The sequence below is a fragment of the Saccoglossus kowalevskii genome, chromosome 2 (assembly GCF_978046115.1).
Source record: "Saccoglossus kowalevskii chromosome 2, keSacKowa6.1, whole genome shotgun sequence".
NCBI lineage: Eukaryota > Metazoa > Hemichordata > Enteropneusta > Harrimaniidae > Saccoglossus > Saccoglossus kowalevskii.
The window spans coordinates 39,148,747-39,408,178 of NC_140642.1; the positions used below are offsets into that span (position 1 = coordinate 39,148,747).

Here is a 259,432-nt window from a genome sequence, read left to right on the forward strand (position 1 = left end):
TCTTCTAAGCTTATTTCAATTAATGGTCGTCTTGTAGATGATTCTGTCAGCACTATTATCGAGCATTTTAATTTAGAGAAGAATAATCCAGAAAAAAAACTTTGACTTGGTGGACCATGCATTTTTTTGCCATCTGTGAATAGATCCTTATCTTTTACAAAAAACATATATTCTACTATTATGTTTCACTGATATACATCTAAATTCTTTGAAATAGAATGCGGGGTCAGACAATGTGATCCATTTTCGTATTGACTTTGGAATTCCTCTGAATTGCAGTTAGAATTGCCCCTCCCCTCTCCCTTCATCAAACGTATCTCGGTTAATAACAACACAATTAATGTCAGTTTGCCCACAGGCGGCTTGTTACCTTCTTTCTCTCATACACCCCCCCCCCCGTAACAATTTGAAAGATTAACAAAACTGAGTCAATGCAATTGGATAGATATCCTATAGATATCGAAGCACTGGAAACTACAAAGTTCGCTGGAACCAAAACAAATATGTACTCATTTATTTGGAAAATAAATTGATAGAATCCAAAAGATGGCAATAAATCAACAAGTACAATTGCTTTTATTTGGTTGAATCGTTTCATGTCTGACAAAGTAGAAAGCTATTTTGTATACAGTTTACCTGATGCATTTTGAAAGAACATTGCTGTTTTACTCCAAATACAACACCAAGATTGTTGGATCCTACATCACGGCCTTTTATACGAAAATGATAAAACTCTGCATTAGGCTCAGTACAAAGGTCCGAGTCGCCCGACGAAATAACAAATTTATTAACAATGCAATAATTTCTTGGATTTCAACAAGCCCTTGTCTATGTCAGTTGCCCCTTGTTTCTTGTAAGCTGTAAATTATTTCAAAACAACTGGATTCAATGTTGGAGATTAAATTAAAGTACGTACCGTTGCGAACACTGGAGGAGAGTTATGTGAAATTATTAGAGGCAAACACATCTATGTAATAAATTTTATTTTATAACAGATTTATGTTATTGCTAAAAAATCCTCTCCCCTAATGGCAAGGAAGCATCTTTGTACAATATTTGTTAAGTTGTTCATAATTGTACAAGATGTCTTGTAATGGCCTATAGTAACACCAGATTACATGATTTTCAGTCTAGAGTGCCAAACATTATTTTAATCACAAATAATTCACGTGATAAATATAATTTTGTTGAGAATCCATTTTGGTTTATATGCCGCTAATTTGAGGAAGACGCTTTACAGTTCATTGTTATAGGAAGAAGGTGGCAATTAATAAGGAGGGATATTATTTGGTTGCTTGGGAGACTGGTTAAATATTAACCTTACATATCACCTCATCATTATGTACAGAAGTCATATACACTTTTCAAGGTGCTCCATAAGAGTACCATCATTCATGACTTGAAGAGATAATTCCAACGGGTTTAGAAACCATATTATCTCACATTTACTAGGTATTTTGATAATTTGTATAATGAGCCGATTGCCTTGGAATGTGGACATATCTATCGATTCGGGTGTGATCACGTGTCTTTAGAACATCCGGTGCACATTCTCATTAAGCTGGGACAGGCTTTCAGCAACGCAGGGAAAATAATATAAAAAGACTGCCATGCAAAGCACTGCATTAACAAGTATATATTTGATTGTAAGAGTGACTCGACCAGCTTTGATTTCTTTGTAATAGAAGATGTAACTGACAATGAAATAAATAGAACAATGAAACCATAATTACTGTAAAGGGGTAATTATTCACTGGGTTTTAATTTAGCTTATTTCGCTGACTGGAAAAATGCGCTAAATTAAAACACAGTGAATATGTAAAATTTAGCATAGAACACATTATCTAAATGACGAAACCGTGAATTTAAAACCCACTGAATATGCCTGAAATGGTAAATCAGTGAAATTTAAACCCAGTGAAAATTAGTCATTTTACAGTATTTCCAGTCGCAGACAAAAGGGGCAGTATTTCGCGTTTACGAATATTGAAGACTATATATGTGATCAAGTCATTGATGCATGTATCAACTGTGTCATGTCACAAAATAGGGTACAGCTGTTAAAATCTGAGAGTTGTGAAACCAGGCAATTTGCATTGTTTTTAACTGTGATGTAAAGCTGTCAGAACTGAACTAAGTATATGATGGCGAGGCTCCCCAACCACAAGGTGAACAAGTATGGTCCAGGTAAGCTTCTTATTGAAACTGAAATTTGTTGAAGTGACCTGGTGTACAATGTTGCGTGAGGTACCAGAGCTTTTACAGATCAAGACTGTCATTCATCTTATTTTGTGCATGGTGGTAAATGACAATGTAATAATTCTAGATGCACAATTCCTGGTTTTCTTGCAGATTTTGTTTGTAAGGTGGAAGTAAATCTCCCAACATGTCAGACTTACTGACTATAGGAGTGTGTAACGAAGGCGTTTTGACATGATCGCCTTTAATGAGTGATTTGGGAAAGCCATCCCCTGTGCCCCTCGGGTGGAGTTGAACTACCAGCCCTTGAACATCTTTGTGAACAGCAAAGGAGGCATGCAGAGACTGAGCAGGACTACTCAGGTACACCAGTCAATCTACTGCAAACCTCAACAAAGGTTGGCTGTCCTATATGCAGTCTTCAGATTCAGAACCACTATATACATGTTGTTGTTTGGGCAGACTCAAATAGTGTCTGGTAAACATATTAAATAATCACTGGTTTTTAATTTCACTATTTTCACCAGTTGGTAAAATCTGCTAAAACAACTTGAACATCAAAAATAACAATAGAATATTTAAATAGAAATTGTTCAAAATAGTGAAATTAATGTGCATATTAACATTCCATGCACAAATCTCCATATGTAGGCAAATTATTATATGAGTGGCCTGTATATGTTTAAGACTACTAGTATGTTAGGATCTATAAACTAATGAAAAACAATTTAATCAGAATCTAAGCTTTTTTGTAAGGGTTCATTATAATCTCTACATGGGTCTCAATTGCAGTACGAGACCTATCCACGATTTCAGATAATGAATTAAAGATACAATTTTAACTTTTGAACATTGCGAAATAGTAGAGCTGATAATTGCCTATGTCTTTCTACCCTGTGGAGTTTGTAATCACGACACCAACTAATGGTAGTTGCAGTCTATGCTATGAATTATTCTGCCATAATACAACTGTCTGCTAACTCATAAACCAGTACCGCACATACAAAATTTAAAAACTCACTCATTGTAATTTTGACCACCAATACATGTGTCATTTACATAAGCACATGCGCTACTGATGGAACAAATCCTGTAAACTAATTATGGGCAGATATTCTGCTTCTAAGTGTCCTTGCTGATACAAGTAATAGTTACCCAGTAAGTGGATATGTACAAGTGTACAATGTACTTTGCATACAGATTGAGACAATTGAATACAAATATGCATTTATACAACTATAATTTTTAATTTAAAAAAAATCACAAATATAAAACCATTTCAGTGATTCTAAATAAATTCAGCTGTTCATCTGAGAAAGACTCAAGTAAAGTGTTATTCACTATAAAAAAAACAGAAGGAATGAATATCGAAGAAATAAAATGCATTCAAAAAAATGATAATTTAAAAATTCACTGCATGCAATATAATAATATACAGACTAAATTCAATAGACTAATCACAGAAAAAAGTGATTGATCTCGAAATTGTTATTTATTGTTCATAGCTAGAAATGAATTCTAAATTGCTACTATCACATAAAAGTTAAAACAGGATCCCACTTTGTATGCTCTGCAGAAAACTGTTTCCCCAACCTTGTGTGCATCGTTGTATTTTGTCACAGAATAGATCAGACTTCTATCGAATTATGTAAACCAAGTCTATACTTAACATACTTACTTAATCCTTATATCAAATTTTGAAAAAAAAACTCCTAAAATAAAGAGGTTTTGAGTGATATAGTGATTAGACCTTCATTGCAGGCTCCAAAATTTTCTGGATGTGTTGTTACACCTCTTGATTTCATCTTTTTTTTTACGGCCATTACAATAATCAGTGACAGGTGTTCTGCATATCGTACAAAGTGGGATACAACATTATTTACTTTCCATTGCTTGTCTGTTTTAGATATTGCATACTTGATGCAAAGCGACTGAAGGATACAAGTACAATATTTTCTCTAATACAAGTGCAGTTTTGTCTATATTGTGTCAACAAACAGAAATACAATATTCATATTTTCAACCATGAAAATATTGTAGAAAATGGTGTTTCAATGAAAGGTGGAGGTGAACAGTGTCATGTTTAGGAACATATCAAATGTTGATATTCTACAGATTGTACCAAATAGGTATCCCTTTGAACACGAGCCCAAAACAAACTGGTTAAAATATTGAACTGGAAAGGTTGTAGTTAAAACTCAACCTCTAATTGTTTTAAAAGATACTATCAAGAGTTCACATGAATACCATCTCACACAGAATAAAAATGTTTACATGGAAAATAAAATAATGTTAATACAAAATAAGATAGAGATAAAGTAGAATCTTAATATTCTGTCAGTGCCTAACACAACCTATCTTAATGGCTCATTTAGCTTTATAAATGGTCCAATCCTAGGCCCACACATCTTCTACCATCTATTTTAAACTGAATTAATGATATACTACAAATAGTGAAAATCATAGTTATATTGTAACACTATAAATATTATAAAAAGTACTGCCATGTTAGGAATATTGACTTGCTGTCAACAACATTTATGATATGACAAATCAATATACCTTTGGCATGCTAAAATAAAAACCCTGAATAAAGTATCAAAATCAGATTTGATATGTATTCAAAGTGCGCCCTCATATTATGCTGCTATAGAGGGCAGGCTCCTACAATGAGAATTATAACAGAACAAGTTGCCAACCATGTCTAAATAAAACAAATAGGCCAATTTAAACTAACATTGAACAGTCAAGTGCATCCCAGGTAAAATTGACAATCACAGATGTGATAGAACTCATGATAATTTATCTCACACAGATAATGCACCTGATTTTTAGCCATTTATGAATAAAACCATATTTTTCAAAAACAGAATCTTTTTGGTAAGCCTGACTTTACAACAATGATGGCGGCTTTCCCTGAATGAACACTTGACAACGAGTTAACATTGCAATAACTTTAGAAATTGAGAAATGACAATAAATTATAACGAGGGAAACATTTCAGCTTTAGAATGTTAACAGTAATAAACATTAATTGTTAAAAAAAAAAACAATTGTATATAAAATTGCTAATCAATAGATTGGCAGTATTAAATATGTACATAGCTACAGGAATCTAAAAACAAAACCCTGAGTTAAAAAGAGAGGAATTATACAGGTGTCAATATCTATTATATGATGTGTGATTGTACAATTTACTAAAAATACTATGTTTATTTCTAAGAAATAGTGAACATTACTTGCATAATCTCTATTGAGATTGAAAAATCTTTGGAGTTTGTTCTCACTGAATTCCATAGTAACGACTAATCTATGTCTGTTGTAGTGTATGGTTGACGACAGTAAAACAGATCAAAACAAATACTTGATCTGCGGCACTGAAAATTCAATCATATTACCGGTACATTCAGTTTTATTGAATATAAAGTTTTCAGTAAATATAAGGTACAAGGCGATACTTTACTTTCTCACAATACTCATTCCAAGAACTTCCATACTTCTTTCGACATTTTTCAGAGTCTCTAATTTCTCGCACAACTTGCTCCACAATGCAAGTTACGGGAAGAATCCATGGTAAAAAATGAGCACATCCTAACAAAGGCAAACAAACAATATGAATATATAAGTTTCATACCAGAAAAACTAAGAGTTCTAACAAAGATACAACTACTCATCAAATACCATGGCAAATTAAGCTGAAGGTTATCATTAAGTCAGAAAAAGGCATTTTTCACAGCCTATCAAATGATCCTGAACGAGACAAAACATATTCATTTTCGGAATACATTCGAAATAGAATAAATGAACCTGAATCATACAAAGAATTGCAGATGTTTAGTCTACTTACCGCATGGCAGAACAAAGCCAATAGTGAGTAAAATATCACCAAGGTAATTTGGATGGCGTACACATCCCCACCAACCAGATACAAGTAAACGAGTTCCAGCATTGGTACGAATACTTTCAAGATCTGTGAAATGTACAATGAAATTGTGTCATTGAAGAGTGATAATAAAGACTTATAAGCTTATACACATTATGTATGTATATGTGCTTGATTTACTGATGTCTATAGACCTGATCACAACAGTTTTAGTCAAAATATGTATGGATTTTGTACCTAATCTGCATAATGCTTGCGGTTGGTTATCAGTTTGCACTGGGTTCAGCTCAAAGTAGTTTTACTGTACTTTAAATAGCAGTTGTTCTTCGCATTATTGCTAAACACTAAGCATCACTTTGCTAAAGATAACATAGTGTCAAGGACGTTTTAAATTGGAAATGATATTTTATATGTGCACCAGAGAGAAACAATTTCAATGGTGAGCCTGGAGGTAGAAATAAGTTAATTTTATTTGAATGTTGGCAGACAGATTCTTTACTCAAGGACAAAGTAAGGCTGCTATTCTGACAGAGAACAGTCTTCACAGGATATCCCAGTACAGTAGAGTATTATTGCAAACAGAAAATAAAGAACTTACGTGCTAGTTTAGGATTATATGGATTGCGTCGGAATTCCCATTTTTGGGAATTGGATCCACGATAAACAACCATTCCAACCACTAGAAGAAAACAGCAGTGGAAACAAATTATTGAAATTACTCATGAAATGTATTATAATTCAAGTAAATCTACAGGAGATTTAAACATAGCCATACTGAAAATTAACTTGCAAGGTACAAGATGGCATATACTTACATTGGAACACCACAATGCCGGCAACAGCCAGTTTACTAAGTTCAGGTGAGTACTGAATTAGATACCACGTTGGGAAGGACATGAAGAAAGGCATAACTGTGAGACATCCAAATATCAGACGAAAGCCAAAACCGTCACCAGAAAATTCTAAACAATGCACAATGCGATCCTGGAAAAAAACAAACAGAAATTTATACTGTATTAAGTTGGTTAAAAGAAATACATAAGGGCAGCCTATTGTAACTGGCGCGCAGGAAACATACGTCATTTGTGGTGCTGACTCCCTTCCTCCCTCAAAAAGAAATTTCCGTAATGCAAAATTTTGAAATGTGACAAGGATGTTTCTGTGATTTACTGCGTATATATATCATATTTGTTTTGCTATTCTATGATCATAGACACCCTACCCACAAAAGAATGGACCGACCGATGTACTGTTTGATTAGTGACAATGTTTCTCATTTGAACATTACAAATGTACAAATGGAAAAAAAAGGGGGGTTTTCAAACCCTATTGCGAATTTGACGCTTGCAATATGGAATTAACTTTCACCTCTCCACACCAAATCAGACAATTCACATTTCCAGTGCAGGTGTTTAATGATCTACAGCCCGTATCACACTGTATCAGGTTGTAAAGGCTATAAATTTAAGCCTCAACTCCTGATTGTTACAATAGACATCCCTAAAGCTCTAATTGCATTACAAAGCCATTGTGAGTTTTTAAGTTTAAAAAAATAGATGAAAGTTCGAACATGAACATTTAAAAAAATGTCAGCCATATTGAATCTGATCTGAAAAACAATATAAAGTACATCAAGGTCCCATATATGTTTAATGTACCAAGTTTGAACGTAATCTATCCATGCACAACCAAGATCCAATTTGGATTTTTTTAAAACACAAAAAATAACCACCAGTAGGCCATTTGATTAAGATTTTGACACAAATGCATAATGTATGTATGACTTGATGTATGTATGTGTGAAGTTTGAAATCTTAAAATGTGCAGACTCACACATAATATAATAATACCTCATATAGGCACCCCTTTGATACATTTTCATTTCTTTCTGGTGCTAATTTGAGGTGACATTTTGGCAACTTTGTTGCAAATGGCGCTTAATTGAGGTCAGTCATTTTTTCCCAGAACTACGGTAACGTTACCTTACAATCAGAGGAATCCTGTCTATACAATGTACCGGATTCAGCCGTAAATTCGCCCTTGGCCATTAAACGGCAGTTTGGAGACCAAGAAATCAAGCTTTTTTTAAAAATATTTTGGCTGCATTTTTCGAACATTAAAATTATTCTGGACGCCTATTCAAGAGTATGATTTTTATTGTGACTAACGTGAATGGGTAAGCTTTGTTTTGACAATGAGCTGTTATTACTGTAAACAATGTTAAATTATTTTTTAAATGCTCAGTTCATCTTTCCTAAAATAATTTCTTAATTTAAAAAAAAATCATGCTGTTTTCCCATGGATATCAAAGCCAAAAAATCGCACTACATTATCAGTAAATCTCTTCTGTGTTGCGTTCACCATGAGGTCGTTGAACTGTCATTAACATATTAAATGAGCTATAGTAATTCAGACACGTGGGCATCATCCAGCATTTTGATTGGTTAATTGGCGACTCGACCTATCCGGTCAATAAACAAGTCACGTGTGCATTTAAAAACATGGCGGATATCTTATCGTATTGAATAAAATGTGAATGAAATCATTCGCTTACGGTGAAACTAAGTTGAATGAACCATTTTCCATTCACTGCGAGAATCACCCGTTATGCATGAAATCGAACGTAAAAAAAGGACAAACAAAGGTCATAGCGTCGTAGTGGCGTCAAACATCGCTTGGGATTCGACAAACACGAAAGTATTTTGGGGGACGTTTCCATGCTTAATAATGTGCTGTCCACATTTAATGATAGGCAATTTTGATTAAGTGAGGGTATTCGGAAGCAATATTCCTTTGTCGAAGATCGGACTGTCGATGTGAGCTACGAAATAAAGAAATTCTTGTTCAAAATCAAATCGTTTGATTTTTGCGGCAGACGTTCGACGCACGTCTTTCATGCATCTCACGAGATCCCACAATTGTACGGAAAATCACCTATTTTACTTGCATTTCATAACATTTCAACGGAATATACCGAGTATTTTTTTTTATCATGTGGACATTTTTTTTTCGATTGCCTATTTTAGAACCAAAGTAAGGCCTTTCACTCTTCCCCGACGCCCATTCAAGAGATTGTATGGTGTATTGTTTGTTTTGTGCATTGTTGTGGGCAAAAAATGACCACACCCATTTAGTGATTGCAATACTGTAAAACATGTCTTTTTCGCGAGTATGTCTTTCGTGAATTTAGCGAGAGATCTGATTCGCTAATTCAAGATGCCACTAATGACTTTATTATCAATTCAAAATGGCCACTAAACAAAGAAATCAACAATGACAAAAGAGATTCGGTAAATCAACATTTCGCTACTACGTCATTTTACCACAATTCGCTAAAATTGCATGCCGCTATTTCAACATGTTTTACAGTATGTATGTAATAGAAACCGCACCCCGAACTTGAGCTTTTGATCCTAATTTTTAAATTGATATATTGTAATATAAACCAGTTTCAATTAGGACTATAACGGGGCGAGGAATCACGCAGTTGCACATCCTAGAGTAAACACTGTTAAAGATTAGCTCAAGTGTTAGGCGGAAGTCAGCCACATGGGGAATTCACTGGCTCCGATTTCACGGTTTTATCCAAACATTCAACCTTGACTGGCGCCTAATTGGTGTGAAAATTATCACCTTTTCTATTGTACTGACGCCTAATACTGGTTGGCGCTTATATGAGGTATTATACGGTACTCAAAGGCAAGTCTGTTTACATGGGAATTAATAATACTGTCAACCACCTACATTTCCAATTTGATGATTTTCACACATTCATGACTAAAATTGTTTTGTGAAATTAAAGAGATTTACAGTATTTAATTGTGATGAACAATGGTCCTTGTCTCATCACATACTTGTGATGAATGTTAGGACAGTTGCATTTAAGCTTTTAGAGTAAATCAATGCACTCTGTAATGAACTGTACCAGGATATAATCAACTAATAAAAGTTGGTCTTACCTCAAACCAAAATGAGTCCAGCACATACCATCCCATAAAAGCTGCAGCAAAAAGAATAGCTATAGTTGGTTTACCCTCCGACTGACACATCCTTCCAATGTTAACTAAATTCAGCAAAGTCTACAAAGAAAAAAAAAGACAAACATCACCAAGACTGTAAAATATTTGATCAGATATGCAACAAGTCTCAGTGTGATGTTAATTAACAACAGGAGAACTTTATGAGGTAAATTAAATAATTTAGTTTCAAATCTTGAAAACCAAAAAGATCTCAAGACTTACCAGTTGTATCAAACCAACACGATACACAAACATTTTCAAGTCAAATGTTTTGCAAATGCGAGGGTGTAGTTCATGGCCGACAAAAAAGTCATACACTACTTTGCCTATAACAGAAAAACAAGATAAACTATATTAATCATAGAATTGACACATTGACAACTAACATAATATCTATGAAATAATGCAGGCACTGGATACATAAATGCTGATTCTGAGCAAAAATCCTGTATTAAGTGAAGGGAAAAAGCATTACTTACCAGAGTTACCTCGTGGTGACAATGAGTTCGGAGGAGCCCATTTAGACTTGATAAATGCTAACACACTGAATAGAAACGATATCACAGTACTGATAGTTATCAGCTGTAGACGTTTCTCGTATGCAACTGCAATCCGCAGTTTATCAAAATGATGAGCGATGCCAACCAGGGCCAATGTGAGGATTAACATCAGAAAACCTATAACAGAAAACAAGTTAATAATCAGACAATGTGAAAGCATTCTGCAAATTGCTACTACAGTACTACATTGTGATAACAGCTAATTGTAATTTATCTATCACTGAGCACATGCAAATCATGTATCAAAATATGACCATACCCGTATCTTTTATTACTCAACTGGAAATAATTTCAATTTATGTTTTGTTTCCAACTAGATATTTTTTCAGTAGAATTGTAAATGTTTATGATATGCTCTTGTTGTAAATACAGTTTCACATTATTCTGGTTTCGCCGACATTGCATGCACAACATTTCATTCATATATTTGCTCTATTACAAGTAGAAGTGCATGTAATCCAACATTAGAACTTAGACACACCTTTGTCATTTAGGCAAAGCAAATGAAAAAAAAAAATTTGTGATCTTATAAATAGAGGATCTCCAATTCGTGACCGTGTAATATCGGATTTATTAAACGAGTGTAGTAATTTTCATATGTTCCGAGCCTTTGGCGACACACGAGTTTCCAATTCGTGACCGTGTAATATCGGATTTATTAAACGAGTGTAGTAATTTTCATATGTTCCGAGCCTTTGGCGAGGAACATATGAAAATTACTACACGAGTTTAATAAATCCGATATTACACGGTCACGAATTGGAGATCCTATTTATCACATGTATTCTTTTTTGTTGTAATTCAAAGCCAAATGTTTCCACTGTCGTCGGCAGCCGAAATTGACAACGCAAAAACTGGGCGCATTGATTCAGTCGAACAAGTAAAAGTGAAGAGTCATTGAAGAGACAAATACGATCAAAAAGAACTTTAATAAAAGTCCAAACACCAAACTAGTTAGAATACAAATAAACAAATTACATTATTTTTAACTTAAACACTTAAAGCGAAAAACGAAAGCAGTAAAAACTATTAAATACATCAAAAAGCTGTAGGAAACTATTTATCGGGGGTTTCCCCGTCACTCCTTGACGTCATTGACATGGTCCACGAGATCAAACATGGAAGTCAACACTGCGTCGATTGAAAGTTATTATTTAGTTCTCATCTGATGACTGAGAGAAATCAAACGCATATATCCGACGTCTTTTCGGTGGAATTGTTGAGCTATCATTGTTGGCAATGTTGTAATGTACGTGTACATTAAATACTCCGCCGGAAATGGGGCCTCCAAATATGAGGGGAGGCAAGGGGTGTAGCTGGTACGGTTTTACGGGAAATAAAAAGGGCTTTTCACTATTTACGAAGAAAAAAAGACGTTTTTACAGTTTACAGTGTTAACAAATGGAACATTGAATGGTCCGAGGAGCTCTCTGACTCAAATTCTCCACCATTGCTGCGCCGTGTGAAGAGACGCATGCGCATATTACCCTCGTAATGCTCTTCATTCGGTTAGAGGGCCTTTTACGTCTTGACATTCAATTTTATAGTGAATTGTGTCATCTAGTCGTTTTACAGTTTCTAAAATGTAATTTCCCTGGATTATTCTTTACGATTTTTTTATTTGCATTTGAATTTTTGTACGTACGAGAAAAATTACAAATTTTTACAGTGTACGAAAAAAATATTTGATTGATTACGTTGTACGTCTAGCCTGTGATTACAGAATTACGGAATTTATTTTTTCTATTTACGTTGTACGAACAAAAAAATATTGCAATTACGTTGAACAAAAATAACCCTTGCCCCCCTTCAAATATCGGTGTGGATTGTGAACTCAAGGTTGAGGCATGATGGCTGATATTGGTTGATGTCAACTGGGACGCGATGTTACGTTGTGGCTGAGGTTGCATAACAGAAGGTATTGATGTTTGGCACGGGTTTGATGTGCTATAGTTAGGGGTGGCTACTTGATTATTTAAAATGCCAGAAATTTCTCTGTGTTGGTTTTCTGATATAGTGCTGTATGCATTCACGGACTGAATGTTACGGACTGAATGTCTGGGCAGTCCGCGAGAATGCGTGGCGATGTAGTATGGGTCGTCACTATTTGTGTAACCAGCTGGTCGTAGACCGAGGTATTTTTTGAAAATAGCAACTGGACATCTTCTGGGATTCGCAGGGACGTCCCACATCTTTGGCTTCACTTTTCTGGTATCCCTTTGATCTTCTCCAGTCCGAGTTTTAGTTTGCCGTTCAGAGAACTCAAGATATTCACGACCGCTACTATCAGTACACATCTCCCCAACACATGTTATTGTGCTCGGTATTACCCCTCAGACCAAAATGTACTGTGTTATAAAACCACATAGTATTTATTATGGCTTCAGGACTGTGGGACCCAAACTGTCCCGATTCCCACAGAATTTCGATTTCCTCATCTGTAGCCGCCTCAGCTGTTCGCGGTAGGTTGCCCTTACCATCTTTCTTTAATTTCTTCTGTTTTGCTTTTATTGTTTCCCGCACCTCATTAAACTCAATACTACTGATCAGTGAATACATGTATTTGTGTCGTTTCAGGTGACGTTCAAGGCTAGAAAGCATAGATCGTAAGGAAGTAGGCTCGTAGTCATCACCGCTTGGTTTACGGACACTGATAAAAAATTTGCATAGAATTGTTTCCAGTTCATTTGGAGGGATTTCGTGGATTTCTCTAGCTTCGTTTATTTCTAGTGTCTTCAAAAATTTGCCCAGTAATCTCATATCATATAGAGTTTTCTTGGTTGTGTTTTTGTTTTGTTGAGTTTCGATTGTTCTTCTGACATCGTCATCGGTGACTGGCACAAATCTACATGGTCGTGAATGCCCGGCCTCGGCGCCGTCAGCTGAAGGTTTGTTTACTTTGAGATGCAAATTTGTACGATTGACAGCAGACGAAACATTATCATGCCCGAACTATTTTCGGGTTGGGAGAATTGAGACTGTGATTAATATCTTTAATATTTTGTTTATTCAACAGCGATAAAATCAGAGATTATATAGAATCTAAAAATCTAATAAGTATAATATGTAATAATTTCTACATAATTTGTCATTAAAATCTGCCTCATCATAAGTGTTGCATAATTCAGCGCTAACTTTACTGATTAGGTCAAAGGTGAAATTAGCTGTATTGGCCAATCACATCACAGACTTAAAGTGTGACGTCACTTTCAAAGTGTGTAATACCAAAAATATCACACGGGTGTTATTACATGTGATAAAATGCTTTACAAAATACAACTAGGTAGGATTTTTTTTTTATTTTTCTATTTAATATGGTCACAAAAAACATTTAGGGTTGTGCAGTAAAAATAGGGTAGGTGGGGTTACAGGAACCACACATTTTTCTCTCTCTTGGACTAGATGAATGAACTACAAATACAGCAGTTTGGGTATAATTTTTATGTGCAGTTGCACTGGACTAGCCATCAAATATTAGTAGATATGCACAAATTCTGGTTGGGAAGAGACACACACAGGCATATTATTACAAGCAGTTAGTACAAGCCATATCAACAAAATACATACCATTCTGCCTGTATTTCATTCTTTGCCCAGATCTAGTTCGTGGTCCCTCAAATGTCTGCAATAGAAGATAATAAAACAAAGTATTACTCTATGATTTATCATACAATGCTTCAATTCGGACACTGTGGATTCCATTTCCATAAAGACACCTATATTCATGAGATAGCATTACTTCATCAAAATTGACCATTATGCATAGCACAACATTAAGCATGGAAATGCCCTGAAAACAGTTTCATGTTTGTCAAATACCTGTGATGTTTTGACTCCACTACAAGGTTATGACCCTTGTTTGTCCTGTTTTTAACATTTCATTTAACGCATAACACAAGATCTTGCAATGAACAGAAAAGGGTTTATTACACAAACATGCTAAGATCCGTGGACATACACAGGTACTTACCAGACCAATCGGTAGAAGATTTAGTACAACCATAACTCCAAGAAAGCCAAGATACAAAATAGTTACTTCTTGGTCAAAATAACTAGCAAGATTATTGGGTAGTACAGGTCTTTTAAAAAATGCACAGGATTCTTGTGTGCATATGAGGTAAGGATAAAAAACAACAGCGACAAAGAACACAATCGAGATGATACAGCCTATAAGAGAAAACAAAAAAAACCTAGTCAACAAAAGCAGCACTGAGCATATCATAGGATATTGTGACCACTAGCAGTCATTTTACAAAACTGTTTTGAACTTTTTTTATTCAAGACTAGAGTTCATCACAGATATCAATGCAACATCAGTTGCCTCGACTGTCAGGTAGTATTGCTATTATTTTTTTTTCACCTAGCATTTACTCGTATATCTTTTATGAACTTTCAGTGATGTATTGTTTGAAATCATAATCTATAAAATGCTAAAATCTAAAATCATTATCAAGTAAAAAGTAATAGTAAATTGAACTGTTATCAACAACCTACCTACTGTACCCGAATAGGCTTCTTCTGTAGTTTTCGGCACCTTTCCAAGGTGCATGTCTAATGGAAGTTCCAATGTCTTCTCTCCTTTTTTTGTGGCTGATCGCGTGGCATAGGTCTTTATTATTTCAGTGTGTACAGTCTAGTGATTAATGAAGTAGCACAATAGTATAGTATTATAAATAACAATAAATATTCTTTACATTTTGTTCCCATTCTTACACCAACTGAATACGGGCAGTTTAATAAAACTGTAGTGGCATTCATACTTTTATAGACAAAAAATTAAACCATTTTGTGATATACACATTCATTGCAAACAGATAGACAAATGCCACCAAACTAGATAATAAACAGAAAATGTATAAAATAGTGATTGATTAAGTCTACTACATCCTTAATATAGTGAATATCAAAAAGCTTGCTGACAAATTAACTGGGCATCAAGGCAATTGTTGTCTATGACTCCCTGAAGTTCAAGCCTGGGCAAGTCCTGTAAAACCTATCAAAACCTTGTGCTAATATGTACTCTATGAGTTTGGAGTCATAAGGATGCATTCTGCTTTATAAATATCATAATTTGAGCTGTAACAGGATATTTGTGTTAGTTATTAGGTTTATAGTACCTTTGTAACTGTGGACTTTGGTGTTGATGTGACAGGTGCCTCTTTCTTACGGGAACGACCTCTTCTGGGACTAGTGCTTGGTCGCCTGTTTGGCGATGGTGAAGCCTTTCGCCTGTTTGGCGATGGTGAAGCCTTTCGCCGGTTTGGTGATGGTGAAGCCTTTCGCCTTGCTGAAGATCTAGATCGTGGACGTCCAGAAGATTTCCGAGATGGTGATTTACGAGAGGGAGACTTTGATCGTGACCTGGAACTTGAACGCTTGAATGTTACTTCATCCTGCAATAAATTCAAATCAAAAGACTAAATCAGTACAAAATGATACAAATAAACACATTCTCTGAAATTCAAAGATTAAATATAGTTTATCACACTAAAAATTTGGCTATGCTATTATTCGACCAAGTTTAGAAATTTGATTACTTTCAAAATCAGTTATAAATGTGTATTTTTTGGTACTTCTAAATTTTAACTGATGTTTAATTGCATGCATCATGGTTTAATACTTTGGGATACGCACTGTTGCAATGCAACCACATTTTGAAGTTTTGCTTTTTTGTTTATGTACTGGTACATTGTAAACATTGTTCTGAGAACAGTATGGTAGTAATTATTATACTGTAAATCAATTTTCACTACTGGAAATGCTTGCAATTTCAAGATTTAATGGTATTTGTGAAGACAAAACTTGTCATTGACACTGTGTCGTAAAACACAAGAGAAATTTTTTCTTTGCAAATTAAAGCAATTAACATTATACTCTTATATAGAATGAGGTTTTATTACTACCTTATACTAAAATATATTTGGATATTTAGAGTACTAACGAATTCCAACTTATGGTCCGGTTAGACTTAAAATACACCACGAATATTCATTTTTGAGATATCATTTTTGGTATGTGTTGGTTCAAGGATATCTAAGCTTCGTCGTCCTATACTTTGTTTAGTAATTTGAACTAGCTTATACTAAAACAAGCCGATGGGCGAGTTGGCGATCGGCTTCGCACAAAAAACAAGCAACATGTTTTCGGCTGTTGCCACGGTAGGCACCGGGCACCATATACGAAGTTCGCCAAAAAACACTCAGTCTTTAGAAGTCACTATATTTTATTGCTAGGACGTATTCTGCTGTTAAATTTATTATTTCCAACCGTTTTGCGATAGTATTTTCTAGACTGAAGGCAGTATTTACAGTTCACTCAAAGTTCAAAGTTGCGTTGGGATTACGTTGATACAGTGTTACAATGTCGGTGCCTGTGATCTCTTACCAGTGTGCAACGTAGCCAAAATAAAAACATGATCATTTGAACACGGCTATAATTACAAAACTGGTAGGAGGTAATAAATTTGGGGCGAAAGTATTCAAAAATCAGTTTTTGGCTGTTGCAATGACAGTGGTGGGCCAGGATTTTTTTCCAATTAGTGACGATACGACCTACCTATCAAGTATGAACAAAATCAGCCAAGCAAAAAAAACAAGGGGGGTTTAAAGTCATTGCTGATGAAAAGTTGCTTCCACTTTGAGGTAAATTTTCCCGGTAATGAAAGCAGGGTTCTCCCCAGAAAAAATGCATAGCGCCGGGGCTAATTTGCATAATAATTTGCATATCATTTACATATCTTTCCTTCATTGATTAACAGAACTTATTTACAATTATGAATATTAGTGAGCTCAGTCACAGGGCAAATATTTTTTTTAATGGAATCAACACATTATGTTTCACAATTTAGAAGAGTTTGAAACATTCTCGAAATACAAATGCTGCAGACTAAAAACAAACACAAATACATTATTGTTGCAATTTAATTGTTTTGTAAAACGTTGAAGGAAACGCATTCAAAACGTTAAGCCAGATTTATGTTCACGAATCTCATAATTTTATTCACTCCAAAAACATTCTCCTTCAAAAAATCGATCACGTAATTAATTGACGTATTGTTGTAATTTATTATTCGTACCATCAACTTCTAAAACGTTTACAATTACAGTAATGAGCGAACAAATAAAGCTTCAAAACGATCATCAAAGTTACGACGTGACATAACTTACTTGGCCATGTTATACACCAGTTATAGCAATAATTCCTCAACAAATTTTACTTCTTTTTTTTTTATATGAAATGTAAGTAAAATCAGACTTATTTTTATCGGGAGCGATTATTTTTGATCACTTGATCGCTTCGGTAAAAAAAAACAGGCCCGCCATGATGTTTGTGAAACATTAGCACGTGTCCTTTGACCAGATGGGTCAAGAATTCCATTAACCAATCAAAATGCCGCATGGTAATGCCGGTAGAACCCGAAGTTTTCCGAATGGTAGTGAGCATAAAAATGACATTGCGGAAGTAAAGCAATGTCGTAGCACGATGTGTTGGCATCGATTTCAATTGAAAACTGCATGACAGCTTTCGAAAGAGGTGATTTGCAATTTTTAAAAGGTAAATTAGGTCTTGAAAGAATAGTTTTTACATGATTCGCAATGATAACAGTTCAAATGTATTTTACCAAATCACGCAATAAACACGTTTTTTTCTTGAGTAGCGTGAACTGATCGTGAACTCCGATTTGACCATGTTATATCGAGGTGGAATTCATTTTGAAATAATTTTAGCTTTAAATCTAAAGACTGTGTCTATCGCAGAAAGTATTTACTTACAAACAAAGAGGTGCTAATTCCACAAATTTGACTAGCCGCTACGTATCGTGCGACTAGGGATATTGTTTATAAATTATAATCCACGACTGGCAGGATGCGTGTCGGTCGGTACTTAATTATACCAACAATCAGACAATAGTCCTCGTCGGAAGCATTTCCGTGGTGGTCACTAATTTTGAGTGACGGTCGGGGCCGACCGGTGTGGCGAACAAAGCTTTTTCACATCTGATATTGGCATGTCAAATATGAAATCAAGCGCCGAGGTGGGAACACATAGCGCCGAGGTCCCAAGTGAAGCGCCGAGATTCACAGGTATAGCGCCGCGGACCTTGGCGCTAAAAAGCCCTGGGGAGAACCCTGGAAAGTAGACATAAGAAAAACAAACGGTATATTGTTGCCTACGCCCAAGCTGAGTAGAAATGTAGGGTGAGATACATTTGGCGCAAATGTATAAAAAAAAATTCAGATTTTACAACCTAACTAAAGTGAAGGTGTGATTTGCTTGCCAAGTTTGAACCAAATCGGCTCAGCCAAAAAAATCACAGAAGAGTTAAATAGCCATTCCTGGTGAACAGTTACCACAACTTAGGGCTCAAATTTCATGGTAATGAAAAAAAAATTCAAATAGTAACTTTGTACCCACATTCAAGCTGAGTAGAATGAGTTATGTCAGGAGTGTTTTATCCCAAATTTGTAGGAGATGCATTTGACGCAAAGCTATGCAATGGCAACGGTGGGGCAAATTTTTTTCCACATTTTTCCTAATAACTAGGGTGAAGGTGTGTGACCTACCTGCCAATTTTGAGCGAAATTGGCCAAGCCAAAAAAATCACAGAAGAAATAATACGTGAAAACACTAGTAATCACACACACAGACACACACATACAAACTTACAAAAGTGATTATAAGGGCAATCCTAGCAGAGCGGATCGCCAATATGTTATTTAGAGTACTAGCAAATTCCCACTTCTGGTCTGATTAGAATTAAAATATACCGCGAATATTCACTTTTGAGATGTGTTGGTTCTTGGATATTTCAGCTTCGTCGTCCTGTACTTCATTTAGTAATTTGAACTTCCCAGATTGTATCAAATCGGAGAGTTTCTTGATTTCGATATCGAAACCGCCTTGGCTTAATTATTTGCTGGGGGGTGCTTAGGTACGTGCTCTGCAACTTGCAGCGCATGAACCTAAACACGTTAGGTAATCAAATTCATGAGAAGTTGACAATCCCTAATACTGCTAAATCGCCAGTTGTGAACTTTATCAGGATTCCCGTATGAAGTTACACATCATTCTAGCAAGGAAAATATTGATTACTTTTGTGCAGGTTATATAATAAAATATGAAATGATCAATATTTCATTTTTGTTAGTACATCTGTATTAATTAAAATATGTACACATTATATCTGATTGGGGTGGGTATTACGAAGCAAGTTTATAAAATTATAAACAAATATTTCCGTAGATAATACTGACCCTAAAATACGCCATTGAGAAGTATTACTATCAGTACAGTAGCAATAAAAGTATACCGGTAATAAATAAGTATAAATAATGTAAATATATACCGGTACATTGCTTTATTTCATTGTTGAGACTGAGTTATACAGTTCATTACGTACTACAATTTATCTATATTGGAAAACTGTTATAGGGATTACAGGGCTTCCGCTACCCGATCGCCACATCGCCAATTGCGATAACAAATTCCAGTTGACTAATACTATTCCGATGTGACGAAAAAATTGGCGAGTACTTAAAACTGAACATACAATCATGTAATTAGAAGTCAATATTTATTGTGGTGAACGTGGTGATAACTGGAATGACGGAAAAATAACTCACACGAAGCACTAACAGTCTATTGCACCGAGAAACAGACGCTAACCTCGATTTGCATAACCACTGCGTCTATTAAACAGTTGTGTTACATGCGCACGCACTCACAGTTAATTTTTCTGGAATCACCGAAGCATGTTCGTGTTTTATCGGAACAACTTCAAGAGTACCCGAAATTTAATTTTGTTATGCCAAGTTGTAAGTTTTCGTTGTTATTTTTAAACGCTGGCAATAGCACTTCCGGGATCAAAAAGGTCGATAAGTTTGCAGCACATTTCCATAACAATGGCATCTAAACGAACACTGACCGACTTTTGGGGGGGAAATGATTTGGAGAAAAAATCTCAGGAGCAATGTTCTGCGTCAGAAACGAGAAAAGATTGAAAACTTGCTACTCCTCGACACAAAATAAAATCAGAATGGTTTTCACGCTACCCGTGGTTGAAGAACGATTCTGAAAAACAACTGTTCTTTTGCAAATCGTGTATTGCAGCAGGTAGAAGCAATATCTTCACCACAGGTGATCAGAAAATCCAAAACATGAAAAAAGTAATGATCATAAGTTCGCTGTGGCAGCAGCGGACTCTACTGTTAATGAAGAGATGCCCCGAGCAGCAACGAATGCGTACAGTGCCGTCAAAGAGACTATTGTGGCAGCCATGAGGAGTGTTTACTTTGTTGCAAAAGAAGATATTGCGAAAAGTAAAGTGAGATCTGTTCAGGATTTTTGCAGAATTCAGGTGAATGATTGTAGATATTTTATTGGTTTCTTTTTTTTTTTAATTACTTGTAAATTCAAAATGTATTTGTAATATTTTTATTTATGTGGAATATCATGTAATCAGTAGCACGAGGTTTAATTTACATTTCTAAATAAAATAGAGCAATATTTTTCTTTTCTTTTTTAATTATTTTCAGTGGTGTCCTTAGAAATTCTGCAGCATTCAGACAGAGTTTGTTATACGCATAGTACTAGTGTTGACGACTTTTTGGAGTGCATTGACGAAGTAGTTGAAAATGAACTTATTCGGGAAAATGAAGTCAGCAAAATTCTACTCTCTAGAATTATATGAATCTACAGACATTGGCATTTGCCAAAATCTCATGATCTACATACATGGTGTAGTAGATGGAAAGATTGAATCATTTTTTGAGTGTCAGCATGTTATCTAGTGCAACTGCGGAGGCACTTTACGAAGAGGTGAAACATGTTATTGATGACAAGGGCCTACTTCTATCAAATTTAATTTCACTGGGTACTGACGGTGCCAGTGTTATGACTGGACAGAGAAAGTGATTAACAACTTGTTTTAAGGAGGACAATCTGTTTATTCTGTCACAACATTGTGCTGCACATAAACTTGCCCTAGCCAGTGGCCAAGCTGCAGACTGCATTCCTTACCTTGTTAAATACCAAGCACTTGTTAATGATCTTTATAAATATTATCATTATTCACCCAAGAATCAGAATAAGTTAACTGCTAGTCAGAAAATAATGGGTGAAAGTCAGTTGAAATATCAACAGACATTTAGCACAAGGTGGTTATCATTCTACAATAGTGTTTCAGCAATTTGTAGAACAGTGAGCTCTCTTATCACAGCACTCAAAGACGATGTTGACAATAATAGAAACAATGCCTGTGTGTCTGGACTTCTGAAGAATATTGCCAGATTTGACTTTCTTGCTTTGTCATTTTTTTTTTGCTTGATGTGTTATCAGTTTTCAACACCACCTGTTTAGCTTTGCAGTCTGATGGTCTTACTTTTACTGAGGTTAAACATCACATTAATGCTTGTCAAAAAACTGTAGAAGATTTCAAAACTAAAAAGGGTAGAAATTATCAATCTTTTATTGATACTATAACACAGGATACTACTAATGATACTGATTTGCCAACAGAAGTAGAATTCTATGGACATGTTGTAGCCGCCGATAAAAAACAAAGAGACAATTTTGCTAAGACGAGTGAGAAATTTCTTAGTTGTCTCTCAGAAAATTTGGTCAATAGATTCCATGAAGATGATGACCAAATCAGTTCAGCCTTTGACATTCTGGTACCTTCAAAACTACCAGACAAAGAAGACCAGATTGCAGAATATGGTACAGCTGAAATAGAAAAGTTGATTTTTGACAAGTTTGACTGTAAAATATAAGAAAAAGGGAATATTTGCTGGATTTTATTTTAACTGAAACATTCTTTCAGCGAAAATAGCAAAAAAATGTTGCAAGCAAAAATAAAGTATTTTACAGTAATTAATTTATTCTGAGCATGAGCAGACGTTCTGTCAATGTTGCCGGGAGAGGTAATTTTTGATAAAAATCGTGAAAAAGACCCACTTGGGATTTTCAGATCTGGAAAAAGAATTACGTGCATACTCGGAAGAAACTTGTTCATCAACCTGCCAAGTTTCACTGATACCTGCTGTAGAATTTCTGAGAAAATGTTGGAGACGGAAAACGGACAAAACCTGAATTATAAAGTCCCCTTTTCAAGCTGCGCCTGAGCGGGGACTAATGAAAGTTTTTCTTTTTTCATACATTTGGAGGTAGCATACAAAAAACTTTGTTTTGGTGTGAAGAAACATATGATCTCTGAATAAATGAGTACATCTTTGTAAAAAGTGGTGTACAAACTTACATTAACATATTTAGGCTCGATTTCATACTCAGTCCCATCTTGAAATACCACTTCATAGTTTTTACCATAATAACCAGTAATTTTGGCAGGAAACCACAGACTACTACCTGGCCATTTTGCCATCACATTCTCCCCTATACTAGACCTTTTCGTCGGCATTTTCCTTTTATGACCCTGCAACAAAATATTGTCAATGAAAATTATACTAAAAGGTTTTATTATAAACTTGCAACGCTGATGTGGTTTACCTGTGTTGACTGTAGAATTCTCAAATGTGACAATCAAATAAGGAAATTGCTTGCAATTTCTAGTACAATTGCATAACCAATTGATAAGAATAAAAAGAACATAGGCACAGTGTGGTTTAATATTCCACAACCATCATCAGTTTACATGTATGATCGTAGAGCTCCATGGTACCAGGTTGGTATGGTTCACAGCCCAAGAATACCGGAACCATGCAACAGAAAGTTTAATTATTATAAATATGATGTGTATCTTCCAACTAATTTGACCAAGATACAACGTAATTAGTTTCTACCCGTTGTGCAAATTCAAATGTCGTTAGTTGATATGAATCGCTATAAGCAAAGGTCGTAGTCGTAAACAAAGGATCGAGATTGCGTTCATGAACAACAAAGATGGCGTCCTCGGAAGTTTGGGGTACGCATAAAAAGGGGCTACATTGCCTCTACTGCACTGCGGTGAAACCGGGAAATAAAGACGATAGTATATGTTAATTGAAATAGCAGATGTTTAATCAATCATTATTCAATAAAGGTTGCAATACAAAGATGTTATAAGCGTGTCGAAAAGTGTTGTCAGCGTACCGAAACACAAGTTCAGCGTTTTAAAACGAGAGATTCAATGTGAATGAATTATTAATACTTCCAGTTCAAAACAAACCAAAACAGAACAAGCCGCAATGTCGTACAACAAGTGGATACAATGATTCGATTGGTTGTGCCATACTTGGACAGTTACAAGTTTATGCGAGAAGCATTTTAATACAAATACCCAGTCTGCGAGATTCACGCAAACGATAAGTAAAACACAATCCACTCCGTAACCATGGAGCTCTCCCGTGGTGTGTGGTCTACTATAAGTGATAAACTAACAGAAATACTTCATCTTTAGATTGAATACCATAAACTATTAATTATCATATCATACTAACCTTGCTGTTTGTGCTGAAATCTACAAATTACTACAAGATAGTAAAGCTTATTGTCATAAAATACAAGAGGCAGTCTATTCGACGCTTTGAAACACTGGCGCCTAACCGCCTGACCTCGGCGGGAAGTATTTTCATTGGCTGAATTCAAATTTATTCAAATATATCGCGCTTGATTGGTCCATCTCATTCCGACTGCATCTAGGTCAAAGTTCATTCGAATACAAACAAGAGCTATGAATGAAGCTCAGTCAGACCTCTACCTCCATGGTCAGACGTGATACAAATCAGCTGCAGACACCAGGGTACACGGGCTTCCGCACATATTTACGTTTTACTAATGCAAACATATATTAATACATGTATATAGAAAATTGTCGTCCAGTGTAATTATTAACTACTGTGAAATATTTTAGCTGGAATTAATTTTCACTGATTTTTGACGAGTTGAATGTGAAAAATAGGAAAAAAGGTATTTTCACTGGATTTTATTTTCACCGATTCATTCCTTCAGCAAAAATAGTACTATAATTTTCTGTATACTATATGTATTGGTTCTAGCAGCTTTCACCCTGTAATAGTGCATGGTAAGGATACGGCAGATTGAGACATTTATACATGGCATTCTTTCTTAACCAACAAAAAATAAATAAAACAGGAAACAAAAGGTATGAAAATTATGGGGAAAAAAATAACACATTTAAATAATAGTAGGGGCAACAGTTGGGACCATCTACATCTTGTGATTACTCAATTTTTTTGCAAACACTGAACTATTTTATATTTTAGCCATATATATCGTTTATTTTTGACAAAAAGTATAAAACTTGTAAGCAAGTCTCTGGGTTATGCATTCTATGAAATTATTATATGCACAGTGAAGAATTTACTACATGTTAGAGTAATTTTTGGAGATTAAAGTGCAATCATCACTGATTGAATGTGCTTTTTATCATAAAAAGTGAAAAGCTTGGTATAATGAGGTGAGTTAATTTGTTAACATTTAGACAAATACGGTACATAACTCATATCTTCACGTAAAGGTAACACATAAGTAACACCTTTTCACTAATTCTCTGTAGCTCATATCAAAGCCATTGCAAATATATTCATTCCCCCGTACACTACACTAAAAACACACATTGTTTTTCAGGAAGAAATAAGATATACGCTAATTATTTTGATTTAGAAACCTTGATTGATGGAATCAGAGCTACATTATATATTTTATAATATATAACAAAAATATCAGCCTCAGGGATAGAATCGTCACCTAGAAGATGTAATTATATACATATCCAAGACTCTTCTTTTCAAAATATAGAATTTTGACCTCCATGGATAGCCATGACATCAGCAGGCCATGTGTAAAGCTCCTCTCCCTAAGTTAGTAAAATGTATAATTGAAAACCACTTCCAATTTCAGTAAAAATGTAGAACTTGAATTAAGCCCCTCCAAGTTATGAAGGTTATAAGCGAAAATAGTTTATTACCTACTAGCGAGGCAAATGTAGATTTTATAAGTGTTAATGCATAATCACCTAGTTTTTAATTCATCAATTTTAAAAATTATTTTAATTGTATTTTTCAGTTTCATTTTATTTTTTACTTCAGTTTAAAAAGACAATTGTATTACTATTTTCATCATGGATGTGATATCGCATATATGATTAATGACGTAATTGTTGATATGCCAACTCAAGTTGTAAATAATTTGTGTGTGGTGCACAAGATTGATCAACAAATATGTTTGTTATTGTGTTACAATCATGATGATCCATTCCAAGAATTTATTTTCACATCACATAAGGTGATGGTAAGATTTTAGGGGGTTGAATCTGAAGCTAGTTTCTCAAAACTTTTCGTTTTCAGTGAAGTTCATAAGGATTTATAAAGATCGAGAGAATACCTTTGTTGCCCTGAGAGTAAGAATGATTTCCTAACATAAATTTAAAAAGGGAAAGAATACAAACAACCACCTATAGAGGGCTCCTTTATTATGGAGCGAATGCTAAAGAGGGATCAAGAATGATGACAATGCAGAATACATAAATATGATTTATGCAACAAATGTTCATTTTTATAGATTTTGTAAAAATTATACATAAGGAAGAAAGCATGAATTGAAAATATTTAAAACCTTTTTTTGAATTTGTGATTTAAATATACTCATGCATGAAATAGCATCAACCTATTTAGCTAAAATTGCAACACAGACTTTTTGTAGAATTATGTGAAGGCAAGATTTACTATATTCATTATCCCGTGTTATTGTGATACAGAAACAGTGCCACAACTACAAGCACAAATAATGGAACCTACATTGTATATGGTTGATGGGTAGTTGAGACCCTGGTGCATTGTGACAGCCAACACATTGGTGTAAGTTGAGACCCTGGTGCATTGTGACAGCCAACACATTGGTGTAAGTTGTGACCCTGGTGCATTGTGACAGCCAACACATTGGTGTAAGTTGTGACCCTGGTGCATTGTGACAGCCAACACATTGGTGTAAGTTGTGACCCTGGTGCATTGTGACAGCCAACACATTGGTGTAAGTTGTGACCCTGGTGCATTGTGACAGCCAACACATTGGTGTAAGTTGAGACCCTGGTACATTGTGACAGCCAACACATTGGTGTAAGTTGAGACCCTGGTACATTGTGACAGCCAACACATTGGTGTAAGTTGTGACCCTGGTGCATTGTGACAGCCAACACATTGGTGTAAGTTGAGACCCTGGTGCATTGTGACAGCCAACACATTGGTGTAAGTTGAGACCCTGGTGCATTGTGACAGCCAACACATTGGTGTAAGTTGTGACCCTGGTGCATTGTGACAGCCAACACATTGGTGTAAGTTGTGACCCTGGTGCATTGTGACAGCCAACACATTGGTGTAAGTTGAGACCCTGGTACATTGTGACAGCCAACACATTGGTGTAAGTTGTGACCCTGGTGCATTGTGACAGCCAACACATTGGTGTAAGTTGAGACCCTGGTGCATTGTGACAGCCAACACATTGGTGTAAGTTGTGACCCTGGTGCATTGTGACAGCCAACACATTGGTGTAAGTTGTGACCCTGGTACATCTTACCTACAATCATTCATTGTTAGGACTAACTAGCACTGTTTTGAGAAGTCAGTGAGAAAACAGATTCATTTTTAATTAAAACTGCATGGTTTATTATGTGATAAGTAAGAGCATTTTGTAATTCTACAATTCAAAAAAAAAGTCTTTGTGAAAAAAATAACTGTTGAACACACTGTAAAAAGACACACCCTACTGCATGGCAACTCTTCTCAATTGCAATTAATCTTAATACTTAAGACATGATGAGTGACCACCATACACATATTTTGTATTTTGAAGATACTAACTGCTTAGTTTATTGAGTTTCTTTAAAGGTTTCATGGTAATAAAAAATATGAACACACTTTCTTGTATACCATTGCTAGTCCTACCCGAGGACAGAGTCCACCTTCCTCAGAATGAAGGGCACTATTTTCACTATCACCAAATACTCACGAGTCTGACCACTGTTTTCTAACAATTACCATAGTACAATCATTATACCAACTGCTTGTTTACATTATTGCCAAATTTTGATTGATATTTTTTTTAAATAAAACAATTCCACATTGACACAGGAAGATGGCACTGGTTGACTATTCAATTTTGGTTAAGTACATTTGTTAGCGCCCATGATTCATCTAATAGCAATTATAATATATTTAATAGTAAACATGACAATTCCATACTGAAAATAATTACAACAAAATAAACATAATCTTTGAATATGTCAGTTGCTTACAAGCATTGCATTGTTAATTAGGCACACTAATTAATTTATTTATTTATATTGTGAAACTCGTCTATATATATATGGAAGATGGATATACGTAAAAAAAAAAAATGTTCTGGCCTCTCCAAAATGTTCATTAACTGCCTAAATGTTGGCAATGAGACAGCTATACGCACCAGGTAATTAAGTAGAACATCACCCCTGTAATGAATTGGGTTTTAATCTCTTCAAAAATAGCATCAAATATTTGTCTCCACCAGTCTACATAATAAGTAGCTTAAGCTGACAAGTAACAGTTAATATGGACATTGTCAAAACCGTATTCTAACCCAGTGTCCCACATATGAAGGCCTCAGCCAGTGAATATCCAGGTAATGCACTATAATATGAAAATATGAGGAAAAAACAAATGGCCAAGAACTTGTGTAAAATAGGTACAAAAAAATTGTTTATTTTTTTTTATTTTTATCTCCTAAATATCCTTCAGAAAATGAAGTGGTGGAGATATTTCACCATCGTACATGTCCAGTTGGGATTTTCATTGGCTAATCCCACAAACCAAGAGTCGATGCAAAGCTAATTACAAAATTGTGTCTGATTGGCTACCCAAACCTAAAATCTAATAGTCAGACCAATCAGAGAGCAGCTTCTTTATTGACAGGTTTATTCGACCTATCAAATTCTGCCTTGTAGATATGCAAGTCTAACCTCACATTAATAAGTATCTACACACCACAAAAATAATGCTATTGGTCCTGTAATCTCATACTAAAACCTACTAAACACCAAACCTTGCAATAATTCATAAGACTCTGTCTATATATATATTAACCATTATTTTGCAAAATTTTTCTGGTTTAAATGGAATAGATAAAAAATAGGGTTTGATTAAACAACGCTAGCGCTCATCGATGTGCAAAATTATGCAATCGCAAATTTTATGGAATGGCAAACTATCATTCTTTTTGTAAATCAGAGTCGTATTTCTTTTATCACTATATCCTGGGTATATATGTATATGTATATATAGAGTAATTTTGCATGTAAAACCAGTACATTGATGCAGTAAGGCATGATGACTTCTATCTTGAACTTGACTCTCTTATTGCTGTAAATAATGAAAAAAAAACAGTGAGAACATTGACAAACTATGCATTCTAGCAATAATGATTACTGGTATGCTGGAGTACGGAAAGATACATGACCCTGATTATTTGCTCCATAGTAACGCATGGTGTTACATAAATGACAGGTGCAACTATTGTGCAACTCAATCACATTTTATTGCATGCATTTCTATTTGATATATGCATCTTATAGAGCAAATACTGTTCTTGTATCTAACTTAACGATGATGGATCAATCGATCAATCGATACATAACATTGACAACAAAGATAGATAGTTGATCTTATCATTAATAATCATTAAAGAATATACAACCAGACAAAAACAGCTTCAAAACATTTTTCTGAAAGCCTGGAAAAAAAATATGTTTACATTTGAAGCATGTTTACCTTCAATTATTTCTAATTTAGCTTGTTGTATTTCTTTTCTCATTTCGGTCAGGATATCTTGTTTAAGTCTCTCTAAATCAGAGTCCTGTAAACCGTTTTGTATTACTGACATTGATCCGCCTCGTGCCCTGTAATAAAGTTATTGTCATACGTATTAACAATGAACATCAATACTTTGGTGAAAGCACCAACAACAACAGTTTTAGGGTCTCTAGTTGTTAGTCTATAACGTAGGTGACAGTTACTACGTTCACGTTACGGGATCTCGGCACGTGCCGAAATTTTTAATCCGTTGTGTTTGCAGAGGGATTACAGCAGTTGCGTTCACGTTATTCAGGGCCCAATTAGGACTGAGTCGGCTCGTGCTGAAATCACGCCTTAATTCGTCGATCTGTTGGCCCAAACATGGAAAATGAAACGCATATGATAATAATAATAATTATTATAGTAAAATTATATCCATTTATTACTATGGTGTTTATTACGAGCCATCGTGTACATGAACGGCAAAGAAGATTCAAACACAATTATTTTTTTCATGTCAATTTAGCATTGCAAGAAAATAGCGGTTGCAGCAGCACATAAATAAGCGTTGCTGACGACGGTTTGCATTCATTTCATTCATTCCTACAGCATCCGATCATATACTAGTATATCTGAATTTCCTATCATCGTCATTTCATACTAGTATAAATCAGCTTATGTTTTCTTAGATTTACCACCGAGGGCGTGATTTCGGCTCGTGCCGAGCGTTCAGGCAGCAAATCACGGCACGTGCCGAGTTTCGGGTTCTTTTCAGTACGTGCCGACTCGGTCCCGACCGTTCACACACAAGTTTCGGCACGTGCCGACTCGGTCCAGAGTCTCGGCACGTGCCGAGATCTCTAACGTGAACACCACTACTATTAATTGTATACACAAAGCATGGTTGTGTATGTACATGCTATCAATGACTGCTATTCAAAGACTGTATCCTGAACGAGTTCAAACTCCACAATGTATTCCAAACATATGCCTATCATTGAATCAAAATAACCTATATAGCGAAAATTAAGTATTTTACTGTTTAGTGGTCAATAAAATCATTTTCTATCAATCAAATTTATAGTAACTGCTTTTATTGACCCATTGCTCCTTCTCGGCATTTCTAATTTATTTTCACTGAATCACGGAAATCAGTGGAAAATACATTCCAAGTGAAAGTAAAATATTTTACAGTACATACCTTCGTATCATTTTTGGTGATCCACTCGATGGAACATTTGTCGTACCATTAGTGGTTGGTTGGCTTGGTGATGATGCAGTAAACTTGTTGGCAGCTACTTTGTTTTCCTTCTCCCAAGGTTTACGAACATCTGAAGTAAAGCAAACAAATTGTACAAGTGTTAATATGACTAATTGGATTTGGGAAAACTGTTGAATTGAAAACTATGTTAAAGTAGGAAATTTGGACTAAAGAAGACAACATGTCGCAGTAATTGTACCTGAAGTTGCTGTAGATGAGGCTGAAGCAACTGACGCAGCTTTATTTAACACTGGTGATGATCTACCGCTTCCACTTGGACTTGCCTAGAAATAAAAAAATTGTATACACATGTATTTATCACTCACAGAGATGCAATATGGACACATTGTTGAAGAACAATTTGGACAGAGATTTATCATAAATTAAAATATTCCTACTGCACACACTGAGTGGTAGGGACCAAATTCCTAACCCCAATTTACAACTACAATAATTTGCAATAAGTGTATGTGCATATTAGAGAATTCATTGTTTCATATAAATATTTCTCTATGTTAAGTCCCTGGTAAATCATGATTTAATTTATTCATCGACATGAAGCAATACACACCAGTGCCAAACATTTTAGAGAGCTTTAGGAATTTTACAACCCAGGAAAAAGTTTTACAATTTTGTATCATTGAAATTGTTATTCAGTTTGTCTAATTATGAACATGTTCAAATTTCTTTTAAACCTATGAACACCAAAGTAAATTTTTATTAACTTTTATAAAATAAACTTGCATAAAAATGAATCAAGAATTGTAGCCAATTAGAAATTATGTTCATTTAATCCAAAATAACGAAGTAATTACAGAAAAATACATAACAATGTTGTACCCAAATTCTGGCATAAAAAAATAATGGTATTCAAATGCTTAATATGAATACTATTAAATTTATATTTCTGTGAGCATTTACTGCTAATACCCTTCTGATTCTATCATATGCATTACAATCCATATCATGTACTTACAGCTGAAGATGCATCGGCTTGTGCCCGCCTCCTTGCTAACATGGCTTGCATTTCACCCAACATACCCCCCATACCTCCCATACCAGCTAATGGGGGTGCTACGTTAGACACAGATCCCCTCCCTTCTCGCTCATTCTCTGTTTTTTCGGTGACAGCGGGGCTTGGCTCTGCAGGCTAAAAAAATAAAATATGTTTGTTAAGAATGACAACTTATGTACATAATTACTGTACATATGTACATAATTCTGTAGTCATCTACTCTATGCCATGTGCCATGTTCACCTCTTTAGACTCTTGTGTGTGAAGCATACAACTAGAGACTTTGCTGTTACCCTATCTATGAGTGTAAATGCATCTGTGTTATGGTACTCAATAACTATTTATCAAATTTTAATGAAACTTACATATATGGATAATGTCCAACTATAATTGCTAATAATTACCGGTATCCAATTTTTAGCATTTCCACAGATATACAATGCAATTTATTTCTTGTCTTACAAAGCATCTACAGATTTTTATCAATAATATTCCGTACTGTGGATCACATTGTGTGCATCTCAAAAAACAATTCTATATTAGTCAAAAGATTTCTTATTTGATTGACAAATTCTAAATTCTAAGTAATTTAATTTTAAACATTTATATACATTTCACGCATTCAGTCTCAGTCTAAATTATTCATTTTTTAAGCTCTGATTGCTACTCTGTTTCAACTGAATCTTGCATCTACCACATAAATATTTGTTTTAACTCTTGTTACAAAATTAATAATTCCCTCACCTTGGCCGTTTTCTTAAGACTCACTCCAGCTAATGCACCAGCGAAACCAGAAGCATTTCCGCCACTCGATGACGACCCCAAGTTTGGTGGTGGAGGTGGCGGGGGAGGAGGTGGTATTCCTCCTGTAGGGGCTGGTGGTGCAGGAGGGGCTGGTGGTGCTGCGACAACAGTCTGTGAGGGCATCGGTGGTGCTGGAGGGATGGCTGGAGACTGAGACACTACAGTAGAAGATGTGTGCACTGTCATTCCTCCTGTAATACCTGAAATTGTTGAAGATAAAGAAGAAAAATAAAATAACTATATTCTTACTTTGATTTACAGAACAAATCAAGAGAGTATTTTCAAAATATTTTGATATTTAAATGTGAACCACAAATGCATATTAAAGTGGAAGTCTACTCATCATTTTTGAGGAAGTTGGTCATAATTCGCATGACAATGTGAAGCTCGTGTCTCATGGCACCATGAAATTCCATTCTTTCGTGTGTTACAGTGACGCATATAGAGATGTTTTTTTCAAAAATCGCTATTTTTAACAAACAATTGCATTTTTTGACACTTTTTAAAACCCATATTTTTGAAATTATTTAGGAAAACAATAACCCTATCATTCACAATATATTATTTTTTCAGCCTATTACACCAGGCTACAATTTGAGATATGGCATAATATCTCTGCCATAGGAACCCATGGTAAAAGCACTATACTTCTGCCAAAATGGCCACTATCCACTAAAATACAACCACCATTTTCTTGAAAATTAAGCTGGTTACCCCAACTTTTTTTCAGTCAATAATCGTATATTTCCCAGAAGTACAATTTCTTTAAAAAATAGGTAAATTCTGGGTACTTGAATTCATGAGTAGGCTTCATGATTCCTATAGCAAAGTATATAGCAAATATGATTTCAAAAAAATTGCCCACTGTACAGAAAATATCAAATTATTACTGCTGAAATATTAGGTACAAGCGGGCACAGATGATACATGTACCGGTAAGAGCAAATGACTATGTATAATCACTGTTAGAGGGCGCTATCAGAAAATTTTAATAAAGAAGAAGAGGTCTGGGAAGAAGGTTGAATGCCATAGCTGAGACCCAACCCATATTTTTATTCTTTTTCAGGACTCTGACACATATACATGTACATAAATAATTTCCACAGTATATTTTGCTCATAAAGATTAGTACAATTTAAATCATAATCTCTATTTGATTTTTAAGATATTAAAATATTATTAACACATATACATCTTTTTATAGCTTTATAAATTAATGAGAGATAACTAGCCCCAAATAACACTGTGGTCGATGTGTTCGGTGACAGGAATCTATTTGCATACGCTATAGTACTTTTTAGTTCGAATGTTAGCAAAGGAAAGTGTTCAATAATTTTGAATGCGATATTGTTGTGACGTAGTTTACCCCAAAACAAAGGAAAGTGTGTAGTAGATACTTTTGGAACGAATACAGATATGGCGTATCACGAAATGATTAATAATGATTGTTTTTGGTGCTAGGTGTAAAGTAATATATGTTACAGAAGCTCAGAGAAATTGATATACATGTACAAGAAATCAATCAAGACAGCAGAGCCTTAGTGATGTTATTTTTGTGAAAGATATGTTCCATTGCACGGCTCAGAACATAAAGTCTGGATTCTTAACAACACTGCATAAGGTCACGGAGGTAACAAAAACAAACAGTTTGCTAAAATATTATCTTTTAATGTAGCTACACAGCTACAAAACTCAAGCACACAATTTGTACTTTCATGGACAAAAATTACCAATATATTTTAACACCCTGTGCACTTCAAGAAACAAATTACAAATATGAAAAGTGTTTTCCTTAATCTGTCTGCCAAATGTGATAAAATCCTTATTGACAGCAGTTTAATCCATCTTAAAAGCATTTAATACTCACAGTCCCAATATACTTTAATTTCAATTAATATATATATATATATATATATATATATATATATATATATATACTGTGGAATACTTTCTTTTCGCTGTAATTAATTTTTGCTGAAAAGGCTTTTTGGGCGTTTTGTATGGAATTTATTTTCACTGATTTTTGATGAGTTTAATGTGAAATATAGGAAAAAAAATATATTCACTGGATTTTATTTTCACAGAATCATCCCTTCAGCGAAAATAAATTCCAAGTGAAAATAAAGTATTCTACAGTAATTTTGAAACCGCAAAATTTTGTTAAATTGAAAAACTATATTACATAGAAAGTGCAGAAAAAGCTTACAATATTAGATAGATTAGGAAACTAGTTTTGAAAGGTCATAGGTTGAGCAGTAATGTTACAAGGTAGATGAATTGCTTACTTGAATCAGAAGGACGTCTTGGTTGTGGAACTGGGGTCTCGTATCTCGGTCTTGTTTCAGCTGGTTGCATTTCATGTCTAGGGAGAAAAAGAATAATATACAAAGATTGATAATGAGCTGCTGAAAACCAGTGTTTGCTGTCCACAAACCAAGGAACTATTACAGTAAATTCACTCTGATTTCAGAAGCAGAATAGACAAAAACCAGCACCACTCAGTGTGAATAAAACCCCGAATGATTTTAATGAGTAGCTAGAAAAGCAGGAAAGTTCACAGCGCTGCGGAGAGCTCCGGATACATTGTCACAAATACAGAGGAGATGGCACTATGCAGACAATTTTCTTTTAAACTTTTTTTATCTCAGATTTCATTTTAAATTTATCTCAAATTTTTAAGATCCAACTACATGTAAAATCCAGAATGATTTTTTCATGTAGTACCCGGTAGTCTTGGATTTAGTTTAGTACTGGAATCAGCATTGAAAGGGGGAACTACCAGTAACTTGGAACCTGTCACCAGTTTAGTTTAATTTGGCTAATTAGTTTAATTTATTTGTTCATCATGCATACATATGTGGAAAAAAAACCCATAAATTTTACAAAACAATACAGTACAGTTATGGTCATACCAAAAGCTAACAAAAGTCACATAGCAACTTATTCCCAGGGGGGTCCTCAAAAGTGACATACTTTACAACAGCCAGCCAGCAAACGTATATTATTGATATGCATATACTGTTAGTTACACATTGCAAATTACATAACCAATACAGAAAAACTAATTAAAAAAATCTGCATACATATTAAAATTGTAATTTATTTAATTTTACCTTGTTCAGCAAGTAATTTTTTCAAGCTTTTTTAAAATGAGTTTTTTAAATGTGTAATAATTCCATTCAGATATTCAAATTTTCGATCCACAAAAATTAGTAGCACTAGCTGCTGTGTGGCAGGCATGATTATTTCAAAATTCATTGAAATCCGTTTTGAAATATTCAGGGCTTTTTTCATTCTTAATATTGAATGCATGATTTAATCGTAATTGTGTGTAACTGTATTTTGACATGCAACATATTGAGTTTGTCATGCTCTACTAGGCCCATGTGAGATCTAGGAGAGAGATTCAAAGTGAATTGTACAATTTTATTTTGACTTGTCTGTAATTTATATCTTGTATGTTGTGGTATAAACTGAAACCATGCAGAGTATGTGTAAACAAAATGTGGTTCAATAAGAGCTGAACGTAATGTCTTGCACATTTTTGTATTAAGAAAAGAACCTTGCTGTACAGAAAATGTCGCTTATCGTTTATTTGTCCTAGGATTTTTTTTCAACCACCTCTTCCCCTGGAAACAATTGTACCGGTATGCCCAATTAGAAGGAATTTCACCATATATGTTAAACGAACATGTATACGTCTCACAAGATGTACAATTTTGAAAGATATCGGTCCAGGCTTGTTTAAGATATAGGTTGAATGCACCAACAGATATGAAATCAAACTGCAATTGAGTCGTAGAGGGTGGTCTGACATGATTGTGACAGTTGTGTCGTGACACATTGTGGAGGGTGGTGTGCGACAAGGTTATATTGGCAGCATTGATAATATATGGATTACGCAAAGTCTGTGCACTATTTAATCAAATACTGCTATTATTGGGTGTCAAAACAGCAATCTTATTATATTTAATTTTCATGATTTGATGTTTTAATTTCATTTTTGAGGAAAACATTTGTGCATAAGCTGTTGTGACTGCAATGCCCTAAGAACCCCAATGAAATTTACACTATGTACAAACTAGTGAAATTCAGTAACTAATGAGAAATCATGGTTTATTGTTCCTACCAAGATAAAATATGAAACAAGCTTCAAAATTTAATGAATATTACTGCTGTATGTTGGTCACCGAGATGCAAATTTTTGTCTACGATAAGTGGTTTATAATAGTGGTATCAAAAGTGAACACAATCAGCAACTTATGATCTGCAGAATTATTTTAAATAAAAACAAGCAGCCTGTCAGCTGAGATAGCTCCGCTGTTAGCAATGCACATTTCAATTAAAGAACAGAAGATATCATTAGAAAATGAACAATATGTATAGTATCAAAGCAATCAGACTTGTTTTCAACAAGAAGTCGAAAATATCACTTTTCACCAAACATTACAAAAATCTTCACCAAAATTAGAGAATTGAAGATATCATTACAAAATGAACAAATCTGAGAGAGGTCCACAGGTAGTACATATATGCATAATATCAAAGCATTCAGGCTTGTAGTTTTCAAGAAGTCGAAAGAGTAAAACATTGACATGGACGCTGATGGACAATCACTCATATGATGAGCTCCACTCGACAGTCAGAGCAAAGCTAAAAATAATTTCTTCTCATATTATTTTTTATCAGAAATATGTGTATTTAAACAAGATTACTTTTCAATTGATTCTCTCCCCATGACATTATTTACGAAGTGAAAGATGAGAAAACCACTTAGTTGGTGAGAAATCTATTAAAACCTAGCAATGAAAAATTAATGTTACCCAATCACTCAAACCAGTCTGAAGCAACTGTACAGCTTATATGTCTGTGGTATTATATAACTTAGAAATTTGTATGGTTTCGATCAAGTTTCTTATCCACATTATGTGTTTTGTATCTGCTCAGAACTGAAGTTTCATTTATGTTACAAAACAATTATAGTATCTGGCAAAGAGAGTGGAGTAACTGCCTGCTGTAGGATTAGTTAGACAACTTTAAACTTCAAATTATTAGAACCGTCTTTATATGTTAACCTTTCCACCAGACTTTCTCGTCTACATTTTTCTGCACTTTTTCTTATATTCTTCTATATTTCTGGAAATTTTCAGCTTTTACTAAAAAAAATTGGCTATTTTTGTCCCAATCCTGTGAAAGGAAGTGCAGACTATAAAGGACACTATTTTGTGGATTTGTGATGAAAAGAGAGAACTGGTGGTGAAAAGTTTAATCACACTAACGAATACATTTCATGGAATAGACAATTCACATGGTTCAACCAAATTCTACTGAAAACTTTTTTTTCCCTGTGAACTCATTATTTCTATAGAAAACAGGATTTTAATAAAACTAGTTTTTCTATACTTACCGCATAGCATCATCTTCAAGTACTGGTCCATTCTGATGTGATGACACGGATGAGATCACTGTATGACTGGTTGGCTGTATAGTTGGACTGGAAACTGTAGTGGCAGCAGGCTTGGAAGCTGAAGTACAATACAAAAAAAATGTTATAAAATAAAATATTAAAAACACCAAGTTTACTAATTTGGTCAAGAAATATTGTGAAATTACTGCATATTTTCCTTCTTCTAAAGTTTGACACGTTCAAGGGTTTTGGTCACCCTGATGTACAATTCTTATACAATTCTGTATCATGTAAAACACATTGTTTCATTACACAAAATATTATTAACTAGTAATTTATTTTTATTAACCAGTAATTTATTATTATTAACCAGTAATTTATTATTATTAACTTAATGTAAAATACTTTATTTTCACTTGAAAATAATTTTTGCTATTTTCGCTGAAGGAAAGATTCAGTGAAAATTCAAGACATGAATGTCAGTCCCCATCATTTAATTATAAAATACTCATGTTAAAATAACACATAGAACATCTGCAAACAATTGAATTAATATGTACTCCATATGGGTACAACTCATCATAAAGTGATTTCCCTTAATCTAGTATTGTACTGATAACTGAAAACTTACATTGACCCATGTCCAAGTGCAACCAAACTATGTCTCATACATGTATACATGCTCAAGAAACTGCATTCATAAATCTGAGTAAACCTTGATGTCCTTCCAATAACAACTTGACTTCTTTGTTAATTCAGGTCTTTGTATATTAGGAGGACCTGGGTTTGTTTCAGTAACACAACTATATTTCCCATCAAAATGTAGCCCTGACTCCCCTCTACAAAGATTTGTGATGGTACGACCCATTTATTCACTGCCTATACAACTGAAGCTGGCCAAGATTTATAAACAACAATTTGAATGAAAACTGACAGAGCACATACAAGATACCGCATAAAAAAACAAAACAAGATGCCTGCCAGTTGACCATCTTTGATCCAATTGCGAAATAAAACGTCATGGACATGTATCCTAACATGTATAATCTATGTACCAAGTTTGAATGACAACTGACAAAGCATGTCCAAAATACAACATTTTCAAAAACAAGATGGCTGCCAGTCGGCCATTTTGAATCAAATTGCTAAACCACTGCATGTGCATACACATGTATGTCCCACATAAGGTACTAGGCACATGCAAAGAATGAACGGAATCGGTCCACAGGATTCTGAAATATAACTCTGGACAGACTGACGCACGGACAGACAGATGGACGGACAAGACAGATGGACGGACAGACTCAGGAACTCACAGACGGTCGGGACATGTATCCTAACATGTATGATCTATGTACTAAATTTGAATGAAAACTGACAAAGCATGTTCAAAATACGACATTTTCAAAAAACAAGATGGCTGCCAGTCGGCCATCTTTGATCCAATTGTGAAATAAATCGTCATGGACATGTATCCTAACATGTATAATCTATGTACCAAGTTTGAATGAAAACTGACAAAGCATGTCCAAAAGACAACATTTTCAAAAAACAAGATGGCTGCCAGTCGACCATTTTGAATCGAATTGCTAAACCACTGCATGTGCATATGTCCCACATAAGGTACTAGGCACATGCAAAGAATGAACGGAATCAGTGCACAGGATTCTGAAATATAACTCTGGACAGACTGACGCACGCACGAACGGATGGACAGACAGATGGACGGACAGACTCAGGAACTCACAGATGGTCGGGGACATGTATCCTAACATGTATGATCTATGTACTAAATTTGAATGAAAACTGACAAAGCATGTTCAAAATACGACATTTTCAAAAAACAAGATGGCTGCCAGTCGGCCATCTTTGACCCAATTGTGAAATAAATCGTCATAAACATGTATCCTAACATGTATGATCTATGTACTAAATTTGAATGAAAACTGACAAAGCATGTTCAAAATACGACATTTTCAAAAAACAAGATGGCTGCCAGTCAGCCATCTTTGACCCAATTGTGAAATAAATCGTCATAAACATGTATCCTAACATATATAATCTATGTAACAAGTTTGAATGAAAACAGACAAAGCATGTTCAAAATACAACATTTTCAAAAAACAAGATGGCTGCCAGTCGGCCATCTTTGACCCAATTGTGAAATAAATCGTCATAAACATGTATCCTAACATATATAATCTATGTAACAAGTTTGAATGAAAACTGACAAAGCATGTTCAAAATACAACATTTTCAAAAAACAAGATGGCTGCCAGTCGGCCATCTTTGATCCAATTGTGAAATAAATCACCATGGACATGTATCCTAACATGTATAATCTATGTACCAAGTTTGAATGAAAACTGACAAAGCATGTCCAAAATACAACATTTTCAAAAAACAAGATGGCTGCCAGTTGGCCATTTTGAATCGAATCGCTAAACCACTGAATGTGCATTTTTCCCACATAAAGTACTAGGCACATGCAAAGAATGAATGAATCTGTCCAAGGGATTCTGAGATATGACTCCGGACGAACGCATGAACGCACGGGTGGACGCACGGGCGGACGAACGGAGACCGAATTATAAGTCCCCGTTTTCGGACTTCGTCCGAACGGGGACTAATAACTGTGAAGTGTTTTCACTGATCTTCAACTTTGTCGCCTGGTATTTCACTGATGGCTCTTTATAATGGAATGCAATTTTTACAGTTTGAAGATATACAACATTTCTGACCACTTTTTTCAAGATTTCAGCATTAATTTTTCATAAAACCCAACAAAAACCAGACTGTGGTCCATTTCTGTCACTGAATCAGATCAAGGTCATGAGATCACTGAAAACCCTAGCATTACCATCTAACCTAATTATTTATTCTGAGCATGCTCGGTTGTTCTTTCAGTGTTGTTGGGAGAGGTAGCTTTTGATGAAAATGAAACAAAAAAGACCCACTTAGGATATTCAGATCTGGAAAAAAAAATTATGTTCATATTCAACAGAGACTTGGTCATCAACCTGCAAAGTTTCATCGATATCTGCTGCAAAATTTCTGAGAAAATGTTAGAGACTTCATAGATGGAAACTGGAAATAAGAAACTATATTCCCCTTTTGAGGCTGTGCCTAAAAAAGGGACTAATAATCCAGTGAATATACGTTTTATCCTATATTCAACTTTTCAAAAATCAGTGAAAATAAATTCCATACAAAAGACACAAAAAGACTTTTCAGCGAAAATTAATTCCAGCTAAAATAAAGTATTTTACAGTATATTGAAACACATCAATAACACGCTATTTTAACCTCGAGAAAAATTAACATTGATGACAAAAGACATTTCATTGTTGTACTTATATTTCGTCAATTTTTATTCCAGGGAAAGCTATTCACACAGATACAGCTAATGCTTACAACAGTCCTAATATTTTAAATAAAAAAACTTTTCAGCAATGTCACTGTCAAGTTTTTTCTAATTAAATGATTGCTTTCATCACAGTGGATGGAGTATATACCAGCGAGTGTAAACAGAGAAAACAATCTAAATACCTCATACAAGTATTATTGCACATGCTGATATGAATATACATAGATGATATTGGATACAAGAAAATGAATGTGCAGGAATGTACAAATATGCTAGTTGTTGCCAAGCATGGGTTAACTGTGAAGTCAACCCAAGGCAGATCAATCAGTGTAACTTTAATGGGTTACCACAAATCTACATTGAGGAATGTTGTATTAATGATAAATTATTATTGTGATGAATACAGTCATTGCTATATCTCCTGCTAAATATATAACTTTCATTATACTCTCTATGAAACTATTTTTACCTTTTAACCTTTTCACCACCAATTCATACTTTTCATCACAAATTTAAAAAATAGTCCCGTTTATATTCTCCACTTTCCTTCACAAGATTGGGACAGAAATGTTGGGTAAAAACTGAAAATTGACTAGTGAATGTACTTTTAACAACTTTGGCTTAATTTAAAAGGATGTTTTAAATTTGTAATTCTGCAGTTAATTTATCCTTACTCATTCACAATTTTGATTTAATGGTGCATATAAACTGATCAGTGGATGGTACATCACAGATCAGCAAAGTAGGAATCCAACTTAAAAGTTATTTCCAAGGGAATGCAAACAAGGTTTATGAAGACAACATGACAGTTGATGTGTGAGTGTACACACTGCATTGTTTCTCACTATTTCACCACAGACAGTATGTTACTCCTCAGTGGTCAATACCGATACTATGACTGTGCTATCTCTGCGCATACTACAGATGCATATTCTTCGAAAAATGTGTACAAGTCTATGATTTCCGTCCCAACACTGTAACCGAAATTCAAATTTTGCACTACTGAGCATGTTACTGCACATATATGCAATGCATTATGGGAGATAACCTCTCATTTGAAATTATGGAAAAACTATTATCATCTGATGAACTTCCTACATTATATGTCAATTTTTTGAAATGTTTTCACAATATTAGGTTTCATGGCAATAATATTATAAGACTTATGCATCCCATGTCACTGAGCAACTTTTTAAAAAATAATCTCACCATGGAAACAGTGTAAAAACGACAGTGTTTACCATTTTCCAATCAAATTTTATATCAAGAAAAAAAGTCTGGTAACCCCAATTTTTTTTTTATTTCATTTTTGGTATCCTGATGGCATGAACCCATAATATTAAAGTATGATGAACAAGATAAATAATCCTCAATTCGACCTGAACCTCCTTAAAAACTGACTATAATGCAAGACTTGCCTGACAGCTGCATGTTCACAAATGATAATTTGAAAAGCATTTCCTCTTGCAACTACCTTTAGGGCATATATGGAGAAATGTGGTGAAAAAAAAACTGTATATTAAACTCATCTTTCTTATTTTTCAGCTAGATTACCCAGGATGTGCATGCTACTGTTTTCCTCAATCAAATTTTTGAAAGTTCTTTGTTATTATAAATATATTATTTAATTCTTTTCAATAAAATTCACTTCAGATCTATTCCTTCCTGATGTTATAATTTGCTTATCATCCTACTTACCGGTACCTCTTCTAAATGTTAATGTTTAACTGTTTAACCATATCAATGAATGCACAGTACAATACAGTTAAAGCGAACCTAAATGCGGCCTTAATTTATAGTTGTGTATATTCTAAAATGTATTCGAAATAATATTGCAGTGGTTTAATTTTGTTTTGATTATAACTGTAGCTTGGATAGGCATTTGAAGTGCTTGCCATGGAGGCCATTCATGGAGGGGAATAAATAACGAACGAACATGTTTAACATCCGGGTACTTTTCAAAGCTATGACGTTTTAGTATCTGATCGCATTCGTATACGCCATTGCACATAGCCGTTCATGCTGCCAAGCATTGTGTACTACTAGTATAAACTCAACTTTTATATGCACAATGTGCTTTTTATAACTTGGGTTAGAGTTTTATGCGTTTGAACCACAGTATTCTGAGAGTGAAAGCCCAATTACGTTAAAGTACCGTACTTCCCCGATCGTAAGCCCCTCCCGAGTATGAAGCTCATCCATATATTTTTACTTGGTATTTATCGTGCTGAGAGCATTCACGATTATAAGCCCAGAGTGTTTTTACCGGACGTCGACGATATTCTTTAAAATATGCGTGTAAAAGGTGTGTTTCATTTCATAATAATCGTGATTGGCATGGTAGTTTGGTTCATGCTTTTAGTTTTATGAGAAAACTCGCATTAAATTCAGAATGCATGGCGAACCGTGACGTACACAACGTGGTTCGCATCCTTTCTATTTTGTCATTTACTCAGGATGAACCCCGATGTTGCAATTCTGGAGTAATCCATATTTCTTTGAGTAGTAGCTTTCGAAAAGCCAAAAATGTGATCGTTAAGTCGTGTACCTGGTTATTGGGCATGGTTTACTTTGAGACTACCATGAAAGGCCTAGGGTTTGAACGATGAGACATGTTGGCGACCGAGAAAGGTGTTTAAATTCTCCCTCCACACTCAGTTTTACCCACGGTTACTATTAACCGTCGTTTATATTTCGGAAATTGCGAATCGCCAGTTTTTAGGGAAAAAATCATCGTTTTTCGTTGCAATCAGTGCTACAGATTGCATTTTAACATTGCGCTAATTCACTTCCGCATTGCGTTAAAAAATCATCGTCAATAATCGGAAAATTTCATCATTACGACACATCATTTTGATTGGTTAATGAAAGACATGACCTGTTATGTCAAAGGAAGTTGTTCCAGGTAAAATCGTGCTGAAATTTGCTTTGCGTCGTGAGTTTGCGTACGATCGAAAACATACCGAAACGAAGATAATGATAAATGCCTTTGTCCACTGTTTCCTCACAGATCCTACCCATTATTTCACCATAAATTCAGACGGTATGTAAATCGTATTGTAATAAAATGTGTGTGTTTTTTTATGAACATGTTTGTTTCTTCATTGTAAGTGTCGTTCCAAATCAATGGCGCATTTTTTTTTTTCAAAAATATGTATTATTTTCCCGAGCCTGGCGTGGTGAACGAATAATTTTTTTGGATAATATTTTGTTGTTTGCAAGATGGTTACAGTGTTTAACCCCAAAACAAAATAATTTTTTCTGAGTTGGTCCTCGAGTACAAGCTCATCCCTTACTTTCCCCTTACATGTTCATGCCTCCGGGCTTATGATCAGGGAAGTACGGTATACTGTGAAGATTCAGATCAGTCCAGTGTGAGTGATGAGAGTATATCATCGACGATGCCCCTTGTTCGGATGATAGTTTTATTTCAAATTACACGGAAGTCTGTGAACAATCTGCTTGGTGTTCCTGTGACACTTGTCCCATGATTTGCCAGTGCAGCCCCGTGAATACATGGACGAAAATGTTTCCACCACCACCCTACGAACTCAAGATTGCATACTCCAGCATCCATACTTTGAATAATTTGCACGCCGCACAGTGCAGTACTGGAAACAGCATTTATTAGACAGTTAGACAAAAAACAAAACAAAATGCCTATCTCGATCAATCGTACATCAATAATGTTTGTATGTTGATACGCTTGTAAATAACATTAATGTAAAAGTCAAAACAACCTAGACTAGAAGTCAATTCACCTGTCCAGCCAACTATGGCTCCCTAAGTTGCTTATATTTAATCAGATACTATTTCGTCATCATGCTTTGTTACCTTACATGTTTATACCTCATGAGGGCGTTTTTTTATGGCAAGATGGCGCAAACGGAAGTCCTTCGCAGGTTTATGGTTTCTCATATTTAAATCATAATAACTCTGAAGATAATCATTTTTTTTCATTTTTTTTTCATTTTTGTTTTCAAATTTATAATCAATATACATAACTTGATAAATACAAACACCAAAATAGGCTCTATTTAGTTCCCCTTTAACTAAAATATATTTGCTGACGGCAATGGCTGACCAGTAGTCGTCAGCATAAGTAGAGATAGTTTACAACCAGAACGAAAATGTGAAACATCAAGATTAAGTACTACCACAAAGTTCTGTTTATCTACTCAAACTAAATGGAGTGTTGATGAGTGGGACATAAATCATTGATAAAAATATGCGGAGTCTTTAACATAGCCATTGGAGCTTTCAACAACAACAAACACTACAGCTATAATCCCAGAAGACATTCCAACCAATCCTAAGGCTTAGCATGCAACTGGTATTTCAATTGATGATTCATAGGAGGATCATTTCTCCCAGTCTCCAAATGTCCTATTTTTAGACCAGAAGTAAAGAGCAACATTTTACTATTGCGGTCAGAAAAACAGTTGAGTGTTCTCGATACATGGGATTAGGAGACACTGCCATTTGTGAAATTTTTCCAATATTATAAAATGAATCATACATACAAAAGTACTGTAAATACATTAATTATTCACAGGGGTTTTTAAATCTTAATAGATATTTCATTGATCAGTGATATCCGATAAAAAGAAATACATGTGAACTTGTTTCACTGGAAAATTCATGATTATTGAAGCTCAGCGATTGTACTCACAATTGTAAAATTAAATTGATATTATTTTAATGATAATTACAAACAAATTATGCTAGTTTGGAGATAAAAAAATAATCTGTTTCTGCTGCAACATTTCTAATAAAATGATGGGCTGATGTATTTTTGTTTTTGTTTTGTTTTTATTTGTTTTCTCAACGCATAGTTCAAATCCTTCTTATATATTTTTTTCATTTTTTCCTTAGAAAAAAAACAGTTCATTTTAAACCAACAGACAAATGGACCAGAAACGAATATATTTTTTGGGGGATTAAGCCTGTTTTCCTTATACTATTGAAAAGTGCAGGTTTATCATAGTGATCCATTGGAATATAAAAACATGGCACAATTACCATGGTATTCCCAGTTATTAATCATATTTTCAGCTGTTTGCCATAAAAAGAACAAAAAGTACAAAGAATTAATTCTCTTTGTAAGGACTTTAATTGATCTGTCATCCTGATTATTGTGTGAGTGAAGTATATTGATGTCATCCCATCTGACATCAACAATGGCCAATGGTGATATTTAAAAGCATCATTTACAATGCATGTAGTGCACACATAACATATCAAGCGTATCCCAAGGTAGATTGCTCTCGTCACTTTCAAATCCCATTCACTGGTGGTATGAATGCTACGTATAAACGCAACTTGCATTAGGTATAGTAAGTCAGATGTAGTTAGTGTAAAATGCACACTGCACTTAACTGGAATGAAAATTGATAGGAGACACTACATTGAATATTAATCTGATTTGTTTTTATCCAGTAACATCATTGCAACAAGACAATCATACATGTACAGTGAGAATTAAACTTGAAAAGAAAACTGGTTTAATAGTTAAGCTATACTGAACACTGGTAGTATACTGTAAAATCATTTAATTTTACTGACATTAAATTTATTATTTTGAGACATTTCACTTTCATTTTAAGTTCACAAACTTTACAGGGAAACAATGAGTTCTATTGTTATTTTACATGTTCACATGAATTTAATCTAGTGGATTTTACTTATTGTTGAAAATGCAGCAAATAATTAATGCATTTACCAATGTATGAAATTTTGAAACCAAAACATGTTTGCTCTAAATAGGCCATTTATTGGGAGTAACCACCATTTAAGTAAGGGCCAGACAGATGGTACAGTGAAAATTATAGCCCAGGACTCAAACAACATTTCAAAACAAGGTCAGATCATTGAACTTTTGCAGCCAGCTAGTCTTACAAAGCTTCCAATTTACCTTGAGAATACACAAGTGAAATGAATGAATACTCTACCAATCAATGTTCTTCTACATGATTACACCCAGCCAATCAGAGCTACCGGTACATGACTAGTAACAATATGTTTTACTTGTGAATTCATGATATAAAGCACAGTGGCAATTCAGTTTCACATTAATAAATTATTTGATTTGACTGATTATTGGAAAATATATGGTTCAAATTATGGAGAGCATTGTGGCGCAATTAATTACTATTAGTGACACACAGACAATATCACCTGACCAACAGGTCAAAGGTTACATGCCACTCTATCATTTAATCTAAAAAAAATCAAGGTTTTAAAAGAAAGAGTAGGTTAGTCAGCAGGAGGCATTCAGTATGAGTCATTCAAGGTTCTTTTTTAAATCTGTTATTTAGGTGTTTACTGTAAATCACCAACAAATATTATGAATTCTTTCCAAATAAAACTGGTTTATTCTAGAACACCGAGTTGCTTCGATTCAGTCATGACAATTAGATGTTCTAATGACAACTTGGTGAAAATACTTTGCACATGATGTATATTGAACGCGAATCAGAAATGTAACACCTGCATCCAGTCACTGTAATACAGGAACAATCACAGACCAATCAGTGATAAGCTGCTCTCTGATGGTGGAAATACTAATTTTTTTAAGCCAGAAGATATTTGGGGGATATTTGTTACATAAATTAGAAATGCCTAGAAAGAGCAAAGAGTCAATGAAAGCAGTTACTATAAATTTGATTGATAGTAAATTATGTTATTGAACACTAAACAATAATTTACAATAATATATTTTTGCTTGGAATTTATTTTCACCATTTTCAACTGAAGAGATAATTCAGTGGAAATAAAATCCATACAAAACAAGCAAAAAGTAATTTCAATGAAAATTAATTCCAGCTAAAATAAAGTATTTCACAGTATTTACTTGGCAGGTGTATAGCATTTTCATTGTTTATAGAATAAAACATTCATCCTTTCTAGGGTGAAACACTGACATATCCTGTCATACTGACATATCCTGTCACACTGACATATCCTGTCACACTGACATATCCTGTCACACTGACATATCCTGTCACACTGACATATCCTGTCACACTGACATATCCTGTCACACTGACATATCCTGTCACACTGACATATCCTGTCACACTGACATATCCTGTCACACTGACATATCCTGTCATACTGACATATCCTGTCACACTGACATATCCTGTCACACTTACATATCCTGTCATACTGACATATCCTGTCACACTGACATATCCTGTCACACTGACATATCCTGTCACACTGACATATCCTGTCACACTGACATATCCTGTCACACTGACATATCCTGTCACACTGACATATCCTGTCACACTGACATATCCTGTCACACTGACATATCCTGTCACACTGACATATCCTGTCACACTGACATATCCTGTCACACTGACATATCCTGTCACACTGACATATCCTGTCATACTGACATATCCTGTCATACTGACATATCCTGTCATACTGACATATCCTGTCACACTGACATATCCTGTCACACTGACATATCCTGTCACACTGACATATCCTGTCACACTGACATATCCTGTCATACTGACATATCCTGTCATACTGACATATCCTGTCATACTGACATATCCTGTCACACTGACATATCCTGTCATACTGATATATCCTGTCATACTGACATATCCTGTCACACTGACATATCCTGTCATACTGACATATCCTGTCATACTGACATATCCTGTCATACTGACATATCCTGTCATACTGACATTTTCACTAAATCAGGCTAGTAGTCTTGCATCTATTAAGATGATTTTACATTAACAATTGAGAGGTCATAAAGTGGTTTCCACCAATGTATTAAAAGTTCAAAACACTGGCATAGTTTTTACCAGTACATAAATCACATATATATATATATATATATATATATGGTATATAATTAGAACAGGAAACTTTCACTCCTCCCAGCAATTAACAGGAAATTACATGTATCACTGATGTATTTATAATATGGCTGTGGTCAAACAAAGTTTTGGATTATCAGGCCACAATTGGGCTCAAGCAGTTTGGAATTCAACTTAACCGGTTTAATAGAGACAAACAAGGTCAGTTTTACTGGCTTAAGCCATTAGGCTCTGATAAAATGCTCAAGTGAATTACAATTAAAAGTCCCCATAAAAAAATGCTAAGTAAAGAACACTGACCATTTCATATTACGTTATGTGTAGGGATCCATGTATCTAGTGTAATAATAAACATAGCAATGAAGTAGGAATACAATGCAAACAATGGGGACATATGTGGTCCCAGGGACAACTGTCATGGCCTTTTAATTATCCATTGTTTACTGAATTACATAAAAACACAGATTAATTTACCTCACTCCTGTAAACATTGAATAGTTGGCATTCCTAGAATTCAATCGTACTTAATTAGCCATGATGGGGTGTTCTGTTTACTTATTACATCATTATCTCTGAAGAATACATTAATTTTAAAACATCAAAGCATGACCCAGAAAACTATCATGTTCCAGATAGTTAATTGGCAGTCTATAACTGCGCAATGAGTTTTATTTTTGAAAATAGAAATCTGTTTAGGGAATTACATATAACCTTTGACCTCTCGACCAAGGAGGAAATGGTATATTGACAAATTAACAACTATTTTTAGCAGCAAGATGCCTCTCTGCTTTATTACATCAACTCTGAATGAAATGCATCAGTATTCCAATTTTAATTTTTCATAAAACAAACTTTACGACTTTAACATCTGAAAATTGCATACTAGTAATGTGCGTTTGAGTTTGAGTCATGTGAACGAGGTATTCCGTGCCACTGATGCCTTATGTACATGAAACACTTTGACGCAATTTGCAGGAAATGCCTGGTATGATGATTAATGAGAGATTTTGTTAATTCTATCAACAATTTTACAGGGTTCTTGTATTCATTTGAATTAAAATGAAATAAAATAAACGTGATAATGTTGAAACTTTTATAGGATGATGGATAATCTTCAAAGGACACCCTTGAATTTACAAGAACCCCCCCCCCCTAATCGTTAAGGACTCCCTCGCTAAAGGTTGATTCCACTATCGTCAATAACTTTTGTTATTGGGCTAGCTCCTGTAAACTAAGATGTTGTTTTTTCTCACACATTCACTTTTATGCAGTGAATGTACAAATGGTATAATAATCCCTTGATATTAAGACATACCACAAAGGACCTATCCTTACAGTCACGGTCCACTACACAGTTATAACAAGAGTGTACTAAAAATATTATATTACTAGGTTTTCAAGTTTAAGTTTGATTATAGGAAATATCCCATATAGATAGGAAATAGAAATACTATACACGCCTGAAATTATTGTCAATTGAGACTGACATTCTTCGCTTTCATCTCCACTTATTCATACTGAATATACATGTACTTAATGATGTCTTTATGTTATTCATAAACACAGTCAGAGGGAATAACCTTGACAATCATAGTTCAGAGAATTTTGGAGGCGTTGATGTCTAAGTTGCATCCTTCCTCAGTTAATTCAGGCATAGATATGTGTTAATTACGTGTCCACCCACCACAAAATGTTAAGGATGTATAAATGGAGTTTTTTTGCCACATAATCCAAATGAACTTTACATGTATATACTTAGGAGAATCCATCTAATTATTCAATACCAATTTTAAAGCTGTATCATAAATGGAACATTGGAAATCTGCATTGTAGTAAAGACTAAATTTCCATATTTTTATGTATTTTAAATAATTAATTAATAAATTGAACAGTCAAGTGTGAAATAGTTTTAGAACATCTTTATACGCTTACTAATCATCTTAATTTTACTGACGTCAAAATATTGGTCACAGAAGGTTTTATGATCATTTAAATAATCAATTATTCTATCAATATGCAAATAAGTATACATCTTTGTTTCAATTCTGACATTGAAATGATCAATCAAACATGTAGATGTGGTATATATGAACAATACTTCCTCAGCATCTTTTCATCTAAAGTACAGTAACATATATTTAACTTTTGTGAATAATGAGCTTTCATAAAATATATAGTTTACATGGTTTGGAAGTTTTATTTTATGAAAATAATTTGTGTGAATTTGATTTCCTTAAAATGTCTACTCTATCCTTAAGTCAACGTGACAAAGTTAATCAGACGACGTCAATGTCGATGCAGGGATTGGAAGAATAAAATACAAATACATGCAGGGTTCCAAATACATGACAGTATGTGGGATAGTACGGAAATATGAAGGGCAAACAACAATGGTCATGCAAGTAAATACCTAACACACTAGGACATCCTTGGTTTCTTTGACATATAACAATTTATTTTTAATTTCTAGTCCGAGTATTTCGGTGTAACTACTAACTAATATTAGTAGTCGGCATTTCATAATATTTAGGGTCATTTGGGGTTTGACATGACTGGGAAACACTGCAATACTATTCGATATCCATATTAGAATGGCATGTACACGTGTGCTCAGCAATAGTAATAACGATAGAAAGAAACATTGTTATTTTTACAGGGAATTCAATATTACCATGACTTAACAGAAACAGTATTGAAATCACAGTTCAATGCTACAATGCCCTCAATATATACTCTTTTAGACAACAATGTATGTACTGTACATGGTTTTATTTTCACAGCTGACAATTTTTCTGATTTCAAGGTTTTATGGCATTCAGGAAAATAACATTTTGTGAAAGTCACTGACAATTCATGTCGTAGGACCCCGGAACAATTTTCACTGCTACAAAATATTGCAATATTCACTGGCAGAAATTTATCTTTTGTAAAATTAAAGTTTACACTAAATACATGTACCTCAAAATATTGAATTATTACTAACCTGCACTAATTATCTGAAGTAGTAGGAAAGAAGAGAAATATTTGCAAGAATCACACTTGTCTGCATAGTTAACCATTTATGCCCATAATGTTTATTTTTCCCTATCAACATTTTGATGAAACATTTGTTTTATTTTGTTATTATTTCCTATTCGCTACATGTCAAAATTTTTCAAATAAAATAGGGGGAAAAAAATATTTTTTAAAAAGAATGGAAAAAATTTATTTGCGAGGTAACAAAAAGATTCATGAATGAATGAGTATCACTATACCAATAGAGGTTAACTACTTTCAATAAATGTTGATAACACCCTCATTATCATAAGCTTTTGGCATAGGTTCAAAATAGAGATAAAATATCCATGATATGCCATATTTATTAAAATTACAGGTAAAGTCATAATGACCTCATTCCTTCAAAATACTTTATTTTTGTGATTTGAGCAATAAAAAGTCAAATAGTGCGATTTTATTTTCGTGCAAAATAGTGTCATATTTCTCATTCTCTTCTTCGCTCAAAATAACCTTACACAAAAATATGTACACTGTAATATACAAGATAAATACCCTCAATATACCACAATGGTAAGTACTATTTTTATGAATTATACTGCTAAAACACACTGGAATCTATTATGGATTTATATTACATATTAAAACTAGGGAAAGGTATATCTATAATACCATCTCTACTTTACAAATTGATACATGGATTTCTCATTTGCATATGATCATCCATGCAAACATAACATTCAAAGCGAATCAACTCTCGCTATACAACTTTCAATGAATTAGCATACAATAATAATAGTTCAATGATTTTAGATATCAAGTCAACTAAGTAGACGCAAACAGAGTGGACGGACAGATGCCAGACAGACTGTTGCTGAAATACTAATTTAAAATAATTTTTATTATATTATGTTATACATATATAACTTTTTTTTTACCAGTGAATGTGTCCATATATGTGCAAACAAAACCCAGAATGCAACAAGAATGTGAAAATTATTGAATATAAATAGAGCAATGAAAAGCCAATGTAGTGGATAATCTTACCTAAATTGATACAGAAGGAGGACTTCTTGGTGGCCATGTTTCTAGAATGGCAATACTGACATGAATCAATTAAAATCTATGACACGTATATAGACACACAAACAGGAAGTATAAAAAGCCAATCCAGTGTCTAGACTGCCACAATACAGTCCAGTCAGCTGCATAAAACTGTATCCCTTACAGTAGTGGAAACCAACAGCCAAGCCAGGAATTACATTAAACTTTGCATACTCAAGTATGATGTCACTCCATACTCATGTACAAATATGGAAAGCTGCTGGAATGTAGTGGAGTGAAATAACCTTCATTGCTCCACAGTACGCTAGGCAGCTAGCATCAAAGATAGTGATACATGAAATGAACACTATAGTAATTAGTAACGAGATCTACCATCAGATGAATATCAAATGCACACCAAATTATCATTGGATACGAGTATGATTTTAAACGCTTAAAATTTGTCTCGAAATAGATATCTATAGTTCCCTGTCAGTGTGCTATACAACACTAGGCAGTTTTTTTTTTCTTGTTTGATTTTAAAAACAGCAGTATAACTTTTCCTATAGGGTTTAATGAAACTTGATCAGTATTTTAGATTTTTTTTTATTTGGGGGGTACCTTTATCCGGGTTAAGTGGCTATTATTACATTATGCAAATATTCATGTGGTCATTCAATACAAAGGGTATCCATCAAAGTTGACATTTGATTTCCTAAGAATGCTCTGCACTTCTATGTCAACTGTGATCATTTTAATGTACAAAATAAACTTTTGTGTTTTCCCATAAACCAGCACTAGCAGGAGCACAAGTATGAGCAAGGGCAAATTCCATGAGATGGGGTTGGAATTAAAATAAAAATAAAATAAAATAAAATAGGAAAAGAATTTCACTTGAATTGCTTGAAGAGGGTAATTACAGTAAAAGGCACTAACTGTCAAAAGGCCAGACAGTTAGTGCAGCTGACAAGCAGAGAGTATTATTGTCTGCTGAAAGGTCTTCCACTCTCAGGCCCTCTATGAGTCAAGCTTCCACCAATAGGTCAATAAACTTTATAGTATGATACTGATTTTCAAACTTAACATGGTACATAGCTGGCATACTAAATCAAAATGGAAATCTCATTCAGTTTGACACTTTTACGATGACTTGAGTAGTTTAACTTCTAAACTGGGAAGATTATACAAATTTACATATTTAGCGATGAAATTGAATCCAATGTGAAATGAATAATTGAAAGGATAGGGGATCCTACTTGAGTCAGAGAATTTGAAAGGTCAGCTAGGGGGCCTTTGTTGCATAGATGTTGTGCTGCCTCCTCAGTCATAGCAGTGAGTCATTTAATAAAAGTGACAAAATAATGAATTCCAATGAAATAAATAGTCTTGATCATTTCCTTCAGGTGAATAGAATAGAATAGAATGGAATGGAATGGAATGGAATGGAATGGAATGGAATGGAATGGAATGGAATGGAATGGAATGGAATGGAATGGAATGGAATGGAATAGAATAGAATAGAATAGAATAGAATAGAATAGAATAGAATAGAATAGAATAGAATAGAATAGAATAGAATAGAAAATTGTGTGGTAACATTTATACTATAGTCAGATTTCAGATAGTCAGATTTCTATAAATTTGTTTTTTTTCATAGAAAAAATTTGGATTTATGATAGACTACAATCTCAAGAGAACAATCAATTTCATTGATTTTAACATTATGGTTTCAATTCATAAAAATGGTCACCGTTCTATTTTTTACACATAAATTAGGTAAAACATTCATAAAAATGGCCATTTATCCATTGGTGAAAAATTTAATCCCAATTCACAATATTATTAACATTTAACCAAAAAAAAATCATAATGTAATTATAAGATGGGTAAACTGTCATATGTAATAAATTATTAAATCAGATGAATACTTTTATTTCATATGAAATAATGACTCATGTGTCAACTATAATTCAAAAAAATCCATTTTGCATTTTTTCATAGTTTTTTCCCGGGTTAAAAAAAATCATGGCATGTCACAATCAATAATTATGTATACCTGTTGAAACCAAAAATTGTGATATTGTGATAAATATTAGTTGCGTTCACGCACAGCTCCTTAGCACGGGCTAAGAGGTCAAATTCTTTAGCCCGTGCTAAGAAAACGTGCGTGAACACTTAACACGGGCTAAGGAATGCTAAGTACGGGTTAAATCTGATCCGAATTTAAGACGCGGCCTAGATCTTAGCACGGGCTAACGAAGTATGCGCGAACGCTTAGCCCAGGGCTAAGCGCCCTCTGCAGCGACCTTTGGGTGTGAAAATTGTCCCATGTTCGTATAACGACAATATTCCACCAGTCATTACTCCGCGCTCGCTTCCACATTAATCGGGTCACTGTAGTAGAGCATACAGCAGCTCCAATCGTAGACAAAATAAATTTGGTTCGCTGTCTACAACATGTATTCTGTTATGACCGTTGTATACTGTTATGTGCATCCAAATAAATTGGGTCCGTCTTCTCTCACGTTCCTGTGCACGTCGCTTCAAAATTAGAACGAAACATGCCAGCAGCAGAAATAGAACCTTGCGCGTGTCATCCATTTTTCGTTCGTAAATAGCGGCTTACCAAAGGTCACCGACTAATGGCACCCCTTAGCCTGTGCTAACGACTGGCCCTCCCTGTGCGTGGACGCAATTGGGTCTAGCCGAAATGCAAATATGCTAGATAAGCCTAAATCAGCTTAAATCTTAGCCCGTACTTCGTGTAACGTGAACACAACTATTGTGCTTCTAATTAATAATGCTTATAGAATAATTGTCTAATTGCAGATTTAAGGATGGTGTAAAAAAAAAGATTTATTTGATTATTAGCTGCCAATGTCAACTGTCACAAATTAATGCATTGTTTATTTCTTTCCCATTCTCTCTCTCTGAGATAGATAACGAAAAATGTGTTCTACAAACTTTATAACAGGTGCGTTTTGAGATGAGTTAACCCAATAAACAAACAGTTGTCTCACACTAAACTCTATTCTAGGTTTGTCCACAGTAAAATTGTGTTGTAGATTGTAGATTGTTCAATTTGGAAATTGGATTAGATCCAAGCATAGTTCTTACTGAATGTTTTTTATTATTTAAAATACAAGGCATGTAAAAGACTAAAATGCTGTCTCACATTTTCATGGTGTTATTCACTGCAGAGTCGTAGTCGAAAAGCTTATGTTTACATTCTGTCTGTTTCTATCTACTACACATTCTAGCAACACCATGACACACTAGTAGGGTATAGGTGAAATAAACGCCTCTTATCACCGGATACCATTTAGTTGTATTTGCATAGGGGTTTTCCCTGGATATTAGCTTTGTTGACAGTTATCAAATAAATAGTACATAAGAGACATATAGTTCAGGCACCTCAGACTCTCGACCTCAGAGACCCAATTCAATTGCAAGACAGGTTTACAAAGACTATTATTGTGGATATACCAGTACATGTATGTAAATACAGAGAGAGAAGGCGAGGGCACAGAATATTAATGAATTAAACTGTTAAATGGTTAATACACAGACATATTGTTGCTGTAAACTCTGTTGGTATTCTAGATAATTTCAGAAAGAAACAACATGTTGTGTGTGTTTAATAGCATAGGATATTTTTTACTTGGAACCTACAAAATACAGGTTGCGCAAAGTCCAGCAATAAAAAAAAATTACAATTCAAACAACAACAAAATTCTAAAATGTTGAAAAACACTAACTGTGCTAAATAATAATATGTACTGATATGTTGCATGAATTTTACTGTTTAATTTGAATGATTTACTGATCTAGCAAAAACAGACAAAATAAACAACTTATCATTCAAATTTCATGAGACTTGTTTTTGAGAAAGGAAAAAACTTTCTGTATCATTAAACTTTTTACTTGGGTTCTTAAACAGAGTTACAGCGACTTTCCTTGCCTCCATAAGGGAGAGAATTTTGTGACTATCACTGAAGGGGTTTCTTAAAACAGGGAGTTGCTGTAACTGTTACTGGGGCACCTTAAAACAGGGGGTCACAGTGACTATCCCTGGGGTTCCCTGCAATAGGGAGATAAAACAACTTTCACTGAGGACAATTTGGAAGAACTGTTGGTTAAGGGTCTGCAGCTCCATGGCCTGCTCGATGCCTGGAAATGTGAATGACTTTATCATACAGAGATGGTCAAAGATGAGCAGCCCTATCACAATGGTAAATATAAAATACGGTTTATGTGTGCCGAGAGGAACTTTATCATGGTGGTATGAAGAGTTATTTTAAATACATAAAGCTGTAGGTGGTACAAAATATATACAAACAATTGTCTCCCCAGGGTACAAACAGCATGGCTGTAGCAGTGCTTTGTTTTCCCTGCCATACTTGTCTCACATCACCACAGTTGATATCCTGACTGCTAGTGGTTTATTAATTTCCATTATGCCATTTTCTGACTTTTTTATATTAAATTGATAAATTGCTGTACACTGAAACTTGTATGTACGTCATTGAATAACAATTGATGAAACAATTGTTTAATTTGGTACATTGTAAATTGAGTAATTAAATTTTTAATAGGTATGTTAATTATTACAATTTCTGTTTGGAATAATTATGCAAATAATATGTAAATTGATACAAATAAATACATTGTAAACATGAGAATTGATTGTAAATAAACTAAGTAATCTTAAAAGTACAACTTGAATGGAAATAACTTCTTAATCAGCAATTTGAAAGTATAATTTACACTCAGATGTGTTGGTGTTGTTCTAACCACCAGTGACCCCAACACAACATTAACATGACCAGGCTAGCACTCTCAGTGTAAGCCTTTATAACAATAATCACACAACTGTCAATTGTTAATGAATGGTGATCCCATCTCACATTACCACTTGTAAGAAAGGCAACTAAAGAACAGACCAGACCATAGAGTAAACACTTTGTCTGACTGACAAATTTTAGATCACAAAGCTTTTACTTTCATTCTCTTTTTAGAGTTAATTATTATTTCTTTCCTTTTTATTTCAAGAATCCTTCACATTTTAATTTAATTCTTGAGTGGACAACAAATAAAATGTAACTTATTAGCTGTCTGTGTATGAGGAAATTTAATATTTTTAACAAGACTGTTACTTGATATTGATGTTTTAAATTAATCTACAAGTATATCTTTAACTGGTCTGGCATCACAACCAGTATGATTTCAATAATGTTCTATTGGGACTACATCAATAACAGAAATGCACATACACTAAAAATTACATTTAATGTATACTGAATTATTGATTACAAGTAATGCATTATATCGTCCCTGTGAGTTCTCAAGTTAAAGAAATAAAGTTTGAACTTGAATGATCAGTGCACATCAGAGATATGCCTTCAAGAACTGCATTCACTTAAATAAAATGACCAGCAGTCGGCCATTTTGAATCTGATCTGACAAACTAATATACATATAGGCATGTTTAACATTCAATGGTCATACCGACAAAATCTGTCAACACACAAATAACATTCTAATTCAGAATTACAGAAATACTTGATTTTGAAATTTTTTTTAGATTAAAATGGTTGCAATTCAACCATCTTGAATCAGATCACTAATTGAGTAAATGTTCAATAATATTTCAGTAGCTTAGTTGTCACATATCAAATTACTCATTGTAGGCTTGTGTTTTGTGAATTATTTAAAAATATGGGTTTTAAAAAGTGACAACAAATACCATATTGCATAATAATATGTTCCATACACATATTTGAAAACTACAATTTAGCAGCCTATCAGCTGCTATAGCTTTGCTGTTAGAAATGCACAATGAGAAAAGAATATAAATCAATCAGTCTAGCCATTTTCATCATAACAAGAATATTCGCCTAAACCAGAAAATTCAAGTCATAAAAAATCTAAATGAATTAATCTGAGAGAAATGAATCAAAACAGTCTGAGGTCCAACAAAGGTTTCTGCACATAAATTATTGAAGCGATTGGTCTAGCAGTTTTCAAGAAGAAGTTGAAAGAAATTTGTAAGGTACATTTGTTATGATAACCATACAAATGACGATTTTAAAGAGGTCAAAAATGTAAAGCTCATGATGATGAACAATGAATAATATGAACAGCTAGCTCTGCTCTGTCAACTTTGTCGACAGCAAAACTAAAGAGCAATATTTGGCCAATTTGTTTTCAAAATAAGTTACTGTACACACAAAAATGTTGTTTCATGTTACCAAGGATTTATATTTCCATAATTATGCATAATAAACTAATAAAATTGTCATGTAATTCATGATTTTTTTAATAACTTTCTCAAAAATTATGAGTAGGACTGTACGAATATAATAAATTGCATAACAGCATAAAACTTGATAGAATATACTTATTTAGAGTTGGGCAACTTGCAAACACATTTAATCTACTGTAAACCACTGTCATGTTGTCAGGGACAATTGTTTGTAAATTTCATGAGTCAATGAAAAAGGTGCCACATGCCATTATAATTGGGAAATAGCAATATGCTAATGACACTTGTACCGATACATCTAGAACCAACCACAATTGTTCATTTTTGTTCAAGTCTGGATTGATGACAACTGCTGGATACATAGTACTTATAGCAATTATGATATCCTATATGACAATGCTGTAGAATATATCCTCTTTGTACGGTCTGTGACAACGTAACAGACGATGACATATGATCCAGCAATGTCAACAGTTCAAACTGAATGTATTATATCTGAACTGTGATGATATTCAATAAATTCTCAGACTTTAAAGTGAGCGTTAAAGCATTAGTCAAAACAATTTTGGAAACCTCTTCGTTTTCTAAAGTGTCTCCTCTCTATTCAAATTCAGCACATTATAAAGCTATGTAAAAATGCAATACGGATGAGAACATGTTTATATTTTTGATAATGTTGTTTCATACTTTATGTTGATAATTTGACTATGATTCATCATAATGTGAAAACGCTGTTCTTTCATTTGATAAAACAGTGAAATTATTTAATATACACCTGTACTGGCTGTTTTGGTTTGAAATACTATTCATTTTGATGTGTACATACCTAGGGAAGATGCTAAGGCGTCCAATGCCAATAGCATTGACTGAGCAAAGCTCTCAGCATCACCACCACTTTGGAAGTTCAGTCCATACACTTGTTTGTTGTCTCTCCATTGGTGGAATGTTGGTGTAGCCTGGTTATATTTCAGGCCTTTCAGGATTGCACAGTTTATCACCACCTTAGAAAGAAAAGAACCAGATTAGAACATTACGACTGTTTTACTTTAGTCAGCATCTAATAGATAATACATTCCAATAGTGTTTTTGCTATAAACAAAAATTACCCAAGACAAAAGTTGAGTAACCTTCCCAATAAAAATGACTAATGTTGAGTAACCTTCCCAATAAAAATGACTAATGTTGAGCAACCTTCCCAATAAAAATGACTAAAGTTGAGCAATCTCCCCAATGAAAATGACTAAAGTTGAGCAATCTCCCTAATAAAAATGACTAAAGTTGAGCAATCTCCCCAATAAAAATGACTAAAGTTGAACAATCTCCCCAATAAAAATGACTAAAGTTGAGCAATCTCCCTAATAAAAATTACTAAAGTTGAACAATCTCCCCAATAAAATGAGTAAAGTTGAGCAATCTCCCCAATAAAATGACTAAAGTTGAGCAATCTCCCCAATAAAAATGACTAATGTTGAGCAATCTCCCCAATAAAATGACTAAAGTTGAGCTATCTCCCTAATAAAAATTACTAAAGTTGAGCAATCTCCCCAATGAAAATGACTAAAGTTGAGCAATCTCCTCAATGAAAATGACTAAAGTTGAGCAATCTCCCCAATAAAATGACTAAAGTTGAGTAACCTTCCCAATAAAAATGACTAAAGTTGAGCAATCTCACCAATAAAAATGACTAATGTTGAGCAATCTCCCCAATAAAATGACTAAAGTTGAGCTATCTCCCTAATAAAAATTACTAAAGTTGAGCAATCTCCCCAATGAAAATGACTAAAGTTGAGCAATCTCCCCAATGAAAATGACTAAAGTTGAACAATCTCCTCAATGAAAATGACTAAAGTTGAGCAATCTCCCCAATAAAAATGACTAAAGTTGAGCAATCTCCCCAATAAAATGACTAAAGTTGAGCAATCTCCCCAATAAAATGACTAAAGTTGAGCAATCTCCCCAATAAAAATGACTAAAGTTGAACAATCTCCCCAATAAAAATGACTAAAGTTGAGCAATCTCCCTAATAAAAATTAATGTTGAGCAATCTTCCCAATAAAACTGACTACAATTGAGCAATCTTCCCAATAAAAATGACTAAAGTTGAGCAATCTCCCCAATAAAATGACTAAAGTTGAGCAATCTCCCTAATAAAAATTACTAAAGTTGAGCAATCTCCCCAATAAAATGACTAAAGTTGAGTAACCTTCCCAATAAAAATGACTAAAGTTGAGCAATCTCACCAATAAAAATGACTAAAGTTGAGCTATCTTCCTAATAAAAATTACTAAAGTTGAGCAATCTCCCCAATGAAAATGACTAAAGTTGAGCAATCTCCCCAATGAAAATGACTAAAGTTGAGCAATCTCCCCAATGAAAATGACTAAAGTTGAGCTATCTCCCTAATAAAAATTACTAAAGTTGAGCAATCTCCCCAATGAAAGTGACTAAAGTTGAGCAATCTCCCCAATGAAAATGACTAAAGTTGAACAATCTCCTCAATGAAAATGACTAAAGTTGAGCAATCTCCCCAATAAAAATGACTAAAGTTGAGCAATCTCCCCAATAAAATGACTAAAGTTGAGCAATCTTCCCAATAAAATGACTAAAGTTGAGCAATCTCCCCAATAAAAATGACTAAAGTTGAACAATCTCCCCAATAAAAATGACTAAAGTTGAGCAATCTCCCTAATAAAAATTAATGTTGAGCAATCTTCCCAATAAAACTGACTAAAATTGAGCAATCTCCCCAATAAAAATGACTAAAGTTGAGCAATCTCACTAATAAAATGACTAAAGTTGAGTAACCTTGCCAATAAAAATGACTAAAGTTGAGCAATCTCACCAATAAAATGACTAGAGTTGAGCAATCTCCCCAATAAAATGACTAAAGTTGAGCTATCTCCCTAATAAAAATTATTAAAGTTGAGCAATCTCCCCAATGAAAATGACTAAAGTTGAGCAATCTCCCCAATGAAAATGACTAAAGTTGAGCAATCTCCTCAATGAAAATGACTAAAGTTGAGCAATCTCCCCAATAAAATGACTAAAGTTGAGCAATCTCCCCAATGAAAATTACTAAAGTTGAGCAATCTCCCCAATAAAAATGACTAAAGTTGAGCAATCTCCCCAATAAAATGACTAAAGTTGAGCAATCTCCCCAATGAAAATGACTAAAGTTGAGCAATCTCCCCAATAAAAATGACTAAAGTTGAGCAATCTCACCAATAAAATGACTAAAGTTGAGCAATCTCCCAAATGAAAATGACTAAAGTTGAGCAATCTCCCCAATAAAAATGACTAAAGTTGAGCAATCTCACTAATAAAATGACTAAAGTTGAGCAATCTCCCCAATAAAATGACTAAAGTTGAGCAATCTCCCCAATAAAATGACTAAAGTTGAGCAATCTCCCTAATAAAAATGACTAAAGTTGAGCAATCTCCCCAATAAAATGACTAAAGTTGAGCAATCTCCCCGATAAAATGACTAAAGTTGAGCAATCTTCCCAATAAAAATGACTAAAGTTGAGCAATCTCCCTAATAAAAATGACTAAAGTTGAGCAATCTCACCAATAAAATGACTAAAGTTGAGCAATCTTCCCAATAAAATGACTAAAGTTGAGCAATCTCCCCAATAAAATGACTAAAGTTGAGTAACCTTCCCAATAAAAATGACTAAAGTTGAGCAATCTCCCCAATAAAATGACTAAAGTTGAGCAATCTCCCCAATAAAAATGACTAATGTTGAGCAATCTCCCTAATAAAAATGACTAAAGTTGAGCAATCTCCCCAATAAAATGACTAAAGTTGAGCAATCTCCCCAATGAAAATGACTAAAGTTGAGCAATCTCCCTAATAAAAATTACTAAAGTTGAGCAATCTCCCCAATGAAAATGACTAAAGTTGAGCAATCTCCCCAATGAAAATGACTAAAGTTGAACAATCTCCTCAATGAAAATGACTAAAGTTGAGCAATCTCCCCAATAAAAATGACTAAAGTTGAGCAATCTCCCCAATAAAATGACTAAAGTTGAGCAATCTCCCCAATAAAATGACTAAAGTTGAGCAATCTCCCCAATAAAAATGACTAAAGTTGAGCTATCTCCCTAATAAAAATTACTAAAGTTGAGCAATCTCCCCAATGAAAATGACTAAAGTTGAGCAATCTCCCCAATGAAAATGACTAAAGTTGAGCAATCTCCCCAATGAAAATGACTAAAGTTGAGCAATCTCCTCAATGAAAAGGACTAAAGTTGAGCAATCTCCCCAATAAAAATGACTAAAGTTGAGCAATCTCCCCAATAAAATGACTAAAGTTGAGCAATCTCACCAATAAAATGACTAAAGTTGAGCAATCTCCCCAATGAAAATGACTAAAGTTGAGCAATCTCCCCAATGAAAATTACTAACGTTGAGCAATCTCCCCAATGAAAATGACTAAAGTTGAGCAATCTCCCCAATGAAAATGACTAAAGTTGAGCAATCTCCTCAATGAAAATGACTAAAGTTGAGCAATCTCCCCAATAAAAATGACTAAAGTTGAGCAATCTCCCCAATAAAATGACTAAAGTTGAGCAATCTCACCAATAAAATGACTAAAGTTGAGCAATCTCCCTAATAAAAATTACTAAAGTTGAACAATCTCCCCAATAAAATGACTGAAGTTGAGCAATCTCCCCAATAAAATGACTAAAGTTGAGTAACCTTCCCAATAAAAATGACTAAAGTTGAGCAATCACACCAATAAAAATGACTAATGTTGAGCAATCTCCCCAATACAATGACTAAAGTTGAGCAATCTCCCCAATGAAAATGACTAAAGTTGAGCAATCTCCCCAATGAAAATTACTAACGTTGAGCAATCTCCCCAATGAAAATGACTAAAGTTGAGCAATCTCCCCAATGAAAATGACTAAAGTTGAGCAATCTCCTCAATGAAAATGACTAAAGTTGAGCAATCTCCCCAATAAAAATGACTAAAGTTGAGCAATCTCCCCAATAAAATGACTAAAGTTGAGCAATCTCCCCAATAAAATGACTAAAGTTGAGCAATCTCCCTAATAAAAATTACTAAAGTTGAACAATCTCCCCAATAAAATGACTGAAGTTGAGCAATCTCCCCAATAAAATGACTAAAGTTGAGTAACCTTCCCAATAAAAATGACTAAAGTTGAGCAATCACACCAATAAAAATGACTAATGTTGAGCAATCTCCCCAATACAATGACTAAAGTTGAGCTATCTCCCTAATAAAAATTACTAAAGTTGAGCAATCTCCCTAATAAAAATTACTAAAGTTGAGCAATCTCCCCAATGAAAATGACTAAAGTTGAGCAATCTCCCCAATGAAAATGACTAAAGTTGAGCAATCTCCCCAATGAAAATGACTAAAGTTGAGCAATCTCCTCAATGAAAAGGACTAAAGTTGAGCAATCTCCCCAATAAAAATGACTAAAGTTGAGCAATCTCCCCAATAAAATGACTAAAGTTGAGCAATCTCACCAATAAAATGACTAAAGTTGAGCAATCTCCCCAATGAAAATGACTAAAGTTGAGCAATCTCCCCAATGAAAATTACTAACGTTGAGCAATCTCCCCAATGAAAATGACTAAAGTTGAGCAATCTCCCCAATGAAAATGACTAAAGTTGAGCAATCTCCTCAATGAAAATGACTAAAGTTGAGCAATCTCCCCAATAAAATTACTAAAGTTGAGCAATCTCCCCAATAAAATGACTAAAGTTGAGCAATCCCCCTAATAAAAATGACTAAAGTTGAGCAATCTTCCCAATAAAAATGACTAATGTTGAGCAATCTCGTCAATAAAAATGACTAAAGTTGAGCAATCTCCCCAATAAAAATGACTAAAGTTGAGTAATCTCCCCAATAAAATGACTAAAGTTGAGCAATCTCCCTAATAAAAATGACTAAAGTTGAGCAATCTCCCCAATAAAAATGACTAATGTTGAGCAATCTCCCTAATAAAATGACTAAAGTTGAGCAATCTCCCTAATAAAAATGACTAAAGTTGAGCAATCTCCCCAATAAAATGACTAAAGTTGAGCAATCTTCCCAATAAAAATGACTAAAGTTGAGCAATCTCCCTAATAAAAATGACTAAAGTTGAGCAATCTCACCAATAAAATGACTAAAGTTGAGCAATCTTTCCAATAAAATGACTAAAGTTGAGCAATCTCCCCAATAAAATGACTAAAGTTGAGTAACCTTCCCAATAAAAATGACTAAAGTTGGGCAATCTCCCCAATAAAATGACTAAAGTTGAGCAATCTCCCCAATAAAAATGACTAATGTTGAGCAATCTCCTCAATAAAAATGACTAAAGTTGAGCAATCTCCCCAATAAAAATGACTAAAGTTGAGTAATCTCCCCAATAAAATAACTAAAGTTGAGCAATCTCCCTAATAAAAATGACTAAAGTTGAGCAATCTCCCCAATAAAAATGACTAATGTTGAGCAATCTCCCTAATAAAAATGACTAAAGTTGAGCAATCTCCCCAATAAAAATGACTAATGTTGAGCAATCTCCCCAATAAAAATGACTAAAGTTGAGCAATTTTCCCAATAAAAATGACTAAAGTTGAGCAATCTCCCCAATAAAATGACTAAAGTTGAGCAATCTCCCTAATAAAAATGACTAAAGTTGAGCAATCTCCCCAATAAAAATGACTAAAGTTGAGCAATCTCCCCAATAAAAATGACTAATGTTGAGCAATCTCCCCAATAAAAATGACTAATGTTGAGCAATCTCCCCAATAAAAATGACTAAAGTTGAGCAATCTCCCCAATAAAATGACTAAAGTTGAGCAATCTCCCCAATAAAAATGACTAAAGTTGAGCAACTTTTCAATGAAAATAACATTTGTTGAATCTAAACACAGATCAAATTTCATTGATGTGCTCAAACGCAATTGTCAGTGTATTGGAGATATATGGTAAGCAAAATTGTGAAAAAAATACACAAAAATTGCAGATTTCCGTCAAAAAAAATGGTTGCTAGTCAACCACCTTGGATCAGATTGTAACACAGATCACTTTTGCCTCTGTACCAAATTTACTGATTGCATAATGAAATTATAAATTACTATCACGAAAATGATAGAATTGATGTGCGTCAATAAGCCAACAGCTTTTACCAATATTCTAAGTTTGAACAGAATCAGTAAAAAAAGAGCATCTCTCTCAATTAAAAGTTGGTCACTACTCGGCTACATACTAGTAATCAATACTTACTGATTGGTCCGATTTCAATCGTCCCACCACTCTGAAAGTGTTGTTCTGAACATGGTGGTATATATGTACACGGGAGAGTCCCTGTACACCACCAGAGGGAGTCCATCGCTTATTGGCATCGTCATACAACATAACAGACGCCCATGTTTGACAAATAGACCTTTCACTGAAAGCAAAATAAGAAACAAGTTAAGAATTCAAATCTGCAATCATTTTTGATGTTGGAAACACCGCTTAGAATGTTTTTATTTGAATTTTGATGTCAAAGTTCATACAGTGACATCATAAATAAACTGAAAGGTCAGCTTTTACTATAGGATAATGTATGCAAGGTTTCATTCCATTTGAAACATTATTTTTTATAGCGTTTGGATTCTTTGCAATATGACATTAAAGTCATCATTGTCTCACATTTTTCATGAAATTCCTATAAATAAGCGAGTCACTGCCATGACACAGCCCCTGTAAGTTTTTAATGCAAAATTAAATGTAAAATGTTATATGTGAATGTAAACAATCAAGACACAAAAGAAAAACTATATTTCCTCCATTAGAAGTAATGATTGCATTAACATCATGGTGTAGCATGTCCTGATGAGAAAATGAACTAGAACTTGCAATATATTATTAATGTGACTTTTTTTTTGTACTTTAGTAGGGGTCTAAGGAAGCAGATATAGGGTTAAAACAAACTCTTATCATTATCAATGAAATGTTAGGAACAACTCCTGTGTGCTAAGGGTATTTGAGTACAAATAATATTTAAAAATAATTACAGATTTAATATTCACCTTTTAAAGGGGAACCGCTCAATCCCATGGATTGCACCAAAGAATCATGGGACACTATTGTTTATGTTGTTTACAATGTTAATCTATCTTTTGTTATCCATTGTTATTTTAATCCAGAAAGTAAATTTGTTGTGAGATTAGGCTTAAATGGAAGGTGCCCCTTTAAATCAGATCCATGTCAACTTATACAGCCCTATGCATGGATTTCAGCACTAAGGTTATAAAGGTCTATGGATTATCCAAAAGCACTTATTTACCAAATTTCATTCAAATTGATGAGTGGTACTGGAGATATCAGTGGAACATGTATAAATTGGTTAATTTATGCAAATTTGCACACTGGAGTCAAAATACAACTTATTTTGAATATAGAAACACTTATGTGACTATGGTAAGCAAATATGGTAAGGCAAATTATCTAGGTATTAGTAGAATTACATTCACTAATTCATCCATGCATCCACTCAAAATGGCTATGAGTCGGCCATATTGAGTCGGCCATATTGAATCAGTCATCTATTTGTACTAGAAATGTAATTCACTATGTACAACCAAGTGTAAACACAATCAGTCCTGATAAGTTTACAATCAGTTATAGAATAGCATTTTTAAAAATTTGTTTACCGGGTATTACCCAGTGGCCATTTTGACTTTTTTTATCTATATGACAGACATGAATTCAAATTAGAATTCATTAAACAAAATAGCCACGTGTCGGCCATTTTGAATTTGCTCTGGGGGAAAAAAAAAGTGACATACACAAATGACCTATTTATGAATGAACATGAATTTGAATAAAATTTGGGATCTAGTTTCGCAATGGGAGAGATAATTTAGGAAAAGTTTTAGAACCAAAATGGCCATTTTGACTTAGATCCCTAAATAATAACCTGGACACAAAGAAAGTCAGAGAGATATGTATATGTAGTCCCAGTTTTAGACACAGCTAGAAAAGCTGGGATTGATAAAGCCGTTTTAAAAACTTGGATAGAATAAGATCAACAAAGAGACAATGTTAGTTCTTATCTGAGAGATAGAACACACGGTACAGTACAGTCCAGGTTAATCCCAGCGTAAGTCAACATTTAGCTAATTCAAGGCTGGCTTAGCTTCTTCTCAAGCTGAGTAATTGAGTAATCTGCTTAAATATGTCTCATATTAGTAACAAAGGTGAACACTACAAAGAATAAGTTGAAGTTATTGGGACAGAATAACACCCATACTGTACTGTAATGTGGCCAAATCTACTAGTATAAAATTTGATGGCCAAAAACACCATCTAAGTTAAAGTGATTCACTTTACTTTCTCTTTTATATCTGTAAGCTGAAATGTTTATCCATACACCAAGTCACACAATGTCAATAAATAAACTTCCTTCCTTAACTTCCCTGTCTTTTATACAGAGTAGCTGAAGTGAATCTAACTCAAAAAACACTACAGTATTCTCCAATAGAAGCATAACACCTAATTTGCATATTAGTTGATTATCATTTGCATATGGAAGTGACGTTACCCTGTTTTTTTTAAAAGCGCATGAGGAAAGAAACTCAGAGTTTGAAAGGTTTGGTTTGGTCTGAAACTGTTAGCTTTTATTCATCCCAACACAGAATATTTACGGCCTTATTTACACACTATTTCATGAAGGTATGAACTTGTGATATAAAAGATTTAGAATTGACATAAAAGCCATTCATGCCTTCGTAAAATGGAGTGCACTTGTTACAAAATATATGATCACTAGACTGAAGAATGTAGACTTTGAAAAACACAAAAGAAAAAAAAATAGTAGCAATAAACTCGGAACATTACAGAGATGATATGCAATGTAGAAGTAAGAATCAACTTAATTTTAATAATTACAACTATCCTAAGTTTCTTATTAAAAACATATACACTGTGCATGTACAAGGCTAATCATTTTCTTACTGGGATGACAAACACTCCCAACAATACAGACACTTGTAAATTATAAGTATATATATTATATGAGGAAATGTCAAAAAAAAATGCTCAGTAAATTTTAAAGCAATTTGTCATCGAAGACAGTATTAAAGTCATCATCGCCATGGCAGAGAACTAAAATAGCCTTTCAAAAAATAACTGTTCTATGCATCATGCTGACATACTTGGAATACAACATGTTCATAATATCTATATGGTATGTGATCTAGTGAAGATCCTTAGGCAAGAATATAGAAAACCTGGCATAAATATATTAGAATATTTTCTAGATGGGACCACAAAATTATAACAGTCACACAGTGCCCAATATCACTTAAGATGTGGATCACAAATTTGAAAAATTATTTTATTTTAATATGCAAATTTATGCATTTATTCAGCATACATGTAATGTGTTTACTGAAGTACACATAGTCACTAAACTTTTAATTTTAATAGATTTACCGATTTATATTGTGGACCTATGATAGCAGCTCACAAGATCAGAATTAAAACGATATACTATAAAGTGCAACACTGCTATGTGAAGTACATTTTCCTGTAACGACATTTGTCTACCTCATTTGCGCAGGACCTTTTATAGGCAAACAATAAGTAAACAGCCACACCAAAACATTAATAAGGAAGTGTTGTTTTTTTGTAATATTAATATCATTTCTGCATTTACAGGGAGATTAATTAGACTAATTAATCCATCAATCTGACAACTTGTTTTTACATTGAATTGATTTAAGATATACTCAGATATATTCATCTAAACAGTATGGAAACATATTCTATAATTTCCGAAATAAAATTAATTGTATTTCCTATTGATTTCCACCATGAAACAAAACAGAGACTAGTAAGTTGATAAATTACTAGTTCAATTGGAGGTACTTGTAACGGTAAATGCTTTGTAAGCTTTGTTTACTCGTTAACTCTGTGATTGATAGAGTTATAATTCACAGGTTTCGACATTTCAAAAAAACAGATTTTTACAATCTCGTTGAACTAGTTCTGGATTATTGCAAATCAATAACGCGATAACAGCATACACGTTCAAGCAAAATGACAATGTAGATCTATGCACGGTGACGGACAGACATTTGCGATATACCACAGTGTTTGTTCCGGACGCTGCACCAGCCTATGTACTGTACACAAACATGTGTCAGTACCTTCCAAATTTTAACTCCGCTACTTGCCCAATGTTACTTTATTATGAGCATGGGCAACAAACTCCGATTCTAATCGCGAAAATGTGTCATTATACACCCCTCCCCTTTGTAAGAGCAGCATAACATCTCAGCATAGATTTGTATACATGCGGAAGTATGGTTCCGGGTTCATCTTGATGCTACTTCCGAAAGAATAAAAATACCCCAAGAAACGCAATTTATGCGGAGTTTGTGAGTGAATAAACCTGTTGGTGTCCTTACCTCATTGTCTGTGCTTCTACGGAGAACGGATATTTGATCAAAGTTATATCGGGGGTAATCTATCACGAGCGATACTTCGCTCAGCAGTGAACTCGCGTCACGGTCTATTTGTAAAATGATTACTATGTGATTGTGAATGTACAATCACTAGAGGTGGGGCGGACTAGGCGAGGGGAAATATAATTAGACGGAAACTGTTGTGTAACGCCCAGATCAAGAATAAGTCGCTCAATCTACAGCCCAGCATCAGCGAAGAGATCAAACAACAAATATAAAAATATACGAATCTTATAAATTAAACCCAGCTTCCGTGCAGGACGCCATTTTGAAATGAACACCTTAAATATATGTACAATGCATTGTGGGATTGGATAAAAGAATGCGCCCTCATATTTTGTTAAAAACCTATCTTTTGCATCTAAAATTATTTTAAAATTCGACTTATAGGATAACCAATAATGCGAAACAAAGCAGATTAATCAATATACTAGTACTTTAAAATTGCTTACATTGACACCTATCTATGTAACATATAAATGAGTAAAAACAAATAATATTAGAAGAGTACATGTGTGTCAAAATCGAAGTACGTCTCGCAGTAAACAAATTTATACTATATGTTTGTTATTACAGCAACGGTCGAACAGCAGATATCAGGTATCCACCGAAATCCTAGCTTTCATTTCAAGACCAATTCAAAGCTCTTGATGATACACGTAGCGTGTACGTCACGGTCGCTATGAGTCCCATACCAAACAGGACGCGATGCGACGACCACTTCCCTTTAAATGAAAAAAACAAAACACGGCACCATGCCGTTACCCGGCAATGCTAATATAGACATATTCCAATGACTTTCATTTTTATTCATTTTTCCACGCATATATATACAGGTGAAAATCATGATCACGTCTGAAACACCGTCATCGTATATCTCATTTATTGAGTTAGTACTAGTATGTATTAATGAAGGGACATATGTTTCTGAACCGTGACCACATATAAGTACACGAGATCAATTGTCAAATAAACAACGTCCGCTATGTACACGTAATATTAAGGTCAATGATACAAGTTGTAAAATCATAATTGTGTTTTTATTAAAATACGAATAATGTTGGTTACATTATAGTTTCCAATATATATATTTAGTATAATAATCCTCACATAATGATGTGTTTATAACCCTTTTGAGTTATTTGGTTTGACATTTTTAATGACTGAATTGAGTGAGCGATACTTGATATATGTGATAACAGGTCAAAAATTAAATATAAACATTTTGTAATAAATGTTACGTTTACAACATACACACAATGACAATATATGCAGATACAGTCAAAACGATGTTACCATGGAAACTAATACACATAATTATTAAAGGGCTGTTGTCGTCGCGTCGCGTCGTGTTCGATATGGGACCTACACAACACGTATAAAATACATTGTTTATTTACATGAAATTCGAACACGCGCTGCGCGAAGACCACCGCCCTTTAAAAACTGGAACTGTTTTAGAATCGCTGGTTACCCCAAATTTATTTTCAGTATTTTACTCTCCTGTCTCTCCATTCTATAAAACATTTCCCATGTTTCAGATCGCCCTCTCGCACAATATGGTTAGTTTTTTTCCAAAACCCTCCACCCCCCACTGAAACTTAATTGATAAATATTGGTCATGGCGCCAGACTACATTCACCATTAAATACAAATTGATAATCGGACAGTAGTATTGCATAGCAGTTGGTTGTCGGGTGGGTGTACCTCATTTGACGCACAGATTTACACTCGAACCAAACCATTTTTCTGTTGTTGTTTTTTTTTTTCTTTTTCGGTTATTTCTGTCCATGATTGGATAGAAAAAAAAACGAACTACAAATACTCCAAGATTTTTTTGACTTCATTAAAAAATAAAATCGTTTTTGTAGGATGGAAACTTTTTGAGGTCAAAACCCCCCACCCCCAAACTAAAGGAAATAAGTTTTTTATCCGACATCGATCTTTTGACGTCGTCCCTTATTCTGGTAATCGTTTACAAATTTTCAGGTAGACTCTAGACAATAAATGTGACGCCTTTGACAGTGAGAAGATCGTGCCCGCAAAAAGAGTTTTAAAATTTAGTAAACTAGGAGAGAATTTGACCGCATTGAAGAGTCGAACACTACCGTACGAGATTCACTATATGTGTTTGCAGGTTGGAAAACACAATTCGTTCGGTCATTCATTCATTATTCTATGTGAGCCTACTGCATATTTATGTTTAGGTATATGATTCATCTTTTCAGTGCCACGAAGATTATGCCGCGCCATTAGAATAATACTGACATCGTACCGAGGTGCTACGCGATATTATGATTTTAAAATAATTCTACTCTTCTACCAAACTGAGAACTAACAGACAGGACAATACGCATTTTATTTTGACTTGACAGCAATTACAGTCATTGTAATTCATTAACTTGCGGTTAGTGTACGTAGTGATCTGTTAATATATAGTAGGGCCAACCCACTTTCAACCTACCCCGATTGTTCAATTCAGGTCACACATCGATTCTCGTGTTGTACGACTGCGCTTTTGTGTATGACCTATTTATATATGCTAATATACAAAATAAGTCAATGATGAAAATATTTTAGTATATTCCCGTTTGTGTTTTATTTGTAACATTAAACATAATAATTATTTTTATTTGATGTACATTGTTGTCTGTTGAATAATTATTTATCAAAATAATGATTTAACAGTTTCAATACGAGATACAGAACACATTCCAGCCATGCAATGTCGACTATATTCGATCATGTTTTCGAAGGGAATTTGAAAATATTAAAACCATGATGTGTTACACTCCGTTTAAAAATTTAATTACATTTCAAATTTGTACGGATTGTTATAAGTATGAAATGTAGAACCAGTGTAAGTTAGTGACGTCACACTTTCGTACGGTTCCTATTTTGTCAGGCAAAGGTGCAATTTATCACGTGATCATTATCGCCATATTACATACATGACCACTTTTCGTATGTTTTATGAATAGAATGTACAGCAATGAACACAATGCTATGTGATGTAAAACGACAATGGTACTTGCTACTTTCAGTTGCAGGAAAGAAAATGAAGTATTGCATGATGTCAGATTCCCGGATTACATCAGCCATGTACAAAATAAACATTTACTCGTTCTACAGATAATTCAGGCTTCAAATTTTAAATTGTGGAATAAAAGTGAAGCCACGTGGTTAGAAAAATCTAGCCGTAACAAGAAATGAACCTTTAAAGCGCGGTGGTCGTCGCGCAGCGCGTGTTCGAATTTCATGTAAATAAACAATGTATTTTACACGCGTTGTATACGTCGCTATGAGTCCCATATCGAACAAGACGCGGTGCGACGACTGCCGCCCTTTAATATACAGGGAATACTTGTATATTGAAGACAATTTACCATTCCTGTGAGTGCGCCCTCTAGTGTCAAAATAACATGCATTTACGAAAACAATACCATACATGCACCTCTCGTTTTTTTCATCGAAAAACGATTGTCCATACCTGAATTTCTATATCATTGCACTGCATATTAATAAATTTGATTAGAATGTTTTAATTACAATTATCGCGTGTTTACAACTCGAAACTCATTTATCACATAATTCTCCCTCGCCACGTTATAATACCGGTAAATATATGTCATAATATACCACAAACGACAAACAAACGCAATAAATATAACTTAGATCTTACAACCTTGACAGCTACACGTTTGAGGGGTTACTGACCTCAAAAACAGTGGATTTATTGCCAAAATTTCTATCAGATCCGATAAAATAAGTATAGTATAAAGCCGGAATACAATTACTCTTCTGAGTTATAAAGTCCGACTCGAAATATCACCGAATATTCTGAGTGTGTGTGTGGATGGGCTTTATCTGATTTAAAACCCACTGCCCAATCCATCTTTAGATATATATTTTGCAAAAATTCTCGTACTTCTTTAGTGAATTCTGCCTTTTTTCCACAATTCTATTTTTTGTCAATTCTAATATCGAACTAGGGTCTGTCGAATCAAGATCCACCATATCATAACGTAATTATACATTTTCACCCTAGAAACAATAGTGCACCACAATTGACCGGTGTGCTTTTGAACAGAAATTTTCAAATTCCTTCGTTTTTGAAACTAAGGCGTTTCAACTCAGCCTTGCTACAAAAAGTAAATTCTATGAATGATCTAATCTAAGTTTTGTCTAATTTGAGAGAATATACATATACGTGAAAAAATAAACTTGTGAAACTGTAAGATTGTATAGTTTGTTTGCGCAATAGATATATATTTTTAGAGAGATTTAAGGCATTCATTTTGAGTACAATAACAGGATGAACTACAACAGCAAAATTTACAACTAATTTGAATACCCAACGATTACAGCATTTCAGCGCTCTTTTAAAACTTTACAAACAACTTTTTAAGTATAGAAACATTTTTTTTTTTAACTTTTTTTACTTTCAACCCAACTCTTCCGATTTTCTAACCAACCTATTCAAGTTTTCACAAACTATTAATTTTTCTCGGCTAACTTTTTTCTACTTTCCACGTGATTTTCCGTCTTGTTTTGTGACGTTTATATTTTGCTGACCAGATTAAACGACTTTTGAAACAACTTTTACAACTTTAAAATGATATTTCTACTTCCACCAACCGTTCACGTTTTTTGAAAGCTTTAATGACTTTCCAAAAAACTTTGTCGACAATTTCAATAACTTCCACCAGGTTTTTCGTCATCTATTTTTGTTTCGATTTGCTACCAAACCTTTATGCCTTAAACTTTTCAATCAACCTGTTTTTGTCCCGGCCAAATGTAATTACTTTCCAATAAAGATTTTCTCCTTCGCTTCCTGCTTATGTATCTTCCTGGCCATCTTTAGTGACTTTCTAAACATTTTCTTTTACTTTTTACTCAAGGATATGTTTTGAATTTTTTTTTTATTTTAAACCAAGTGGTTCGACTTTCCACCAGACTTTTATTTTGCTCTGGAAACTTCAGTGAATTTGCTACCACATCTAACTTGTTATGCCCGGCAAACATTAATGATGTTCCAAACCACAACCCTTTCGTCTTTTCAACCAACGTATTCAACTTTGATTTTACAACTTTGCACCAAACCTTTTGACTCTCCAAATATATTTTCTAACTTTCCTTCAACGTATGCGTCTTCTTTGCCAATTTTAGATATTGTTATTCAGGTTTTTTTCACCCAAGTTTCCACTTACTTTCCAGCCAATCTATTCGATTTTCAGCTTTTGCCTTTTTTCGTTCATCTTAAACCACCTTCTAACAACGTGTTCGACCTTCACTCAACTTTTATATCGTTTAATGTTTGTTTTTCTTAATGTTTACCTTTTCCTGACCATTTGTTACCACTTCCAACCAATTAATTCGACTTCTCACCAAATATTTGTGGTCTTTTCATTCATTATTTATGTGTTCTTAGAAACCTTTAACGACTTTCTACGCAACTTTTTCGACTTTGCAATCACATTTTGCGACTTTCAACACGACCGTCAACAACCGACTGTTTTGACATTTTTCATCCCAACTCAACACTTCAAACCAAACTCAGTCAGTTTTAATGACATTTAAACCAACTTTTACAAATTCATATTCAAATCAGTCGACTTTTCAACCATCTTTGCACAACTTTTTTTTACTCTCCACCCAAGTTTTACATTTTCGGGCGGACGAGTTTAACGACTTTTAGCCAACCTTCTAACAAACTTTTACAACTTTGCATCCATGGCAACTGTTTTGACTTTCAAACAAACGTCCACGACTTATCAGCACTTTTCTTCAGCATCGGTTATAGTTTATTTGTTTGTAAACTGACTACTTGTAAATTGGATATGCAGTACAACATGTGTTGTAATGAAATGATATCATATTCGTATAGGGTACCGCCGTTTGTCAGTGAAACAAGCTTGTGTGACGAGAGCTATTATGCCCAAGGAAATAGTGAAAAGACAATGAAAAATACAGGGAAAGGATTTGTTGAGATAAGGTTCATTTTCTCACTGTAGACACATGTTGCAGTCGTCTCTTTGTCAAGGAGTATTTGATAATTACACACATTCAGTTACAGGCATAGTTTTAATTTATTCATATTTACATAATTGATTTGTGATCGGATAGTTCCGTTGTTAGTTGATACATTATCCGGTTATTGATCTTTTTGATCACGATTTAGAAGTCTGGTCGCTCTCTGTTTTTGTGTGTAGTCCTGAATTCGACGTTTTAGTTTATTCTTCGTAGATTCCTTCTCATAATTGTCCAGTGATAGTTGTCTGGCGTGAATCTGTTGAATGACTGCGGGTAGCTTTGCTTCGGGAATTTCGTCAAGTTCTGAAAATGGCAGTGATGAGTACACAGACACCTGTGGATATGAAGTACAACAACACATTATTTGAGATCTACGATACCGCCAATTAGTTACTAGTAAGTACATAATAATCTACGTACTTGGGTTTGGTTGGTCCGTATTTCTGGCAACACCGGAGGCATCTTGTGTCTGGTTTTTGGTTTATATGATTTACCCAGAATTTTACTTGTACCACGATCAGCTTCAGTGTCTGAGTTGGCGTCTTCATTGGAATCGGTATCAGACATATATTCCCCCAGTGACGTGGCTTTAGCCATATGTAGTTTGTTGTCTTCTTTTCGTTTGAACAAGTTACGCGTACCTAAGAGCAGTAGTACATTCCGTGCCAATCTAATACAAATAATGGTGCAAATAGAGGTTAGTTCATCTATCCGTTTTAGTGGACGCATTTTGAGTGGAGTTCGTCAGTTATTATCAGGGACTATAGTATATTTATACATGATAAAAAAACTACAGTTGCATTCGTTCGATAATATAATTTAAAATGCACGGAGCATACGGAACGGACTGACCTATCCGTACAGGTAAATGGACTCCATGATATTTTTGTTGAAATCACAGTTTCAATTTTATGGTATATTATACGACACTCTATTATCAAGATGCATTTTCAAACAACATAATATAAACATAACTCAACAATACTCCAAGTATCTTAAGGCATGTTATACGTGCATTTAATATTATCGTAAGATACTCACTTCCATCGAGGTCGACTTCCCGCATTAAAAACCTTGAGTGTCATTGAAGACGCCACGCGCCTAACATCACCAGGCAACTTCCGTGGTAACTTCTCGGGAGAAAAGGGGCACGGCAATTTTTCCCACCCACCCTTTTGACCGAAAGTACCTACGAATACAAATGAGATAAGTGGATTAAATAAACAAATAAGTGACATTTTGAGTCAATAGAATATCGCATCGGAGTAAAAAGGCTCGGAAGACGAAGTGCAACAGACAAAACAATAGAGCGCCATCTGCGTTTAAATCACAGTAAACTTTCTTACCAATATAACGACCGCATAGTGTCCACAACCTGACAGAACAGTCTGTGCTTGTTGTGAGGATTAACTTTTTGTCCTCGGCGTACTCTATGTGGGTAATAGATTTCAAATGACCTCGATAAGCATTGACTTTCATGGGTGCGTGTAAAGTCCTCTCGGGGTCTGTTTGCGCCGCTGGTTTTGGCATACTCTTCTGGTGTTTTATTTCTGCGCGTAACTTAGCCCGAAAGCCTATTACGCCGTCTGGTTGTAGGTATGGAAACTGTTTCTGCATGTCGGTTTGACTAGTGCGAGTGTCTCCTTTGATACAATAATCAGTGATGTCCCATACCTAATAAAATATTACCGAACAGAAAACAAAATTATGAGTCGTCGATTATTTTTATAATATTTGGGTGAATAATTGCGTCTGTATTATCAACCATTAATCAAATGGAAAAACAGACGAAGACTGATATGTTGGTGTTATAAATGTTATTCCTTGGCGAAAATAACAAATACTACAATATCTTTCTCTTGAAAGTGAGTTGAACAAAATTGGCAAAGTTCATCTTCTAAAACTCCACAATATGCGTCTTTATAGATATGTGTAAAGGTGGTCTCGATGTTGATTCTTATGTATAAAAGATGTGTTTTCAATGAAAAGATTAAGGAATTATAGTTTTGACAAATTTACATGCATGCGAGTTTACATTTGTTTGGTTATTGAATAATACAAATGTGATGGTTCTTACCACGACGTAACCCATTGTATCTCCGGTTATCAGAAACTTGTTAGCCGCATCGGTTGTCATGGCAAGTACTGATTCGTTCTTGCCATGCGCTGCGTTGAATTGACCAAGGAGCCCACCTTGATGGTCAATAGACCACGCACGCACCCATCCACCGGCCCCAGTCGCGATCAGCGTCGCCGTGTCTTTGTCTTGTTCCCTTGCTTGTAGAAAAAGTATCTGCAAAATATAATAATCGTGTTGGGTTAAATCGTTCGGTTTAAATGTCTTAGATCAAGGTGCCGATACAGATTTTAAGAAAATCGCAATGAAAAATTCTAATCTAAATAGATATTGGGGTTGACCGCTCATTTGGGAGAGGAACGAAATAAAATCTGCACAGACAATGTAAAAATAAAAAGTACGATGTCCAGTGGAATTTAGGGTAAACAAATACAATTAGATCAAGCTCACCTTGTCGACAGATGCTTCGTGTTTTCGCTGAAAATCTTCATACGTCCCTGAATTGAGAAGGTAATACTGCTCGTTGGGTGAATGTAATAGCTTCGACTTGTTATTGTCAATGTCTGAATATGTGGCGTCGCCACTCGGTGCGGATACAGCGACATCGTTAGCTGCAACGGTCTCACCTATCCGCGGAAGAACAGGCAGCGATTTTGTCAGACTTTTTGTAGAACCGTCAATCGGTTTTGGTTCGATATCTAAGCGTGAGCATCGCTGTTCTATCGATTTGTCAATGGGTCCTAGGGCGTTGGATTTGTCTTCAGTGTGTGCTGGTTTGTCAGGGGCATTCGGTAGTTGCCTAGCATCTCTTTCAGACGATCGTATCGGAGTGCATGGCGTGGCTCGTGTAGCGATACGCCCTGTCTGCGTTTTGACACTTTCCGTTGCGTTCATGCGAGTCAGCATATGTCCAGTTTCCAAGGACCACGTTATGATATCACCATCATACGAAGAGGTCGCAATATGATTTGGTGCGTAATATGAAAGCGAGAGAACGTCGTCGTTGTGTCGAATTGGCCACTGCCGGCCAACGTTCTCGTCTTCTGAATCACTGTAAGAATACGAAAATAAAACATAGCTATATCAGCAATAATAAACGTACCCAGTAACCCACTGTTATGTCACGCCATCCTTCCTTTCAGCGCACTAATTATTGTATTCCTATAATATAATACGTGTAAATAGATGTAACTTACATATAGGTTGTGATTCGTCGGTTCCATCCAGTGGTAATGATACGATGCTTCGAGCATATGATACCAGTAAGCTGTAAACACAAAACAAATCTGATTAATCGATAGTAAACCCCAAAAAAGTTTGGTTACCGAGAAATGAATGAATGAATAAATGAATTAATGAATGAAGTATTACCATACCTCATATGGATCAGAGATCTGAAGCTCACGGAGACACGCACCATTGTTGAAATTCCAAATTTTCAAAGTGCCATTTCTTGCACCGGTTATGAGGCGCCGGCAGCTGGGGTCAAACGTCATCGTTGTGATTTCAACACTTTTTTCTACCCCCCTTTCTTGGCATCTATGGGCACTGAACTGGATAGTTTTAGTACCGTTATCAAGGTCCCATACACTGACTATGGAATCTACGCACGCACTCACTACCTGGTTGAATAGGCTATTATATAACGCAATCGTCACAGTGTTGTTGTGAGACGTTGGCTCAGCTCCGTCTTCGCCCTCTTCGGCCTTTCGCTCAAACACCGACAACTACAGAAATATAAACACACCATTAACTTGTTTTGATCACGTTCTAGTTCTTGATACAGCTAGGCGAAACGTTACACTTTGCTTTTCAGATATGAAAATTCTAAATTATGTTTACATGATTCAAATCTCAAATAGGATCATCACAACTCGCTACAATCAACAGATATAAGAGCTTTTGCACATGTTACGTTGTATTCAGTTATTTACACAATTGATAACACGACAATACGAACATATCATTTGCATAAAATCGAATTAGGATGTATTAGGATATCGCGAGACGTTATTCGTACCATCGCCATTAATAGCCTCAGCGTGAAAGCCCTTTACTTATCCCGGACCTCGTGTACGTTAATGACGTCACTCACCGTATTCGTTCCTATAATAAGAGTCCCTGTACGGGCATTATAACACACTGTGTTGATGTGATGTGGTCCAATGTGCACGTTTCTACCAGCAATCGTTTGTAGACAGGACTGATCTCGAATATCCCACACTTTAATTTGCTATAAACCCAGAGAGAAAAATGTTATATACGTTCGTTGAAATAAATAATATATTTTTCCCATGAGCTAACGAGGCAAGAGTTGGAATACCTTATCTTTGGCCACGCTGATGATATGCCCGTTGAAGCTGTTCATCTCGATATGCATCACTGCTGTGTTATGTCCCTTCAATACCGCTGTTGCTTTAGTATTCACATAAGGGTTCCATATTCTGACTGTCCGGTCCATCCCACCAGTTACTAGAGTGTAAATATACAAGAATACACATACAATTAACTACAAAGTAATATATTATAAATATAAGTTCATATGTTCCTATGGAAATTTGAACCAAGTAATGTTAACCGTGGTTTTTAATCGCTATGACCATTTCGTTTTTAATATTACTCAATGTTCGGGTTATAAATAGTAAACATATAACAATAATACCATGGTGTGCAGAAAGGAGTATCCGTTACATGCACGCTACGAGTCTGAAGACGCGTGTAGTTTACTTGCGTCGAGGTGCAGATGTTTGTGAGGAAGGGGTCCCGTGAACCGAACATGATTGACAAACCTGTTTTTATTGTATATTTGATGCGTTTAGTGTTACAAATTTCAGGAATTGAGTGGAATTTACGGTAATTTGTTCAATTTAAGGTACGAACTTTTATTTACGGGTATGTCAACACTTAGTGAGATATTGGATTTAAGATTTTTGACACATACACATACATACCGATTACATTGTGTTCGTTGGAATATTCAAAACACGGAAGTCCTTTACGAATTCGAAATATTCCGCCGCTAAAGAAAGAAAGAAAAAAAACATTATATTTCTATTTTGTAATGTTCTAAATTAAAGAATAACATGATGATAATAATGAGCATGAAATATGCAGCAATCGGCTGTATGTAAGCACACAGAACTGAACGCAAGTTACTTTACATAAATACAAAATATGTATTAAATATTTCGTCATTTGCTCATGAATAATTCAATACATAACACTTGACATTGACATGACCTTTCTAATACTCGTTTTCTTTTTCAATAATCGAAGAAGAACAGAAAGAAGTCTATCTCCTCGCCAACTCCAAACGTTTAACCTTGACTAAAACTGCCCTGTCTTAACCAAGATGCGAGGTCTGATTTACATTAACGGTTTACAAAATATGCCACAGTTACGTAGCTAAGACAATGCCGGTTTAAAAACTATCCAACAGTTATCTGTTGCAATTAAACTCTACATATGAATACAACTGTGGCCGGTTCACATTTAGCATTGAGACAAAAATACATGTTTGGGTTTACCACGGCCAAAACAATGGACCACGTGACCACATGTGGTAAAGTTAAATGAAATGTACACTAGTTGTAAGACTTACACTCTCTTTCTCTCGACATCGCCAATAAACAGTGAGGCATCCGTAGTTGTAGCGCATGACACAACGGAATGCAGGTTATGACAGTATCTGACCTTTCTCACCCAATCCTCATGTACTTTCTGAAAAATGAGATGAGGATATCATCGACGCAAAATTGAATGTGATTATAAGATACGGCGTTAACGATAAGATAATAACAAATGGGTTACGTAATTGATTGTAGAATAATGTTTTGTCGACTAACAATTCCTGCAACAATGGCAATGACCTGTAATGTCAATATGATCCGGGTGACGTAATACGTTTTATTATAATAACCGAAATGTTATTTATATTCAAGTAAGATGCAAGTACACTGTAGACTATTCTTAACCATTGTACTTACCCGATATCTGAGGGCCCTTATTCCCTTCACCTGTCCTTTCAATAACTGAGGGAATGGAACTCTCCGTGAACCAACTAAAACAAAATATAATTTTTCAATAATTACGGAATGTGTTTGTTTGTTTTCATTCTAACGTGTTTACGACTGGTAGTCGTTTAGTATAAAACACTGATTTCGTCCTGTTGACGTATCAACATTCACTACCTATTGGGTGATACAATTACTCGCGATAACAGTGAATAGTTATACGTCAATTTCACTTACCCCCTTTCGCATTCTGCGCACCAAACAGAGCTGAACCCAATGCCTCTTTAAACACGATAACTGAAACGTTACCACCAGAGTCACCGAATGCCAGCACAGCATGGTTCATGTTATGTGTGTCGTACCTAGTGATATGAATAAAAACATTTTAAAGAGTCATGATATATAATTTACTCAGTTTCCAGAGTGAAAGTTTTCTATTACACAGAATGAATTTTCCCTCCCATAATGCATTGCACTTATGTGCAGTAACATGCTCAGTAGTGTAACATTTAAATTCGGCCCAACTTCTTAACGACTGTAGGAGTATTAACGAAAGTCTGCCACTCTCTACTAAATTATATCTTTACTAAATTCAGACGCAAGGAAGATGCTTCGAGAGAGCGCTATACGACAAATGTTGAGGATGTGATGTCTGAAACTCAGCACTTACCAGTAATCCATTGACATCGCGCAATGAGATATACCAGTTACTTGGAAGACTTTATCAAATTTATTGGCGTTGACGTCATAAAAACCTACCAAAGAAAAATAGAATTGACAATGATGTGGGTAGGAGGAGAACTGTTCAACAAATTAGTTTGCACTAAGACATTGGAAATACTATCTTCTGGTTCATACTTACAAATATCCCGCTCTGTAGAGGATAGTGCTATCATGTTGATATTGGGCATACACACCATGTCCGTTATCCACATGGGACTGACTTTGTCACGTGGTTGTTCCAACTAAAAACAGAAATACACAATCCCATTATTGTAATGGATTGCAACCCGGACACAACGTTGTATTAAATAAAAGTGAGTTTTTCATTCTAAAAAAATCCGTCAAACACTGGATTAAAATTAAAACGTAGAAGGATGAAGCTCTATTCTCACTGTTGTATTGAGATTTGCATAATAACATCACGTATTGAGTATTATTGTGTTCATTTTTCTATCGTCGCGTTTACATCCCCGAATTCTAACTTCAATTCAGGTAATGTTATGTACCCAACAAAACAAACCTTTTGATTGGCCAAACAACATTTTGATCACATGTCTTACTAATACAGAAACATTTTCCCACAATAATTGATATGTATTATCAGTTTTATTTCTATATATGGACTTTATTTACAAGTTCGATGTCATCGGATAATTGAAACATAAATATTACGCGTATACAGGGCTTTATTGTCCGGTTAGGATCGGAGACCAAAATTACATGACTACGACATTGAACACATATATACACTTACCGACACAGACTTTAAATTGGCCAAATCGAGTGACCAGAAATTGACAGTGCCTTCTTTACTGACTGAGATGTACCTCCCTACTGAGTGCTCAGATTCATCAGCGACGCTGCCATGGCGATGAATTATCGTTGGCAGAAACGCGATACCTGTTAGCATTTCATGATGGTTGCTATAGAAACACAATAAAGGACAATCTTGTTTACAGTAGCGCAAATAAAACGTCAGGTAGCAGTGTGAATGAAAGAGTGCACGAAGACGAATTTGTAAAAGCGGTGGTTCCGATTGTACGAGATACTACTAGTATGTAAAATTCGCAATGCTGCGAGAATCGGGAGAGGCGTAAAATAGTTCGAGTGAACTTCAATATCAGTACTAATATAATAGCCTTATATTACGATGTCATATTAATATACAGCAATAGCCTCACTGTGTTTACCTTGGAATATCTTTAACCGGTTTGGAGAATGGTATCTATGGTAAAATAACAGAGGTTAACTATTACGTAATAAAACTACGGGTAAAAAATAAAATAAATGCACATATGTAAAGTTTTGAAAAGTTAACTGACATTTTTAAGGGTGGTGGTCGCTGCACATCGCATGTTCGAATTCACGTAAACAATGTGTTTCACACACGTTGTGTACGCCGAACAGGACGCGGCGCGAGGACTACCGCCCTTCAATATTCTGGGTATCACCCCCGGTATCACCACGACAGCCGACCTAGCAATACTTACATCTTTGCAAAGAGTATTCATCAGCGCACGTTCTTGGTATTCCAGCAGCATATACGACAAGTATTCGTCCTGAAAAAAATGAACACATCATCATATTACTTACATGTACCCACTGCTATACACAGTATCAGCTCGACGTGTACTCGCTGGAAAAGTTTTTGGACACGTGCGCGAATACAAGTGTGGTATGTGGTTTAATCGTGGCGTAGTACGTGTGGTATAACTGAAGGCGCTGCCACGGTCACTTACCCAATCTACGGTTCCGTCACAATTGGCGTCAACTTTCATAAACACAATTGCTAACTGACGATCGTCAACCTGCGTGGTATAATGAAATGCGTAAGTTACAGTCCACGAATGATGCAAGTATAAATATTGATAAAAAGCCTTTGCTCGAAACGTCTAGCTATTTTTAATAGTTACTTAGGACTACGATTACAAAATATTATCTACTATATATCATAAGTATAAATATATACGAATTATACGCGTAAGATGGTGATTTGTATACCTGACCAGCTCCCATGGTTCTTTTCATTGCCTGGCGGAACTCGTCGATGTCCAGACCACCACCGCCATCTTCATCAGCTTCCTGTTTTAAAGCATAAGAAAACATTTAAATTATTTAAATTTTGAAATTAATTTCAGTTTGACATTGAGAGGGCCGGCATGTATTTGACAACAGGCGCCGATGTGTTGGTATGGGCATCAAATGTTTTCAGGGGAAACAACCGACAATCGCACATTCTCACCGTGACTACGATCATGACGTATTTATTGTTCGTTTAATGCCCATTACAGACAATTTAAAGATACAATACCCATGCTGACGTGGACAATGTGCAACTGTATGTCAGGTATTGTAGTTCTACTGTCGTCGAAATATCCGTCCGAGTTGGTGCTGACCCTTTGCTGTTTACAACTTTTACCCTGCAATGTTTATAATTTGCCTTTTTTTGTATTTTCTCTAATTTTGAACAAGATAGACGAGTTTTGAATGTTAACTGCTATTATTACTATGGATATCACAGTATTATGAAAAATAAACAAAGTTATTTTCATAATAGTTGTATTCAATTAAAAAAAAAAATACAGTTATATATCTATAGCGACGGCGTCGATTATCTGTAAGTTTAGGAAATTCGCAATTTACTATACGCGTGATGTGATCATCTGTACAGCAATTCATATGTGACATACGTGTACTGAAGATGTGATGGTGTGAAGTGGTGAGTGTTTAGTCATGCAAATGTACTGGGTTTACAGACTTACGTCGTGAATTTCATATTCGTGTAGTTCGTCACTACGATGGGTAATACGGGAAAGTAATATGCTATGTATACACCGGTATATGTACGAGTAACTGTAAACAATTCATCATCCAGCGTACTGAGTTGAGACAGTGTGGTAATGATTAAGTTTCGAGAAAAATAAATAAGTAATCCCATTTTACTACAACTTTCCCATATAAAACAAGCATGTACAATGCATAATTCGTTTGAAAAAATTTCTTTTTTTCATATTAGTGTAACAAACACTTATCACCTATTACTGATGACGTCATACCTACCTCAAATATCATCTGGAGCTTCTGTAAATGATCGTTGTTCATTTCATCTTCCAATCTTGTTGCTTTCGTTCGATTCGATTTTGCACGCTCATCTTTTTTTGAATTCTGTCGATTAAGAGAGGCACTTTGTAAGCGTATACGTAACAAGTCTCTTTCCCTATTCTCCAACCACGAGATAGTGGTGCCCCTCCGCGCGGGAGGTAGCGTCGACGAAGTTCGCCTTCCTGACACCTCCATCATGCATAGCATACAAAGAAACGAACAAACTACAATCAGTCTGCCGGAATATCACGAGGTCGCAAACCAGGTAAGTGTTAATAAGCCGACAGTAAAAGCCATGTTTTGTTGTCCGTTGCCCACTTGTCTCAGGCGACTATGAATTGGTTACGATGGTGAACTATTGCAATGAGATGTACATTGTATCGTCCACTGCACAACATTGTTAATGGGAATATCTCAAATAACAGCGTATCCTAGCAAGAATGGCTTATAATGACTGGCACGAAACTCCGTGTAATAAGTTATTCAGTGTACTGATATAATGTTCTGTTCCCCATACAAGAAACGGTTGTTCGCATGTCGTACTTTCCAGACATGAAACACTCCCTGAGACCTATCTCAATCCGGACGGCTAAGGCGTGTTATTAAATTAGATTTAGCGTACACTATCGATGGGTAAAATAACATTGCCATCTCGTACAATGAACAATCAGGATTAGTAACTAAACTCACCAAATTTGAATTGAGCGTATTTTCATTGATGTCTTCTAATTATCAATGTGAAAGGCGCCTTGTATAAAAGGAACATGGTGTTATCCCAGGGGTGCCCATGGTGGTGGCGGACTTCTTGTAGAGTGCAAGTAAGTACTGGTGGAGAGCACCAGTGAACGGGGCCGGGGTACCGGTGGCTGCCGGGGTAGGTCGTTTAAGTGCTGATGGTTGTAGAGTAAGATTAATCGGGATCGTGGGTGTCAGTGAGTCGTTGCTGAGAATACCCGGAATGTATTCCTTATTAGTAATTCTCACTGAATATTTCTATATTAATAGCCGATAGGATTAAGTTGGAATTACAACCACGTACTACAGACCGTTGAATATTCATGTTATCGTAACGAGACAAGACGAAATGAGCCGTACAAGACAAGATTTTCAATAATGTCCACTTCACTGAGGGTGAACCTCGCCATTCAGACCCAACGTGAAATTAATAATAACCAGAATGAACGCACATAGTACAAGAAACATCAATCAATATTCCTTGTCCATAGGACTGTCATTAATTGAAAACCGTGTACACTAATAATATTTGTTGACAAAGTAGATTACGTCCACCAAAGCGTACATGTTGTCGCTACAACTGAACAGGTATCGCTCTCCGAGGCGAACAATGGTGTTCAAATGGCGAGGCAAACCGTGGTCAAATGCGACAACAATCAATTTAAGCATAACAGCATGGTGGATCGGAAATCAATGTTCGCCTACCCTACGATATAAACTTGGAGAGCTGCCTATGTTGCTTTCTTCACCAAACGCGCTCGAACTACGAGTTGCCATCGATGGGTATACGCTTTTATGGCGTGAATTGTCGTATATACTCTTTCGCCGTTCTCCGTACATGTTTTTCCGACGAGAACCATTGATTTGATTCGGTATCGCTTCGTTTTCTAAGGGAGATCTACATAGTTGACAGTAAATAAAACAGAAAAAAAGATAAACAACTTTTAAAAAAAATGAAATAGTAGCAACGATCAGTGCTTGAAGTGACGATATTTCGGGTATTGACATAATATGCTGTATGTTATCAAATAGTAGTAATATAAAATCAGGCGATGACTTTATAATTTAATACTCACCCAACATCATCATCATCATCTTCCTGTGGGATATCAAATTTGATGTTGGGTCCGTGAACAGGTACTTCAATTGATTCTGTAACAACTACTCGAGAACCAAGAAGAACGATCGAACGTTCTAAATTATTAGTAAACAAATAACACCGAATAAACGGCAAGGTAACGACTATGTCTAATTATAGTAAACACGTACTGCGTGCGTGACTCGAACCGGCGCTCGCGTACGGCACCTAATCGCCTAGCTTCATGCCACTAAACGTCTTCCCCTCGGCCACCGAGCATCCCCAAGAAAGGATGCTTAATAACCGAGCTTATTACGAGCAGAGAGCATTAAAGCCGTCCACGCGATCCGCGCCACACAGCGTGGCCAGAATGCGGCAAAGGCCTTCAGATCTGGCTGTAGTAGGATGGTGAAAGTAATGGTACAGCATTATAACAGTGAATTAGTACTGAGAAATAATCAGGCGATGACTTTATAATTTAATACTCACCCATCATCATCATCATCATCATCATCATCATCTTCCTGTGGGAACTATTAGTTCTAAATTATTGACGTTGGGATGGCGCCCTCTTGTGGCGATATCTCCGCATTCTGACTTTCAAAGCGAAAGTATACGTAGTTTTCGTTGTGCATATTCGATGCAAGTTTTCCGAAGTTATTTTAGTCTGACCCCGGAATATAGGTATGCATAAGTAAAAATTCATGTTTTTGCATCATTCGATACCAATTTGGGCTTAATTTTGATTTCAGTTGACTTCATATTTCCATTTATTCTGAGCCAGTTCATGCACTTTGAAGTAGCGGTCGCAACATTCTATATTAGAACACGAGATGTCGTTTATATTGTTGGACATCAAATACTTGTAATAATTCTGTTTTTTAAACTCCATGTAACACAATTTGTTAAGAAGTATGTGATATATATTTATCGTCGCATTTGCCTAATGCAGTGAGTTTTGAAACTTGAGTTTTTTACAAGCGAGATCTTACTTTTGACGTGTATGTATACCAAGGCGCCGTTATGTGATTATATAACGGAAACGTTTGTACTGCATGAAGTGGAATTTAAGTGGTTATATTTCGCAATATTTTATTGAATTTTTGGTGAGTTTATTTTGTGTTGTAATTCTGATTTAATACAGTTTTACTTGAATTAATGAATAAAACGATTATTGGCAATCTATCCCTGAACGATGTTGCTAATATATACAATTTGCCACAGATTCCATTTTGAGAAGACGTCTAGTATTGAGTTATTTTATACTGACACAATCCTGAAACACATCGTTTTCTGGCACACTGTCACGAACCGCGGCATCCTGCGTAACAAGGGTCACGCGCCATCCTCCGGTAACCCTTGCCACCACAAGCGGTGATTTTATCAAGAATCGTGATAAATAAATACGTTCTTGCATTAATTGAACTGGAAAATGTATCAAAATGATTCAAATACTTCATAAAGTAGTTGGTTTAAATAAATATAGTAAAAGTATTATGTTTTACCGTGCTTTGTGGACGTAAATGGCTATTTTGATAAAGGACTACATTTTTATGGATTGATTACAAGGCGTAAATAGTTTCCCGGGAGATTTTAAAATGGCAACCTCCGATCCGATTGTGAAATCATGCAATGATGCCTTGAATCCCAACATGTAGGTAAGTGTTAATTTGGAGAACTTTACCATTGTTTATTCACCACAGAGACTATTCAGGGAACAAGCCGTAAATTGTGTGTGTTTATCCTTAGATAACTAATACATTTATTTGTTGTCTGAGGTTTATCATCGGTTGCTAGTGTAGTAAAATATTAATCGTCACCGTTGTTTTTCTGCTCACTGTTCTGTGGTTATGGAATGCCCCCTTATATAATAAAATTTTTATACAAGGAAAACAAATTACTAGTGGTGGTCGGTGAATCACGGTTTTTAGTAACCGTGGGTGAATAAATAATTTGTTTCTCAGAAGTATTGGACAAGGTGCATTTTAGATTATGTCTTTTAAATAAGCTAATATAAACAATTAGATCTCATTTTTTTACAATTTATTTTAATAATATACTACATTGATATACATAGTGTATATGCTATGCTTTCAAAGTCCACATTTTGGCGATGGCCGCTACAAATTGACACTAATGACACAGGAAATGTTTTATTAAAAACAAAAATAAGAGAAAAAAAGATAGATAGTTACAGCTATTAACACTTTAATCAAAATAAAAGTTATACCTACCTACATTAATTTCAGTGTTTCCATAAACAATACTATTTTATTTGTCCTATACAAAATGTACCCACTGTCAATGCAGCATGTTCAAGTGTGCTGCTTGACAATATAAATTTGACATTGATCATGTAAATATTATAAGGATTAAAATTATAATAAGATACTAATTTAGATTTATTTTTATCTTGGCTTCTGCTATTGTTGAAATAGATTCAGTCACAATGCGCACTATAGCTGCTACGTGTAAGTCATTCTAATTTTAGTGGGCAAAATAACTCACAGTTTCTGGTTGTTGTTGTATTTCATTTTCAAGTATTTCTGTTACAAGTACCATTTTTCATATATTCTATTTTGACTAAACATGTTCATTTTTTTTTCGCAGAGTAAAAACATTTTGTAAAACCTACAAAGAGCTGAACACACAACTGTCTTTTTTATTATGACTCTTTTCATGGCATTGAGTGGCACTCTGACTGCTGTACAGCTGGACCAGTTACCACAGTTACAAAATATTGCTGAGAATGTTCCTGGCATGCAAGAGAATATAATAATGTATTGCACAACAATATATGTTGTCTGTGTTTGGATTCACAAAAGAGCAGTGCTCCCCAGGGATGTGCTGCACTAATTGTCTTTAAGTCAACTGCCATAATTTAAGTGCACCTCCAATATAATCATACCTGTGTTAAATTTGTAACACCTCTTTTACCTGGGTACTTTACCCCATGAAAAACTCCTGATAATTCAAATCCAATACCATATTTGCTCTATTAGAAGCACATATATATGTGTAAATTTTCAGTCTGTGAACAAATATTTTCTTAATTTTCAACAGATATTTGTCTGCATTGGTGTAAGGCTGAATTTCAATAGTGGTTTACATGTTATGTATTGTCATCTGTATTAACTACACTTTGCATATCAACACAAGTGCGGTTACAACCAGAACAAAGGTCACATGACCAATAATGGTACAAGTATTGATTTAAGGTAGAAGCCTACTCAGCATTTTTTGAGAAAGTTGGTCATAAATCGCATGACAGTGTTCATTGGTTTATTATGTAAAATCGTGGAGCTATTGCCCCATAAAATAGCATTCTTTTGTGTGAACAGTGCCGTATTTTGAGAAACTTGTCCTAATATTTTTCAAAAATCGCTATTTTTAGAACAATTCCATAGAGCGCAATGTTAAGCAAAAATTGCATTTTTCAACATTTTTAAAACCAAGGTTTTAAAAAAAATTCAGGAAAACAAAAAGTACCCCTCATTAACAATATATATTTTTTTCAGCCTATGTCACCAGCCTACAATTTGACATATGGCATAATATCTCTGCCATAGGAATCTATGGTAAAAGCACTATAATACTGCCAAAATAGCCACTATCCACTAAAATACAACCATGATTTTCTTGAAAATTAACCTGGTGACCCCCAACTTTTTTTAAGTCAATATATTGCCTAGAAGTACAATTTATTAAAAAATAAATAAATTCTGCGTATATGAGTAGACTTCTACCTTGAGCGTTGGGAGGGTCAAGGTTTACCCTTGAACAAGTGCCTACATTTGGACAACAGTAGTATTTCAAATCATTTGTTTGTTAGACTTTCATAATAAATTTATTTTTATAGTGTATACATGTAATAGAATCCCATTATAAAATTATATGTATACATGTATATCACAAGAATGTTTGCTATACATATATATATACGTCCATTATCCATTCAATAATAAATTAATAATACCACACATTTGCATCAATCAATGTGCCTTTACTTTATAATCAGATTAGCATTAACTTATGAACATGTTAGTATTCCAATTAATACAACAATTTCTTCTATACAGAAAATATATAAATAAGTGCATGTACACATGTCAATTTAAAGATGTTTTCTCAACATGGAAGAGATCTGTATATCCATGGCCCCTGGTAACCTTTATTAGTCCCCAAATATCAAAAAAATTATTTATAATCCCAAGGTTACAAGTTGTAATTGAACTGTATTTTTATCATAATGATGGTAATTAATAAAGATTGGAATCCTATGTGAAAATTTTCATTGTGTTATGATTTGTTTTTTACTTATACTAATATAATACAATGTTTGAGGCCACTTAAAGCTTATTCGTTGTAAAGTGCTCCAAATATTTACAACTTTATTACTGAAAAAGTAAGATTTCAGACATCCTCTAGTTATAGATGTTTTACCATAAATGCTTACTGACTGGACATGCATTAGTATTATAAAGCTACACAGGTGACTTTGTACAGTAACCATATCTCTAAAAAAACAATTTAGCACCCTAGCTTTAAATTTCATTATCATGCAGAGAAAGAAATAATTTGTATAAAAGTGACATTGCAAGTATTACCAACCTATGGTTTGAAAAAAAAATGGTAAAACGCGAGATATTGATCGTTATGAATATTGTACTTGTATCAGAATCACTATCACTTGAGAGTCCAGTTTTCAATCTTGACACGAGTAATGCCACTCTAGTTAGTAGGTCATATTTGTTGAATTTCTGAAATGGCGATGAATTAATTCCTTTCAATCCATTACATGATTGTCCAAGGGTTTTCATAAATATCCTTAACTTTTGTAGTACTTGTGTACCTCGAAGTAAAACTTCTTCCGGAACTACATACGTGTGTCTACTGGATTTACAGTGGATGAAGAGTGCTTCATTAAAATTGACACAGAACGACATACTGCATCTGCTGACCCTGTTTCACGACCTATGGCTTGTGTAACTTTATTTGGGCCTAGCCGGTGGCATCTTGAATTTTCAAGGTGAATGTTCCGGCGAAGCACTCCACTATCACCTTGAAGTATTTCATTAGGAATATGTGTATGTGACAATGCCCTCACAGTTTGGAATCAGTTTACCAACAGCCAATCATATTGCTCCTTTCATCAACGCGCTTGACCAAGCTATCAACATTGTCGGGGCGGAGCTAAGTCACAAGACGCTATTAAAGACGCGCACCACTCTACCATGTATTTCTATGGGCTCTGCGCGAGCTGCTGTGGAACGCCGGTCGAAAAGCCGTTGAAAATAGCTAAAATCGAAAAAACAGCACAAACTTAACTTTAAAGAAATCCTAAACAACCAAATTTAAATATGTTGCATATGCAGGGTAATCTTGTTACACGGTTCAGGGGGTGTCAACAACCATCCCAAAGTACCGTTTTCTGAGAGTTGTTGGCCTTTGTTTTCACCATGATGGTTGCCAGGCGGTGAAAATGCTCGCACAGTGGAAGCTGTTTTGGCTTGGATGTCGAGGCAATACAATATTCGGACAAAAGCCGTCCAGGGTACTTAGTTCCGAGTCTGATGTGTTCGTTTTTAGTCGCACTGGAAATGGTAAACCATTATGTTATTATGCTTTACCAACCTTGCGACCATCAAGCGTGGTAATAGTGTTGTCGCCACTATTGAGTATTATAGAAGAGTATACCTCAAAGCTCATTGTGTCACTGCAACATATATTGACAGAAATGAAGCCGAAGATGAAGACATCAGAAATGCAAAGCCCCAAGCGCTTTTTGGTAGTCATTGTAACAAAGCTTTCTATTGGTCGGTAAACTTTCTATCGCGCAACCACGTGACATACACGGTTATGAATAGAATTACCGCACGGTGTTGTGGAGGGAGGAATGTTCGAACGGAGCATCACCGTGCAGGCGGACGATGAGCCGGTGGATTAACGTCTTGATATTACACACTCCATACTTCTGTCTCAAATCATGTAAAAATACGAACAACAAAGAAATTTAGTGTTTGACAATGCAACAAAAATAATTATTAATTAACTTAAAAGTTTCACGGTTTTTACGAAAACCAACAAATTATCCGCAATCATGAGTTCAGATATAACATTTCCTAATATTGCTCCACCGATTGCATAACAAAATACTATTAAAAACAAAATAAGGAAATCTTATCTAAATACGATTCTAAGATGGTCGTTATATTATCAGCTTCGGCTTTACGGCTTCCGAGCTTGATATAAAATGATAATCCAGCAGTCGAAAAACTAAAACAGTGAATGACGATCGTGCCTCCGCTTGTTTGCATTTCTGTGTTTATGTAAATGTAGTTCAGGGTTCAGTGCGCGGAGGAAGATGCGCAGTGACTGTGCGCACAAGTTGTGGTTACAGAGGTCCGTGGGGCCGATGGTAGAGAATGGAACCGCGGTTTTAAGAGAAAATTAAAATTTAGGAACGAAAATTCCATGATTCGATGATATTAACCGCGTCAATAGGGCGCCATCTAGCGATCAATCGTAACTACCACTTTATCATTACTATTTACTACAATGTTTTAAGTTAGTATATAATGCAGCTCTTTTACGTAAAGCGCTGACGTATTCACTGAAATTCTGGAAAAGGTTTTTAACTAGAAGTTGTCATTTAAACGCCACAAAGCGCGCGCACTTGGCCGTGTCGTCAAAAGTGCTTTCGAATTTCGAACGAACGTACCGAGGACGCTATCATACGGCATATGGGAGCCTTTCATGACGGGGGCAAGGCGGGTAGCTGGTACAGTTTTACGGGAAATAAAACCATATATCGATGGGGGGTGGAATGACGAACATCTCACCGACTAAGGGCAGTATTGCATTAGCTAACTAAATACATAACAAATGTATTTTTCCGTGTTTTCAGGTGTGATCCCGGTAGAAGTAAACACGGAAACAATATTGAATGCGAAACTGAATACGAAGAAAGCCTATGTCGATACAGCACTCAAATTTATCCGTAATTGGATTATTCACTAGTGTGATGGTGCTGTTTCGTTCGGGTTCAATGTTGAACCCTTCATCAGTCGGAACAGTACTTGACCGAATCGTTCGATTTATTTCGCTTTCAGAATGTTCGACGTTATTACTTTCATTATACAGTTTAGTTAAAATGGAAAGTAATTTTTCGTCGTTTGGTGTGTCGTTTTTCACGAGTTTGTCAGTACGTAGAGTAGAACTTGTAAGTTTATCTTTCAAGTTGGTATTTCTACGAAATGCAATAAGGGGAGGATTTGGAAAAATGTTACAGAGTAACAGATCATTCCGAATTAAGTCCCATTTTTTTAATAGAGCTCTTTTGAGCCTGTACCACAGGGAGTTGGACAAACTTGTGTATTTTAATAAATTATTAAATAATAAAATGTTATATAACTTTTCTTTTACCCCTTCCTGGTATCGATTTCAAGTAATCACTGATCTTTATTTATACCACTCTTTCCTTTATCACAATCTTTGTTACGCGCTAATGTTATATGCAAATTTTAACGCGCGATGTAGACACGCCCTATCATAGTATAATAATAGAGTGTGTCTACATCGCGCGTTAAAATTTGCATATAACATTTGCATACCGAATATTTTGCCTTTAATAAAACCTTTAAATACTGATGTACGGTGACAAGAATTACGTTTCAAATGTTGAAACGTTTCCGTTGTCTTGGTGTGCGTAAATGTGAGACGGTATTTGTCACGAAGCATATTGGCATCTTGAACAAATTTGTGTAATTCAGAAATGGTACCTTTGAATACCATGAAGATGTCATCCCGAAAACGATACCAAGTTTTAATATAATGAGCACCAAGTAGTAAAATCTGATTTTCCAGCAGGTAAAAATATATTGTCTGCAATCTAACTCCACATGTTTGGGTATAATATCAGAGGTACTAGTACATTACTTGGGGTTTGCAACTCGCATAGTACTGTATGGTGACATCATGTCAAGATCCCATTCAAGTCTCTTCTCGTAGATAGCGATACTGAGGCTACGACCTTCTGACATGACGCATATCAATGTTCAAGGTTTGTAATGAAAAAAATAAACTTTTCTTGTCACCATCATAGTGAAAAATGTAATACATCGAAAATGTACAGAAAATATAGTTCTCGTAATCCGTCATATCGTGGGCAGCTATTTTGATCCACCTGGACATCCCAGTATCCTAGTTACCTCGGGCATGCGCATTCGCATTTTTTCTGAGTTGGAACGCTTATGCGAGAGCGAGATTGTGACGGGATCTTGGTATCATGTCACCGTAGTTACAAACCCCAAGTACTGTACCTCTGATAATATTCATTATTAAACTCGAATGTATTTCTTTTAAGAATGATTTCAAAGAATTCAATTATATATTCCAAAGGGAGTGGTTTCAAAAGACTATCATTGTGATTGTAATTTGATTGCATTGCATTAGCGGTTGCTCGGATTGCTGCTTCGTGAACAATATTAGTATCCTCGGGGGCGGACCTACGTCACAGACGTTCCACGTTGCTAAGACGCGCACCACTGTACATGTATTTCTAAGGGCTCTGTGTGCGCTGCTATGGAACGCCGGTCGAGCCGGTGAAAATTCGAGAAAACAACACAAACTCAACTTTGAAGTAATCCTGAACAACCAAATTTACATATGTTACACACATAGGGCTAATCTTGTTACACTGTTCAGGGGGGTCTCAACAACCATCCCAAAGTACCGTTTTCTGCGAGTTTTTGGCCTTTGTCTTCACCGCGAGGGTTGCCAAGCGGTGAAAAACGCCCGGATGTCCGCCCCCGAGGATACATTGATACGACATCCAAGGTTACTAGGACGTTATTATTTGTATATTTTCGATTTTTTTTTATAAAATGTGTAGTATCTTTGATATAGGTATGTTATCTTTAACGATTGGAATTAAAAAGTGGTCAATCAATTCTGATATTTTATCTGTGGGACCAGAGCAACCACTTATTATCGGTCTATCGACGAATATACTGCCCTCTGGTGGTGGTTTGTGTACTTTAGGCAGTAAATACCACCGGGGCGTTCTAACTTTGTAGTTAAATGGGTCTGTATATTTATATGTGTCGTAATCGATTAATTCATGATTGTACATTTCTGTAGCGAGCTCATGGACCAAACTAGCTGTAACTATAGTATCGTTACTACCAATTTACTATAGTATTGCTCGTTGTTTAGTTAACGAAGGCTTTCATATATATAGTCAGTTGTATTCATGATTGCAATGCCACGACCTTTTGTCGAATGGTTTTATTACAACTGTGTTATCATGATTTAGTCTATTTATTGTTGCTTTTTCGGCAGAATTCATGTTTTGTTTGGGTTTATTGGTAGTAATTTTGGATATCTCAACTTTCGTTGCCTCAATGTAATTTTCAAGGCTACTGTTATGTGAGTCTGGTGGGTTCCATGTTGATTTCATTTTGAAAGGGTGTTGTTGAGATTGTTTATTACGCATTAGATATTTGATACGCATTCTCCTAGATAGCAGACATATCTCTGAGCAAAGTGTGATAGGTTGGCTTAGGTGGGGTTGGTATAAATTTGAGTCCGTTGCCAAGGGCAATGTCCTTTGTTGGGGTCAGAATTCTGCTCGAAAAATTCCGAATAAAACCTGAGACCAACCGAGCTTGATCAGCCAACCATTTATATTTTTAGCCAGTTTAGCATTGTATTTCTTTATTCGTTTGCATCTTGCAATGTGTTTCTTACGTGAGAAGTGTCTATTACGTTTTGTGTTATTGATTGTATGGACAGAATCCATAGTGATAACGGTAGTTTACTTTTTGGAGGATGTAGTGGCCCTAAAAAGGGCCGTTTGGTTTGTGTGCCGAAGCACTGGTTTATTTGAGGCTAGAAGTACGTTTCCTGTACTCTTTTCCTCGATTGTTTAAGGAATTGCCTCAGTTTATTAACAGCCAGAGCCTGATGCTCGTCTCCAGCCAGGTGTTTGGTAGCTTAAAACGCTCCCTTCGTTCTCTTCCTTTACCAGAACGGCCTAAAATTGTTTCAGATGTGTCGGCAAATAAATATCCAGTAGTTTAGTGTACTGTTTCGATGCCTGGTTTGAGACAAGTTCCCACTTTTGTAGGAATGCCGTAGACGGCTTCAAACCAGGTATAACGGTTTTCTTTGAAACCACTAAACACTTGGGAATTTTTCCCGATAATGAAAATTTATGTATCGACTTAATCTGATTAACAATAGAAGACTCAGTCCGGTAAAGTTTGGATAAAGATTTAACCTTACTCTTAATTACAAAGAAGAGAGCGTCTGGCAAACGTCTCTGTGCTGGCGTTCGTGCAGATTCTACAGGTTGGTTGTCTGTAGTCAGGTCGAGCATATGCGTTTCAAATACCACGTCGAAATCTTCGATAGTGCTGATATCTGTTTCTGACGGTCTTATTTATAGGATCGACTGGCAGAACAAAATATTGCTACTATGTTATAGGATAGTCGTGATCCTATTGGTCAATAAATAAGCTACCATAGGAGGGATTACAACGACGGCCTGAGTCGGGCTTCGGCATTTGTCTAGAATATATCATGCCAAAAACGTTCCAAAAATAAAACAACGCTAATGATTGGCGCATACAAACGAAACGTAACAATGTAACACGAGACAGAACTTTGATGGGAATTTAGGCGGTAAGCAGACATATATGGTGTTTACACGTGGGGAGAAGGCTAGCCTAAACTAGGTCGGTCAATAATCCTTATCCGTGGTTTAAAACTCTGGAGCGTTTTACACGTATTGCTGCTTTAGTTTAGATCGGCATGACGTCATCATTTTTGCGCCCTCTTCAGTGAGGTATGTACGACCTAGAAATAGTGCCGTATGCGAGTACCAAGTTGCGAGTCGCAAGTAGCAAAATATGCCATATGCTAGTGGTAAAAACGGCATATGCGAGTGGTAAAATGTATCGTTTGCTAGTAGCAAAAAAGCCCTATGCGAGGGGTAATACAAAGGCTTGTAACGTTTGCTTATAATATAACAACGTAGAAAAGCGGAGAATACTATCCTCGGGGCCGGAGCAACGTCACAAGACGTTCCACGTTGCTAAAGACGCATTTCTATGGGCTCTGCGCGCGCTGCTGGAGGAACGCAGAACGCCGAGCGAAGAATCAGTGAAAATTCGAGAAAACGGCAGGAACTCAACTTTGAAGTAATTCTGAACAATCAAATCTATATGCGTTACACACACAAAGGTAATCTTGTTACACTGTTCAGGGGAGTCTCAACAACCATCTCAAAGTACCGTTTTCTGAGAGTTTTCGGCCTTTGTTTTCACTGTAATGGTTGCCATGCGTTGAAAATGTCCGGATGCCCCCCCCCCCCCCGAGAATAGACAAAATGTGAAAGTTAAGCGTCAGAACAAGGCCGGTCACGTGATGACGCTCTTCAGAGACGGCTTCAAGTCAAGTGTTTATTTAGATCGGGGTGCTGGCTCGAAACCACCACCTTTAGTGCGGCTTCAATTAAGCTGGCTCGACGCCGTCTTCGTCTGTTTACACGTATTTTTTTAACACCGGCTCCCCCTTGTAGCTGGCTTTTCCCCCCACGTGTAAACACCATAAAAGTATCCTGAGAACGCAATGGGAAACAATGTAGCGAACGTTTGGAGATAGCATCACAGTTGCTACAGAAACCGATCCAGTCTCTCAGGGTTCAACCACAGGGAGCCCAGGAACTGTAATAGTACGCAGTCTCTATGAGTGCGGGGGGGGGGGGGTATCGGCTGGTATCTAGTGTAAGAAATAGACAAGGGATGAAGGCTCCAGCCAGCTCACATTTTTTAAACTCGAAAAAACGGACGAAAAGAATGAAAAATAAAATCTAAAAAAATACCAGGTTGAAGAATATTAGTTGCTCCTTCAAATTTCGCCAAAGCATTACCTACATTTTACCGATATCTGCAGAATAAATCAAGAAAACTACACAAATTGACTCCATTTAGGAATTCCTAACGGTTTGCCCGAACGCACGGCACAGTTGGAGGCGTGGCCTATTCGGCATTTTGTCAACAATAAATCACAAGACTGGTTACGAACCAGTTGAGCAAGGCTAACCGAGTCGTGACCTCGATGTGGTTCGGTAAAAGTCTTGTGATTGGTTGTTGACAAAATGCTGAACAGGCCACGCCTCCGACTAAAATATAAAATATAAAAAAAAATGCAGTCAAAAGTCCAGAATACCAGCAAACAAAGGTGTGCGTTACTAATGACACACGCAAACAACTGTACCACGCTTGTCAAATCTGGGTCAATAACACAGTACGCTACTATTTTGCCGCATATCGTTTAGTAGTCGAGTGATCATTGACTTAGCCCGTGATCCCTACAGTCAAAACAATGTCAGCTTGGACATTCAGTTGTGAGACATGTCAAAACAAACGCTACCAGTGATACATTTCGAGAATAAAAGAACAAAATATGCAATCAAAGGCGCCGACCACGCGCGTTCGAAATAAATAGAACGCGTTGCGTCGAGGAGTTTCACCTGCATCTTTCACTCACCCAAACGCACACACACGTGCTATTTCCGCACTGGCATATTGAATACGTTGGCAACGGAAGGAACAAGTTTAAATCATCTTGAAAGCATCAGTCTCATAATGAATATATGTGTATCAATCATCAAACTAAACATTCAATGAAGCGGACTGCGGCGGCTATATGGCTAAGACGAAGGACACGCGACAGTACTACTACTATCTCGTCTACTACACGTTCAAGTATTCAACTTTCGATAAAAAACGTCATTATATCGGCTTAGTCTTTTCCACGAAACGAAATGAAACGAAACCCAAACCCTAACCCTAACTCGCATTTTTTTTCATTGGCCCAATAATATCTGAGAAAATTTCACACTGTGAAATACGGAATGAATAGCGCCATCGGTGTTCAACAATCTCAAAATGGCTGTCACGACATATCAGCACAAATGAATCGAGCTGCAAAGTAGGCGGAAAGGAGGTGGAAACTAAATATTCTCGAAAAAAATATTTCTGTGAGGACGTGACGATGTTTGAAGTCGTTCAAAATCTAAGGTTAGGATTTTGTTTCGTTTTATTTCGTTTCATTTCGTTTCGTGGAAAAGACTAAGCCCATTATATCAGCAATAATTTCTAGTTCTGCCTTGATAATTGCGTTAGTTGATAACGAAATTCCATTTGCACCCATAAATTATTTTCATATTTACTGATTACACACGAATATTATAGAGAAAATAAAGAAAATTTGCTACCGTAAAATTACTAATTTTCACTGGGTTTAAAATTTGCTGATTTACCACTCAAGACATGATATTCAGTGGATTTTAAATTCACGGATTTATCATTTAAATAATGTGTTCTATGCTAAATTTTACATATTCACTGGATTTTAATTTAGCGCATGTCCCAGTCAGCGAAATAAGCAAAATTAAAACCCAGTGAATAATTAACCCCTTTTACAGTACATTCTCTTTATGTGTGCCTTTTATTTGTTTTGAATTGTGACTGAAAGGAGCTGGATGAAATTACTAACAATTTAGTGTGTTCGACAACTCATGTATGAACAATAACTTTAATAAATATGATTTTACTTTACTTTACTTTACTTTACTTTAAAATATTGTATTTTTCTACATAAAAACAAAATAATTTTACAATGTCGGAAACGGAAGTCTTTATTATCGTAGTGTTATTGGTAATCCACCTGAATCGGCTCATATAAGATCGGAGGAGTCTCTGTTTTAAACAGATGTATACGTCTAACTGCGCCATCACTAAGGTCAGACTTTTATTATCATTTGTTTTGCAAACCCGCCGAATGAACAGGAGCCAAAAATGAAATAAAAATAAAATGTTATTTCAACGTAACTTCTCGCGCCCGCCAACTTGTGAGTGCAAAAAATTGCTAAAAAAAATTATTGTTATCTTCATTTTTTTCCGCCCGCCGCCTAACAAATCCAAGTTGCATTTTCATGGGAGTATCATGATCAAAGTACCGAAGTCTCACGCAGATCTATACTTTGTGCGCGTTGGTTGACAGTGAACCTCTCTGCGTGCTGCTTGAGACTACTAGGCGAACATGGCGGCGGCGTGGTTTCCGGTGACACGCCGTGAAACTCTGTCGTCAAAAACCAAGAAATCCCTCATTAATGCTGAAAATTGTATTTCATGTCTTCTCTCCGATCAATGATCTCACTTACAATTCTTTTAGAATTACACATATCTAATAGAAAAAAAGAATTAATTTTATTTTTTCCGCCCTCCTCAAAAAAATTAACTTATAAAAACTCGAGAACAAGGAATAAAAAAAGTTTGGCCTAAGTTACCTTGGTGGACCACGAGCTCTGTTTGTTGGTGTGACTGTCACAACACGTTCTATTTATTTCCAACGCGTGTGGTCGGCGCCTCTGATTGCCTTTATTTTGTATTTTTATTTTCGAAATGTATCACTGGCTGCGTTTGTTTTGTCATGTCTCACAACTGAATGCCCAAGCTGACTTTGTTTTGGCTGTAATGATTTATTCACATATTTGCTTGACTGGCAGTACTGTCCAACTTTTATTCAAAAAAGCAACTGGTCCCCTTATGCCGAACGTAATTATTTAGTTGGACAGCCCGATCAAGACTCCTTTGATTTAATCGGGCATATGAGCAGTCTAGGTTTGAAATTAGTAACCCTGTTTCGCTTTGTATTTTTTATTATAAACACATAGTTGCCGCTTGCGGTTTCGTTTCCAATAGAAAACAGTGTCTACCTGCGCTTATGCAATAAAAGTAATACATCACGTGTGCGCTCTATGATATACAGAAGCAAAATAAAACTGACTGTTCAAGTGAACTGCGTGCGCGCGTGAGATAAATTCTTGAATCTTAATTTGTTGATTGTTGATTCTTCATTTAGCCTTACCCAAAAAAAAAAAAACCCAACAAAACACAATTCTGTGCGAGTCGATTTCATGACATACATGGATCATGATCCGTAAACGTGGTACAAATGGGTCCGGGGGGGGGGGGCTACTTGGATAAAAGTGCAATACGGATATGTGCCGCCCGACTGGGGTGTCATTTCACGTTATTTTGTTTAGAAGTGGGTGGTCCTTTATCAATGTTTTGGTTTAGAAGTGTGTAGCATTTATTTACTTTTTCACAGGTCCTTATATTCGAAGCCAAATACTGGAAAAGGCTGAATAAAATGCATCGCCAGGATGCGCTCACTGGTTGCGAAAGTTGTGAGCTGGGTGTTTTTTTTTGTGCTGAAAACACCTGTGTTTAGAAGTGGGAATATAAATAGAAAAAAATGGTTTAGAAGTGAGTATGGTTTACGAGAGGTGGGCTACACACCCTTACCCACTTAATGTGGAAGTAGCCCTCCCGGGAAATGGGTACAGTAAAAATATATATAAATAACCTATGCTATAGATCAACTTGATATGGTCATGTAAATTAAATTAAAATACATCATTATGTGTGTTTCTCATCACAACAAAATCCCGATATCGGTTTTATAAAACGAACATTTATGCACGTAGAATATAGTATTTTTATTGTCATGATTGCAAATATATATTTCATAAATTTCACAACTTGTACGGTAGTTTCAATTTGTTGTGTTTCCGTTGTTCCTATACCCCCTTTCAGAAGTTTCCGGCAAGTTCACTCTGGTGATTACCCTAGTCGAGGATCTAAATAATATACGTAATCATTATCATCATTATTTTTCCCAGTTGGCTAAAAATTGAAAAAAAATTGAGGACTTGCATATTAACATTCGTTCATTGCCCAGGGGCCAGAAGTTTTCAGTCCGCCATCTTTAAAGGGTGTGGTCGTCGCGCCGCGCATGTGCGAGATATGGGTCTCATATACTAGCGATTTTGACTGTGGCGCAAAACCACAAGTACAAACTGAGAGGTTACCAACCTTCAATTAGAATTTTCTTTGGTGTCGCCGGCGGTAATTAGTTCAAATGGCGTCCAGGGCAAAACTCGTACTCGTGATTTCATTAGAAAGCGCATTGCATTATGGGAAAATCAATGTTTATCAACACAAATGTCGCACATGCGCGGCGCGACGACTACCGCCCTTGACAACAATCAGGTAACAAAGTTGGATTGTTATGACTGCCAATTAAAAACATGATAGGGCATTATAGAACAACGATGGCGATTGGTTAATCACAAGCATGACTAGACAAAACAACGGCCTGGAAATGAAAATCCGAGCAAATTAAGGTTCAAATGAAAAGCACACAGTGTACTACGGTCATTAGTTTGAAAACTGTGTTGAAGTGAAAATAAAATGAGATCGCAATATCTCAACATATTCCAATGTTATATAATTCACATTCTACTAGGAGGTTCGGCAAGGAATATTTTCTTAAGCTGTAATCAATTGTTTATATTTTCGTGATAATGTAATTAAAATAAATAAAAAGCGTAAATTCGTAGACATGGGTAAGGTCTAAAATGTAATCAGCTATTTTATTCGTCCGTAATTTGTACAAACATATTAATGTTTGTAAGCGTATAAAGCATTTTCCAAATTAAATGTGGTAATTTCCAATTTTGATTCTTAAACTCAAATTATCAAAAATATTATAAAAATGTAAAATGTTATTAGGAATTTGCTTTATCTGAAAAGTATAAAAACCTATTTTTACTTTAAATGGAACTTTCATTTTATTTCCTGTAAAAACGTAAAAGGCCGTGTTTATTTCCTGTAACCTATACCAGCTATCCTCTCCTACTAGAATGAACGGTCAATTTTATTCTCGACTACCTTTTCATTGTATTTTATTTTACAAAGTCTATTTTTGTTGTACGCGCAATTTTTCTACACAATTTGATTTAAAATTACGCTAACTTATCATAAATTTTGTCAGTACTGAAAATACACGAATATGTCCCGGCCGTTTTACAGCCCTTATGTATCACGAACTTACGACCTTTTAAAATAGCGCCCCCTGTAGACGAAAATAGCACGGGAAGTCACGTGCAAATGAGCAGTGAGTAAGTTGTTATTCCTCGTTACTTATCACAGCATGCATGGGCTTGTATGTCTCGAAGATTCATCAATTTTTTTAAATGCATGGGTTCATCGACTCACTTAAATCTTCAAGAAAGCTGAGACAGAGCCGATAATTATGAACTCGACTGGTGTTTTAACTGAGCGTGCCTCAAACAGTTTGTATGAAGCTGAAGTCGAAGTTATCGACGACAACCTCACCACAAAGTTACTACCAGACTCACAGAATACCGTTTCAGAATTGAAAGGAAATGGAATTATAGCACCCAGAGATAGGTACGTAGCCATTGGTATCATTCTGAATTCATCACACATCGCTGTTATTTCAGTTTCCGCTGTACACGCGCATTTAGCTCAACAGTTATACTCAATTTCAAGGACACTTGTAGTATTCAATGGCTAAAACACGAGACCCGAAACCGGAATTTTGGGTTGTGTTAGGGTTTATATAGAGCTGGGTTTTGTAACTCCACTATACTATATAAAACAAAAGAAATATACTATACTTATTTAACCCTAACCCAACCCTAAACTCAGGCTGCTAGAGCCTGTGGGTTTAAATATTGCATTTTTGTTGCCGCTATTTGTTCAGCAATTAAAATTGCCTTGAATGGCTGGATTCAGTTGTACTATTTACATATCATACATATGTAATAAAACAAACTAGCTTAGCATAAATATTTGTAAATACTGAGGGATTGACAACAGCCTGGTACTTATACTGCAGCACACGATATATTGAAATTATACAGGCTTTTTCCTCCAGCTGCAATAGGATGAAGAACTATTACATCATAATAGTAATTTGTAATTCAAATAATTATTATAATGTAAGACTAGAAATAACCCAGTATGTACAGCATGGCTGATACCCTGTAGTATGTGTAATGTATAATTTCTGTATGATCTAGGACTCTAGCTACAAAAACATCCATTGAAATTCATTGAAGGCAATTTTAGATGACCTACCTATTTGTCATGATAAAACAGAAGCATTAAAGATGTAATATGAACTAGAACATGTTATTTTCAATATTCTTGTTTGATACTATGTCAATAAATACATTAGACTATGATTCATCATGACAGGAAAACGCTGTTCTTGTTGCATGCATCTGATAAATGTTTACTGTCCTTCATGTATAGTAGTATTATGTATTGATTGCAAGAACCCATTAGAGAACACCCATATTATCAGATTTATTAAACATATTTGGTGAAAAACATATGAAAATTATGGCTTTTTATGGCCAGTTCTGTCTGTGGTCTACAAACGTATCAATAAATCAACAAGCAGTGGAGAAATGAATCCTGTCTGTTGCCATAGTTAGGCTAGGTTTTAATCAGCCATGTGACTAGTGTTTTTTTTTTTTTCAAATCAAAGTGTCAATCTAAACCAGTTTGTGAGTACGTCTTTTTAAGGCAGGCAATGATACCACGTAGAATAAACTGGGTTTATGTTTCTCTGCTTAGTAAACGATGTGATACCAATAACATTGTGATTCAAGCTACTTGGCTACCATTAAAACTTATTGCAAGATTTTCTTGGCTTATAATACAATACTACTTTTTATATGCATTGATCAACAAATTTAGAAAACCCGGGAGTCACCAAACTATTTTTGCACAAAAAATTTGTCAGACTCCCATGAAAATGGCTATTTTGAATTCATTTATTATTGGTTCCTATGGAAACGGTTTACATCATATCTCATAAGGGAATATTGACAATAAATTCAACATTTCAGGGTCCATCCCAACACAGGTATGGTTGTAGTGGCAATGGGTGTACAGAATGTCAGCAATGATTTGTATTAAAACTAAATTAGCATGTGTAGTGATAGACAGACATGAACATTTGTTTTGACTAGTACCAGTAGTTGTTTGGCATGTGTCATGTTTTTGAAAAAAATATTGTTTTGAATGGAACATTGCTGCTGGAAGTCCTTTGAAGCCGCTCAAATGATTTTTTTCTGCATATTCGCTAAATGAAAATTGACCAGTGGCTGTAAACAACCCCAACCCTATGTAGGATTTGAACTTGGAAGAGTGTTATATATAACACCAGAAAGATTATATGACATTATACAAATGTTTATCTCAAGTTATTGCCATAAATCTGGTAAACTCGAGAGGAGAGATTAATTGGATGATGCTTGTTCTGGCAAATAGGATATCCACTTATAAGGAAAACTGAGAGCGCCACACTCACAATGCTATTATTACTAATATAAACTACCAATCAATTGCTCGTAAATATCCTATCATTTTGAGGCTATGACGATTAGTTATTTGCATAATGATATTGTGAGTATTTAGACTCAGTTCCAGGCCTAGCAGTTGAGTAATAAACACCTTGGCTACAAGTGCTTCTCTCCAGTGCGTTATTCTCCTCCCAGATTTGGTGACCAATACTCACTTGGTTCACTCTACCTTGAGAAGTCTGTTTTCAGTTTACATATTCATTCTCAGTTTTATTTTCGTATTACAGCATTGTTTTTTTCAAAGGCATATCACATTTGGTGTTTTGATAATCGATTATTCAAGTTCTCAGGGAATTGTCTGGGGTTTTTGCAAAGCCTCTTTGTAGTTGCTTACAAGGTACAGGAGTTGGGTGTATGCAACTATTTTGTGTCTGCTTTAATGTAGCTGAATGTTTCATATTTTTACTTTTTCAGGTACCATGTAGTCTACTATATAATAGGATTTCTAGGAATTGGTACTCTGTTACCATGGAATATGTTCATTACAGCTAATGGGGTAGGTCATATGAATAGATTTTAACCTAAAAAAAAGAGTTAAAAGTGTTTCTTTTTAAATACATTGCCAAATAAGCGTGGTGATTGGTGGCCATTTTAGTGCTAAAAAGTCATCAAAATCACACATTTCTACCATTTCAGAACCGGATCTTGGCCATGCCCGGACATATTTCATTCAACCTTTGGTTTTGTCATTAAATATAGATTTGATTCAAAATGCCTGACTGATGGCCATTTTCTTTTTAACAAATGTTGTATTAAGAGCCATTTTCTAACATGGTTTGAATAATCATTTTCAAACTTTACATATACATCATGTAACACATTTGCACAAGCATCTGTTTCTGAATCTGATTCAAAATGGCTGATTGTCATTTTCGTGCTAGAAATATATGATGAATAAGTGCAGAGTAAAAGAATTGCACAAATTAATTGGCTTTACTTTACATATTCATCACGCAAGTGTAGATAGTCTGTTTTAAACATTAAATGTTGAACATGTATGTTGTTAAATAATACAAAAAAAAATTTAAACTGACATATTACATCATCTTAAAATTTTCCCTGGGATGAGACGCAAAACATTTACCATAGCTCAGCATGTAGTTGAGGATGGTTAACCTTGATATCTTTTTTTCTATTGCAGTATTTCAACTACAAATACAGAGATACGGAAAATCACAATGACACAACTGAAATGCAGGAAACATTTGAGAATTTCTTTTCCTTGGCAGCAATGTCATCTAGTATCGTGATGTTATTTCTGAATGCTGCTTTGAAACATTTGTAAGTATCAAATTATAGAATAAAAAAATGTGCTACTCCGGTATATTTCTCTCAACATCCAGTAATTAGTGAATTTAAACCAATGTGATGAGAAAAATGTCCATACTAATTTGCATCATTTGCATAATTATTCCAAACTGAAATTGTAATGATTAACATACTAAAAAAAATACTCTACCACCTCATCACAATAGTCACCCATTGAAAAAAAGGCAAGTTCTGTGCGATGTCAGACCAGTATGGTAATAAAACAAAGTACCACCACACTGTTTGTATTCTGGGAAGAACGTTCTTATACCATGCAAGTTGAAATGTGAAAATTGTCAATATTTCATTGTATGAAGAATATGAGCCCAATTCCTTCAGCTGACCACTGAAGTATATCAGTGTTTCTGTCACCCAGATTGTTGTTGCAATTTTAATGCTAATGTTGAATTTTGTACCCCCTCCCCCCCATAGGACTAGGGAGCACACTGCTACAAATTTCCATTTATTGACCAAAACTAATGGGGCACAGTGGCTACAATTTTCCAGCATTTCTTCAGATGTATTTTACTTTTGAATGATTCAATATTGCTGTGATTACAGACTGTTGTCACCAATGCATATTTCATGTTTATAAGACTATTGCAGCAAATTTGTTGGAGAATAATTTCAGTGACTTGTTAGAAGCTTGTTAATTAGACATGATATTGAATGTTTAAGCAACTATGGCTTTACTGTGTTTAGACCAGATTTACATGCTTCATTTCAGAATCTCACTAAACATGCGTGTCTATACTGGTTTGGTTTTCACTATGATTATGTTTGCGTTCACTGCCACCATGGTGCTGGTAAACACTGATGATTGTAAGTTTTAGAAATCCATATGCCATCTGTTTAACTGATGTCTGATTGTATCACTACAACTACTCTTTAGGGGCATGCTTTCTACTTGTGTTCTTGCTTCTAGGACAGTGTTTAAGCAAATGAAAAATAAATTTTTAAAGTGTAAAATTGCTCTAATAATTATGTTCAGTCTATCTGAGGATTGTGGGTAGAATTTTTGTATGATCACATGTTCACTGCAAGTGCTATTGTATATACACATAAGATTGATATCACATTCAAGTTACTGACACTGTCATAAATGTGTTCTTTATTTCTAGGGCAGTCTATGTTCTTTGGCATTACTTTGCTCAGTGTTATCATAATAAATTGTAAGTTAAAATGTTTATATCAATTTTATCTGATATCTATTCATGCATTATTGACATTGTTGTTGATGAAGCCATCATCTATTATTTTGCATTTTTTTTTATCAGAATATAACTATAAAATGATTGTTTTTGGATACTGCAAATTCATTGAAATTGTTTTGTAGTTGTCCCATTGGTCTATAAAATACACATGTGATAACCGGAGAGGGGGGATTTCAATGGAACATGTTATGCCCCACTGTAATGATGACATGTATGATTTGTTTTCAGTTTCTGCTGCTTTATTTCAAGGCAGTATTGTGGGTTTAGCTGGTATGTTACCACCTCAGTATATGCAGGCATTGATGAGTGGTATGGCTGTAGCTGGTATATTTGCATCATTAGCTAGTATCATTTCCATATCAGGTAATTTGGTCATATTGCATAGTAATTTAACAACATTAAGGGGTTGACCATTAGAAACTTTGGGGGATAGATTTTTTTATGTTTGGAAAAACGTATGTGCATGTTAGAACCTGAAAATTTTTCTGGAATACCTTAAATCTCGACATGCTACACTGTTTTCAATCCTCAACACAACTAACTCAGGGTTCTCCCCAGGGCTTTTTAGCGCCGAGGTCCGCGGCGCTATACCTGTGAATCTCGGCGCTTCACTTGGGACCTCAGCGCTATGTGTTCCCACCTCGGCGCTTGATTTCATATTTGACATGCCAATATCAGATGTGAAAAAGCTTTGTTCGCCACGCCGGTCGGCCCCGACCGTCACTCAAAATTAGTGACCACCACGGAAATGCTTCCGACGAGGACTATTGTCTGATTGTTGGTATAATTACGTACCGACCGACACGCATCCTGCCAGTCGTGGATTATAATTTATAAACAATAGACCTAGTCGCACGATACGTAGCGGCTAGTCAAATTTGTGGAATTAGCACCTCTTTGTTTGTAAGTAAATACTTTCTGCGATAGACACAGTATTTAGATTGAAAGCTAAAATTATTTCAAAATCAATTCCACCTCGATATAACATGGTCAAATTGGAGTTCACGATCAGTTCACGCTACTCAAGAAAAAACAACGTGTTTATTGCGTGATTTGGTAAAATACATTTGAACTGTTATCATTGCGAATCATGTAAAAACTCTTCTTTCAAGACCTAATTTACCTTTTAAAAATTGCAAATCACCTTTTTCGAAAGCTGTCATGCAGTTTTCAATTGAAATCGATGCCAAGACATCGTGCTACGACATCGCTTTACTTCCGCAATGTAATTTTTATGATCACTACCATTCGGAAAACTTCGGGTTCTACCGGCATTACCATGCGGCATTTTGATTGGTTAATGGAATTCTTGACCCATCGGGTCAAAGGACACATGCTAATGTTTCACAAACATCATGGCGGGTCTGTTTTTTTTTACCGAAGCGATCAAGTGATCTAAAATAATCGCTCCCGATAAAAATAAGTCGGATTTTACTTGCATTACATATCAAAAAAAAAAAAGAAGTAAAATTTGTTGAGGAATTATTGCTATAACTGGTGTATAACATGGCCAAGTAAGTTATGTCACGTCGTAACTTTGATGATCGTTTTGAAGCTTCATTTGTTCGCTCATTACTGTAATTGTAAACGTTTTAGAAGTTGATGGTACGAATAATAAATTACAACAATACGTCAATTAATTACGTGATCGATTTTTTGAAGGAGAATGTTTTTGGAGTGAATAAAATTATGAGATTCGTGAACATAAATCTGGCTTAACGTTTTGAATGCGTTTCCTTCAACGTTTTACAAAACAATTAAATTGCAACAATAATGTATTTGTGTTTGTTTTTAGTCTGTAGCATTTGTATTTCGAGAATGTTTCAAACTCTTCTAAATTGTGAAACATAATGTGTTGATTCCATTAAAAAAAAATATTTGCCCTGTTACTGAGCTTACTAATATTCATAATTGTAAATAAGTTCTGTTAATCAATGAAGGAAAGATATGTAAATGAAATGCAAATTATTATGCAAATTAGCCCCGGTGCTATGCATTTTTTCTGGGGAGAACCCTGCTAACTTAAGAAGTATGTAATGTTGCATGTATGCTTGGATGCAGTGTTAACAGACGTTATGAAATGTTGTATTAAATGTATAAATTTAGAAAGAAAGGAACAGACAACTTGAGAAGTGGTGTTCATCAAACAAATTCCTTGACTTGGTTCTTATCAAATTTTGAATGATTAGGTAGGACACATTACAGAGACACTAGTTTTGTGTGTGATTTTATGGACTAGTTGATGCTCTAAGTTGCTGAAAATGTGATCCCAGTCAAATTTTATATAAATGCTTGGCGATGTTCGGCTGTTTGCTTAACAATTTCTGACTCAGATATCTTGCCAATACTGTGATTGTTGCATTTGGTATACGGCACATACTACTTCATTGAAGTGCTATAAACAAAATATACAGCTTTAAAACCCACTAACACCCATCGATGAGGGAAACTGGGGGGGGGGGGCAGTTACAGTTTTACTATCATCTGCTATTATTATTTGTATTATTTGATGATTGATTGGATGGATGGTCTGTCTGGTATATTTATTTGAATGTCACCACTAGCATCAGTAAGGAGAATACTTAATTTCCTCAGCAATGTTTCTACCTAATACCAAGGTAAATATTGCTGTTAGTATTCATGCCTATCTGAATATTTCCTGTTTTCTTTTCTGCTTTCAGCAAGCTCCAGTCCTAAAGTCAGTGGTTTCAGTTATTTCTTGTCGGCTGTTGGTGTCATCTTGTTGTCTATCATCTTATTCACAGTTTTACTGAAAATGCCATTTTTAAAATATTACATGAACAAAAAAAATGGTAGGTGAAAACTGGTTTTACTATTTGTCAAGCGATGTCACCATGTTTTTGTATTGTGGTGAATACTTCAACAGTACACCTTTCTCTATAGTACTGCACTTTACTGTCACAATGTAGACTATACAGCTACATCAGCTAACTATAAATACAAACTAGCTAAGAAATTTGTCCAAAATGTCTATTTTGAATAAATACCAAGGAATATAAATACATTGTTTGCTAGAAGAATTATTTACTAGATGTTCATTCCACTTCTACATATAAATGTCACTGTAAACGGTTTAATTTTAACTCCAAGGTATTTTCACAATTTGAGGATTTTATGACATTCAAATTTTTGAAAGTCACTGATCCATGATATTCACCGTCCTGTGAAGTTTAACTATCGTGAAATTTGAGGCCGTTTACAGTAGATTTTACATTTATGTTGTATATTATATACAAGTTTACATGCTGACTTTGTCTTACTTTCAGATCTTGGTTGTTCTACTGAATTTAATGTGAACGCTAAAAGCAGAAACCAATCCAAACCACCATTTACATTTATTTTAAAAAAGGTAATAAATAATATAATACTATGGCAATTGATGCAAAAGTCACTTCAATCTTATTATTTTAGGCTTCAACATTGAATAACTTGTACATTTAGATTTAGTGTTTCTCTCATCAGAGGTCATCTCGTTCCCCTTTATTTTGAAGATAGGACATCAATGAAAATATTGATAACATCATTAAAAAGCCTAAACATACAAGTAAATTGCATCATTTTGTCATATATATATTTATATACATGTTTATTTGATGAAAAACCAGTGCCATATTAAGATGGTCAATAACGCATTTGAGTGTAACATTAGTAGTATATGAAACCGCAGTGTGTCTGACCTACCATCAGATTACATAATATTTTCTTTTTTGTTTCTGAAAGATTTGGTTAATGGCAGCGCTAGTGGTTTTAGTATTTACAGTCACATTGACTTGTTTCCCTTCTGTGACATCAAGGGTAGATTCTACACGAAGTGACATTTCATCGTGGACGAGTAAGTATGCATGCCAACTCAATTTACAGAATGCCTAGCACAGTATTATCCATAGATATAGTGTAAACTTTAAGTGTTGAGTGTATTTTGTACACTGTTTTGGGTGTATGAAATCCTAAAAACATGCTGCTGTGTGACAACTGACATCTTAACTAGTTTTGTAAACTAATCTGAGAGAGTTGTGCATTAACACAATTAACAGTCCCACTCTAAGCAATCTTCATTATCTTGACAAATGAATAAAGTGTCTTTTTTAATTACTGCTAGAATTTTTTGCCATTTCAGGATTTTATGGCATTTGTGATGAGAAAATTCTGTGAAAATCACTGACACTCTAGGACAACAGAAAACAAATTTCACTGCTACAATGTTTCTGCTTTTCTTTCACTTACAAAATTTGCCAGCTCTTGCAAGTTCTTAAAACTGTAAACGCTATGTCTGTAACTTCATCAATGGACTCGCTGTATCCTGAAACCAGAACACACACTTTTCCTTAATAATAGTGTTGGGTTTTTTATCATGTATAATAAAATATGCTGGACTTCAGCATAACGAGTGTCACTAATACTTTGTTGTGTCCAATACGAGGATGACATTCATGCTGTGAGTCACTCTCTTCTCCAATTACAAAATCCTAATCCTAATTTGAATTTTTTTTCTGATTACCTCCTAACATTTACTTCTATTTTACAGATTTGTATTTTACACCAGTGACATGTTTTTTACTTTTTAACACTTCGGATTACATTGGTAGAACTCTAACAAGTTGGATTCGATGGGTGAGTATGGTGGTACAAAGTGACATGCTGCCACTGTGCTGGATATGTTCATTTGATAATGTGTGGGCTAGATGTTTCTTTAAACAAGACTATTGGATTGGCTAGTGTAGAACCATCAGTCTCGTGTCTTTGTTATATAGTTGACATATACTATACACTCCATCACATACACTATAATGTAAGCATGATGTGCAAAGATGTTGTATAATTCCCGAATTGATGTACATGTAATTCTATTTGTGTATACATATCCTACCTAGCAACAGGTGTGAGTAGGACAAAAATATAAAAAATTCAAAAGAACACTGGCAGACATGCAACCCTGAAAGAAGTCAGTGGCATATTTGAAACAGTCAGTGAGTGAGTGAATGTGGGTGGGTACAAACAAGGGCAGCAAGAACTACCGGGGTATTTAACCTTTTCACCACCAGTTTCCTCTTTTCATCACAAATTCACAAAATAGTTCTGTTCTACACTTTCCTTCAGAAAATCGGGACAAAAAGTAGCCACATTTTTTGAGTGAAAATTAACTCTAATTAGTCCCCGTTCGGATGTAGTCCGAAAACGGGGACTTATGTTTTGCCCTGTGTGCGTGCGTGCGTGCGTCTGTGATCACCTGTATCTCGAACATGCATGGACCGATTAAGTTCAAACTTCACTCATACATCACACATTATATGGGACATATGCACATGCATTTTTTTCATGATCCGATTAACGATAGCCGAATAGCGGCCATTTTAAGGCCAAAATTGCATCAAAATCGCACATTTTCACCATTCCGGACCAGGATCTCAGTTATGCATGGATGGATTTTGTTCAAATTTGGTACATACATTAAACATAATAGGACCTTGATGCACGTCATTTTTTTGGGGGGATCGGGTTTGAAATGGCCGACTGGCGGCCATTTTTTTTAAAGAATTCAGTTCTGGATCCGTATCTGAGACATGTTGGATTGATCAAGTTCAAACTTCACACACACAAGGTACATCATGTCACAAATATGTATGTGCATTTGTTTCATGATCTCATTAACGACAGCCAAATGGCGGCCGCTTTAAGGCCGAAAATGCATTGAAATCGCACATTTTCACCATTCTGGACCCAGATCTCAGTTATGCATGGACGGATTTCGTTCAAATTTGGTCATTTTTTTTTCCCGGATCAAGTTCGAAATGGCCGACTGGCGGCCATTTTGTTAAAGAATTCAGTTCTGGATCCGTATCCAAGACATGTCTGGATTGATCAAGTTCAAACTTCACACACACATGGTACATCATGTCACAAATAGATGTGTGCATTTGTTTCATGATCCGCTTAACAATAGCTGAATGATGGCCATTTTAAGGCCGAAAATGCATCAAAATCATGTATTTTCACAATTCCGGAACCAGATCTCAGTCATGCATGGATGGATTTTGTTCAGATTTAGTACAATGTGTTGTACATATGCAGGTGCATTTCGGTCATGATCTGCTTTGAATGTATATGTCACTCAAATATGAACGAAGCGGGGACGTGTCATTGACAATGACTTGTTTTGTCTATTGACTCCAAAGTTAGGGTTTATTTCCAGAAATATTGAATATAAGAAAAAAGTGCAGACAAATTTGGGTGAGAAAGTCTTGTAATGAAAAAGGTTAAAACAGCTGAGAAGCATGGATTTCCAGTTGAAAAAGAAAATGGACTGAAATAGCGATCCAACTCACAAAAATATTACGCTATGGCCATAGATAATTTGCATGTTCTTTATTTATGCTTAGGCAGAATAGTGTGCAGATTATAAGCTGGTACAAGTTAATTTGAAAGATGGTGGCATTCTTATGCTGCAAGTTGAAAACATTTATGTTTGGTGTACTGCACATTTGGAACATTCAAAATCTGTTCTTCCTTCCGGTTTGTTGACCTCAGGTCATGAAATATGTGCAAGTGTACAAACGATAAACGTTCAAACGCTATTAATTCAGGAATTGGCTGAGATATCCAAGCACATGTTTTAAAATACGGCACCTTCCTTAGCCACCCATCCTGATACCAGAACATACAAGATTACCTACCAATATTCATAGTGTGTTTTTCAAATGAGATTAATTTATCCTTGACTTCAGCATAATAAACAGTATTAGTACTGTATTGTGCTCAATACATGGATGACACCTATTGTATACCATCTGATTGCTACACAACAGTTCCATGTTGTATGCTTTTACTAGTATGTTACTGCCCTACATGCCTACTGTCTGTACACAAAGCATACACATTTTCCACATCTACCTTCCTGGCTCTAGACGGCATTTATTATCACATACAGCTGACATAATGTTGTATTGTAAGATTTATTTTGAAGCCTTCAATATGTTAATTTGTGTACTGTAATAAACAAATAGCCTACTGTGGAATAGTTTATTTTTGCTGGAATTAATTTTCGCTGAAAAGGCATTTTGTATGGAATTTATTTTCACTAATTTTTGATGAGTTTAATGTGAAATATATGAAAAAAAGTATATTCGCTGGATTTTATTTTCACGGAATCCTCCCATCAGCGAAAATAAATTCCCAAGCGAAAGTAAAGTATTCTACAGTATAGTAATTTAATTTTCAGCATCTTAAGGGGTCGTCATGTTACTGACTCTATCAATAAACTGTGATATGCCAATATGGACCCAATAGCATAACTTTCAGATTTTGTTCATCAGACATCTACTGAATGAATATAACTGAAAGTTACCAAGCATTTCTCTAGATTTCTTAGTGATCACATGCAGCATTTATTATTGACTTGTGAAGACAATAACTCAAATCAATAAGCAGCAAATTTGTCAGGTTTTCACCAGGATAGCTTGTTAATGCTGCAACTTTGGCATTTGTTCGTGCCCAAAGTCAATTGAAATTTGAAGGTTCCTTTAACAAAATATTTATGACAAAAACAAACTTTAAAGGTGACATGATCAAAGTTTAATAATTAACTTATTTGTTGCAGCCTGATGAATCCGGAATTGGTCTAACAATATTGGTTGTACTTAGAATTGCATTTATACCACTGTTTGCATTTTGTAATGCAATGCCAAGACCTCATAGAACTCCAGTGCTATTTGACCATGATGCTTATTTCATAACCTTTATGATACTATTTGGTATATCCAATGGATATCTAGGAACTCTCTGTATGATATATGGACCAAGGTAAGTAACTCAAGAGTTTACAACTTGTATGCATACTTTCAATATTCTGGCGAGGAATTGGCCACATACAAATTTCAACGGAATCGCTCTGTTCCTGTCAGAGCAATTGTTTTGGACAAGTTTACAAACTGATTTCAGGTTTTTTAGACAAAATGGCAGTCAATTCAACACATTTGATGGAATCACAAAATGACAACCCACAGTATAACCCAAGAATGTAGTACTTGTATTAAAATTTCAACTGAATCAAGCAATATATTAGTGAGAAATTGGCAAGGGTACTTAATCAGATGGTAATGAAAATTGATGTGAACAAGGACTATTATACATGGTCTGTGAGGTTTTAATGCGTTTTAAATACTCTAACTCAAGCATTTTGTTACATTCCTGTTTTAATGGTCTCTAGTTTGACAGTGAAAACATTCAAGGGCTGCATATAAATGATGCACAGAATTCCTGATACCAGAACATACAAGATTACCTACCAATATTCAGTGTGTGTTTTTCAAATGAGATAGATTAATTTATCCATGACTTCAGCATAATAAACAGTGTTAGTACTTTATTGTTTTATTGGTATGACATGGTTTGTTTTTGCAGGAAAGTAGCAGATGAACATAAAGAAACGGCTGGCACAATGATGGCATTCTTTCTAGCAGTTGGCCTTGGTACTGGTGCAGCACTGTCATTTGCAGTTACAGAGTCAATCTAATTTCTTCGATCTTTCTTTAGTAACTGGAACCTTGTACATGTGGAGAACTTTGTTTGACTTGCAATCGTTGTGGTCAATGGTAACCTAACACAATTTACAAACATTGATTGCCATTTACAATTGTGATAGACATGGTCTGTTTATGTCTTTATTAGTCCAATTTTTTTAAAGAGGCTTAACTATAAAAGTGATTCCCAGCAAGTAGCTCAGGTCAATGCAGTTGCTTGTCCATCTGCAGTATATATTACTGCAAATGTTTTTGTAACCAAAAGATAATAAAATATCCAATGTATAAATCTTATAAATCATTAGTGTACTTGCTTTGATACAAACCCTAGATCATTTAAGGACAAGTCACTCATAGGTGGAACTATGAACACGCATTGGTGGGGAAGTTTGGATGCAGTTTCTATTGACACTAAAAACACTTTTGAACTGCACCAATAAATATTCTGCTCTCAATTTTCTATATACATATAAAAAAATCCATTTCACTTCCTTTTCTTGGGTCTTTCCAGTATGTTTAAAAATTTTCCCCTCGTCATCTCACGGGCTGAAATTAGAAAAAAAAGTTAATCATTGATATGGTGGATATTCAGGTATGCATACTGACAAGTTTATTCATTGCTGGGGGTGCCAAACTAGGGAAGCATATTGGTGTCATTCTTAATAAAATCAAAGAAAGCTTAGAACTCCTGTGTGCTGAGAGTTTTGGAGACTCATTAAAAATTAATTCAAAATTACTTACACTTGAGATATTGATGGAATAGCTGAAAACTAATTATGCAAATAAGGTAACTAATATGAACTGATTTAAGTGTAAAACTAATAAGGTCTGCACAATGTACCAAGTTTCATTGAAATGTGATTAGAACCAAAAAAATATTAGTTATTATGCTAATTACCGGTAGAGAATTAATATGAACAGATTATAACCCAAAATTAATCAGGCTGTCTATTGTCCTAGAGCATTTATGAACCAAGTTTTATTCAAATGTGATGATCAATACTTGAGATATCAGTATTATGTTAATTAGGTGATTAAGAAGCATAAATATTTACCAAAAACTAATATGGTGCATAGTCTTGGGTTCATTGAAATTTGATAGGTACTCTTTAAAAGTTTCATTGAAATCCAATGAGTGGTTTTTAGACATCAGTGCAACAGCCATAGAACAGCAAAAAATTAACTAATTATGCAAATTAGGTAATTAATAGGCACAATTATTTATCCCAAAATTAATCAGGTCTCTGCATAGTCCTAGAATATCTATGTTGCAAGTCTCATTGAAATGTGATGATTAGTACTTGAGATATCAGGTGAAAAGCTGAAAATTAACTAATTATGCTAATAAGATGATTAATATGCACAAATATTTACCCAAAAACTAATTAGGTCTCTGCACAGTCCTCAAGTAACTATGTACCAAGTTTCATTGAAACATGATCATTACTACTCGAAATATCAAAAGCTGAAAATTAATTAATTATGCAAATTAGGTAATTAATATGTACTGATATTACCCTAAAAACTATCAGGTCTGTGCAGTGTCATATGACACCTATGTACCAAGTTTTATTGAAATGTTATGATTAGTACTCGATATCAGTGGAAAAGCCGAAAATTGATTAATCATTATGCAAATTAGGTAATTAATAATATTAACAGATTTTTACCCAAAACTAATCAAATCTGCACATTAGTTCAGAGCATCCATGTGCCAAGTTTCATTGAAATCCAATGAGTGGTTCTTCAAAAATCAGTGGAACAGTCATAGAACAGCTTAAAATCAGTTAATTATCATGCAAATTAGGTAATTAATATTCATAGTTTTTACCCATAACTAATCAAATCTGCGCACTAGTTCAGAGCATCCATGTGCCACATTTCATCAAAATCCAATGAGTGGTTCTTTAGATATCAGTGGAACAGTCTTGGAACAGCTAAAAATCAGCTAAGTATCATGCAAATTAGGTAATTAATATTCATAGATTTTTACCAAAACCTAATCAACTCTGCGCATTATCCCAGAGCATCTATGTACCAAGTTTCACCAAAATTTGATTAGTGATTCTTGAGATAACGGTGGAACAAAAAAAGTGACATACAGACATACAGACAGGGTAACTGCAAAGACTCCCTTTTGTGCTTCGCACACAGGAGTCAAAAATCTTGTTAAAACATGAATGTACTTCCGGTTCATTGGCATCCTGTGGCATTCATAAAGTTATCTGGTCTCTTATATTCGATCCACTAGTGTACAACAATAGAAACATTTGCTCAATATACCCATTTTCAGTGCCCCTTGTCTAGCCTTTACAGCTTCTACTGGTACATAGTAGCTTGCAATGACTTTAGGGTTATTGTTTGTTATATATGCTTCAAGCCATATAATTGATCGGGAAAATCCATCAATGCACCCACTGATACATATTCCATATGGCTTGAGTTTATCGTACCCATCTAGATGCCACAACAAATCCGGACCTTTACTGTAATATCGTCTTCATCGCAGCCTACGACGGTTTCTAAGAAGAACACCGACAGGATCCAACAACTTCAGTAGGAGTATCACTGTTTCACTTTGTATACACTTGAATGTATCTATCGGTAGCCTGGCAATTGGTTAGATCCCTGAATAAAACTGACCACGTCGTCGATATTGGTGATTTTTTTTCTCCTAAAGAGTCCTAGCTTCCGCAACCATCTTTTGAGGGACCGGATACTTAAAATTACATTGTGCCTGTGAGTTAGGTTGACAAATATTTTGTTCGTAGTTGAGACCAAGGCGGAAGTAAAATGTAATGAATTCATCTCTATCCGCCATTGCTGCAGCATATGACACCAGCTGAGACTCGTTATAACAAGATATTTTTTTTTAATTGTTTGCCAAGAGTGTGGCACCAAACGCCTACACAAGTTAAACAAATATTTACCTTCCTCTAAACCTAACTGATATGCTAAGTTTTGTAATCCTTTCACTTTCTCCATTAGGTTGGCAGTAGTTAGACTTCCAAACTCTGAAGAGGATTTAAAAAGATGCACTGTTAGAATCAATGTGAACACGTTTTTGGTAGTTTTTTTTTGTATAACCACTACAAACTCTGCGGTGCTCCAAACCCAACACGTGCCTGACAGAACATTGCAGTTTTTACTTCCCCAGTCGATTTTTTTGTCGGTACCAATCAAATTGCTGGAACATCAGATAGTCAAAGTATAACCATTCACGGCAGAGTTTATCGTCATGTGTGATAAGTTGCTGGAAAATTGTCTCTCAATGTTTATTATCTTGTTGAAAACAGTCTGATTTTTGCCGACAATGCTAACATGGCTTTGACAGTGTTACCATGACCACCAAAATGAATATTCATTCAACTCATTGCAAGAAAGCGTGAACTTTGCAAATTCGCAGTATTGATCTTGCCAATGAGACATACACTATTCTGTCAGGCATTAGCGAGGTCTGATGTCAGGATACTGCAAACTTAGACCTTTGGGAAAATTGGTTTGGGCTGTGAACAATGGATATGAAGCTAACCTTGTAACATGTCTATATCATCGTCTTCCAATTTGGCAGACCACGGTGGTGACTGACTCCCTGCAACAGGCTACAAAATAGAGAATACTACCAGTAATTTACAATAATGCTATGATTCACATGTTCCTGTTTAGTTAGTTATTTTCGAAATTGGAGACTGAGACCAGCTTAATTTTTGAATATTTCTATCTATTAGCCATAGCGACCACCCAAGAATCTTTATATGAAGGCTGGGTTATTGTTTTTATGGAATACCAACTTGTATACTTAACATTGTCCAGAAAATAATAAAATGGTATTGTTACTACAAACACATTCTTTGAGTTGATTAAAATTAAATAAGTTTGACTTGACAAAATTAAAAGTTGTTTTATAACCAGAATGCTAATTATACTTTTCTCTGATCAAAAGCAAAAATTAAGTGTCCACCCTTTCAGCAATAAAAAAGATAGTCTATATAATGTATACTTTACGACCCACAGACTACAAGATCCTCCCAAGATTTAAACTTATGTAATCTACCGGGTAAGTGATAAAAGTATAGAAATGTTGAACACTCGTACAAAAGATTTATTGCAGGGATCAGGGAAAACTATTCATAAGAATGTACAATGCTATGATAGTTGAGAGCATAGAAGTGTTCATCAGACCGTTATTCATAAAGTTGACAAAGGAATGAATTGGGTTATGACCTTTAACACCAAACTGTTACTAAATTGTTGATATCATAGACAGCGCCCTCAACACCTCTCATCCAAAATAGCTATGTATAGTTCTCATGTCAACAATTAGCCTATCAGTGTTTGTAGCCCAAATCTTATGGTTATTGTTAGCATATGGGTTTTCTTCTATGAGGATGTACTCCAATTACGTCAGCTGTGAGACAAGTAGGTGTGTAACTGTGACCTGTAGATCTGGGCAACTCTCAATTAGACACTTCCAAACTGGCTGCGTTTCTGAGATTATTGAAGGTAGAAAGACCGGCAAATCTGTGTGTTTTGTTTACATCCTTTTTGTAGGAGTTTGAGCTGACCAACATGTGTTTTACTGGCCAGAACTCTATACATACATGAGGTTTCAACAAATCACAAAACAATATTTTGATCTTTGTAACTTTTTTTCGTGGAGAAATTTACCCAAACGCTAACATTGTTGTTCTAATTGGTGGTACGAGACCTGAACACTACAACAGAGTTTAATTGCACCTCTGACAAAGACTAATGATATTATGAATTGTTGTCTGATCGAATTGGTACTCAATCTATGCATCTTCTGGGATATGAATGGTGCTAACACAATGATCTATAAATGTTTTTTTTTCTGTGTACGTTGGCATGAACTACGAGTTGTTTGACAGATCATTTAAGGCGTTGGCATGAACTACGAGTTGTTTGACAGATCATTTAAGGCGTTGGCATGAACTACGAGTTGTTTGACAGATCATTTAAGGCGTTGGCATGAACTACGAGTTGTTTGACAGATCATTTAAGGCGTTGGCATGAACTACGAGTTGTTTGACAGATCATTTAAGGCGTTGGCATGAACTACGAGTTGTTTGACAGATCATTTTAGGCGTTGGCATGAACTACGAGTTGTTTGACAGATCATTTAAGGCGTTGGCATGAACTACGAGTTGTTTGACAGATCATTTAAGGCGTTGGCATGAACTACGAGTTGTTTGACAGATCATTTAAGGCGTTGGCATGAACTACGAGTTGTTTGACAGATCATTTAAGGCGTTGGCATGAACTACGAGTTGTTTGACAGATCATTTAAGGCGTTGGCATGAACTACGAGTTGTTTGACAGATCATTTAAGGCGTTGGCATGAACTACGAGTTGTTTGACAGATCATTTAAGGCGTTGGCATGAACTACGAGTTGTTTGACAGATCATTTAAGGCGTTGGCATGAACTACGAGTTGTTTGACAGATCATTTAAGGCGTTGGCATGAACTACGAGTTGTTTGACAGATCATTTAAGGCGTTGGCATGAACTACGAGTTGTTTGACAGATCATTTAAGGCGTTGACATGAACTACGAGTTGTTTGACAGATCATTTAAGGCGTTGGCATGAACTACGAGTTGTTTGACAGATCATTTAAGGCGTTGGCATGAACTACGAGTTGTTTGACAGATCATTTAAGGCGTTGGCATGAACTACGAGTTGTTTGACAGATCATTTAAGGCGTTGGCATGAACTACGAGTTGTTTGACAGATCATTTAAGGCGTTGGCATGAACTACGAGTTGTTTGACAGATCATTTAAGGCGTTGGCATGAACTACGAGTTGTTTGACAGATCATTTAAGGCGTTGGCATGAACTACGAGTTGTTTGACAGATCATTTAAGGCGTTGGCATGAACTACGAGTTGTTTGACAGATCATTTAAGGCGTTGGCATGAACTACGAGTTGTTTGACAGATCATTTAAGGCGTTGGCATGAACTACGAGTTGTTTGACAGATCATTTAAGGCGTTGGCATGAACTACGAGTTGTTTGACAGATCATTTAAGGCGTTGGCATGAACTACGAGTTGTTTGACAGATCATTTAAGGCGTTGGCATGAACTACGAGTTGTTTGACAGATCATTTAAGGCGTTGGCATGAACTACGAGTTGTTTGACAGATCATTTAAGGCGTTGGCATGAACTACGAGTTGTTTGACAGATCATTTAAGGCGTTGGCATGAACTACGAGTTGTTTGACAGATCATTTAAGGCGTTGGCCTGAACTACGAGTTGTTTGACAGATCATTTAAGGTTTTATGCAAAAGCAAAATTCATTTGTTCCCTAGTTTTTAAAGTATGTTTTACAAATGAGACTTACACTTTTGAAAGCTGCAAATTCTGACACTCCTGGAACTGAAAAATAAAACATTGTTACATTGAAAATATGCATATTAATTGACGGAATTAGTATTAATGAAATTAACATTTTTTTCAGCAAATTCCTAAACTTTTTTGCTAATTTATATAAACCCATATACCGTACTTATCTGGGTAAGAGCCCACGCCTGGACAAACGCCCACCCCCCACTTTTGTCAAAATAAAGAAGTTGAGTTCATATCCGGGCACACGCCCAGGGGGTCTTTTTCTACACAAAAAATAAAAAAAAACTATTTTCTATTCGTTGACTGTGGTTGTATTAACAGTTAACTTTCTTGAAGTCTGTCGTGATGCTTATAAAAATTCTTTAAATATTAAATTGCGTAAAACAAGGGGTGAATGCGAAATAGCTGTGACAGCTTTCTGCCTTCAGAGCAGCACGTTCACCGCTGATTTTTTTCAGAATCATAACAGACAGCAAGTCTATAAAAATATATATTAAAGTTCTTTTTTTGAAATATGTCGTGGCTCTGAATAGGGCCAGCCGTTTGGTTTGTCGTGCTTCCTTACAAACGATTAAAGCAAATCATATAAGGAGAGCCGCTAAGCAAGTGTCGCACTCGTTCGGCTTTAACGTCATCGACAATGAAACCAATGTTGCAATATTGTAGCAACCTGTACCTGAGAGAATGGTTGAAATCACGTTATTTGGGCTTCATAAAATATTTGCTAGCAGCTTGCGAATCCATAACTGGGGCCAGCAATTTTTACCATCTTTTATCACCGCTATTGCATTTCTGTCATGAAAACTATTCTTCTGTCGTTGGATAAAAAAAAAACTTCCTATTTCAAGTCCACCGCGATATCCATATAGTGAGACATTCCAACCGCCGGAAGTTTCTGAATGATAACTTTCACCGTGGCTGATAAGCGTCGAGTCTGATAAGAAAACAATGTCACGATTTGACCTTTATGATTTGACCTTTATCACTACTAGTAAGTAGTGATGTCATTCTTAGCCAATCAGTAAAGCAGATGCATAAAGGTCAAAGATGATTGCCAGACTGTAAACAAAAGCATCGTGTGCCATCGCAGCAGAGCGACCCCATTTTTTTGTCTCTTTATTGTGATTAGAGTGCCAAGCTGACAGACTGCGAAATCCGTGGATTAAAATTGCTAAGTACAAATTGTGTGGGACGATATCGACGAACTTCAGGAAGAAGTTGACGACGGCTACAGTGACGCCGACTTGGACTTTGAGGGTTTTGAGTTTGACGAAAATGGCAATGAACGTACAAATAAAGATCTGAGAAGTTTTCCAAACAGCTATGAATTTTTACTGTGTAAATTTGTATATTATTATTGATCTTGTATGACAGTTGATTCGTAATTTGTCGAGACCGGAAATCATGTTACGCAGTTTAACCCCTGACATTTTAATTCATTTTGAGTTCACGCGTATTGGGCGTGTTTGTCGGCGGGAAAATCCTAATTCAAATGATTCCTCACTGTTGATTTGTATTATTTCTGGTTTATTTGTCACATTATAAGCAATACATTATTTTTGTTTTACTTCTAGTGTTGCATATTGTTCATTTATTTCCATTGCATGTTTTCGTTTGCCATTCTACTCCCTGCCGCAGTTTGATCTGCGTGTTGTCAATTTTCGCGAATTTTCATTTTTTTTGCCGGGGATCTTCTGGCAAACGCCCGACCCTATTTTGGGGCAATTTTGCATGTTCAGGACTTTGGGCTTATACCTGGATAAATACGGTAGTGCATTATCTCGCACATACTGGGCTCTTCTGTTATACAGAGTAGAATAAATATTCCTAATTTGGCAGATAGTTGACAATAAAGTACACAACCTCATATTCTGTAGGGTTCAATTAATTCAAATCCAATGGTTTCATGATACAAAGAAATTCAGCCAACTCCAATGAACATATTATTGTACACTTACTTTGCTCCGGCCACAGTTCTGGAGATGATCTATCCAACTTTTCTAAACTTAATAATGTTTGCTCCAAATCAGCAGCTGCAATGGGAAAATAAATCATTTCTTAGTTGTACGAATTTGAAATCATCTTCAATTATCTGATGAATCAAATGATTTTTAAATAAAAATTGTTGCAATACCTAATGCTTGTTGGATTATATTAAACCCAAACGTGGTGATATACACAAAAAATATTGTTAACAAGTTTAAAATAAATCCTCAATCTTTGGTCATATTACTTGTGGGTGTCTGACTGAAATACTACAAAATGCAAACATGAGAGAAGTATAAAAAAACTAAAAGTCAGTTGCCAGTGTCAATAAAGAGCCAAGACACAAATTGATCTCATTACACCCAGGGATACTCCAAATGCACCTTAAATACAACTATTCAGTATTCCAGACAGCTATCAACTCATCAATTCTCTTGATTCTTAAAAAAACTTCTTTATGTACTGTGGCATAAAAATAGCTACAATTGTTGAAGATACACGTAACAGGACATCCACTTTTGGATTGACATAGTAGCATGCTTTATTTGAACACATCATAATCTGTATTCATCACAAATCAACGTTTCTTGACATCGCTTGATGGCCTGCTACCTTTAAAATTAAGTCTTATCCACCGTGTTAAAAAACAAGCTTCTTCGTTTTTGTTTTTTATAATTGAGGATTAATACGAAATAATAAATTTACTAGAGATACCAGGGGAAACCAAAATTTGGATGGTAAATCACCTAGGTGACAAAAAAATTGCGATAATATAGCCAAGGGATAAGACATGGAATTTCAAAAACATATTTTGTATACAGTGTTCATGCCTTCATGAAAAATAGCGAGTTCACATACGCTCGCCTTTATGCAAATGTCGGCCCTTTTCTTTTTAATTAATTTAAACATAACAATTTTTCATAAAATGCTCCAGACCACCCTAGCCACAGTATTATTCATAGATATTTCCGATCATATACTGCCACCTCAAGTTGTCAACAACAATAGCAGCCCACGGCACCATTGTTGTGTCTTTAATGGTAAAAACAACAACTAAAACATTGTAACGGCTAAATACATACAGACCATGGAAACGTTGCGAGCACATTGGCATGTATGTTGACCTTTTTGCGATTATCACCACCGGCCTCCAGTCGCCTGATGCCGATTAACCGATAGCGAAATAGACATATAATCGTGGAAATGCACACAACTGTGACTATGAAAATCGTATTACAAGTCATACTATAATCACGAAGAAAACAAAAGTTCGATAAGATAATTTGGATTAACAGTGTATCAATAAACAGTGGTACACTTGTATTAAAATAGTTTAAAACAAAGAAAAAAATAAATGATTATGAAAACAACAAATTTCGGATTACCCGCACTCGGCGACGCCATTTTCCCTGTCTAAAATGGTCACGTGGTTATGCTCTTGGGGGCTCGTTTAAGGCACATTATCTTATTCAAAACTAGCAATATGGGCTGAATTTGTTTCCCTCGAGAATAAACCAAAAAATAGGCAGTTACTCAACAACATTCTAAATTGTATGAACAGTAATTATGTAATTATATATAGTCACAATATAGTTGCCGTTTTCTAATTAATATAAGAATGTCTTTGTCAGATAGGTTTATATTTGAGGGCATGATCTTGTGAACACCGTGTTAGGGGGTATTTCTCTTTGCGAGAATCCTCTGGACAGTAGGCTTCGATAATCATGGCTGGGCTTGTGCGCACTGTTTATCTCAGACCCAAGGTAGAGAAACAAAAGCATATTTTTATTTTTCATATCATTCAAGCTTGTATGAAGGCGACCTTTTCCTTGCAAGCTATGTTCTACCAGTTTACTCTGCAGGCAGAAGTTCATTGAGTACGTGACCTGTAAACGGCATTACTTAGGACATCAATCATTGTCGCGATTGCCAAAAGCCAGTACCGTTCTTTAGCATCAAATTCATCTTATTCTGTGCATCAACTATCCCACCAGTATCGTAACACGTGTATAAATTCATATCATTTAAGTTAAAAACAATTTTATGCTTGGTTACCTCCGTGATGTTAGCGTGATGTTAGCGTGCGTAGTGGGCAGTACATAGTACAAATGTACATGATTTGGTGAAAGAGGGACTGCGTGAAAGTGATGATCATTTTCGAGCACCTGGAGTTCGTGAATCAGTTTTAAATTTTTTTCTTATTTTAGGCAAAAAAACAAAAAACATACCTAAAACATTTTTGTAAAGAAATAATGTCAACAAAGTTGGTTTGAGTACAGTGCATGAGTTTGTTATAAACTTGTTAGTAAATAATCAGTAAATATAAATATCCAGTAAACATAACTGCAAAAACTCGTCAAGATATGAAACAGGTGTGGCCAAAACTTCTCTGGCGGACCCTTCCAGGGTGACCAATAGTGACCAAAACTTCCATGGCAGGAACTTTCAGGATCCAGCTCAGTTTAAATAAAAATAAATCAGTCACAGTACCATTGATGTTCAGCAAATAGGGCAGAACCACATCTTGATAATATCAAAAAATTGTACGTAACCAATAAAAAATAACAATTGTTAGCATGTATGTAAGATTAATAAAAAATGCCACTATTTAGTCATAATTATGGATTTTTGTACATCCAGGGCATCAACGGAAGTAAATGAACATTTTTGTTGGATAATTCACCAAAAAAAATTGACTAAGAAGTCAGTAGTCTAAAATCGTATGCAATGAACATGTGACATTTAGCATTAGAAGTTAAAAATATTAAAAAATATAAATATGTAAAAAAAAAATGGTTTGTGTTGCAATGCACTGTTCATAAGGTTCCTCATTCAGAATATTATAATGGATGCTATAGGACTCAATAAATTAAATTCAGGATAGAAACAGGTACCATCATTCTTTAGAATTCCAGCCTCCTCTAGTGGGACATAATTTAATATAACTAAAATTGATTTTGTTTCACCACCTATCAGTGCCCCCGCCCCATAAAAGTATGCTGTTCTCCACCAATGCCTAAATATTTGTGGATATAATCCTGGAATTAGCACTTATCTGTTGATATGTTCATAATGCACAATTTTGTTTTTTTCGAAAGGTTTGTTATCATAATATATTATTATACATCTGTCACCGTAATGCCATTAGGAAATGCCAATTCCAAATATGGAAAAATTACGCGCATAAGCATCCTCTAATAATAAAAACAAACATGGCTGCCACCAGGGTTTGACCAGACTCCACACAAAGAAGTTTGCTGATACTGTTCTAAACATTTTGGATTTCGGCATCTCTGTGATGTACCGGTATCATTGGGAGGAAAAGATGTATAATAATAAGGTTATTACGAGGATACCACAAAGTATGCACTCGGACAGTACGCCGTCGCATCGACCTCAGCTGTGCGTCGGTTGATACTCGAGCTATAGTTAATTTAAGTAATTGTTGGAACGCCATCAAAGGTTTTGGCAAAATAAAAGAAATGTAGCAACTTTTTCTTCTCGTAATTGGGACGATCCACCTCCAAAATGAAGTGTTTTGTATTTAATAGCATGTTCATTAGAATGTCACAACTGCTTAAATAACTTGTGAATAATTAAACTGAAAAAGTGTAGGTTTACAAGACAAAGTTGCTACATTTTTATTTTGTTGCTCGATGAGAACCGACACTGTTGATTCCCTAAAATAGGTGCCATATCATCATCGTAAACCCTAAATGTGTAATCCCAAGATTAAAGTGATTGGTAACTATGAATAGTAAACTTTAAATTTTCTTAGACATAATATTTTCACTGAACAGCTGTTGACTAAACCAAGCTTCTATTATATACAACATAATGGAATGTGTAACAATTGTAGAGTATAAATTGACATGATGTACCACATTTTTGCTGTATTAATAAATTTGTATTTATCATATACAGTATCTTTTATTTAAATATTATTTTGGTCTTAGATTTTCTACTAAACCATGGTTTATATTTTAGATTTCATACTGGATTCCTACATACTAAAAACAGCTCCATTCTGGTCCAGTGCTGGTGTCCAAAATTTGACCACAAAGGATTGTGCATCAGAATGGTTGTACTGTGCTATTTCTCTCGTACTGTAACATGATGGACAACTACTGGATGATTCTTCATGATACCAAACGATACCAAAATAAAAACATTATAGACAGTCCTATTATTCGAACTGGATGACCAATCATGATCACCCACCAATACCAAAATAAATACTGATTTGACTGTCTTTTTGTTATTTGTAACTTATCAGATATTGTTTTCTGTTCTAGATCTATAATGCTTTGCAAGTCTCTCTGAGACCATACAGCTCTGGCACAGTAAGTATCTTGAAGGAATGAAATGAACTAGTTGATTACTAAGATTAACTATTGTGAACCTGCCATAGTGTTACCAAATACTGCAGTTGAAGAAAGTTTAGATGAAAATTGCGTCAAACTGCCATGATTTGGAAAATGTTAACTATCTGACTGAAAGATATTTTTCCCACCAAAAATTTAGTACAAAAATTCACATTTTGTGAGATTGTCATTAAATTTTATCACCATTTTGATTCATACTTTTTCAGATATTGTTTTTATTTTTGACCAAAAGGTTTATCAATTCTACAACAATTCAATTGAGAAGAAGCAGACCGTAACAAAATCAATGGTGCCAAACATTGCCACTCAAAGGGTTGGGCAACCTAATGGAATGTGTGACATGTTACTATAATAAGAAACACATATGGAACACTCTCACATATTCAAAACGCCTACAACCAGTATTAGTCCCAGGATATTTGCATAATAATACAATGTGGTAATCATTGTTGATTATGATTCAACTCTATTGTTTATTCAATATTATAAATCCCCCCCCCCCTCCCAACTCTATAGTGCTTTGGGAGGCTCACTTTGAAAAGAACCCTGGTACAACATGCATAACCTGTAAAATGGATGTCACATAGGATGTCCAATCGTGTTGATTTGATGTTAGTTGCAGTTGCTTATCTTAGAGTGTATATCCTATATCAACATTCACTGTTTTGGCATTTCTGACACGTTTTCAGGATTTGAAATTCATAGTGTCATCCTTGAACTAATGAGCTTAGTCATATTGTTTGTTTTAATTTATCATTTTCTCCCTCAGTGAATTTAAAACCCAGTTCAAATTTTAGCCTTGAACTTAAGTGCAAGTTTCATCTTTTACATTTTTACTCTACTTAGACTAATCATTTCTAACATCTTGTTTTCCAGCCCACCACCAAACTTTTCATTAATAATGAGTTTGTGGAATCTCAAACCAAAGATTGGATTGATCTTCACAACCCTGCTACCAATGAGGTGGTCACCAGAGTTCCTAAGAGTACTCAGGCTGAGATGGAACGAGCTGTGAATGCTGCATCAGAAGCATTTCCTGCATGGTCTGACACATCAATTCTTGCAAGGCAGCAAGTCATGTTTAAATTTCAAAGCCTTATCAAAGAAAATGTTGTAAGTAATATCTAACTTTTCTGACTTGGACAGTATTGACATAATTTAAAGCATTTATTTTTACATTGAATAACGTTGATTTTTATAAGAAGACGAAGACTGAAAATGGGATGGGGACATGCATATTCCCATGTGTTTGCCCATGCTTCTGTACATTCACTGAATATCATGATGATTGATTCCAGGTATTTTATATTTTAAAATCAGATTCAAAAATGCAGACCAGTGGCCTTAATGTTTTAAAGAATGTTATTCATGAGCGATATCTGACATGCCTTGACTGATTGCAATCAAACTTTACACTATAAATTTTCACTTGTAGAAATTTACACCAATTTCAAGATTTTCATAAAGTAAAAGATGTTTGTGAAAATGACTGTTGGAGGCAAGAATTGTCATTGCTAAATATTTTCACAATTTGCACTGACTGACGAAATTTGAGTAAATTTGTCTCCTTTGAAATTATAGCAGTTTCACAGTACATCATGTAACTTGTATCATTTCAAATTCTGATTGAGAAGGCTGACTTAATTTATAAATCCAAACACAAGGATTGGTTGAATTGCTTCATTAATAAAGGGCATATTAATTTGTTAATTGCAGAAAGAACTGGCTGCTTTGATTACTCTAGAGCAAGGTAAAACACTAGCTGATGCTGAAGGTGACGTAGCTAGAGGATTACGTAAGTTGATTCATTTATTCTATTATGGTTAACATCACTATTGTCCTGTTGTATTGTTTTATGAACTGACAGACACAAGTAGAAAGACATTACTGGCACTAGGTGGTTCAATCCCTAAAAAGGTGTGAAAAAAATATATAATTTCATGTTGTATGAACCCTGCTGTAGGTCCCACACTATGCATTACAGGGTATATGTGTGTGGATCAAATGCAATGTTCATAGACAATTCAACACATGGCTGAAGACAATGTGGTCAATAGTTGAATCTGTTTATATTTGATTACAGAGGTGGTAGAACATGCTTGTGGTATTACTTCTTTACAACTTGGTGAAACTTTACCAGGGATATCAAAAGACATGGACTTGTATTCGTATAGAATTCCTCTTGGAGTCACCGCTGGTATCACACCGTAAGTCAATGAATACTTATTTCTTCCTGAAATAAGTTTGCAAAATGTTCCAGGTTACAATATTTTATTTTGAAATCACATACTGGAATAAAACTAAACTTGACAATGGACATCACTTTGGCATCAACTTTATGTCAAAAAATATTTGAATTTTCATGGGACAATTTCAAATTAAATTAGGTTTAAAAACTGTAATGGCTAATTCTATACCCTGTGTAACAACTCACAATCTTAACTTCTGTTCAGTTTTCTCACTCATTGCTTTTTTCTGTAGATTCAATTTCCCAGCCATGATTCCACTTTGGGTAAGTAGTATGAAGTTGTCAATAGCATACCAGAATGTATGCACAAAGACAGTACAGAGATTGTATTCACCAATTATATAGCCTTTTATGCTGAGTGCATACTTTGTGCTATTCTCATGAAGAACTTATATTTTTCCAACTTGTAGTACTGTAATAATTTAGTAAGAGAACAACTTGAAATGTTTAGAAAATAGTTTCCCATCACTCCCTTGTAACGCTTCTATGTTCAGTTTAACAAAGGAAAGTGTTCATTTCAATGTCAATAATCCTAAATTGGTGACGTAGTTGACCTGGTATACAGGAAATGTTCGAATGAGTGCAGATTTGTTTTCGATAACCCATGTTCTGTTGATTTCACCAAGAAATAATTTACTTGTCTAAATAAGAAGATTGACATCTCACACGAAAGTCAATGTTAATTATTTTTGTTTGTTATTGCCTATAGACCCATTCCTACAGCATATTCAGAGTTACATTTAGTTTCATCAAATTGTTAAACACTACACTAATATAATAATATTACACTAATATACAGTGTCCCCTCGCTAAGTCGCGCCTCGGTAAGTCGCGATTCGGCTAAGTCGCAGGTACTTGGATGGCTCCCAAAATGTCTATTGTTTTTTGACAGCAGTTTTGAAGTACAAAGACTAATGTTTCGTGGTATAGTGTTTTTAACTAACCGTTAAAGAGACAACTTAACACCTACTGTCCGTCAATTGCTGAGACGCAATGGGTGACGGAGGCCTTACTCAAGGGGTCAACAGGGGTGTCGAGTAGTGACCGTACGTACTTCTTGGCCGGTCCCATTTTGGTATACCTCTACAAAAACTCGCTACAATGAGTTGAATTCATAGAATTCTGATCTCTATTTCTCAATTGAGCAGCATGTCAAAGCGAAAGCTATACAGCCTGTTCGTACGCCATAAACTCACGGCGATCGACCGTGTCAAACCAAGTTAAGGGTTGCACGTGGTTGAGCCCACTATTCGTGGGTGGGTAAAAAATGAAAAGTAAATTTGTTTTCAAAGTTGACCAAGAGGCGGGACTGAACAGAACAACAAGCGAAAGTGTCCGACAATGATGACACCGATAAAGCTGTTTACGTTTCTTTAAGAACGGTCTGCCGGAACTCCACTATCTGGTCCCATCACCCAATGCAAAGCTTACAACTCAGATATGACGACTTTGGGTGGTTCTTGCGATGGCAAAGAAGACGCGCTATCGACACACGCAGTCTCAATCCAAGGCGAAGCTCGATCTGGGAACATTGACGCTGTCGGAACTTTTCCCGAAAAACTGAGAGAAATTATCTATGAAGGTGGTTATTTTGACGAACATGTTTATAATTGCGATGAAACTGGTTTATTTTGGAAGCTGTTACCGTCGAAGTCGCAAGCAACGGCAAGCGGCCCACATAATATCAGACACAAACAAAATAATCAACGCAATGTTTACAGCAAACATAATCATGATTTTATTCGAATACTGCCTGACACATGTGATGATACATCAATTAACTAAACCGAGGGTTTATATGTGCTTTTTATATGTTTTTCAATGCACGACCTCCCTCTTTCACGACGTCCCTCGGTAAGTCGCGGCCCTCGATAAGTTGCGGTTTTTGCTTGGATCCCAACACCCGCAACTTAGCAAGGGGCCACTGTAACTGCATACTGTTTTAGAGAATTTGATTGATATCATGACTGAAATGAAATGTATAAGAAACATGTCTCATCTCTAGTATCCTATCGTATCAATCACATAATAGTCGTCACGGTTACATTGGTTCACATAGCCAAAGCATAGGATTAAACTCACATGGGATATCTTTTATAATATTAAAGCAGTATTGTTTTTTTTTCTCGTTAGATGTTTCCATTGGCAACGGTTTGTGGTAATACTTCAGTTATAAAACCATCTGAAAGGGATCCGGGTGCTACTATGTTATTGGTTAAACTAGCTGCCGAAGCAGGTCTACCAAAAGGAGTTGTCAATGTTATCCACGGAGCACATGATGGTGTGTATCTAAACATACTTTGTTGTGTGTGTGTGTATATGTGTGTGTGTGTGTGTATATATATATGTATATATATATATATATATATATGTTGTGTGGGTGTGTGTGAATTTTTTTTTTATTTTAATATATTTTTTTTATTGGGTACTCATAAAAATTTACATATCTGTGAATAAAGTGGTTATGCTTACATTCCTGTATAACTCAAAGTTTTTCAAAGTGACATTTCTCAAAGCTTCAGAAGAGGAATTGTTTATTGCTCAAACCCAGAACCTTCTATCTGTTCTAGTTCATACCATTTGCCCCTTTATTCCATATATGGTATTAAAGGGGACCACTTTTTTAAGTGCTGTATCATTTTATTGTTATGATTTGCTATCCAATTTTCACACTGGTAGACTCTTTTCATGTACGTTAGAATACCCTTGAAGTTGGGTTTTATATCATTCATTTTACAGTGGTAAATATGTTTCCTAACTAACAGGCTAATAAAATTTATTGTCAACGATTCGCCTGGATCTGATATTATTAAGCACATTCTGCTTGGTGGTGAATTTTGTTTTAATATCTTTCCCCAACTAAAAAGTAGGTCTCTCCAAAGTGCAACAACATATTCACATTCATAGAAGATATGTTCCAGAGTTTCTGGATTCTCCTGACAAAATGTGCACATCTGTGTAGGAAACTTTTCTGGGTTTATTTTATGAAGTTTGTCATTTGTATATAGAATGTTATGTAAAAGTTTAAACTGAAATTCACGTGTTTTGCTGTCGATACTCATTTTTATCATTAATTTGTACATTTTACTCCATTCTATTAGGCCAAGTTTCAGCATCTCTTCAAGTTTCTTTTGACTCACTGGAGGGATGAATTGCCTGTCTATTAATTCTTTTTTTATATAGGGTTTTGAGATCGCATCAAGCGGTGTTGGAATTCCAGACACCGATAAGCTTATCTCGTCTATGTCAGTGTTTTTGTATTTTAGATTTTCGGGGATGGCAGTAACAAGGCCAATCCATTTTAGTTTATGTAGTAGAGTCCATTCATTTTGGGTTATTGTTTCCCATGGTATAAGACCATTCTCGTTAAACAGGTCTGAAACTCTTTTAATTCCGTTTTCAGCCAATTCTCTATAAAAAATAGGTTTTCCGGCTATTTTTATATTTTCGTTATTCCAAATTACTTGGTTTGTGTTTGTGTAACTCATTTTAGTTTCAGCTTCCCAAATTTCAAGACATTCTCGCAGGAAGTCAGTACAGCGAATTGGTAAAAGTTTTGTTTTATAATTACATTGGAAGATGATATTACCTCCTATACTCTTAAGCTGCTCATCAATAAATAGTTTATATGGATGTTCATTATTTGGATCCACATATCTTTTAATCCATAGTAGCCTCTGTTGTTTTTTGAGGATATGCATGTCTGGGATACCCAAACCGCCCTGGCCCACACCTCCTATCATAGTTCTACGAGCAATTCTGTCTTTTCCTTCCCATATAAAATTATACACAGTCTTTTGAGCCTCCTGAATAAATTCATTCCCAACTGCAGTTGTACTCATAATATATGTGAACTGGGATATACCATAAGTTTTAATAATTTGGACTTTGCCAAAAAGAGAAAGTTTCCTGCTCTTCCAACAGTTCAAAATAATTTTCATATTGTCCATAGCTTTTTTAACATTTATTTTCCTATTTTCCTTTTGATTGTGAGAAAAGTAAATTCCTACAATTTTGATAGGAGATGTGGGCCATCTAACCCCGAACAGTTTATCTTGCCTATATTTCCATTTACCGAGCCAGACAGCTTCAGTTTTGTCCATGTTAATTCTCAGCCCTGAGCATTTCTCAAAATCCCCCAATAAGTTAAATAGCACCTCAGCAGATTTTTCGTTTGAAATGAAGCATGACATGTCATCCGCAAATGCTGCTTCTTTAATTTCTTTTCCCGATATGATAATGCCTTTGATTTCTTGTTTTGATCTAATAGCCATCAGCAGAGTTTCTAAAACTAAAATGAAGAGCATCGGAGACAGAGGGTCTCCTTGTCTGACCCCCCTTTGCAACTCAAAGTATCCCATACTATATTCGTTATTCATCACGCAACATACAATATTTGTATACAATGATTTCACCCACCTTTGAAATTGAGGACCGAATTGAAATTTCTCTAATGCCCTATCAAGATACTCCCAACTGACCGTATCAAAGGCCTTTTCAAAATCTACTGCTATTAGCAGAGCCTCCTTATCAGTTTGTTCTATGTAGTGATACACCTCACTAATTAATCTTGCATAATCACTAATATTGCGGCCTTTAACAAAAGCTGCCTGGGTTTCGCCAATTAATTCAGGGAGAACAGATTCCAATCGCTTAGCAAGACATTTGGATGCCAATTTTGCATCCACGTTCATTAATGAAATTTGCCTCCAGTTTTTCAATAAACGTTTATCTCGTCCAGGTTTTTCTATTAGTGTAATGATACTTTGTTTCTGAGAGGTCGAAAATTCTCCCTGCTCAAACGCCAAGTTTAATGAGTTCACTACCAGATTTCTTACCAGTGGCCAATATGCCTTATAAAACTCAACCGTTAAGCCATCGTTTCCTGGGCTTTTATTTTCTTTCATTGAAGTTAATGTATCAAAAATTTCCCTTGAAGTTAGAAGTCCCTCACATTTTGCCTGTGAACTTTCTGCCAGCACTGGAATTGCAGTATTATTAAGAAATTTAGTGGCCTCTATCGAATCCTTATTTGAGTACAGCCTAGAGTAAAAGGTTTTTATTTCTGTTAAAATGTCATTTGGTTGTTCTATAGTTTTATCCCCTTCTACTTTTAATTGTTTGATGCAGGATTTCTTTCTGTTATTTTTTTCCAAATTCAGAAAATATCTGTTGTTTTTTTCCCCTTTTTCATACCACCTAGCCCGTGATCTTATTATAGCACCTTCTACCTTATAATTATAATGGTCTTCTAATTTCCTTTTCATTTCTTCCATATTGCTATAATTGTCCTCATTTGGGCTGTCACTACACATCTGTTGAGTATCTTTAAGCTGTTTTTCCAAGTCCTCAATTTCCTGTTTACGGTTTCTTGCTTTTTCTTTAGTGTAATCAATTGTAAATTTTTTAATCTGGTATTTAATTAAGTCCCATAACTGACTTCTATCTATATCTTTAAATTCTTTCTGCCAGTTTTCAATCTTTTCCTTTATTAAGTTTCCATACTCTTTATCTTTGGTTAGAGTGGAGTTGAATCTCCAGTGAGCAGGACCATGTTTCTGACAAGAATTTTTTAAATGTAGCCAAACAGCGGAGTGATCCGAAGCTAAACCTGGTATAATTTCAACTTTTTTAACAATATTTTGCAAAACATCTGAAATTATTAGATAGTCCAGTCTGCTTTGTTGAATAGTAGGGCGTTTTCTACGCCAAGTAAACTGTTTTTTGTTCTCATTTCTTATTCGCCAAATGTCAACTAAGCTAAATTGTTCAGTGATATCCTCAAAAATGTCTACCGATTTAGTCCAGGCTTGGGGGTTCCCTCCTGATCTGTCCATCAAGTTATCCACTGTAAAATTCAGATCACCTCCCCAGATTATCGTACTGTTTGGATCTGGGATCATATTAGTTAACCTAATTTTTAAATCAGTTAAGAATTCAGCATGTTGTGATTTTCTATTGGGTGCATACGTGTTTAGTAGAATACATTGAGAGTTATCAATTTCAGTTTGAATCATTAAGATTCTCCCATCCGTATCCTGTGTTAGTTTATTAACTTTATCAGTATTTCTAATTATAGTCATCACTCCTCTACTGGTGGTCGTTCCATGTGAATAACTACATTTCCCCTTAAATTGAGAAGACCAGAAAATCTCATCTGCCGAGGTGCTATGTGTTTCTTGCAAATATGCTATATCAAAGTGTTTTTCTTTCAGCCAATTAGAAATTTTCTTTCTCTTGTTGTAGTCCCTGAGGCCTCTAACATTGAGGGTCACAATAGACAACTGCTCTTCTATGAATGCACATGTTTGTACTTGGTTTTACAGGAAATTTCAAAGTTGAATAAGCCCAATTTTTTTAAGTAACACAAACAAAAACAGTAAACATTAAGGACATTGGCAAAAGCCAACGGACACACGGTAACTGGAAGAAACAGTAGAGTACTGCAGCATGGGACGGCTCCCAGGTACTCAATATGAATATGTTTTTAATTATTTCATACTTATGTTGCCCGTCTAATTGTAAATATTTCCTTGTGACCCTAATTACAAGTTCTGTAATGTGAAGTCAGAGATAAACTTAATAAATGCCATGAGGGCTTCATATAATAAAAGTCTTAACTGATAGTTGGCAAGTCCTTTACCATCACAGCCTTCATTTTTCCTCTGTCGTCTTCGATCATGCAGGTCGCCGGTACACGCCACGCTATGTAACACTTTTTCTTTGGGTTTTCCCTTTGAAATTTCTTTCGGTAGAGAGCCAGTCTTTTTCTTTCGTTTAGTACACTCCTGCTCACATCGTCGGTCACGAATATTTCCTTTCCAGCATACGGGTTGTTCCGAAGACATTTAGGAGCAGCGAACAAAATATTTCTGGCAATACTGGCGTCCACGAATCCCACCTTTATAGGCCGTGGTTTCCCTGAACGAAGTGGCTGCGCTGGCACTCTATGTGCGCGTTGGATGGCCACGCGATCTCCAACGCCCCTCACTTCCATGTGGGATATGATGAATTTCACTATGAACTGGGCACAGGATTTTTCTTCTCTTTCTACCCCTTCTTCAAAGTTGAAGAAGTTCAGGTTTATTCTTCTCCCTCTGTTTTCTAAGTCTTCATTCTTTATTTCTGTTATCTTCATTCTGTTTTCTAGCTCCTTTATTTTGTCCGCCAGTTCTTCTACGTCGGCTGCTTTGGTCACGTGTTCTAGACTTTTCTCTACTTCATCGATGCGATCACTCATCTGGTTTAAATATACCTCAATGTCCGATACTTTCTTGGTTGTTTCTGTAAGTTGCTCCTTCAGTGGGTCGATTTTCGAGACTTCGTTCCTAATTGAGAACAACAGTCTGAGGACTACCGCTGATCGCTGATCTTCCGCGAGTTCCATTGCTTTTTCTAGGTCGCCATCTTGGATAATACGGTCCTGGGACTCCACAAGTTTTTTGTTCGTCGTTAGCATCTCGTCGACCTTCCTCTCTGTCGTATCGGTCTCATTTTTTCCTGTGGTTGTTGTTTTTTTCTTTTGAGGCATTATTTCGTTAAAATACGTTGTTTTTAGGCTAGTTTCCTTTCTTTTTTCCTGGAGCCGTCCGATTCGAAGCTAGTGATTGTGACGCATGCGCAGACCTCCGTGTGTGTGAATTTTGGAAACCTACAAAATGTAAAATTTAAAAATGTATTGGCACATGACTTGTCTTTGTTTATATGTGACTCTAACATTCTGCTTTTTAATTGCCTAATCAGTAAAAAGCTGCCATGTCTGTGTGATCACCTTATTAATCATTGTTTCTCTTGTTTGCAGCTGTAAACTTTATCTGTGATAACCCAGCAATTAAAGCTATTTCCTTTGTTGGCTCTGATCAAGCTGGGAAATATATTTATGAACGAGGAAGTCTGAATGGGAAACGTGTACAGAGTAATATGGGAGCTAAGAACCATGGTGTTATCATGCCTGATGCTAATAAAGAAAGCTCAATCAATCAGGTTTGTACAGTGACAATGCCAGTTATGAATGTTTTATGATTTGAAAAAAATGCAGACAAAAAACCTGTGTCTTGAAATCAAGCATACTAAGCCTTTCAGCAGTGCTTGGCAGTGGGTTGGCCATGCTCTAAACTGAAACAATTTACTTGACTGTGTGCCCTGACTGTGTGCCCTGACTGTGTGCCCTGACTGTGTATTCAGAGATGTTGCATCCAGAGTAATCCCCATTTTCTTATTAGTTGCTTGGTACCTTGAATGAGACGGATGTACCAAGATGCATTGTACTCATTGGATCAATGCTATAGTATGGCCACATTGGATGTTTTAGAGTGTAGTATATTCTAATTAGTTAAATGCAACCATGGCATCCACACAAGAAGTGTGTGTCTTCAATGGAATAAACATTTTTGCTAAAACATGACAGGATTCTATCCTAGACAGTTCTACATTGTGTTTCAATACTGCAATATTGTTAATATTGATTTGTATTTATCAATCACTCTCCCCACGATAAATTGTTAGGTAACTTTGTGTTGATAAGACGGGATTCCCAGGGTAAGTGCAGTATAGATAATACACTATTGTGTGGATGAGACGGGATTCCCAGGGTAAGTGCCGTATAGATAATACACTATTGTGTGGATGAGACGGGATTCCCAGGGTAAGTGCAGTATAGATAATACACTATTGTGTGGATGAGACGAGATTCCCAGGGTAAGTGCAGTATAGATAATACACTATTGTGTGGATGAGACGGGATTCCCAGGGTAAGTGCAGTATAGATAATACACTATTGTGTGGATGAGACGGGATTCCCAGGGTAAGTGCAGTATAGATAATACACTATTGTGTGGATAAGACGGGATTCCCAAGGTAAGTGCAGTATAGATAATACACTATTGTGTTGATGAGACGGGATTCCCAGGGTAAGTGCAGTATAGATAATACACTATTGTGTGGATGAGACGGGATTCCCAGGCGAAGTGCAGTATAGATAATACACTATTGTGTTTATAAGACGGGATTCCCAGGGTAAGTGCAGTATAGATAATACACTATTGTGTGGATGAGACGGGATTCCCAGGGTAAGTGCAGTATAGATAATACACTATTGTGTGGATGAGACGGGATTCCCAGGGTAAGTGCAGTATAGATAATACACTATTGTGTTGATGAGACGGGATTCCCAGGGTAAGTGCAGTATAGATAATACACTATTGTGTTGATGAGACAGGATTCCCAGGGTAAGTGCAGTGTAGATAATACACTATTGTGTAGATGAGACGGGATTCCCAGTGTAAGTGCAGTATAGATAATACACTATTGTGTGGATGAGACGGGATTCCCAGGGTAAGTGCAGTATAGATAATACACTATTGTGTGGATGAGAAATGTTTTTATAAATATATCATGTTGTTTTACAGCTTGTTGCTGCTGCCTTTGGTGCTGCTGGTCAACGGTGTATGGCATTGTCCACAGCAGTATTCGTAGGCGACTCTAAAGACTGGATTCCTGATTTAGTTAAAAAGGCAAAGAGTCTTAAAGTTTCTGCTGGTGAGATTAGCAGTCATTGTTTCCAAACCATTTTCTAGTAAACTTTATATTGGTGCTATGATAATATGACTTCATTTGTTGTTTACTTTATACATAGGTGTTGAAAAAGGTGCGGATCTTGGACCTCTGATTTCACCGCAGGCTAAAAGGAGGGTTTGTGATTTGGTACAAAGTGGTGTTAATGAAGGAGCTAATCTTATCTTAGATGGCACAAACATTGTTGTACAAGGATATGAGAAAGGAAACTTTGTTGGACCTACAATTTTAACCGATGTCAAGGTCAGATATTGCTTCACTTATTATTAAATTAAATAATTTTTTTTTACAAAATACAACCCTATAAATTACACCCTGTGAGCTCTCCTCCCCAATAACACTTTTTCGAACCCCTTCAGATTTCATCCTGATAACACTTCCTCATGACTTGCAACCCTACCCCCCCAAAAAAAAATTTACACCCCCCCAATCTGCAAAGCAAGTCAATATTTGGGTCTGATTGTACAGAGTATTAGATATTAGTTTTAATATTTGCTACTCAAGCATGCTCTATATGCCTTTGCACTGCACTGCACTGTTGTTGTTTACATTTTAGCCAACCTGTTTGTGGATATCTGAATTGTTAACAATGTTCACTGATAACAACTAGTTCATGAACTGCTGTGATACATACATACATATTTAATAACAGTAAACTGGTTATTGTCAATTGCACACACAAAAAGTAAACAAGTTCAATGGTCTCTGGGCCAAACCACTGGTCCATGATTGAGTTGTAACCATGTTTGTAATTATGTTATCTTTGCCTTGCAGACAAACATGAAATGTTACACAGAAGAAATATTTGGGCCTGTCTTAGTAATAATGTCAGTAGATACTTTGGATGAGGCTATACAAGTTATTAATTCCAATCCCTATGGTAACGGAACTGCTATCTTTACAACCAATGGAGCGACTGCAAGAAAGTTTACAAATGAAATTGATGTTGGGCAGGTGAGATGACTATTGCTTTGTTGCTCAAATCCTAATTTTTGTTTTAACTGACTGCTTGTGTGTGTATTTTTGTGCTTGCAAGTACAATAATTTATCTGCATGTACATAGAAACACTGGTCATATGATTGTTCATGTGACAACACTGATCATCAACTCCTGATGACCACATGTATTGACTACTTTTTGAGAAAGAAACATTTTATGCTAATAAGCATCAGGCTTGTATGTATTGTATTGTTTGTATGTACTGTGAGCAGTGTTTGGTGGTGATCGTGGTAATACATTGTATCTTGATTGCTTATTCCTGTAGATTGGAATCAACGTTCCCATTCCAGTGCCATTGCCTATGTTTTCATTTACTGGGTCAAGAGGATCCTTCCTGGGAGATTCCAATTTCTATGGAAAAGCTGTAAGTTTAATTTAATTAACAAAATGTTTCATTATTCATTTAAGTTCACTTAGCGGCAGTCTAATGAAAACTTTGGTCCAGCAAACCACAATCTGTGTTGTCGCAATTATATGCTAACTTTTAATGTGTTTCTATTTTTTTCTACAGGGTGTGAATTTCTATACACAGTTGAAGACAATAACATCGTCATGGAAAAGCGAGGACGTCTCGTATGGTAGTAAGCCAGACACAGCTTTCCCTACCCCGAAGTAACCAATTCCAGATATCATCAAATTAATATTAAATAGAATATAAACATGTACAGTAGTGCAAGGTGTTCATTTACCACTTATCCAGTCTTCCTTACTCTCTGCAGTGATTGGTTTCATGCTAATATTACAATCTTAGTTGCCAGAAAATTGTAATTGGAAAGGGTATTATAGGTATAATCTACCGGGAGTCAAAACTAGTTTTTAATACACGTTTCTAAGATCAATCTGTTAGTCATGCTTGTATTACTGTATATCACTTTAATTTTGTGACATGAATTTTTGCAACATTTTCTAGCAGCAAGTATTTCAGTGACTTGCTCGTGCTGAAAATTAAACAGTATATATATGAGATGGTGTTGTATCGCCATTGACATGTTAAGTCTTGTTTTAAGCAATAACATTGTGGATATTAGCCTTACTAATATGTGATATTGAAATTAATAAATAACCAGTGTCACTGTCAATTGTCTTAATCTTTGCCATTTACAACACTGATTGTGATGCAGCCATGCATGTTACTTCAAGAGTGTCTAGTGTGTGAAAGTTGTGCACAAATAAAATAGATGCTCATTGTATTTATAATAATAAATCTTTAATAGTATTACAGTGATGTAAAGCTTACACTGTGTCCAATCATAAAATGTAATTGAAGGTATAGTCTCCCAGCATAGAAAATATCTTGACTGTTCATCATGACCTAAACCATTTAACAGCAACTAAATATTGGATTAAAGTTATAAGCTACAGTACATACAATTCAGGCTGACGTATTTTCATAGTTCTGCTGGAAATAATTTTTCGATGAATACTTTTGGGGCATTTTATATGAGTTATGAGTAGAATGTATAGTAAAAAAGATAGATTCGCTAGTTTTTATTTCAAAGTGAAAATAAAAGTATTCTACACCCCAAGAATTCCACAGGCAACACCAAAACATAATATCTATGTGTAGATTTCTTGACTAATTCAGTTATGAGAGTATCTACCAAAAATAAGTGCCTTACAGAAATGTATAAATATTGAACACGTCAGATGTTGCTAGAACGGTAGGCACTCTCTAAAAACGTAAGCCAACCTGTCTGACAAAAGTTTCATCACGGTCCCAATATACATAAATTTGAACCAGAAACGCTTTTTAAAACTAAATTGACACCATTCAGCCATCTTGAATAATTTGCATATGCATTCACTAGGTCAAGTTCATGAAATATACACTAGTATTTGTCTGCCTAATTTCATGGCTACATTGAGAAGGTGTAGGGTGAGATGCAGTGGCAACAAAATACAGCAAGGTGACTAAAATTATTGAATACGATTGGTCGTTATGGAAGCCAAATTTAAGTTTGGTACTACAAGTACATTTTTAGTTAATGAATAACATTAAAAAAAAGATATACTGCTTTAAGTAAGTTGACGAAATATTTTTCTAAATTGATGTATTCATTGACAGATAAATGGTGAGCACCACTATACAGTATTCTCTGAGAAAGTGTCAAATCTATTGCATTGTTGACAGGTCTGGGGGTTATTGAATACCTTTGATGATAGAATTCACCTTCATGATGTATAGCACTGTATAATACTGAAAAAAAGGAAAACCATCCTTGAAATATAATTTATGTTAAATAACTCAAAAAAAAACCAACAGATTATTTTAGAAATGCAGTACTTTTTTTGGAACAAAAACGTAAAAAATTAAAAAAAACTTCCTGTACCATCATGCAACATGCCAGCCTGTTGCTAACTTGGTATGCTTATTTCGTTGACCCCTTCCTTCCATACAAGAATGGAATTTCTGCTACAATTTCTTTTCTGCAATTAGTGGCTGTTGATTAGCATCATAAATATTGCTATATTGGTGCAAATCTGAATATGCTAATTTCTCAAGGAATGGCAGATGTAACCCCCCCCCCCCCCCCAATGAGCTTTATCAATTGATGCTTGTCACTGTTACAGGGACCAAAGTATGACCGCCCCCAATGTTTGTGAAGTTGCAAATAAAATTAATATTAATGAGCAGAATATTATGGAGAGGGGGCACTTCTGGATCATTATGCTAGTCTGTCACAGAAAAACCCGTTGGAAATCCTGTGTAGCATAGTTTTGCCTAACAAGACCTCATTTGCAGATGAAGAGATTGAAGTACCAACCCTGATTGGTATCAACTGAAAGAAAATCGTCTTGGTAAAAAGCAATTCAATGAAGTTAACCATAACACCTGAGAGGGACTGCTAAAATAAATCAATAAAAGTAACTGTACAATGATAATTGTGAGAATCTTTAAGTTCAGTTAATGTGACAAGGTACTTGATATGCTCTTGTTCTCAACACACAAATCAGACAGACTGCCACGTTTTGACAGTAGCTGACAAACAAACAAATTGTGTTCAAGTTTACATTCAACGCCTTCTTCGCACCCTACGATTTTCCCTAATATAATTTCTAAACTGGTTCGCTCTGGCAGCAGGATTAGCATTGGCCACTCCATTCTGGGCATTGTTATCATGAAAAGGATTTACTGGTGCTGGATTAGCAAACTGAATATTAATTCCATTATGTGGTACTGCTGCTGCTACCTGGTTCCCATTGTCCTGAACAGCCCTCTGAATTCCACCCTGTTGTAGCCCAGCCATCTGAAGTCCACCCTGTTGTAGCCCAGCCATCTGAATTCCACCCTGTTGTAGCCCAGCCATCTGAAGTCCACCCTGTTGTAGCCCAGCCATCTGAATTCCACCCTGTTGTAGCCCAGCCATCTGAATTCCACCCTGTTGTAGCCCAGCTATCCGAATTCCACCCTGTTGTAGCCCAGCTATCTGATTACCATTTCCCTGTGCTGGTTGCCCAGCCATATGAAAACCATCATGATCCTGTAAAACTTGACCAGCAGCTTGATTGCCACCAAATTGAAAAGCATGTTGAGCTATGTGATTGCCAGCAGGTCTAGGTCCCTGGAATATCATGCCCATACCACCTTGTACCACACGCACTCCTGTATTATTAGCAATGATTTGCACTCCGGTTCCTGCTCCACCCTGAAAGCGTTGCACTTGAAAGGGATGAGGAGGTGGCAGTACTATTCCACCAAACTGAAAACCTTGTGGTCCCAAACCGAATGCCCTTCTTTGATTACCACCAGTAGTTTCCAAATCTGAAAAAAAAAATGCTTGAAAGTTACTTCACAACTTTTACGGCCAAAATTGTGTGCAACATTTTTTTTTTACACTTTATGTATTTGTCTTCATGTTTTTGTTTTTTAATGTACGGAAAAATTGTGCTGATTATTTTTGTGAAAAATGACAGTGGCGTTTTAATATGTTGGATTTCAACCAGGAAATAATGCAGTCTGAGAACTAACACAGTTTGTGGATTATTCCCAGAGTACCTATGTACCAGATTTCATTGAAATCTGATGAGTGATTTTTTTAATGAGTGGAACAGATTGAAATTTGATTATGTAAATGTTGATGATTGTTTGTTTATTTCCACCATAGACAACTAGATAAAGTGAACATAACATGAAATTGTTCCCAAAGAACTACATATCAATGTTGTGGTAAACTATTGGTAATAACTATTTTATCTAATTCTGACAAAAAATTTTACTGCGACATACAAATTGCACACAAGATTCAAAAACTAGGTACCCCCCCCCACAATATAACAATATAATAATTGACCGAATGAGCTTGTACTGACAGTGTCAAAGACTTAATTCACTCATTGGGTCACTATTAAATTAAATTGAACCAGGTCTGTTTATTAGCACAGTCAGCAAATTAATAGTTTTTTAAGGTATCAAGTATAGATCACAATAGTGTTGACATCAAGCCTGGACATGAAAACAGTTGATTGCACGAACAATGTTGAGAAAACACTGCTAAAACATCGCCTTGGGTGTAAAATAGAGTCTGTCTAGTTGACATGCTACATGTATATCTTCAGAACTAAATAGAACATTAGAATTCTGAGACCTACTTATTATAATCTTCCAAGGAAAAAGCGAAAAAATCAAAATATAGAAGGAACAGTAAGTAATGGACAACTGCGCAAACAAAATATTTTACAGGAATTTACATAACATAATCACCTAAGCAAATTTTAATAACACAAAAAGTACTAAATTGCCATGTTTTAAATCAAATATCAACAAGCCCTGCATGGCACAGTCCCCGTTAGTTATCAAATTTAAGATATATAGTTTTGTTTATAGTAATATAGCTGGAATATAACCATGTCAGGAATATGATTTTTTAACATTAAAATGATTGACATTTGTATCTGATCGTCAAACAAGTACTTGTCCATATTGAAGGATATTGCTCTGGAACAGCATTCAAAATCAGCCATTTTGAATATATAACATGATGTATAACGAACATATAAAATTTAAATATAATAAGTCAAAGCATTTAAGAGATATGGCTCTAGAAGCCCAATCACTAAAACAAAATGGCCGCCAGTCAGCCATTTTGAATCCAATCTGAAAAATAAAATGACGAGCATCAGGAACCTTAAATGTCTAATATATGTACCAAGTTTGAACGAAATCCATCCATAAACGCCAGAAATGCTGGATATTTAATGATTGTTTAGCACAAAAAAAGCCACCATTTGGCCATTTTGAATAGGATTGTCAAACCAATATATCTGTCTATCTATGGCATGATGTATAATGAATATTTAAAATCTGAACATAATCAGTGAAAGCAAGTCAGAGATATGGCACGAGAACCACATTCATTAATACAAAATGGCCGCTAGTCGGCCATTTTGAATCTTATCTGAAAAACAAAATTATTAGCATCAAGGTCCCATAATGTCTAATGTATATACCACGTTTGAACAAAATCCATCTGTAAACAGCCGAGAAATGGTTGATTTTTTAGCACAAAAATGGCCGCCATTCGGCCATCTTGAATCATATCGTAAAACAAAATGATGTGCACCAAGGTCCTATAATGTCTAATGTATATACCAAGTTTGAACAAAATCCATTAGTAAACAGCCGAGAAATGCTTGATTTTGATGATTTTTAGCACAAAAATGGTCGCTATTCGGCCATCTTGAATCAGAGCGTGAAACAAATTGACGTGCATATGTATAATATCATGTATGATGTATGTGTGAAGTTTGATTGTGATTGGTTCAGGCATTTCTAAGATACAGGTCCGGACGCATGTACAGACGCACACATGCACACACACACACGCGCACGCACACACTGAGGTAAAAACATAAGTCCCCGTTTTCGGACTGTGTCCGAACGGGGACTAAAAAGCAAGTTGAGATTTACAATTTTGGGGGAATTGGCACAAGGCTCCTATTGCTATGTTTACACGACAGCATTCAATCGGAGCTGAACTACTGCTCCACCCATCGATTAACAGGAGAATATCTCCAATATGTTTACACAGTTGGGGCCGAACGAGTGCTGAGATCCACCCAAGTTCAATCCAGTTCGTTTTAGTATGAAAACAATATGGTTAAAAACAATTTTGGTGTCATGCTTGTGTTATTTCTTCACATGGCAACAGAGAAGGTCAATGCAGAATATACTCTCCTTGAGAAACAGATACGCTCAAAGAAGATGAGCAAGGATGCAGCGAATAATTATTGCTTAACATTGCTGACGTACAGCTCTTATTTTTGCAATCATGGGTACTACCATTCGTTCATCAACAGTTGTCCGCACAGCTTGACGACATACACACAGTAGTTATTGGTGGGATTTCGGCCCTGATTGTTGGATTTTGATGTGTTTACAGGGTCAGAGCCAGAGCCATGTCGGGCCCAATCCTATCAGTGCTCAACCCCGAGGGATTATTTGAGCCAAACTTGGCTCAAGCCAAAAGCGTAAACACAGCCATTTTTGCTGGCTCGAGTTGTAAAGCTCTGATAAAATGCAGTCATGTAAATATCAACAGATTTTAACTCTAAACTAATCAGGTTTGTACATTGTCCTAGAGCATCTTTGTACTAAGTTTCATAATTTGTACTTTAGATATCAGTGTGATAGCCTAAAATTGGTAAGGTAATTAATACAGTCAAACCTGTCTATAGCGGCCACCCAAGGGACTTTGAAATTTTGGCCTTTATAGACAGGTGGCCTTTCTATACAGGTTCACTAATTTATTCATGAATATTAATTAGGCACTGAATGTATTAAAACGGATCTCGCAACCCCATTTGACACACTATTACACTACTGTACACAGTATCCAAACACTTTATTACAAATAAAAATGTTGATTTTAAATTGTATTATGTAAACTAAAATCGATCATTGCACAATAATGAGTAGTATGAAAATTATTTGAAGATTTGTACAGTAAAGTTGATGTTCAGCAGCAGTTTGAGTCTCATTTCCTACTAAAGAAATCACTCAGCTTGCTTTGCTTAGCTATTCTGAATTTCTTTGTTTCTTTAAATATCTATTGTGCCTGGTAACTGTTCTAATAAATCGGAATGTTTCTGGGCTATAGCAAATTCTTTCAAGGAGAAGGAAGAGGGACAGTTAGCAGTGCTTTATTGATCTCTACAACGTTACGTATACGAAAAGAACACTTATCTATTGTATCCTTCCAGTTACATGTACGTGACAACTTGAAAGTTTCCTCCCAAATCACAATTCCCTAAACATTTCGTTCATTTTTTTTCAAAAATCTTCTCGACCTACCTCACTTACGAAATGGTTGATCCCTAATCAAAACATTACTTTGCGCAATCGAAATCTGTGCGACTTCCATGTTATTGTACTGGTGCAACAATAGAAACATGTGAAATATGCCTGGCCACTTTGGCCGGCCATGGAATGGGCCGGCGAACTGGGGTCAATTTAACATCATTGTTAAAAGCATCTATTGTTACATGTACCGAGGCAGTAGCGACCAAAAAAAAATTGTTGAACGAATTTAGTTTAGACAACGAGACGATACTGCACACACATTCCCTCGCAGTGATCGATACACACTGACGCAGGGCTAACGGAAACGACTCTACTTTTTGACCCGAGTTATCATAACCCCGGAAGAACAAGAACGCACATGCGCAAGGCTAATTAGCATAATTTATTTGGATGGATAAACAGGCATGGCCGTTTTGTTGATTTTTTTACTTTTTGCTATCAGTTCCAGTTACATGCGTATTTATCGGTATTTATAGGAGTTCAAAGTGAATAAATATCGATACTAAATAACAAGTGAGCTGTTATGTTTTTTTTGTTGGTAATCAATTTGATCGGGGATTTACCGTCGGCATTCCGATTCACCCCAGCCACATGCATAGGGACCGTGACTGTGTCCCGGCGACTCACACAACTTTTGCGGGTCGTCATCATTGTGATTGCTCGATTCATTAATTGAACAAAATTGTAAGTTATTCCAATGTATACATATTTCAACAAAACATTAATGACAGCATGTTTTTTTATCAAGACACTTTCAAATTCGTAATTATGTTTTTGGCGTTCCATAGCCATCGGTACGGTGTGCTTGCCGTGGTAAACTGAATTATAAACAAGAATAAAACATAATTGCCAAAGCCATCGGTTGAATGAAAGGTGTGAAAACGTGCTAACTTTGTCCTTTGTGAGCTTATTCGTTGTCTGAGGTGGAAGGCAGTAGTCCGCAAGACATCCGGGATCTATGTCCGTTATATGCAGTTCAACTGATCACTGCGGCCGCTGAAGCGTGGCCGTTGGCCGCGTTAGGCAGGTGGCCGCTGTAAACAGGGTACTTTACATGTAAAATTCGTAGGGACTGTTCGGTTGTGACCGCTATAGGCAGGTGGCCGCTATATCCAGGTGGCCGTTAACACAAGTTTGACTGTATGTACAGATTTTAACCCACAATTAATTAGGTCTGTCTATTGTCCTACCGCATCCATGTACAACGTTTTATTTAAATGTGATGATTAGTACTTGAGACATCAGTGTGAAAGTTGAAAATTGGTTAATTATGCAAATTAGGTGATTAATTTGCATAAATATTTACCAAAAACTAATTGGGTCTCTGCATAGTTCTAGATTCATTGAATGTGAAGATTAGTACTCGAGATATCAGTCGAAAAGCTGAAAAATTAACTAATTATGCAAATTAGGTAATTAATATGCACAGATTTTTACCAAAAACCTATCACATCTGCACATTGGCCCAGAGCATCTATTCACCAAGTTTCATCAAAAAACGATGTATGTTCTTGAGATATCAGTAGAACAGACGGACACACATACACACACACACATACAGACACACTAACTGCGAAGACTCTTATTGTGTGCTTCGCACATGGGAGTCAAAAAACAGTTCAAGGAATGGGAAAACACAAAATTGACATACAAACTCACCTTTAGTAACATCTTTCATGGGGTCATACTTTAAATCGACTTCAGATTCTTCGGGATTGTCTTTTTTATAAACATCCTTGGCCTTCTCACCAGCTGAGGCCACCTCTTTCAAATGAAACATACGATGATCAATATCCAGTGTTGGGGGACACCTAAATAAATAAATGTAAACAAGGTAATACAAGTGATTAAGTCTTTTCAAAATGGCTGATGACCTAGAAATGACTCATGGTTATAATGAGTGATTAGGGGAGCTATGCCATCTTAACAATTTGGGAGAGTGATGACAGATGAACTGCTGCTGAATTCCCTAGTTGCTCAACTATCATATGTGCAAAGGAAGGGGAGTTGACAAACAACGATTCAGTTGTTTTTTGTGTATTGTACGCATGCACGTTACTTCCTGTAACCTGTTTTTCATTTATACACACAAGGGTTATAGCCAGAAAATAAAAAAGTGTCTGTTATAGCAGTTCCCTAGTCTGTAACCAGAGACTTACAATCAATTTTTTGTTGATTCTTGTAATTTGTTTGTACAATTTTTTTTAAAAATTGAGTACCTGTCTAAAATAAGGAGTGTCTGGCTAAAATGACAGGTAAACATGTGGCTAGTCTGGGCTCTCTCTGGAATTTGCTAGGTAATAGTAAATTTACTAATCAAGAAAAAAAAGTATTAGTAAACTTTGTCTGGAAACTGCGGAGCATTTTCCCGCGATCGAGCACAACGGGGAAGAGAGAAGGAGAGGGAGGTGTCCCCTCTGTCGTCCGCCGAAAACAAGAACAGCATGCTGAAAATGGTGCTTGCTGGTGCAACCTGAGCTCTAATTTTGTGTGTAATTTCATGACATCAAATTAGGCAGTCTGCTCCACAAAATGTACCATTTATGATGGTACAACAAAACATCACAACAAAATATGCAATGTAGACACCAGAACCTTTATTTGAATAACTCAGTATTAATTAAACATATTCATGATAAGCTCACATTGTTAACAGTGGGGAAAATAGTCATCATTCAAAAGTTCACTTTTTAAGTTCACTGCCTAGAACACAAGTCATCCTGTGAATAAATTTTCACGGGAAATTTCTCAGAAAAAACTCTATGCCAATCAATATTATTATGAAGTAATCTCCCGTGCTCATCATGCAAACCCGCATGTTGACGTTTATGACGACACAAAATGACTATTTATTTTCATCGAAATTTCTGAATTAAAGAATGCCCGGTAAGAATGTTACACAAATTATAGTATTTTTCGATCGATTTGCTAACCTTGTCTCGCCTTCCATTAGCTGTGGAATCATAGCCCTATGTTGCCAACCGCATTATTTACGTGACAAGACGTCCGAATGAAATTGGTAGGGCAATTTAGATTGTATGTCGCACCAAAGGGCTACGAAACCGCAGCTAACCTTCCATTATTTCTGAAATCGTGCTGCAGTACGATCAACTTTCTGTTTCTTGGTGCTGTCAGGGTTAGGACACCCATGGGTTTCTGGTTCTGAACACGATTTAGCGGTTTCTCCATCTCGTCGTGAAAAATACTCGTCGAGCAGTTGTCTGCTCCGTTTTGACGTAGTCTCCATTTTCAATAAATAAACAAATCACATGTTTTGATAAGGGCGACATGAAACCGTCCCATACTGAGAGTAACTTGAAACACATGTCGACTAAACTACGCATGTGCGATGACACCAAAATAACTTTAGAGTGGAAAAATACATTCAGTGGCAGTTCCGTGTTGATCGCGATCACCATGTAGCAATTGTTGCAATCTTAGAAGTAACAGGACATTGTTTAACTTAAAAATGGCAATCACTCAAACCGTAACACGGGTGATGATCACAGTCGAGTCTTGAAAAGTAAATGAGGGCGATTTGCGAGGGTATTTTATACAAAATGTGTTCGTAAATCCTACTAATAGATATTTATTTTGTTCGTAAATCTTGTCCAAATTTCGTAATTTACGACATTTGCGAGCGACAGCGAGAGCACAGCTAGTTAAAAAATTCTGATACATTGTACACACACAGTGAAATGCAACAAAATTTAAAAATTCGTACATATATTAGTAAGATATTTCTGATTGACACCATAACAAGTATGTATATTCAACAAGTCCACCGGTTATTACCATAACATCGCACCCTCCCCTCATCAGTAATGTATCACCTAAGGAATTTGCCTAGGGAATTCAAAACCTATGATCACTTTCCCCAAATAGTATACCTGACATGTTGGGCCATACTGCATACTGAAACATATACTTACTGTCCCGGCGCTGTTCCAAAATGTTCGTAGCCTTTGATGGGTTGCCGACAAATATAACACATAGAGGCGCCACACATACAGGTCATTTTATTACAGCCCTCTTCTTTGAAGAACTTTTTCTTGCACCTCCAGCAAGTTCTTAACATTGCCTCAGTCATCTGGTTTTCAATAAATGTTCGTTTTTTAGTTTCATTTTCTTTTTCTACTTCTTCGCACCTCAATGGTATATGGTTCAGTTCCTTGCATAATCTTAGGTTAAAAATCAAAGGTAGAGTTTATGTTAGTTTGGCCATTTCTTATCTAAAACGAGCCAGATGGGCATATACTGGCAGAGTTGTTACATATACATTATCTTAGTACCAGTTTTGATTGAAACATCCCCAGGAATGAATTAACATTTTACTAAAAATCACTTAAAGTGAGGAGTCGTCACCTATGCATATGGCAAACGGCCATAAGCATGTCGTTGTTTACAAACATGCGTCTACCCATGAGCCTTTACATTTTTAGCATGCGTTGTCATCATCACTTGGAACTCGATTCCCACATAGTCGCAGGTAACCCCTAGAATAGACATATCTCGCTTTACATTATCTTATTACAAAAGTTGGTCTATGAAGGTCCATAGGACTTGATTTATAAGGATAAATATTATTTTTGACCCAAATAATCTACAGCAGGAATGCATGTACATACATGTAAAACGTTTGCATTATATTTTACCAAGGTTGAATAAAAGTGGTCTATGCAAGTGGATTAATACAAATATGACTTTAATGTCACTGAAAAACCTAACAAATGTAAAATATCTGCCCTAATAATGAATATGAATTTAGAACAGAATGTATGGTGCCAGTGTTATTTATATTTATACTAGTGCTGGTAACACTAGTGGATTTTGTGTGGGATGCCCACTTACCAACTTTTAGGGTAATTTTCTGTTATTTAAAGTGCCTGTGCAATGCCCACCCTCACGTTTCCCATTTTAGATCTGTGTTCCACTGAAAAGGGTAGTTATTGATTTTTTTGCTGAAAATGATTACTCGTATCCAAGTAAATTTGGGATATTTCTCGTGTTGTAGCCACGCCCACCTATCATGAAACGGTCGACTGTTTCCGGATTTCCGACTCTCGCTGAAAGTGGGCCACCAAATGACAAAATGTGAGAGGAAGTCATACCCCTGAGCCGTAATAACACTGGTCGTTCAGTATACTTTTAAACGATATACATTTTTCGGTCGGCGTATTTTCTTTGTCTATTTTTTTTTTTTGAGAGAGAGAGTTTTTAGATGTTGTGTTGTGGGCAGTTGCAGTGAAACGTATAGTCGTAGTTTAAGTATTCACACGTTTCTAATCGATCTGAAGGTGCGACACCACTTAACCTTAGATTCATTTTTTTGGGAAAAACTGTCCTCGTCCATAAAAAAAACGACTAGGTTTAAAAAGAAACGGCGACAACGTAAACCTGGCGCAACACTTTTGAAAGAAATAGATTCCGGACCAGCCCATGATCACCGAGGCGGATTTCAGAAGAGAGAGAGATGTCCGGCAAGTGTTTCAAATCAGTTGACTTTTTTTGCGATCCTGGTTATCGTTTTATAGAGACCATTTAGTCCCTGTTAATTTTGACAGTGACACGAAAACGAAGCGTCGGACAAACAGGAAATTACACAGCCCTTACACACTGCTAACTGTTTTCATTTTCGAAGACTAAATGTTTCTGAATTGTTTGGTGATTGGTGTTGAATGTTGAATTCACACCTCTGTTCTTTTTTACCTCCATGCTTGCAGCTTGATCTGCGTAATAATTTATGAAATAAGAATCCAGGCTTGGTCAATGTATTTCACCAAATAAAGTTTTAATATGATGTTATAATTACATCTGTATGTGTGTCGATCTCGATTATTTTTGTTATCCAATTAAACGCCGCTTTTAACGCACTTGCCCTCGCCGCGACCCGACACGTTCACCTATTTCAACAAAATGTCAATTTATTTCCACGCGGCTGTCATTTATTTAGTAACTGTGATTTGTCGTTTTTTTAATTATTTTATAGTGATCACCATGGTCTAATGTTTAGAATGTCAAAATATGTTCTCTTTTATTTTAATTTTGAAAGTTTTACTCAGACAATCGATAAAATAAAACAGTGTAGTGACGTACCTAGTAACCTGCTAAATAACGAGATAATTCCGACGTCAAATTCTATTTTGTCCAGCAACAGTGTACAAACGTCCGCCGGTGTCAGTGACGATCACGGTGCCAGCTACACCAGAACGGACATATTTCGCATCTAACTCAACCTCATGCAACAACAATTGATACTATGTGTTCATTATGGTCTATTCTTCCTCGACGAACAAGTACATAAGTGACAATATAGTCAAAGACGAGAAAACTGCACAAGAAATTTGCCTTATTTACACGTATCGGCAATGCAAGCTGCCATGCGACTTCCCCTTCTGACGTCACAAGGGGAATTTATGTATGCAAATGAGAAGCTAATGAGGAGCCTCGTTTTAAAATACACAAAAATAAAGTTGCCATAGACTGAGTTTAAAACACATTTTTTCACTTAAAAAAAAATAATTCATGCTTAGAAACATAAAAATTAACATTATTTATGTACCAATTGATAATTTTAGGGGTGAAAATAGCAGCCATTTCACAGGCACTTTAAGTATGCAATAACAAAACAGATGATCTTGTGTTAGGGAAATGTGTTTGTAGAGAATGTATGTGACTATAATCAAAATGAATGTGTTCTCTAAAGGGATTGATTGTGGCAAAATGGTAGCCCCGGCAGTTTGTAGCAGTGGTACCATAGCTTTTCTTGGTCAGTCTTTAGTACTTGGGATGGTATTCATTTCTGATACATTTGGTGACCTTAAATTTGTTGTTTTTAAGAGCTATGGTTTCTCCCATAGTCTTGCATAACACAATTGTGCGTTGCCAAATGGTATCGCAAATAAAAGTCAACAAAACAGAATATTTTCTCGCATCACACCATCGAAACTGTCGTCAATCAATAAACAATCTCCAAAGCCACACTGTGAGAGAAATCCTGGAAAAACAAATAGATCATTTTTGTCACATTTTCACGCTGGTAAGTGTTTAGTAAACATACTATCAATAGGTGATAGTTTTGGTTGCGTGATATGATAAAATGCCGAACTTTTATTTGCAATGCCATTTGGTGCTGCACGTTTGTGTTAGGCAAGTCTATGGGAAGAACTGTAGCGGTTCAAATGTATCAGAAATACCATCACAAAGACTAAAGACCGACACAAGAAGAGCTGGATCTATAACTAGTTAGGCTGTTGGCTTGTTGAAGAAATCCATTTTTAAGAAAAACAAGTCATTGAAAATGACACAGTCCCCGTTAATTTTTTGAAAGTTCTCTTTGTGCTTGTCATATTAAAGCTGAGAGGGGCTGTCACGAGCGTGTTCTTGAAACTTGAGTTCCAAGTGGCGTATACAACAGATTGTTTATTTACATCAAAACACGTGTTCCATGTAGTAGTAATATGGCCAAAAATAAAAACAGTCGTTATTCGGCCATCTTTGATCTGATTATGAAACACACTGATATGTATGATGTATGTGCCAAATACGAATGAAAATGGTACATAAATTGTGGAAATATAGTAGTAAGGCCAAAAAGTCAGATGGCTGTCAATCGGCCATCCTTGACCAGATGTTGAAACAAATTGTCATGCACATGCATCCTAACATGTATAAAGTACATGTATGTGCCAAATTTGAATGAAAACTGACAGAGCACAACCAAGATACCGGATAAAAACAAACAAAAAACAAGATGCCTGCCAGTCGACCATCTTTGATTCAATTGCGAAAATAAATCATCATGGACATGTATCCTAACATGTATAATCTATGTACCAAGTTTGAATAACAACTGACAAAGCATGTCCAAAATACAACATTTTCAAAAAACAAGATGGCTGCCAGTCGGCCATTTTGAATCGAATCACTAAACCACTGCATGTGCATATGTCCCACATAAAGTACTAGGTACATGCAAAGAATGAACGGAATCGGTCCAAGGGATTCTGAGATATGACTCCCGACGGACGCACGGATGGAGACCGAAATATAAGTCCCCGTTTTCGGACTTCTATAAAATGCAACATTTGAAGCCTACACAATAGCGTAAGAGCAAGTGGTTGGTTCATTTCAAATCGTTATTATTTCATGAAAGAAATATAAGAATTTCACTTTGCTATTTCTAAAAATAAATATTGTGCTATGTATAAAAATTCAGCAGAAAAAATGTGTGTAGCAAAGTCAATATATAGGTCTAAGTTTCAACCATTGATATTGTCTGCTATCAGAATTAGAGTAATTTAGGCATTTAGTAGAGCGAATACTGTAAATTTTGCAATATTAGTTTTACTTTATACATTTTGTTGACTCGTATGCTGCAAAAATCCAATTTAATTATTTTTAAACAGATGGAATCCAAGATGGAATAATGCAAAAATAACATGTTTTCTTAGCAATGATGCCACAAAAAAATGAAAATGTCAAGTTTGGTCCCCCCAATTGTTTCATGGACATTGCGAATAGTGTGAACTTTACGTTGAATGACCTGCAACGAGGTGAATACACAAAGGGGAAGTAAACGCAAGACCAATGTTGATCACAATGAAGAAATTTTAAAATCTCAATGTATCACTATTGTAATGATAACACCCTAAAACATGATCATGATACATGTAGTCCCAAAGCACAGTTTTGTAAGGATTGTGTTTTATGGTACATTTCACTCATTATACACTCACTTGTCTCTTTCTAAGAGGTAAGCCTTCTATTGTAAAATGCACCATGGGAGATATATAAGACAGATAGAGCTTTTCTGGGAAAAATTATTAATTTTTCTATTAACCCTTTGAATTCCATATTTTTCTATTAACCCTTTGAATTCCATATTTTTCTATTAACCCTTTGAATTCCATATTTTTCTATTAACCCTTTGAATTCCATATTTTTCTATTAACCCTTTGAATTCCATATTTTTCTATTAACCCTTTGAATTCCATATTTTTCTATTAACCCTTTGAATTCCATATTTTTCTATTAACCCTTTGAATTCCATATTTTTCTATTAACCCTTTGATTTCCATATTTTTCTATTAACCCTTTGAATTCCATATTTTTCTATTAACCCTTTGAATTCCATATTTTTCTATTAACCCTTTGAATTCCATATTTTTCTATTAACCCTTTGAATTCCATATTTTTCTATTAACCCTTTGAATTCCATATTTTTCTATTAACCCTTTGAATTCCATATTTTTCTATTAACCCTTTGAATTCCATATTTTTCTATTAACCCTTTGAATTCCATATTTTTCTATTAACCCTTTGAATTCCATATTTTTCTTCTTCCAACAATTTGGTATAACAGTTTACATTGTTTTTTATGTTTTTCTATAATTTTTTTTTATTGATTTTAAACAAAATCAAAATAATTCTTTGTAGGCTACATGTCCTAATCAAAATTGTTGAAAAATGCATAAAAGAACGGGCAGACTTATTTCTAGAAATGTAACCAGGTTGATTTTACTACTCAAAGAATTAATTACATATTCCAAATCACCTGCACACACAAAGTTAACATTGGTGAATCATTGACTTGCCCTAGTCTAACATAGCATACCTACAAGACTCCTTCAAGCATTCTGTATTTTGACATTTGAATACTTTATCATCTGGATTATCCATTATGGTAGCAAACGTACAAAACGGGCACGTCTCCAGATTAGGTATATCTGCTTTCTTGATCTCTTCTTCCTGAATCCTCTTGAGGAGATTAGACATAACTGAGGGGAGTAAGACTTTCTGTAGCACAGTCACTGTGAACATACTATCACATTCTGGTGAAAGACAAGGGAAGTCTATACGACCTTGACCTATAATTTCCTGAGATGACCTTTTGACACAGTTTCTACAGAAGAGATGAGCATTTGGACAGGACACCATGTCTTCGGACAAGAGTTCGTCCTCGTAACAACAGCCACATTCAAGAAGTGAATTACTGGCACGTGCTGCTTCGATTCGCTCATTTCGCTGAACGTTTCTTTCATCAATAATATCTACCAAAAAAAGAAAAATGTGGAGGGAATGTCAATGATGCACTGGTTTTAGTCTCAAGCTGTCACAACAATAAAAGAATATTGTGGCAATGAATTGAAACAGCACTCTGAATAAGCTTCGCTCTACAAAGTCGACAGCAGAGCTAATAAAACTGCTTTTATCAACAGGCATGATTATGAGAATGGATTCAAGGTGGACATCCAAGATGTTCTTGCATATGTACATGTACTACCAACCATATATTGTATTAGGGCATCATGCTACTAGCAACACTTGAGCACAACAAAGCGACTACGCGGCCTAATCAAAAATGGTGATTACGGGTAAGTTTAAAATAATAATGTTCTAGTCGTTTCTCCGATAAACACTACGCGAAGTTTACAATAGTGCAACAATGTTTCTGTTTATACAAAAATTAGCTTTCAAACTCAAAGGTTATTGACGCCAGCATTATCTGTAGTTGGTAGTAGTTTCAAACAAAAATGTTTCAACATGGATAATATTTTTCGTAGTTGAAGTGACAGTGATCATGCACCACGTATGTACAATATTTATGTTCATCAATAGTAATTTAAAATGTTCAAGTTATTGTTATAAGAAAAAGTTTTACAATAGGGTCAACAATTGCTATAATGAGCCTGCAGATCGTTAAACGATTAAAACAAGTATAAATCGTATACATTTAATCCAAACGAAATGTTGCATTTATAGCAACATAAATTAGCAAGAAATTGAAAAGTTGGACTCACTCTGTATTTCCCTCTCATGTTGAACAAACTTCAACTCCTTGAAAAATATCTCATCCAGTTCCTCTGGCCATGGTTCTTGTACAGTCCTCGGCTTCAGTCGATACTTTTTTCGATTCTGAAAACCTGATAGTCAGATAATACATGTCAATTAGGGACACCATAGTCTTTTCTCTCTTTTTATCACTAATTCATAAAATAGTCCTGTTTTATAGTCATGTTTCCTGCAGAAGATTGGGACAAAAATAGCCGAATTTTTTGAGTAAAAACTAAAAATTTACTCAAATTTTGTCCATTGGCTTCAATATTAGGGTTTATTTCCACAAATATTGAATACAAAAAAAAGTACAGAAACATTTGGGTGAGAAATTCTGCTAGTGAAAAGGTCACCATTACCGGTATATTTGAATAATGCTACATTCAATAGTGGTTAATTTACTATATTTTTTTATAAAAGTGGTAATAATAATATGAATCATTTAAAAATGAACAAAAAAAAATTAATATTAAAGTCATCACCAAATATTTTATTCCAAACTGACCTTTGTATTTTCGGCCTTTTGACTGATAATTGCACACCTTCGCAAACTCTTGTTGCTGATCCTGCTCAAGCTCCCTCAGTGTTGGCGTCAAGTGATTATTGTGTTTTTTCATCACTAGAAGAATAAATTCTGCAGTAAACACAGGAAACTCGTTCATCAGTTTTGCTTTCACATGTTTGGAATAATTATCACTCATCAGCTTGTCCTCGTTATAAAAATATTCTGTTGGGTTTTCAAATAATTTGATGAATTCCACCAAGTTAAAATCGTCTCCCATTATTTGCTTCTTCTTTGCAATCCTCTGCTGTTCTTTGATAACATCATTCAATTTTGGGTAGTCTCTTTTTTCAAGCATGGTGTTTGCCAAATCAGGCACTCGGTTAGGGTTTTCTTTCATGTTTTCCAACATGTTATAAATGTAGTTTGGATCAGCATCCGGGATAAGGCCTTTGATAGTCAAAAAATCCTGCTCCAATACTGTAACAGGCTGTGCAGTTGTTTCATCAGGAATAGTTTCAGTATTTGTCACGTTTTCATCCTGAATGATTATTTCATCATTTTTATTATCATTACTTTGTTTTACCTTTTTGCTAATAACACCAATAAATTCCACGTCATCATCATCGTCATCATCAACAACAACTGATCGCTGTCGTTTATTAACACCTTCCACACTACCTTGACTATCACCAACGCCTTCCAAAACAAGTAGTTCTTCAGTAACAATCTGTCTCCGATGATCTTTATCATGATGAGCCTCGAGATACGCCATTATTTCATTCGGGTCTCGATGTGGAAATACCTTAGCAACTACTTTCAAGTCTGAATAAAATGGATGATGTGTGAAGATTGCCAGACGATCGTCCCAGTCAGAGTCGTCAATTAATGGATCATGATCTGCTTCACCAACTGGTAATTGCTGAGTAGTTTCCACAGTTTCAACAATCATTGGCTCATTAGAAGTAGCTTTCACAAAAAAATCAATAGTTGCTTTGCGTCTGGTGGTCGGATCTTTATGCTCTTCTAAAACTGCAAAGACCACGTTGGCATCAGGAAGCTGAGCCAAGTTATATTCTAACTTTAAAGTTTCAAGTACCTTGTCAACATCAGCAAAAACACTGTCAAAGCTATCCCCAGATAATGTAACATTATTTCCCTCACCACCAGCATTGACATCTGGATGCATAGAGTGCTGGTCATCTTGTTCCTCTAACAATTCATTAGTTATTATTGTAACTCGATTAGCATGGTTTCTAAGACTGACAAGTCTATCTCGCAAAAAATTCACATCAACCTCCTCAAATATTATTGCTAACTGCTGTAAATCAGTATCAAATGAATCATCATTTTGTGTGCGTGTTCCCTGGGTAACCCCCTCGGTATCTCCATCACCTCCTGCATCAATGCCAAGAGGAAACTGGTAGGGCATAGTGGCTGAACTTGTTTTGTCTTCCTCATTTCCAAACTCACCGCCTAATATCACTTTAGAAGCATTGACCCCAATATCCGGTAAAGACGGGGATGGGATGGATAAGCTATCATCGTCCCAGGCATCCAATGTGTTTTTGTTATAACAATAACCTCGGCCACCACTGGGTGACAATGAGGAGTATCTATAAGTTTCGCCACTGTCCGATGTAGTATTTACAAAATCGAAAAAAGGGTTCCCACTTGTAAAAGAACACGTTCTGTTCGTGTCATCATAGTTAAGTTCTCCCGGCGGAGGTAAGATAGCACCACTACCAGAATTTGGAAGTATTGTATTTTCTTTCCCATCGTGGTGATCAATGGACGCGTGTTTAGCTTCCTCATCATCGGTGTCGATCACAACGGCGGAGTATTCCAAAGTAGACTGTTGACTCTCCGATTCAGTAAAGCTCGCCATAATCACATCGAAGAGCCGACCAACAACACAAAGTGTATTCAAATGAATACAGAAAAGTGCTTACATACACACTTTTGTCAAATAATGAGTCACATTATACAGGTTCCCCACAAGCCAAGATGACAGAGCTCCAAACTCATTAACCAGCGGAAATAGTTCACGAATTTATGTGGCCAATCATGACACAGTATTGGTGTGACGTCGTACCAAAGGTTACGAAGGTGTCAGCCGCTTATAACAGCGCCCCTCGAGTTTTGTTGAGGAAATTTTACAAGAAGTAGACATAATATTGTGTACAGTATCGTCCCAATAAATTAAATAAAGAGTTTACAACTGCTAATAAGAGTTTAAATCACGTAGTTAAAAACACGAATACGTTGCTAAAATATTTGTTTTCTGACGATGTCAAGTTGTACTGAGTATGTATGTTTATGATGAATGACGTCACCTCCATGACAACCTACAAGCGCCATTTTGGATATTGTGTGATGGCGAACCGTGTTTTGGATTGAGGTGTTTAAACGACTGAATTTGTAGTATCGTCGCAATTTGTATTTCAAGATGCCAAAGAAGGCAAAAAAGGGGAAGGGAAAGGGCAAAGGAAAAGGAAAGAAAGGGTACGTATGACTTTATAACGATTTAAAAGTGATATGCTGCTTGTTTCTGTCAGAACTTGAAATGTTCTTGTTATTGCTAATTTTCTAGTACGGTATACAATATGTAGAAACAGTGCAGTTATGCATAAAACAGTGTGGTAAGACATCAAAAGCCATATTGATATATTACAGAATAAACCACAAGTCCTTTAACTAGTCCTATTCATGCTTACTAAATGAAGATGATCTAGTATTACTCTCAAAGCCAAAAAGGTGGCCTTCAAAATACTATGAAATGTTTCTACGGTAAATCTATTACAAAACATGATTTTTTTAATTAATGGACAACAACTTAAAATGTTTCATCATGAAGTTAAATATAACTGGTAGACTTAGCAGAGCTCAAGAATTTTGCTATAGAGCATTAAACCGCAGAGGGATGGTGAAGAAACTAAAAGCTCTCTCAAAACAATAACTATGTACTCTGAAAACAATATTCCAATGAAAACTTTGAAACCTATCTTATTGCAGCAGATTATGGACTAGTTACTGTGTACTACAATCATATACGTTAGAGGTCTATACTACAATTTAAAGAAATGTTAATAGTTGTTTACGGATAGATAAATTCAATAACAAATTCTGCAAATACATATTGCATGTAAACTTTAAGGCCAAGTTACACCCTATTTTACATAGTATAGTATAGTATAGTAGTATAAAACAAATGTTAAAATATTGGTTGAAAATAAAGGCATATATATTTGACATAGACTGTATCAAAAGCACTTTGCACTATTCAGAAATGGATACGGCTTTGGAAAACAAATGATCCAAATTGCAGTACCAATCTAATCTAATCAAAGTAATTTACAACAAACTCAAAAAATATTTGAAAACAACTGTCAAGAACAAATACATGATGATAACAAATTTATCAAAATAGATAATAAAAATACAAACCAAAATAATAAGCTATTTATATATAGACTGCTAAAAAAGAATTGCCATTATGAAAATTATTCAACAGTAACATAATTTAGAAATAGAAAAAGGTTGTTATGAAAAAAAATACTCAGCAGAGATAAGAAGTGCTCAGCTTGTGACAATAATGAGGTTGAAGATGGAATACACTTCTTACTTGAATGCAAGTTGTGCGAAAACAACACATAATGTTAATAAAATGGTTACAATGATAAAAAAAAATTAGACCATAATGTTTCAGTTCTAGAGAAAATCAGCTGCCCTTTTTCTGTTTTACCGTAATACTTTCAGTTATGCTACTTTTTCAGTTATGTTTTTTTTTTATTGTATCTTTCTTATTTTGTGTCAATATCCATTAAGATTATGATTACACAATAAATTAATATTATTATGCATTGTACAGTTTTTCTATGTACTATTTCTACTGTTTTTAGCCGGCCAGCTGTCTTTCTGACATTTTTGACAAGTACGAAATTTCATTTGACAGGCAAAATTTCTATAAACCTGTTAACTTTTAATTAAAAGTTTTCAGTTTTTACAAAATAAGTATAAATAATCAACAGAAAACGGACTATAAGTCTGTGGCCACAGACCAGCAACTATTATAATACATTTCAATATACCGGTAGGATGTGGGCAATTTTCATTTTCTGGCTGTAGAACTATAGACCGGTCTAGTAACATTCAAAATTAACTGAAATTTGGCGTACTCGCTCCTGATGAGAATAGAATCACAGTCATTTGAAGGCTGAAATCCAAATAAATTAATACTATTCATATTCATTATTAAAAACTTGTCTACAAAAAAGTTGTGAAACTCAACCACCATAAAATTAACACATTGGCAATTTCATGGCTGTCCTCTCGAACGGAACCCATGTGTGATTGTATTTAAGGAAAGCTGTAATTTGACCTCAGTCACATTGAATGATTTGATTGGGCACACAGAGGAGCTTGATTCATTCAATGCTCCTGTAACAACTCAAATCAATAGATTTTGTAGTCTTATATGATGTCATAGCTTACTGTAAAATCTGTGTTAGAAGCCGCAGCTTCTATTAAAATGGTACAATGCAACAGAAGGGGATGCGGCTTCTATTAGAGCATCTACACATATGAGAAATGATGAATTTTTGGTTCTCAATTATTCAAATAGAATGGATGCGACTTCTATTAGGGATGCGGCTTCTAATACAGATTTTACGGTAATAGCTTATTCCGATAGCATATATGATAGTTCTAAATTAACTGCTTCTATCTTTACAAGCTAAAAAAATAATTAAAAAACTGATGTAAAAGTGTTTTTTTGAGACACGTTTTTCTGTTAAGAGTACTAGTAACCACAGGTTGTTTTTTTAACGTGATCATAGAAAGTTATGAAATTCATTCATTACCCCGGGGTAATTTGTTTCACCAGTAATGGTAGTATCAAGTAGGCATGGTACAAATGTTGATAAAAGCAAGTAATACACACTGTACAGTTTCTGTCTATGCAAATTATTTGTTTCATCTGTCTGTCTCGTATTCTGCAAAACTTTTATTATCTTATTATCTTCATTCTAAAAAAATAAAACACCTAAGTACTTGTTCAATTTTATTTATACATTGCTATACACAATCACTGTGACTGTCTAAGTAGGAGTGATAGCAGCAAGGTACCACTCATAGCTCATCAATCAGGCAGTCAGACTTTCCTGGCTGTTGATGACATAGTCTTGTAAGTTAACTATAACAATTGTTTCATGTATAAGTATATCAAAGTGTATGCATGCTGTTTTGCTGTGATCCATTCAATACTTCCTTTTTACACTTGCCTGTCACATATTGATACACTTTCAATTTGCTCTTATCATGCCAAGGCTATTGCTAACTAATTTGCATTTCAAGCCACGCTGTAGAGTCCCCTGTAAACGATTTGATGCATATGATTTGTCGTCGATAAGTTCCATCAATGGAAAGCAAGGCCTGAAACCCAAATAGGCATCTATGGCTGCCACATGATCAAAGTGAATTGTATGTTTATGCATGGTTCGTCACTATGCATGCATTGAAAGTACCTGTACGGTGTATATGAGTTAATTTTATAAAATTCATATTCTTGGCATTTGGGCTTGCTTTCATTAGGTGACTTGTATTTCCTGGTCTTGAATGCTAGTCCATTGTACACCAGTGATGGAGGGGGTGTCTTACTGTGCACCTTACTGCCTAGCTTTGTGTGAATTATGTTCAATGGTAATGGTTTCATTTGCAAATACTTCAGATACATGCACAATGTATGTGCATATTCCTCACTTTGTCAGCCATATATTTCTTTTTTATTTTAACTTCAGCCCTGTTGACCATTTAAACATCAACAATGTCCTTAATGCTCATTTTTAAACTCACTTGTCTGAAATGTATCTTGCCTTTATAGTAACTAAAGTAATTAGTTTGTTCAGGAAATTGAGTTACAATTCAGTTGTCTGAATGGCAATTTTACTTGTCCTGGGCCATAGAACTATTCTTAGTGTCTAGCCCTGTCAAATGTTTTTAAACAAAAAGAATACGAAAAAGTTGCCAGAGAATGAAATTAGGTAAGCTATTCTACTGTACATATAGTTGATTAATCACTGAAGTTACACATTTTACTCTGATCAATGCGACTTCGTCATATATGTGGTATTTACAGTAAATGTATTTGTCAATTTGAAAACTCACATATGTGCTGCATGTCTATGAATACTCGCACCCACTGCCTGAAACTTTTGATCACTTTATATGTTGTATGTCTTGCACCCAAATATACAAATATTAATAAATTACTATATTTTTTTTAGATGAACACCATCTCTCATTTATAAAACTGCATAAATTCTATCTAATGCTTTGTATTCTTTAACAGCAAGAAGAAGTCAAGTAAGAAGTTCACTGACTCTGCCCAAGCAACGGCCAACTCTAGACTATGGGAAGCAAGATTAGAAGCTACTGAAAAATCCAGGCTTGAATACCGAGAAAATGCAAAGAGACTGGCATTAGAGAATGAGTCATTGCAAAACCATATGTACCAATCTGAGAGGGACACCATTGATGTGGTTACGTTTCTCAAAAAAGAAGACCAGTCAAAAGAGGATTTGGTAAGTATGGTCCTGTTATTTTTACTATCTAGACTGAGTCTCATTTTACATATAGTTCAACCACTTGATGATTGTTGTCGAAGAGTGGCTCAAATCGTTGACTTCTTTGGATAACACTTCATTCATTCATTTACTAGTTTTTAATGTATCACATCCTTCTTTTGATATTACCAGATTGCCAGATTGTCAAAACAGTTGAAAGATACAAAAAGGGAAACTAGGAAAGAAAAACAGCAAATTGTAAGTATTGTGTGAATGTAAAATTGATAATGTGTTGTGGCTTTTATCCCTCATGAAACTGGGTACCACTACCAGTACCATAATTACCTGTCTGTTTATTATCACAAATATATATTAAATTAACCATGGTCCTATAGAATGGTTATACCGTATTACCCCGGGCACGCGCCCCTCCCTGTTTTCACAAAAGTTACATGTTGGGGACATGTAAACGCCCAGGGTGATTTTTAGCCAAGAACGGGGTCAACAATAAAGTTTTATTTGTCAAAAACGAACGCGTTCGATTTATTTAAATAGTGTGTTTGTTACGGTAGTTCTCGTTTTGGAGTGTGTGGTGGCCCTGAAAAGGGCCGCTTTGTTTGTGTTTTTACGTAAAAACTCATTGGAACTTAACGACGCAAGATGAACCACGCAGCATGTGGCGCACACGTTCTGCTTTCTCTTCATTCACGATGAATCCAATATTGCAATATTGCAACAATCCATACCTTGTTGAGTGGTTTGAAGCACTTAGCTTTGGTTTCAAAACGTAGCATTTCGCTGACTGTGAATCCATAACGGGAGCTAGCACTTTTCAGACATCACGTCGTAAACTTGCTACTTTCTTTCCATCCAGCATGTGGATTATTTTTCTGTTGTTGAAGAAAAAACATTTTTTCGACCTCCATTACGATAACCATAATGAGGCATGCCGACGATGGGAACTTGTTGCATCATTGTTATTTTTGTAATTTTGTCACGTGTGTGGGTGCATGAATAAATCATGTTAATGAGGTCGACCAGAGTGTATTTTCAGTCTGTTTTTTATGTATCGCCATTTGGATATGTTTATGTATTCACAATAGTTTGTAAACATTTCACGTCAGTAATAAAAGTTTTATTTGTTTCATAACCCTGTCTGCTATTCTTCAGTAATTACGATGCAATGTATCGATACTTGCTTGAACGAAATTATGCTAATGAGGTCATCGTCATCTTGGATTACAAGCGGTAGTTTTTCCCGACCGTTTTGACTTGCACTGATCACGGTTACCGGTACTAAAAAAGTAACCGTGCATTGATTACAATACTTACCATACTTTGTAGCCAATTTCATTGAGTAATACAACTTCATTCGCTGACATAAAACAAGTTTTATTCTTGAAATTCGACCCCGTGTCTTAGTGTTCCCACAGTTCTTGACTGAGTGCTCACATTTATTGAAACCTCTCATAAATCAAGAAATAAGTTTGTGTACAAAGTGTACGAAAGCATTCCTTTATTTGATTTTATCATACGATCACAAAAACAACTTTTTAAAATCTTTTTTGGGGTGGTCCTCGGGTAAGCGCCCACCCCCAATTTTTCCCGATTTTGTATGTTCAGGCCCCTGGGCGCGTGCACGGGGTAATACGGTAAATATATATTTAATTGCATGATTAGCTGTATTGTTTTAAATGTAACAGCTGCGCTTATGGATTCAACTTATACGACTTATACCTCAACAAAAATATATATATCTATATAACCAAAACTTTGTTATTACTAATATGTGTATGAAAAAAACTGTGATGATAACTAATCTGAATATGAAAACAACTTTGGTGGTTACTAATCTGCAATTGAAAAAAAAAACTTTGGCAACTACTAAATTGAGACAAGACCAAGTAATGGATCACATGACCAACAGTGGTATCAAAACACAAAATAATAGATAAAAATGTTGTATTGTTCATGAATTTTGTCTGTGTGGCTACTTCTTTAACACGTTCCTCATAATTGTTTACTGTATTTTATAGATTGACGAATTCAGTCAGCGAATAAACCAGTTGGAGGATTCCTTGAATGAGAAAACTAATGAAGTGAAGATGATGCAGAGTGAGTTGAAACTAGTCAAAGAATTCAGAAGAAAAAGGGGACAAATGCAGAAAGAATTAGATGAGGTAACATTGGTTCTTATCATTAGGAAATATAATTTATTTCACAGTGGCAGTGAACTTTGAATTTTTTTTGTTTCAATGTAACTGCAACAGAAGTATCAGATTGCACACATTTGTTGTTGATCCAAGTTTAATTCTCTTCTATTTAGTGACCATATTGTTTTGTACACAAAAACTGCAACATCATCATCAGTTGCTGACTGTTGTACTGTGTGTGTGTTGGGATCATTGCATGATTGCTAGTGGTGGTGACATTACAACATTTACATTTTGTTGGACTTTAAAATACACAGAGATGGAAATTGCTTTACCAAGTAGAAGTGCATGATGTAAATGTAAGTTTGATATACCAGTACTTAAAATACCTGTATTCTCTTGTTAGATCAAAGAAGAAATGTTCATCACCAGCAAAGAGCATAAAGCCACACTTCAAAGGATGGAACATAAATTCTTTGAAGAGAAAATCAGATTACAGCAAGAAGCTAGTCAGAAAATTGCTGAGTTAGCAGAAAGAGCTCATACTGAAGCCATTGCGTAAGTATATTGCATGAGATGGTCTAATAAATGAATTAATTAACCATGGGTTATGCTAGAAGCAGTAGTGACGAAAACATAGTTAATGTTTTATTATGTGAGTGAAAAATCATTATTTACCAATTTGTGAGGTTTCAATGATTTAATAAAGCATTTATAGTAGACAGTCTACTCTCCCAGATGCAACAGTGTCAATATTTCAAGTCAAAGAGACTTAGTTGAATACAAACGTATGTACAAAAGAAGTGGTTAAAGTTACCATAGAGGGTGTTGTCACATGTTCTCATTTGCCATGAGTAACGTCTTATCTGTGTATCCATTTTAATAGTAACCTGGATGAGACTACACGATCAGTTTACAAGGAAAATGTGCGACTCAGTGAAGCATTAAATTATCATGTGAAAGAAGCAAATGAACTGAAAAAGGCCAAGGAAGCGCTGGAAGAAGAAAGTGGTGGCCTGAGAGGGGATAAAGATCTGAATACTCAACTAGTAGAGGGGAAAATTATTGAATGCAAGAGACAAAAACACCAAATCAAAGAGGTAAGTTGAGAGTCATTCATAAAAAGTCTACAACTGAGATAAAAAATAATTACAGTGTTTCTTCTATTGGAAGCACATCTGTATTAGAGGCATATACAAGCAAAAAAAAATTCTTCTGTATTGCTGATTATTGGTATTTTTGGAATATGAACATAGTAACTTATGTCATGGTATGAATATTTAAAAATTGTGGGGAACTGTGTTGAAAGTGCTGAAATTTGAACATTCAGGAAATGCTGGGGCACATTGATACCATGAAATATGTTATATACCTGTATTGTCACAGATGTATTGTCACAGAGTGCATTTTTTTTTCATCAATAAGATTGTATTTTCTATTACCTGGTATGTATGTGCTTTGGTTATTCATCATAACAGTTCATACCAATGAAAACTAATTGTAATTTGTGATTTACCGCAGGCCATGCACACTCACAAAGTACATTAAATTAGCTAATTTACTGTGGTTTGAATGACCAGAAAAAAAATATAGCCAAGAAGTTGTTTTTTTTAATGAAAGGAGTATTACAATTTTCAATATCTTTTCATAACAGACTTAAAACAGAATTTATTCTGTTTTTTTGCTGGCTCACATTTTTATTATTTTATTTGTTTGTAAATACAAATAAATGATATGTTTGTTTTTTCTGATGTTTATGATATTAGTTAATCATGCAATTATGTGTTTTAATCACAATAAATATCCCAACATTCTCCCTTTAATTTGACAGATATACAAAGACCACATGAAAGATTCAATATTTGCTTAGCTTGTCTGTTGCAACTAAAAATAACATTGTTCATTTCACTTATTCCATCCTCAGCTTCAAGAGAAAGTTAGGACCCTGGAGAAGTCCCTTAGTCACGTTGTCAGAGAATTTGAAACTGAGCGAGAAATTATACTGAAGAAGACTGATATCGAGACGGAGGCTAGTAGGGTGGAAATTGCTAAATTGTTGAGAACGGTGGATATGAAAACCAAGGAAATGAACAAAGTCAAAAAATTAGCAAAGAATATTCTTGATCAGGTAAAACTCCTTAAAGAAATGGGCAAATGATGGTGAAAACAATGCTCAGTAAGACTGAAAAATGTACATTTCCTTACTTACTTACTTTGTTTTGCTTTTGTACGTGTTAAAAAGGAATATCAGAATAGAGACAAAGAAGTTCAGTTCAGCGGCATTGAATTAACTCTTTGATAAAGCTGCTGCTGGAATTTTTGTTGACGTATGATTCATATTTTTTTTATAATTCAAAAATATAATTTTGGATTGAAATGAGCTTAATGAATGAGTGAATACTTTGAGGTATTCTCGTAGTAACCTTATTAACATACATCTTTTCCTTCCAAGGATACATCATGAAAATGCCGAAATCCAAAAAGTTTAGAACAGAATCAGCCAACTTCTTTGTGTGGAATCAGGTCAAACAATGGTGCCAGCCATGTTTGTTTTGATTATTAATTAAAGGGCGCTTACACATGTAATCATTCCTTATATGGTATGATGAAAACACCCTGTAAAATACAGCAAAATTACGATACGCTGTAACTTATGGCATTACAGTGACAGATGTATAATAATAAGTAATACAATACACTATTACTTTTCAACAGAGAACACAAGTAGAAAGATATTTCCTGGAAGCATTGGAGCAAGTCAAGCTAGAAATAGTAGCCAATCGAGCTCAGTACAGACAAGATGCAGCAGCCATGTATAACAAGAAGATGCTCGATGCCCATGCTGGTAAAGGTTCTTTCCCTAAAATAAGAACATTCAATAAATCTGAAAACAGCACAAATAATGTCTATAGCGATTTACAAGCTGCTGAAAGCTGGTAAGTTTGTTTTTATTTATGTCCTGCCATCAATGCATTCAGTACCACTGAGCATTTGTAAAATTCTTAATACCAAAATCAAATTTTAATGTTGTAAAAAGATTTGTTCATAACTTCCTCCATTTATATTTGTATTGACAGGGCTGGAATTGCTGGTCAGGTTGACATCAGTGAGCTGACCTGGGAACAGAAAGAAAAGGTTATACGATTACTGTTTGCTAAAATGAACGGTGCCAAGGTCAGAGTGAATGCACCAGATAATCTGGCTCCCATAAAAATGCAGCCCGGTGTCACTCATACAGAGACTGTGTAAGTAGTTTCCAAACTCAATATTTACTCGTACATGACATTAATTTTGCTATGCAATCTTAGTCTTGTGGACCATTCACTATGTAATTCATTACTCTCATACATATTGCAACTTTGGCACAAAGTTCTATTTTGTGTTCCTGCAAAGTATGTATTCTTTTTATCTGTGTAATCTGGTTGATTTATTCTATGTGAAATTAGATTTGTATGTTTAAAACTGTATTATGTTAATCATTGATTACCAGTCAGAATCAGTATTATATTTTATATGACTTTAATATTCCATACCATGTTTAATGTGTTATTGACTGTTTGTATTGCAGTAAAGCGATAGAAGCCGCCCCAGAACCAGATAATACATTTCTGACACAGGCTCAGCTAAGCGATGGTAAAGAATTGAATTCAAATACAGTGGTACCAGAAATAGGTGCTATGGACGCTAGACATGAAACTACAGTTACTTAAAAAAAACCAAGAAAGAAAACCAAAGTTACATTTTTTAATGGGAATTTTTTTTAATTGTACTTTATAAAAAGATTTTCTTTTTATGATGTGTGTATAGCATGGATTTTATAATGTTTGTGTGTTTGTAGCAATTTTACATGTACAGTATGTTACACTGACAGGCATAAGGTTGTGTACAGAAGAAATGTATTTGTGCTAAAAATCCATGTGGATTTGGTGAAGATAAAAATGCTATGGAAATATATAGAACTATGTCGTAAACTTATTTACCATTTTGTTGTACTTTGATTTTCTGTATCGGTATTATGCCATAACCAGGTTACTGCATATAGCTACAAAGATTGTAGAATTCTCATAGGCCAATTCAAAAACACTGTGACACAAATCCTTATAACGAAGCAGTTATTGAGCATGCTTTCTAATATGGCTTGCCAGTCAACTCTAGTTGCAGAATTTGTAAAAGCAAACATCTTTTCGATTTCACTTTAAATTGGTATTTTATTCTGTTGTTCAGTTTGTAGCCAAAGTTACATTGAAATCACCACTGATACTAAAAAATTACAATATCAGAGGTGAGATCAATAGTGAAATTGATATATCGTCAACAAAAATGGTGCTGCCACATAACTAACTGCATTCATGTTACAAGCTGACTCGCACATAGTGGCCTCAAAACCCTGTGTAAATTGCTTGTCATTCTGTTATTATATGACCTACTGTTCTATAACATTAGTGTTGTGTTATACTTTAGTCTCTTGACAAGACACAAGTTACACCCTTCATCCATCTGAGTATCAAGTGTCATCTTCCAAGACGATAGGAATTATTTTAATGTGGGGAAACTAAAAGTGGTGGATTATTGAAATAAGTAATTCTATTTTTTTTTTTTGAGTAAGCTGTAAATCATGGGTATCCGTCCAAACCTGGCTCACATTGCAGTAAAATGTGTAAAAATAATGATTTTGTACAGAATTAAATACTTTATCTTTATATGGTATTCTTTCATTTATTTCTAGTGTGTGTCTTTTTGGTCAGTGTACTTGAGAAATTAGTTTTGACATTAGAGGTCATCTCAATAATGACATAATTGTGGTCATTTGTATAAGTATACAAAATAACTGTGCAAAATAGTGGTTAGCATGTTCGCATCAGAAATTTTGTGTGTTTAATTTCCTTATTTGACAACTCAATTGGCAGTATACAATTAAGTACTTAATACATTCTGCCTAGACCACCAAACTAGTGTTACAATGTTGATCTGTAATTGGAATCTTTGCCTGTCGAAAAATAAAATGACAAGCTGGAAATTACCTGGTTTGAGGATTTTTTTCAATAACCACTGGATTAAAAAAAATGAAACTAAATCTTATTTTGATAGCATGAGCCATTCTAGCATTGTGAGTATAGTGTCTTTAGTTTGACTCTCATATGACACCCCTCAAGGACATCAAGTGCAAGCCAAGATGGGGAGTGGGGTTTACAAGAGTTTTATCCGACTTAAGACCTGCCGCCATAATCTATAATATGTATGTATATTAGGGTACATCTATAAGCTCTAGATGTGTTATTGTTACGTAATATGCAAATTTTGAAATGTGCTGCTATTGTTATACATTTGCATATTAAAAATGTACCAGATGTACATTATACACAATGTTTACATAATGATTAACTTTGAATATTTACGACTAATTGCAACCCAAAGGACATAGTTCAAACCCAACTATGGTTCTTTATGTCAAAGTCAAAACAGTCACATGACCCATGTAAATGCCTTGGGTGTTCATATAACAAAAGATCTTGATAAAAGCCAGAGGATCTTATCATTACCAAACGCTTCAGCGTGGTATTAAGAGTTTGTTTTCAGGGGTGGGTGATACCAAGGTGGGAAATGGATGCACATATGGGGTTAATTCCTTGAATTGCAATATAGAGGGTTCAAGCTGAAATACAATATATAGTGTTTTCATGTTTCGTCTGATATTTCTGTGGTATTCTGCTGCTGTAAGTAATGCACGATTTGTTCCGATATTCAGTATATTGTGTGTATTCCAGGGTTATTCGTTTTTTGCTGAAAACACCCGTATTTTTTTAGTGACATAGTCGAATAGTCTCACTCCCACTGGGAAATCTGCATTGTTGCTTGAATGTGAGTTAATTAAACACATTTTCCATACCGGCGAAAGAGTATACAACAGCCAATTTTAACAGCCTGTCACGTGATTTTAGTCTGAATGTCAACATGAAGAGGCTAGTCCATTTTACGCAGGAGTAATTGGGAGTAGAATATGTGAGGGATAGTATCAACAGAGATGTGTATAGTGAAAAGTAATATCTATCCTTCATTTGCATCTCTGAGCATTTCTGTTTTAGTATATTGGTTTGAAAATGTTGAACTTGCATGATTTGCAATGTGTTTTTTTAATGGGACTCCCCTATTGATCGAATCCCGGGTTTGAACGAGAACGGCACACCACGTGATTCGTTTGAATACAATGCTGATGGCAAACATGCCGTGTTACTGCAGCACTGCACTGACGGGATGACTTACTGGTACTGCATGCTACAACTTCGCTTGTGATGTTGCTTGTTAGCCATGGATTACATGAATCTTGATTACCAGTCAAATGTTGCTCATTTGACGTTGGTAATCTTTATTTGGAACTGAGTAACTTCCTGGTACTTCGTACTATGATAAAAATCAGTCAACATACATCAAGTTCTCTCAATCGTTGTATTCCATGTGATGTACACCTAATATGCCAAAAATGTTGCTGAACGATTTGAACTGAATAAAAATAGCAGACGAAAATTTGTTTACAAAATAAAAATACTTCGGTTGCCAATGAAAACCGGTAAAAAAACAAGCAATATGTTTTCGGCTGTTATCATGGAAGGGACATGAACGTGAAGCTAACGTATGTTTATAACTAAAACCGGGCACCTTATACGAGGTTCGCAAAATAACATGGCAGTCATTAGAAGTCACTTTATTTTATTGTTAGGACGTATTCAGCCGTTAAATGTATTATTTCCAACCGTTTTGCGATAGTATTTTCTAGATTGGAGGCAGCATTTACATTTTATTCAAAGTTCAAAGCTGCGTTGGGATTCCGTTGACAGTGGTAACAATGTCGGCGCCGGTGATCTCTTACCAGTGCGCAACGTAGCCAAAATAAAAGGCATGATCATTTGGGCACTGCTATTACAAGACTTTGGCTGTTGCCATGGTAGCGGTGGGTCAGGATTGTTTTTCCAATTAGTGATGGTACGACCTGCCTGTCAAGTATGAACCGTGACAAAATCAGCCAAGCCAAAAAAAATCACAGAAGAGTTAAAAAGCCATTCCTGCTGAACAGTTACTCTAACTTCGGGGTCAACTTTCTCATTAATGAAAACAGATATCAAAAATTCAAATAGTAACTTTTTGCCCACACTCAAGCCGAGTACAATGAGCTATGTCTGAGGTGTTGTATCACAGGGAGTTGGACAAACTTATGTATTTTAATAAATTATTGAATAATAAAATGTTATATAACTTTTCTTTTACCCCCCTCCCCTTCCTGGTATCTATTTCAAGTATTTTTGTCAGGTTCAAATCGTTCACCAGCATTTTTGGCATGTTAGATGTACATCACATAGAATACTAGGATTGGGAGAACTTAATGTTTGTTGACCACCTGGAATCTGAGTTTTATAAATCTTGAAGGGCTCTCGGAAGATCCACCCGCTGCCTGGACCCGCAGTAAAATCTCCGATTAATATGGAGCCGCAACCATCAACATCGATATACCATGAGGTTTCTGCTGGCGACGTTGCGGCGTTACTCAGTTCCAAATAAAGATTACCAACGCCAAATTAGCAAAATTTAACCGGTAACCAAGACTCAGTCCATCCACGACAAGCAAGCAACATCACAAACGAGGTTGTAGTGTGCAGCTCACGAGTCAGCGACGACCGATTTCAACGAAAGTCATTCCGTCAGTGGAGTACTGCAGTTGCACGGCATGTTTGCCAATGCACAGATCTGTGGAGGAACTTTTAACTTCAACATCAACCGTGTATCGTAGTCGCCCAGTTTAAGTGCTGGTTCTGTCGTGGTCCCAACTAAAGGGCGACAGTCGTCATGTCGCGTCCTGTTCGATATGGGACTCATAGCGACGTATACAACGCGTGTAAAATACATTGTTTATTTACATGAAATTCGAACACGCGCTGCGCTACGACCACCGCGCTTAAACATCCACGAGTTATTTAATCGGACAATGACTTAAATTAGACGTCTGATTATTTTATTTTCACACGTACAGCGACACGCGTTCTACACTAACAAGCGTTGCTAGGTCGCATCACTGTCTTGGAGCATATTAATGGGCAATTGGGTTCCCCGATCTAAATTTTTATCCCGGTTTGTTGCACGTTCTTTTTTTAATATGAAATAATCAAATATGGGACATGTGTATAATAACAGAACCCCACACCCTCCCCGTGGCTTCGCTCGTGAAAGTACGGCAGCAGGATACACCGCACCACTCGTGAAAATAACTTCCATACGCAATGAAAGCCACGGGGAGGGTATCTGTCATAATATTTCATTATCACTGAAAACATTTTTCCCCTGAAATAAATTCCAGTAAATATGCCATTTCCCTCATACTCTATTGAGACACAGCGCAGTGAAAATTGGATTCACATGTAATGCTTGAAAACATGTCAGAAAAAATAAATTAAGTGAAATTCTACGTGACTTCATAATAGTTGGAAATGAACACATTACACCCGACCCTACCACTCTATATACAATGTAAACTACACCCCAAAACATCCTTTCACCCACAGTTACTACCGTGTTTCACCAGTGTATTCTATTTGACGTCAGGAGAAATTGAAATAAACAAATTAATTATAATTTCAGCCTCTAGTTGACCACTGATTAAATAAACTACCTCGTCTTTATGTCAACTTGCAGTTATTCGTTGCCTACACCAGTGACTTCAAAATATATGTTTCAATCCCAGGAATTTCACTCGCTGTTAATTGCATGGGAGTGGCAGTCTTTAATGAATTTCTATTGTCATGTCAATTTCTTGCGATTACTCAAACATTAAGCTGTAACCACATACCGCCTAGGTGCTGTAATTAAATCCTGGTGTAAGCACCATATGAACTATGAACAATGCATGTGAAGCCAGCTGTGGAGTATATTCAATCCTATAGATTTCTCATTGTTTGGTAACTATTTGCTGCAAATGCAACAAAAATCAATATAAAAAATATTACCCACACAGTATTCTACAGGTTACTTGTATAAACTAGAACTTGACATGATTCAGCAAGTCAGACTCCAAAACTGACATTTTGTGAAGTTAAAGCCTAGCAATGAAGCATTATGGTTTTATTTATTTATTAACACACAACATCCCCCGGAGGGGATGAAAAGGGTTACAAATCAAATATTAGTAAAAGAAAAATAACTACATAAAAAGTAAGGGAACAAAAAAGCATTAAAAAAAAAAGAAAGATAAATTTGTATACACGGAATGTGTTACTGGCTTAGTTGATGTAGGTGCTGCTGTCTTGTATTAAAACAGTTTTTTAAATATTGCGCTAAAGGAATTGACATTTTCTCATTACTTAGTAATGATATGAATTTATTTTCATTACTAAATTTGTCAAAATTTGGTATACATTTATTAGCTACAATGTAAAGTTTTGATCTTATTTCTTAGATCTTAGATCTTATGGTTGGCTGAGAAGCTCTAGGCAGGTTTTAATATGTAATTCAAAACTATTAAAAGATATAAAAAAAATTCAAAGATAAACATAGACATTTCGAGCCAATCACTTGTGTGATTTAGAGGTTATATTCTTCAGTAGATTAGATATGTCAAAACAGTGTAATAAGAGCATCATTGATTAGATAGGGTGCTCAACGAAAACATTTTATAATTCTGCTGGGAATTAAAATTTATGCAGAATATTTTCAGTTGTAAGTTCCTACTAAGGCCACACTGATTTAATTTTATGGATGACATCCTCTGAAGACCCCAAAACTAATGCGAGAGGGCGAAAAAAAAAATTCGGCCACAAAAAAAATGCTGCTAAAACCACAGGACTACGGAGCTATTATTACGAATTTAACCACAGTGTATCAAAAAAACAACAAGTCTTTATTTGTAGGAGGCACATGCTGATGTACACATTTCGTACTGTATTACTGTCACAGGTATCATCACCTTTGATTTTGAAAAGGCAATAGGGTAAGGCAGATGTTAGCTTTGCCAAAGGCATATACATCAACTCAATAATAAAGAAAAACTTACTGTGTTGTATTGAAAAAAAAAATAATTAAAAATGAACAATAAGTTTGTCAACAGCAACCTGGAAATTAACTTCTTTGACATTCAAACTACAGCTTTTAGATAGACTAAGTGTAGACACAAATGCTCAAGAACTACTTCAACTCTGTAACAAATTATAAGAGGCTCGATATTGGAAAAAAACACCAACAGAGAGTCAACAAAAATTTGGATACAGAAAATTATGTACATGAATCTTGATGAAAATGCGTCATATGATCAAAATATTACTGAATGTGTGTGCAAACAAATTATCCGAATCAGAAAATGAAAAAAAAATAAGAAGGTACCTACCATTCGCAAAGGACGCCGGGAACCAGCGAAGTTTTGAGGTAATCCAAAACGAGTTTTACAACAAGTCGGCGCTTTGCGACAATATGAGTCGGCAAGTTCCGGACAGAAAACCGATCTGTGGAGACTCGTCGTAGGAGATTTTTTTTTTTTTTTTTTTTTTGAGAACAGGCGAAAACTAATGCGCGCGCGGATGTCATCCATAAAATTAAATCGGTGTAGCCTAATTTGTTTAAAGCAAAATTAAAACTAATTCAATTCATTTTCAAAGATTTACGAAAATGATAGCATAATTGCAATTTATATTTTTGTATTATCCAAAATATAAAATATGGTTATGATGGATAAACCCTTAGATTAAATCAGATTTTTCCGATTCTTGACTAGGCAAGACAGGAAGACCATAAGCCTGTCATTTTGTGCACTTTAGTCTCACCTGAGTGCTTTATTGCTTCACTGAGTATCTGGTGCTGAGTGAATCGTTTAGGTCAAATAGGACTTGCGTAGTTAATTTACTTCAAACATGATATTTTAAATAAACATTCATTTCAAGATGGCAGACCCATCCATGCTGCAGACCACATGTCCAAGCTGAGAGTAACTATGTGACAAGACATCTCATGTTTACACACCTGTGCATTTTATGTGTCATACTAAATTTGTTTTCAGCATTTTTTGTTACAAGCAGGCATCTGTGCTACATCAAGTCTTTATATGGTAAGGTTTCACGCAGGGGCGACGCCAAAATTAAAAATCATTTTTGGGTCAAAATTCAAAAATGATCCAATCCATATGAAATGCTGTCTAAAAAACCCGGAACCGGAACGTGAAATTAAAAATATTTGGACGTGCCTAGCCAGGGTTCGAAAATCATTTTGTATTCCTTACCCACTAGAGCTCCAAAAGAGCGAAACACATTTGGTTATAATGTTGTTGTTATATGCCAAATAAAAATCGTGATTCACAACATGCATGCGGAAATGCTTTGCCAGTGTTTTGAACGCAGTAGGGCGTTGTTCTCGCTGCGACCACTATATTAAAGTAATACACATTTGGGTCGTTAACAATGAATACGAAACTTACAACATAATTTATCGTATATGTTTTAAAGACCGGGAAGGTTGTAACTTTGTTAGCAATATATTTATCCTTTAGGGTAAGTTAAAGTACTTTATTTGAAATAATTATTATATGGAGAGTTCCACTGATTTGTAGCAATAATTAAGCTAATATACTAATATGACGAAATCCGATCAATTTAACATGTGTCAAATAGTATGAAAGTGTTCTATGTTCTTTGTGTAATTAGGTGTTTGTATTTAAGGGTTTTCTCCACACAAAAACCACGAATTATTGGTTGGCTTAATATTTCCCCAATGGATCGTATTTCTGTGAAAGATTGGTATTTTTGTCCCGATTTTTAGGAATCTGAAAACGCGTTTCACAACTTTTATTTAGTTTTATGCCGCATTCAAGATGGCGGCCCCCATATAGTAAATATCGCATTTATTTTATTATCACGTGTGCGCCAGCTGACTGTGCCCTTTCTATATGAAGTTATATGCAACAACACAAGGTAGACTAAATTCTATGATCCGGGCTTCATTTATATTGTGGACATTTTCAGCACGGGGGGGGGGGTAAACAGTGGGAATACTTTTTATTAATAGGTTTTAATACACTAAAATTGGCAGATTCCAGCTAGGGATTGGAAAAAAACCTGCAAAGGCATATTTTGGTCGAGAAAACACCTTTTCTATTTTTCTATTGACGCACAAAACCACATTTGTCGCAAACTCACAAAAGCAAATCTAAAACCTCGTCTAAAGTTACTATTATGTCATCCAGAAGAGTCAGCAATTCAGAATATGTACACTATTATGAAATAAATAGTACTTTGAAACGATTGCACTGTGAAATAAATGCGTACTAATTATTACATACGGAATGGGTATGCACATTATAACGATTACATTATTATGAAATGAATGCTATTTTTACTTACTTCACTACAAAATGAATATATATTTAGTATTGATTACATTAGTAAATAAATAAATAATCACTTCACATTTGAATGAAGGGGGTTCAGTTTATTTTAGCTTTATTTTTCGTCTTATTTTTATCTTATTTCTGTTCTTACTTGTTTTGTATTAGATTTGTCTTTTGTTTACTATACACTTTATTACACTTATTTAAGCTTTATTCTAGTTTTATCTATCTTATTTGTATTTATTTTAGTCTTTTAGCTATTTTATTATCTTTATTTTAGCTTATTACTGTAATGCATTGTTTTACTTTTTGTATTTGTCTTTTATTTACCACACTGAACCCAAGGGTAATTCGGTAGTGTAATAAAGTTATTATTATTATTATTATGAAAACAAATACTGTGAAATCCACAAACGTAGATTTTAACAATTCTACAGTCACACGATTCGACATACGGGTTGTTTAATATAAGTGATATTGCATTAACGAACTTAGTTTGTATATTATTGATATTATTTATTTTATTATAATCGCAATTTGCAGTTGTGTGTACACTCATTCTAATATTGTGGATGAAATAATAGGCAGAAAGCGCATGTTTCCGATGTTTCCGCTTGAGGGCGCACTTACGTCTTGGGTCGATGTGTTACAACGTTAAGTCCTGTGACGTCCCTGTTTCTTCCAAATATTTTTAATTTCACGTTCCGGTTCCGGGTTTTTTGGACAACCCACATTAATTATATAAAGAAAATGCATAAATGTTATTCAGAGATGGTGGTGGTTTGTTGCGGTTCTGAAGTGTTTAATGTTTTTGACGAATCTCAGTACAAGGGAAGTAACACGTAGTAGGTGTTGGAGGTCACAGTGCAAGTTTATATCGATAATTTAGTGATGTTGTTAGGTGAAGATTCTGAAGTGTAATTCGGGTGAGAACTAGCCGTTTCTTTGATTTGAGTTGATGATTGGTCATGCGATCCGTACATCTGTTCGAGAGGTAGAGATGTCACTCGTGTTCGCATATGATTTACATTGAGCTCCGATGGAATATATTTGTTTGTTTGAACGAATTAATTTCCTTGACTCGGTTCTTTGTAAATACATCTTGCTCTCCCCCTCCATGCACCCAATGTAAGGTAATTTGCGAGTCTGGCCAGAGTAAGTGGTTAGTGATTGTGCATTTATTCAACAGTGGTTTCGTTACAAATTAGCTTAGTCGTGTGGCGATGACAGCTAATGTTTGACCACAGTCCATCCACAACTGTGGTTTGACGGTCAATTGGCGTGACTTTGGATTTTGCGATAACAAGCGCAGTTTAATGATCGTCTGATACTGGATAAATCAAGGTATCTGAGAAGGCGCGTATTTCTACGTTGGTGACATTGTTCGGGAAATAACGTCTAGAGATATTAATGCTGGTGACTTGGTGTAGGTCTTATTCCATACAATTAATAGTTCACTAGTGATTAGCTTATCCCAGTTATGGTTGGACAGCCATAGAGTTTGTATCAATAGTTTAGTTTGAATAAGTACCGGAGGATATAATCCCAGGGAGTCATAGATGCTCGCGTTGTGACAATGTTTTGTTTTCATGTGAGTGACCCAAAGTTAGGGGTTTTGAGTTGTTTGACGCTTATGCTTCACTCCAAACCATCAAACGTATTTAGATTTACTCGTAGCGTCATTAGAAATGGGATTAGCCAAGGTATTTTGTAGTTTTCGTGTATCAGGTGTTACATTGCTCGTTAAGTTACCTGATATCTCTTCAACCACAGTCCCCGTTCTTCAACGAATAGCATGTCAATTGGCGCCTCTTGGGTATGCTTCTATAACTAGTACGCGGGTTACTGTATGACTTGAGATTGAGTTCTTCATACGATTACATTTTCGCATCAATAGACTTTGCGAAATGATGAGTGATGAAACTGCGGTTGAGACCTTCGTTCATAGCTAAGCAACGTAGCTAAGGCTAGTTTCCCGCTGTAAAGATGGGGATTTTTGCAGTTTATAACAGCATTCTCCGTCTTGAGATGAATCAAGCGAAGTGTGCGATAAATTGATACTCACTGTAGATGTGGGGTTAGAATCAGATGTAGTTTAATCGTGAGTGTCCGAGTGCAATGATGTATGATCTTTATCCTTGCATCGTTTACAAGTGTACTGTGAATGACATACCTTAACTTCGTGGTGACCTAAACAATTGTAACACAGTTTTATTACGCTTAACATAGTCCAGGCGGTTTTTACGGGATGGTATGGTTTGACAGTTTATCGATGAATGTAGTCCTTTGCAATATACACAAGCTGGTTAAGTAAATTGGTCAATCGATAGGTAGATTCATTTGGCGATTCAGCATTTCGGTTGAAGCCAGTGAAATCAATCCATGACTAGCAATATTATATATACCGGTACAGGTTTTTCGGACCGGTTCGCTTAGCGGGGTTTACGATGTGTTGAACCATGAAACGAGACTTCACCCGCGTTGCTCGGACGAGCATTTGTCCAAGTGTTAAAGGTAGCGACCGAGTTGAACATATGGTTATCATGTCCGACACTCAATACGTGTATTTCTTGTAGCATGGCTTTGTTGAGAGAATCTAGTGTCCAATTTGGATCACCTTTGGAACGTGTCATTTACCGTAAAAAAGCGTTTTGATAACAATACTGGAATTTCTCATAATTTTGTTCATCTCGACCGAGACCTTTTAATACTTTTGCTGTAGACTCGATTTCATCGTAGTATTCTCTCAGGCTGGCTGCATTATAATCCGGAAGAGCTCGGGACCATAGGAATGACATGTGAGCTTTAATGATTTCCTGGCGTTAGCCATATCTTTTGTTGAACAGGTCGAATGCTAGTTTGTAATTGTCAGCGGATGTAGGAAAGCCATCTATTAATCTTTTAGACAAAGCTATGGAGGTAGGTGAACTTCTGATTGTCAGATATTTTGTATATATCAATGTGGACACGACATGCATGAATTGGTAAAAGAAGAAACTGAAAATGGAGGTAACAACGTAAAGACATCAAGTATAAGTCATAAACTCAAAATGAGTCTTATTTACCACAAATAGTTGCGAATTGACAACTATACTTCAATATTAAGTAATTTTTATGTACAATAAACGTTCTCGATGTAAACTAAACCAGTTAATATGTATGAATATGAATGATGACATATCCATATCAATAGACCCATCTTATCTGGCGTAATTGAATTTTTATAGCTTAGACTGGCATAATGGTCTATGAAAGTTGTCTTATTGGCTTTTTCATGCAAAAAAACTTGTAATTAGACACCAAAATTGTCAGAATCAAACCATTACAACAGATTTTATGAAATTTGACCCTTCACGAAAAGTGTGTTGACCTTTCTACATTTTCGGTCACTGTGACGGAACGCAAACTCTACTCGTCAAGACGAGTAAATTGATATGCATCTCAAAAGGATTGGACCCTTTTTGAACTTTGACACAAAATGTTTTTGTTTTTTTTACCCAAAAATGATTTTTAATTTTGGCATCGCCCCGACGTGAAACCGGACTACATAAGGACTTGATTTAGCATAGATGCCTGCTTGTAACAAAAAATGCCAGAAAGAAATGTTTTTAAGCACTTTTCTACCTTCAAGTTCTGTTGGCTGTCTATACTGTTTCAAATCGAAGTAGATGTTAAGAAGAATGGCAATGATTGAGCCGAGCTAGAATCCAGAGATTGAATCATTGTCAAGACTTCTTGTCAGATATCATAGTGAATCAGTGTTCCAGAGTGTAGGAGCACAGCTTTTCTTTATTTAGTTCAGACCCAAGCTAGACCCCTCAAAGATTTATCACACCATCTTGGTTTTTTTGTCACCAGTAGTGGCGTCTTTTCAGCGTCTCTGTATGGGCCGTGCTAAGCAGTGTCACTCTGGTACCCTGACTTGGCTTTAGATGCAGTGAGTTAAACAGGCTTATATTTATAGTTTTCAAAGTCTTTATATGGACTAATCACCAGCTTGTCCGATCATTATCTGACTTTTGATTCTGCCTGCCTTGCCAAAGAAGGGGATCCTTGCTTCAGGGACTGCCAGTCACCAATGTTCAGGCTTTTATGTAAAGTGAATGAATCAACACCCCCCCCCCCCGACATAGCAGATATCGCAGATATGTATGTTCTTCAGTTCAAATAGGATTTTCATTTGTTGTCTAAATTTATGCTGCCATGTGTTTGGAATTTGCCTTGTGTGACAGATCTTAGACTAGTGCTTCCTGCAAGCATATTTGATTATTAATAAATAATATTATTTACTAACAAATAACGATAGTGACTGGCTAGTGATGATCTTTATTCATTAGTCACTGCAAGTCGCTTACATTACCCACCACACCTTCACAGATAACCACTTATCTCACTGATGTCTTATCTGGTCAAGAACATGAGCTAAAATCTGATTTACTGTGATCGGCACTGACTAATAAACAAGTGAACTATTTTTCGCTTAGAGTGTTTTTATAACTAAAACAAGAGTTGATTATTATGCCAGAATTAATTATACCCAGACCTTGAACTATAATGGCACTGTACTAACTGAGTGGTAGTTATTTCTGTGGCCTTGTCTCTAGTATCATGCCTGCCAGTGTTTAGCAATTACTTTTATTGCCTACTCCTTGTTGTGGTTCCTTGTTTGAAAAACAAACTCAAGGTGGTTACATCAGCTGATTATGATAGAGAAGCAGAAGGTATAGATTCAGTCACCCCAACCACAGTTACACTCGGGATATCACTGCATAGGCCACTGACTGATTCTATAAATAGTAGACTATCACATATGCATAGAAAGGAACCATCCAGAGAGCGTAACAGCAAGTCAACGATCAACACTATTTCATCAGTTTGGGCAGAAACATCATCTACTGTCTATCTTTTTTGTTGTTGATAATTTAGCGATCTTCCAGACTGTCTCAGTCACCTTGTGGACTAATCACTTTTTCAGAGCTAAGGGCTAGATGAACCGTCTTCCCTATACATATCCTATTATTGACACTGGGACGCAATGACCTTTGGTTACTTTGTTTACAGCAGGGAAACAACACTTGTCAGCTAGCTACATCCCGCTAGCCTGCCCAGTTATGTAAGTTATACTTTTGTGTTAATTACATTTGGACTTCCATTCACGGTGTGGGGATCGACTGCGGTGCCTGCTGAGCTCCTGATATTTAGCTACCTACTAGTACATATGTTGCTAGTAATTGGCTAGCGATGACATAAGCTAGAAACAAAAAGAAAACTGTTCAGCTAATCTAAATGTTTATTAATCACTGCAAATTACGTAAATCGACCCCCTCCCCTTTGTGAAATTATACTTTTTTTCAAGTGCTTAAAATAGATACCCTATATACATACTAAAATCATACTGTTTCCAAGTTGAGGTAACATGAATTCATGAGATTCCTTTTTTTCACACTTTATCACTATTCTAAGTTATATCTAGCTTCAAGTTCCAATAGGACCCTAAACACGGTAAACGCGTATACGCGTCAAATAACTAAATGACACCCCTTTTTACGAAGTATTTACTTCAGCGTGCGTACAATATTTTATTCAGAGACCCCCCCCCCTCCTGGGCTACGCACATCGACGACATGTGCAGATTACTTTAGAGCGGTAAAGTTATATTAGCAAACTGATTTAAACCGCGGCTCAGGCTGTATAAAATGATGATTTATACAGCATTCCCGGCTTTGCATAGCAACCCTTTGGTTAAACCATCAACTAATTCTTGTGGACTAACCCATTCTTTCCTATGTTAGGCACATATCTAACAGTATACAAATATTTTACTTAGTTGGCAGTGACATTCAACCCTGGACACATGCCCTAACTGTAAGTATTGTCTGGCGCGCCCTCTATTGGCAACAATTCCTTCTTGATAGTATAGAAAAAACAAAAGTTCAAGGATGCTTGTACACTTTACCTCATAGAGTTTGTACACAAGTATGCAGACAACAACACATACACCGCAGTTTGTTTGCTCTTATTTTTTATTGTAAGCATTTCCTCCTCCAGGGATGTTATTGGTAATAAAATTATTATTGAACACACGCAAACCTTTGAACGTTTTATCGCTACGTCTTGTGATTTTCAAGTATTCCACGTTCTCTCATTCCTCGGTAACTACACCAATGAAGCTATAAAATAGAAAGAGAGTGAACTGATTTGAACCCTGCATGATCGCTTTTTGTTTTTATGTTGTTTTTTGACGAGATTATTGTATCGCAGCCTGAGTATAGTATAGTGTAGAATATTTTATTTGACATGAAATCACACTGTGTACATATGTCTGAACAGAACATAATCACAACATGCATTCACCTCTCATCTCGCTGATTACATCATGCGACTTTGATGACCAACTTTTTGTTATGGATTCGTTACAAAAAATGCAGTTTCGCAACATTCATGGACCGAATACATCACAAAAAGTTCAAAATAGTCACACATTTCATTTGTTCTTGTCACAATTATTTTATTATGTGCAAATTTCGTAAAAGGAATTATAATTTTGTTTACTATTTCATAAAGCGGGGGATGAAGAACTCCGTGGACCACACGTTAGACACCATAGGACATTTCAATCACCCTTCTAAATCCAACGATTCATGTATCATTCCTCGGTAACTACGCCCGATGTTATTACACCTAAGCTGAATCCGGTTCGAGAAAAGGGCATCTAATCTGGACATGTCTGTGCAAATTTATTCTGGCGGGGAAAGTGGCGAGGTGACATTTACCGTGTTATATGGGGCATAACCATATAGTAACGAATGAGGTAGACATTCCAATTATTTGGTCAAGCTACGATAACCAGGAGAGCATGCCGCCAAAATGGAGTCTCGAAAGGGGACGACATTTGTAGTTGAAAATAATCAAAAGTATAAGAAATGATTTTTACTACTGTGAAAGAATTAATTATTCACTGGGTTTTAATTTTGCTTATTTCGCTGACTGGAAAATGCGCTTAATTAAAACCCAGTGAATATGTAAAATTTAGCATAGAACACATCATCTAAATGATAGAACCGTGAATTTAAAACACACTCAATATGCCTGAATTGGTAAATCAGTGAAATTTAAACCCAGTGAAAATTAGTCATTTTACAGTATCATAGTATCGCCGTCTCTCGTTCACGAACAGCGTTGTATACAGTAGCATATTGCACGGGGGTAGCCATCTATCATATGAATCACGCCACCTGTGGTATTAAATCACCCCCTAGCATTTAACGAGCAGCAAGTGTCGATGTATAACAACTGACACTATGACCAAGACATCGTAACAAGGGCATTATTGCCCGCCTCAATAATCTCCGTACACCGACCCTGTATGAAAGCATGCCCGCCCACATAAATACCTTAATTTGCCCCCATTGAAATATTCCCATGAATTGAAATAACGACAACACTATCAGTTGGTACGATTTCTCCACAGGCACCCGGCAAAGTATCGGGTATTTGGTTTGTTGACGACAGCGAAGCATAATATTACTTACTATTACTATCCGCGTATAGACGTGTTCTCACATCTCTGCATCGTGACTAACCGTGACCGCGGGACCTCTGTATAAGTTTGAAACACAGTCAGCCGACCTCTTCTGACTTGTTACATAGAACTGGGTCAGGCCAGATAGGAAAGTATGCCACAAGGAATGATTATCCGTTGCATTTTGTGTTTTAGATTAATTTATAACCGTTATGACATTGGGTTGGTCAGATCAGCGTGGCTTGTAATTGAAATCACGTGAATATGACAGCTTCTTTGTGTACATTCTATCAAATAAGAGATGAAATCAGAAAGTCAGTTGTCGAGTTCATTTATTTTATGCACGGGCTCATTTTTATGGTAATTTATCGCAAAACAGTCTAGATTTACGTCACTATTACTCAGCAATAATAACGGACAAGTAGACATGCAGTGAATACCTTTGCTGATATCAACATTCTGTTTAACAGTTAATGATTGGCACATGTTGACTAATCTTGAATCAGAATCACGAAGTTCGGCGTCCTCACTTCAAAGAAAAGATGGGTAGAAAGAAAGGAAAAATATGCTTTGAATTTTGTTTCGATCTAGTTTGAAATCACGGCCGGCTGATGGCCATGAATTGTTTTAAAACATATTGAAATATATGGGTTTCAAGCCATGAATAATTTGAGGACTTTAATGACTAAGTACGATTCTTGCAGTTTCGGCCCACATCTCAGATTATACATTCGACAAGTCGCATCGCATCAAAAACTAATTTCATAAATTAATTCTGTGAAATCGTTGTAGTAGGTCAGTCGAAAGTATGAACAGACATAAAGCGAATTAAACATTATTATTTTCAGTGTTCTTGCCTAAGCAAATGTATGGCGAATACGCAGAATTCATTTTCTAACGAATCCATTTCCAACCACGCGATAACCAGCTGTAGGGTGTATTCTTGGAAATATTCAACTGTGAGTCAGCAGACCCTATGCCAGCACTAACGTATTGCTGGACACTAATCATAGTTAACACCAACTGTTATTGCTGACATGCAGCGCATTATTTAATGCAACCGGATTAAAACATTTTAATTGTTCTTCCTGTGTGGTGAAATGTAATGATAAATAGTCTGCATATATTAAGAACAAAACCACAGAGACAAAAAGGAGAGAGAGAGAGAAATATCATGATATAACGAGAAACAGACCCAGAGACACAAAGTAAAACAGCTAAACCCGTGTCCGTGTATAACGAGTTTGTTAACACACATACTTTTACGCCCCTGTGTCCCACTCTATACGTGTTCCCGGTACGTGTTATGAGAATAATTATTATAGAAATTATATATCGAACTACACATCCACAAACGACAGTAACATAAATTATTGTTGTTGTTGCAGTGATTGTCACACTATTGGTGATCCTCATTTCATCTTAGGTTTGTTGAACAGCATTTCGCGATTCGTGAATTGCCCGAACCTACGTAGTTTTGTTTATCAAATGTGGACGGATTTTTTATCGCTGTCAACGAACTTTCTATAATTTCCATGGTTATAAAACGTAGCAACTGTGTGAAATGAGCAACTAAATGGCTACTAACTAAGCGATGGGCACTAATAACTACATGGTACATTTCCGACTATAACCACGAGCGCGAAAATCTTAGAATTTAAAAAAAATCACATTTTCGATATTTTTCAAAATCTACCACCAGTCTTTCTAATGGCCAACAAATAATTAGTGGCGCCAAGGAAATCGTCCGATTCAGTGATGTGGGGCGTTACATTGAGCCAAAGCCTAGATGAATTTGACAGTATGTAAACTTTAATTTTTAATAAATGGTTATTGACACAATAACCTACATGGAAAGAACGTCAGAATTGTTGACAGAATGTGTCGTGCACACAACGTAAAACACCTTAATAACAACTTAATTTATTGCCTGGACACAGATCAATAATAAGAATGTGCTACGCAATGAGTCAAGGATCCCGCCACCCGAATGTACAACTACCCTGTTACGAATGTTACGAATATTGGTAAGCCATGTCTATATCACCGTGTATGACCTATACACGTATCTGAAACGCATCGACTACCAAAATGACTGGTATACATCGGTGTTTCCATTGTTTCAACAGCCACACTTTCTCTTAGTTTACATAAGTTACGACTATTTTTCAAAATCTTCGATCGATGCATATTTACTTTAGGTAGGCGGATGTTTATATAGGCTTTACAGCGTTCAAGACACCAAGTCACACGGATCGACACTTTCTGATTTTAAGTCCCTAGACTAAAAAGTTCACAGGTGTACCACGACAATAAACATATTCACATCCACGCAACCTTGCTTGACATAGCTTGACTATGGGTCCATATTTGTCTTAACTCGTAGCCTGGAATGACTAGTTCGTTATAAAAAGAAAACTCGTAGTAAAAAACGCCATGCGCATGTATGAATGTGTTGCGTCATGTATCATATATGTTACACCGACCACAATTTTAACAACTGTGTTAGTCCATAGTTCGCTTCCAGGCTGCAATATTGAACAACGTTTCAACGTGTAGATGAAAGTCGTCCGCACTGATGCTTTGTATCAGATGTAATGCCAAATGGCCCTCCACTGAACCCACATAATACTCAAATGACAAATTGTAATTTCATAATCACCAACATTCATTTTATATTTCGTTTTTAGAGTTGAAAATAACAATTAAACTGTCAGCAGGTATTTTGCCATGGGCAATGGCTGTCACAATTGTTATTTTACTTATTTTCCACTATTAATTACCCCGTGAAAAAATATATAAAATAGAAGTAATGTTTTACATTTTTATATAGAATAGTGTTTTCTTACTAAAAGTATGGAATTATACACGTGAGAATTATTGTCGTGTTTTTGCTAGTATGTGAATTTAGGTAGTTGCCTCGTGGGAGCGAAGGGGTGTGGTGGTGCTGGTGGCGACGACGGCGGTGTCTGTGCTGTTACTTGTACAGACGTGCACAATCGCAAAATCCCTATAATCACCTCAGCTATACCTAGATCAAGTCATTCTCACAATTGTACCCTCTTTAAAATTAATAGCACATTAAACAAATGTCCAAACGCTCTCCCCTCACAATTTATTGACGAGAAAAGTAAGAACAGAGTGACCCACTTTGAACGGCGATTGCCGAGTTTGTTGTGTACCTCACACGACGTACTAGTATTTAACGCATATAAAATACGTTGTTTTTTTTGGGTTGTACATTCACTTTAAAATTACATTTCTTTTTGCGTGTAAATAGCATGACGTTTTGGAGGGCGTCGAGAATTATGTCATTTATTTACATAACTATGAAAATTAGGCATTTTTGTCTGTAATTAAAAATTAGCAGATATAACATAAAATATCTGTATGGCAAAGTCCGCAGTGATGGTGGGGAGGGTGCCTCCTACTACAGGCTCAAGATATAAAGTTGCTGTACATTAATTGGAAAGTGAAGTAACACAAATGCCCACACTGTTTTTGGACTGTCAACATTAACAGAAAAGTACTACAATCTTGAAAGATACAATTGTCGAGGGTAAGAAAAAAAGAACATTATATTTTTTTACCGAAACGCAACTAATTGAGATGGCGGTAGGGGTAGCTAAGATCAAGGAATCATTTTGGTTGCTATGGTTGCATAAGGTTCGCTTTGGTTGCTTATACCAAGCCGAAATCCTGTGTATAGTCGGTATTAAATATAATGTACATAAATATTATTGTCTCAATATTGCATGGATTACAAAGTATGACACAATTTAGAAACATAACTCACTTTACGTGGAAAATCCACAATATAAAATGTACCAATTGTTTTGTTCTGGAATTATTTTGTCCATATTAGAACCTTATTTAATATGTGTGCGTTTGACAGGTTGGTAAGCGGTGAAAACTACTGCGATGTTTTATTTGATTTTAACTTTTGTTCAAAAGCACCAGCATACCGATGTTGTTAAATACATACATGATTAAATATTAAACAGACACTTGGCAACTTTCCAGATGTGCGTATCCCTATTACAGTTTAATGCAAATCATTCGAATTGTGCTGTACATTGTACATTTCTTTTCCTTTCAGGAGATCATAGCTCTAAATTTGTTGATTACACTACCTTGACAACACGGTTAAATAGATTATCCATGATAAGACGCATAACATACAAGGTGGCACATACGTTGCAATGCTACACGTTGTGTGCAATGATGCACACCAGAGCATACACATGGTATACAATTACAAACACAAACTGTGAGGACACAAACACATCAGATGAAAAGATACACCAATTTGGTTCAGGGGTACACGACCTTAGTACAAGGGTACACCAATTTGGTTCAGGGATACACGACCTTTGTACAAGGGTACAACAATTTGGTTCAGGGATATACGACCTTGGTACAAGGGTACACCAATTTGGTTCAGGGGTACACGACCTTGGTACAAGGGTATACCAATTTGATTCAGGGGTGCACGACCTTGGTACAAGGGTACACCAATTTGGTTCAGGGGTACACGACCTTGGTACAAGGGTTCATCAATTTGGTTCAGGGGTACACGACCTTGGTACAAGGGTACACCAATTTGGTTCAGGAGTGCACGACCTTGGTACGAGGGTACACCAATTTGGTTCCGGGGTGCACGACCTTGGTACAAGGGGTACACCAATTTGGTTCAGGGGTACACGACCTTAGTACAAGGGTACAACAATTTGGTTCAGGGATACACGACCTTTGTACAAGGGTACACCAATTTGGTTCAGGGGTACACGACCTTGGTACAAGGGTATACCAATTTGGTTCAGGGGTACACGACTTTGGTACAAGGGTACACCAATTTGGTTCAGGGGTGCACGACCTTGGTACAAGGGGTACACCAATTTGGTTCAGGGGTACACGACCTTTGTACAAGGGTACACCAATTTGGTTCAGGGGTACACGACCTTGGTACAAGGGTACACCAATTTGATTCAGGGGTACACGACCTTGGTACAAGGGTACACCAATTTGGTTCAGGGGTACACGACCTTGGTACAAGGGTACACCAATTTGGTTCAGGGGTACACGACCTTTGTACAAGGGTACACCAATTTGGTTCAGGGGTACACGACCTTTGTACAAGGGTACACCAATTTGGTTCAGGGGTACACGACCTTTGTACAAGGGTACACCAATTTGGTTCAGGGGTACACGACCTTGGTACAAGGGTACACCAATTTGGTTCAGGGGTACACGACCTTGATACAAGGGTACACCAATTTGGTTCAGGTGTACACGACCTTGGTACAAGGGGTACACTAATTTGGTTCAGGGGTACACGACCTTGGTACAAGGGGTACACTAATTTGGTTCAGGGGTACACGACCTTGGTACAAGGGTACACCAATTTGGTTCAGGGGTACACGACCTTGGTACAAGGGTGCACCAATTTGGTTCAGGGGTACACGACCTTGGTACAAGGGTACACCAATTTGGTTCAGGGGTACACGACCTTGGTACAAGGGGTACACCAATTTGGTTCAGGGGTGCACGACCTTGATACAAGGGTACATCAATTTGGTTCAGGTGTACACGACCTTGGTACAAGGGGTACACTAATTTGGTTCAGGGGTACACGACCTTGGTACAAGGGGTACACTAATTTGGTTCAGGGGTACACGACCTTGGTACAAGGGTACACCAATTTGGTTCAGGGGTACACGACCTTGGTACAAGGGTGCACCAATTTGGTTCAGGGGTACACAACCTTGGTACAAGGGTACACCAATTTGGTTCAGGGGTACACGACCTTGGTACAAGGGGTACACCAATTTGGTTCAGGGGTGCACGACCTTGGTACAAGGGGTACACCAATTTGGTGCATGGGTACACCACACCCGGTTCAAGTGTAAGCTGGCCGGTTGCTCGGGTACATATACAAGATACAAAGAATAGGTGCAAGGGCACACGAACCAAGTACATTGGAAGGCTACGAAGATGTAGCTAGAGCTGATGATGGCCGTCAGTGTGGAAGCGTCAAGCGATAGTCCCACCCACCCTCAGCAGCGGATGGTACAAACTGTTATGTGAACCAAGGTCAGAATGAAGTCAGTTTCATTTTTTTTTAAATTACATCTCTGAATTGTACGTGTAATCTCGTTAATATGAAGCAATTTATAGTATAGTTTTTATTTATTATTAATATTAAGTTGTGTTTTAATTGTCCCTATTTTCCTTCAAGATCTTCTCAGTCAACTTGTTCCCCGTGCAAAATGACACCAAAACGAAGAAAATAAATCGGATGACCGGCAACACCCTCAACAGACGTTTTTTTTTTGGGGGGGGTGGATGTACAAGGTAATTTTCGATAAATTACTTTTTGTTATGATGATAATGGGGCGGGGTGATATTGAAATAAAAGTATATATCAATGTATCCATTTAACAGTGGTCGAAAATGACATACTTATTACAAGGGTACACATACCAGATGCAAAGTTATGTACACCGATACACACATCGTGTGCAAAGTTGAGCGCATTAGATACACAATTTCACACAATGGGTGCAAAAGTACGCACATACTGATGCAAAACAGTGCAATATAAACCCTCTAGACCTATACATCGCTCTGCGTCCGTGCAACTCTCATTACATTATGCATAACGCGTGCCCGGCAAACCCTTCAGATTTCACGCATCACTCTGGGTACGAGAAAGTATCATGGCCTCAATCATCTTTCTGTGTCTTGGAACTCACCAAACTCCAGCCATCGCCCTGGACGGAGAAACGCCCCGCGTCGCTCTGGGACTGGAAAACTAACCAGATCTCAGATATCGCTCTGGACAAAGAAAATCTCTAGAACTTAGGCATCTAGTCTGAACTTGGGAAAAATGTCCAAACCACGGGCCCATGAAACTCTGACTTTGGTATCCCTAGGCTAAGCAGATAAACTAGTAATGCTTCAAGGAACTTAAATAATGTAAGACATATATTATGTTATACAATACATATGATATTATGCGTATCCCGGATCACCACGCAGTGACATGTATACGGATTGTCCATATATACTGTTGGAAAAAAACAATGAGGTGTGTATTGAATGTATAACGCATGACGTGATTTATTTTTGATTTTTTTCTGAAATCAGGTGTTATTGCACAGTGCATAAATGAACACATTGTACAATATGTCACGATTAGCTTTCATTAAACCACAAGTAGTACATTTTACATAAAAGTCGAAAGGCTGGTGTGTCGCCCATTTGCCATATTTCTGTTCGCATTGATAATACACACACACCTTCCACGGAAACTATGGCAATGTTCCAAACTCATAACTCAACACAGACAGAATGACATGTGTGTATGCGTTTCGGTGGAACTGTGTTTACTCGGTCGTCTAACAAAAGTGACTTCTACAGTACTTATAACTATATGATTACAAATCTGTCTATATACATATAGCAAGGCGAACATCCCATGTGAATCTAGTTCTGATGTGTCTTAATGCTTACACTTGACATTCTGTAACCTTGGAAGCCATCGACAAACGCCGCCCATACACTAAACTTGAACTTGAGGTCAAAAAAGTAAACGATGTAGGTTATTTTAACAATACAAAATACACAATGTCTCACCCCAGCTCTTACTGTCAAACGCTCTTCACAATTTTAAATGCACTGTTTGAATTAAGTATTGGAATACGGCGACATTTTGAAGCTGGTTGTCCGCTGAAGAGAAGTGAGTCAAATTAATAATGATAACAGGCATAGTCTCTTGTAGAGAAAGCTAGTAGGAATTGAAAGTGAAGTGTTCATAAAATGTTATTTGCTGTCGGGGATGTTAGTGTCTGGCACTGCCACCACCCTCCAATGTAAGTCACGTGGTCTGTCGAGATAAAAGTGAAAACTGTTCACCTCTTGGTAACGTGGTAAGCTGAACAGTCTATCACTGGTCGCCGTCGTCCAAGTCTCGCTAGCTAGCTGCAGACTTACCAAGGAAGATCAAGGTATTGTCTATACCGGTAGTATACACATTGTTTCACTCTGTTCTATTTATCGCTAGGATTCTCCGTACACACACACACACATACACATACACAACCTCCAACGTGAGTAGAACATGTTATACACGGTGACATTGTTAGAATCTTGTTCAATCAAAGCTGCCTATCTAAACGTAACCAGGATTTTCACTACAATTGTTACGCGGTTCATATTTTCAAGTAAATCTAATTTTAATGTGATGTTCAAAAAATTGTGGTTCGACACATGAAACTAGGATATTTATTTATATAGACAAAAACAGTGACATATAGGTGAAACTTATCAGTTTACATTCTACTCTATAATACACTCAGCGAGATCTGATCCGTGTATACAGTCTATATTATGTTGTTGATGACAGCGGGACATTTGTGTGTATCTGTGTATATTACTGATATTCACACTGTGCCAAATTTCTCACATAGAAAATGACATGCTTCTTTTCTAGGTTATCATGGCATTAACGTCAATCGCATATTCCACGTACCAACAGGAAATCCTACCTTCTGCATTTTTGAAAAAAAGAGAAACAAAATTTTGTGACTTGATTTGTTTACTGATAATTATTGCCATAGCCATAACTAATCTGGGACAGAAAGTGGTCTAATGACGAAGGTGCGGTAATCAAAAACAAGTTTGACAGATATTGATTAATTGTCAGTGCTGTTTTTTTAAAAAAGGGGTGCAGGTCTCCATTGGTGATTGGTGCATGCAGCTATAACCAGTTGCGTTCACTTTATGTTTCTTTATTCGTCATTAGGCAACCGATCATCATGATGCATATTTATGCATATCTGGTGTTACTACTTTCTCTGGCCAGTGTCAGTTTGTTCCAAGTAACAGGTGGGTGACGTTATAGATATCTCGCAGTACATTTAATATTGTGTCACTATCATTCTGCAATTCAACACATATTATACGTCTATGTCTATTTTAAGTGAATGATATGCGTGTTCTGGATTCTCGAACCCGGTGTGAAGTGGAGTGGGTGGTCGGCATAACTACGCTATATCACCGCATTACACCTTTGATTCGGAATAAAAACAATAAAAAAATATTTGATGTTGTTTTATAGAAACTTTTCACGGTAACCCATATCTAAACTAGATGAATGATTTTTTTAATCCGACATTGATTTTTGACGTCGCCCCTAATACCTCTAATGTAATGAGATCGTTTGACAACATTGACTTGGGATTGGCCACATACAATGTGTTCATTTTATAAAACACATCCGTTTCATTTTTTTTGGAAACTGGATCTTTTTATTGAAGACATCAATTTTTTTCGGATAAAATAATTTGCGCTTACACAAAGCACGTCATCACTGGACGAGCTCCACGTGTAGCTGTGAACGTACAACGGCATAACAAATATTTTTTAAAGTAAATCAAAACACTGTTTGAAAGAATTATATGTGTTGAACTGTTGATTAGTTAAATGTAAATGCAATGATAAATACACCTATGGCGACGACTGACGCTTAAGTTGACATCGGAATGTAACATGTACAAGTACTACCAGGCACGTGAAAGTGCTGACGTCATGCAGGTGAAACCTTAAAAAGTTAGTGTTTGTAAACACAAAAGAAAGTAAATACAACATAACAACCTCTCAAGTTAACGAGTGGTAGTACCAGTAGACACCGCCTCAAGGCTCGCCTTGTCACGCATCATCATCTATGACCTCAATTCCCAATGTTCTAATTCATGTCACTTTGAAATTATTCAGAATAAATATAATTCTATTAATGCCTCGGCTTTCTTCTTAAACCGCAACAAAACAACACAATTGGGAATTTTGGTATTACGTGACATGTCCCAGTACGTCATATAATCATGAGCCTCGTTCATAGACAGACGTACATTAATCACTGAACGCGTAACATGTATATGACACCATTATATGACAAGTAAAAAATACGGTTTTAAATACCGAAAAAATCTGAAAAAAAAACAACCGTTTAGCTCATTTCTTACAGTGCCCATTTCTTACTAGAAGGTGGCCGTGCACATCACGAACCAAGCAAACTTCAAAGGATTCGCAGTTTTATCCTGTGCATCACAAATACACAAATCCTATATCTGCATCTCCGAAATTAATTAATTAATTTCACTATGAAGCAAAATAAAAAAAACAATATTATACTAAACATCTTTGAACATGTTGGACGTGCTATCTCTGAAATCAAGGTTATCTGAGTGTACCTCGAAGCGCCACCACTGTACTTGTCAAGGCACGCTTAAGTGGGGGGTGTTTCATGGAGTAACATTTACATTGTGAACAATATTTTGGAATCTCATAGAAATGTAAAATAATTGATTAGGAATATGGTCATCGTTACGAAAATCAAGCCTTATCTGTATGTAGTTATGTCTTGCATGCATAGTTGCTAATGCTTTGTAGCCTTCAACGTATTGGTTATGTTTAGTGCAGGTTTTCAAGGGTTCTCTTTACTGTAAACGCATTAATTGGTTTTTCAATTTAGACATTTTCACTGATAAATAAAAGCCGCTAAATTAAATCCACGTCAACACGTGAAATGACAATAGAACTTATTGTTTTTTTTTTGCCAAGTCCGGTAACCAGTGAAATAGATCATTATAGTGAAATTTAATGCCAGTGAAAATAAATGGTTTTACAGTATTAGGTATGAGCTCCCGTTGGCTAGCTCAACAAACCCTAACTCACATTCAATACCTTAACAATTTAAATTTGTCTATTTCACGTAGTATGTCGTTAATGTTTAGTATATTTAAGTCGTGAGAATCAATGTAGGTTCTCGTTTTGCCTGGCCTGGGTACCGTTACTAAGCTAGAAAGAGTTGGGTATGTAGCTGGTAATATTATCTCTTGCCAAGTGAATCGAACAAGTGCATTATTCCGCCGACCGTTTAATGCATACGTACAGTGCTCCCTCATTAAATCGCGGGTGTCAGGATCAAAGCAAAGTTTATCAAGGACGGGCAGACTGGATAATTTTCGCTTAGATATGGCGCTCAACTTGAGAATGATGGATTGTTAACTTTGCTATGAGTTTTGTATTGTTTTATCAAAGAAACTCCACCGTAAATTAATGAGTTGACACATCGAGCCAAGACACAGAAACCTTTTGTATCTCATTAATTGAAGGGGCAAATAGTTTTAAATGTCGGAGATATCGACTACATTTGAAAAAAAACAAACAACAACAACATTGCCAATAGTCGATATCTCCACCTTAACCAGAAGTCATTTTACTTTCCACGCTGATTGAACAACAGGCTTTACGTCTGGATACTCAATAATAAATTGCACTGCGGCAATGGGCTTTATGTCTTTTCTGTCTGGCGGAAGGTATGATATCCTAGCCATTAACTTTGGCATGTCATGAATTATTATTTGCTTATGGTGGACTTTGACTATATGCTATGATTCTGCTGCCCAGTAATGGTGTATATATGTTCATCTGTACTAAAACAAATAAAACATCATGTGAAATGATTCCTTCGTATTATGCACACAACTCAATATCTATATTCTTATATATTATCTGATAGCTATATGTGATGTTAACAACATTATATTGCAGGGGCCAAGCCAGGTCAATGCCCTCAGGCTGTTCTTCTACAAAATGAAACAGTTGGCGCATGCGTACAACAATGCAACACTGATGAATCATGTGCAGAATTCCTAAAATGTTGTTCAAATGGATGTGGAACAATTTGCATGAACCCAACACCAGGTAAGTTTAGGAATTCTCACACAGACGGTAACCTCGTAAGTAGTGTTGAAATAACATTTTCACACATCACAGAAATTGGGGAAGTGAATACGAACATTTTAATAATAATGTTTATTTGCCATAGATTACATAAAAAATAACAATACAGCAATAAATAATAACTAATAAATATTGATAAATAATAATAATATTAATCTATGGCTGGGAAACAGAAATTAGCTCATGCAGAGCTAGTCTAGTCTATTTCCCATCATTCACACCATTCTTTTGTTAGTAAATCAATCACTCGCAGTTATTTTTTGCACACATACGTAAGATAGTGTTAATATTTTCGGGGAAAATTTTACATATGATAAAAGCAAGGTGTATATTTTAATATATGTTTTACTCGGAGGTGACTTATCTGATTTCATGGTAGCCCTACAAATACGTTTTCAAATGTTAAGGACAGTTGAATTTTCGCACATACAGTAACACAATTATCCAAAATACCCTTAGACTAACATGCAGAAATTTGTCAGATTGATTGAAGTGTGCATCAAGTTTCAGTAATATGTCATTTACATGCCATTTATGATCAATCTTTTTGCAGTTGTTAAAGATGGTGTATGCCCAGTGGTTCAACAAGGGCAGGCCGGAACATGCAATATGGAATGCTACGATGATGCACATTGTGAGGGAAGCATGAAATGTTGCAGTAATGGATGTGGACGTGTATGTGTTGATGCTCAACCAGGTGAGTGTGATATTTTCAGTAGTTGATATCAATCTGTTCACATTTTGGTTCTCTACCCTATAAAATCAAGCAATAATTTTCATTTAAATGTTAGCTGTTTCAAGAACCCCAGCAAATACCTGCTATAATATTTATGAATATGTTATATGACAGGTCCAAAACCAGGTGAATGTCCAGCTGTTCCAGCAGGGCATGTGGGAATTTGCAGTGATTCCTGCGAAAATGATCATTCATGCTCGCAGTTCCAGAAATGTTGTAGCAATGGTTGTGGGCATGTATGTGTCGATCTTGTGCCTGTTACTAAACAAGGAGTGTGCCCAGCCATACAACCAGGCATGGGTGGCATCTGTTCACAAGAGTGCAATGGCGATGAACATTGTGATGGAGACCAGAAATGTTGCAGTAATGGATGTGGACGTGTTTGTGTTGATGCTGAACCATGTAAGTAGTGGTTTCCGCAATTTTCAAAAACTATAAGAAGTTTATAAAGAAGGGGCTAGACAATTCTTTGTAATCGACTACATTGTTAGCTAGTCACCCACTATCATTTATCCATTAAACATGTGTCTATGGTAAGGCAATCTTTTGAATTAGTTTATTCAAGGTAAAAAAAACGAAGTATGTTTGTAACATGTTTCATTTTGTGATGAAATATCTGTCATTGCCCGAGGCGAATATTAAGATTGTTTAATTAAAATATGATAATATGGTGGGAACTCAGTTCACCAGATTATCTAATATGTTCGGCAAAACTGAATACATTGGATTTACATACATATCACATCCATCTACAATATTTGCTAACCTATCTTATCTTACAGTAATCAAACCTGGTCAATGCCCTGCTGTTCAACAAGATACAGTTGGAACATGTGTACAACTATGCGACAATGATGAATCATGTGCAGAATTCCAAAAATGTTGTTCAAATGGTTGTGGAACAGTTTGCGTAGACCCAACACCAGGTAAGTTGAGGAATTTTCACACAGAAAATAACACAATTATCCAAAATACCCTTAGACAAACATGCAGAAATTTGTCATATTGATTGTGCATCAAGTTTCAGTAATATGTCATTTACATGCCATTTATGATCAATCTTTTTGCAGTTGTTAAAGATGGTGTATGCCCAGTGGTTCAACAAGGGCAGGCCGGAACATGCAATATGGAATGCTACGATGATGCACATTGTGAGGGAAGCATGAAATGTTGCAGTAATGGATGTGGACGTGTATGTGTTGATGCTCAACCAGGTGAGTGTGATATTTCCAGTATTTGATATCAATCTGTTCACGTTTTGGTTCTCTATCCTATGAAATCAAGCAATAATTTTCATTTAAATGTTAGCTGTTTCAAGAACCCCAGCAAATACCTGTTATAATATTTATGAATATGTTATATGACAGGTCCAAAACCAGGTGAATGTCCAGCTGTTCCAGCAGGGCATGTGGGAATTTGCAGTGATTCCTGCGAAAATGATCATTCATGCTCGCAGTTCCAGAAATGTTGTAGCAATGGTTGTGGGCATGTATGTGTCGATCTTGTACCTGTTACTAAACAAGGAGTGTGCCCAGCCATACAACCAGGCATGGGTGGCATCTGTTCACAAGAGTGCAATGGCGATGAACATTGTGATGGAGACCAGAAATGTTGCAGTAATGGATGTGGACGTGTTTGTGTTGATGCTGAACCATGTAAGTAGTGGTTTCCGCAATTTTCAAAAACTATAAGAAGTTTATAAAGAAGGGCTAGACAATTCTTTGTAATCGACTACATTGTTAGCTAGTCACCCACTGTCATTTATCCATTAAACATGTGTCTATGGTAAGGCAATCTTTTGAATTAGTTTATTCAAGGTAAAAAAAACGAAGTATGTTTGTAACATGTTTCATTTTATGATGAAATATCTGTCATTGCCCGAGGCGAATATCAAGATTGTTTAATTAAAATATGATAATATGGTGGGAACTCAGTTCACCAGATTATCTAATATGTTCGGCAAAACTGAATACATTGGATTTACATACATATCACATCCATCTACAATATTTGCAATCATATCTTATCTTACAGTAATCAAACCTGGTCAATGCCCTGCTGTTCAACAAGATACAGTTGGAACATGTGTACAACTATGCGACAATGATGAATCATGTGCAGAATTCCAAAAATGTTGTTCAAATGGTTGTGGAACAGTTTGTGTAGACCCAACACCAGGTAAGTTGAGGAATTTTCACACAGAAAATAACTCAATTATCCAAAATACCCTTAGACAAACATGCAGAAATTTGTCATATGGATTGTGCATCAAGTTTCAGTAATATGTCATTTACATGCCATTTATGATCAATCTTTTTGCAGTTGTTAAAGATGGTGTATGCCCAGTGGTTCAACAAGGGCAGGCCGGAACATGCAATATGGAATGCTACGATGATGCACATTGTGAGGGAAGCATGAAATGTTGCAGTAATGGATGTGGACGTGTATGTGTTGATGCTCAACCAGGTGAGTGTGATATTTCCAGTATTTGATATCAATCTGTTCACGTTTTGGTTCTCTATCCTATGAAATCAAGCAATAATTTTCATTTAAATGTTAGCTGTTTCAAGAACCCCAGCAAATACCTGTTATAATATTTATGAATATGTTATATGACAGGTCCAAAACCAGGTGAATGTCCAGCTGTTCCAGCAGGGCATGTGGGAATTTGCAGTGATTCATGCGAAAATGATCATTCATGCTCGCAGTTCCAGAAATGTTGTAGCAATGGTTGTGGGCATGTATGTGTCGATCTTGTGCCTGTTACTAAACAAGGAGTGTGCCCAGCCATACAACCAGGCATGGGTGGCATCTGTTCACAAGAGTGCAATGGCGATGAACATTGTGATGGAGACCAGAAATGTTGCAGTAATGGATGTGGACGTGTTTGTGTTGATGCTGAACCATGTAAGTAGTGGTTTCCGCAATTTTCAAAAACTATAAGAAGTTTATAAAGAAGGGGCTAGACAATTCTTTGTAATCGACTACATTGTTAGCTAGTCACCCACTGTCATTTATCCATTAAACATGTGTCTATGGTAAGGCAATCTTTTGAATTAGTTTATTCAAGGTAAAAAAAACGAAGTATGTTTGTAACATGTTTCATTTTATGATGAAATATCTGTCATTGCCCGAGGCGAATATCAAGATTGTTTAATTAAAATATGATAATATGGTGGGAACTCAGTTCACCAGATTATCTAATATGTTCGGCAAAACTGAATACATTGGATTTACATACATATCACATCCATCTACAATATTTGCAATCATATCTTATCTTACAGTAATCAAACCTGGTCAATGCCCTGCTGTTCAACAAGATACAGTTGGAACATGTGTACAACTATGCGACAATGATGAATCATGTGCAGAATTCCAAAAATGTTGTTCAAATGGTTGTGGAACAGTTTGTGTAGACCCAACACCAGGTAAGTTGAGGAATTTTCACACAGAAAATAACTCAATTATCCAAAATACCCTTAGACAAACATGCAGAAATTTGTCATATGGATTGTGCATCAAGTTTCAGTAATATGTCATTTACATGCCATTTATGATCAATCTTTTTGCAGTTGTTAAAGATGGTGTATGCCCAGTGGTTCAACAAGGGCAGGCCGGAACATGCAATATGGAATGCTACGATGATGCACATTGTGAGGGAAGCATGAAATGTTGCAGTAATGGATGTGGACGTGTATGTGTTGATGCTCAACCAGGTGAGTGTGATATTTCCAGTATTTGATATCAATCTGTTCACGTTTTGGTTCTCTATCCTATGAAATCAAGCAATAATTTTCATTTAAATGTTAGCTGTTTCAAGAACCCCAGCAAATACCTGTTATAATATTTATGAATATGTTATATGACAGGTCCAAAACCAGGTGAATGTCCAGCTGTTCCAGCAGGGCATGTGGGAATTTGCAGTGATTCATGCGAAAATGATCATTCATGCTCGCAGTTCCAGAAATGTTGTAGCAATGGTTGTGGGCATGTATGTGTCGATCTTGTGCCTGTTACTAAACAAGGAGTGTGCCCAGCCATACAACCAGGCATGGGTGGCATCTGTTCACAAGAGTGCAATGGCGATGAACATTGTGATGGAGACCAGAAATGTTGCAGTAATGGATGTGGACGTGTTTGTGTTGATGCTGAACCATGTAAGTAGTGGTTTCCGCAATTTTCAAAAACTATAAGAAGTTTATAAAGAAGGGGCTAGACAATTCTTTGTAATCGACTACATTGTTAGCTAGTCACCCACTTTCATTTATTCATTAAACATGTGTCTATGGTAAGGCAATCTTTTGAATTAGTTTATTCAAGGTAAAAAAAACGAAGTATGTTTGTAACATGTTTCATTTTATGATGAAATATCTGTCATTGCCCGAGGCGAATATCAAGATTGTTTAATTAAAATATGATAATATGGTGGGAACTCAGTTCACCAGATTATCTAATATGTTCGGCAAAACTGAATACATTGGATTTACATACATATCACATCCATCTACAATATTTGCAATCATATCTTATCTTACAGTAATCAAACCTGGTCAATGCCCTGCTGTTCAACAAGATACAGTTGGAACATGTGTACAACTATGCGACAATGATGAATCATGTGCAGAATTCCAAAAATGTTGTTCAAATGGTTGTGGAACAGTTTGCGTAGACCCAACACCAGGTAAGTTGAGGAATTTTCACACAGAAAATAACACAATTATTCAAAATACCCTTAGACAAACATGCAGAAATTTGTCATATGGATTGTGCATCAAGTTTCAGTAATATGTCATTTACATGCCATTTATGATCAATCTTTTTGCAGTTGTTAAAGATGGTGTATGCCCAGTGGTTCAACAAGGGCAGGCCGGAACATGCAATATGGAATGCTACGATGATGCACATTGTGAGGGAAGCATGAAATGTTGCAGCAATGGATGTGGACGTGTATGTGTTGATGCTCAACCAGGTGAGTGTGATATTTCCAGTATTTTATATCAATCTGTTCACGTTTTGGTTCTCTATCCTATGAAATCAAGCAATAATTTTCATTTAAATGTTAGCTGTTTCAAGGATCCCAGCAAATACCTGTTATAATATTTGTGAATATGTTATATAACAGGTCCAAAACCAGGTGAATGTCCAGCTGTTCCAGCAGGGCATGTGGGAATTTGCAGTGATTCATGCGAAAATGATCATTCATGCTCGCAGTTCCAGAAATGTTGTAGCAATGGTTGTGGGCATGTATGTGTCGATCTTGTGCCTGTTACTAAACAAGGAGTGTGCCCAGCCATACAACCAGGCATGGGTGGCATCTGTTCACAAGAGTGCAATGGCGATGAACATTGTGATGGAGACCAGAAATGTTGCAGTAATGGATGTGGACGTGTTTGTGTTGATGCTGAACCATGTAAGTAGTGGTTTCCGCAATTTTCAAAAACTATAAGAAGTTTATAAAGAAGGGGCTAGACAATTCTTTGTAATCGACTACATTGTTAGCTAGTCACCCACTGTCATTTATCCATTAAACATGTGTCTATGGTAAGGCAATCTTTTGAATTAGTTTATTCAAGGTAAAAAAAACGAAGTATGTTTGTAACATGTTTCATTTTATGATGAAATATCTGTCATTGCCCGAGGCGAATATTAAGATTGTTTAATTAAAATATGATAATATGGTGGGAACTCAGTTCACCAGATTATCTAATATGTTCGGCAAAACTGAATACATTGGATTTACATACATATCACATCCATCTACAATATTTGCAATCATATCTTATCTTACAGTAATCAAACCTGGTCAATGCCCTGCTGTTCAACAAGATACAGTTGGAACATGTGTACAACTATGCGACAATGATGAATCATGTGCAGAATTCCAAAAATGTTGTTCAAATGGTTGTGGAACAGTTTGCGTAGACCCAACACCAGGTAAGTTGAGGAATTTTCACACAGAAAATAACACAATTATTCAAAATACCCTTAGACAAACATGCAGAAATTTGTCATATGGATTGTGCATCAAGTTTCAGTAATATGTCATTTACATGCCATTTATGATCAATCATTTTGCAGTTGTTAAAGATGGTGTATGCCCAGTGGTTCAACAAGGGCAGGCCGGAACATGCAATATGGAATGCTACGATGATGCACATTGTGAGGGAAGCATGAAATGTTGCAGTAATGGATGTGGACGTGTATGTGTTGATGCTCAACCAGGTGAGTGTGATATTTCCAGTATTTGATATCAATCTGTTCACGTTTTGGTTCTCTATCCTATGAAATCAAGCAATAATTTTCATTTAAATGTTAGCTGTTTCAAGAACCCCAGCAAATACCTGTTATAATATTTATGAATATGTTATATGACAGGTCCAAAACCAGGTGAATGTCCAGCTGTTCCAGCAGGGCATGTGGGAATTTGCAGTGATTCCTGCGAAAATGATCATTCATGCTCGCAGTTCCAGAAATGTTGTAGCAATGGTTGTGGGCATGTATGTGTCGATCTTGTGCCTGTTACTAAACAAGGAGTGTGCCCAGCCATACAACCAGGCATGGGTGGCATCTGTTCACAAGAGTGCAATGGCGATGAACATTGTGATGGAGACCAGAAATGTTGCAGTAATGGATGTGGACGTGTTTGTGTTGATGCTGAACCATGTAAGTAGTGGTTTCCGCAATTTTCAAAAACTATAAGAAGTTTATAAAGAAGGGGCTAGACAATTCTTTGTAATCGACTACATTGTTAGCTAGTCACCCACTGTCATTTATCCATTAAACATGTGTCTATGGTAAGGCAATCTTTTGAATTAGTTTATTCAAGGTAAAAAAACGAAGTATGTTTGTAACATGTTTCATTTTATGATGAAATATCTGTCATTGCCCGAGGCGAATATTAAGATTGTTTAATTAAAATATGATAATATGGTGGGAACTCAGTTCACCAGATTATCTAATATGTTCGGCAAAACTGAATACATTGGATTTACATACATATCACATCCATCTACAATATTTGCAATCATATCTTATCTTACAGTAATCAAACCTGGTCAATGCCCTGCTGTTCAACAAGATACAGTTGGAACATGTGTACAACTATGCGACAATGATGAATCATGTGCAGAATTCCAAAAATGTTGTTCAAATGGTTGTGGAACAGTTTGCGTAGACCCAACACCAGGTAAGTTGAGGAATTTTCACACAGAAAATAACACAATTATTCAAAATACCCTTAGACAAACATGCAGAAATTTGTCATATGGATTGTGCATCAAGTTTCAGTAATATGTCATTTACATGCCATTTATGATCAATCATTTTGCAGTTGTTAAAGATGGTGTATGCCCAGTGGTTCAACAAGGGCAGGCCGGAACATGCAATATGGAATGCTACGATGATGCACATTGTGAGGGAAGCATGAAATGTTGCAGTAATGGATGTGGACGTGTATGTGTTGATGCTCAACCAGGTGAGTGTGATATTTCCAGTATTTGATATCAATCTGTTCACGTTTTGGTTCTCTATCCTATGAAATCAAGCAATAATTTTCATTTAAATGTTAGCTGTTTCAAGAACCCCAGCAAATACCTGTTATAATATTTATGAATATGTTATATGACAGGTCCAAAACCAGGTGAATGTCCAGCTGTTCCAGCAGGGCATGTGGGAATTTGCAGTGATTCCTGCGAAAATGATCATTCATGCTCGCAGTTCCAGAAATGTTGTAGCAATGGTTGTGGGCATGTATGTGTCGATCTTGTGCCTGTTACTAAACAAGGAGTGTGCCCAGCCATACAACCAGGCATGGGTGGCATCTGTTCACAAGAGTGCAATGGCGATGAACATTGTGATGGAGACCAGAAATGTTGCAGTAATGGATGTGGACGTGTTTGTGTTGATGCTGAACCATGTAAGTAGTGGTTTCCGCAATTTTCAAAAACTATAAGAAGTTTATAAAGAAGGGGCTAGACAATTCTTTGTAATCGACTACATTGTTAGCTAGTCACCCACTTTCATTTATTCATTAAACATGTGTCTATGGTAAGGCAATCTTTTGAATTAGTTTATTCAAGGTAAAAAAAAAGAAGTATGTTTGTAACATGTTTCATTTTATGATGAAATATCTGTCATTGCCCGAGGCGAATATCAAGATTGTTTAATTAAAATATGATAATATGGTGGGAACTCAGTTCACCAGATTATCTAATATGTTCGGCAAAACTGAATACATTGGATTTACATACATATCACATCCATCTACAATATTTGCAATCATATCTTATCTTACAGTAATCAAACCTGGTCAATGCCCTGCTGTTCAACAAGATACAGTTGGAACATGTGTACAACTATGCGACAATGATGAATCATGTGCAGAATTCCAAAAATGTTGTTCAAATGGTTGTGGAACAGTTTGCGTAGACCCAACACCAGGTAAGTTGAGGAATTTTCACACAGAAAGTAACACAATTATTCAAAATACCCTTAGACAAACATGCAGAAATTTGTCATATGGATTGTGCATCAAGTTTCAGTAATATGTCATTTACATGCCATTTATGATCAATCTTTTTGCAGTTGTTAAAGATGGTGTATGCCCAGTGGTTCAACAAGGGCAGGCCGGAACATGCAATATGGAATGCTACGATGATGCACATTGTGAGGGAAGCATGAAATGTTGCAGTAATGGATGTGGACGTGTATGTGTTGATGCTCAACCAGGTGAGTGTGATATTTCCAGTATTTGATATCAATCTGTTCACGTTTTGGTTCTCTATCCTATGAAATCAAGCAATAATTTTCATTTAAATGTTAGCTGTTTCAAGAACCCCAGCAAATACCTGTTATAATATTTATGAATATGTTATATGACAGGTCCAAAACCAGGTGAATGTCCAGCTGTTCCAGCAGGGCATGTGGGAATTTGCAGTGATTCATGCGAAAATGATCATTCATGCTCGCAGTTCCAGAAATGTTGTAGCAATGGTTGTGGGCATGTATGTGTCGATCTTGTGCCTGTTACTAAACAAGGAGTGTGCCCAGCCATACAACCAGGCATGGGTGGCATCTGTTCACAAGAGTGCAATGGCGATGAACATTGTGATGGAGACCAGAAATGTTGCAGTAATGGATGTGGACGTGTTTGTGTTGATGCTGAACCATGTAAGTAGTGGTTTCCGCAATTTTCAAAAACTATAAGAAGTTTATAAAGAAGGGGCTAGACAATTCTTTGTAATCGACTACATTGTTAGCTAGTCACCCACTGTCATTTATCCATTAAACATGTGTCTATGGTAAGGCAATCTTTTGAATTAGTTTATTCAAGGTAAAAAAAACGAAGTATGTTTGTAACATGTTTCATTTTATGATGAAATATCTGTCATTGCCCGAGGCGAATATCAAGATTGTTTAATTAAAATATGATAATATGGTGGGAACTCAGTTCACCAGATTATCTAATATGTTCGGCAAAACTGAATACATTGGATTTACATACATATCACATCCATCTACAATATTTGCAATCATATCTTATCTTACAGTAATCAAACCTGGTCAATGCCCTGCTGTTCAACAAGATACAGTTGGAACATGTGTACAACTATGCGACAATGATGAATCATGTGCAGAATTCCAAAAATGTTGTTCAAATGGTTGTGGAACAGTTTGCGTAGACCCAACACCAGGTAAGTTGAGGAATTTTCACACAGAAAATAACACAATTATTCAAAATACCATTAGACAAACATGCAGAAATTTGTCATATGGATTGTGCATCAAGTTTCAGTAATATGTCATTTACATGCCATTTATGATCAATCTTTTTGCAGTTGTTAAAGATGGTGTATGCCCAGTGGTTCAACAAGGGCAGGCCGGAACATGCAATATGGAATGCTACGATGATGCACATTGTGAGGGAAGCATGAAATGTTGCAGTAATGGATGTGGACGTGTATGTGTTGATGCTCAACCAGGTGAGTGTGATATTTCCAGTATTTGATATCAATCTGTTCACGTTTTGGTTCTCTATCCTATGAAATCAAGCAATAATTTTTATTTAAATGTTAGCAGTTTCAAGGATCCCAGCAAATACCTGTTATAATATTTATGAATATGTTATATGACAGGTCCAAAACCAGGTGAATGTCCAGCTGTTCCAGCAGGGCATGTGGGAATTTGCAGTGATTCATGCGAAAATGATCATTCATGCTCGCAGTTCCAGAAATGTTGTAGCAATGGTTGTGGGCATGTATGTGTCGATCTTGTGCCTGTTACTAAACAAGGAGTGTGCCCAGCCATACAACCAGGCATGGGTGGCATCTGTTCACAAGAGTGCAATGGCGATGAACATTGTGATGGAGACCAGAAATGTTGCAGTAATGGATGTGGACGTGTTTGTGTTGATGCTGAACCATGTAAGTAGTGGTTTCCGCAATTTTCAAAAACTATAAGAAGTTTATAAAGAAGGGGCTAGACAATTCTTTGTAATCGACTACATTGTTAGCTAGTCACCCACTGTCATTTATCCATTAAACATGTGTCTATGGTAAGGCAATCTTTTGAATTAGTTTATTCAAGGTAAAAAAAACGAAGTATGTTTGTAACATGTTTCATTTTGTGATGAAATATCTGTCATTGCCCGAGGCGAATATTAAGATTGTTTAATTAAAATATAATAATATGGTGGGAACTCAGTTCACCAGATTATCTAATATGTTCGGCAAAAATGAATACATTGGATTTACACACATATCACATCCATCTACAATATTTGCAAACATATTTTATCTTACAGTAATCAAACCTGGTCAATGCCCTGCTGTTCAACAAGATACAGTTGGAACATGTGTACAACTATGCGACAATGATGAATCATGTGCAGAATTCCAAAAATGTTGTTCAAATGGTTGTGGAACAGTTTGCGTAGACCCAACACCAGGTAAGTTAAGGAATTTTCACACAGAAAATAACACAATTATTCAAAATACCCTTAGACAAACATGCAGAAATTTGTCATATGGATTGTGCATCAAGTTTCAGTAATATGTCATTTACATGCCATTTATGATCAATCATTTTGCAGTTGTTAAAGATGGTGTATGCCCAGTGGTTCAACAAGGGCAGGCCGGAACATGCAATATGGAATGCTACGATGATGCACATTGTGAGGGAAGCATGAAATGTTGCAGTAATGGATGTGGACGTGTATGTGTTGATGCTCAACCAGGTGAGTGTGATATTTCCAGTATTTGATATCAATCTGTTCACGTTTTGGTTCTCTATCCTATGAAATCAAGCAATAATTTTCATTTAAATGTTAGCTGTTTCAAGAACCCCAGCAAATACCTGTTATAATATTTATGAATATGTTATATGACAGGTCCAAAACCAGGTGAATGTCCAGCTGTTCCAGCAGGGCATGTGGGAATTTGCAGTGATTCATGCGAAAATGATCATTCATGCTCGCAGTTCCAGAAATGTTGTAGCAATGGTTGTGGGCATGTATGTGTCGATCTTGTGCCTGTTACTAAACAAGGAGTGTGCCCAGCCATACAACCAGGCATGGGTGGCATCTGTTCACAAGAGTGCAATGGCGATGAACATTGTGATGGAGACCAGAAATGTTGCAGTAATGGATGTGGACGTGTTTGTGTTGATGCTGAACCATGTAAGTAGTGGTTTCCGCAATTTTCAAAAACTATAAGAAGTTTATAAAGAAGGGGCTAGACAATTCTTTGTAATCGACTACATTGTTAGCTAGTCACCCACTGTCATTTATCCATTAAACATGTGTCTATGGTAAGGCAATCTTTTGAATTAGTTTATTCAAGGTAAAAAAAACGAAGTATGTTTGTAACATGTTTCATTTTGTGATGAAATATCTGTCATTGCCCGAGGCGAATATTAAGATTGTTTAATTAAAATATGATAATATGGTGGGAACTCAGTTCACCAGATTATCTAATATGTTCGGCAAAAATGAATACATTGGATTTACATACATATCACATCCATCTACAATATTTGCAATCATATTTTATATTACAGTAATCAAACCTGGTCAATGCCCTGCTGTTCAACAAGATACAGTTGGAACATGTGTACAACTATGCGACAATGATGAATCATGTGCAGAATTCCAAAAATGTTGTTCAAATGGTTGTGGAACAGTTTGCGTAGACCCAACACCAGGTAAGTTGAGGAATTTTCACACAGAAAATAACACAATTATTCAAAATACCCTTAGACAAACATGCAGAAATTTGTCATATGGATTGTGCATCAAGTTTCAGTAATATGTCATTTACATGCCATTTATGATCAATCATTTTGCAGTTGTTAAAGATGGTGTATGCCCAGTGGTTCAACAAGGGCAGGCCGGAACATGCAATATGGAATGCTACGATGATGCACATTGTGAGGGAAGCATGAAATGTTGCAGTAATGGATGTGGACGTGTATGTGTTGATGCTCAACCAGGTGAGTGTGATATTTCCAGTATTTGATATCAATCTGTTCACGTTTTGGTTCTCTATCCTATGAAATCAAGCAATAATTTTCATTTAAATGTTAGCTGTTTCAAGAACCCCAGCAAATACCTGTTATAATATTTATGAATATGTTATATGACAGGTCCAAAACCAGGTGAATGTCCAGCTGTTCCAGCAGGGCATGTGGGAATTTGCAGTGATTCATGCGAAAATGATCATTCATGCTTGCAGTTCCAGAAATGTTGTAGCAATGGTTGTGGGCATGTATGTGTCGATCTTGTGCCTGTTACTAAACAAGGAGTGTGCCCAGCCATACAACCAGGCATGGGTGGCATCTGTTCACAAGAGTGCAATGGCGATGAACATTGTGATGGAGACCAGAAATGTTGCAGTAATGGATGTGGACGTGTTTGTGTTGATGCTGAACCATGTAAGTAGTGGTTTCCGCAATTTTCAAAAACTATAAGAAGTTTATAAAGAAGGGGCTAGACAATTCTTTGTAATCGACTACATTGTTAGCTAGTCACCCACTGTCATTTATCCATTAAACATGTGTCTATGGTAAGGCAATCTTTTGAATTAGTTTATTCAAGGTAAAAAAAACGAAGTATGTTTGTAACATGTTTCATTTTGTGATGAAATATCTGTCATTGCCCGAGGCGAATATTAAGATTGTTTAATTAAAATATGATAATATGGTGGGAACTCAGTTCACCAGATTATCTAATATGTTCGGCAAAAATGAATACATTGGATTTACATACATATCACATCCATCTACAATATTTGCAATCATATTTTATATTACAGTAATCAAACCTGGTCAATGCCCTGCTGTTCAACAAGATACAGTTGGAACATGTGTACAACTATGCGACAATGATGAATCATGTGCAGAATTCCAAAAATGTTGTTCAAATGGTTGTGGAACAGTTTGCGTAGACCCAACACCAGGTAAGTTGAGGAATTTTCACACAGAAAATAACACAATTATTCAAAATACCCTTAGACAAACATGCAGAAATTTGTCATATGGATTGTGCATCAAGTTTCAGTAATATGTCATTTACATGCCATTTATGATCAATCTTTTTGCAGTTGTTAAAGATGGTGTATGCCCAGTGGTTCAACAAGGGCAGGCCGGAACATGCAATATGGAATGCTACGATGATGCACATTGTGAGGGAAGCATGAAATGTTGCAGTAATGGATGTGGACGTGTATGTGTTGATGCTCAACCAGGTGAGTGTGATATTTCCAGTATTTGATATCAATCTGTTCACGTTTTGGTTCTCTATCCTATGAAATCAAGCAATAATTTTCATTTAAATGTTAGCTGTTTCAAGAACCCCAGCAAATACCTGTTATAATATTTATGAATATGTTATATGACAGGTCCAAAACCAGGTGAATGTCCAGCTGTTCCAGCAGGGCATGTGGGAATTTGCAGTGATTCATGCGAAAATGATCATTCATGCTCGCAGTTCCAGAAATGTTGTAGCAATGGTTGTGGGCATGTATGTGTCGATCTTGTGCCTGTTACTAAACAAGGAGTGTGCCCAGCCATACAACCAGGCATGGGTGGCATCTGTTCACAAGAGTGCAATGGCGATGAACATTGTGATGGAGACCAGAAATGTTGCAGTAATGGATGTGGACGTGTTTGTGTTGATGCTGAACCATGTAAGTAGTGGTTTCCGCAATTTTCAAAAACTATAAGAAGTTTATAAAGAAGGGGCTAGACAATTCTTTGTAATCGACTACATTGTTAGCTAGTCACCCACTTTCATTTATTCATTAAACATGTGTCTATGGTAAGGCAATCTTTTGAATTAGTTTATTCAAGGTAAAAAAAACGAAGTATGTTTGTAACATGTTTCATTTTATGATGAAATATCTGTCATTGCCCGAGGCGAATATCAAGATTGTTTAATTAAAATATGATAATATGGTGGGAACTCAGTTCACCAGATTATCTAATATGTTCGGCAAAAATGAATACATTGGATTTACATTCATATCACATCCATCTACAATATTTGCAAACATATCTTATCTTACAGTAATCAAACCTGGTCAATGCCCTGCTGTTCAACAAGATACAGTTGGAACATGTGTACAACTATGCGACAATGATGAATCATGTGCAGAATTCCAAAAATGTTGTTCAAATGGTTGTGGAACAGTTTGCGTAGACCCAACACCAGGTAAGTTAAGGAATTTTCACACAGAAAATAACACAACTATTCAAAATACCCTTAGACAAACATGCAGAAATTTGTCATATGGATTGTGCATCAAGTTTCAGTAATATGTCATTTACATGCCATTTATGATCAATCATTTTGCAGTTGTTAAAGATGGTGTATGCCCAGTGGTTCAACAAGGGCAGGCCGGAACATGCAATATGGAATGCTACGATGATGCACATTGTGAGGGAAGCATGAAGTGTTGCAGTAATGGATGTGGACGTGTATGTGTTGATGCTCAACCAGGTGAGTGTGATATTTCCAGTATTTGATATCAATCTGTTCACGTTTTGGTTCTCTATCCTATGAAATCAAGCAATAATTTTCATTTAAATGTTAGCTGTTTCAAGAACCCCAGCAAATACCTGTTATAATATTTATGAATATGTTATATGACAGGTCCAAAACCAGGTGAATGTCCAGCTGTTCCAGCAGGGCATGTGGGAATTTGCAGTGATTCATGCGAAAATGATCATTCATGCTCGCAGTTCCAGAAATGTTGTAGCAATGGTTGTGGGCATGTATGTGTCGATCTTGTGCCTGTTACTAAACAAGGAGTGTGCCCAGCCATACAACCAGGCATGGGTGGCATCTGTTCACAAGAGTGCAATGGCGATGAACATTGTGATGGAGACCAGAAATGTTGCAGTAATGGATGTGGACGTGTTTGTGTTGATGCTGAACCATGTAAGTAGTGGTTTCCGCAATTTTCAAAAACTATAAGAAGTTTATAAAGAAGGGGCTAGACAATTCTTTGTAATCGACTACATTGTTAGCTAGTCACCCACTGTCATTTATCCATTAAACATGTGTCTATGGTAAGGCAATCTTTTGAATTAGTTTATTCAAGGTAAAAAAAACGAAGTATGTTTGTAACATGTTTCATTTTGTGATGAAATATCTGTCATTGCCCGAGGCGAATATTAAGATTGTTTAATTAAAATATGATAATATGGTGGGAACTCAGTTCACCAGATTATCTAATATGTTCGGCAAAAATGAATACATTGGATTTACATACATATCACATCCATCTACAATATTTGCAATCATATTTTATATTACAGTAATCAAACCTGGTCAATGCCCTGCTGTTCAACAAGATACAGTTGGAACATGTGTACAACTATGCGACAATGATGAATCATGTGCAGAATTCCAAAAATGTTGTTCAAATGGTTGTGGAACAGTTTGCGTAGACCCAACACCAGGTAAGTTGAGGAATTTTCACACAGAAAATAACACAATTATTCAAAATACCCTTAGACAAACATGCAGAAATTTGTCATATGGATTGTGCATCAAGTTTCAGTAATATGTCATTTACATGCCATTTATGATCAATCTTTTTGCAGTTGTTAAAGATGGTGTATGCCCAGTGGTTCAACAAGGGCAGGCCGGAACATGCAATATGGAATGCTACGATGATGCACATTGTGAGGGAAGCATGAAATGTTGCAGTAATGGATGTGGACGTGTATGTGTTGATGCTCAACCAGGTGAGTGTGATATTTCCAGTATTTGATATCAATCTGTTCACGTTTTGGTTCTCTATCCTATGAAATCAAGCAATAATTTTCATTTAAATGTTAGCTGTTTCAAGAACCCCAGCAAATACCTGTTATAATATTTATGAATATGTTATATGACAGGTCCAAAACCAGGTGAATGTCCAGCTGTTCCAGCAGGGCATGTGGGAATTTGCAGTGATTCATGCGAAAATGATCATTCATGCTCGCAGTTCCAGAAATGTTGTAGCAATGGTTGTGGGCATGTATGTGTCGATCTTGTGCCTGTTACTAAACAAGGAGTGTGCCCAGCCATACAACCAGGCATGGGTGGCATCTGTTCACAAGAGTGCAATGGCGATGAACATTGTGATGGAGACCAGAAATGTTGCAGTAATGGATGTGGACGTGTTTGTGTTGATGCTGAACCATGTAAGTAGTGGTTTCCGCAATTTTCAAAAACTATAAGAAGTTTATAAAGAAGGGGCTAGACAATTCTTTGTAATCGACTACATTGTTAGCTAGTCACCCACTTTCATTTATTCATTAAACATGTGTCTATGGTAAGGCAATCTTTTGAATTAGTTTATTCAAGGTAAAAAAAAACGAAGTATGTTTGTAACATGTTTCATTTTATGATGAAATATCTGTCATTGCCCGAGGCGAATATCAAGATTGTTTAATTAAAATATGATAATATGGTGGGAACTCAGTTCACCAGATTATCTAATATGTTCGGCAAAAATGAATACATTGGATTTACATTCATATCACATCCATCTACAATATTTGCAAACATATCTTATCTTACAGTAATCAAACCTGGTCAATGCCCTGCTGTTCAACAAGATACTGTTGGAACATGTGTACAACTATGCGACAATGATGAATCATGTGCAGAATTCCAAAAATGTTGTTCAAATGGTTGTGGAACAGTTTGCGTAGACCCAACACCAGGTAAGTTAAGGAATTTTCACACAGAAAATAACACAATTATTCAAAATACCCTTAGACAAACATGCAGAAATTTGTCATATGGATTGTGCATCAAGTTTCAGTAATATGTCATTTACATGCCATTTATGATCAATCATTTTGCAGTTGTTAAAGATGGTGTATGCCCAGTGGTTCAACAAGGGCAGGCCGGAACATGCAATATGGAATGCTACGATGATGCACATTGTGAGGGAAGCATGAAATGTTGCAGTAATGGATGTGGACGTGTATGTGTTGATGCTCAACCAGGTGAGTGTGATATTTCCAGTATTTGATATCAATCTGTTCACGTTTTGGTTCTCTATCCTATGAAATCAAGCAATAATTTTCATTTAAATGTTAGCTGTTTCAAGAACCCCAGCAAATACCTGTTATAATATTTATGAATATGTTATATGACAGGTCCAAAACCAGGTGAATGTCCAGCTGTTCCAGCAGGGCATGTGGGAATTTGCAGTGATTCATGCGAAAATGATCATTCATGCTCGCAGTTCCAGAAATGTTGTAGCAATGGTTGTGGGCATGTATGTGTCGATCTTGTGCCTGTTACTAAACAAGGAGTGTGCCCAGCCATACAACCAGGCATGGGTGGCATCTGTTCACAAGAGTGCAATGGCGATGAACATTGTGATGGAGACCAGAAATGTTGCAGTAATGGATGTGGACGTGTTTGTGTTGATGCTGAACCATGTAAGTAGTGGTTTCCGCAATTTTCAAAAACTATAAGAAGTTTATAAAGAAGGGGCTAGACAATTCTTTGTAATCGACTACATTGTTAGCTAGTCACCCACTTTCATTTATTCATTAAACATGTGTCTATGGTAAGGCAATCTTTTGAATTAGTTTATTCAAGGTAAAAAAAACGAAGTATGTTTGTAACATGTTTCATTTTATGATGAAATATCTGTCATTGCCCGAGGCGAATATCAAGATTGTTTAATTAAAATATGATAATATGGTGGGAACTCAGTTCACCAGATTATCTAATATGTTCGGCAAAAATGAATACATTGGATTTACATTCATATCACATCCATCTACAATATTTGCAAACATATCTTATCTTACAGTAATCAAACCTGGTCAATGCCCTGCTGTTCAACAAGATACTGTTGGAACATGTGTACAACTATGCGACAATGATGAATCATGTGCAGAATTCCAAAAATGTTGTTCAAATGGTTGTGGAACAGTTTGCGTAGACCCAACACCAGGTAAGTTAAGGAATTTTCACACAGAAAATAACACAATTATTCAAAATACCCTTAGACAAACATGCAGAAATTTGTCATATGGATTGTGCATCAAGTTTCAGTAATATGTCATTTACATGCCATTTATGATCAATCATTTTGCAGTTGTTAAAGATGGTGTATGCCCAGTGGTTCAACAAGGGCAGGCCGGAACATGCAATATGGAATGCTACGATGATGCACATTGTGAGGGAAGCATGAAATGTTGCAGTAATGGATGTGGACGTGTATGTGTTGATGCTCAACCAGGTGAGTGTGATATTTCCAGTATTTGATATCAATCTGTTCACGTTTTGGTTCTCTATCCTATGAAATCAAGCAATAATTTTCATTTAAATGTTAGCTGTTTCAAGAACCCCAGCAAATACCTGTTATAATATTTATGAATATGTTATATGACAGGTCCAAAACCAGGTGAATGTCCAGCTGTTCCAGCAGGGCATGTGGGAATTTGCAGTGATTCATGCGAAAATGATCATTCATGCTCGCAGTTCCAGAAATGTTGTAGCAATGGTTGTGGGCATGTATGTGTCGATCTTGTGCCTGTTACTAAACAAGGAGTGTGCCCAGCCATACAACCAGGCATGGGTGGCATCTGTTCACAAGAGTGCAATGGCGATGAACATTGTGATGGAGACCAGAAATGTTGCAGTAATGGATGTGGACGTGTTTGTGTTGATGCTGAACCATGTAAGTAGTGGTTTCCGCAATTTTCAAAAACTATAAGAAGTTTATAAAGAAGGGGCTAGACAATTCTTTGTAATCGACTACATTGTTAGCTAGTCACCCACTTTCATTTATTCATTAAACATGTGTCTATGGTAAGGCAATCTTTTGAATTAGTTTATTCAAGGTAAAAAAAACGAAGTATGTTTGTAACATGTTTCATTTTATGATGAAATATCTGTCATTGCCCGAGGCGAATATCAAGATTGTTTAATTAAAATATGATAATATGGTGGGAACTCAGTTCACCAGATTATCTAATATGTTCGGCAAAAATGAATACATTGGATTTACATTCATATCACATCCATCTACAATATTTGCAAACATATCTTATCTTACAGTAATCAAACCTGGTCAATGCCCTGCTGTTCAACAAGATACTGTTGGAACATGTGTACAACTATGCGACAATGATGAATCATGTGCAGAATTCCAAAAATGTTGTTCAAATGGTTGTGGAACAGTTTGCGTAGACCCAACACCAGGTAAGTTAAGGAATTTTCACACAGAAAATAACACAATTATTCAAAATACCCTTAGACAAACATGCAGAAATTTGTCATATGGATTGTGCATCAAGTTTCAGTAATATGTCATTTACATGCCATTTATGATCAATCATTTTGCAGTTGTTAAAGATGGTGTATGCCCAGTGGTTCAACAAGGGCAGGCCGGAACATGCAATATGGAATGCTACGATGATGCACATTGTGAGGGAAGCATGAAATGTTGCAGTAATGGATGTGGACGTGTATGTGTTGATGCTCAACCAGGTGAGTGTGATATTTCCAGTATTTGATATCAATCTGTTCACGTTTTGGTTCTCTATCCTATGAAATCAAGCAATAATTTTCATTTAAATGTTAGCTGTTTCAAGAACCCCAGCAAATACCTGTTATAATATTTATGAATATGTTATATGACAGGTCCAAAACCAGGTGAATGTCCAGCTGTTCCAGCAGGGCATGTGGGAATTTGCAGTGATTCATGCGAAAATGATCATTCATGCTCGCAGTTCCAGAAATGTTGTAGCAATGGTTGTGGGCATGTATGTGTCGATCTTGTGCCTGTTACTAAACAAGGAGTGTGCCCAGCCATACAACCAGGCATGGGTGGCATCTGTTCACAAGAGTGCAATGGCGATGAACATTGTGATGGAGACCAGAAATGTTGCAGTAATGGATGTGGACGTGTTTGTGTTGATGCTGAACCATGTAAGTAGTGGTTTCCGCAATTTTCAAAAACTATAAGAAGTTTATAAAGAAGGGGCTAGACAATTCTTTGTAATCGACTACATTGTTAGCTAGTCACCCACTTTCATTTATTCATTAAACATGTGTCTATGGTAAGGCAATCTTTTGAATTAGTTTATTCAAGGTAAAAAAAACGAAGTATGTTTGTAACATGTTTCATTTTATGATGAAATATCTGTCATTGCCCGAGGCGAATATCAAGATTGTTTAATTAAAATATGATATCATGGTGGGAACTCAGTTCACCAGATTATCTAATATGTTCGGCAAAAATGAATACATTGGATTTACATTCATATCACATCCATCTACAATATTTGCAAACATATCTTATCTTACAGTAATCAAACCTGGTCAATGCCCTGCTGTTCAACAAGATACAGTTGGAACATGTGTACAACTATGCGACAATGATGAATCATGTGCAGAATTCCAAAAATGTTGTTCAAATGGTTGTGGAACAGTTTGCGTAGACCCAACACCAGGTAAGTTAAGGAATTTTCACACAGAAAATAACACAATTATTCAAAATACCCTTAGACAAACATGCAGAAATTTGTCATATGGATTGTGCATCAAGTTTCAGTAATATGTCATTTACATGCCATTTATGATCAATCTTTTTGCAGTTGTTAAAGATGGTGTATGCCCAGTGGTTCAACAAGGGCAGGCCGGAACATGCAATATGGAATGCTACGATGATGCACATTGTGAGGGAAGCATGAAATGTTGCAGTAATGGATGTGGACGTGTATGTGTTGATGCTCAACCAGGTGAGTGTGATATTTCCAGTATTTGATATCAATCTGTTCACGTTTTGGTTCTCTATCCTATGAAATCAAGCAATAATTTTCATTTAAATGTTAGCTGTTTCAAGAACCCCAGCAAATACCTGTTATAATATTTATGAATATGTTATATGACAGGTCCAAAACCAGGTGAATGTCCAGCTGTTCCAGCAGGGCATGTGGGAATTTGCAGTGATTCATGCGAAAATGATCATTCATGCTCGCAGTTCCAGAAATGTTGTAGCAATGGTTGTGGGCATGTATGTGTCGATCTTGTGCCTGTTACTAAACAAGGAGTGTGCCCAGCCATACAACCAGGCATGGGTGGCATCTGTTCACAAGAGTGCAATGGCGATGAACATTGTGATGGAGACCAGAAATGTTGCAGTAATGGATGTGGACGTGTTTGTGTTGATGCTGAACCATGTAAGTAGTGGTTTCCGCAATTTTCAAAAACTATAAGAAGTTTATAAAGAAGGGGCTAGACAATTCTTTGTAATCGACTACATTGTTAGCTAGTCACCCACTTTCATTTATTCATTAAACATGTGTCTATGGTAAGGCAATCTTTTGAATTAGTTTATTCAAGGTAAAAAAAACGAAGTATGTTTGTAACATGTTTCATTTTATGATGAAATATCTGTCATTGCCCGAGGCGAATATCAAGATTGTTTAATTAAAATATGATAATATGGTGGGAACTCAGTTCACCAGATTATCTAATATGTTCGGCAAAAATGAATACATTGGATTTACATTCATATCACATCCATCTACAATATTTGCAAACATATCTTATCTTACAGTAATCAAACCTGGTCAATGCCCTGCTGTTCAACAAGATACAGTTGGAACATGTGTACAACTATGCGACAATGATGAATCATGTGCAGAATTCCAAAAATGTTGTTCAAATGGTTGTGGAACAGTTTGCGTAGACCCAACACCAGGTAAGTTGAGGAATTTTCACACAGAAAATAACACAATTATTCAAAATACCCTTAGACAAACATGCAGAAATTTGTCATATGGATTGTGCATCAAGTTTCAGTAATATGTCATTTACATGCCATTTATGATCAATCTTTTTGCAGTTGTTAAAGATGGTGTATGCCCAGTGGTTCAACAAGGGCAGGCCGGAACATGCAATATGGAATGCTACGATGATGCACATTGTGAGGGAAGCATGAAATGTTGCAGTAATGGATGTGGACGTGTATGTGTTGATGCTCAACCAGGTGAGTGTGATATTTCCAGTATTTTATATCAATCTGTTCACGTTTTGGTTCTCTATCCTATGAAATCAAGCAATAATTTTTATTTAAATGTTAGCTGTTTCAAGGATCCCAGCAAATACCTGTTATAATATTTATGAATATGTTATATGACAGGTCCAAAACCAGGTGAATGTCCAGCTGTTCCAGCAGGGCATGTGGGAATTTGCAGTGATTCATGCGAAAATGATCATTCATGCTCGCAGTTCCAGAAATGTTGTAGCAATGGTTGTGGGCATGTATGTGTCGATCTTGTGCCTGTTACTAAACAAGGAGTGTGCCCAGCCATACAACCAGGCATGGGTGGCATCTGTTCACAAGAGTGCAATGGCGATGAACATTGTGATGGAGACCAGAAATGTTGCAGTAATGGATGTGGACGTGTTTGTGTTGATGCTGAACCATGTAAGTAGTGGTTTCCGCAATTTTCAAAAACTATAAGAAGTTTATAAAGAAGGGGCTAGACAATTCTTTGTAATCGACTACATTGTTAGCTAGTCACCCACTGTCATTTATCCATTAAACATGTGTCTATGGTAAGGCAATCTTTTGAATTAGTTTATTCAAGGTAAAAAAAACGAAGTATGTTTGTAACATGTTTCATTTTATGATGAAATATCTGTCATTGCCCGAGGCGAATATTAAGATTGTTTAATTAAAATATGATAATATGGTGGGAACTCAGTTCACCAGATTATCTAATATGTTCGGCAAAAATGAATACATTGGATTTACATTCATATCACATCCATCTACAATATTTGCAAACATATCTTATCTTACAGTAATCAAACCTGGTCAATGCCCTGCTGTTCAACAAGATACAGTTGGAACATGTGTACAACTATGCGACAATGATGAATCATGTGCAGAATTCCAAAAATGTTGTTCAAATGGTTGTGGAACAGTTTGCGTAGACCCAACACCAGGTAAGTTGAGGAATTTTCACACAGAAAATAACACAATTATTCAAAATACCCTTAGACAAACATGCAGAAATTTGTCATATGGATTGTGCATCAAGTTTCAGTAATATGTCATTTACATGCCATTTATGATCAATCTTTTTGCAGTTGTTAAAGATGGTGTATGCCCAGTGGTTCAACAAGGGCAGGCCGGAACATGCAATATGGAATGCTACGATGATGCACATTGTGAGGGAAGCATGAAATGTTGCAGTAATGGATGTGGACGTGTATGTGTTGATGCTCAACCAGGTGAGTGTGATATTTCCAGTATTTTATATCAATCTGTTCACGTTTTGGTTCTCTATCCTATGAAATCAAGCAATAATTTTTATTTAAATGTTAGCTGTTTCAAGGATCCCAGCAAATACCTGTTATAATATTTATGAATATGTTATATGACAGGTCCAAAACCAGGTGAATGTCCAGCTGTTCCAGCAGGGCATGTGGGAATTTGCAGTGATTCATGCGAAAATGATCATTCATGCTCGCAGTTCCAGAAATGTTGTAGCAATGGTTGTGGGCATGTATGTGTCGATCTTGTGCCTGTTACTAAACAAGGAGTGTGCCCAGCCATACAACCAGGCATGGGTGGCATCTGTTCACAAGAGTGCAATGGCGATGAACATTGTGATGGAGACCAGAAATGTTGCAGTAATGGATGTGGACGTGTTTGTGTTGATGCTGAACCATGTAAGTAGTGGTTTCCGCAATTTTCAAAAACTATAAGAAGTTTATAAAGAAGGGGCTAGACAATTCTTTGTAATCGACTACATTGTTAGCTAGTCACCCACTGTCATTTATCCATTAAACATGTGTCTATGGTAAGGCAATCTTTTGAATTAGTTTATTCAAGGTAAAAAAAACGAAGTATGTTTGTAACATGTTTCATTTTGTGATGAAATATCTGTCATTGCCCGAGGCGAATATTAAGATTGTTTAATTAAAATATGATAATATGGTGGGAACTCAGTTCACCAGATTATCTAATATGTTCGGCAAAAATGAATACATTGGATTTACATACATATCACATCCATCTACAATATTTGCAAACATATTTTATCTTACAGTAATCAAACCTGGTCAATGCCCTGCTGTTCAACAAGATACAGTTGGAACATGTGTACAACTATGCGACAATGATGAATCATGTGCAGAATTCCAAAAATGTTGTTCAAATGGTTGTGGAACAGTTTGCGTAGACCCAACACCAGGTAAGTTGAGGAATTTTCACACAGAAAATAACTCAATTATCCAAAATACCCTTAGACAAACATGCAGAAATTTGTCATATGGATTGTGCATCAAGTTTCAGTAATATGTCATTTACATGCCATTTATGATCAATCTTTTTGCAGTTGTTAAAGATGGTGTATGCCCAGTGGTTCAACAAGGGCAGGCCGGAACATGCAATATGGAATGCTACGATGATGCACATTGTGAGGGAAGCATGAAATGTTGCAGTAATGGATGTGGACGTGTATGTGTTGATGCTCAACCAGGTGAGTGTGATATTTCCAGTATTTGATATCAATCTGTTCACGTTTTGGTTCTCTATCCTATGAAATCAAGCAATAATTTTCATTTAAATGTTAGCTGTTTCAAGAACCCCAGCAAATACCTGTTATAATATTTATGAATATGTTATATGACAGGTCCAAAACCAGGTGAATGTCCAGCTGTTCCAGCAGGGCATGTGGGAATTTGCAGTGATTCATGCGAAAATGATCATTCATGCTCGCAGTTCCAGAAATGTTGTAGCAATGGTTGTGGGCATGTATGTGTCGATCTTGTGCCTGTTACTAAACAAGGAGTGTGCCCAGCCATACAACCAGGCATGGGTGGCATCTGTTCACAAGAGTGCAATGGCGATGAACATTGTGATGGAGACCAGAAATGTTGCAGTAATGGATGTGGACGTGTTTGTGTTGATGCTGAACCATGTAAGTAGTGGTTTCCGCAATTTTCAAAAACTATAAGAAGTTTATAAAGAAGGGGCTAGACAATTCTTTGTAATCGACTACATTGTTAGCTAGTCACCCACTGTCATTTATCCATTAAACATGTGTCTATGGTAAGGCAATCTTTTGAATTAGTTTATTCAAGGTAAAAAAAAACGAAGTATGTTTGTAAAATGTTTCACTTTATGATGAAATATCTGTCATTGCCCGAGGCGAATATTAAGTTTGTTTAAATAAAATATGATAATATGGTGGGAACTCAGTTCACCAGATTATCTAATATGTTCGGCAAAACTGAATACATTGGATTTACATACATATGACATCCATCTACAATATTTGCAAACATATCTTGTCTTACAGTAATCAAACCTGGTCAATGCCCTGCTGTTCAACAAGATACAGTTGGAACATGTGTACAACTATGCGACAATGATGAATCATGTGCAGAATTCAAAAAATGTTGTTCAAATGGTTGTGGAACAGTTTGCGTAGACCCAACACCAGGTAAGTTGAGGAATTTTTACACAGAAAATAACACAATTATCCAAAATACCCTTAGACAAACATGCAGAAATTTGTCATATTGATTGTGCATCAATTTTCACTAATATGTAATTTACATGCCATTTATGATCAATCTTTTTGCAGTTGTTAAAGATGGTGTATGCCCAGTGGTTCAACAAGGGCAGGCGGGGACATGCAATATGGAATGCTACGATGATGCACATTGTGAGGGAAGCATGAAATGTTGCAGTAATGGATGTGGACGTGTATGTATTGATGCTCAACCAGGTGAGTGTGATATTTCCAGTATTTGATATCAATCTGTTCACGTTTTGGTTCTCTATCCTATGAAATCAAGCAATAATTTTTATTTAAATGTTAGCTGTTTCAAGGATCCCAGCAAATACCTGTTATAATATTTATGAATATGTTTATATGACAGGTCCAAAACCAGGTGAATGTCCAGCTGTTCCAGCAGGGCATGTGGGAATTTGCAGTGATTCATGCGAAAATGATCATTCATGCTCGCAGTTCCAGAAATGTTGTAGCAATGGTTGTGGGCATGTATGTGTCGATGTTGTGTCTGTTACTAAACAAGGAGTGTGCCCAGCCATACATCCGGGCATGGTCGGCATCTGTACACAAGAGTGCAATGGCGATGAACATTGTGATGGAGACAAAAAGTGTTGCAGTAATGGATGTGGACGTGTTTGTGTTGATGCTGAACCATGTAAGTAGTTTCCAAACAGTATAGTAAGTTTTGAAAAGCAGTCAGAATAATCTTTTGTATAAAAATATTTAAAAGAACTTCTAAACAACAAGTATGTTGGTATCTTGTGTTACTCTGTGAAGGATTATCTGGCATTTTCAATTACATGTTTTTAGAAACCAATCGCCCTTCCCTGATGTAGATATATATTATGGGGGAAACCAGATCATATTATAAAGAAGGTGCTTTAAAACGTATGTATTGTTTTGCAGTAATCAAACCTGGCCACTGCCCTGCTGTTCAACAAGGTAAAATTGGAGCTTGTGTACAATATTGCAGCACTGATGAATCATGTGCAGCATTCCAAAAATGTTGTTCAAATGGTTGTGGGACAATTTGCATAAACCCAACACCAGGTAAGTTTAGGGGTCCTCACACGGAAGGTAACACAATTATCGAAAATCATGTTGTAGTTTATTGCAATGAGGCTTTAATTTGAAAATACAGATGCAGTTTCAGTACTATGGAATTTATACCACATATTTGATTGATCTTGATTTTGCAGTTGTTAAGGAAGGTTTATGTCCAGCAGTTTACCCGGATCAGGCCGGAACATGCAGTATGGAATGCTACGATGATGCACATTGTGAGGGAAGCAAAAAATGTTGTGGTAATGGATGCGGACGTGTATGTGCAGACCCAGGTGAGAGAGGCGGAAAAACACTTTGTTAGAGACTCAACTTTACAGTTTATAATTGTCGCAATTGTCGTATGTTGTTTAACTTTGAAATCATTTATTATTACTATCAGGTCACACATGTCGCTATGGAAACTTAGATTACAGAGAATTATCGTCCAGAATAGACGAGTGTAATACATGGTAAGAATTGGAAGAACTACTGTTTTTCTTTGTATGTCGGTGTTTAGTGTATATGAAATGAGTCGTCCTTTTTTCCCTCTAAACAAATCATGCTGTGGCGAATATTGAATACTAAATCATATTCAAAATCATCAAATATGTATATATCTGTTTTTATCGTTGTTGTTGTATAATGTGTTTTCATATTTTTTAGTGTCTGTAAACGAAATGGTTGGTCTTGCACCGAAAATGAGTGCAGTAAGTTGAACATCGTTTACTCTTCATTTATTTCGGCCGTTCTTAAAAAACAAAATAGTATCATTTACCAATTGCACGAAATTATATAATGCTGCATTTTAATATCCAGGTCTAAGTTATACACTCTTGTTTTTATTACAGCATTGCCTTGTGAATACAGCAATAAGCAAACGAAACATTTGGAACGACTTGAACTGGATTGTGTGAGTTGGTAGGTTAAATTGAACAACTCTTTCTAATTTGATCGTGTCCGATTTGTTAGTAATTACCCTAAATATCTGTATATGTTTTAATTTCAGTATATGTTACAATAGTGTGTGGAAATGTGAAAGTTCTAAATGCAGTAAGTATCCAAGATACCTAAATTGCAAATGTCCGCCAAGACCCCGTTGCGAGCGAGAACGTTATGAGACTTCACTTACTCCCTCAATGTTGAGATAAGACGTTCTTTGACTTAGCAGCTTAGAAGACATCAGTCTATGACGTTTTTTTCAAATTCATCATATCCATCATATCGAATTATATTACGATATACTGTACCCAAATGTGCAACAACACATTGTAATGGAAAGAATTGTGTTAACTATATGTTTATTACATTTCATTGTATGACTGAAACGTAATGCATAATGATCCTTCTTGTATAATTGAGTAATTGACATTTCTTCTTTTGTTGCAGAACCAAGCTATATGTAAGTGGCTATATTTATTTCTACTTCCTACTTTCATTGCAATATTTCATTCTCATATAAGTATATGATATTGTGAATAACTAACAGAACACTCTAACACTGTGTACATTTCATATTTCACCAACAGAAAATACAACATCAATTTTGCCTTCGACGCAGATTATAGCATCGTACGAGGAAATGAGGATGACTTCACAGTGTGAGTATGCGTCACGAAATCAGTATACATTTATAGTTGTTTAGAATGAGATTGAGTGGATCAAACTAATGACATTATCTAATTTTCTATTTGGAGGTATTACTAATGACAATAAGAACTACTACGAATATCTCATGTTGACGCGGCATTGTTCAATGTATGCAAGTATGTGTGAACTTAATGTCCAATTGATTGTTTTCACAGAAAATTGATTCAATCGCTAGAAAGATACTTTGGAATAAAAAATATCATATCAGATCTCACTGTAAGTATGTGGTTTTTCAGATGCAACTTGCGCACAATGCACTAAAATATAATAGTACACTAGTATAGAAAATGCAAGGATTACAGAGTCTGCAAAGTTTGTAATAGTTATTATATACTGCAATTATATTAGGCACGATTGTTATTATCCTGGTCGACTAACATAAATGTGTTCAAATAAGACACTGGCCTATATCTTATGAAACTCTGGCCTATATCTTTTTTGTCCATTGATAATATCATCTTTTAAATATGACTTTCCTGTATGAAAAAACCCGTAGCACATGATATATGCACGTAATATTGAAATTACTAAATGTAACTGTTGTTATTGTGCAGGTCAGAGAAGGAAGCATATTGGTTTCATATAACCTTATTGCGATGAATGCTAATGAAGACTTGAATAGCATAGCAATTGAAATGGAGAATGCGGTATGTTGAATTATTCACTGTGTGTTGTAGGGTAATTAAATTGCTGCAATTGTCACAATGCGTGGTGTTATGAGTAGATCACATGTGATGCATAACATATATTGATTACATAAAAACTTAACGTGCGCTACAGGACGACTGTAGTGGCGCTTTGATTGCAGTTTGCTTATTTACAAATATGTTGTTTCAGTTCACGAAAGGTCTTTACAATATGACATACGGTGGAGATGTACTTATCGTCAAGGCGGATACATTCACGAGGCAGAAACTTCAGGGAAATCAACCTGAAAAATCCTTTAATTATATTGGAATCGGCGTAGGGTGTGTTCTGGTTGGGTTAGTTCTAATCATTGGACTGGCCACTGCTATTGTGAGTATTACTTTACGACATAATTCCAAAATGTTTGTGTAACAAGTGGATTCTCACTGTACGTACGTTGAACATATAAACTTAACGAATGAAAAACAATGTAATTATTCGAAAAGCTATTGTTCGAAAAGTGAGACCGTGCAGTTAACATGCATTTTATCTCCCTTCTTGTAGAGAAAGAGGAAATTCCGTAAAAGCAAGAAATACACGATGAATGAAGTCCTCTGTGACCCTGCCCAGGATAATGTAAGTTATTATGGAATCAACGCCAGAATTATAACGCATAATTGTAGAATACAGCAAATAAATCAATTTGATAGTTACAATTCAAGATATATACATATGCACACATTCGGACTGTATAAAGGTTTTTTAATTGAATGAGTCATTAGTTATTAGTCATTTATTAGTTAAACCGCGACGCATATGTTTGTCTCTGACATATATTGTGTTTTATTCACAGGGTCATGCTACTGGTATTAACAATGGTTCATTTGAAGAATACTAAAGCCTATTGCACCATACTTTCCTGCCGACTCGTATCGACTATATTATTCCATGTTTTGATTTGTTATTACTGAAGCACGCCCTCGATATATTTAACTGTAAACACGTTGTTTTTTTATTATTATTTGTTCATATTCAATGATTTATCAGACTGTTAACAAATTGGAATTGGAAAATTGGAAATGTTTTAGTATATGTATAATATGACATTCAACTCAGGTTAATTTGCCAATATTTCAGACCCAGTGATGTGATTGTAATATTATCTACAATATGTAAATACTCGGATTCTTCCCAAAAAATAAATGTTTTTGAATGCAGCTATTCTTTATCTGTTTTGTTATACTTTCACCTGAGCCAGCCATATAAGATATCAATATCGAGTGAAACAACCCCACATTATGGAATTATTTCTACGCATATCTATGGATTGGAAAATCGTGTCCAATGATTCCATGATGCAATATTATCCATCTCTTTAAAAGTTGAACGTTTCAATATAACGAAAGCAGTGTTATGCATAGGCTAATATTTGGTTCATGAAACGTCTGAAAAAAACGAGTGTCAAATACTTCCGTTTTCAACAATATGAAATTTGTTTCGTTATGGGATATATTACTAAGAATTCATAACAAAATGTATTCCATGTGCTCACCAATGATAATTTTCATAATTAGACAAGAATATTATAGAAAAAAGATAATGGTGATTTTACTTGGTACTTTTCTGCATGAAACGAAAGAATTTCCATGTTGGAAATGGGAAGTCTGTGTCGTAGCGTTATTAGCAAAAACTTGTCTGGAGTGTGCATCATATAGTTATAACCTTCGATAGAGCATTGATATCAAAAGAACTAAAATCGTTCGACTGTCGAACAGTTTTCGTCAAGTCAAACGAATTCACTGCTTCGGCACAGTTATGTTGATGATATTTCAAATACAATGACAAAAGTATATGAGACCCACCACGGACCAGTACTTACGTTCAATACTGGCATTTGATTGTCTGTTGGAGTATTCACACAAGTATGAATTGACGTTTGGTAGCTAGCTGACATATACATGACTGCTGTTACGTGCTTTTTAATAGATTGTCGTATTTTCTGAATGCACTTTAGTCTACAAATCAGATGGCGTAATTCTATATTTTGACTAAAATTTAGGGTAAACGTTCTACATTTTGATAACAATGTCAAAGTTCTACATGTTCTTGGGGAACGGATAAAATAAATAGGCTTAAGAATGTTATGTTCATCAAAATGAACTGTTCATACTTTCGATAAAATATACAATCCATAAATATATATAATTATTGAAAATGTCAGAGCTATACTACGAAATTAACAACCCGTATTGTCATGATGACTAACTTTGCTTGTGTTTCAATTAATAAATCGAACAATCAAGTATAAAATAACTTTTTTCTCGCTGTCAGTATATTGCTCTCAGAAGATTTCATGACCATCCACCACGATGCTAAGAGTAGTGTTTATGTATGTAGTGAACATGTATTAACCAATTAATTCTGTGTTATACGTGAGGCATATACTGTCGACAGTTCTCGGGCCTAATAAAGAGTTACTTATTTTCAAACGCCGTAGGCGTGTTAACAAAATGTCGAAGGCATTTCAAGCGAGGGCCGTAAGGCCAGAGAGACTGTTATAGCATGTAAACTCAAACTACTACTATTTCCTGTTTATTGGTGACCCGTTTCGCTCATGATTAGTTGATCGGTATATGATGTAGTTTGAGTGACAAATCTCAGCAGGAACGTCACCGGGCAATTTCTAAGCAATGCCGTATGAGGGCGCAACATGCTATAACAGTCTCTTGGACTTACGGCCCTCGCTTGAAATGCCTTTGGCATTTCGTTAACACGCCTACGGTGTTTGAAAATAAGATAATAAGACTCTTTATTAGGCCCGAGAATTGTCGACAGTCTACAAGAGGCATAGAAATATGTTTTATACTCGGTTCATAATGGTATACTATCGTTACAAAAGATGTAATCTAGTTTATAAACATATATATATCAATTTGTTAATACCGATCACCAACTGGACCCAAATGGATCGACGCTAGGGCGCTTTTTGTCTCACAAATGTCCGTTTTCGCCAAACAATTGCCGTTACCACACGAAATCATACGAAAGCCGAATAAGCAATTCGGAGATGAAATTAAATTGCCGATGAGCGCCTATAATGTTAACTTTGATAGTGAAAAATAGTAAGCTAAACAATTTTAATAATAAAAAATTTAACAGATAGGGAGCGTTTATCTGGGAAACTGATAATTGCGCATATGTGTACTTCGAATCGCTACAACGCATTTACAAAAAGCATTATCATATGTAAATGGCAGCAGATAAGAAACGTTGAATATAGCACATCCAAGTACATTCTTATCACCAATCACGTGATTTGACATGGGCCAGTGGTTTTTAGAATATAGGCCAGTGTTTCCTAGGATATAGGCCAGTGTTTCCTAAGATGTGGGCCAGTATTTCATAAGATATAGGCCAGAGTTTCATGCGATATAGGCCTGTGTATCATACGATATAGGCCAGTGTTTCATAAGATATAGGCCAGTGATTCTTTAGATATAGGTCAGTGTTTCCTAGGATGTGGGCCAATGTTTCTTAAGATATAGGTCAGTGTTTCCTAGGATATAGGACAGTGTTTCATAAGATATAGGCAAGTATTTCATAAGATATAGGCCAGTGTTTCATAAGATATAGGCCACTATTTCCTAAGATATAGTCCAGTGTTTAATAAGATGTAGGCCAGTGTTTCATAAGATATAGGCCAGTGTTTCCTAAGATATAGGCCAGAGTTTCATAAGATATAGGCCAGTGTTTAATAAGATGTAGGCCAGTGTTTCATAAGATATAGGCCAGTGTTTCATAAGATATAGGTCAGTGTTTAAAAAGACGTTGGCCAGTGTTTCATAAGATATAGGCCAGTGTTTCATAAGATATAGGCAAGTGTTTAATAAGATATAGGCCAGTGTTTCATAAGATATAGGCAAGTGTTTCATAATATGTAGGACAGTGTTTCATAAGATATAGGCTAGTGTTTCATAAGATATAGTCCAGTATTTCATAAGATATAGACCAGTGTTTCATAAAATATAGGCAAGTGTTTCATAAGATGTAGGCCAGTGTTTCATAAGATATAGGCCAGAGTTTCATAAGATATAGGCCAGTGTTTAATAAGATATAGGCCAGTGTTTCATGAGATATAGGCCAGTGTTTCATAAGATATAGGCCAGTGTTTCATAAGATGTAGCAAGTGTTCCATAAGATATGGGCTAGTGTTTCATAAGATGTAGCAAGTGTTTCATAAGATATAGGACAGTGTTTCATAAGATATAGTCTAGTGTTTCATAAGATATAGGCCAGTGTTCCATAAGATATAGTCCAGTGTTCCACAAGATATAGTCCAGTATTTCATAAGATATAGGCCAGAGTTTCATGCGATATAGGCCTGTGTATCATACGATATAGGCCAGTGTTTCATAAGATATAGGCCAATGATTCTTTAGATATAGGTCAGTGTTTCCTATGATGTGGGCCAATGTTTCTTAAGATATAGGTCAGTGTTTCCTAGGATATAGGACAGTGTTTCATAAGATATAGGCAAGTATTTCATAAGATATAGGCCAGTGTTTCATAAGATATAGGCCACTATTTCCTAAGATATAGTCCAGTGTTTAATAAGATGTAGGCCAGTGTTTCATAAGATATAGGCCAGTGTTTCCTAAGATATAGGCCAGAGTTTCATAAGGTATAGGCCAGTGTTTCATAAGATATAGGCCAGTGTTTAATAAGATGTAGGCCAGTGTTTCATAAGATATAGGCCAGTGTTTCATAAGCTATAGGCCAGTGTTTCATAAGCTATAGGCCAGTGTTTCATAAGCTATAGGCCAGTGTTTCGTAAGATATAAGCCAGTGTTTTATAAGATATAGTTCAGTGTTTCATAAGAAATAGGCCGGTGTTTATAAGATGTAGGCCAGTGTTTCATAAGATATAGGACAGTGTTTAATAAGATGTACGCCAGTGTTTTATAAGATATAGTTCAGTGTTTTATAATATATAGGCCAGTGTTTCATAAGATATCTATATAGGCCAGTGTTTCAAAAGATGTAGACCAGTTTTTCATAAGATATAGGCCAGTGTTTCAAAAAATGTAGGCCAGTTTTTCATAAGATACAGACCAGTGTTTCAAACGATGTAGGCCAGTGTTTCATGAGATATAGGCCAGTGTTTCAAAAGATGTGGGCCAATTTTTTTTATGAGATATAGATCAGTGTTTCATAATTTAAGATACTAGTATACACCAGTGTTTCATAAGATATAGGCCAGTGTTTCATAAGATATAGTCTAGTGTTTCATAAGATATAGGCCAGTGTTTCCTAGGATATAGGCCAGTGTTTCATAAGATGTAGGCCAGTGTTTCATAAGATATAGGCCAGTATTTCATAAGATATAGGCTAGTGTTTAATAAGATGTAGGCCAGTGTTTCATAAGATATAGGCCAGTGTTTCATAAGATATATGCCAGTATTTCATAAGATATAGGCCAGTGTTTCATAAAATATAGGCCGGTGTTTCATAAGATATAGTCTAGTGTTTCATAAGATATAGGCCAGTGTTTCATAAGCTATAAGCCAGTGTTTCATAAGCTATAGGTCAGTGTTTCATAAGATATAGTCCAGTGTTTCATAAGATATAGGCCAGTGTTCAGTAAGGTGTAGGTCGGTGTTTAATAAGATGTAGGACAGTGTTTCATAAGATATAGTCAAGTGTTTTCTAGGATATATGCCAGTGTTTCCTAATATGTGGGCCAGTATTTCCTAAGATATAAACCAGTGGTTCTTAAGATATAGGCGGCCAGTGTTTTCTAGGATATAGGCCGTTATTTTCTAATATTTGGGCCAGTATATCATAAGACCTGGGCCAGTGGTTTTTAGAATATAGACCAGTGTTTCCTAGGATATAGGCCAGTGTTTCCTAAGATGTGGGAGAGTATTTCATAAGATATAGGCTAGTGTTTCATAAGATATAGGCCAGTGTTTCATAAGATATAGGCCAGTGTTTCATAAGATATAGGCCGGTGTTTCGTAAGATATAAGCCAGTGTTTTATAAGATATAGTTCAGTGTTTCATTAGAAATAGGCCAGTGTTTATAAGATGTAGGCCAGTGTTTCATAAGATATAGACCAGTGTTTAATAAGATGTACGCCAGTGTTTTATAAGATATAGTTCAGTGTTTTATAATATATCGGCCAGTGTTTCATAAGATATCTATATAGGCCAGTGTTTCAAAAGATGTAGACCAGTTTTTCATAAGATATAGGCCAGTGTTTCAAAAAATGTAGGCCTGTTTTTCATAAGATACAGACCAGTGTTCCAAACGATGTAGGCCAGTTTTTCATGAGATATAGGCCAGTGTTTCAAAAGATGTAGGTCAGTTTTTCATGACATATAGGACCGTGTTTCAAAAGATGTAGGCCAGTGTTTCATGAGATATAGGCCAGCATTTCATAAGATATAGGCCAGTGTTTCATAAAATATAGGCCAGTGTTTCATAAGATATAGGCCAGCATTTCATAAGATATAGGCCAGTGTTTCATAAAATATAGGCCAGTGTTTCATAAGATATAGTCTAGTGTTTCATAAGATATAGGCCAGTGTTTCATAAGCTATAGGCCAGTGTTTCATAAGCTATAGGCCAGTGTTTCATAAGATATAGTCTAGTGTTTAATAAGATGTAGGCCAGTGTTTCATAAGATATAGGCCAGTGTTTCATAAGATATAGGTCAGTGTTTAATAAGACGTTGGCCAGTGTTTCATAAGATATAGGCCAGTGTTTCATAAGATATAGGCCAGTGTTTAATAAGATATAGGCCAGTGTTTAATAAGATATAGGCCAGTGTTCAGTAAGGTGTAGGTCGGTGTTTAATAAGATGTAGGACAGTGTTTCATAAGATATAGTCAAGTGTTTTCTAGGATATATGCCAGTGTTTCCTAATATGTGGGCCAGTATTTCCTAAGATATAAACCAGTGGTTCTTAAGATATAGGCGGTCAGTGTTTTCTGGGATATAGGCCGTTGTTTTCTAATATTTGGGCCAGTATATCATAAGACATGGGCCAGTGGTTTTTAGAATATAGACCAGTGTTTCCTAGGATATAGGCCAGTGTTTCCTAAGATGTGGGCGAGTGTTTCATAAGATATAGGCCAGTGTTTCATAAGATATAGGCCAGTGTTTCATAAGATATAGGCCAGTGATTCTTTAGATATAGGTCAGTGTTTCCTAGGATATAGGTCAGTGTTTCTTAAGATGTGGGCCAGTGTTTCTTAAGATATAGGTCAGTGTTTCCTAGGATATAGGCCAGTGTTTCCTAAGATGTGGGCCAGTATTTCATAAAATATAGTCTAGTGTTTCAAAGGATGTGGGTCAGTATTTCAAAAGATATAGGCCGGTGATTCTTTAGATACAGGCCAGTGATTCTTAAGATATAGGCCAGTGTTTCCTAGGATATAGGACAGTGTTTCCTAAGATGTGGGCCAGTATTTCATAAGATATAGATCAGTGTTTCCCAGGATATAGGTCAGTGTTTCCTAAGATGTGGGCCAGTGTTTCATAAAATATAGGCCAGTGTTTCATAAGATGTGGCCAGTATTTAATAAAATATAGGACAGTGGTTCTTAAGATTTAGGTCAGTGTTTTATTTTTGAAATATTCCTTTTTGCTGAAATATAGGCCTGTATTTCCCAACCAGTTTGTCCTAAAATATAGGCCAACATTTTTTTAAGATATCTCCAAACACCAGAGGTCATAGTTTTCTACGATATAGGTCAGTGTTACCTAAGATATAGGCCAGTATTTCAAAAGATATAGGCCGGTGATATAGGCCAACATTTTTTTAAGATATCTCCAAACACCAGAGGCCAGAGTTTTCTAAGGTATAGGCCAGTGTTTCTTAAAATATAGGCCAGTTATTAAGATATTCTAAAATCAAAGCCATTGTCTCCTATGATATCGGTCAATGATTCATATTATGGTAGTGTTTCTTCCTAGTATACGTCACTCAATGTTTAAAATATGCTGTGAATTTTACTTTGAATGATTTTCAATTCGGCCACGATCATGGTAACATAATAAAAATAGTCAAAGAACCATGATTATGAAATAAATATAGTCGAAGGACCACAATTATATATTAAATTAGGCAAAGGACCACGAATATATATAAAAATACCTGAAGGACCACGATTATATAATAAATATAGTTGAAAGACCACAATTATATATTAAATTAGGCAAAGGACCACGAATATATAATAAAAATACTTGAAGGACCACGATTATATAATAAATATAGGTGAAAGTCCACAATTATATAATAAATATAGATGAAAGTCCACAATTATATAATAAATATAGATGAAAGTCCACAATTATATAATAAATATACGTGAAAGTCCACAATTATATAATAAATATACGTGAAAGTCCACAATTATATAATAAATATACGTGAAAGTCCACAATTATATAATAAATATAGGTGAAAGTCCACAATTATATAATAAAGATAGGTGAAAGTCCACAATTATATAATAAATATAGGTGAAAGTCCACAATTATATAATAAATATAGGTGAAAGTCCACAATTATATAATAAACATAGGCGAAAGTCCACAATTATATAATAAACATAGGTGAAATTCCACAATTATATAATAAACATAGGCGAAAGTCCACAATTATATAATAAAGATAGGTGAAAGTCCACAATTATATAATAAAGATAGGCGAAAGTCCACAATTATATAATAAATATAGGTGAAAGTCCACAATTATATAATAAACATAGGCGAAGCACCACAATTATATAATAAATATAGGCGAAAGTCCACAATTATATAATAAACATAGGTGAAAGTCCACAATTATATAATAAATATAGGTGAAAGTCCACAATTATATAATAAATATAGGTGAAAGTCCACAATTATATAATAAACATAGGTGAAGCACCACAATTATATAATAAATATAGGCGAAAGTCCACAATTATATAATAAACATAGGTGAAAGTCTACAATTATATAATAAATATAGGTGAAAGTCCACAATTATATAATAAACATAGGCGAAGCACCACAATTATATAATAAATATAGGTGAAAGTCCACAATTATATACTAAACATAGGCGAAAGTCTACAATTATATAATAAACATAGGTGAAAGTCCACAATTGTATAATAAATATAGGTGAAAGTCCACAATTATATAATAAACATAGGTGAAAGTCCACAATTATATAATAAACATAGGCAAAAGTCCACAATTATATAATAAATATAGGTGAAAGTCCACAATTATATAATAAAAATAGGTGAAAGTCCACAATTATATAATAAATATAGGTGAAAGTCCACAATTATATAATAAATATAGGTGAAAGCCCACAATTATATAATAAACATAGGTGAAAGTCAACAATTATATAATAAACATAGGCGAAAGTCCACAATTATATAATAAACATAGGCGAAGCACCACAATTATATAATAAATATAGGCGAAAGTCTATAATAAATATATAATAAATATAGGTGAAAGTCTACAATTATATAATAAACATAGGCGAAAGTCCACAATTATATAATAAAGATAGGCGAAAGTCCACAATTATATAATAAACATAGGCGAAAGTCAACAATTATATAATAAAGATAGGTGAAAGTCCACAATTATATAACAAAAATAAGTGAAAGTCCACAATTATATAATAAACATAGGTGAAAGTCCACAATTATATAATATATATAGGTGAAAGTCCACAATTATATAATAAATAAAGGCGAAAGTCCACAATTATATAATAAACATAGGTGAAAGTCAACAATTATATAATAAATATAGGTGAAAGTCCACAATTATATAATAAAGATAGGTGAAAGTCCACAATTATATAATAAAGATAGGTGAAAGTCCACAATTATATAATAAAGATAGGTGAAAGTCCACAATTATATAATAAACATAGGTGAAAGTCCACAATTATATAATAAACATAGGCGAAAGTCCACAATTATATAATAAATATAGGTGAAAGTCCACAATTATATAATTAACATAGGCGAAAGTCCACAATTATATAATAAAGATAGGTGAAAGTCCACAATTATATAATAAAGATAGGCGAAAGTCCACAATTATATAATAAATATAGGTGAAAGTCCACAATTATATAATAAATATAGGTGAAAGTCCACAATTATATAATAAACATAGGTGAAAGTCAACAATTATATAACAAAAATAGGTGAAAGTCCACAATTATATAATAAATATAGGTGAAAGTCCACAATTATATAATAAACATAGGCGAAGCACCACAATTATATAATAAATATAGGCGAAAGTCTATAATAAATATATAATAAATATAGGTGAAAGTCCACAATTATATAATAAACATAGGCGAAAGTCCACAATTATATAATAAAGATAGGCGAAAGTCCACAATTATATAATAAACATAGGCGAAAGTCAACAATTATATAATAAAGATAGGTGAAAGTCCACAATTATATAATAAACATAGGCGAAAGTCCACAATTATATAATAAACATAGGTGAAAGTCCACAATTATATAATAAATATAGGTGAAAGTCCACAATTATATAACAAAAATAGGTGAAAGTCCACAATTATATAATAAATATGGGTGAAAGTCCACAATTATATAATAAACATAGGCAAAGCACCACAATTATATAATAAATATAGGCGAAAGTCTATAATAAATATATAATAAATATAGGTGAAAGTCCACAATTATATAATAAACATAGGCGAAAGTCCACAATTATATAATAAAGATAAGTGAAAGTCCACAATTATATAATAAACATAGGCGAAGCACCACAATTATATAATAAACATAGGTGAAAGTCCACAATTATATAATAAATATAGGTGAAAGTCCACAATTTTATAATAAATATAGGTGAAAGTCCACAATTATATAATAAACATAGGTGAAAGTCCACAATTATATAATAAATATAGGTGAAAGTCCACAATTATATAATAAATATAGGTGAAAGTCCACAATTATATAAGGGAAGAGTAGGAAATCAAACGGGCGGTTCACCGCGGTAATCACCGCGGCTCTCCGCGGTACACCGGGGAGAGCCGCGGACTGCTTATAATTAGGGGTCTCTACCGCGGTGGCCACCGATACTGGTTGCAACCGCGGTCGCAGGAAAGGTGTGAAATACGTACTTAACAGTTTCCGTTGTGATTCCATGAGTCTTTGTTTCAAATAGCTGTTTTTAAATCGAGCAGGTTACGAGCATCGCTGGCATGGAAATACTAAGCATATAGTAATATTATCGGCCCACGTATTTTATTAATATAAAAAATCCATAAGTCCAATGCTGTATACGAATTGTTGTTGCGTGAAACAATGTTGTATTTTATGCATGTATTTATCACCAATTCCAGTAGTAAAAGTCGTAACTTTCGAAGGTACGAGTATTATGACTCGTCCATACATTTCACTTACGTTTGTTACACTTGAATAAAGTCTACCACATGAAAAGAATGTTATTTACGAAGTTTTAAATAGCCGAGCCTTCCTGATTCGAGCCTCTTGTTGATTTGACAACGGTGGGTATCATTAATGTTTATTCTTTGCCTGTATCGCATTCCAGACAAAAAGTTCAAGATCGGTAAACAAGAAATGAACGAACTAAAATGTCTCCTGTGTTTCACGTGCGAGTTAAGCGGTCATGTACGTTCTATAAATCTAACCTTGCACGCATAATCTTGTATTGACGTGTTTTTTTTTTTGTTTTTTTGGTCAAAAACGACGTTGCCTTTCAGTTAACTCTTCGCGAGAGTTTACCGATTTTTTGAACAAATGTTAAGTAACTATATCGTTTTGCGTCAAACTGGGTGGCCCGAATTTAAATGTCAGTGCGTGAACTCATTGAGGTCATTGCCCATTGCCGCACGTAATTCAAACACGTGGTTATTAGAGTTCAGTCGAAATGTACGTGAATAATGCGATCGAAGTGCGCTGCGAGTTTATTATAGAAAAATTTAACATTACGCATGATATTGTATGTTATTGTATGGTTAATATTACATATTCACTTTATTTCGAATAAAATAATTCACCGATGAGTCACAAGTATTTAAAATATTTTCTCGACTTTCGTTAGACACCTGACTCCGGGACCTGACTATCTTTTTCAATGATTTACTAGTAAATGCGCCCATGTTTATATTTGCGTAATAATTACAACGCATTATCAAGTCGGTAATATTGAAATATTCACAGACCCAATAGCCCGGGTTAGTGTCCCAACAATAATAAAAATAACTTAGTTTGCGTAATTATTATAAAAGTAATACATTGCAAAGTTGAAATATTTAGAGCCCGTCCAATACTGTAAACATATTTGCGTTATTAGAAAAGCAGCACACTAAGTAAACGATGTTGAAATATTCAAAGCCAATACAGAGTTGGATACAAGTTGTGTTATTACAGTACCGCCGGATATCGTATGATAACAAATTTACGAGATCGAAGCGCGGACCAAGAAAGAAAAGGGTTGCTAAGGTAACGCGCCAGTTCAGCGCGTGACTTGGGGGGTCAAACTTCGGTCAACACACACTTGATGTCAGAATCGCCGCGTAGCAAGTTTCGCAACGTACTTGAAGTTCAATTGTGCCCCAAAATGATGTCGACGATCACTCAATTGTCGCAACGCATGTTGTACCAAGTCCATGATACACCCCGTTTCGACTTTGGCTTGCTTTTTCTTCTTAGTGCATGTTCTTGTTCACGTAAATGCGACCTCTCACCAATGTATTAAAACACTTTGAATTTATACTTATGCGTGATTATATTTGGTCTACGCGAAACATTAATCTTTCTAAACATTTTCTGAGACCATGCATGATATATATTCACAAAATAATGCGATCTTATTTTATATTATGTTGATCACTACGTCTTTCTGGATCGTTTTGTGATTTTATTCCAAAGCTCAGGCAAATAAAATAATGTGAACTATTATAGACTAGTTTCCTAGCTTTTGTGATCCTTTTAATTTCCCAGTTCTTTGTGTTCATTAATGGTCTTGACAATAAGTGTGAATTGCTGTGCGAGCCCACCGCACACGACCGCGGTAAACCGGGGTCATGGAATCTATGCATAAATTTGCATAGAATGCGGTCGACCGGCGAGCACCCACCACCACCGCGGTAATGACCGCGGTGCACCGCCCGTTTGATTTCCTACTCTTCCCTAATAAACATAGGTGAAGCACCACAATTATATAATAAATATAGGCGAAAGTCCACAATTATATAATAAACATAGGTGAAAGTCTACAATTATATAATAAATATAGGTGAAAGTCCACAATTATATAATAAACATAGGCGAAGCACCACAATTATATAATAAATATAGGTGAAAGTCCACAATTATATACTAAACATAGGCGAAAGTCTACAATTATATAATAAACATAGGTGAAAGTCCACAATTGTATAATAAATATAGGTGAAAGTCCACAATTATATAATAAACATAGGTGAAAGTCCACAATTATATAATAAACATAGGCAAAAGTCCACAATTATATAATAAATATAGGTGAAAGTCCACAATTATATAATAAAAATAGGTGAAAGTCCACAATTATATAATAAATATAGGTGAAAGTCCACAATTATATAATAAATATAGGTGAAAGCCCACAATTATATAATAAACATAGGTGAAAGTCAACAATTATATAATAAACATAGGCGAAAGTCCACAATTATATAATAAACATAGGCGAAGCACCACAATTATATAATAAATATAGGCGAAAGTCTATAATAAATATATAATAAATATAGGTGAAAGTCTACAATTATATAATAAACATAGGCGAAAGTCCACAATTATATAATAAAGATAGGCGAAAGTCCACAATTATATAATAAACATAGGCGAAAGTCAACAATTATATAATAAAGATAGGTGAAAGTCCACAATTATATAACAAAAATAAGTGAAAGTCCACAATTATATAATAAACATAGGTGAAAGTCCACAATTATATAATATATATAGGTGAAAGTCCACAATTATATAATAAATAAAGGCGAAAGTCCACAATTATATAATAAACATAGGTGAAAGTCAACAATTATATAATAAATATAGGTGAAAGTCCACAATTATATAATAAAGATAGGTGAAAGTCCACAATTATATAATAAAGATAGGTGAAAGTCCACAATTATATAATAAAGATAGGTGAAAGTCCACAATTATATAATAAACATAGGTGAAAGTCCACAATTATATAATAAACATAGGCGAAAGTCCACAATTATATAATAAATATAGGTGAAAGTCCACAATTATATAATTAACATAGGCGAAAGTCCACAATTATATAATAAAGATAGGTGAAAGTCCACAATTATATAATAAAGATAGGCGAAAGTCCACAATTATATAATAAATATAGGTGAAAGTCCACAATTATATAATAAATATAGGTGAAAGTCCACAATTATATAATAAACATAGGTGAAAGTCAACAATTATATAACAAAAATAGGTGAAAGTCCACAATTATATAATAAATATAGGTGAAAGTCCACAATTATATAATAAACATAGGCGAAGCACCACAATTATATAATAAATATAGGCGAAAGTCTATAATAAATATATAATAAATATAGGTGAAAGTCCACAATTATATAATAAACATAGGCGAAAGTCCACAATTATATAATAAAGATAGGCGAAAGTCCACAATTATATAATAAACATAGGCGAAAGTCAACAATTATATAATAAAGATAGGTGAAAGTCCACAATTATATAATAAACATAGGCGAAAGTCCACAATTATATAATAAACATAGGTGAAAGTCCACAATTATATAATAAATATAGGTGAAAGTCCACAATTATATAACAAAAATAGGTGAAAGTCCACAATTATATAATAAATATGGGTGAAAGTCCACAATTATATAATAAACATAGGCAAAGCACCACAATTATATAATAAATATAGGCGAAAGTCTATAATAAATATATAATAAATATAGGTGAAAGTCCACAATTATATAATAAACATAGGCGAAAGTCCACAATTATATAATAAAGATAAGTGAAAGTCCACAATTATATAATAAACATAGGCGAAGCACCACAATTATATAATAAACATAGGTGAAAGTCCACAATTATATAATAAATATAGGTGAAAGTCCACAATTTTATAATAAATATAGGTGAAAGTCCACAATTATATAATAAACATAGGTGAAAGTCCACAATTATATAATAAACATAGGCAAAGCACCACAATTATATAATAAATATAGGCGAAAGTCTATAATAAATATATAATAAATATAGGTGAAAGTCCACAATTATATAATAAACATAGGCGAAAGTCCACAATTATATAATAAACATAGGCGAAAGTCCACAATTATATAATATATATAGGTGAAAGTCCACAATTTTATAATAAACATAGGTGAAAGTCCACAATTATATAATAAACATAGGTGAAAGTCCACAATTATATAATATATATAGGTGAAAGTCCACAATTATATAATAAATAAAGGCGAAAGTCAACAATTATATAATAAACATAGGCGAAAGTCTACAATTATATAATAAACATAGGCAAAAGTCCACAATTATATAATAAACATAGGCGAAAGTCCACAATTATATAATAAACATAGGTGAAAGTCCACAATTATATAATAAACATAGGTGAAAGTCCACAATTATATAATAAACATAGGTGAAAGTCCACAATTATATAATATATATAGGTGAAAGTCCACAATTATATAATAAATAAAGGCGAAAGTCAACAATTATATAATAAGCATAGGTGAAAGTCAACAATTATATAATAAATATAGGTGAAAGTCCACAATTATATAATAAAGATAGGTGAAAGTCCACAATTATATAATAAAGATAGGTGAAAGTCCACAATTATATAATAAACATAGGTGAAAGTCCACAATTATATAATAAACATAGGTGAAAGTCCACAATTATATAATAAACATAGGCAAAAGTCCACAATTATATAATAAATATAGGTGAAAGTCCACAATTATATAATTAACATAGGCGAAAGTCCACAATTATATAATAAAGATAGGTGAAAGTCCACAATTATATAATAAAGATAGGCGAAAGTCCACAATTATATAATAAATATAGGTGAAAGTCCACAATTATATAATAAATATAGGCGAAAGTCCACAATTATATAATAAATATAGGCGAAAGAGTTATGTTTTGTTGACCATCGGACAAAAAACGTTTACGGTATTGAAGCAGTAGCTGTTAATACAGTATTCATCAAAATGTATCAACATAATTTACAAAAACTGTTTATTAAAGTATATGAGCTGAAATAAAAATATTTCTTCTTATTTGGAACACATCACAATTAATCAGGAAATATTTGTTTTACTCCAATATTCAGCATGTACGCCGTGTGTGCCCGTGACCGTTATACAATTTAAAACCAGTTTGGGATTTAATTGTTGCATTGTTTACTATAGATGTTTACAATTTCTAATCAATATGATTTGCTTATTTTTGTTTCCACTCTAGTTACAATGTAATTACGCTCAGTGTTTGGTGTAAAGTTGAAGCGATGACTGAATAAACGAACCTTTGCTGGCGAAGGTGCAGTAGAAGTGTACACATTTGTTGGAAGTAAAAAAAAATCGTAAAATGCTGTGGAATCTCCTTTGTAAATAAAAATATACTAGTAATTTTCTGTTAATTTATTGACTTGTACATGAATTGGTGGGCAAAATGTAATGTACAGGAAGATTGCCCGTAGAGTGTTGCTACTCTGAAAAGTATAAATTGCCAACAATATGATACGGGAAACTGACACTTTTTCGCAGCTCATCTACACTTGTTATAATCGCGCCAATAACTAATACTTTTGGACGTAGGGGTGGTGTGAAATTTTAAACAGTTTAATGACGAGAATCTAAATTCCAACTGATAAGTGGTGAGCATTATCAAAGTTCAACAACAATTTGCGAGAAAATGTATCCACATTCAGCCGTATATTGGCACCAGCACCGATGAGAACATTCAGCCTTGCCAAACTGTGAAAAGTGTGCGCTTGACAGTAAGAATGCTGAAGTCAATCGTAATGTTACTGATAGTTATACTACCCCTACGAGTAGATTAACGGGAAATATTCCCGTTAATCTACGAGGAGGGGTAGTATAACGAAGTTATACTGCGAATTTGACGAGTTTTGCACGGCTTATTTTAAATCCTGTGGTCATGGCGGATGTTTACAGCGCTATTGTGTAAATCGCAATTCTAAACCAGGTGTAGTCAACCGCAATTATCAGCCGTGCTCATTGGCTATAACGAGGGGAGGCAAGGGGGTAGCTGGTACGGTTTTACGGAAAATAAAAAGGGCGTTTTACAATTTACAAGGAAAAAAAAGACGTTTTTACAGTTTATAGTGTTAAAAAAAGGAACATTGAATGGTCCGAAGAGCTCTCCGGCTCAAATTCTCCGCCATTGCTGCGCCGTGTGTAGAGATGCACGCGCATATTACCCTCGTAATCCTCTTCATTCGGTTAGAGGGCCTTTTACGTCTTGACATTCAATTTTATAGTGAATTGTGTCATCTAGTCGTTTTACAGTTTCTATAATGTAATTTCCCTGAATTATTCTTTACGATTTTTTTATTTGGATGTAAATTCTTGTACGTACCGAGAAAAATGGCACATTTTTACAGTGTACGAAAAAAATATTTGATCGATTACGTTGTACGTCTAGCCTGTGATTACAGAATTACGGAATTTATTTTTTCAATTTACGTAGTACGAACAAAAAATATTGCAATTACGCTGAACGAAAATAACCCTTTCCCCCTCTCTATAACAGATGTGTTGAAACCCCCCCCACTCCCTATATTTAGGGGGGCCTATGCTTGTTCCCTCATTTTTTTTTGACCCCCCCCCCCTATCTAGGGAAAAGAAGAAAATTTAACCCCCCCTTTCACGGGCTTTTCCGATGAATTTCACCCCCTATCTAGGGAACTTTTCAGTCTAGAACTCCTTTTAAACCTCCCTTTTTTGTATATCTCGGGAAGTGTTTTGAAATACACCCCCTATTTTGAGAATCTCGGGAAAACAAGCAAAAAATACCCCCTTTTCTACGATTTTCTCGGGAAAATGTTCCCGAGACAGATCGTCAAAAAGTACCCTCTTTCCCGAGAAAATGGGAACGCGCATGCGGCCCCCTATGGATCCTGAGTGGGGGGGGGGGGGCCGGGGTTGAAAAGCTCTAGCCAATCGGCATTTACTCAGCATAGTTTGTTTTGTTTAACAATAGAATCCACCATCAGTGGACTTTATTGTATTACCATAACCAACACTGATTGGACCACGTAGAATTGCATATAAAACATTCGATCACGTGAATTTGGTGCTTATTTGTGAGAACAGTGTAGCACGTTGTTGGGCGAACTCCGGAGATCCGCCAGAATCATGTCCGCTCAAGAATTTTCTGCTCCGGAAATTGACTGGGATTTGGAAAACTGGTTGTCCCAAATTGATGTGGACGACGCCGAGGACTTTAAACTGAGCGATATTCAGAAAGAATTCCGTTTATTGCCTCCAGTTGACAGCAAACAAGTCACCGAATACCAGCAGTCACGCAGACAACCAGACAACTCGCAGCGCTACAAAATGGGGCGTCAAAACATGGAATGAGTGGAAAGAGCAAAACAGATGACTGATATCGCTGGGATAAAAGGTTATCATACTGGGCATTCAGGAAAGGTACGTATTAGAATTTGCACTTTAGTAATGCAATGTTCAATTTCCCCGCTGACGAGAAATAGTCATAACTTTATGTCGAAAATAATCACTACTCGTTAACTCAATTTTTTCATGCAAACTGTTTGGTGGAATACCATTTAAATACTAGTATTATATTCACTGGCACGATATGTCGGATTCATTTCACGCGATAAAGATTTAATGCAAAACTGCTTTGGCGTGTTTTAAAAAAGCTGAACGATTGAACGTACTATAACAATATATTGATATTTTACATTGCTATGAGGTGGACTGTTACAAGCTATTGTACTTTCATATTGATACATTGTATTTTATTTAAATTAAACAGGTTACACAGGCAACCACGCTGTTCCGGCAAAATTTCGACGAGCAGCTAATAGCAGAAAGAACGGGTCACTCCAGTCTAGCAATTAGAAGCTACAAGCGGACGAGCGACGAGCAGACGAAAGCGGTGTCAGACGCATTGCAGCCACCCAAACCGAAAACTGCGAAAGAAGCGAAAACGCATGACATATCCACCACTCCAACAGACGAGGACAAATATAATACCACTGTCATAACCGATTCTTCCCAAGTGTCCGTGAATTTTGTAAAAGAAAATATGAAACTTGAAATACGTTTTTAAAATGTATCGTATAATCGTCATTGCGTATTTAAATAATTAAATGAAAATTCCACCTTGTTCTTTGTTTTCATTCAGTGGCCACCTGTTATGTTAATCAGCTTTTCACTCCTGTTGTGCTCATGAATATTTAAATTAACCCATTCATTATTAACAGTCCCGGCTTGTTAATCTACTGATAAAACAGTACAGTTAACAAGAATGCATAATTAATTAGGTTGAAACTGTCCGCTAACGAAAGTAAGAAACAGTTAGAACAATGGGGACGAGACAAAAAGTAGTATAACTGTAAATAAACTACGCAAAAGTTGCATATAAATGAATTCTTTATGCCGAAGACATTTAAATTTGCAGTTGTATTTTTGTGTTCTGTTGCGGCAATCGTAGCAGCCCCTCCCCATTTCCCCCAAATAAATCGTGCAGGGCTTCGGCAATCAATCGCACTGACGAACGAGATGGTAATGTCTGGCCATGTTTTGTTAAAGAAAATATAGTCAAGAACACGCCGGTAAAACGAAAAATTAAATAAATTGTCCGTCACAGTAGACGACAGAACATGAATTTCTAGCCTTCAAAGGTAATTGAGAAATTAACCCAATTATATAACCACCTTTTCCGGGCATTTTCCCTGGCCAACCTTGAATTGAGATAATTGTCTTCAAAATGTCACGCCACGCAACGTGATCTTTTTTGTGCATTGGATTGTTGATTATTTTATTTGAGTATGCCATCGGTCAATATAAAAAGCTAGCTGTGATTTGGCTGTAGCTTATACAAAATTTGAATGGGATTCACATGGGCATCATATCCTTGTGGGCTTTTGCAATTACCAAACCTCTTAACAAACTGCTAATAATAAATTTAAAAAAAATATATAATAAAAATAATTAAAAACATTTTTTTAAAGGCCTAAACTAGGATATTATTTTAATCAGAATGATGCGAAGTTTCCCCTTAACCACGAAATTCAGAAAGCAAATGCGTTTCCCTCGACTAGCCAATGTAAAATAGCGAATTAACACAGTCGCTTCTCACTAACGCATCCCTTTGCCCATACGTGCGAATTAACACAGTCGCTTCTCACTAACGCATCCCTTTGCCCATACTTAATATATTATATTACATTGAACTTCATTAATTTTAAACACGGAAATTAAAATGCTTATCCAAATTTAGGACACAGGATTTACACATTGACCGTGACACAATCAAAGATAACAATTTCAAAATATGTATACAATTGAAGATGAAATACATTATCGTGTAATCCAGGAAGATTCGAACCTATAACAGGCCACAGAAGGTACAGCCACGAACCAATATCTTCTTCCTGTTACAATCAACAACTCTTAAGCATTTAACTAATGGCAAGTGCTGACATCATAAGTGTCTTAAATGACACGGTTGGCTCAAAAAAAAGGTTTCTTATTTGCATAAATTATTATCCATAAACAATTAAAAAAATTCTTTTTTTCAGTAAAACTGTGCCAAAATGTCTTCGGATAGCCAAGCCAACATGGTAATTATAAATTATCTGATTCTATCTTCACGAGCTAAAAAATAGCCGAGAAACTAAACTGTAGTCAGGGAGCCAGACAAAAAAGGTTGAACCTGACACCAGCTGCTATACTTTTTTCAACCCTACTTTCAGTTTCTATATGTATTGGGCTTCATTAAAAGTGATGTTGCCAATCACAATCTCACACCTTTTTCTTTCACGTGGTCATAGCAAGTTATGAAATTTGTGGAGAATGCAGAGGCACGTTGATATTCCACTCTGGTGCTATTGCTCAAAATTGAATATAATATTTTCAATAACTTTTACCAGAGCCAAGTTACCTAATTAGTATGGTGTTCGGGAAATCACTGTGTGTGCATGCGCCGTTTTAAATGATAGAATTTTGAACGCAATACAATTACACGAAACAAGAAAGCAAGAAACTAGTAGCGCCAAACTGGTTGTCGGTTGTCCTGTTTTGCAATAGATACAATCTGTATGTTTCTAAGTAAAGTTCTTGGTTGAGGATTATTCTGTGAAAAATCTCTTAAATTATTTATTTATTATATAATCTTGGTCCCTTTCTCGTATCTATTATATAACCATGGTTCTTCGCCCATATTTGTTATATAATAATAGCCCTTCGCCCATATTATTGTATTCGAAGCTGTCCGAATTATGAGTAAACTCAGTAAGTTTCTAGCTTTTGTTTCTTAAGAAATATGTCTGTTACTAATAGATAGAGTGCGACTACGAGGGCGTCTATCTTTAAGTGTTTGGGGTCGGGGTCTGATGACGCGCTTGTTATTATCCCATTGTTCCTTCTATACAAAAAAGTCACGTGACTCCCATACACGTACGCTATGACAATCACGAGGCCACAATGTTGCTTGACAAACAAATACTTAATAAAAAAATTAAAACTCGATAAATTCGCAATAATTGCGACCTTCAAGTACTCATAAATATGAGTCGCTATCGTAAATGAATAGGTTCTTTTGTGGTGCCGCCTCGGTCTTGTAAGAGTCCTCGGCGCTATGCAACAGGGAACAAGTTATATAAATGGAAAAAGTAGACATATGAATCAGATGGGAAACGCCTTGCAGAGTCTGGTGTGCAGACAAAAGAGCGCCATCAACGTTGGACAATGGCCGCGCCACGCAAGCGTGTGACAATCGATTGTCCGCGTCTTGCTTTATTATTTTACGTCATAGAGTAATAGAATCTTAGAACTACTAAGATGTATTTGTTTTATATGCATTGAGTACTCAGTACATATGCACGTATGCATATTTCTCTCTGAAAACAACACCTTTACTCTTCGATAACAATGTCTTGGCTCAACTATACAGACAGAAGTATTCCAGTAGGGTTAGAAGAACCCAGTAAAATTAACTTCGGTGATTTTAGACCGCAATTTATTTCACAACCCGGCGGCAAAGGTGATGGTGTAACAATAAAAAAGTGCACTCCAGTACCAGAGAATAAAACTTATAGCGGAAACATTGATGAGGTACGTCTATTCTTCCCTAACTTCATTCTTTGAAAGCAGCCAGTTGTCTCGAATGTAGCTATATTTTGTTGTAATTCGATTAATTCGCAACATTTGTTTGGTAATTATGCATCTTTATAATTGATATGTCTTATTTTCCTAGTCACAAAATCCAAAACTTGAAAGCAATGCCGACGTAAATGAACTTGATGGTGACAATGAGTCGGAGATGCGTGAAGTAGCAGAACTTACTATTCTTATTAAAAACTTGTGCATTGCTTCCAACAACCCACCACAAAGTACCCAGAGTTTGCCAGACACAGTAAAGTCATGTCCTGAAACCCAGGTGAGTCCAAGTCTAGTATATATCTATACATTCTCATAAATACGATTAATTCACACAATTAGTATGGTAATTATGCATCTTTTTTAATTAATATATTGTTTTCCTAGTCATGTGAACCAAAACTGGTGATTGAAAACAATACTGATGTAAATCAACTTGGTGATGACATCGACTCGGAAAAGCGAGTGATGGCAGAGCTTAGTAGTCTTTTTAAAACTGCGAAGATTGTCTCTCCTAAACCACCTCAAAGTACAAAAAGTTTACCAAACACAGTGAAGTCACGTCTTGAAATCAAGGTGAGTTGAGACTTATTTGTATTTATTTTTAAGGCAGAGATGCTGTTTACCTGACATGTATTTTAATTAGTTAATTAGGAAACCAAGATGACTTCCCTTGTCCACAAAACTATATATTTTCTGAAAGCTTATTGTATGAATTTTAAAGTTTTGTTAGTATTTTATTTTTATGGACACTGTAGTTTGAAATATGCACAAAAATGTGCTTTTTTGGTCAAAAGTGATTTAAAAAAAATTAGCTTCTAAACCATGCTTCTGTTTCCTGTCAAAATTGGTTTATGGTTACATCTGTTTACTATGAAGAAAGTGCCGTCTTGAAAACTGTCTACCAGTTGTCAATTTTGTAGGGCAGAAGCTCAAATTTCACTATTTCAAGTTTATGCATAAATTAACATCCAGGCTAGTTGTCTGTACGATTGCTGTAATACTATTCAACTAAAAACAATGTCCCGACGGCGTTTTGAAGATAAACACATTGTCAATATTTGTGAAAATTTCAAAACAAAAGGTCAAAGCGTCTAGAAGCTATTTTTTTAAAAATCTGGAATGTGCACTAAAAAGAAGCTGAGATAATTGCTAATTTGCATAACAATTCACTCAGTAAGAAGTTTGCTAATGCTCATAATTAAAATGGCTGTTACAGTTTCAAATTTAAATGTATTATCGTTTTATAAAAAGTTAAATACAGTGCATAATATAGAGATCCCATCATTTCTTTTTTTCGCCATTTTTATTATTATTTATGTACAGCCTTGCTAAATCTTGCTAAGTATTCAAAAGAGATAATGTTTGCACCTGTTTTAAAATATTAAAATCGTTTTTTGAGTATGTTCCACTATTCACAATTTTCAAAAATTTCAACAGTCTATAGCCAAGACTTTTTGGATAATAAAAAGCAAAAAAAATTTCACTCCCAAGTGCCCACGAACATGCATCTCTACCTTAATTAGAATTATAATTTATTTGACTGAACCACTAGTACTTTTATTATATCGCTTCTAGAATTCAAAAGTTTCTTTGGCGGATTTGGATTCAACACTTCGTGGTTCCGTCTCTACATATGTCGCAGGTCGTTCTATTCTTAGAAAACGGAGATCTAAGCCATATGCAAGACCATCCTTGGACTCGGAACGTGCAAGCGAAAAGAGAACACCAGTTCGCAAGCGACCGCCACCAACCTTTTCTTATCGATTAAGTAAATCGGCAGGTAATGTGAGAGTGAATATTCAAGACGGTCTTGCCAAACCAACACCAAGTTACGATGTCCCACACCGTCACAGTCTTGAAATAAATCATGGTAATGGATTGATTGAATCGTACAATGAGTTTAGACTCGTTGATGACCATTATAAGGAACAATATTTTAATGACTATCACAAACAACAAATATTGATATACGATACCCAAGTGGAAGAACAAAGAGAGGCCCTCCGATTTGAATACATTCGTGATGCGAAAGATAAACATGTGCCAGTACAGGTGAGTGCAAAAATATGACGATTTGGATTTTTTGTTTTTTTATAGAAATATACATGCAGCAATCGTTTAAGTTTGTGACAAAGCAGAAGACGAGAGTGTACTAGTCTGGATAGATTATATTTGCTACACAATGTATTTTATAAGATTAGTTTATAAACCATCGATTTACTTAATGTTTTCAGATTATGCATGGTCCACGTTGCGTTATTTGTACTCAAAACATCAACGGACAAACACAATATATAGGATGTAGTCCTTTAGACCTCATGAATGAACAAGTGTCAAATCAGAAGGCACGAAAACGACGCTTTGAACAAATGATACACGATGAACCTCCAACTAAAGTACTGACCGACATAAATGGACATAACATCTTTAACGGAAGTCGGTTTGAGGTAAATATAAACAAAGTATTTGAAGAGTGGGATGGTGGAAAATAATACAATTTTCTGCAAAATATATCATTTTCGTTCATTATACTGCACACAGATAAGTCCGGTCACTAAATAACAATACACGTCAATTATCTAACTGTTATACTATTTTTTACGCAGCCCATTGGACTTAAAGATAGCTATACTGAACTTTATGCTTCGCTGCCATTTTTCGAGCAGTTACGTTTCTCTGGGAGAAACGCTGTCATTGGTTGGGACAACGGTGAGAGGCAACACATGGTGAAGCCAGGCATCAGTTTAGTAAAACTATTGAGCCATTACTGTTTTGATAAGGAACACGCTACCTCAAAAAGGTAAACCATTTAAGTCTTGTTCCCATGGTTAACTTAGTTTAATACTAGAATACCTCCACCCACCCTACCTCCATAAAACACTTTCTCTTGGATGTCTTTTAAAAAATAAATACTTAATGTAAGTGTGTACAATTGTAGCAGAAAATGTTATAGTGTTCAATAATAAATTGGCATTTCTGTAAACAGCAATAATATTATATATTAATTATTTGATTCATTTTCCTAATTACAGACGCTGTCTAAGTTATGCTTCAGATTATGAAAGCGACAGCGAATCAGACGATGACATGCACGAAACAAATATGGAAGATGTATAATCATTTGACGTAGGAATTA

General features: G+C 35.6%; 10 protein-coding genes and 1 pseudogene across 10 annotated transcripts; 6 read left to right on the forward strand and 5 right to left on the reverse strand.

The window, feature by feature from the left end:
- Window positions 1-5,237: 5,237 nt before the first annotated feature.
- On the reverse strand, window positions 5,238-24,192 carry LOC100376417 (delta(14)-sterol reductase TM7SF2-like). Its single transcript, XM_085505829.1, has 13 exons — window positions 24,095-24,192; window positions 22,918-23,091; window positions 15,779-16,054; window positions 15,156-15,294; window positions 14,632-14,828; window positions 14,229-14,283; window positions 10,581-10,778; window positions 10,324-10,427; window positions 10,042-10,161; window positions 6,898-7,066; window positions 6,681-6,761; window positions 6,047-6,169; window positions 5,238-5,790 (listed from the first exon to the last, which is right to left on the reverse strand). Exons 2-13 carry the CDS (start codon window positions 23,074-23,076, stop codon window positions 5,630-5,632), a joined length of 1,782 nt encoding a protein of 593 aa, XP_085361955.1. The 5' UTR covers window positions 23,077-23,091; window positions 24,095-24,192; the 3' UTR covers window positions 5,238-5,629.
- LOC144350649 (zinc finger protein 862-like) lies at window positions 20,564-22,432 on the forward strand (annotated as a pseudogene).
- A 3,061-nt stretch (window positions 24,193-27,253) lies between the features above and the next one.
- LOC100376569 (uncharacterized) lies at window positions 27,254-71,209 on the reverse strand. The gene is made up of 11 exons (XM_002734153.4): window positions 70,871-71,209; window positions 66,696-66,861; window positions 60,274-60,448; window positions 37,925-38,042; window positions 34,803-34,879; window positions 32,458-32,717; window positions 31,675-31,848; window positions 30,898-30,982; window positions 30,639-30,768; window positions 29,414-29,541; window positions 27,254-29,005 (listed from the first exon to the last, which is right to left on the reverse strand). Exons 1-11 carry the CDS (start codon window positions 70,873-70,875, stop codon window positions 28,980-28,982), a joined length of 1,344 nt encoding a protein of 447 aa, XP_002734199.1. The 5' UTR covers window positions 70,876-71,209; the 3' UTR covers window positions 27,254-28,979.
- Window positions 71,210-76,997: 5,788 nt separating this feature from the next.
- On the reverse strand, window positions 76,998-86,875 carry LOC100376720 (WD repeat-containing protein on Y chromosome-like). The gene is made up of 22 exons (XM_078008743.1): window positions 86,834-86,875; window positions 85,775-85,855; window positions 85,513-85,581; window positions 85,264-85,332; window positions 84,964-84,998; window positions 84,528-84,696; window positions 83,913-84,015; window positions 83,721-83,805; window positions 83,288-83,412; window positions 83,020-83,097; window positions 82,639-82,753; window positions 81,989-82,056; window positions 81,361-81,509; window positions 81,133-81,270; window positions 80,414-80,764; window positions 80,234-80,304; window positions 79,488-80,088; window positions 79,038-79,253; window positions 78,307-78,634; window positions 78,002-78,149; window positions 77,381-77,630; window positions 76,998-77,294 (listed from the first exon to the last, which is right to left on the reverse strand). Exons 1-22 carry the CDS (start codon window positions 86,873-86,875, stop codon window positions 77,082-77,084), a joined length of 3,504 nt encoding a protein of 1,167 aa, XP_077864869.1. The 3' UTR covers window positions 76,998-77,081.
- Window positions 86,876-105,705: 18,830 nt separating this feature from the next.
- Window positions 105,706-119,363, forward strand: LOC100376871 (equilibrative nucleoside transporter 1-like). The gene is made up of 12 exons (XM_002734155.4): window positions 105,706-106,018; window positions 108,421-108,502; window positions 109,148-109,287; window positions 110,042-110,136; window positions 110,436-110,486; window positions 110,757-110,891; window positions 113,210-113,341; window positions 113,816-113,898; window positions 114,270-114,381; window positions 115,075-115,160; window positions 118,144-118,346; window positions 118,947-119,363. The coding sequence occupies exons 1-12, from the start codon at window positions 105,861-105,863 to the stop codon at window positions 119,056-119,058; spliced, it is 1,389 nt and encodes a 462-aa protein (XP_002734201.1). The 5' UTR covers window positions 105,706-105,860; the 3' UTR covers window positions 119,059-119,363.
- LOC100377022 (protein lin-52 homolog) lies at window positions 118,721-128,878 on the reverse strand. Its single transcript, XM_002734156.4, has 6 exons — window positions 128,802-128,878; window positions 127,389-127,463; window positions 125,426-125,460; window positions 122,598-122,667; window positions 121,996-122,079; window positions 118,721-119,611 (listed from the first exon to the last, which is right to left on the reverse strand). The coding sequence occupies exons 1-6, from the start codon at window positions 128,818-128,820 to the stop codon at window positions 119,550-119,552; spliced, it is 345 nt and encodes a 114-aa protein (XP_002734202.1). The 5' UTR covers window positions 128,821-128,878; the 3' UTR covers window positions 118,721-119,549.
- Window positions 128,879-129,100: 222 nt separating this feature from the next.
- Window positions 129,101-145,701, forward strand: LOC100374314 (putative methylmalonate-semialdehyde/malonate-semialdehyde dehydrogenase [acylating], mitochondrial). Its single transcript, XM_002734138.3, has 13 exons — window positions 129,101-129,179; window positions 131,712-131,759; window positions 132,678-132,914; window positions 133,518-133,596; window positions 133,885-134,008; window positions 134,283-134,313; window positions 136,183-136,330; window positions 141,851-142,032; window positions 143,457-143,586; window positions 143,684-143,865; window positions 144,397-144,576; window positions 144,888-144,986; window positions 145,134-145,701. Exons 1-13 carry the CDS (start codon window positions 129,141-129,143, stop codon window positions 145,236-145,238), a joined length of 1,584 nt encoding a protein of 527 aa, XP_002734184.1. The 5' UTR covers window positions 129,101-129,140; the 3' UTR covers window positions 145,239-145,701.
- A 106-nt stretch (window positions 145,702-145,807) lies between these two features.
- Window positions 145,808-165,290, reverse strand: LOC102801442 (uncharacterized). Its single transcript, XM_085495485.1, has 6 exons — window positions 163,264-165,290; window positions 162,725-162,847; window positions 161,539-161,974; window positions 155,855-156,103; window positions 153,582-153,733; window positions 145,808-148,385 (listed from the first exon to the last, which is right to left on the reverse strand). The coding sequence occupies exons 1-6, from the start codon at window positions 165,146-165,148 to the stop codon at window positions 147,637-147,639; spliced, it is 3,594 nt and encodes a 1,197-aa protein (XP_085351611.1). The 5' UTR covers window positions 165,149-165,290; the 3' UTR covers window positions 145,808-147,636.
- A 318-nt stretch (window positions 165,291-165,608) lies between these two features.
- LOC100374467 (basal body-orientation factor 1-like) lies at window positions 165,609-175,935 on the forward strand. The gene is made up of 10 exons (XM_006815733.2): window positions 165,609-165,765; window positions 169,610-169,841; window positions 170,016-170,081; window positions 171,860-172,003; window positions 172,383-172,534; window positions 172,863-173,076; window positions 173,901-174,104; window positions 174,692-174,912; window positions 175,054-175,221; window positions 175,545-175,935. Exons 1-10 carry the CDS (start codon window positions 165,710-165,712, stop codon window positions 175,684-175,686), a joined length of 1,599 nt encoding a protein of 532 aa, XP_006815796.1. The 5' UTR covers window positions 165,609-165,709; the 3' UTR covers window positions 175,687-175,935.
- Window positions 175,936-195,459: 19,524 nt separating this feature from the next.
- LOC102803789 (uncharacterized) lies at window positions 195,460-234,990 on the forward strand. Its single transcript, XM_085505830.1, has 81 exons — window positions 195,460-195,562; window positions 195,950-196,549; window positions 203,467-203,619; window positions 204,212-204,355; window positions 204,509-204,796; window positions 205,177-205,320; window positions 205,465-205,608; window positions 205,762-206,049; window positions 206,429-206,572; window positions 206,717-206,860; window positions 207,014-207,301; window positions 207,682-207,825; window positions 207,970-208,113; window positions 208,267-208,554; window positions 208,935-209,078; window positions 209,223-209,366; window positions 209,520-209,807; window positions 210,188-210,331; window positions 210,476-210,619; window positions 210,773-211,060; window positions 211,440-211,583; window positions 211,728-211,871; window positions 212,025-212,312; window positions 212,693-212,836; window positions 212,981-213,124; window positions 213,278-213,565; window positions 213,946-214,089; window positions 214,234-214,377; window positions 214,531-214,818; window positions 215,199-215,342; window positions 215,487-215,630; window positions 215,784-216,071; window positions 216,452-216,595; window positions 216,740-216,883; window positions 217,037-217,324; window positions 217,705-217,848; window positions 217,993-218,136; window positions 218,290-218,577; window positions 218,958-219,101; window positions 219,246-219,389; window positions 219,543-219,830; window positions 220,211-220,354; window positions 220,499-220,642; window positions 220,796-221,083; window positions 221,465-221,608; window positions 221,753-221,896; window positions 222,050-222,337; window positions 222,718-222,861; window positions 223,006-223,149; window positions 223,303-223,590; window positions 223,971-224,114; window positions 224,259-224,402; window positions 224,556-224,843; window positions 225,224-225,367; window positions 225,512-225,655; window positions 225,809-226,096; window positions 226,477-226,620; window positions 226,765-226,908; window positions 227,062-227,349; window positions 227,730-227,873; window positions 228,018-228,161; window positions 228,315-228,602; window positions 228,983-229,126; window positions 229,271-229,414; window positions 229,568-229,855; window positions 230,237-230,380; window positions 230,525-230,668; window positions 230,823-231,110; window positions 231,362-231,505; window positions 231,655-231,792; window positions 231,900-231,969; window positions 232,163-232,206; window positions 232,348-232,417; window positions 232,506-232,549; window positions 232,886-232,898; window positions 233,026-233,097; window positions 233,302-233,362; window positions 233,701-233,793; window positions 233,984-234,163; window positions 234,338-234,409; window positions 234,627-234,990. The coding sequence occupies exons 1-81, from the start codon at window positions 195,460-195,462 to the stop codon at window positions 234,669-234,671; spliced, it is 14,430 nt and encodes a 4,809-aa protein (XP_085361956.1). The 3' UTR covers window positions 234,672-234,990.
- A 17,429-nt stretch (window positions 234,991-252,419) lies between these two features.
- LOC100368680 (uncharacterized) lies at window positions 252,420-253,295 on the forward strand. Its single transcript, XM_002736369.4, has 2 exons — window positions 252,420-252,594; window positions 252,944-253,295. Exons 1-2 carry the CDS (start codon window positions 252,544-252,546, stop codon window positions 253,238-253,240), a joined length of 348 nt encoding a protein of 115 aa, XP_002736415.1. The 5' UTR covers window positions 252,420-252,543; the 3' UTR covers window positions 253,241-253,295.
- Window positions 253,296-259,432: the final 6,137 nt, after the last annotated feature.

Coding starts and splice junctions, on each gene's coding strand:
- LOC100376417 (XM_085505829.1), bottom strand. CDS start 23,076: ATGCCGACGAAAAGGTCTAGTATAGGGGAGAATGTGATGGCAAAATGG. Junction 7,067..10,041: donor TGGACTCATTTTGGTTTGAG/GTAAGACCAACT, acceptor GTTTTTTTCCAG/GATCGCATTGTGCATTGTTT. Junction 6,170..6,680: donor ATATAATCCTAAACTAGCAC/GTAAGTTCTTTA, acceptor TACATTTCACAG/ATCTTGAAAGTATTCGTACC.
- LOC100376569 (XM_002734153.4), bottom strand. Junction 38,043..60,273: donor CGCCTTAGCATCTTCCCTAG/GTATGTACACAT, acceptor ATTGTACTTCAG/CTTCCAAGCCTGCTGCCACT. Junction 29,006..29,413: donor TAAATTAGAAATAATTGAAG/GTAAACATGCTT, acceptor CATTATTTACAG/CAATAAGAGAGTCAAGTTCA.
- LOC100376720 (XM_078008743.1), bottom strand. CDS start 86,875: ATGAACAACGATCATTTACAGAAGCTCCAGATGATATTTGAG. Junction 83,806..83,912: donor CTCTACAGAGCGGGATATTT/GTAAGTATGAAC, acceptor TTTCTTTGGTAG/GTTTTTATGACGTCAACGCC. Junction 78,150..78,306: donor ACTATGCGGTCGTTATATTG/GTAAGAAAGTTT, acceptor TTGTATTCGTAG/GTACTTTCGGTCAAAAGGGT.
- LOC100376871 (XM_002734155.4), top strand. CDS start 105,861: ATGAACTCGACTGGTGTTTTAACTGAGCGTGCCTCAAACAGTTTGTAT. Junction 114,382..115,074: donor TGACATTTCATCGTGGACGA/GTAAGTATGCAT, acceptor TCTATTTTACAG/ATTTGTATTTTACACCAGTG. Junction 118,347..118,946: donor TGTATGATATATGGACCAAG/GTAAGTAACTCA, acceptor TTGTTTTTGCAG/GAAAGTAGCAGATGAACATA.
- LOC100377022 (XM_002734156.4), bottom strand. Junction 122,080..122,597: donor TGATATAGACATGTTACAAG/GTTAGCTTCATA, acceptor AATCCTCTTCAG/AGTTTGGAAGTCTAACTACT. Junction 119,612..121,995: donor TCAGTTAGGTTTAGAGGAAG/GTAAATATTTGT, acceptor TTCTAATTTCAG/CCCGTGAGATGACGAGGGGA.
- LOC100374314 (XM_002734138.3), top strand. CDS start 129,141: ATGGCTGGGCTTGTGCGCACTGTTTATCTCAGACCCAAG. Junction 134,009..134,282: donor GTCACCGCTGGTATCACACC/GTAAGTCAATGA, acceptor TTTTTTCTGTAG/ATTCAATTTCCCAGCCATGA. Junction 144,987..145,133: donor CCAATTTCTATGGAAAAGCT/GTAAGTTTAATT, acceptor TTTTTTCTACAG/GGTGTGAATTTCTATACACA.
- LOC102801442 (XM_085495485.1), bottom strand. CDS start 165,148: ATGGCGAGCTTTACTGAATCGGAGAGTCAACAGTCTACTTTGGAATAC. Junction 162,848..163,263: donor AAAAGGCCGAAAATACAAAG/GTCAGTTTGGAA, acceptor TCTGACTATCAG/GTTTTCAGAATCGAAAAAAG. Junction 156,104..161,538: donor TGCTTGAAGGAGTCTTGTAG/GTATGCTATGTT, acceptor TTTTAACCTAAG/ATTATGCAAGGAACTGAACC.
- LOC100374467 (XM_006815733.2), top strand. CDS start 165,710: ATGCCAAAGAAGGCAAAAAAGGGGAAGGGAAAGGGCAAAGGAAAAGGA. Junction 170,082..171,859: donor GGAAAGAAAAACAGCAAATT/GTAAGTATTGTG, acceptor TGTATTTTATAG/ATTGACGAATTCAGTCAGCG. Junction 175,222..175,544: donor GTCACTCATACAGAGACTGT/GTAAGTAGTTTC, acceptor TTTGTATTGCAG/TAAAGCGATAGAAGCCGCCC.
- LOC102803789 (XM_085505830.1), top strand. CDS start 195,460: ATGGCGGTAGGGGTAGCTAAGATCAAGGAATCATTTTGGTTGCTATGG. Junction 203,620..204,211: donor TTGCATGAACCCAACACCAG/GTAAGTTTAGGA, acceptor ATCTTTTTGCAG/TTGTTAAAGATGGTGTATGC. Junction 234,410..234,626: donor GTGACCCTGCCCAGGATAAT/GTAAGTTATTAT, acceptor TTTTATTCACAG/GGTCATGCTACTGGTATTAA.
- LOC100368680 (XM_002736369.4), top strand. CDS start 252,544: ATGACTGATATCGCTGGGATAAAAGGTTATCATACTGGGCATTCAGGA. Junction 252,595..252,943: donor ATACTGGGCATTCAGGAAAG/GTACGTATTAGA, acceptor TAAATTAAACAG/GTTACACAGGCAACCACGCT.